The sequence below is a fragment of the Ranitomeya variabilis genome, chromosome 6, assembly GCF_051348905.1.
Source record: "Ranitomeya variabilis isolate aRanVar5 chromosome 6, aRanVar5.hap1, whole genome shotgun sequence".
Classification (NCBI taxonomy): Eukaryota; Metazoa; Chordata; class Amphibia; order Anura; family Dendrobatidae; genus Ranitomeya; species Ranitomeya variabilis.
In genome coordinates, this window is record NC_135237.1 from 509,457,656 (window position 1) to 509,746,013 (window position 288,358).

General features: G+C 44.9%; 2 protein-coding genes across 4 annotated transcripts; both read right to left on the bottom strand.

Moving 5' to 3' along the window:
• Window positions 1–48,541: 48,541 nt before the first annotated feature.
• LAPTM4B (lysosomal protein transmembrane 4 beta) lies at window positions 48,542–166,076 on the bottom strand. Its single transcript, XM_077270920.1, has 7 exons — window positions 165,765–166,076; window positions 103,883–103,994; window positions 102,277–102,350; window positions 99,442–99,564; window positions 87,949–88,047; window positions 82,032–82,127; window positions 48,542–53,060 (listed from the first exon to the last, which is right to left on the bottom strand). The coding sequence occupies exons 1-7, from the start codon at window positions 165,861–165,863 to the stop codon at window positions 52,986–52,988; spliced, it is 678 nt and encodes a 225-aa protein (XP_077127035.1). The 5' UTR covers window positions 165,864–166,076; the 3' UTR covers window positions 48,542–52,985.
• A 46,178-nt stretch (window positions 166,077–212,254) lies between these two features.
• MTDH (metadherin) lies at window positions 212,255–251,954 on the bottom strand. 3 transcript variants are annotated; one of them, XM_077270923.1, is made up of 12 exons: window positions 251,463–251,954; window positions 241,860–241,961; window positions 240,950–241,034; window positions 239,255–239,395; window positions 238,421–238,636; window positions 231,714–231,800; window positions 223,743–223,814; window positions 222,133–222,257; window positions 219,604–219,720; window positions 218,424–218,525; window positions 216,172–216,313; window positions 212,255–214,448 (listed from the first exon to the last, which is right to left on the bottom strand). In XM_077270923.1, the coding sequence occupies exons 1-12, from the start codon at window positions 251,808–251,810 to the stop codon at window positions 214,378–214,380; spliced, it is 1,608 nt and encodes a 535-aa protein (XP_077127038.1). In that variant the 5' UTR covers window positions 251,811–251,954; the 3' UTR covers window positions 212,255–214,377. The 3 variants fall into 3 exon arrangements, with proteins under 3 accessions (XP_077127038.1, XP_077127039.1, XP_077127037.1); XM_077270924.1 differs by having other exon boundaries at window positions 216,172–216,259; window positions 223,743–223,841; XM_077270922.1 differs by having other exon boundaries at window positions 223,743–223,841.
• Window positions 251,955–288,358: the final 36,404 nt, after the last annotated feature.

The following is a 288,358-nucleotide window of genomic DNA, read 5'->3' on the forward strand; positions in this document are numbered from 1 at the left end:
CAAATGGAACTCTGGATGTGCCTTCGGACCGGCCGGTCTCAGCCAGCCCTGTTAGCAGTGCTCTGGATTGTGGATCCCGAAGCCTTCAGTAAAAAGGTAAAGAGACTGCAACCCTGTGTCCTTGTTATTCATCGCGCCTTGCACCACGCACCATCACCTTTCATTGGACGCCCCTTAGCAGGGTCACGGACCGGGTCTAGCCACTGTGACGACCCCAAGACAGAGACAGAGAGGCCCGGTACTGAGTACCCCGTGGCCCTGCGTCTGGGGGCGCTCCATATACCTCCGATCACAGCTGCCGGCTCAAGCTGTCTTTTGACAGTTACGGAACCGTGGCTGTTTTACCGGCCGTGAATATTTTACTTGTGATCAGAAGCAGTGTTTACCATGCTGTCATGCACATGACAGCGTGGCAAACACTGGATGTTCGGGCCCCCCATTCAAGTGAATGGGGTCCGGGATCGGGTCCGGTTAGTGCTCTAGTACCCGAACCTAAAGTTTTTGTAACTGTTCGGCTGAACCCGCCGGACCTGAACATCCAAGTGTCCGCCCATCTCTAGTTGGAGTACATGGCAGTAGGTTTACTAATCCTCTAGTGATAATCACTTGCTGATGAACCAGTGATTTTATGAAAATTACAGCAAACAGCCCAGTAAGTGACACATCGCTAGAATCAGGGTTTCTGACTCTACATTATGCTGCTTTCAGATTAAGTGCCAAAAACCCAGTTACAAATTCTATTTAAGGGGAACCTGTCACCCCCAAAATCGAGGGTGAGCTAAGCCCACCAGCATCAGGGGCTTATCTACAGCATTCTGTAATGCTGTAGATAAGCCCCTGATGTATCCTGAAAGATGAGAAAAAGAGGTTAGATTATACTCACCTGGGCGGGCGGGCCAATCCGGTGGGCGTTGCGGTCCAGTCCGGGGGCCTCCCATCTTCATTGTATGACGTCCTCTTCTGGTCTTCACGCCGCGGCTCCGGCGTAGGCGTACTTTGTCTGCCCTGTTGAGGGCAGAGCAAAGTACTGCAGTGCGCAGGTGCCGGGAAAGGTCAGAGAGGTCAAGCGCCTGCGCACTGCATTACTTTGCTCTGCCCTCAACAGGACAGATAAAGTACGCTTGCTCCGGAGCCGCAGTGTGAAGACCAGAAGAGGACGTCATCTGATGAAGATGGGAGGCCCCGGACCAGACCGCAGCGGGACCGCCCTGGGTGAGTATAATCTAACGTCTTTTTCTAATCTTTTAGGATACATCGGGGGCTTATCTACAGCATTACAGAATGCTGTAGATAAGCCCCTGATGCTTGTGGGCTTAGCTCACCCTCGATTTTGGGGGTGACAGGTTCCCTTTAATGCCTCCAGCAGTGGATACTACAGAATTTCCAGCAATTAAAAAAAGTGACAAGAAAGGGACGGGAAGGCTGCCGAATCAACCCTATTCAGCAGGACTCATGTCACAGGCAGAGTGCAAACTCCAGGCCATTGTCCAGAGCAGAAGAGATGATTTGTTGTCAATAGCCTTACATCATCTATAAGAAACATGAAGGGTTCTTTTGGAAAATCAGTGACCACAGCTGAATACACAGAGCTAAGAATACATTTGGATGACCGTTGACTGTAACTGAACATTCACATAGGAAACTAAGTTATCCACTGGAGTTGCCCTTAGGCATTTTGAGCAAAAAAATCTTTTTAGTCCACGTTCACATGTTCAGTATTCGGTCAGTATTTTACATCAGTATCTGCAAGTCAAAACCAGGAGTGGAACAATCAGGAAAAGTATCATTGAAAGTCGTGCATCATTTTTTACCCACACCTAGTTTTCGCTTACAAATACCAATGGAAAAAAAAATCACCAAATGCTCAAAGTGTGCATGTGGCCTTAAAGAAAAATTGGATTATCTTGATCTGCAAATGAATGCCTGATTCATTATTGCATTTACGCCTGTTGTTTGACAAGTTTTGCTATTTTGGTGTGTGCTTTTTTTTAGTTTGTCTCTGACGGCAGAGTTTAGTGTTTCTGAATGTTTTCACCTTATTCATTATTTGTGACTTATCCAAAAATAAAAAAAATTGTTGCAAATGTACTCCAGTCCTTCTCTGGATTTTTTTCATGTACACCTATATTTTTTTTTCTAGATTTGGCAACAATTAATTTTTGGTACTAAAAAAAATTCACAAAACCGATTGAAGAAAAATAAGAGCATTTTGGATTTTGCACAAAATTCATCAACCACTTGGAGAATTTTGATGATTCTGGGGCAAAAAAAAGTCAGCAAATACCACAAGACAAAAAAAGAAAAGTAACTTTAAAAAAATAGAAAAATTGATGATTTGAGATCTTAAAGAAAACAAGCAAAATCTGAGCAAAATCCGAGAACAACTGGATTACTTGCCAGTCACGATGCAGTAACAACCTGAACTACCACGGCTCTAATTTTTTTTTTCTTAATGAAACAGTTCTAGGAAATGTACTCATGTGCTCCTCTAGCCAAATTTTCTTACATAATATTTTATGATAAAGTTATAAAATATTAACCCCCAAACAAAAACACAAAAACAAACTTAGTATCACAGAGATTGTCAGTTCTTCGATTGCAGGCTTTGTATAAATCCTTCCATAAATGCTTGTGGTTTAGCTTTGCTGACAGTTTGCATTTTGTTTCAGGCCTACGTCACACAAGTTTTAGAATACGCAGGTCAATTCAGTTCATTTTGTGTGTTTGTACTTATTTATGTTACATTATTCAGAGAAAGCCAAGCAGATCTTGTACATAGGCCAACAAAACAACGAGACGGCTCTTCTGATCCAAAGAACAAGATTCTATCAACAGTTCTCAAAGATGCAACTGCTCAGACGAAGAAACCATGTATGGCCAGTAGAGATGAGCAAACCCAAGCTGTAAAGTTCAGGGTTCGTCCCAGACACCTAGTATCCGGTGCTGAACTCCAAACATGGACTTTTCCCAGAAGTCCATTTAGTGTTCGGAGTTCAGATGCTGAGGAGAAACATTCAGGTCACTATTGATATTGACATCTATAGGATTTGAGTTTTGGTTCAAGTTCAGTTAGAGTTCTGGTACCCAAACCCAACTTTGGACTAAAGTTTGTTCGAACTCTACGACCCTGAACATCCACGGGTTCACTCATCCCTGACAGCCAGTAATGAATGGCTTATTGGTGATGACTCACACAATCGTCATGCAACAAGTTAGGGTAAGCAAATACTAAACATGCTCTAAACCAATGGTATAACTTAAAGATCCGGGGCCCCAATGAAAAATTTACAACAGGTCGGCCAACACACAGATGTCTTCAGTAGCCGTAGTCTTCTTATATATGTCAAAAGAACCATTTGGGCTCTCTAGGCATTTGGGCCCAGATGGAAATACAATCCCATTACAGTTCTAAACTGGTCATATTATGGAATAGTGGCTGCAGAGTTGAGTAAATCATAGTTTTTATTTTTTAATTTTTCCACTCTGTTGTGGTGATATGTGGCTATATAGTTTAGGCTATACTTTATGTTTTAATTCAACTGGGTGTTACCAGAAATTTGTCATTGGGGGCGTGTACTTCTAACCCTGCAAGAAGCTGACCAATCATAAGGAGGAAACCTCATGTAGGGGAAAAAATAGCATGCCAACAGATGGTCAGAAGACCATGCTTTCTCCTGTTAGGTATAATGAGACAGCTTTGCTCTCAGCTCTGATCTCTGCAGTTACTGTGTAGCATAGAACAGATTTGAGTGTCATTATAAACATGTCCAGATCTACCTTAAACTTATTGAAAAATTCATTAGAACAACATTAGGAGGATTTATAAAGTTATATATTAGAGGAACGTGCCAACATCTTCCAAATCTGGACTGCATTTACTATTACGGTATATTATGCACAGTACATTACTATTTACTATGCTTTGCTTTACTTACAGTATACAGTGCCATCATATTTAGGTACTGTTTACATACATTATTATCACTGTCTCCATTGGGGCTCACAATCTACATTCCCTATCAGTATACCTTTGGAGTGTTGGAGGACACCGGATAACTCGGAGGAAACTCACACAAACATGGGAAAAACATGCAAACTCCTTCAAAAATTAATCCAACTACTTCACTTTTTAATTAACAAAAGACTGACTGTCTCTACCAAACAGAAATCAGGTGTGTACAGGTGCATACTAAGAGTAGCCATCTCCATATCTAGCCAACAAATAAAGTTTCTTTCTGTTGCACTATAGCACGAAAACATGAAATATATTAAATATGAGGTGCATTACTGCTCTACAAAATAGGAAAAACTGAGAATACTTAATGCATAAATTGGCCAATTCATGTATACCCAGCAATTCTCATTTCTGGGAACTTATCTAATGTGAACATTCTCCTAGGCTGAAGCCTGCATTTATGTGGGCAGATAGGATCCTGCTAAGATTAAAATTACCAGAGGCTGATGAGTGGAGTGCTCAGTCATATATTTCAAGTTTTCATGCTATAGCACAACTGTTTGTTAATTATATATGGAGTTGGCTACTCTTAGTTCGGACATTTTCACACCTGTTTTCTGTTTTGAAGTGACAGTTATTGGTATACATAGGCTCTCTGACTGAGCATTCCACCCATCAGCCTCTGCCTTTTAATCCTAGCAGGATCCTATCTGCCCATATAAATGTAGGCTTCAGCCTAGGAGGAGTTTCACGTTATATAGGTTACAAGCAATGAGACTCGCCTTATCGTGGCTGCTGAGTATACATGAATTGGCCAATTTATGCTCTAAGTATTCTCAATTTTTCCTATTTTCTAAGTCAGAAATGCAATTCATATTTCATATATTTTATGTTTTCATGCTATAGCACTATAGAGTGCAACTTTATTTCTTGGTACTTCACTTGTTTTTACATTTTATACATTTTAAATAAATAATCTAATTAATTGCTTAATAAAAATAAATTTGCCACAAACTGTTACTTATTAAAAAATATGCAAAAAAAACAGTCAGCTAAAAATTTAAATATATTCTTCGGCAATTGGAATGTAGAACTTAAAAAAAAAAGTTTTGCAGTTCGTGCTTATCAAAAGGTAGGTCCCTGTTCAGGGAAGAACAGTTCATAACTACTTTTTGAGGGTTAAATAGTCTCTATTGCCAATTTGAGTATGATAAACTGGTCACAATATGGAATGGGGGTTACAGTGATTAAAAAATAGTTTTTATTTTTTAATTTCTGTTATGGAGTGGAGATATTAGGTTCTAAAGTTTAGGCTATACTTTATGTTTTAATTCAACTGGATGTTACCATAGATTTGTCTCTGGGTGCATGAACGTCTTCCCCTGCATGAGGCTGACCAATCATAAGCAGGAGGTCTTATGTAGGAGAATAAACAAACACGACAGGTCAGACGACCAGAAGAACATTCTCTCTCCTGTAATGTGTAGTATGGAACAGAGCTGTGTGTCATTACAAACACATCCAGGTATACTCTCATGGCAGTCAGTGTGGGGGGAGAGAATACAATGGAGCTGAGTGTGAAAATGCGCTCAGAAAGAACTTGAAAGACTCTTTTTATTCATCTCTATTGAAAAACAACTCTTTGTTCACATATTCAGGTTTTTATAAATCTTTAGGCTTTTAAGAATGTTAAGTTGGTAAAAGAAATGAGCATACCATTCTTCATGCATTTAAAATAGAAATTGATGGAAAGGTAAAAAATATGCCTGGGAGTTTTTTTAAGTGTTTTGTGTTCACATGATGCATTCTAGAAAAGCTCAGTTTTTTCCATATTTAAAAAAAAAAAGGGGGAAAAAAAGCGCATTGCAAATGCATTGTGTGAACACAGCCTAAGCCTATGTGCAAACGACGCCTGGAATCTGACTTTAAAAGAACCGGAAAAGCACTTAAAAAAATGAACATTGCTGTGCTCCAGAGGAGGAGCCGCTGCAAGTACAGCAACAAAGCTGCCGGCAAAGCCACCTCAAGATGATAATCGCTGTGGTTTTCATGAAGCGTATTAGCCTGGGAAAATTCAGCGGCTGCTTCGGTGTCTATAAGACACCATGTGCACATAGGCTGAGGGCATCTGTACACAGTGTTATCTATATGCAGGCGTAATTCTAAATGTTCCCAGGCAAAGCCACTTTAGGAAAGCATTGGCAGTTGTTCTCCTGAGGCGGCTTCACTGGTGGTTTTGTAAGGAGGAGAGCCAAACTTGCGGTCTCTCTTGCGTGTCTTGGCCGGAACTGTCAGGGCTGTCACCATTGTTTCAAGGGGAAGAGATTTCGGACCGGAGCAGTTCAGGACACCTGACTGATGGGGGCGGGTCCGACATAAATAGCAGTCTGAGCGGGAAGACGGGACACTTGGCGGGGAACGAGCTTGTGAGTAGTGAGACGGTTGACTCCCTCTCAATGGACCCACGCCAGCTAGCTGTGCCTGTATCCCCGGCTAGTAATACTGCCGACACATACTACCCCCAGCCCAGAGAGACATCCGCACCAGGTAGTGACCAGGATAGAGTGCATACCTTGGCTCCGCTCACCACCGCGGAGGCACTGCTTAGTCCCTTCCTCGTGGTGCCTGCTGAGGACCGGCCTGTGCCTGTGGCTGTGTCCGCTGGACTGTGTGCTTCTACTGTGGCCTTGTCTATTGAACTTTCTGCTTCTTACACTGTGCCACCTACCATCATCTCTACCCCACCGTGTGCCCGGATCAGGAGATCACGTGCTGAAGGACCCGGAGGATTCGTCGTCGCAAGGAGACAGTGCATCGCCCTTCTGCGGGACCGGATCGGAGGGATCTTCCAGCCACTTTCCTACAGCGCACAGAGACTGATAAGTTAACCTGTTATTTCCTTCTGCATTTGACTTTCCTCTATCCCCAAGTTCACATCCTTTACCCCCCTACTTGTACCATTACTGTTTATATATAAAGAACCTGTTAACCCTTGCTCTGCCTCCTGTGTGTCACTGCATCCTACGCACCTGCTAGTATCCTACAGTTTTGCCACAGTACTTGCGCCAGTGATGCCGCCTGCAGCCTAAACTCTATACTATAGAGAGGAAGCCACCTAAAATATGTCAAACTTATGGTTGTTGGAGAGTTTTTGCTTCAAAATAGTCAGCAAGGAGCTTTTTTAGGTGAGTATGCTTTGTAACCAGTCTGAAAAAGCACTAAACAAAGGCTAAAAAGAATGAACATATGCATTTATATTAAAAGTAGAATTGCTGTGCATATGTTCAGTGTTTTAAGCTCCTTTTAACCCCTTCAGGTTTGCAAAGAAGCAAAGCAGTTGAAAGCAGTCACTGGACCATTCTTCAGGCGGCCTTCACTCGCTAGTTTATACAATGACAAGTAAAAAGAACACTTTCAGCCAAAGACGTTGCGAGCTTTAACTGCCTTAAAAAACAATATCGTGTGAACACATAGTTCTAAGCAGCTGCACCTTCTCTATAGATTTGGTAGACTTTTTTTTTTCAGTCCAGCTTTTTGTACATTTGATCTCATCATGTTCTAAATATATGAAGACCGGCCAGAAATAGGATCTTGAGGTAAAAAAGGAGTTAGAGAAAAAATCCCAGTCACTGGGGTCGGGAAATTGAAGAATTGCATCAGATACGACTGTATATTTGCCATGAGGCTTGGGATAATTGCAGCGCCCCAGAGTCCTGGTCGTTGCAGTGCTGATGCTCCGCAGCTAAGGGGAGTGTTGGTACGTCTGATGGCACTGAAGGAGTTCACCTGATCAGGTATCACAGACACCAATACACTTCACAGTCTGGCCTCCAGGGGGAGCTAAGGGTGCTATGTATTAGGCCACTCCTCACAGTCTGGTAAAACTGGGGGTTAGATAGGAAGTTAGTCAGAAGCTGACTGGGTTGGAACCAGGCAACATCCTGTGGCAGAGGGTGTTGCAGGGGAAGATTCAGGGGGTCCCTGTCAGGGGTGGGATCCTGACAGAGGCCTAGCGAACAGAAAGAACGTTACGGGACCGCGCCTGCACTTCATTGCGGCGGTACCCCAAGAAAGGACAAGAAGCGAGGTTTATTGTGAAGAGTGAGAAACGAGATCAACGCAACAAGGAGAAATCACCAGTAGGAGTCGTGCTGTAAGACCGAGGCAACATCCTACTGAGGCGCGCAGCCGGTGGCCGGAAACGCCGAGGAAGTATTGAGCTCCAGGCCTTACTTCAAACCTAAGGCAGGACAGTCAGTTACAGGCAGGCTGTCTCACCCAAATCACCTAAGCAGACATAGGGGGCAACAGTTGGAGAGGGGCGACTCTAGGGTCCCGGAAGAACTCCAGGCCTACCCGTCATACGGGTGCGTCCTAGCCATATCATCTGGGGGACGGAGAAGAACATCAGAATCAGTTGTGAGGGAACTTCAGAAACAGACACAACAGTTGTGAGGACTATCCCGTGGTGCTAAGCAGGGAAGGACTACAACACACAAGCGCTAGAAGGTAGGCACAGATTTCCACCTGCAAAGGGAACTCTGGAGGTGCCATTGGACCGGCCGGTCTCAGACAGCCCTGTTAACCGTACTCTGGATTGAGGATCCTGAAGCCTACAGTAAAGAGGTAAAGAGACTGCAACCTTGTGTCCTCGTTATTCATCGCGACCTGCACCACACCACATCATTCTCAACTTTCACTGGACGCCCCTCAGCAGGGTCACGGACCGGGTCTAGCCACCGTGACAATCCCAGAACCGAGACAGAGAGGCCCGGTACCGGGTACCCCTCGGCCCTGCGACAGTGGGGGCGCTCCAACTTGGCGTCACGAACAGGATCTACTTAAGCCTGAAGAATCAGGTCATGTGTGCCTTGGAACTATGATTTATTGTGCTTGGACTGTGACTTGTTGCAAAGACTGTGTATTGCCACTTGCCGCCAAAACTGCCGCCATTGCGGCACCATGTGGCGTGCAGGAAGAGTGGGCGTGTCGTCATGGGAGTAGCTTGGAAGAATGGCGTGAAGGTTGAGCCAGCCCCTCACAGGTACTACTATGTTCGGGAGATATGCCCATCAACGAGGGAGGTCCGCCTCCTAGTCTGGGACGGTGGCGGGAAAAGGAACCGCCCTCCGGACGGGGGAAAGCCAGAAGCCCTGGACGACATGGCGAGCGGAGGTCGCCCGGAAGAGGGGGAGAAGAACCGCACCAGTCCCAGCCAATGGGAGCCGATCCAACTCTCACTAGGTTGCGAGGACCAAGAAATCCTCAGGGCGGAAGTGGAAGAGCTATGCCGCCAACTCCAGAGTCTGTGTCGGCGTAAAGCCGCTGCCAGTGAGGGGCCACGTCATCCCCAAGCGCTGATACCGCAATCTGAGGAGGAGGCTGACGCCGGAGATACCGCGGAGGCGGACGGCGCCATTGACCCGGCCCGGGCGGCCGAGGAACTCCTGCTTGTCAACATAGACTCCCCTCCACCACGACCACCCGGACGGGTCTGTAGCCGCATTGAATGTGAGAGGCCATGGGAGATGCTAGAAACCGCTGATGTCCCCTTGCGGCCCATTGCGCAGCCCGTGAACCTCCAGGGTGAGTGGATGACCTTTAAGTGGACCCGCGCTACCACCAACCTGATCGGGTTCCCCGGAGAGGCTCAACCGGAGGGGGAAAGCATCGAGGTCATCCGCCAGCGGGAGTATCGCCAACTGCTACAACAACAGGAGGAGGAGTGGGCCCGTAAGAAGGAACTCCGCCGACGGGCCGAACGAGAAAAAGAACTCCAGGCCAAGATGCGGGTTAGACAGACGGCTGAGGAGGACTGGGGCCCGCAGCGCCATGGAGTCATCAGCACCTTCCAGATGCAGGGACGTTGGGGCTTCATCAAAAAGCCCGGTCTCGCCTTGGAGGTATTCGTGAATCGGCGGGATGTGGAGGCGCACCTCATCGAGGGACACCCAGGCTGGGATCTTTACCCGGGGGACCGCGTTCAGTACACCCACCACTGGGGAGACAAAGGGTGGTATGCCTTGCACGTGCGCAAATACAAGCCAGAAGTGACTGTGCCACCATCCGGCAACTCTCCGGGACCGGCGGTCATTGCTCCGATCTCCCTGTGTGCCAAATGCCTGCGGACCATCACCCCGAGGAGAACTGTGAGTACACAGACCCCTATCCAGGGTGCGGACGCACTCTATGTAGTAATAGGTGGTGGGCAATACCCGCGGAAACCACCCCCAGGCTTAGAGGAATAAACCTTGATGCCACGAACCTGTATATAGTTAACTGTTCGTCTTTCTATGTGTCTTTCTGCTGCTACAACCCGAATAGGGTTAACTCTTAAAGGGATCCCTTAGTTTACCCGGGATCCCTATTTTTCCCTTTTTGTTTTGTTTCCTGTTTATCACTGTTGAAAAGAACTGCTGGATCATGAACACTGCATGATTACAAACTTATTGTAAATAGTTTGCACCTTCTTAAAGGTGCCCCCTACTGGTTTTACAACAAAAAGGACTCTTTGCGAAGAAACTGTTCCTGGAAACAGTACAGGAGTCCCTGCCTTACACGAACTTGCAGCTTGAGAAGTTGCATTACCTCCAAGGGACTTGGTTCCCTCTTAAAGGGAACGTTCACCGATAGCACTTACAGCATAATGTTGTCTTAAAAGAAGTAATGATAGTATTTATATGAAAAAGTTATATGTAGTTAGTTAGTTGCTTGTAGGAAATGTTTAATAATGTGTTAAAGGATGAGGACAGGAAGTGAACCCGTACGGGGTTAATTGGTGAGTCCTCCTAGGAGCCATACAGAGATGGCTCAGTGATCTTGTGCTGAGGGAAGGTTGATAAGTCCTATACTGTGTATAGAAAGAGAAAGGCAGTAGGCCCAGATGAGAATGGGGCGGTCCTGCAAAAGAGCGAGAGGCAGTAGGCCTGGGGCAGATAGACAGGTGGTCCTGTGAATGTAAAGTTGGAAAATGAAGAAAAGTTGATTAACCTTGTAGTGTTTTATAGTAAGCCTTTAGTGGATTCAGCTTATACGTCCTTAGAGGCAAAGTTAAATTATTGTTCAAAAATTGCACTAAGTAGAATACCCGGTTGGGTAATAGAAGTTATTTATGGTATGTTATTTAAAGTATTTAACCATGTTTGTAACGTTCAAGTGTTCTCACCACCCATAAAAGGAAGCTCTGTTCAAATTTGCTTGTTTTTGCATTTCTGAAAATTGTATGTCTTTTTGCTGACATGTATTGTTGTTTTCTTCCCAGTCCAGGAGTACTGGATTTAACCGGGGGGGAGTGCAGCGCCCCAGAGTCCTAGTCGTTGCAGTGCTGATGCTCCGCCGCTAAGGGGAGTGTTGGTACGTCTGATGGCACTGAAGGAGTTCACCTGACCAGGTATCACAGACACTAATACACTTCACAGTCTGGCCTCCAGGGGGAGCTAAGGGTGCTATGTATTAGGCCACTCCTCACAGTCTGGTAAAACTGGGGGTTAGATATGAAGTTAGTCAGAAGCTGACTGGGTTGGAACCAGGCAACATCCTGTGGCAGAGGGTGTTGCAGGGGAAGATTCAGGGGGTCCCTGTCAGGGGTGGGATCCTGACAGAGGCCTAGCGAACAGAAAGAACGTTACGGGACCGCGCCTGCACTTCATTGCGGCGGTACCCCAAGAAAGGACAAGAAGCGAGATTTATTGTGAAGAGTGAGAAACGAGATCAACGCAACAAGGAGAAATCACCAGTAGGAGTCGTGCTGTAAGACCGAGGCAACATCCTACTGAGGCGCGCAGCCGGTGGCCGGAAACGCCGAGGAAGTATTGAGCTCCAGGCCTTACTTCAAACCTAAGGCAGGACAGTCAGTTACAGGCGGGCTGTCTCACCCAAATCACCTAAGCAGACATAGGGGGCAACAGTTGGAGAGGGGCGACTCTAGGGTCCCGGAAGAACTCCAGGCCTACCCGTCATACGGGTGCGTCCTAGCCATATCATCTGGGGGACGGAGAAGAACATCAGAATCAGTTGTGAGGGAACTTCAGAAACAGACACAACAGTTGTGAGGACTATCCCGTGGTGCTAAGCAGGGAAGGACTACAACACACAAGCGCTAGAAGGTAGGCACAGATTTCCACCTGCAAAGGGAACTCTGGAGGTGCCATTGGACCGGCCGGTCTCAGACAGCCCTGTTAACCGTACTCTGGATTGAGGATCCTGAAGCCTACAGTAAAGAGGTAAAGAGACTGCAACCTTGTGTCCTCGTTATTCATCGCGACCTGCACCACACCACATCATTCTCAACTTTCACTGGACGCCCCTCAGCAGGGTCACGGACCGGGTCTAGCCACCGTGACAATCCCAGAACCGAGACAGAGAGGCCCGGTACCGGGTACCCCTCGGCCCTGCGACAGTGGGGGCGCTCCAACTTGGCGTCACGAACAGGATCTACTTAAGCCTGAAGAATCAGGTCATGTGTGCCTTGGAACTATGATTTATTGTGCTTGGACTGTGACTTGTTGCAAAGACTGTGTATTGCCACTTGCCGCCAAAACTGCCGCCATTGCGGCACCATGTGGCGTGCAGGAAGAGTGGGCGTGTCGTCATGGGAGTAGCTTGGAAGAATGGCGTGAAGGTTGAGCCAGCCCCTCACAGGTACTACTATGTTCGGGAGATATGCCCATCAACGAGGGAGGTCCGCCTCCTAGTCTGGGACGGTGGCGGGAAAAGGAACCGCCCTCCGGACGGGGGAAAGCCAGAAGCCCTGGACGACATGGCGAGCGGAGGTCGCCCGGAAGAGGGGGAGAAGAACCGCACCAGTCCCAGCCAATGGGAGCCGATCCAACTCTCACTAGGTTGCGAGGACCAAGAAATCCTCAGGGCGGAAGTGGAAGAGCTATGCCGCCAACTCCAGAGTCTGTGTTGGCGTAAAGTCGCTGCCAGTGAGGGGCCACGTCATCCCCAAGCGCTGATACCGCAATCTGAGGAGGAGGCTGACGCCGGAGATACCGCGGAGGCGGACGGCGCCATTGACCCGGCCCGGGCGGCCGAGGAACTCCTGCTTGTCAACATAGACTCCCCTCCACCACGACCACCCGGACGGGTCTGTAGCCGCATTGAATGTGAGAGGCCATGGGAGATGCTAGAAACCGCTGATGTCCCCTTGCGGCCCATTGCGCAGCCCGTGAACCTCCAGGGTGAGTGGATGACCTTTAAGTGGACCTGCGCTACCACCAACCTGATCGGGTTCCCCGGAGAGGCTCAACCGGAGGGGGAGAGCATCGAGGTCATCCGCCAGCGGGAGTATCGCCAACTGCTACGCCGACAGGAGGAGGAGTGGGCCCGTAAGAAGGAACTCCGCCGATGGGCCGAACGAGAAAAAGAACTCCAGGCCAAGATGCGGGTTAGACAGACGGCTGAGGAGGACTGGGGCCCGCAGCGCCATGGAGTCATCAGCACCTTCCAGATGCAGGGAAGTTGGGGCTTCATCAAAAAGCTTGGTCTCGCCTTGGAGGTATTCGTGAATCGGCGGGATGTGGAGGCGCACCTCATCGAGAGACACCCAGGCTGGGATCTTTACCCGGGGGACCGCGTTCAGTACACCCACCACTGGGGAGACAAAGGGTGGTATGCCTTGCACGTGCGCAAATACAAGCCAGAAGTGACTGTGCCACCATCCGGCGACTCTCCGGGACCGGCGGTCATTGCTCCGATCTCCCTGTGTGCCAAATGCCTGCGGACCATCACCCCGAGGAGAACTGTGAGTACACAGACCCCTATCCAGGGTGCGGACGCACTCTATGTAGTAATAGGTGGTGGGCAATACCCGCGGAAACCACCCCCAGGCTTAGAGGAATAAACCTTGATGCCACGAACTGTATATAGTTAACTGTTCGTCTTTCTATGTGTCTTTCTGCTGCTACAACCCGAATAGGGTTAACTCTTAAAGGGATCCCTTAGTTTACCCGGGATCCCTATTTTTCCCTTTTTGTTTTGTTTCCTGTTTATCACTGTTGAAAAGAACTGCTGGATCATGAACACTGCATGATTACAAACTTATTGTAAATAGTTTGCACCTTCTTAAAGGTGCCCCCTACTGGTTTTACAACAAAAAGGACTCTTTGCGAAGAAACTGTTCCTGGAAACAGTACAGGAGTCCCTACCTTACATGAACTTGCAGCTTGAGAAGTTGCATTACCTCCAAGGGACTTGGTTCCCTCTTAAAGGGAACGTTCACCGATAGCACTTACAGCATAATGTTGTCTTAAAAGAAGTAATGATAGTATTTATATGAAAAAGTTATATGTAGTTAGTTAGTTGCTTGTAGGAAATGTTTAATAATGTGTTAAAGGATGAGGACAGGAAGTGAACCCGTACGGGGTTGATTGGTGAGTCCTCCTAGGAGCCATACAGAGATGGCTCAGTGATCTTGTGCTGAGGGAAGGTTGATAAGTCCTATACTGTGTATAGAAAGAGAAAGGCAGTAGGCCCGGATGAGAATGGGGCGGTCCTGCAAAAGAGCGAGAGGCAGTAGGCCTGGGGCAGATAGACAGGTGGTCCTGTGAATGTAAAGTTGGAAAATGAAGAAAAGTTGATTAACCTTGTAGTGTTTTATAGTAAGCCTTTAGTGGATTCAGCTTATATGTCCTTAGAGGCAAAGTTAAATTATTGTTCAAAAATTGCACTAAGTAGAATACCCGGTTGGGTAATAGAAGTTATTTATGGTATGTTATTTAAAGTATTTAACCATGTTTGTAACGTTCAAGTGTTCTCACCACCCATAAAAGGAAGCTCTGTTCAAATTTGCTTGTTTTTGCATTTCTGAAAATTGTATGTCTTTTTGCTGACATGTATTGTTGTTTTCTTCCCAGTCCAGGAGTACTGGATTTAACCGGGGGGGAGTGCAGCGCCCCAGAGTCCTAGTCGTTGCAGTGCTGATGCTCCGCCGCTAAGGGGAGTGTTGGTACGTCTGATGGCACTGAAGGAGTTCACCTGACCAGGTATCACAGACACTAATACACTTCACAGTCTGGCTTCCAGGGGGAGCTAAGGGTGCTATGTATTAGGCCACTCCTCACAGTCTGGTAAAACTGGGGGTTAGATATGAAGTTAGTCAGAAGCTGACTGGGTTGGAACCAGGCAACATCCTGTGGCAGAGGGTGTTGCAGGGGAAGATTCAGGGGGTCCCTGTCAGGGGTGGGATCCTGACAGAGGCCTAGCGAACAGAAAGAACGTTACGGGACCGCGCCTGCACTTCATTGCGGCGGTACCCCAAGAAAGGACAAGAAGCGAGGTTTATTGTGAAGAGTGAGAAACGAGATCAACGCAACAAGGAGAAAACACCAGTAGGAGTCGTGCTGTAAGACCGAGGCAACATCCTACTGAGGCGCATAGCCGGTGGCCGGAAACCCCGAGGAAGTATTGAGCTCCAGGCCTTACTTCAAACCTAAGGCAGGACAGTCAGTTACAGGTGGGCTGTCTCACCCAAATCACCTAAGCAGACATAGGGGGCAACAGTTGGAGAGGGGAGACTCTAGGGTCCCGGAAGAACTCCAGGCCTACCCGTCATAGGGGTGCGTCCTAGCCATATCATCTGGGGGACGGAGAAGAACATCAGAATCAGTTGTGAGGGAACTTCAGAAACAGACACAACAGTTGTGAGGACTATCCCGTGGTGCTAAGCAGGAAAGGACTACAACACACAAGCGCTAGAAGGTAGGCACAGATTTCCACCTGCAAAGGGAACTCTGGAGGTGCCATTGGACCGGCCGGTCTCAGACAGCCCTGTTAACCGTACTCTGGATTGAGGATCCTGAAGCCTTCAGTAAAGAGGTAAAGAGACTGCAACCCTGTGTCCTCGTTATTCATTGCGACCTGCACCACACCACATCATTCTCAACTTTCACTGGACGCCCCTCAGCAGGGTCACGGACCAGGGTCTAGCCACCGTGACAATCCCAGAACCGAGACAGAGAGGCCCGGTACCGGGTACCCCTCGACCCTGCGACAGTGGGGGCGCTCCATAATCATGCGGTATGTATGTTTTTAATGATATGCAAATTATCCCCGTGATTGGTGGGAAAGATATGGAAGATGAAATGTAGTGTAGTTTGTGCTCAGTTTGCCGGCATGCAGACAGGTGTCAATATACAGGGAAACAAAAATACAGCAGGGAACTATACCCGGGCAAGTTTGGCTAGTGTGTAAGGGTGGGGTAAGAGACTGACCAAATGAACTACATGTCTGGTTTGTGTTGTATCTGGCTTTTATACCATTTGGCTGGACCTACATTGTCCCCTAAGAAGCAAGCGCTACTTGGAAGTGCAGTCTTTGAATTGGAATTCAGAAGCCATTCATGTGGTGAGCTGGCCAAACCTGCCGATATCATTTATAGAATATATATCGGAGCCACACAACTTTCCCCAAATAAATAATCTCAAAGAAGAAAGGGGTCGGGAAGTCTGAATTTTAATGTCTGATACTTTTATCATTCAGGAAAAAGTCTCTGCCAGAGCCCTCTGGCAGCAGCTTTCTCAACTCTCCTATTTGAAAACAAGAACACTAATCTAGGCATTCCTGTGTATGAGGAATTCAGGAGAGAAAGCTGACAGCTGAATTCGGATACTTTAGAAAAATCGCTAGTCTGAAGCTGCCCATTTTTTTCTTAAATAAAAATACAGGTCCACACTGGTGTTAGGTATACTATAAGCATGGTGTTGAAACACTTAGAGGGCATTATACCATTCCTGTGTCAAAGACTGAGTATGGACTATACCTAAAAACTTCTTGACTCTTTGGTATTGTTCCTTGAGACTCATAATAGTTGGGGTGTGGCCCAGCCACAGCTACAGTATAGGATAAGGTAAGAGTTAGGCTATGTTCACACGATCCTTTTTTTCATCCTTTTTTTTTCATCCTTTTTTTTTCAGGTCCTGTTTTGAAAAACCGCAGCTAAATTCAGCGCTGATTTTAGCTGCGGTTTTTGATCCTTTTTCTTCTGCGGATTCCACTGCGGGTTTCCAAATGCAGTTTCCTATTGGTGCTGCTGGAAACCCGCAGCGGAATCTGCAGAAAGAATTGACATGGTACTTCTTTTTTCTGCAGGCAAAACCGCTGCGGATTTGCCTGTGGAAAAAAGGATCGTCGGCACAGCGGGTCCTTTTTTCCATTGGGTTACATTGTACTGTAACCTACATGGAAAACTGCTGCGGATCCGCAGTGCAATTCCGCTGCGGATCCGCAGCAAAAACCGCACCGTGTGAACATAGCCTTAGGGTATGTGCACACGATGCAGATTTAGTGCAGAATTGGTGCAGAACTGCAGCAGATTTTTCTGCTGCAGAAACGCTGCAGAACTGCACTGTGAATTACAGTACAATGTAAATCAATGGGAAAAAAAAAAGCTGTGCACATGGTGCAGAAAAATCTGCGCAGAAACGCTGCAGATTTCAAAGAAGTGCACGTCGCTTCTTTTGTGCAGTTCTGCAGCATTTCTGCTGCAGATTTTTCTGCACCATGTGCACAGCTTTTTTTTTCCCATTGATTTACATTGTGCTGCACAGAAACTGCACAGAAACTGCATAGAAACTGCATAGAAACTGCATAGAAACTGCACAGAAACTGCACAGAAACTGCATAGAATCTGCGCAGAAACTGCATAGAATCTGCATAGAATCTGCATAGAAACTGCACAGAAACTGCATAGAATCTGCGCATAAACTGCATAGAAACTGCATAGAAACTGCACAGAAACTGCATCAAATCTGCAGATGCAGATTTAGTGCAGAAAATTCTGCACCACATTTCCTACGTGTGCACATAGCCTTAATGTTCAGGACAAACCCATAGTGGGAGGGGCTTAGTGTTAGAGCAAGTGACTGCTTCCTATATACAAGTGAGATAGGAGCAAGTAAAAGTGAAATTAGGAAGCGTATGTGAGTATTGCTTCTGTTTGGGTGAACTGCTAAGAAAAGGAGACTAAAATGGAGTAGTGCGACCTTGTAGTGACCGGGGAGACAGATCAGCCTTCTAAGGAGGAAGGGGTTGTTGAATAGGACGACGTGTCACAAGAAACCCTATGCTTGGTTAATGCTGAAGGTAACAGGACTGACTTACTGTGTCTGGTGGGGGTCCCGAGCAGTAGATGCAGGGCACTAGTAGTGGAAGAAACAGGACACAGAACCGCTGAGCAGGTAGAGAGACTTGCTGATTGGGACTGTGGCGATGAGATGGACTGTGACGAAGTAGGGAAAAACAGTGTGCTTTACCCGCCCTGGAGTAGACTACAGTGAAAGGAAACTATGTGTGTGAAAATGCTTTACACCTTGAAGGAAGAGTCCATAAGACTTTGTAGCTTCTACCCCTTGTACGTAACCCTTACCAACAGTCTCCTTTATTGAATTGTGGAACCTATGGTCCTGGCCTGCCCACACCACCCGCTACAGGCAGCCTGCACAGGCGCAAGACCCTCACAGCACCAACACCCAGCCGGGACCCACCCCATCATGTGGAGTACCGAGTTGTAACAGGAGCAGACTAATGCCTCACCCGCTGCTACTGCTCTGGGCTGCTCTACATTAGTACCCAAATTGGTTCATATAGCCCAAATCTCAGTTTAGTTTTCATCTTTCCATTTAATATACAGTTGTGACCAAAAGTTTAGAAACTGACACAAATTTTGGTTTTCACAAGGTTCGCTCCTTCAGTATTTATAGTAATAATATGCTTTAACACTAGATTTTTAATGAAGAGTGACCAGATGAATTGCAAAACAGTCATTCCTTGTCAATAAAATGAACTTAATCATAAAAATCATATTTCCTCTAATTTTCTTCACTGCTTCAAAATACTCTCATCATTTCAGTGACCTCGTTAGTTCACGAGAAAGTGTTGAGGACAAGGTAGCTGAGCTCAATCTGTCATGCTGATTGAATTATAAGAGCAGGTCAGGGCCGGACTGGCCATCGGGCAGTTCTGGCAAATGCCAGAAGGGCCGATGGCAGTAGTGGGCCACTCGAGTGTGCCGCTGTCGGCACACTCTCCCCGCTGTCGGCGCACTCCCGGCCCCGCATTCAACTATACCGGCGTCACAGACGCCGGTACAGTTGAATGCAATGATGGAGGAGAGCGCGTCTGCTGTCGCTCCCTCTCCCATCATTCCCCGCTCTGCCTGCCGCTGACACTGCGGGTGCGCGATGACGTCATATCATCGCGCACCTGCTGTGTGACCGGGCGGGCAGACTGCAGCTGCTGAGACCGGAGCCAGAGCAGCGCGGGGCAGGAGGAAAGGTGAGTAGAGTGTTTTTTTGTTTTTTTTTGTCAATAAGTGATGACTGGATTGTGGATCTATTGGGGGGGGCTGGCTGCATTCCATTCCATGGGCCTGTGCTGCATTATATTCTATGGGGCTGGCTGCATTCCATTCTATGGGAGCTGTTCTGCATTATATTCTATGGGGCTGGCTGCATTCCATTCCATGGGCCTGTGCTGCATTATATTCTATGGGGCTGGCTGCATTCCATTCTATGGGCCTGTGCTGCATTATATTCTATGGGGCTGGCTGCATTCCATTCCATGGGCCTGTGCTGCATTATATTCTATGGGGCTGGCTGCATTCCATTCTATGGGCCTGTGCTGCATTATATTCTATGGGGCTGGCTGCATTACATTCTATGGGCGCTGGCTGCATTACATTCTATGGGGGCTGGCTGCATTACAGTCTATGGGGGCTGTGCTGCATTACATTCTATGGGGGCTGTGCTGTATTACATTCTATGGGGGCTGTGCTGTATTACATTCTATGGGGGCTGTGCTGTATTACATTCTATGGGGGCTGTGCTGTATTACATTCTATGGGGGCTGGCTGTATTACATTCTATGGGGGCTGTGCTGCATTACATTATATGGGGCTGTGCTGCATTGCATTCTATGGGGCTGTGCTGCATTACATTCTATGGGAGCTGTGCTGCATTAAATTCTATGGGGCTGGCTGCATTACATTCTATGGGGGCTGTGCTGCATTACATTCTATGGGGGCTGTGCTGTATTACATTCTATGGGGCTGGCTGCATTACATTCTATGGGGCTGGCTGCATTACATTCTATGGGGCTGGCTGCATTACATTCTATGGAGCTGGCTGCATTACATTCTATGGGGGCTGTGCTGCATTACATTCTATGGGGGCTGTGCTGCATTACATTCTATGGGGGCTGTGCTGTATTATAGTCTATGGGGGCTGTGCTGTATTACATTCTATGAGGTCTGTGCTGTATTACATTCTATGGGGGCTGTGCTGTATTACATTCTGCGGGGCCTGTGCTGTATTATAGTCTATGGGGGCTGTGCAGCATTACATTTTATGGGGCTGTGCTGTATTATAGTCTATGGGGGCTGTGCTGTATTACATTCTATGGGGCTGTGCTGTATTATAGTCTATGGGGGCTGTGCTGTATTACATTCTATTGGGACTGAGCTGTAATGCTGGATACAGCTGTGATTATATGTTATATAGTCGTGCTACACTCCCCTCACTTCTTGTAGCCTACAAGTGTACAAAGATATTATATAGTCACCATGCGACAAGTGGGCCTGTGTGACTTCAAATGCCAGGGCTGAATTTTAGTCCCAGTCCAGCCCTGGAGCAGGCTGATTGCTTTTAAAGGAGGCTAGTTCTTGAAATGATTGCATTCTTTTAACAATTTTGTTACCTCCATGGAAACAAGTACAAGCATCATAAGAGTTTTACAGGCAAGGACATTGCTGCTTGTAAGATTTCCCTTAAATCACCCAATTATCTGGTCATCAAGAACTTTAAAGAGAAAGGTTCAACTGCTGTGAAGAAGACTTCAGGGTGCTGGATAAAGTGCTAGGACCATCAGTTAAAGGGAATCTGTCACCTCTTTTTTTGCCTATAAGCTGCCGCCATTAGGGGCTTATCTACAGCATTCTGTAATGCTGTAGATAAGCCCCTGATGTAACCTGAAAGATAAGAAAAACAAGTTATATTATACTCACCCGGGGGGCGGTCCGGTCCGATGAGTGTCGTGGGTCCGGGTCCTCCCATCTTCATGCGATGACGACCTCTTCCTTGTTTCTGCTGTGGCTCCTGTGCAGGCGTAATTCTCTGCCCTGTTGAGGGCAGCCTAAAGTACTGCAGTGCGCAGGCGCTGGGCCGCTCTGTCCTTTCTCGGCACCTGCGCACTGCAGTACTTTGCTCCGCCCTCAACAGGGCAGAGAATTATGCCTGTGCAGGAGCCGCGACACAAGCAAGAAAGAGGACATCATCGCATGAAGTTGGGAGGACCCGGACCTGCGACGCCCATCGGACCCGGACCACACCGTCCCTGGGTGGGTATAATCTAACTTGTTTTTCTTGTCTTTCAGGTTACATTGGGGGCTGATCTACAGCATTACAGAATGCTGTAGATAACCCCTAATGTCCGCAGCTTATAGGTGAAAAAAGAGGTGACAGATTCCCTTTAAAGAGGATTTAGCTACGGGACTGGTTCAGCACCAGCATAGCACTTTCTCAGGAATGGTAGTAGACAAGTGTTAGTGCATTTTCATGCACATTTAGGCAAAGGCTTTAGGAGGCTAGCCAGTTATCAAGAATAGTAGAACAGAGACAACCTCTCTCCAATAAAAACATCAAGGACAGACTGACATTTTGCAGGAAGTATAGGGACTGGACTGCAGAGGACTGGGGTAAAGTTATTTTTTCTGATGAACCCCATTCATACTGTTTGGGATATCTGGAAGAATGATTGTCCAGAAAAGAAAAGGTGAGCGCAACCATAAGTCCTGTGTCATACCAATAGTAAAGCATCATGAGATCATTCATGTTATTTATTTATTATGCATTGCTTATATAGCACTTTGCATACATTATCATCGCTGTCCCCATTGGGGCTCATAATCTACATTCCCTATCAGTATGTCTTTGGAATGTGGGAGGAAACCGGAGAACCTGGAGGAAACCCACAGAAACATGGGGAGAACATACAAACTCCTTGCAGATGTTGTCCTTGGTTGGAATTGAACCCAGGACTTCAGTGCTGCAAAGCAACAGAGAATTTTGCCTAAAAACAAGGCCATAAATAAAGAATGAGATCTTAACCTCCTCCAAGAGTAGATTCTTCCAATGATCCAGGAGCAATTTGGTGATGAACTGTACTTTTCCCAGCATACTGGAGACCATGTCACAAGGCAAAAGTGATAACTAAGTGCCTCGGTGAATAAACCGTTGACATTTTGGTCCATGGCCAGGAAACTTCCTAAATCTCAATCCCATTAGAGACCTGTGGTCAATCCTCAAAAAGCGGGAGGACAAATAAAATTGTGAGAAACTCCAAACACTGATTAGACAAGAATAGGCTGTCATCAGTCAGGATTTAGCCAAGAAGCGGATATCCAGCTGCCAGTGAGAAGGGCAGAAGTCATGAAAATAAAGATCAACAGTGCAAATATTGAGTCTATACATAAACTTGATGTATTGGTCAATAAAAGTGTAAAAACTTATGAAATGTAGATAATTGTAATTTAGTAACCATTGAAATATCCGACTAAAATATCTAAAAACACTGAAGCAGCAAACTGTGAAAACCAAAATTTTTGGCCACGCCACGACTGTAAATAAAAAGTTGAGTTAGGACTGCCACCAATATTACATAGCTGTTAGTCAAACTATAATTGCTAGAGGTCTATCTCCCCAACGCCCCCCAATCACTGAGTGTCTGTGTTCTCTATGAAAGAGAAAAAAAATCAATTAGCAGCTTAAGAGAAAATAGCCAAGTTCAGCTCTCCACTAGGTCCATCAGTCCAAAAAAGAATTAATGGATCCACTGACCCAATTAGCATCCTGCACTCCTTTCACACTGGTGATCACCGGGCGTCCAAGTGGTCTGATCCCCAAAATCAGAAACATATCCAAAGACGTGATAAGTGTTGATTTTGGGACAAGAGCTGTGCACCAACCCCCCAGAATTGGAGACCGGCCACAATTTCCTGCTACTCCGTTGTGGCAATGGTTAGAATAACTCAATTTCCGGTCACTTACCCCCTTCAGTGCTGCAATTGAGAAACATCTGGACAATCATTTCTTTATTGGCATTGGACTCTTCTTGTTCTTATATTGAATTATTAAAAATTCTTTTTAGCTGTCAAATCGACTGATTTTTATTGTACACTGTACATTTATTTTATTCTGCCTGCATGGATTATTGATTCTCTAAACTTTACTGTTAACATTTGTAAGTAATTTATTAATTCAGCTTGTTATGTTCTTAAATCAATTAAATACATTCGTTAAAATCGTAAACCAAAGGAATCCTAAATAATAGCCAATGAGCTAAATGAATATTACTTAGGTAACATTTCACTCTGAGGAGCCGCACTCCCCAAACTAATGAAATCATTATTATTGCATGCCCCTTTTCCATGTGTAGTAAACCTCCCCAATCCCATATGTGTAATTATCCTAATGGAAGCATGCTGTATGCGGTATCTGTTACATGGCGCGTAAGGCGCGGTGCAATATTACATAGAGCACCCAAGCTTTAGGTGAAACTAAATCTGCACAAATAGGTTGGTGCATTGTAAAGACGTCTTCAGTATATACTGTAGTATTGTGTAGAGTTTGAGCTTTTGTTACAATTTTTTTCTCAAATTTTTGGTTAACATTGACTTCACACTACTTGTTTTATAGCATTAATCTTGAGCATTATGGACTATCAAAAAGATGGTCAGGAGTGATGAGCGAATGTGTTATCAGGCTCGTGTGCTAACCGAGTGTCTTCGGCGTCTTCGAAAAATATGTTCGACTGCCACAAAAAAATGAGTGGATTACCTGTTTGTTAGACAATCCCTGCAAGTGTTGTGGCTGTCGAACAGTCGCGAGACATGCAGCCATGGGGACTCGAACATATTTTTCGAGCATGCCGAAGACACTCGATAAGTACACGAGCATGCTCGCTCATCACTAACAGTCAGGTGATGTTATGTTCTCTATGACTGTTCTCCGCAATGCCACCACTAGAGGTGTCCTCCAAGTGCTGTCAGAAAACACTTTATGGACATAACTTATAGGACACAAGTCTTAATCATTGTATTCAGATTTTCCATTCAGTCCCACGGTGTATAAAATCCAGCCTCTCGCCATTTACTAACATTTGTGAACTAATGGGTTCCTCTAAACTTATTCCCTCCTAAATATTAAAACATCACCTGTGAGTGGTACAACTGAAAAGTAAAAACCACAACAACTCAACCACAAAGTTGAGACCATGTAAAGTCACAAATTGGGGTCATCGAGTGCTGAGGAGTAGAGGGCATAAAAATCACTAATGCTCTGCTGACTTTATTACTGCAGAATCCAAACCTCCACCAACATTAATATCAGCACAAAAACTTAAGCTGGAGCTTCAAGGCATGGGTTTCTATGGCCATGCAGCTACATGCAGCCTTACACCATCACAATGCTAAGTGTCAGATGTAGTGTTGTAAAGCTGCAAACACTGGACTCTGGAACAGTGAAACCGTGTTCTCTGGAGGGACGGGTCACACTTCTCTATCTGGTGTCTGATGGATGAGTCTTAGTTTGGTAAATGCCAGGAGAACGTTACCTACCCGACCGCATTGTGCCAGCTGTAAAGTTTGGTGGAGGAGGGATAATGTTATTGGGTGTTTTTCAGGGGTCGATCTCAGCCCCTTAGTTCCAGTGAAGGGAAATCTTAATGCTTCAGTATATCAAAACATTTTGGACAATTTTAGCTTCCAAGTTTGCGAGAATAATTTGAGGAAGACACTTTTCTGTTCCCCGTAACTGTGCCCCAGTGCACAAAGAAAGGTCTATAAAGGCATGGTAAGGGAGTTAGGTGTGGAAGAACATATACATTAGGTTTGTCCTGAGGAAGAGGTCCTGCATGACCTCGAAACGCGTTGACTATTAACTTGTTTTGAAATAAAGCTTTGAAGAATATCGTCTGCCATCCATCTTTATCAGCAGCGCAGATTTGGACACATACACCTGGTTTCACCGTGGACATAGGAATTCAGTCTCTCTTCTAGTTGCGGCGGCTGGAGGCTGACTCACTGGGCGAGACGTTAGATCCTGCTCCCATGGTCTTGTCTTGTGTCTAAATTCTTATTTGAAGCTGTATTCGTACAGTGTTGGATCTATATCAACCATCGCTGTATAAAATGCACTATGCAAACTATGCATCGACCATAATAAAAGGGTATAAAGCCTACTGGAGATCCAGCCATTCTCAAACAGACCTAAAATTATATTTTATGTTAAAATATATAAATTGTGACTGGGACGAGCACTAATGGGCTTTAGTGGTCTTTTAGAAATTTATTTGGGGTTTTTAATAAATTTCTTTCTCCAGTGATCACTTTACTCTTCAATATCTGGTTTATTCAGGTTGAATGATGTATGGAATATGAATTGCTGTAAGAAACCAGTTACTTATGTCATTTTGCACCATGTTACCATTATTGAGGAAATGTCACTGGGAAATCATCTACATGTTGGCAATTTTCCTTTCTTTCGAAAGTGGCATAAATAATTTACAATGCCATTTTTCCCCATGTTACAGATCAGGCAGTTCTAGCACCCCTCCCCCTCCGTCTCTATACTCGAAGATAAAATTAATGTTCCGAAAAATGTTTTCTAGAAACACAATGCAGTGTTTGTTCTGCTTCATAAAATGATTGGCGACTTTTAACCGAAGCTTTTGCACAGTAGTATGTTTTTTCTCGCGTTACAAATAATACATCAAGAATAATTGGCTAGAAATCACATCCCTGGACTATACCCAAAAAGAGAAGCTGGCAAAGGCATCTGTATAATATTAATATATTCTACCAAAACAGGTTTACTGCCTTTATAGAATAAGGGGCTATCGGCATAACAGAAGACCTCAGTGATATAAATGGTTCTCTATTGGGCGTCATTCTTCAAAAAATAGTTAAAAATCGGCACTCAGCTCTCATTTTCCCAGAGCAGTCTAGGAAATGCATGAGGCCCCTCGAATCCTTCCTGATCAGTCAAGTGGTATCTTTGCGAAGGGCAGTATTGTTCTGCGTGAGTGTGTCCATTATGCCCCATTGTGATAGCTGAGGCTGACGTATACACTCATTCACACACAACTAATTTGTTGGGCAATTTCTGGACCTTCATGATCCACCTGAAAGCAATATTTATAGCAAATTTTATAACACAATATCGGTAGCTGATGCCAAAAAAAGAGACAATCATGAGTCTGGATCCTTGTTGCACACATACATCCAAGAGAGGATTATAAGAAGCCCAAGGAATTCATTACGAAAGTCATCTCGGTTGACGCACGCCGGTAGAACATCATATCGATATGTGCTGAAATCGCTTATCCGGAAGCCATCCCCAGTGTCAGCTCTGCAATCACTAAAGGAGGACGAGAAACAGAAGCATGGGGTGTATTGGAATCAGAAATCTCCCTTTGAACCCAATGCAATTCATTATGTCTGAAGAAGAGTAGGTTCATCCAACCGGGTGTGTTAGGGTCCAAAACATAGAAAATTCACATGAGCTTTACTAATAGCATAATCCAAAAAATTTTGGTGACTGTCTATGGCAGCGTACCCCAACACCAGTCCTCAAGAGCCACCAACAGGTCAGGTTTTCAGGATTTCCTTAGTATTGCCCAGGTGATAATTCCATCACTTGTGCAATACTAAGGAAATCTTGAAAACATGACCTGTTGGTGGCTCTTTAGGGCTGGGGTTGGGGGAACAATGCTCTATGGGTACACAGATCCTTGGTTCAGGATCCCTTGAGGAAAATGTGAACAGATCCATGTACATGGACGCCTTCCAGTAATTTTATACAGTAAACAATATATGGCCCAATACTCAGGGTCTCCATACTTTCGCTAACCGCCTCAAATATGCATATGAGGCAGTAAGTTGGACCCAGTGGTCGGGTCAGGTATTCCAATCTAAGCATGATTACACACGAGTCTTTCTGTAAGGCCGGGGTCACAATTGCGAGTTCAATGCGAGAAACTCGCACCAGTCTCTCGCATCAAGTCCCGGCACTGCATACAGTGTCGGCGGCAGTGTCGGGTATTGATGCAAGAGACTCCTGCGAGTTTCTCGCATTGAATTCGCAAGTGTGACCCCGGCCTAAGAAACAGGGATCTGATTTTTTGTGGTAGTTGATGGATCTTGTTACAGACTTTTTCATACCTCTAGAAGCGGACCTAGTAATTTACTGACAAAATTTAGATCTTAAATACTTGTTGACCGTCATCTTTACTCTGAGGGGATATTTTAGGGAATCTTTGCAGAGTCAGCATCTGTATGGAGATTGTGTAGCTGCAGGAGTCGGTTGGCAGAAACATCCGGAGTCCCCATAGGGAAGGCAGAGGTAGTTTAATACCATCTCTGCCTGCTCACTGTATTCACAGCATTGAACAAGCACAGTGTACACAGTTCAGAAAGCAGAAACATAACTTAAGAATTGTGTCCTGATGATTGTGTGATCACTTGGTGGCGGCATCGGAGAAGGAGCTGTTAGGTATTACCATAGGCAGATGACACCTGTGTTTACCCAATTTTTATATTGACATCCCCCCAAAAAGTCTTCTATGGCTTTATGGGTCCAAGACTTTATGAAGGCACAGTATGAAAAGAAAGGAAAGAAGGAAAGAAAGAAAGAAAGAAAGAAAGAGAAAGGAAAGAGAGTGAGTAATTGAAAGGAAGAAAGAAAGAGAAAGAAAGAAAGAAAGAGAGAAAGAAAGAAAGAAAGAAAGAAAGAAAGAAAGAAAGAAAGAAAGAAAGTAAGTGAATGGCAGAAAGGGAGGAAGGAAGGAAGAAAGAAAGAAGTAACATAGGAAGGAAGGAAAGAAAAAAAGAAGGAAGGAAACAAAGAAAGAAGGAATGCGGGAAAGAAAGAAAGAAAGAAAGAAAGAAAGAAAGAAAGAAAGAAAGAAAGAAAGAAAGAAAGAAAGAGAAAGAAGGAAGGACAGAAATAAGGAAGGATGGAAAGAAGAAAGAGATAAGGAAGGATGGAAAGAAGACAGAAAGAGAAAGAAAGGAAGAAAGGAAAGAGAAAGAAAGAAAGAAAGAAAGAAAGAAATAAAGAAAGAGAGAAGGAAGGAAGGAAGGAAGGAAAGAAAGAAAGAAAGAAAGAAAGAGAGAAGAAAATAAAGAAGGAAGGAAAGAAAGAATGAGAAAGGAAGAAAGAAGGAAGGATGGAAAGAAGAAAGAAAGAAGGAAGGATGGATAGAAAGAAAGCTGCTGCTAGTCCAAATTGCTGTTTGTAACTCTGCCTCAGAGAAATTCGTCCATTTTAGAAAAATAATTGTTGTGGAAAAGGAACAAATTTAAAATGTATTTTAGCAATTCTTTGTGATCTTCAAAAAACAGACACATTTGCTTTTTTGCTGGGATTTCTTTCTAACTAGCACACTGTTCATTGCAGAAAAGAGCACCACGTTTTAAGGTCACGTTTTGCATATTTGAGAGCAAAATAGTAAAAAATAAAAAAGTCTTTGTAAAACAACAATCAGCACAGAGTGAAACGTCTGAATAGATCCATTGTGTTGTGCACTGAGCGCATCTTTAGTATCATTACTATGGGAAATATTCCATTACACAGAGATATTTTTTTTCATATCAGTGCACGGAAAGTTCACCCAATGATTTCCACTGATAACGTTCGATTAAACCTTGAGCACCTAGAATATGTGCTTATGAGGATGGAGTGTAACCAGAAGTACTTGCATTGCAGAATCTCTGCTGTAAAAATGTATTCTCTACTTTCCTTCTTACTTTCATACTGTATGCCCATGTAAACTGAAGGTTTTTACCTCTGAACAACATAAAGTTATTACACTACTTATTCAAACCCTATCCAACACCATCACTGCTCATAAAGAAAATGTAACAATACAAACTGCATACATTATATATATATATATATATATATATACAGTATATACTGTATTTATATAAATACTGTGTATATATATATACATATATATATACATACAGTATATATACATAAACAATGGACCTGTTGATGTTGGTGTGCTCACTTTGATAATTCATGTGTCATGACTAGTGTTGAGCATTCCGATACTGCAAGTATCGGGTATCGGCCGATACTTGCTGTATCGGAATTCCGATACCGAGATCCGATATTTTTGTGATATCGGGTATCGGTATCGAAACAACATTAATGTAAAAATGTGTAAAAGAGAGAATTAAAATAAAAAATTGCTATACTCACCTCTCCGACGCAGCCTGCACCTTACCGAGGGAAGCGGCAGCGTTCTTTGTTTAAAATTCGCGCTTTTCTTTCCTTTACGTGAGTCCCGGCTTGTGATTGGTTGCGTGCCGCCCATGTGACCGGCACGCAACCAATCACAGCAAGCCGTGACGTAATTTCAGGTCCTTCAGGATTTTAAAATTACGTTCCGGCGTTGTGATTGGTTGCGTCGCAGTCACATGGGAGACGCAACCAATCACAGCAAGCCGTGACGTAATTTCAGGTCCTTAAGGATTTTAAAATTACGTCCCGGCTTTGTGATTGGTTGCGTCGCAGTCACATGGGAGACGCAACCAATCACAAGCCGTGACGTCACGGGAGGCTGGACACGCGCGCATTTTAAAATGGGCGCGTGTCCAGCCTCCCGTGACGTCCCGGCTTGTGATTGGTTGCGCCGCGATCAACCAATCACAAGCCGGGAGGCTGGACACGCGCCCATTTTAAAATTTTAAAATGCGCGCGTGTCCAGCCTCCCGGCTTGTGATTGGTTGACCGCGGCGCAACCGATCACAAGCCGGGACGTCACGGGAGGCTGGACACGCGCCCATTTTAAAAAGCGCGCGTGTCCAGCCTCCCGTGACGTCACGGCTTGTGATTGGTTAATGGCGGCCATGTTGCCGGGACGCGGACCAATCACAGCAAGCCGTGACGTAATTTCGTCACGGCTTGCTGTGATTGGTCCGCGACCCGGCAACATGGCGCCGTGACCAATCATAAGCCGGGACGTCACTGGAGGCTGGACACGCGCGCTTTTTAAAATGGGCGCGTGTCCAGCCTCCCTGTTGTGAATTTACTTTTTGCTCCCTCTAGTGGTTACTAGTTTTTTGACTCTGGTTTTTCTGTCATTCCTTTTATCCGCACCTGGGTCGTTAGTTAAGGGTGTTGCTATTTAAGCTCCCTGGACCTTCAGTTCAATGCCTGGCAACGTAGTTATCAGAGCTAGTCTGCTGTGCTCTTGTCTACTGATCCTGGTTCCAGTTATATCAGCTAAGTCCGCTTTTTGCTTTTTGCTATTTTGTTTTGGTTTTGTATTTTTGTCCAGCTTGTTCCAAATATATATCCTGACCTTTGCTGGAAGCTCTAGGGGGCTGGTGTTCTCCCCCCGGACCGTTAGACGGTTCGGGGGTTCTTGAATTTCCAGTGTGGATTTTGATAGGGTTTTTGTTGACCATATAAGTTACCTTTCTTTATTCTGCTATCAGTAAGCGGGCCTCTCTGTGCTAAACCTGGTTCATTTCTGTGTTTGTCATTTCCTCTTACCTCACCGTTATTATTTGTGGGGGGCTTCTATCCAGCTTTGGGGTCCCCTTCTCTGGAGGCAAGAAAGGTCTTTGTTTTCCTCTACTAGGGGTAGCTAGATTCTCCGGCTGGAGCGTGTCATCTAGAATCAACGTAGGAATGATCCCCGGCTACTTCTAGTGTTGGCGTTAGGAGTAGATATATGGTCAACCCAGCTACCACGGCCCTATGAGCTGGATTTTTGTATTCTGCAGACTTCCACGTTCCTCTGAGACCCTCGCCATTGGGGTCATAACAGTTTGCCAGGCCAGTATTAAATGTTTAATGCATTGCAGAAGAGGGATTATATGTTGTGAATTTGGATTCTGGGCTCCCCCGGTGGCTACTGGTGGAATTGAACTGGTGTTGTCATCTTCTCTGTTCACCTGTTCCCATCAAGATGTGGGAGTCGCTATATAACCTTGCTGCTCTGTTAGTTGCTTGCCGGTCATCAATGTTATCAGAAGCCTCTCTGTGCTTGTTCCTGCTCCTAGACAACTACTAGATAAGTTGGACTCTTGTCCATGTTTGTTTTTGCATTTTTGTTCCAGTTCACAGCTGAAGTTTCGTTACTGTGTCTGGAAAGCTCTTGTGAACAGGAATTGCCACTCTGGTGTTATGAGTTAATGCCAGAGTTTTAAAGTAATTCCTGGATGGTGTTTTGATAGGGTTTTCAGCTGACCATGAAAGTGTCCTTTCTGTCTTCTGCTATGTAGTAAGTGGACCTCAAATTTGCTAAACCTATTTTCATACTACGTTTGTAATTTCATCTTAATTCACCGCCAATACATGTGGGGGGCCTCTGTCTCCTTTCGGGGTATTTCTCTAGAGGTGAGCTAGGACTAATATTTTCCTCTGCTAGCATTATTTAGTCCTCCGGCTGGTGCTGGGCATCTAGAATCAACGTAGGCATGCTACCCGGCCACTGCTAGTTGTGCGTTAGGTTTAGTTCATGGTCAGCTCAGTTTCCATCTTCCAAGAGCTAGTTCCTATATATGCTGATGCTATGTTCTCTTGCCATTGAGAACATGACAGTTTGACCGGCGCACTAAAGGGTTAAAATCCTTGGCTGAGAAAGGAGAGAAATAAGAAGTCTGCTGAGAATTTTTTTTTTTTTTTTTTTTTTCTCCTTCTAATCTTTGAATGGCTCTGAGTCCACCTGTTTGTAATGGATCTTCAGAGTGTGACTGCAGGTTTGAATAATCTCGCCACGAAGGTACAAAATTTGCAAGACTTTGTTTGTCATGCACCTGTATCTGAGCCGAGAATTCCTTTGCCGGAATTTTTCTCGGGGAATAGATCTGGGTTTCAGAATTTTCAAAATAATTGCAAATTATTTTTGTCCCTGAAATTTCGCTCTGCCGGAGACCCTGCACAGCAGGTCAGGATTGTGATTTCCTTGCTCCGGGGCGACCCTCAAGACTGGGCTTTTTCATTGACACCAGGGAATCCTGCGTTGCTCAATGTGGATGCGTTTTTTCTGGCCTTGGGGTTGCTTTATGACGAACCTCATTTGGAGCTTCAGGCAGAAAAAACTTTGATGTCCCTATCTCAGGGGCAAGATGAAGCGGAAATTTACTGTCAAAGATTCCGTAAATGGTCTGTGCTTACTCAGTGGAATGAGTGCGCCCTGGCGGCGACTTTCAGAGAGGGTCTCTCTGATGCCATTAAGGATGTTATGGTGGGGTTCCCTGTGCCTGCGGGTCTGAATGAGTCCATGACAATGGCTATTCAGATCGATAGGCGTTTGCGGGAGCGCAAACCAGTGCACCATCTGGCGGTGTCCACTGAGAAGTCGCCTGAGAGTATGCAGTGTGATAGAATTCTGTCCCGAAGCGAGCGGCAGAATTTTAGACGGAAAAATGGGTTGTGTTTCTATTGTGGTGATTCTGCTCATGTTATATCAGCATGCTCTAAGCGCACTAAAAAGCTTGATAAATCTGTTTCCATTTGCACCTTACCGTCTAAGTTTATTCTATCTGTGACCCTGATTTGCTCTTTGTCATCTATTACTACGGACGCCTATGTCGACTCTGGCGCCGCTTTGAGTCTTATGGATTGGTCCTTTGCTAAACGCTGTGGGTATGATTTAGAGCCTTTGGAGACTCTTATTCCTCTGAAGGGGATTGACTCCACCCCATTGGCTAATAATAAACCACAATACTGGACCCAAGTAACTATGCGTATTAATCCGGATCACCAGGAGATTATTCGCTTTCTGGTGCTGCATAATCTACATGATGATTTGGTGCTAGGATTGCCTTGGCTGCAATCTCACAACCCAGTCCTCGACTGGAAAGCTATGTCTGTGTTGAGCTGGGGATGTAAGGGGGCTCATGGGGATGTACCTGTGGTTTCCATTTCATCATCTATTCCCTCTGAAATTCCTGAGTTCCTGTCTGACTATCGTGACGTCTTTGAAGAATCCAAGCTTGGTTCATTACCTCCGCACCGAGAGTGCGATTGTGCCATAGATTTAATCTCGGGTAGTAAATACCCAAAGGGTCGTTTATTTAATCTGTCTGTGCCTGAACATGCTGCTATGCGAGAATATATAAAGGAGTCCTTGGAAAAGGGACATATTCGTCCATCGTCATCTCCCTTAGGAGCCGGTTTTTTCTTTGTGTCAAAAAAAGACGGCTCTTTGAGACCATGTATCGATTATCGGCTTTTGAATAAAATCACTGTAAAATATCAATACCCATTGCCGTTGCTGACTGATTTGTTTGCTCGCATAAAGGGGGCCAAGTGGTTCTCTAAGATTGACCTTCGTGGGGCGTATAATTTGGTGCGTATCAGGCAGGGGGATGAGTGGAAAACCGCATTTAATACGCCCGAGGGCCACTTTGAGTATTTAGTGATGCCTTTTGGTCTTTCAAATGCTCCGTCAGTTTTCCAGTCCTTTATGCATGATATTTTTCGCGATTATTTGGATAAATTTATGATTGTGTATCTGGATGATATTCTGATTTTTTCGGATGACTGGGACTCTCATGTCCAGCAAGTCAGGAGGGTTTTCCAGGTTTTGCGGTCTAATTCTTTGTGTGTGAAGGGTTCTAAGTGTGTTTTTGGGGTACAGCGGATTTCCTTTTTGGGATATATTTTTTCTCCCTCTTCCATTGAAATGGATCCTGTCAAGGTTCAAGCTATTTGTGATTGGACGCAGCCCTCTTCTCTTAAGAGTCTTCAGAAATTTTTGGGCTTTGCTAACTTTTATCGTCGATTTATTGCTGGTTTTTCGGATATTGCTAAACCATTGACCGATTTGACTAAGAAGGGTGCTGATGTTGCTGATTGGTCCCCTGACGCTGTGGAGGCCTTTCGGGAGCTTAAGCGCCGTTTTTCCTCTGCCCCTGTGTTGCGTCAGCCTGATGTTGCTCTACCTTTTCAGGTTGAGGTCGACGCTTCTGAGATCGGAGCTGGGGCAGTGTTGTCGCAGAAAAGTTCTGACTGCTCCGTGATGAGGCCTTGTGCCTTCTTTTCCCGTAAATTTTCGCCCGCTGAGCGGAATTATGATGTTGGGAATCGGGAGCTTTTGGCCATGAAGTGGGCTTTTGAGGAGTGGCGTCATTGGCTTGAGGGGGCCAGACATCAGGTGGTGGTATTGACTGACCACAAAAACTTGATTTATCTTGAGACCGCCAGGCGCCTGAATCCTAGACAGGCGCGCTGGTCATTATTTTTCTCTCGGTTTAATTTTGTGGTGTCATACCTACCGGGTTCTAAGAATGTTAAGGCGGATGCCCTTTCTAGGAGTTTTGAGCCTGACTCGCCTGGTAACTCTGAGCCCACAGGTATCCTTAAGGATGGAGTGGTATTGTCAGCCGTTTCTCCAGACCTGCGGCGGGCCTTGCAGGAGTTTCAGGCGGATAGACCGGATCGTTGCCCACCTGATAAACTGTTTGTTCCTGATGATTGGACCAGTAGAGTCATCTCTGAGGTTCATTCTTCTGCGTTGGCAGGTCATCCTGGCATTTTTGGAACCAGGGATTTGGTGGCAAGGTCCTTCTGGTGGCCTTCCCTGTCACGAGATGTGCGAGGCTTTGTGCAGTCTTGTGACGTTTGTGCTCGGGCCAAGCCTTGTTGCTCTCGGGCTAGTGGATTATTGTTGCCCTTGCCTATTCCTAAGAGGCCTTGGACGCACATCTCGATGGATTTTATTTCAGATCTGCCTGTTTCTCAGAAGATGTCTGTCATCTGGGTGGTGTGTGACCGTTTCTCTAAGATGGTCCATTTGGTTCCTCTGCCCAAGTTGCCTTCTTCTTCCGAGTTGGTTCCTCTGTTTTTTCAAAATGTTGTTCGTTTGCATGGTATTCCTGAGAATATCATTTCTGACAGAGGGACCCAGTTCGTGTCTAGATTTTGGCGGGCATTCTGTGCTAGGATGGGCATAGATTTGTCTTTTTCGTCCGCTTTCCATCCTCAGACGAATGGCCAGACCGAGCGGACTAATCAGACCCTGGAGACATATCTGAGGTGTTTTGTGTCTGCTGACCAGGATGATTGGGTTGCTTTTTTGCCATTGGCGGAGTTCGCTCTCAATAATCGGGCCAGCTCTGCCACTTTGGTGTCCCCGTTTTTCTGTAATTCGGGGTTTCATCCTCGATTTTCCTCTGGTCAGGTGGAAACTTCGGATTGTCCTGGAGTGGATGCTGTGGTGGAGAGATTGCATCAGATCTGGGGACAGGTGGTGGACAATTTGAGGTTGTCCCAGGAGAAGACTCAGCTTTTTGCCAACCGCCACCGTCGTGTTGGTCCTCGGCTTTGTGTTGGGGATTTGGTGTGGTTGTCTTCTCGTTTTGTCCCTATGAGGGTCTCTTCTCCTAAGTTTAAGCCTCGGTTCATCGGCCCGTATAAGATATTGGAGATTCTTAACCCTGTTTCCTTCCGTTTGGACCTCCCTGCATCCTTTTCTATTCATAACGTTTTTCATCGGTCATTATTGCGCAGGTATGAGGTACCGGTTGTGCCTTCCGTTGAGCCTCCTGCTCCGGTGTTGGTTGAGGGTGAGTTGGAGTACGTTGTGGAGAAAATTTTAGACTCTCGTGTTTCCAGACGGAGACTCCAGTATCTGGTCAAGTGGAAGGGATACGGCCAGGAGGATAATTCTTGGGTGAATGCATCTGATGTTCATGCCTCTGATCTGGTTCGTGCCTTTCATAGGGCCCATCCTGATCGCCCTGGTGGTTCTGGTGAGGGTTCGGTGCCCCCTCCTTGAGGGGGGGGTACTGTTGTGAATTTGGATTCTGGGCTCCCCCGGTGGCTACTGGTGGAATTGAACTGGTGTTGTCATCTTCTCTGTTCACCTGTTCCCATCAAGATGTGGGAGTCGCTATATAACCTTGCTGCTCTGTTAGTTGCTTGCCGGTCATCAATGTTATCAGAAGCCTCTCTGTGCTTGTTCCTGCTCCTAGACAACTACTAGATAAGTTGGACTCTTGTCCATGTTTGTTTTTGCATTTTTGTTCCAGTTCACAGCTGAAGTTTCGTTACTGTGTCTGGAAAGCTCTTGTGAACAGGAATTGCCACTCTGGTGTTATGAGTTAATGCCAGAGTTTTAAAGTAATTCCTGGATGGTGTTTTGATAGGGTTTTCAGCTGACCATGAAAGTGTCCTTTCTGTCTTCTGCTATGTAGTAAGTGGACCTCAAATTTGCTAAACCTATTTTCATACTACGTTTGTAATTTCATCTTAATTCACCGCCAATACATGTGGGGGGCCTCTGTCTCCTTTCGGGGTATTTCTCTAGAGGTGAGCTAGGACTAATATTTTCCTCTGCTAGCATTATTTAGTCCTCCGGCTGGTGCTGGGCATCTAGAATCAACGTAGGCATGCTACCCGGCCACTGCTAGTTGTGCGTTAGGTTTAGTTCATGGTCAGCTCAGTTTCCATCTTCCAAGAGCTAGTTCCTATATATGCTGATGCTATGTTCTCTTGCCATTGAGAACATGACATTATAAGAAAGAAGATTCTGAGTTTTTTTTTTTTTCTTCTTCCCCTTTACCTCAGAGTGGCTATGCTTGCTGCAGACATGAATGTCCAGACCTTGATTACAAGTGTGGACCAGCTGGCTACTCGTGTGCAGGGCATACAAGACTATGTTATCAGTAATCCTAGGTCAGAACCTAAAATACCGATTCCTGAACTGTTTTCCGGAGACAGGTTTAAGTTTAGGAATTTTGTGAATAATTGTAAATTGTTTTTGTCCCTGAGACCCTGTTCATCTGGAGACTCTGCTCAGCAAGTAAAAATTGTTATTTCGTTCTTACGGGGCGACCCTCAGGATTGGGCTTTTTCGCTGGCGCCAGGAGATCCGGCATTGGCTGATATTAATGCGTTTTTTCTGGCGCTCGGTTTACTTTATGAGGAACCCAATCTTGAGATTCAGGCAGAAAAGGCCTTGCTGGCTATGTCTCAGGGGCAGGACGAGGCTGAAGTGTACTGCCAAAAATTTCGGAAATGGTCCGTGCTGACACATTGGAACGAGTGTGCACTGGCCGCTAATTTTAGAAATGGCCTTTCTGAAGCCATTAAGAATGTTATGGTGGGTTTTCCCATTCCCACAGGTCTGAATGATACTATGGCACTGGCTATTCAAATTGACCGGCGGTTGCGGGAGCGCAAAACCGCAAATTCCCTCATGGTGTTGTCTGAACAGACACCTAATTCGGTGCAATGTGATAGAAAAATCGCAAATTCCCTCATGGTGTTGTCTGAACAGACACCTGATTTAATGCAATGTGATAGAATCCTGACTAGAAATGAGCGGAAAATTCATAGACGCCGGAATGGCTTGTGCTACTACTGTGGTGATTCTACACATATTATCTCAGCATGCTCTAAACGTATAGCTAAGGTTGTTAGTCCTGTCACCGTTGGTAATTTGCAACCTAAATTTATTCTGTCTGTAACTTTGATTTGCTCACTGTCGTCTTTTCCTGTCATGGCGTTTGTAGATTCAGGTGCTGCCCTGAGTCTTATGGATCTGTCATTTGCTAAGCACTGTGGTTTTACTCTTGAACCATTAGAAAATCCTATTCCTCTTAGGGGTATTGATGCTACGCCATTGGCAGCAAATAAACCGCAGTATTGGACACAGGTTACCATGTGCATGACTCCTGAACACCGCGAGGTGATACGTTTCCTGGTTTTACATAAAATGCATGATTTGGTTGTTTTAGGGCTGCCATGGTTACAGACCCATAATCCAGTCCTGGACTGGAAGGCTATGTCAGTCTCAAGTTGGGGCTGTCGTGGTATTCATGGGGATTCCCTGCCTGTGTCTATTGCTTCTTCTACGCCTTCGGAAGTTCCGGAGTATTTGTCTGATTATCAGGATGTCTTCAGTGAGTCTGAGTCCAGTGCACTGCCTCCTCATAGGGACTGTGACTGTGCTATAGATTTGATCCCAGGCAGTAAATTTCCTAAGGGAAGACTGTTTAATCTGTCGGTACCTGAACATACCGCTATGCGTTCATATATCAAGGAGTCTCTAGAGAAAGGACATATTCGTCCGTCTTCTTCCCCTCTTGGTGCGGGATTCTTTTTTGTGGCAAAAAAGGACGGATCTTTGAGACCTTGTATTGATTATCGGCTTTTAAATAAGATCACTGTCAAATTTCAGTATCCTTTACCGCTGTTGTCTGACTTGTTTGCCCGGATTAAAGGTGCCAAGTGGTTCACCAAGATAGATCTTCGTGGTGCGTACAACCTTGTGCGCATTAAGCAAGGTGATGAATGGAAAACCGCATTCAATACGCCCGAAGGTCATTTTGAGTACTTGGTGATGCCTTTTGGGCTCTCCAATGCGCCTTCAGTTTTTCAGTCCTTTATGCATGACATTTTCCGGAAGTATCTGGATAAATTTTTGATTGTTTATCTGGATGATATTTTGGTTTTTTCTGATAATTGGGATTCGCATGTGGAGCAGGTCAGGTTGGTCTTTAAAATTTTGCGTGAAAATTCTTTGTTTGTCAAGGGCTCAAAGTGTCTCTTTGGTGTACAGAAGGTTCCCTTTTTGGGGTTCATTTTTTCCCCTTCTGCTGTGGAGATGGACCCAGTCAAGGTCCGAGCTATTCTTGATTGGACTCAGCCCTCGTCAGTTAAGAGTCTACAGAAGTTCTTGGGTTTCGCTAACTTCTACCGTCGTTTTATCGCTAATTTTTCTAGCATTGTGAAACCTTTGACGGATATGACCAAGAAGGGCTCCGATGTAGCTAACTGGGCTCCTGCTGCCGTGGAGGCTTTCCAGGAGTTGAAACGCCGGTTTACTTCGGCGCCTGTTTTGTGCCAGCCCGATGTCTCACTTCCCTTTCAGGTTGAGGTGGATGCTTCAGAGATTGGAGCAGGGGCCGTTTTGTCGCAGAGAGGCCCTGGTTGCTCTGTTATGAAACCTTGTGCCTTTTTCTCTAGGAAGTTTTCGCCTGCCGAGCGAAATTATGATGTGGGCAATCGGGAGTTGTTGGCCATGAAATGGGCATTTGAGGAGTGGCGTCATTGGCTCGAGGGTGCTAAGCATCGTGTGGTGGTCTTGACTGATCACAAAAATCTGATGTATCTCGAGTCTGCTAAACGCCTTAATCCGAGACAGGCCCGCTGGTCATTGTTTTTCTCCCGCTTTGATTTTGTTGTCTCGTATTTACCAGGTTCAAAGAATGTGAAGGCCGATGCTCTTTCTAGGAGCTTTGTGCCTGATGCTCCTGGAGTCGCTGATCCTGTTGGTATTCTTAAAGATGGAGTTATCTTGTCAGCTATTTCTCCGGATCTGCGACGTGTGTTGCAGAGATTTCAGGCTGATAGGCCTGAGTCTTGTCCACCTGACAAACTGTTTGTCCCGGATAAGTGGACCAGCAGAGTCATTTCCGAGGTTCATTCCTCGGTGTTGGCAGGTCACCCGGGAATTTTTGGCACCAGAGATCTGGTGGCCAGGTCCTTTTGGTGGCCTTCCTTGTCAAGGGATGTGCGGTCATTTGTGCAGTCCTGTGGGACTTGTGCTCGAGCTAAGCCTTGCTGTTCTCGTGCCAGCGGTTTGCTCTTGCCCTTGCCTGTCCCAAAGAGACCTTGGACACATATCTCCATGGATTTCATTTCTGATCTTCCGCTATCCCAGGGCATGTCCGTTATCTGGGTGATATGTGATCGCTTCTCAAAGATGGTCCATTTGGTTCCTTTGCCTAAGCTGCCTTCCTCTTCCGATCTGGTTCCTGTGTTTTTCCAGAACGTGGTTCGTTTGCACGGCATCCCTGAGAATATTGTGTCAGACAGAGGATCCCAGTTCGTTTCCAGATTCTGGCGATCCTTTTGTAGTAGGATGGGCATTGATTTGTCGTTTTCGTCTGCTTTCCATCCTCAGACTAATGGACAGACGGAGCGAACCAATCAGACTTTGTAGGCTTATTTGAGGTGTTTTGTCTCTGCTGATCAGGACGATTGGGTGACATTCTTGCCGTTGGCTGAGTTTGCCCTTAATAATCGGGCTAGTTCCGCCACCTTGGTTTCGCCTTTTTTCTGCAACTCTGGTTTCCATCCTCGCTTTTCTTCGGGTCATGTGGAGCCTTCTGACTGTCCTGGGGTGGATTCTGTGGTGGATAGGTTGCAGCGGATCTGGAATCATGTGGTGGACAACTTGAAGTTGTCACAGGAGAGGGCTCAGCGCTTTGCCAACCGCCGCCGCGGTGTGGGTCCCCGACTACGCGTTGGGGATTTGGTATGGCTTTCTTCCCGCTTTGTTCCTATGAAGGTCTCCTCTCCCAAATTTAAACCTCGTTTTATTGGGCCTTACAAGATATTGGAAATCCTTAATCCTGTATCTTTTCGTCTGGATCTTCCTGTGTCGTTTGCTATTCACAATGTATTTCATAGGTCCTTGTTGCGGCGGTACATTGTGCCTATAGTTCCTTCTGCTGAGCCTCCTGCTCCGGTGTTGGTTGAGGGCGAGTTGGAGTACGTAGTGGAGAAGATCTTGGATTCTCGCCTCTCCAGGCGGAGGCTTCAGTACCTGGTCAAGTGGAAGGGCTATGGTCAGGAGGATAATTCCTGGGTGGTCGCCTCTGATGTTCATGCGGCCGATTTAGTTCGTGCCTTTCATGCCGCTCATCCTGATCGCCCTGGTGGTCGTGGTGAGGGTTCGGTGACCCCTCACTAAGGGGGGGGTACTGTTGTGAATTTACTTTTTGCTCCCTCTAGTGGTTACTAGTTTTTTGACTCTGGTTTTTCTGTCATTCCTTTTATCCGCACCTGGGTCGTTAGTTAAGGGTGTTGCTATTTAAGCTCCCTGGACCTTCAGTTCAATGCCTGGCAACGTAGTTATCAGAGCTAGTCTGCTGTGCTCTTGTCTACTGATCCTGGTTCCAGTTATATCAGCTAAGTCCGCTTTTTGCTTTTTGCTATTTTGTTTTGGTTTTGTATTTTTGTCCAGCTTGTTCCAAATATATATCCTGACCTTTGCTGGAAGCTCTAGGGGGCTGGTGTTCTCCCCCCGGACCGTTAGACGGTTCGGGGGTTCTTGAATTTCCAGTGTGGATTTTGATAGGGTTTTTGTTGACCATATAAGTTACCTTTCTTTATTCTGCTATCAGTAAGCGGGCCTCTCTGTGCTAAACCTGGTTCATTTCTGTGTTTGTCATTTCCTCTTACCTCACCGTTATTATTTGTGGGGGGCTTCTATCCAGCTTTGGGGTCCCCTTCTCTGGAGGCAAGAAAGGTCTTTTGTTTTCCTCTACTAGGGGTAGCTAGATTCTCCGGCTGGAGCGTGTCATCTAGAATCAACGTAGGAATGATCCCCGGCTACTTCTAGTGTTGGCGTTAGGAGTAGATATATGGTCAACCCAGCTACCACTGCCCTATGAGCTGGATTTTTGTATTCTGCAGACTTCCACGTTCCTCTGAGACCCTCGCCATTGGGGTCATAACACCTCCCGTGACGTCCCGGCTTGTGATTGGTTAATGGCGGCCATGTTGCCGGGACGCGGACCAATCACAGCAAGCCGTGACGTAATTTCGTCACGGCTTGCTGTGATTGGTCCGCGTCCCGGCAACATGGCCGCCCTGACCAATCACAAGCCGGGACTTCACGTAACCAAGTAAAAGCGCGAATTTTAAACAAACAACGCTGCCGGTTCCCTCGCTGAGGTCCAGGCTGCGTCGGAGGGTGAGTATAGCGATATTTTTTATTTTAATTCTTTCTTTTACACATTTATATGGATCCCAGGGCCTGAAGGAGAGTTTCCTCTCCTTCAGACTCTGGGAACCATCAGGAATACCGTCCGATACTTGAGTCCCATTGACTTGTATTGGTATCGGGTATCGGTATCGGATTGGATCCGATACTTTGCCGGTATCGGCCGATACTTTCCGATACCGATACTTTCAAGTATCGGACGGTATCGCTCAACACTAGTCATGACCCAACAGGGGTCGGTCCAGCGGACGGCACGACACACACAATGAGATGGAAAAAGTGAGAGGAAAGCCCTAACAATAGGAAACAAGGGATGGGGCACCTCCTAAACAACAACCTGTGCCTATCCCTAAGCTCCCCTAATGCCCCATGCAGGTCCTTCCCCCGCCGCAATCAAACCTGGCTAGTGCACTGGCCGACAAGGATGCTAGCCTCACCACTGCAGATGGTGTTGTAAGAAGAGGGACCGTGCCGTGGATACCTGTTCTGTGTCGGTTCTGGAACTGTCGGGGCTGTCTCCTCTGTTGTCCGGGGGAAAGCTTAAGGGACCGGACCAATCCTTGCAGGCGGAAGCAGGGGGTGTAGCTAAGGGTACACAGCCTCAGCGCATGCGGAAACAGGCAGGTTTGGTGGGAACATGCAGCGCGCAGCAGGGAGAAGTGAGTGCTCTGGCCCACGAAGATCAGCACAGCGCAGGCCCATGGTCGAGCATCGCCGTCACTGCTTACAGAGACTGTGAGGAGAGGTGTGTGGTGTGCCCATTGACCACCACGAAGCGAGGTGCCAAACGCTCTGGGCCCGTGAATACTGTGCGCGCCGCCTAAGAGAGACCGGGTGCAGGACCGCCATCTGCTCCCCGATTCCCCAGTGTATATCTGACAGACTACGGTGAGCTCAGACAGAGCAGTGGCCCACGCTTCCCCGGCCACATCAGTATATGGACTAGGGGCTCAGCGGAAGGTACCGGAGACCAAACTGCTGACGCCAGAAGATGGATCGTCGTTGCCTTCTTCAGGACCTCATCGGACAAGCGCCGCTGCAGCCGTTGTGGGCGCCATCACTTGCTCTGTGATCTACCACGTCCTAAGAAACGACTGACAGGATAAGTTGACACAACAAGAACTGTTAATACCTTCTCTACTGTTCTTTAACCCTGCAAACTATTTACATTTTGAACTGTCTACCCCTCTGTTAACCGTTTATCTCCCTGTGAGGAGTATTACAGTTTTAATTAAAATTGTTAACCCTTGCTCTGCCTCCTGTCTGTCACTGCATCCCGCAACCTGCTCACACTGTTAACACGGGGTAGTGACAAGCACGAGACAGACAAGGAAGGGAACAACGAAAACTTAGCTCAAGCTTCTGCTGGAAGCTCCACACAGCAGAGGATACAGAACCAGGACCTTAAGCAGCTGATACATTGCTGGCAGAGAGCTCCCAACTCCTAGGCTGGTCTTCAGAGGAAAACTCTATTACCAACAGTCAGCTGATGCCTCATGTGGCTATTTAAAGGATGGTGGGAGTGATCACCACCGGCATCAGCTGACCAGCAACACAGCAGCTGCCAGCAAGGAAACTGACATTAACCCTTGCTGTCCCAAAAGTAAAAATCACATTTAAATTAAACCAGAACTAGCCTGTCACGACTCCAAAAAATGAGTCGTAACACCATGTCAGAAAAGGCTGAATAATCCATTTACAAATGCTGTCCAACTTGATACTAAAATGCCCATTTTGTGAGTTTAGCATTGTAAGGAAACTTTTAAATAAGATTATACAGTCATCCTGACATGGACCTTTAAAAGGGTTATCCACTAGCTGGACAGCACCTTTTTAAATAAAATAGCTTCCTTATAAAAATAAAAACGCTGTACACGCACCTCTCGTGCCGGCGTCCTTCCAGTGATGTAGATGCCGCAACCCCCAGGGCTTGTGTTACATTGTTTATTATTGTTATGTGATGCACTCACGCTTCTTCTGTTAGTGAGAGCTCAGCAGCCTAATAGCAGCTGCTAGTTCCACAAACAAATGTTGTGGAGATCAATGTTCAATAGATCCCTGATTTATAATTAAAACAGGTTGCCCTTTCACCAGTGATTGTCATCCCATTGATTGCAACCAACAGACTGTAATTTTACTTTCAAAGCATCTGCTAAAACTAAAGGTTTACATACTTATGTTATACTGATTACAATGATACCTGGTGATGAAATCCGTCTTGTGGTTGTTTTTTATTCTTTATTTTCAGTTTTGAGTTAATGATATGCTCGTGCCCCGGGCGGCCTGTGGGGGCTTCATGTGGGCTCTGATTAGGTATTCACCAGCATGGCTTCTGACAGGTCACTGATCCCTCACTGACCTGCCCCCTAGTTTACATAATGAATATTATATATATATTGAAAAAAAAAAACACTTCTGCAGGCAGGCACCGGCGGTGGCACCTGTGCTGCAGCATTATCGCATCTACAAGTATAATTTGTATGTAATTCATTTTTTGATGGTATCCATAAATTCATAACAGTCAGTTTGAAAAAGGCGCTGGCCACCCCTGCGCAGTAGCAGCTATCAGTGATCCGACAGCTGCTACTGCGCAGGCACCGGTGGCGCAATCTTGGAGGGGGATTTTTTTTTCTCTAGCAAGATGGCGCTGCCGGCATCTGCGCAGTAGCGGCTATCGGATCGGCGATAGCTGCTACTGCCCAGGGGCGTCCGGCGCCATTTACAAACTAATTTTTTTTTTAAATTAATTTATGGATAACAATAAACAAATGAATTACATACACACATGGTCAAAATTGTTGGTACCCCTCGTTTAATGAGGCCTATTTCACGAGTTTTATTTATTTTTTAAAATTATGTGGAAGCATGGTTGAAAAGCAATGTCTGACTTTCATTTGTTCGTTTTCATAGATTTTTTATTTATTATTACTTTTGTCAGATTCAAGTTATTTCTGTGACCATTGTGGGTTTTTCTGTAAGCAAATGAGGGGTACCAACAATTTTGACTCCATGTGTATGAACACCTCTCACTCCATTAGCTATAGTTACATAGTTATTAAGGTTGAAGGAAGACTGTAAGTCCATCTAGTTCAACCCATAGCCTAACCTAACATGCCCTAACATGTTGATCCAGAGGAAGGCAAAAAAAAAACATGTGGCAAAGAGTAAGTCCACCATGGGGAAAAAAATTCCTTCCCGACTCCACATACGGCAATCAGACTAGTTCCCTGGATCAACGCCTTATCAAGGAATCTAGTGTATATACCCTGTAACATTATACTTTTCCAGAAAGGTATCCAGTCCCCTCTTAAATTTAAGTAATGAGTCACTCATTACAACATCATACGGCAGAGAGTTCCATAGTCTCACTGCTCTTACAGTAAAGAATCCGCGTCTGTTATTATGCTTAAACCTTCTTTCCCCCAGACGTAGAGGATGCCCCCTTGTCCCTGTCTCAGGTCTATGATTAAAAAGATCATCAGAAAGGTCTTTGTACTGTCCCCTCATATATTTATACATTAAAATAAGATCACCCCTTAGTCTTCGTTTTTCCAAACTAAATAGCCCCAAGTGTAATAACCTATCTTGGTATTGCAGACCCCCCAGTCCTCTAATAACCTTGGTCGCTCTTCTCTGCACCCGCTCTAGTTCAGCTATGTCTTTCTTATACACCGGAGACCAGAACTGTGCACAGTATTCTAAGTGTGGTCGAACTAGTGACTTGTATAGAGGTAAAATTATGTTCTCCTCATGAGCATCTATGCCTCTTTAAATACATCCCATTATTTTATTTGCCTTTGTAGCAGCTGCCTGACACTGGCCACTGAATATGAGTTTGTCATCCACCCATATACCCAGGTCTTTTTCATTGACGGTTTTGCCCAGAGTTTTAGAATTAAGCACATAGTTATACATCTTATTACTTCTACCCAAGTGCATGACCTTACATTTATCCCCATTAAAGCTCATTTGCCATTTATCAGCCCAAGCTTCTAGTTTACATAAATCATCCTGTAATATAAAATTGTCCTCCCCTGTATTCATTACCCTGCAGAGTTTAGTGTCATCTGCAAATATTGAAATTCTACTCTGAATGCCCCCTACAAGGTCATTAATAAATATGTTAAAAAGAAGAGGGCCCAATACTGACCCCTGTGGTACCCCACTGCTAACCGCAACCCAGTCCAAGTGTGCTCCATTAATAACCACCCTTTGTTTCCTATCCCTGAGCCAGCTCTCAACCCACTTACACATATTTTCCCCTATCCCCATTACTCTCATTTTATGTAACAACCTTTTGTGTGGCACCGTATCAAAAGCTTTGGAAAAGTCCATATACACTACGTCCACTGGGTTCCCTTGGTCCAGTCCGGAACTTACCTCTTCATAGAAGCTGATCAAATTAGTCTGACATGAACGGTCCCTAGTAAACCCGTGCTGATACTGGGTCATGAGGTTATTCCTCTTCAGATACTCCAGTATAGTATCCCTTAGAATGCCCTCCAGGATTTTACCCACAGTAGAGGTTAAACTTACTGGCCTATAATTACCGAGTTCAGTTTTTGCCCCTTTTTTGAATATTGGCACCACATTTGCTATACGCCAGTCCTGTGGTACAGACCCTGTTATTATGGAGTCTTTAAAGATTAAAAATAATGGTCTATCAATGACTGTACTTAATTCCTGCAGTACTCGGGGGTGTATCCCATCCGGGCCTGGAGATTTGTCAATTTTAGTTATTTTTAACTACTGTACTTCCTGCTCGGTTAAGCAGGTGACATTTAATGGGGAATTTTTATCACTAGTCATTTTGTCTGCCATGGGATTTTCTTTTGTAAATACTGATGAAAAAAAGTCATTTAGCAGATTGGCTTTTTCCTCATCCTCATCCACCATTTCACCCAGACTATTTTTAAGGGGGCCAACACTATCATTTTTTAGTTTCTTACTATTTATATAGTTAAAGAATATTTTGGGATTATTTTTACTCTCTCTGGCAATGAGTCTCTCTGTCTCAATCTTTGCTGCCTTGATTTGCTTTTTACAGAATTTATTTAATTTTCTGTATTTATTTAATGCCTCCTCACTACCTACTTCCTTTAATTCTCTAAATGCTTTCTTTTTGTCCCTTATTGCGCCCCTTACAGCTCAATTTAGCCATATTGGTTTCCTCCTATTTCTAGTATGTTTATTCCCATACGGTATATACTGTGCACAGGTCCTATCCAGGATGCTAATAAATGTCTCCCATTTTCTTTGTGTATTTTTGTGTCTCAGGATATCGTCCCAGTTAATTGCACCAAGATTCTCTCTCATCCGTTGGAAATTTGCCCTCCTGAAGTTTAGTGTCCTTGTCACCCCCCTACTACCCATCTTATTAAAGGTTACATGAAAACTTATTATTTTGTGATCACTATTCCCCAAGTGACCCCCAACCCTTATATTTGATATGCAGTCTGGCCTGTTGGCTAATATTAGGTCTAGCAGTGCCCCCCTCCTTGTTGGGTCCTGAACCAGTTGTCAGAGGTAATTGTCTCTCATAGTTGTCAAAAACCGATTACCTTTGCTGGAACTGCAGGTTTCTGTTCCCCAATCTATTTCAGGGTAGTTGAAGTCCCCCATAATAATGACTTCTCCTTGAGTCGCAGCTTCATCTATTTGCTTTACGAGGCTATTTTCCATTGCTTCCATTATTTTTGGAGATTTATAACAAATCCCTATCAGTAATTTATTATTTTTTCCCCCTCCCCTTATCTCCACCCACAGAGACTCTACATTTTCATTAAATTCACCTATATTATCACGCAGGATGGGTTTTAAGGAAGATTTTACATATAGACACACCCCTCCCCCTCGCTTATCTGTACGGTCATTTCTGAACAGGCTATAGCCCTGTAAGTTAACAGCCCAGTCATGGCTCTCATCCAGCCACGTCTCAGATATCCCCACCATGTCATAATTATGCTCCAACAACATTAGTTCTAATTCGTCCATTTTGTTGGCGAGGCTTCTGGCATTAGTATACATGCACTTGATGTTACTCTCTGTACCTGTATTCTTTCTTAAATTACTAACTGTTCTAACCCCACCCCCCATGCCACCGCCCTATGGAGCAAGTGCTAGCTCTGACAATGATTTGTATCAGAGCCCAGATTATAAAGGAGAAGGGAGTGGCTAACCTAGCTCTGCTGTGATCACAGAGATTTCCAACATGGCCGATTAACCCCTGTTCTGCCAGAATAAACATATTTAAAATGAAGGAGAAGTGCTTCTTCTCAGCACTGGAGTAGAAGCAATCAGACGCTGCGGTCTTCTGGCTCCACACTGTCGCGGTAACCCAGTGACACCTACATTACATAATTGTCATATGGGTGACAACTATCTCTCCCGACCGCACCATAAACATGAGAATAGGTCACAGCCAGACAACATTAGCATTGATTTATCGCCTGCAGAAACAAAAGATCAGGCATGTTGCCATCCAATCTGCTGATCTCTCAATCCCCCGGCACCTGCCATCAGTGGGCCCCTCTGAAGACCCTTATACTTGGTTTATTTACAGCTAAAGCCAATAAATGGTGTGATACAGAAAAAAACAGGAACGGTTAGGTTCCATTTTATATTTTTGACGTTTTCTGCTGACATATAGCTCAGTTGGCCGAGCGAGTGCCATAGAGATGAGTGACACATGTAAAAGGTTATCATTATCATTGTCCTCCGGAATACTACTTCATGTTTATTTTATAAAGAAAAAATGAGTGACAGATCTGAATGACAAAAAAATAAAATAAAAACAGTCAAATCTTAAAGAAAAGTCTGTAGAAATTCTTTATATAAATCTGTCTTTATTTCATACATCTATACTGTAGAACAAAGGGAAATAACAATACTATTTTCTGCAAATGTATCAAGGGAGATACAGATCAATAAAAACCAAACACTGCAGAAAATGATGTAGGATAGACTGATGGAAAATATTCAGTAAAATGATTCACAATTTCAATCTCGTATTTTGGCCTAAATCTGCAGAATACATTATTATGGATTGTTCGGTTTGAGAATCAGTCACAAAATGCCACCATAAATTCCAGTATTGCTTCAATGCAAAAACCTCATTCTAATCATATACCTATGTTATAGCTGGTATTACTACAGAGAATTCTGCTAGTGGAAGCCGTGAAATAACAGGGGAGCATTAAAGCATGCCTGTTCTTTCACTCAAAACCTGTAAAAAAGCGTATTCTCATCCGCGACAAGTTCAAACTGTTTTTGGGGGCACTTACTGATTTTACATGTTTAGGAATTGTCCCAAATCTCATCTTCTTCAACTTGCCTTTCACTCTTTATGACTGGGTGGTTCAGCTTCATCAGCATTCCACCAGCACTATAGGTGTTGGAACTCTTATTGTACAATTGCTTGCTTGCCAAAACTGAAATAACTCTTTTTTTGCTTATTTTTTTATACAGGATAAAAGACCCACAATCACATCCTGTAATATGTTTTGGTGTCTCTGCTGCTACAGATGGATTACACTTTACAACAGGCAGTGGGCAGAAAATTATTCTGAAAGGAGATACCAAGTACCGTAGATGGTATGTTGGAGTGATTTTTCAGGGACAAGACAAGAAAAAATTGATTTGTAGATTGTCTTTTATCACATTGACTATCTAAAGAGATCAAGTTGTCTGAAAGTATAGAGACCATTTTGTTAAGTGGGATGTATCAGCTGCTAAGATGTTCAATCACTTAGTACTGCGGAATCGTTTCTGGATCATTGGCTGATTTCTTTTACAGCCAGATATTCTGTTTTAATACTGTAGATTCTGAATGAATTACATTTTTTACTCTTTTACGCAAATGATTTATATATTTTTATTGAATAAATATTTATCACAATGATGCAAAATTTTGGAAAATGAGTAAAACAAGTGAGTTGACGTCTGTGTATCAGAACAGAGTGCAGCAGTTACTTTTTGGGCAAGTAATATTGCATGAAACAGAGTATTATACAGGGTCAGAAGGGCCCTCCAGAGCATTATGGGATGTTCCAGCACACCCTGGCTCAGAAACAATAATGGACCCCTGATACAGCAAAGTCCTATAGGCAGTGGCATATCTTAAAGCTCTTGGGTCGCAATGCAAAGTCTCCAAAAGGGCCCAAAACTATCATGGGTCTTTTATAGTACTGGTTCCCTCATATGGGCCAAAGGGACCTTTTGGCTCTCAGTTGAATCCGCATCCCGGAAGTGACTGCAGACCCCGCACCCACTATAGTTACGCCCCTGCTGAGGAGAAGCCCCTATTAAGAGCTAAGAACCCCATTTGAACCAATATGGTTGCATAAAGGTTACTTTAGGACTGTCATCCTGCTATATCTGACTGCTTGTAAGGAAAATTTCCTACAATTCTAATTCAGGAATCTGGGACAGATGGATGACAACTTCTTTGTTAGCAGTCTTTTTTTTTCTGGAAACAGAAATATCTAAGAAGCATGTAATAGAGGGAATATAACCTTAAAGGGGTTTTCCCATTAAATTTTAAACAATATTTCAATCAATAGATCTGGGAATAATACTAATTTCCACAAGTGGATGTGTTTAGAAAATAATGTTCCTGTGCTGAGATAATCTTATAAATGTGTCCCTGCTGTGTACTGTGTAATGGCTGCGTCTGACCGTACAGGAACATGGTCTGATCATACCACATCTCCTGGGCAGGGGAGGAAGAGAGTATACAGACAGGACAGCACAGGATCACAGCTGATTCTTTTTGTGAGGGAAAACATTGCTCAAAAACAGGCAGTGACATGTTTTACTCACAGAAAGAATCAGCTGTGATCCCCTGCTGTCCTGTCTGTATAATCTTTTGCGTCCTCCCCTGCCCAGGAGCTGTGGTATGATCAGTCCATGTTCCTGTACGGTCAGACACAGCCATTACACGGTACACAGCAGGGGCACATTTATAAGATTAGCTCAGCACAGGAACATTTTATTTAAAGACATCCAATTGTGGAAATTATTATTACTCCAAGATGTATTGATTAAAACATACTTTTTTGTGGGAGCAAATCCCTTTAAGGAATGTCTACTTAAAGGGCTTGAAAAGGATTTAAATAAAATAAGGCTGGTTTCTTCCAAAAGCACTGCCACATCTAAATAAGTGCTGAACATTACTTACATTAATATAGCTTAGCTGCGATACCAGACCCAAACCATAGAAAGGTATAATGCTGTTTTTGGAAGAAAGCACATCTGTCTATGCTCCATTCCACCATACAGATAAACCTTCACAAAGACCAGTAAGGTTGAGCCATCAGAAATTGGAAATTGATGTCTGGACTTACTGATCCACTTATGCATCCAAACTTATCACTATTTATTCTTCAGGGCCAAAATATTCTATAGGAACATCTACAGGCAGTTTGTATGTTCTCCCCGTGTTTCTGTGGGTTTCCTCTGGGTTCTCCGGTTTCCTCCCACATTCCAAAGACATACTGATAGGGAATGTGGAATGTGAGCCCCAATGGGGACAATGATGATGATAAAGTCGCTATGGAAGTTACATAAGCGAGTAAAATAAGTAAATTATAAAATTTTGATGTCATGAGGTGGAAAACATTTTTGAAAATGAATAATGAAGAAAAAATAAAAATTTTTGCCAGTGTCCAGAAGCCAAACCCCTGCGTCCAGTTTATGGTGGGGGTGCTGCCTTTAGATGGACAACACCTTTTAAAGTGGTGTTCCATAAACAAGCATTTACGGTACTTCCGGCATATGGGATATGTGAGGTTTAGGCGATTCTTTAACTGTTCATAAACTCCCTCTTAAAGGAATTTTTTTTATATCTTAGCGTAAAATTTATCTATCTATCTATCTATCTATCTATCTATCTATCTATCTATCTATCTATCTATCTATCTATCTATCATTTATCTATCTATCTATCTATTATCTGTCTATTATCTATCTATCTGCCTTTAAATTACATTGATGATTTGTCCTATAGACATTTATATATGTAAATTCCGTTTTCTGTCTATGACACGGTAAAAAACGAATTTTGAAATGATTTCTTGCTGCATTGTAAACAGTCACATGCAAACAAATTTGATTTTCCTTTAAGCTGAGCATGCATCGATAACCTACTTTAGGAGTAACCGTAGTTTTAATTTTTATTTCATAACTCGATAGCACACAAGAAAATAAGAAACGTTATAATATAACTTATCAATTCACAGGTAAAATGTGTCTTCAGTGAATGTGATAATTTTCCCATTACTGAGATAGGAGATGACAGTTGGTGCACTTAAAATTCTATGGAGAGGGAGGAGCTAGAGGCGGAGACAGACATTCCGCTGCAAGTACCATAGAACTTTATGAGCACCAACTGCCATCTCCTATCTCCGTAATGGGAAAACGTGTTTTAAGTTAACGCAATACAGATTTTACCTGTGAATTGAAAATTTCAAGAATGAAAAGTCAGCAGTAGAGGAGAAAGAATCTGATTCTTCTGATAAGATAAATACAAAAGTTTTTTATTTTCACCTGTACTATTCATTTGTTACAAAAGATTAAAACACCGGTTATTCCTCAAAGAGGTAAATAAAGCAAATCTTTTGTATAATAAATGTGAATAGTCTTTCGAATATACAACAAATAGATTTTTTTTTTAAATAAACTGAAACCCCCCCCCTTTAAACACGGCAGTCATAAGTAGGAGAATCATATTTGATCTCATTGAACGCTCTATAATAAATCATGCACCCGAGTATAATGACTATTTTAATGTTCATCTATATGTTATCTAAATGTCGCTCACTAGAACGCTATAAATGTGAATAGACAAAAATACCACCGTGTTGTATCCTATGTACAATATCAACATTGATTCCATATTTCATTCGTCTACTAAAAAGCAATGGGACCGGTAAGTGCTGATTTGGGCAGAACCAGTAGGTAAGGATACAGAGGCTACAGTATACAGATTGCACAAATACACACGTCTCAAGAGGTTTCACAGGACAAAGCCAAGGTAAAATACTGGGTGAGATGTACTGAGCTCCTGGCTGACAAGTTGACCCAGAGCCTGGAGAAGACCCTACTCGTGGAGCTCAGTACATCTACGCCATATTATGCTAACGGACAATATATTTGGTAGTGCTGCTGTTCAGTAGGGTATATCCTGTGAATGAAATGTACTATTGCCCCAGTGCCTCGGCCATGTAGAAAGCTGCTGTGTGAAGATTCGTTCTGATGCTCGACGTCGGGTCTGCCATCAGGCGGAAATGTAAGGTGGAGGTGGTTCTTTAGCGGCTCCAGCCACATTGTCTTCATAGTGAGGTAAAAGGACCTGAAAAAAAACCAGATTCTCATTAATAAAAAATAAAGATAGCGGAAGTGTTATCTGAGGACCAAACATCTTTCCCGAATGGTTGGTTGGAAGCTTTACTTTAACACACTGGTTTCAGGGGAGCTGCTTGATGACCACATGCGCAAGCCGGCATTTTAGAGAAAATACAGTTGGAAGAGTTGACTGAAGACTACAGGAATCGATGACAGTAGTCCGGCCCCATTCCAAGAGGTGATTGACAGGTCTCTTCCTATGTACACACATTTGGAGAGACCTGTCAATCACCTGGTACAGGAAGAAGCCGGCAGGGGTCAAAGCTGGGCTAGTCTATTCCGATAGTCAACTGTTTTTCTCAACGATGGAGAGTTTCAGAGAATAACATACCTGGCTGCAAGGGTGTAATCAGGTTGTGATTTTGGCCTCATCTGGTTTGGGCAGCATGAATCTTCTTAAAGAGGACCTTTCACTGGATTTTTTAATTTAACCTCTTCCTGCAAATGGACATGTTATTCACATCCTGGGAAGGGGGGTCCTCACTTGTGGAGGGGGCTCAGGAGCTAAGCTTCCTCCAAACATGGCAGATACAGGCTACGTATATTAAATAGCCAGCATCTGTCTCTAACAGCCACAGTCCAGCTGTTAACCATTTAAATGCTGCTGTCAATCTCCTACAGAGGCAAATAAATGGAACACGTAGCAGTGCCGGCGCACTGGCCCCCATTGCTCCCCCGCGAGGATTCTAACGTGTCTTCTGTCAAACAGTCTGTGAAAAATGAACAGCACACAAATGTGTGTTCGCCGATTTTTTTTGTAGACCCATAGTCTTGCATTGACTAATTTAATACGAGACTTGGATAAAAGTCGGACACGTCTCTGTGATTTAGTGTCGACCACTCGGTCTGCAACAACACACGGACATGTGAACAACTGAGAAAACACAGATAAAACTCGTACGTGTAAAACTGACGTCTGAACGAGCCCTTGAATATGTATTCCAGAAAATTCTACCGTATTTCTAAAATGTCCATAGACTCTCCTTGGGATATTCTTGGTCCCGCACAGATACACACCAACACCAATTTTTTTTGGGGCAAATAAATGTTGCTCTCATTTCTAATGTATTTACAACTACATGTCCTGATTATAGAGATCGGTCTGGGCTGTAACTACTACTACTACGACCAATCCCTAGAATAGTTTATACTCTCTATATCAACCTTGTTTCTCCACAAAAAATAACTAAACCACCTTACTTGCTCAAAACAGAAGAAAATCCAGCTCAACGAACTTGTGAACAAACTTCTTTCTTTATCCACCAAAAAGTGCTCAGCAGAGGGTAAAACATCATCAGCGTAGACAGTTACATGATATGCGACTGCGACGTGATTCAGGTGACTACGCACCCTTAATCACTCTTAATCAATCATGAATAAGGGTGCGTAGTCACCTGAAATGCGTCAAAATCGCATGTCATGTAACTGTCTACTCTGATGTTGTTTTACCCTCTGCTGAGCACTTTTGGTGGATAAAGAAAGAAGTTTGTTCACAAGTTCGTTGAGCTGGATTTTCTTCTGTTTTTTTTTATTGCTCCACGCCTTGACACAGCGTTTCCTGTGCTCCGAACACCTAAGGATGTCTATTACGGTGAGCTGGACTGTTTTCCACCTTACTTACTCTCTGGGGAAAAAGATCCTAACATCACCTTTTGATTCTGAGACTAAAGCTGTTCTACCACACACACACACACACACACGGCTAGCTAGGAAAGCTACATGCATATGGGCTTTGCTAAAACATGGCTCCATTGGTCACAATGGTCTCAAACACACCTACTGACTAATTCTTCCATCCCAAATGTCCATTGACCAATACCCCCAGCTGTATGCTCCCCTTCCTCAAAATGGCACCACTCTAAAAAATGAATAGGTCATACTTGAGTTCTAGTGTGAAGTACAATTACCATCTTACCTCTGTTCTGGGGACACAGAGAATCGGCATATTTTCTAAGAAAACCCCTTTTGCAGATGCAGTCCTATTTTAATCTCGATTCATACATTCCTCTTTTTGCATGTCTTTTGATCCGATAATTTCATTAGTACCTTGGCTTCAAAATGATTTGCCTCTGACTTTGCATTTGCAGCCAGGTAATTACGGTATATTGTGTTTTAGGGCATAGTGACGCGTACAGCTCCATACGAAAAGAGTCTGAAAATACATATACTTCATCTAAATTGTAGCCAGATATACAATTTTCCATGACATTATTTTTATTGCCTCTTTGGAGAGCTGCTTTTATTGCAGAGGGAAGAATTTGATTGTTGAAATATAGACATATCCTATGTAATGTGGAAAGGGAGGACACGGCTACGGCTGCTGCCAAACACCATTACTATTGCTGATATGTTCCAGAAATGTGTCTCCATTATCAGTCTCTAGGTCTGTGGAGCAGCAGGTTCATTGGATACGAGCTTGTAATGCATGGGGGACTTCATGTCAGACTTGGGTGGGTCATCATTTGCATTGCAGTATGTCAGCCGTTGTCTTGAATCGTAGGTTTGTTTTTTCCTGGATGACTGTAATGTGTTTGTGGAAGCGGGAAAACCATGGCTGCGGTTGTCATCAAGGAAAGTCCTCAGAGATGCTGACTCATATAAAGTGAAATCCTGAGGTAAAAATGTGTTCAGGGAAAGACTCTCCGCAGTCATAAATCTGAGCAATGTCTGGAGAAAGTCACCCAAGATGGTTTCCAGGACTCACCACTCCATATTTATTACAAAACTGGATGGCGCTTGACAAATATCTTAAGTACTAAAGAATAAGTTCTAATAGGGGGTTGTATTATTCTATTTTGTTATTATGACTGTCCCACATTAATAAGCTGATGATCATGAGTCCTCCTGCTGGGATCTACAGAGATCAGATGTGGGCTGTACATGAAAGTCAGCAGCAAGTACATGAAATCCCAACAGGAACATTATCAGCTCCTCGTGTAACACACGGATGTGTCAGGTCGTCTACACCAACAGACCTTTCCTGTAGTGGAGATCTGCTCTGGCTAATATATGATTGCTCTGAATGGCAGTCCCTTTAACAATCTCCCTGCTATGTGCAATATCCCTCTACTTTGGTATGACTTTTGTATTATTCTTGTACTTTGTGCATTGCAGCAACACTTTGACATCATTATACTGTGATGTCACCTGGTGCATGATCATAAGTTTGGGTGCATCATTGTCATGCTGTGAGATCAACTTGAGACATTATTTTGTGCATGATTCCTGGCTTCGTCCTATATATTATTCTTTAAATGTGACATTACATTGTGCATGGCACCTGTACTGTGCCATCATTATGTGAGTTATCCTTATACTGTGCCATCATTATGTGTGTTATCCTTATACTGTGCCATCATTATGTGGGTTATCCTTATACTGTGTCATCATTATGTGCGCTATCCCTGTACTGTGCCATCATTATGCGCGTCATCCCTATATTGTGCCATCATTATGTGTGTTATCCCTGTACTGTACCATCATTATGTGCGTTATCCTTATACTGTGCCATCATTATGTGTGTCATCCCTATACTGTGCCATCATTATGTGCGCTATCCCTGTATTGTGCCATTATTATGTGCGCTAGCCTTATACTGGCCATCATTATATGCGCTATCCCTGTACTGTGTCATCATTATGTGCGTCATCCCTATACTGTGCCATCATTATGTGTGTTATTCCTGTACAGTGTCATCATTATGTGCGCTATCCCTGTACTGTGCCATCATTATGTGCACTATCCCTGTACTTTGCCATCATTATGTGCGCTATCCCTGTACTGTGCCATCATTATTTGTGCTATCCCTGTACTGTGCCATCATTATGTGCATTATCCTTATACTGTGCCATCATTATGTGCGTTATCCTTATACTGTGCCATCATTATGTGCGCTATCCCTGTACTGTGCCATCATTATGTGCGTTATCCTTATACTGTGCCATCATTATGTGCGTTATCCTTATACTGTGCCATCATTATGTGCGCTATCCTTATACTGTGCCATCATTATGTGCGTTATCCCTATACTGTGCCATCAGTATGTGCATCATCCCTATACTGTGCCATCATTATGTGCGCTATCCCTGTACTGTGCCATCATTATGTGCGCTATCCTTATACTGTGCCATCATTATGCGTGTTATTCCTGTACAGTGTCATCATTATGTGCGCTATCCTTATACTGTGCCATCATTATGTGTGTTATTCCTGTACAGTGTCATCATTATGTGCACTATCCCTATACTGTGCCATCATTATGTGTGTTATTCCTGTACAGTGTCATCATTATGTGTGCTATCCCTGTACTGTGCCATCATTATGTGCGCTATCCCTGTACTGTGCCATCATTAAGTGCGTCATCCCTATACTGTGCCATCATTATTTGCGCTATCCCTGTACTGTGCCATCATTATGTGTGTTATTCCTGTACAGTGTCATCATTATGTGCACTATCCCTGTACTGTGCCATCATTATGTGCACTATCCTTATACTGTGCCATCATTATGTGTGTTATTCCTGTACAGTGTCATCATTATGTGCGCTATCCCTGTACTGTGCCATCATTATGTGCGCTATCCCTGTACTGTGCCATCATTAAGTGCGTCATCCCTATACTGTGCCATCATTATTTGCGCTATCCCTGTACTGTGCCATCATTATTTGCGCTATCCCTGTACTGTGCCATCATTATGTGCGTTATCCTTATACTGTGCCATCATTATGTGCTTTATCCTTATACTGTGCCATCATTATGTGCGTTATCCTTATACTGTGCCATCATTATGTGTGCTATCCCTGTACTGTGCCATCATTATGTGCATTATCCTTATACTGTGCCATTATTATGTGCGCTATCCCTATACTGTGCCACCATTATGTGCACTATCCCTGTACTGTGCCATCATTATGTGCGTTATCCCTGTACTGTGCCATCATTATGTGCGCTATCCCTGTGCTGTGCCATCATTATATGCGCTATCTCTGTACTGTGCCATCATTATGTGCGTTATCCTTATACTGTGCCATTATTATGTGCGCTATCCCTATACTGTGCCACCATTATGTGCGTTATCCCTGTACTGTGCCATCATTATGTGCATTATCCCTGTACTGTGCCATCATTATGTGCGTTATCCTTATACTGTGCCATCATTATATGCGCTATCCCTGTACTGTGCCATCATTATGTGCATTATCCCTGTACTGTGCCATCATTATGTGCGCTATCCCTGTACTGTGCCATCATTATGTGCGTTATCCCTGGACTGTGCCATCATTATATGCGCCTTTCCTGTACTGTGCCATCATTGTATGCGCTATCCCTGCATTGTGCCATCATTTTGTGTGTTATTCCTGTACAGTGTCATCATTATGTGCGCTATCCCTGTACTGTGCCATCATTATGTGGGCTATCCTTATACTGTGCCATCATTATGTGCGTTACCCTTACACTGTGCCATCATTATGTGCATTATCCCTGTACTGTGCCATCATTATGTGCGTTATCCCTGTACTGTGCCATCATTATGTGCACCATCCCTGTACTGTGCCATCATTATGTGCATTATCCCTGTACTGTGCCATCATTATGTGCGTTATCCTTATTCTGTGCCATCATTATGTGCGCTATCCCTGTACTGTGCCATCATTATGTGCGCTATCCCTATACTGCGCCATCATTATGTGCGCTATCCCTATACTGCGCCATCATTATGTGCGCTATTCCTGTACTGTACCATCATTATGTGCGTTATCCCTATACTGTGCCATCATTATGTGCGTTATCCCTATACTGTGCCATCATTATGTGCGTTATCCCTATACTGTGCCATCATTATGTGCGTTATCCCTGTACTGTACCATCATTATGTGCGCTATCCCTGTACTGTGCCATCATTATGTGACCTATCCCTGTACTGTGCCATCATTATGTGCGCTATCCCTGTATTGTGCCATCATTATGTGCGCTATCCCTGTACTGTGCCATTATTATGTGCACTATCCCTGTAATGTTCCATCATTATGTGCGTTTTGTATTACACAATGGCTCATTTGTTTCATATCGGGAGTCATGTAATACTATAAAGTGTGAGTATCCATAGTTCCCCTAGTGAGGTTACTGTAGGGGTACCCGTACAAACACAAACTTTATCATGGAGAATGGATGTACAATCTGTAGAAAGATAGACATGCTACGGACATGCAAAGGATGAAAAACTGGAAATAAAATTTTCAAAACACCTTGATTCATTCGGCATTGAGTATGAGCGCTACACGCAAAAATGCACGCACCTCCCCACCATGGTTGCTATCAATGAGGTTATTATTAATTGTCTGAGTAATGTTCTGCCACGCGAAATCAACTTGAACACACAAATCATTAAGACCCGCTGCTGGCAGCTGCCTTTGCAATTGTCAACCAATGACATCCCAAATTTGCTCGACAGGAGACAAGTCTGGAGACGCTGCCAGCCATGATAGCACATGTAGACCATGCAGGCTGCTCACAATAGCACAAACAACAAGGGGCCTGGTGTTGTTGCATTGAAAAATGGCTCCTGGGATATTTTCACATTTCCTTGTGAAGGCCCTTATTGCCATTGCCCACGAGGTCTTCAGACCAGTCTCCAGCTATTATTGTATCTAAGACGAAAGTAGGACTCATTGGTGAAGAGGACAGACCTCCACTTCCGCCTCCATTGCCATTTTGCTTTGTAAACAGTGGCATGAAGTCAATGGAACATCTGCAATTGGATGTCTAGCTCTTCGCAAAATCCTTTTGATGGTTTTTCTAAACAGTGATTGATGCATTAGGCTTCATATATGACATCTAATTTCACTTTCAGTACAGAACAGATCACTCTGCAGCATTCTTCAAATCTAAGTCAAATGAGTCCATGTAAGCATCACCACAGAGAGGCCTTCATGAGGAAACATCACACCAGTCCTACTCCTGGGATTATGGTTTGAGGTGGCATAATGTAGGGTAGCCGTACCCCTCTTACCTTCATTCTTGGTACACCAACAGGTCGGCATCCGTACCCCTCTAACCTTCATTCTGTGTACACCAACAGGTCGGCGTCCCGTACCCCTCTAACCTTCATTCTGTGTACACCAACAGGTCGGCATCCGTACCCCTCTAACCTTCATTCTGTGTACACCAACAGGTCGGCGTCCGTACCCCTCTAACCTTCATTCTGTGTACACCAACAGGTCGGCGTCCGTACCCCTCTAACCTTCATTCTTGGTACACCAACAGGTCGGCGTCCATACCCCTCTAACCTTCATTCTGTGTACACCAACAGGTCGGCGTCTGTACCCCTCTAACCTTCATTCTTGGTACACCAACAGGTTGGCGTCCGTACCCCTCTAACCTTCATTCTTGGTACACAAACAGGTCGGCGTCCGTACCCCTCTAACCTTCATTCTTGGTACACCAACAGGTCGGCGTCCGTACCCCTCTAACCTTCATTCTTGGTACACCAACAAATCGGCTCCGTACCCCTCTAACCTTCATTCTTGGTACACCAACAGGTCGGCATCCGTACCCCTGTAACCTTCATTCTGTGTACACCAACAGGTCGGCGTCCGTACCCCTCTAACCTTCATTCTGTGTACACCAACAGGTCGGCATCCGTACCCCTCTAACCTTCATTCTGTGTACACCAACAGGTCGGCGTCCATACCCCTCTAACCTTCATTCTGTGTACACCAACAGGTCGGCGTCCGTACCCCTCTAACCTTCATTCTGTGTACACCAACAGGTCGGCGTCCGTACCCCTCTAACCTTCATTCTTGGTCCCCAACAAATCGGCTCCGTACCCCTCTAACCTTCATTCTTGGTACACCAACAGGTCGGCATCCGTACCCCTCTAACCTTCATTCTGTGTACACCAACAGGTCGGCGTCCGTACCCCTCTAACCTTCATTCTGTGTACACCAACAGGTCGGCATCCGTACCCCTCTAACCTTCATTCTTGGTACACCAACAGGTCGGCGTCCGTACCCCTCTAACCTTCATTCTTGGTACTCCAACAGGTCGGCGCTATATTGAATTGTTCCAGTGTGGTACGACCAATTCTCTAAAATGTCCCAAAAGCCGTCTCCCAACACAACAACATCATGCAGCATGATGCTTGTAGAACGTTGAAGAGCCTGCATAGCCTAAACATGCTATCATGGCCTGCAGCATCTTCAGACTTGTCTCCCATTGAGCACATCATGTTAAGGGTGTGTCAAGGGTGCGTATATTTCTGTGAGTGGCGCTCATGCACCATACTGAATAAATCATGATATTTTGAACATTTTGTTCCCATTTCTTCATCATTTACAATATCGTTAACTTGTCTTTCCATCCTGTGACCTCCATAATTCCACGACTTATCCTTCTTGGTGTTACAATTTCAATGGTGAGGAGTGTATAAATGGTAATACATTCAAAGCAAAAAAGGACATAATTTATAATATCTCCAGAAGTAACATTTTGGTGACTGCCGCTTCTGTGCAATGAACAAGAATACGTTTTGTATTTCAATTTATAAATTTGGGGGTTATGACAACATACTTTCCTGGACCTCATTTAACCTCCCTCCATGAAATACTCACATCATGGTATAATCTGCAGATGGGAATTTGGGCTTTTCACTGAGGTTTGTAATGATCTCTTTGGCTGCGCTTGGATAGAGTGTCTATGAATCTTGCTCCAGTATCCGCCAGTGGGTAAACCACATGTGCTGGAGTACAGTACTAAGGACATTGTACATATAAGGTTTTACGTGTTAGTGTGTCCCAATTATCAGGCCTACATGAAATTTCACAAGCCGTTTACAAACCCATTACAGCACATCACAATTGCTCGATAATTGGAATCTGGAAAAAAAATTAGGATTTTTTTTTACTGTTATTGCTCCATTCATCGCACAATATCCTGAGTTTCTCATTCTCTAATGACTATAATGATGCAATTTAGCATCTACATTGCAGCCGGAACAATTGGCTCCCCAACTTATGGTAAATTACCAATGGGTTCAGGTTGGGAGGGTGGGGGGTTAAGACTACAATCAAAAAGCAAACAGCGCTCTGCTAAACACAATCATTAAATATATACATTTCTTAAAGGGAATCTATCAGTAACATTTTCCCTAGGGTTCTTACTCGTTGCGTTTAGTGGCCTAAGTCCTACCACCCCCCCCTGCAACACGGGGTCTGGATGTATGCTCCGACCGAGACGTAGACTGTAATGGTCAATAAGTAGGCCCACATCCGGACGTATGCCCTGACATGGCCACTAAGCGCAATGTGAAAGTACCTTAAGCAAGTATAGAATTGCAGGAAAGGACAGGGTAAACCTTTCCAAGGATAACTATTTCGGACTCCTTTGTTATGAAATTCGCCTTTTATTCACATGAATATTAACTTTGCAAGTTCACTGTTGGGTACATCAGAGCTCTTGCAGTCCTCGACTCTTCTTTGATTCTCCCTGCCACTGCTTCCCCACTTGATGATTAACAATGGAGGCAGAGACTCTGCTGTGTAACTTCACCTCTTCTCTCCACTGTCAATCAAGAATTGAGTATTGGGGGTGGTGCAGGAAGAAGCAAATAGGAGCCAAGGACTGCAAGTGCACAGATGTGCCCAACAATGCACTTGAGAAGATCATTTGCATATACATAAAAGATGAATTTCATAGAAAGGAAACTGATACACAATAAAGGAAAAAGTGAACGTTCCAGCTCCTTAAAAATCTTCAAACTTTATTAATCTAATAAAATTCCAATGCCAGTGTGAAATGGAGGATACAAGCTTTGAAAAAGATCTGGTGTCAGATCGAAACGCGTCGCTTATACCCCCCATTACACACTGGCATTGGAGTTTTATTGCTTAAATTTTCCTAGCATGGATTATTAAAGTTTGAATATTTTTAAGGAGCTGGAACGTTCACTTTTTCCTTCATTGCATTCATCTCGTCTCATCAAGACAAAGATCCGTGCACCTGCGATTCTGATCGGTGAGCTGGCTATGGATTTTAACCACGTTTCTATCATTTAATCAAATTGATACACACTTGTCCATACTATCCCGGGCTCTGTTTCCTTCCCCTGGGTCCGCTGCCCTCTGCTGTACTTCACGTCTGGTTTTGCAAGTTGCCCAAAGTGGATCTATGACATCATCTCCCTAGACCTATTTAGGGCTCATTTAGAAACACGCCTGTGTCTTGGGCTTGAGACTCTAGCCCTATGTTTGGTGGCTCAACTATCTGGGCTTCTTGTGTTTCTGCTTGCACTCATCCCTGCTGGGTTCCACTTCATTCATCCTGCTGTTCTTGAGATTCCTGTGTGTGCCAAGTCTTTTCTGCCCATGTGCCTTCATGCGTATTACATCAATGCCAGGGGTCCGTATGCCCACCCGGACCTAAGGCTTAGAGAATTTGCCTCACCTGGTGAGCCTAACAGAAACACTAGACAGTGACGAAACTGGGGTCCTTTGAAATATTTTACACTGTTCTAGCCTGCAGGACCCCTGATTGCCTAGGGCAAAAATTATTGACAGATTCCCTTTAATTTGCATTAATGATATATTTACTATACTTCTAAAATCTTTCATTCTTATAAATAATAATAATTCTTAAGGCACATTTTGATCAACTTGTGTGAGTCCATCTGCCAACGACAAGGTGACATCAAACAAGTAAGTCCCTAAACTAAGCCTTTTCTTTTAGGCCTACAAAATGTTCTCAGGGCAGCTATGATCCAGCTATATTCTGCTTTAATTAAAAAAAGCCTTGGTAATCAGTGCCAAAGCATGCATGTATCCTAGCACTCGGAAGGGGCGGTTTTTGTGTTTGCTTTTCTCTTCAGTTGTTCACACAGCAGATTTACAGCTGCCCATTTAATTCACTTTCTTGGGAGGCGCAAACTAATTTTTTTTAAACTACATGTAAGGCCTTTTTCACACGTCCATGTCTCCAGTACGTGTGGTGACAGTTTTCACACGTACCGGATACACTGACACACGTAGACCCATTCAAGTGAATGGGTCTATGCACATGTCAGTGTGTTTCCATGGACCGTGTGTCCGTGTGCCCCACATGTAGATATGTCCGTTTTTACCATCAGCACGGGCGGCAAAACGTCCCGCACGTGTGCACATGGAAAACACAAAATTGATGTCATCTGTGTGACACACATCGGCACCGGGGAAGAAGCGCTACAGTAAGCGCTGATCCCCAGCGGCAGATGCTGAATACAGCTCTCATCATTCTCCCCTGCTCTGCCGGCGATCAGCGCGAGCAGAGGAGAATGATGAGAGTTATATTAAACTCAGAACGATGGCAGCAGGTGGGGGCTTTTGAGACTATTACTCCCATCATTCGACACCTGCTGCCGCTAACAACAGTGACAGCAGGAGCAGATGATCGGGATATTCCTCACCCACCGCCTGGGATATAACAAAATAAATGAATGAAAAACCCGGTGTGGGTTCCCCCCTATTTTCTTTAACCAACCAGGCAAAACTCACAGCTGGGGGCTGCAACCCTCAGCTATCAGCTTCAGCAAGGTTTGGTATCAAGAATAGAGGGGTCTCCACGCTGTTTTTTTTAATTATTTAAATAAATAATTTTTTAAAACGACGTGGGGTCCTCCCCCCATTTTGACAAACGGTGGCAAGTGGGGTTCATATTTGTGGGGTTGATTTCACCTTTGTATTGTCAGGTGACATCAAGCCCACTTCTTAGTAATGACGAGGCGTCTATAAGACACCTCTCCATTACTAATCCTATAGTTATATGGTAAATAAAGACACAGCCAGAATAAAGTCCTTTAATTGAAAAAATGACAATAATCTCAATTAAACCATACTTTTGACCTAGTCTAATTCCATCGAAACCCTTGATCTCCTGTAATAAAAGTAAAATAAAAAAACAATATACCATACCTGTCTGTTGTTCTGTCCCACGCCGTAATCCATGTCTGGGGGCTAAATAGTTTTCAACCTGGACAGTGACAAGATGCGACCGTCCAGGCTGAGAACCACTGGTGACTGAACTGCTGCTCATTGACCAGCAGTGACATCATCAAGGTTCCCAGCCGGGCTGAAATGCGGTGACCTCATCACTGACTTTTTCCCACAGTCATGAGGTCACCACAGTTCAGCTCGGCTGGGAACCTCAATGACATCACTGCTGGTCAATGATGCTGCGCTCACAGCAGTTCAGTCACAATACAAAGGTGACATCAACCCCACAAATATGAACCCCACTTGCCACCGCTACAGGGCAAGTGGGAAGAGCCGGGCATAGATGTGCCTTTTCTGGGCAGCTGTGGGCTGTCTGTTTTCAGGCTGGGGGCCTATATCAATGGCCCTTACCAGCCTGAGAATACCAGCCCCCAGCTGTGAGCTTTAGCAAGGATGGTTGTCAAAAATGAGGGGGGACCCCACGCCGTTTTTTAAAATTATTTATTTAAATAATTAAAAAAGCAGTGTGGGGACACCTCTATTCCTGCTAACCAACCTTGCTGAAGCTGATAGCTGAAGGTTGCAGGCCCTAGCTGTGAGCTTTGCCTGGTTGGTTAAAGAAAATAGGAGGAAATGAACGCCGGGTTTTTCATTCATTTATTTAGTTATTTCGCAGGCGGCGGGTGCAGAATACCCCAATCATCTGCTCCTGCTGTCACTGTTATTAGCGGCAGCAGGTGTCGAATGATGGGAGTAATAGTCCCAAAAGCCCCCACCTGCTGTCATCGTTCTTTAATATAACTCTCATCATTCTCCTCTGCTCGTGCCAATCTCCAGCAGAGCAGGGGAGAACGATGAGAGCCATCTTCACCAACTGCCGCCGGGGAACAGTGCTTACTGTAGCGCTTCTTCCACGGCGGCCGTCCGTGTGGTACTGATGCAGCACACAGGCAGCACACGGTTGCCACATGTGTGCCACAAGTATTACACACATGGACACGGATATCTCCGGTACCGGAAAAATATCAGGACATGTGAAAGAGGCCTAAGCATCTCAATTAGGATAAGATCAGATTTCGGCCATGGTGCGGCTGGAAATTCCAAGTAAAAAAATCACGGCCTGCACAATTAGCACCTGTAAATTGGATTGAACTCGGCCATGCAAGTCAATAAATCCACAGAAAAATATCGGACCACACTCCGATGACATCCGATGTTTAGTCGGATCTTACTTGCACCGAAAATATGGTCCTCTGTAAGAGCCCGTAGTAAAAGTAGAAATAATGAAGGAGTCCCAGAACACTGAAGAAGAGGAAGGCGAGGGCAGGAATGATATGACACATGAAGGCTGATCTGTTGTACAGCATCTATAGACAAAAGGCTAATGATTCAACCGAGGGCTTGTCTCTGAGGAACGCTCTGTCACATTAATGAAATTGAATCCACTTCTGAATAATGCATTTGTGCTTGATGGAAAATACACAGTGTTTAATTTGCAGGCAGACCATGAGCATTCATGTACGGAGCTCTGATTAGATGGAAGCCTTCCACTGAGAAGCTTCTCTATGACATCATGTTCTGCTAAAATTAGATCACTTTCTTGCACTTCACTTGTCATTTACAAGATGAGCGAAGACTGCAAATGCCGGCCATGATTGGAATACGAATAGGGAGCCCTATAGAGGAACACATCCTCGTCCTATAGAGGAACACAACCTGGTCCTATAGAGGAAAACAACCTGGTCCTATAGAGGAAAACAACCTGGTCCTATAGAGGAACACAACCTGGTCCTGTAGAGGAAAACAACCTGGTTCTCTAGAGGAACACAACCTGGTCCTGTAGAGGAACACAACCTGGTCCTGTTGAGGAACACAATCTGGTCCTGTAGAGGAACACAATCAGGTCCTGTAGAGGAACACAACCTGATTCTGTAGAGGAACACATCCTGGTCCTATAGAGGAACACAACCTGGTCCTATAGAGGAACACAACCTGGTCCTATAGAGGAACACAACCTGGTCCTATAGAGGAACACAACCTGGTCCTATAGAGGAACACATCCTGGTCCTATAGAGGAACACAACCTGGTCCTATAGAGGAACACAACCTGGTCCTATAGAGGAAAACAACCTGGTCCTATAGAGGAACACAACCTGGTCCTATAGAAGAAAACAACCTGGTCCTATAGAAGAAAACAACCTGGTCTGTCGTGATTCTCAATGGCGAGAGAACATAGCCCAGCATATATGAGAACTAGCTCTTGGAAGATGGAAACTATACTGACCATGAACTAAACCTGCCGCACAACTAGAAGTGGCCGGGTAGCATGCCTACGTTTTTTTATCCCTAGATGCCCAGCGCCAGCCGGAGAACTACCTAATCCTAGCAGAGGAAAAGACAGTCCTGGCTCACCTCTAGAGAAATTTTCCCAAAAGGCAGACAGAGGCCCCCACATATATTGGCGGTGATTTTAGATGAAATGACAAACGTAGTATGAAAATAGGTTTAGCAAAAATCGAGGTCCGCTTACTAGATAGCAAGAAGACAGAAAGGGCACTTTCATGGTCAGCAGAAAACCCTATCAAAACACCATCCAGAAATTACTTTAAGACTCTAGCATTAACTCATAACACCAGAGTGGCAATTTCCGCTCACAAGAGCTTTCCAGACACAGTAACGAAACAGCAGCTGTGAACAGGAACAAAATGCAAAAACAAACAAGGACAAAAGTCCAACTTAGCTGGGAGTTGTCTAGTAGCAGGAACATGCACAGAAAGGCTTCTGATTACATTGTTGACCGGCATGAAACTGACAGAGGAGCAAGGTTATATAGCGACTCCCACATCCTGATAGGAGCAGGTGAACAGAGGGGATGATGCACACAAGTACAATTCCACAAGTGGCCACCGGGGGAGCCCAGAATCCAATTTCACAACAGTACCCCCCCCCTCAAGGAGGGGGCACCGAACCCTCACCAGAACCACCAGGGCGATCAGGATGAGCCCTATGAAAGGCACGGACAAGATCGGAGGCATGAACATCAGAGGCAGTGACCCAAGAATTATCCTCCTGACCGTATCCCTTCCATTTGACCAGATACTGGAGTTTCCGTCTGGAAACACGAGAGTCCAAGATCTTTTCCACAACGTACTCCAACTCACCCTCAACCAACACCGGAGCAGGAGGCTCAACGGAAGGCACAGCCGGTACCTCATACCTGCGCAACAATGACCGATGAAAAACATTATGAATCGAAAAGGATGCAGGGAGGTCCAAACGGAAGGACACAGGGTTAAGAATCTCCAATATCTTGTACGGGCCGATGAACCGAGGCTTAAACTTAGGAGAAGAAACCCTCATAGGGACAAAACGAGAAGACAACCACACCAAGTCCCCAACACAAAGCCGAGGACCAACACGACGGCGGCGGTTGGCAAAAAGCTGAGTCTTCTCCTGGGACAACTTCAAATTGTCCACCACCTGCCCCCAAATCTGATGCAACCTCTCCACCACAACATCCACTCCAGGACAATCCGAAGATTCCACTTGACCGGAGGAAAATCGAGGATGAAACCCCGAATTACAGAAAAACGGGGACACCAAGGTGGCAGAGCTGGCCCGATTATTGAGGGCGAACTCCGCCAAAGGCAAAAAAGCAACCCAATCATCCTGATCCGCAGACACAAAACACCTCAAATATGTCTCCAAGGTCTGATTAGTCCGCTCGGTCTGGCCATTAGTCTGAGGATGGAAAGCAGACGAAAAAGACAAATCTATGCCCATCCTAGCACAGAATGCCCGCCAAAATCTAGACACGAATTGGGTCCCTCTGTCAGAAACGATATTCTCCGGAATACCATGCAAACGAACAACATTTTGAAAAAACAGAGGAACCAACTCGGAAGAAGAAGGCAACTTAGGCAAGGGAACCAGATGGACCATCTTAGAGAAACGGTCACACACCACCCAGATGACAGACATCTTATGAGAAACAGGCAGATCCGAAATAAAATCCATCGAGATGTGCGTCCAAGGCCTCTTCGGGATAGGCAAGGGTAACAACAATCCACTAGCCCGAGAACAACAAGGCTTGGCCCGAGCACAAACGTCACAAGACTGCACAAAGCCTCGCACATCTCGTGACAGGGAAGGCCACCAGAAGGACCTTGCCACCAAATCCCTGGTACCAAAGATTCCAGGATGACCTGCCAACGCAGAAGAATGAACCTCAGAGATGACTCTACTGGTCCAATCATCAGGAACAAACAGTCTACCAGGTGGGCAACGATCAGGTCTATCCGCCTGAAACTCCTGCAAGGCCCGCCGCAGGTCTGGAGAAACGGCAGACAATATCACTCCATCTTTAAGGATACCTGTGGGCTCAGAATTACCAGGGGAGTCAGGCTCAAAACTCCTAGAAAGGGCATCCGCCTTAACATTCTTAGAACCCGGTAGGTAAGACACCACAAAATTAAACCGAGAGAAAAACAACGACCAGCGCGCCTGTCTAGGATTCAGGCGCCTGGCAGACTCAAGGTAAATTAAATTTTTGTGGTCAGTCAATACCACCACCTGATGTCTGGCCCCCTCAAGCCAGTGACGCCACTCCTCAAAAGCCCACTTCATGGCCAAAAGCTCCCGATTCCCAATATCATAATTCCGCTCGGCGGGCGAAAATTTACGGGAAAAAAAAGCACAAGGTCTCATCACGGAGCAGTCGGAACTTCTCTGCGACAACACCGCCCCAGCTCCGATTTCAGAAGCGTCGACCTCAACCTGAAAAGGAAGAGCAACATCAGGCTGACGCAACACTGGGGCGGAAGAAAAGCGGCGCTTGAGCTCCCGAAAGGCCTCCACAGCATCAGGGGACCAATCAGCAACATCAGCACCCTTCTTAGTCAAATCAGTCAATGGTTTTACAACATCAGAAAAACCAGCAATAAATCGACGATAAAAGTTAGCAAAGCCCAAAAATTTCTGAAGACTCTTAAGAGAAGAGGGTTGCGTCCAATCACCAATAGCCTGAACCTTGACAGGATCCATCTCGATGGAAGAGGGGGAAAAAATGTATCCCAAGAAGGAAATCTTTTGAACCCCAAAAACACACTTAGAACCCTTCACACACAAGGAATTAGACCGCAAAACCTGAAAAACCCTCCTGACCTGCTGGACATGAGAGTCCCAGTCATCCGAAAAAATCAGAATATCATCCAGATACACAATCATAAATTTGTCCAAATAATCGCGGAAAATGTCATGCATAAAGGACTGGAAGACTGAAGGGGCATTTGAAAGACCAAAAGGCATCACCAAATACTCAAAATGGCCCTCGGGCGTATTAAATGCGGTTTTCCACTCATCCCCCTGCTTGATTCGCACCAAATTATACGCCCCACGGAGATCAATCTTAGAGAACCACTTGGCCCCCTTTATACGAGCAAACAAATCAGTAAGCAGTGGTAACGGATATTGATATTTAACCGTGATTTTATTCAAAAGTCGATAATCAATACATGGTCTCAAAGAGCCGTCTTTCTTAGACACAAAGAAAAAACCGGCTCCTAAGGGAGATGACGAAGGACGAATATGTCCCTTTTCCAAGGACTCCTTTATATATTCTCGCATAGCAGCGTGTTCAGGCACAGACAGATTAAATAAACGACCCTTAGGGTATTTACTACCCGGGATCAAGTCTATGGCACAATCGCACTCCCGGTGCGGAGGTAGTGAACCAACCTTGGGTTCTTCAAAAACGTCACGAAAGTCAGACAAGAATTCAGGAATCTCAGAGGGAATAGATGATGAAATGGAAACCAAAGGTACGTCCCCATGAGTTCCTTTACATCCCCAGCTTAACACAGACATAGCTCTCCAGTCGAGGACTGGGTTATGAGATTGCAGCCATGGCAATCCCAGCACCAAAACATCATGTAGATTATACAGCACCAGAAAGCGAATAACCTCCTGGTGATCCGGATTAACACGCATCCACATTGAGCAACGCAGGATCCCCTGGTGCCAATGCAAAAGCCCAGTCTTGAGGGTCGCCCCGGAGCAAGGAAATTACAATCCTGACCTGCTGTGCAGGGTCTCCGGCAGAGCGAGACTTCAGGGACAAAAACAATTTGCAATTATTTTTAAAATTTTGAAAGTGAGATCTATTCCCCGAGAAGAATTCAGGCAAAGGAATTCTAGGCTCAGACATAGGTGCATGAACCACAAAATCTTGCAAATTTTGTACCTTTGTGGCGAGATTATTCAAACCTGTAGCTACACTCTGAAGATCCATTTGAAACAGGTGAACACAGAGCCATTCAAGGATAAGAAGGAGAGAAAGAGAGGAAGGCTGCAGCATAGGCAGACCAGCAAGTGATTCAATCAAGAGCACACTCAGAACCAGAGGGGAAAAAAAAAAAAAAAATTGTAGCAGACTTCTTTTTTCTCTCCTTTCTCAGCCAGTAATTTAACCCTTTTTTTTTGGCCGGTCAAACTGTCGTGATTCTCAATGGCGAGAGAACATAGCCCAGCATATATGAGAACTAGCTCTTGGAAGATGGAAACTATACTGACCATGAACTAAACCTGCCGCACAACTAGAAGTGGCCGGGTAGCATGCCTACGTTTTTTTATCCCTAGATGCCCAGCGCCAGCCGGAGAACTACCTAATCCTAGCAGAGGAAAAGACAGTCCTGGCTCACCTCTAGAGAAATTTTCCCAAAAGGCAGACAGAGGCCCCCACATATATTGGCGGTGATTTTAGATGAAATGACAAACGTAGTATGAAAATAGGTTTAGCAAAAATCGAGGTCCGCTTACTAGATAGCAAGAAGACAGAAAGGGCACTTTCATGGTCAGCAGAAAACCCTATCAAAACACCATCCAGAAATTACTTTAAGACTCTAGCATTAACTCATAACACCAGAGTGGCAATTTCCGCTCACAAGAGCTTTCCAGACACAGTAACGAAACAGCAGCTGTGAACAGGAACAAAATGCAAAAACAAACAAGGACAAAAGTCCAACTTAGCTGGGAGTTGTCTAGTAGCAGGAACATGCACAGAAAGGCTTCTGATTACATTGTTGACCGGCATGAAACTGACAGAGGAGCAAGGTTATATAGCGACTCCCACATCCTGATAGGAGCAGGTGAACAGAGGGGATGATGCACACAAGTACAATTCCACAAGTGGCCACCGGGGGAGCCCAGAATCCAATTTCACAACAGTACCCCCCCCTCAAGGAGGGGGCACCGAACCCTCACCAGAACCACCAGGGCGATCAGGATGAGCCCTATGAAAGGCACGGACAAGATCGGAGGCATGAACATCAGAGGCAGTGACCCAAGAATTATCCTCCTGACCGTATCCCTTCCATTTGACCAGATACTGGAGTTTCCGTCTGGAAACACGAGAGTCCAAGATCTTTTCCACAACGTACTCCAACTCACCCTCAACCAACACCGGAGCAGGAGGCTCAACGGAAGGCACAGCCGGTACCTCATACCTGCGCAACAATGACCGATGAAAAACATTATGAATCGAAAAGGATGCAGGGAGGTCCAAACGGAAGGACACAGGGTTAAGAATCTCCAATATCTTGTACGGGCCGATGAACCGAGGCTTAAACTTAGGAGAAGAAACCCTCATAGGGACAAAACGAGAAGACAACCACACCAAGTCCCCAACACAAAGCCGAGGACCAACACGACGGCGGCGGTTGGCAAAAAGCTGAGTCTTCTCCTGGGACAACTTCAAATTGTCCACCACCTGCCCCCAAATCTGATGCAACCTCTCCACCACAACATCCACTCCAGGACAATCCGAAGATTCCACTTGACCGGAGGAAAATCGAGGATGAAACCCCGAATTACAGAAAAACGGGGACACCAAGGTGGCAGAGCTGGCCCGATTATTGAGGGCGAACTCCGCCAAAGGCAAAAAAGCAACCCAATCATCCTGATCCGCAGACACAAAACACCTCAAATATGTCTCCAAGGTCTGATTAGTCCGCTCGGTCTGGCCATTAGTCTGAGGATGGAAAGCAGACGAAAAAGACAAATCTATGCCCATCCTAGCACAGAATGCCCGCCAAAATCTAGACACGAATTGGGTCCCTCTGTCAGAAACGATATTCTCCGGAATACCATGCAAACGAACAACATTTTGAAAAAACAGAGGAACCAACTCGGAAGAAGAAGGCAACTTAGGCAAGGGAACCAGATGGACCATCTTAGAGAAACGGTCACACACCACCCAGATGACAGACATCTTATGAGAAACAGGCAGATCCGAAATAAAATCCATCGAGATGTGCGTCCAAGGCCTCTTCGGGATAGGCAAGGGTAACAACAATCCACTAGCCCGAGAACAACAAGGCTTGGCCCGAGCACAAACGTCACAAGACTGCACAAAGCCTCGCACATCTCGTGACAGGGAAGGCCACCAGAAGGACCTTGCCACCAAATCCCTGGTACCAAAGATTCCAGGATGACCTGCCAACGCAGAAGAATGAACCTCAGAGATGACTCTACTGGTCCAATCATCAGGAACAAACAGTCTACCAGGTGGGCAACGATCAGGTCTATCCGCCTGAAACTCCTGCAAGGCCCGCCGCAGGTCTGGAGAAACGGCAGACAATATCACTCCATCTTTAAGGATACCTGTGGGCTCAGAATTACCAGGGGAGTCAGGCTCAAAACTCCTAGAAAGGGCATCCGCCTTAACATTCTTAGAACCCGGTAGGTAAGACACCTCAAAATTAAACCGAGAGAAAAACAACGACCAGCGCGCCTGTCTAGGATTCAGGCGCCTGGCAGACTCAAGGTAAATTAAATTTTTGTGGTCAGTCAATACCACCACCTGATGTCTGGCCCCCTCAAGCCAGTGACGCCACTCCTCAAAAGCCCACTTCATGGCCAAAAGCTCCCGATTCCCAATATCATAATTCCGCTCGGCGGGCGAAAATTTACGGGAAAAAAAAGCACAAGGTCTCATCACGGAGCAGTCGGAACTTCTCTGCGACAACACCGCCCCAGCTCCGATTTCAGAAGCGTCGACCTCAACCTGAAAAGGAAGAGCAACATCAGGCTGACGCAACACTGGGGCGGAAGAAAAGCGGCGCTTGAGCTCCCGAAAGGCCTCCACAGCATCAGGGGACCAATCAGCAACATCAGCACCCTTCTTAGTCAAATCAGTCAATGGTTTTACAACATCAGAAAAACCAGCAATAAATCGACGATAAAAGTTAGCAAAGCCCAAAAATTTCTGAAGACTCTTAAGAGAAGAGGGTTGCGTCCAATCACCAATAGCCTGAACCTTGACAGGATCCATCTCGATGGAAGAGGGGGAAAAAATGTATCCCAAGAAGGAAATCTTTTGAACCCCAAAAACACACTTAGAACCCTTCACACACAAGGAATTAGACCGCAAAACCTGAAAAACCCTCCTGACCTGCTGGACATGAGAGTCCCAGTCATCCGAAAAAATCAGAATATCATCCAGATACACAATCATAAATTTGTCCAAATAATCGCGGAAAATGTCATGCATAAAGGACTGGAAGACTGAAGGGGCATTTGAAAGACCAAAAGGCATCACCAAATACTCAAAATGGCCCTCGGGCGTATTAAATGCGGTTTTCCACTCATCCCCCTGCTTGATTCGCACCAAATTATACGCCCCACGGAGATCAATCTTAGAGAACCACTTGGCCCCCTTTATACGAGCAAACAAATCAGTAAGCAGTGGTAACGGATATTGATATTTAACCGTGATTTTATTCAAAAGTCGATAATCAATACATGGTCTCAAAGAGCCGTCTTTCTTAGACACAAAGAAAAAACCGGCTCCTAAGGGAGATGACGAAGGACGAATATGTCCCTTTTCCAAGGACTCCTTTATATATTCTCGCATAGCAGCGTGTTCAGGCACAGACAGATTAAATAAACGACCCTTAGGGTATTTACTACCCGGGATCAAGTCTATGGCACAATCGCACTCCCGGTGCGGAGGTAGTGAACCAACCTTGGGTTCTTCAAAAACGTCACGAAAGTCAGACAAGAATTCAGGAATCTCAGAGGGAATAGATGATGAAATGGAAACCAAAGGTACGTCCCCATGAGTTCCTTTACATCCCCAGCTTAACACAGACATAGCTCTCCAGTCGAGGACTGGGTTATGAGATTGCAGCCATGGCAATCCCAGCACCAAAACATCATGTAGATTATACAGCACCAGAAAGCGAATAACCTCCTGGTGATCCGGATTAACACGCATCCACATTGAGCAACGCAGGATCCCCTGGTGCCAATGCAAAAGCCCAGTCTTGAGGGTCGCCCCGGAGCAAGGAAATTACAATCCTGACCTGCTGTGCAGGGTCTCCGGCAGAGCGAGACTTCAGGGACAAAAACAATTTGCAATTATTTTTAAAATTTTGAAAGTGAGATCTATTCCCCGAGAAGAATTCAGGCAAAGGAATTCTAGGCTCAGACATAGGTGCATGAACCACAAAATCTTGCAAATTTTGTACCTTTGTGGCGAGATTATTCAAACCTGTAGCTACACTCTGAAGATCCATTTGAAACAGGTGAACACAGAGCCATTCAAGGATAAGAAGGAGAGAAAGAGAGGAAGGCTGCAGCATAGGCAGACCAGCAAGTGATTCAATCAAGAGCACACTCAGAACCAGAGGGGAAAAAAAAAAAAAAAATTGTAGCAGACTTCTTTTTTCTCTCCTTTCTCAGCCAGTAATTTAACCCTTTTTTTTTGGCCGGTCAAACTGTCGTGATTCTCAATGGCGAGAGAACATAGCCCAGCATATATGAGAACTAGCTCTTGGAAGATGGAAACTATACTGACCATGAACTAAACCTGCCGCACAACTAGAAGTGGCCGGGTAGCATGCCTACGTTTTTTTATCCCTAGATGCCCAGCGCCAGCCGGAGAACTACCTAATCCTAGCAGAGGAAAAGACAGTCCTGGCTCACCTCTAGAGAAATTTTCCCAAAAGGCAGACAGAGGCCCCCACATATATTGGCGGTGATTTTAGATGAAATGACAAACGTAGTATGAAAATAGGTTTAGCAAAAATCGAGGTCCGCTTACTAGATAGCAAGAAGACAGAAAGGGCACTTTCATGGTCAGCAGAAAACCCTATCAAAACACCATCCAGAAATTACTTTAAGACTCTAGCATTAACTCATAACACCAGAGTGGCAATTTCCGCTCACAAGAGCTTTCCAGACACAGTAACGAAACAGCAGCTGTGAACAGGAACAAAATGCAAAAACAAACAAGGACAAAAGTCCAACTTAGCTGGGAGTTGTCTAGTAGCAGGAACATGCACAGAAAGGCTTCTGATTACATTGTTGACCGGCATGAAACTGACAGAGGAGCAAGGTTATATAGCGACTCCCACATCCTGATAGGAGCAGGTGAACAGAGGGGATGATGCACACAAGTACAATTCCACAAGTGGCCACCGGGGGAGCCCAGAATCCAATTTCACAACACTGGTCCTATAGAGGAACACAACCTGGTCCTGTAGAGGAAAACAACCTGGTCCTCTAGAGGAACACAACCTGGTCCTGTAGAGGAACACAACCTGGTCCTGTAGAGGAACACAATGTGGTCCTGTAGAGGAACACAACCTGGTCCTGTAGAGGAACACAACCTGATTCTGTAAAGGAACACAACCTGGTCCTGTAGAGGAACACAATCTGGTCCTGTAGAGGAACACAACCTGGTCCTGTAGAGGAACACAACCTGGTCCTGTAGAGGAACACAACCTGGTCCTGTAGAGGAACACAACCTGGTCCTGTAGAGGAACACAACCTGGTCCTGTAGAAGAACAGAACCTGGTCCTGTAGAGGAACACAACCTGGTCCTATAGAGGAACACAACCTGGTCCTATAGAGGAACACAACCTGGTCCTATAGAGGATGCCAAAACTCATGGACATGGATGGATTTGGAGTCCCAGTCTCGATGCTTCTCGATGGGGCCATGTGTACAGACATTTTTAGTGTGTAGTCTATATAAGAAAAAAGTTGAATGTTCTATCAGACACACTATTTCTTTTCAGCCAGTCCAATATTAGGTAATATACAGTCCACAATATGGGATACATTTCGATTTACTGACTGGAATACATGTGATAATGTCCATGAGGTGGAAAAAGAAAATGACTTATTAAAAAGCCATAATTGTAATCAGAATGATCAGAAGGATCACATTAGTAATGGTTCTGGTGCTGCAACCCCCAATAAGTTTCCACTGCAAACAAACAAATGTGGACCTCATGTACATGGCAAAGAAAAAACCTTCTGTACATCGTCCTATACAATCTGAGGCATGAAAACACAGGTGTAATCAAAAGCTCCTGAGTCCTGATGTGAAACCTGTGGAATGGCGTCTGACCTGCCATATGCCATTTATAAAGCAGGCAGAGGAGCCGGAAGGCCCATTGGGACTCCATGGCTCAGGTGTACACACCCTATAGCTATGACTATGGTTTCAGGTTGTATGGAGCTGTAATAGGGATTTCAGGGATTTCCTAAACATGTGCCAGTCTCCCACCCTCTCATTATTACACTTAGGCTATGGTCAGACGGCTGCGGATTCTCTCATCCAAAAGAATCGGGCCAATTATGTGAATGACACTGATCAGTGTCAGCATAGTGTGGTTTGATTCTCTCAGAAGAGAATACACTGTGAGGAGAAGATGGAGAACAACATTTCTCCATCTTCTCCATTGTTTGAGTCCGTGGAAACTGGACTGCACTCAGATGTCATCCAAGTGCAGTCCGTTGTTTTCCACGAACCCAACAACTGAGTGTCTTCCAATTTCAAAGTGAAATTGCAGCATGCAGACTCTGTCGCTGAAAAAAATCGTGCATCCACACTGCCCCACTGAATAACATTAGTCTGAGTACCAGTACTATGACTGCCATTTAAAGCGCCCCTATATAAAATCTATAACAGAGCTTCTAATTAATCAAACCATGCCTCTGATTATGGGTTAATGTATTTTTAAAGATCTGAGTCACTATGAATACGGTGGATCCAAAATGCCCGAAACCAAAAAGTCCAGCTTCTCAGTATATATACTTTTCCCTACCAAAATAATCGGTCTGTGTCTGTTTTTTCTTTAAAAGGGTTTTCAGGGATAGGAAAACAGGCTCTGTGTTTCTTTTTCCATGATTTTTTCCACTTCTTTACATAATATGTAAAACATTGCCCCATTGGAATAAATCTCTATTGTTCGGTCTTTTTTAATTTTGCTTCAAATTATCCAGACAAGTTCTCCTATGTGCCAAGTGCAGCTTTACTGTCAGACAAAGTGTTCTGAAAGGATCATTTACAGGCAGTGTGGGAAATACTCACTTAGGTGTCAATATTTATGCAAACGTGCGAGTCTGGAGATGGGTTCTTCAGTTCATGGTAGTATTTCGCAATTGTGTAGAACAATTATACCACTGACAACATAGGTAGATTTATGTGTTTCTGCAATTAACGACATATCATAGAGGGTTTTTTTTTATAAAAGGAGCCTAATATGTGCAGCTGATTGCCCCCTGTAGAAAAAAAATATATTTTGGGCCCCCTGCAAGACCCTGCACTGCTGCCGGTTTGGTGGGACAATTAGTCCTTGGGCTGGCTGCCTTAAAAAACCCCCCCCAGAAACTGCAATGATAAGATCAGGCATTCACTATGTAGTTTCTGAGGTTAGGAGTGTACAGGACCTTTGATAACATCATAGTCATGTGACCAATGGTCCATTGCCCTGCAGGAGTCTGGAGGAACAGCAGAGAAGCCAGGGAGGGGGTATCTATCTAATTTAAAAAATACCGTCAGTGCAGACAAGCGTTCATAGGAATGCTCGTTTCCGATTACATGTCTATGTAAACAGGTCAGCAACTGCCCGACAAACTAGCAAAAATGGTAATATGTCGGGAGACGGGATTAGGCCTGCATAATAATCACCATAATCGGCAGCACATGGCCTCGTGTAAACAAGTTATGTGCTGCCAATAACATAATCGTGTAGGTGGGGACAGAATGATTGTATTAGTGATTGTTCTCTCCACATGAGTGATTGTTCTCTCCACATGAGTGATTGTTCTCTCCACATTAGTGATTGTTCTCTCCACATGAGTGATTGGTCTCTCCATATGAGTGATTGTTCTCTCCACATTAGTGATTGTTCTCTTCACACAAGTGATTGTTCTCTCCACATGAGTGATTGTTCTCTCCACATTAGTGATTGTTCTCTCCACATTAGTGATTGTCCTCTCCACATTAGTGATTGTTATCTCCACATGAGTGATTGTTCTCTCCACATGAGTGATTGTTCTCTCCACATGAGTGATTGTTCTCTCCACATGAGTGATTGTTCTCTCCACATGAGTGATTGTTCTCTCCACATGAATGATTGTTCACTCCACATTAGTGATTGTTCTCTCCACATGAGTGATTGTTCACTCCACATTAGTGATTGTTCTCTCCACATGAGTGATTGTTCTCTCCACATGAGTGATTGTTCACTCCACATGAGTGATTGGTCTCTCCATATGAGTGATTGGTCTCTCCATATGAGTGATTGTTCTCTCCACATTAGTGATTGTTCTCTCCACATTAGTGATTGTCCTCTCCACATTAGTGATTGTTCTCTCCACATGAGTGATTGTTCTCTCCACATGAGTGATTGTTCTCTCCACATGAGTGATTGTTCACTCCACATTAGTGATTGTTCACTCCACATTAGTGATTGTTCTCTCCACATGAGTGATTGTTCTCTCCACATTAGTGATTGTTCTCTCCACATTAGTGATTGTTCTCTCCACATTAGTGATTGTCCTCTCCACATTAGTGATTGTTCTCTCCACATGAGTGATTGTTCTCTCCACATTAGTGATTGTTCTCTCCACATGAGTGATTGGTCTCTCCATATGAGTGATTGTTCTCTCCACATTAGTGATTGTTCTCTCCACAATAGCGATTGTTTACTCCACATTAGTGATTGTTCTCTCCACATTAGTGATTATTCTCTCCACATTAGTGATTGTCTGTTGGCTTATGTGTACATGACCAATGATTAACTTGAATATAACCAGTACTCATTTAATGCCGTGAATTCGACTTGCATGAATACTCTCTAAATGTTTCTGTGCAATGGGGCAAAACCTTAGCATTTGGGAACCCACTTTTAATTTTGCTCACTGTCTCTAAAACTGGCCCTGCCTTTAGGATCACAAGGGTTAAAGATTTTATACCAGGATTAAAAATTATCATCTGATAATGTACTAATTGCTGTATGCAACCCACAACCCTGACAACAGGACTCTGCAGAATGGAATGAGGGTCAGGCATGTATAGTACATCATCACTCCATTCTTTACATGGGACTGCTGGAGAGAGTGGAGTACAGAGCTCGGCTATTAGTCCTCTATAGAACGAATGGACCGGAGGTGTCAATGCTTGACTTTCACTCCATTCAGAGACCCCCCACAAAAAATTCCCTGAAAACAGTATGTATTCTTTTAAAGTGCATTAAAGTGCACCCCCCTCTTTCTGCTCCAGAATACATAAAACATTTAATAAACCCCCAAAAGAAGAGAGAGGACAGATATACTGCCTTACAGATCCCTCGCCTACACCCCCGAATGAGAAGTCAACGTGCTATTAATGTTAATGTACCACCTATACATGTTCTAACTAACCAAGATGGAATCTAATTAACTCTCTGGAAGCCATTATGCTAAAGGAGTAATTGTTTTATAAGGTCTCTAGGGTGGAGGGACGGTGATTACTAAGGCCATAGATGTGAGTGGAGAAGCCAGCTCTCCATTCCCCCAGTTGCAGGACCTGCATCTATCAGACATTTATAGACTATCATGTGATCTGCCACTAGTGACAAACATGGGAATACCCCTTTAAATCAATAATAAAGAACACATTAAAGGGAACCTGTCACCCTCAAAATCGAAGGTGAGCTAAGCCCACCGCCATCAGGGGCTTATCTACAGCACTCTGTAATGCTGAAGATTAGCCCCCGATGTATCCTGAAAGATGAGAAAAAGAGGTTAGATTATACTCACCCAGGGGCGGTCCCGCTGCGGTTCTGGTCCGATGGGAGTTGCAGTCCGGTCCGGGGCCTCCCATCTTCTTACGATGACGTCCTCTTCTTGTCTTCACGCTGCGGCTCCGGCTCAGGCCTACTTTGTCTGCCCTGTTGAGGACAGAGCAAAGTACTGCAGTGCGCAGGAGCTGGGCCTCTCTGACCTTTCCCGGTGCCTGCGCACTGCAGTACTTTGCTCTGCCCTCAACAGGGCAGACAAAGTACACCTGCGCCGGAGCCGCAGCCTGAAGACAAGAAGAGGACGTCATCGTAAGAAGATGGGAGGCCCCGGACCAGACCGCAGCGGGACCGCCCCTGGGTGAGTATAATCTAACCTCTTTTTCTCATCTTGCAGGATACATCAGGGGCTTATGCTGTAGATAAGCCCCTGATGCTGGTGGGCTTAGCTCATCTTCGATTTTGGGGGCGACAGGTTCCCTTTAATAAAACAGTAAACTATTAATCTTTGCCCACTGCTAGTTGTAGGCAGATACATTTGACCTTTATAATTTACCTTTATCTAAAAGATGTACATGTAGAAAGCAGGTGTCAGTAGAAACCAATACGACAGTAGACAAGTTCTCTACAGTGCCAGGAAGTTCTCCATTTTCCTGCAGCACCCCCGCAGGAAAAATTAGGCATTACACTGTACGCAATTAAATCAATGGACAGTCCATTTGAATGCAAGAAAGTTTCAGGTCCCAATGGCTTTTGCTATTAGAGGAAGATTCTAAATTTGTAATTAACAGTGGGTTTATAAAATCACACACCCTCTTCAAGATGTATGATTTAAAAAAAAAAAATCTCTACATCATCATGCAAAACAAATGAAAATACAGACTCACTGTTGTATCATTGGTGGTTACGTAGACGAGGACATCTGAGGAGTTCCGGTTGTTGATGTACCGGTAGCAGTTCCACACGCAGCTAATCAAGTAAGCCTAGGTACAAACACAAGCCTCACTTCAATTGGATGATACAATTAATTGCGACAAATGACATCATTATAAAAAAGTGAGGAATTATATAAAGCCTCTGCTTGTAGTACATATGTATAAAATGCGACCTGAAGTCACAGTATCTGCAGCGGGCATCAGTCATCATTAATCTCTTCTAACTGTATATGTTCTACGAAGTGACGTAGATAAAAGTTATGAGGCCACATTCATACACTCAGTATTGTACATCAGTATTTGAGAAAGGCTATACCGCCGAAACGCGCGTCGGGGTGGACGCTCCTGGACTCTTTCCTGGCATATTACGGGTATTTATATCACCTACTTTAGTGGCTTTTACCTTGCCCCTTTTACTTATGCTCTACATCCCATTGCCAGGTTTTGTGTGGATTAGGCACTATGGGAATTGTGCAATACTTATATACAACGGTATTTAACAGTAGTATACATGTTCCTGTCTGCCTGTGTATATACAGTATATTCTTTTGATATAATTCTTGTCCTGTGAGCATCCTCATTTTGACATGTGTTAGTGGTTGTACTCCCTTCCTTGTCCATTCTTTTTGTCATCTGTTACCTGATCATTTAATAAATTGATATTGACTATTTAAATTATATTTGGGATTTTTTTGTCGTGGTTTTCTTTGGTTGCTACATCAGTATTTATTTGTAAGACAAAACCAGCAGTGGCACAATCGGAAGAAAAGTATAATAGAAACACGTCACCACTTCTGCATTTATCACCCACTCCTGGTTTTGGCTCTTAAATACTGAGGCAGAATACTGACCAAATACTGAACATGTGAACGTGGCCTGACGGACACTTTAACTATTAGTCAAAACAGCATAAGCTGAAGATCTGTGACTATTTATAATTGTGTCCATATTTTATATGTCATGAAATGTTTCACATACAGTCATAGTCGAAAATGTTGGAACCCTTGAAATTGTTCCAGAAATTGAAGTATTTCTCCCAGAAAACTATTACAATTACACACGTCTTGTTATACACGTTTATTTCCTCTGTGTGTATTGGAACAAATAAAAAAAAAACAGAGAGAAAAAAGGCAAATTGGACATAATTTCACACAAAACCCCTAAAATGGGCAGAACAAAATTGTTCACACCCTCAACTTAATATTTGGTTGCACACCCTTTGGAATAAATAACTGCAATTAATCTCTTTCTGTAACCATCAACAAGCTTCTTACACCTTTCAACAAAAATTTTGGACCAGTTTTCTTTTGCAAACTGCTTCAGGCCTCTCATATTTGAAGGCGCCTTCTCCCACTAGTAATTTTAAGGTGTTCAATAGGACTTAGATCCAGACTCATTGCTGGCCACTTCAGAACTCTCCAGCGGTTTGTTTCCATCTGTTTCTTCTTGAAGTATGTTTGGGGTCATTGTCCTGCTGGAAGACCCATGAAGTAGGACGCAAACCCTAGGTCACAGGTCTTCCAGCAAGACAATGACCCATAGGTCAGTTTTTTTGTGTTGTTCCAATACACACACAAAGGGAATAAGCATGTGTAGAACAAAACATGTGTAATTGCAATAATTTTCTGGGAGAAATACTTAACTTTCTGGAACAATTTCAAGGGTGCCAACAATTTTGGCCATGACTGTACAAGATCTAATCTCTAGTCGTTTCATAAGCATACACTAATCCCAAGGACAATGTCATCAAATGTCAACGAATTTGTGCTTTAGACCTTTGTGGGTATGAGAAAACTGGTATTTAAGGAGAAATAGACCTATATAGATTCCTTCTTAGGACAGGTGTAGATGTCCGTAGATTCTCTCACACTCTGATGTGTCAGTATAATGTGTTCCAATCTCTCGGATGAGAAGAAGATGGAGACAAAAATGTCTCCACCTTCTTCATTCTGCCAGTCCGCGGAAATCAGACTGCACCCAGATACGATCAGCCCGATGGTCTTCACGCATTCATCGACTTGCATGGCCAAGTGTGATACGAATATTGGATCAAACTCGGGCATGCTGCGATTTTTTTTCCTTGGATAGACTCTGTTCCAGGAACAAATCGGCCCCATAGTAGAATAATTTTGGTCCAAGTGCAATCCGATGTTTTGCTGGATTCGACATGGACCGAATATATGGCCGTCAACATGAGCCTTTGTCCAAATTTAATTGAAGTCTTACTGGACATACACACTTTCTTGAGTTTCCTGTATAATTCTGTACGGCAGAATAAGTTTTCCTTATGACAATGCAGTGAACTGGAGTTAATTGATAGAAAGACGTCAATAGACAAATATAATGCCCAGAAAGTGATGGCGTTCAGCTCAATTATTTAAAGACCAGGGAAGAGCAGACCCTTATAATCGTGTATACCCTCATCTGGGAAAAGGAGCAGTCATCAGTTAGCTTACTTTCAAATTATTATAACTTTTTAACAGAATTTTCCTTATTTTTATGAGAAAAGTCGCATAAAAAGATAAACTAATAAAAAAATTATTACCAGCATTTTTTTTTTTCATTTAAATTTCATTTATAGATGATACATTCTGACCCAAATTAACTTTTTCTGACTCAATCTATACAGCTAAACTAACAAGTGAGCTACAGAAAACAAAAAAATCAGAATAAAATATGCTTTTTTTATGAAGAAAGTTACATAAAAAAAAAGAAACTAGCAAAAAAATTAAAACTGTTTTTTTTTTTCAATTCAATTTGATTTCATTAAAAGGAATCTGTCACCGGGTATTTACTATGCCATCTGAGAGCTGCATATTGTAAGGGCTGAGACCCAGATTTCAGGGATGTATCACTTACTGAGCTATGTGCTGTGATTTTGATAAACCTATAGTTTTATCATCTGCATATCTAGCAGTTCTCTAAGGCCAGTCTCACATGTCCAAATAATTCCGGTACCGGAAAAATCGGTACCGGAGTTATCCGTGTCCGTGTGTCCGTGTGCTCACATGGCACATCAGTGTGGCACACGTGCGGCAGCCGTGTGCCGCCCGTGTGCCGACTGGGTACCACACGGACCGTGCAGGAGACAGCGCTACAGTAAGCGCTGTCCCCTGCTTTGGGTGATGAAGCCGCCATTCATTTCTTCTCTCCAGGAGCGTCTGCTGGAGAGAAGGAATGAAAAATCATTGTTTTTGTTTTTTTTTGCGGTTAAAATAAAGTTCCCGGTAACCAACCCCATCCCACTCCCTCCCTATTGGAGGTGGAGCCGCATATTCATCACTGTAATGAGCGGCACCACGTGACCGCTCATACAGGACAAGCTGCGGCGCTGAGAGGAAGCATCGAGGGAGCTGAGTGAGTATTTTATTTCCAGCGGGTGGACGCACAGGAGGTGGGAGGGGGTGGGAGGGAGTGGGAGGGGGTTGGTTACCAGGAACTTTATTTTAACAGCAAAAAAATAAAAAAACAATGATTTTTCATTCCTTCTCTCCAGCGAATGCTGCTGGAGAGAAGGGATAAATGGCGGCTTCAGCACCACGCTGGGGACAGCGCTTACTGTAGCGCTGTCTCCTGCACGGCACACGGACAGCATCCGTGTGCGGTACGTGTTTTACACGGACCCATTGACTTTAATGGGTCCGTGTGATCCGTACGCTCCCACGAACACTGACATGTCTCCGTGTTTTTCAAATGGACACACGGTCCGTGAAAACACGCTGACATGTGCAGAGACACATTGATTTTAATGTGTCTACGTGAGTCAGTGTCTCCGGTACGTGAGAAAACTGTCACCACACGTACCGGAGCCACTGACGTGTGAAACCGGCCTAATGTTGAGATCTGTATAACCCCGCCCACACCACTGATTGGCAGCTTTCCGCCTATGCACAATGTACACAGATAGCTGTGTACATGATAGATTTCCCATGTACAGCACCATGGAATCAATGGTGCTTTATAAATAAATAATAATAATAATAGCTACCAATCAGGTGTTGGGGCGGGGTTATGCAGAGCTTATGAATATGGAGGACTACATGGAGGCAGGTTTACTAGTCCTCTAGTAATAATCTCCTGCTGATAAAATGGTAATTTTATCAAAACTGCACTAAGCAGCTCACTAAGTGACACATCCCAGGAATCAGGATCTCTGTCTCTACATTATGTTTCTCTCAGAAACATGGTGACAGATTCCTTTTAATATTTCATTTTTTTTAATTATACATTTTGATCAAAATATACTTTTTTTTTCTTTCTGAACATAAATATAAAAGAGCCAAGCTTGCTGACTGCTTCGGTCCCAGTAGTCCAGCCCAAACTTTTCTAGCACATCCGCCTGGAAAGGGTTAAAAAAAATGGACAATGGAGAATTGACATACAAAGCTTCATTTGGTCACGGTTTCCATTCACAAGTTCAAATACAATACTTTTCTTTATAGAGAGGCCCAGACCCAAAGTCATCATGGGAATTATATTCCAAATGTATGTGATAGAAAATGTACTAGAGGCATCACGTGGTGAGATTAGTGTGAGTGCCTCATAAAGAGAGCGCCAAAGCAAAAATTGGGCCATAATAGTGTTTATACAAGTGTTGCCTGAACAGATGTATAACCCTAGGACGCCATCCAAACTTCCACAGAAATTAAATAATAATTGTAGATGTGAGAGCAGCCAATAAAACAGGAGTGAGGGAAATTACTGTTTTATTAAGCCTAGTTTTTGCAAAATAAAAGGTAAATTATCAAAATAGACCTAAAGTGTTTTTTTTCAGTTTTATGTGAATAAAACAATAAAGTGTTATTCCCATCTTCAAGACCTTATGCCAATATGTATTAGGTGTAATAACAATATTATTAGCAAATACATCAAATTAGAAATGTAGTATAGTTTTTCTGATTAGCCTATGTCTATTTCCTCATGGGCAGACACGTCAGGACCTTAGGTATCCATGGTTATGACCACTAGCAACTAGCTAACTAACTGTCAGTGGACGTAACCATGGATACCGAAGGTCCTGCAATGCCTGCACATGAGGAAAGAGACATAGTGAATCAGTAAAACTATACCACATTTCTATTTGGAGATATTTGCTTATACTGTATTATTATTATTGCACCTACTTCATACTGAGATAGGATCTTGCAGGATCACTCTACAGATTAAATATTCTACAACTTTCTAATAGAGTTTATGTTTCATTTCATCACTATTTTCAAACTCTTTGTCACTGAATGAAGGGGATCCAAGAAGTATCGTTTCTCCTTGCGGAGAATGACATGTTAAGCATGTCGAGGTGAGGAGACTTAAAGCCGCAATGCTCCTCTGGGAAATATGCTAATTGTCTCTTCAGAGAGGAAGAGAACTAGAACTCTAGTGCCACCTATTGGAAGTAGCAATCCTAACAGTCTCCCTCTTTCACCCTCCTCCTCCCATAGAGTATAATGAGCTCTGTCACATGACGTCACAGTGATCTTTCAGTCCATTTTGATTGAGCAAGACCGAGTCAAGTTGTTTCTTTCGAGAATGGATGACTTCAGGATGCAGGGGGAGAGGAATGAGTGTCTGATAAATGGGGAAGATAGCAAAATTCTCTGCTAAAACATATTACAAAATTTCTTTAATTTTGACTGTACTATTGATTTATGAAAAGTATGTCAAAAGTACAGTTCCTATTCAGCTACCAGGAGGAATAAAATGAAGAATAAGTAATAGAAGTTAATGGCTTTTCTTTTTGTAATAAAAATGCCTGCTGAGGCCTCCTTTATTGGAGTGCCACAATTAAAAAGCACTTATAATAATATAATACTAATATTTACTTATATAGCGCCAACATATTCCACAGCACCTTACAACTACAAGCACTTACCTTAAAAGCCAGAATGACACTAATAAAGAAGAGAATGATCACAACAAGGCATGTGGGATTCACCGAAAGGATCTCCTCCTTGTACGGAAAATTGGATGGCTGGAAGATAAACAGAAAATACACGGTAATAAATTGCGTGTGTCAACCATCCTTCCCTAGAAAAGTGTTTCCAGCTGCGATCCTTCACAATGTGAGACATTAATGCTGTAAAGGTCTGCTAGAGGCCAGAATTACAGAAGGAAAAGCAGAGATATGGGACACGTTCACTTCTATTACATCTATGTGAAAGGAAAGCTTTCAAGCCTCATGAAATGAGCTCTATAGAGACATCCAGGGCTGACGTCTGATCTACAGAATTGGGCAGCAACGATGCTGGTAAGATTAGTAATAAAGGACAACGCGATGCAAGTTCCTCCTAACTATAACTACGACCTTGTCTAAGAAAATATCCTAGAATAGAAATACAGTATAAAGTACATAGCTACAAAAGTGAGATTAGCGGGGCCAACATGGTCAAGCATCCTACAAACCATGGGGTTGTAACGTGGTGCGGTGCGGTAGCCTAGGTACTCATCTCTTATGCCGCGGCATGTTACATGAAAATGGGGGTCCTGGCTGGGTGTGTGGACCTTGTCTATGGGGGCTCTATGCCCTTGCAGGTCGCATGATGCAGGTGGCATGGCCAGGACCAGATGTTGGGAAGTTCAATAAGGGTAAAAATCAGCCAAAGTATCAGATTTTGATCTAATCCACAAGAACCTAACCAATCAGGAACAATGAGATCATAGCATAGTGTAACAAAGTGCATAGTGTAACAAAGTGCAAGTGCTCATGGTTAACAATGCTCAGTTTTAAAAAAATGGTTCTTATTCATTCTCTCCTAGGTCTGTCCAACACTGAGGAAAATGGATGGCGGGAGGAGGGGTGAAATACAATAATAGGATAATCCCTATATTTCTCCTTGTCGTGCCCCTGCTTTGCTCCTGCCCTAACAAGGGCAGTACCCAAGTGTAGACCTACAGTATTTATTGATTGCCCATATGAACCGTGTAGCCTCCCAACGCGATTCTTCCCCTGTTCAGGGGGTTCATCAGGGGAGAGTAAAAAGAAATGTGGATACTTGCAGTGGCAAGTTACACCCGGCTGGCTGACTAATAATGTCAGTGCTCCTGTCTAAATTGAGCACTGTTAACCATGAGCACTTGCACTTTGTGATAATGTATGTGTGTGTGTCCGAGGTATACATTGGTTGTTATTTTTAACATACCTATTAAAGGTTAAGTTTTATTTGTATATTCCTGGCCATGCTATGATCTCGAAGTTCATTAAGGGAGACCACCACTCAGAAATAGTCTTTTACTGAACACTAGCTTGGTGGGGACTATATGCAATAGATAGCGGGAGCATAACTTTCACAATATGGAGCATCTTCACACACATTCTCCGCACCTTTTCAAGTTTACGTGTTTCCGCCTCAAGTTTCCCTGTCTTCACCACCACCAAGGACACTACTACAGTCCAGTTAGTGACAGTCCTATTCTCAATCTGCAGTTCCGCCTCCTCTTCCATCTTAAGGAAACTAGTTTGACCAATACTTAGCGTCTCAACTTGCTGACACCTTGGAACTCCCACTTGGGACACTCTCTTCAGCTCACGTTCTCTGTCCTGTCCTGACCTCTCTGAGCCATAAACTCGGGGCCATGGTGCAAGGTGTCCCGTCCCAGGACCTGTCTCCCGTTGATCACTCTGGCCAAGATTGGGCTGTAACACTACACTCCAGCAATCTGGGCCGACTTTAAAACAGCGCTTACAAGTTCAATGGAAAAGAGCTTCTACGCACAGCGCATGTTCTGTTGTCTAGTAGTGGTGGTCGGTTTCCAAGGTAACAAGTAAACAAAAGAAAACTGTTAATATCTTAAGAACGCCTGAACATTTTAACAAGCAGTAAATTGATAAATTTCTTGCACTTACAAGCAGTATCTGACAACAATGCTTATTTACGAAGATGGGAAAACCCTTTAACTGTTTAGTGCTGTTTACTTTGTACCAGTATCATTATAGACATTATATATATATATATATATAGATTATCTGATGCACAAAAACTTGGAACATGGGAATTGACATAAAGAAGAAGGAAACAAACAGTATATAAAAAAAGCAAAGCACCCATGATAAAAATAATAATAATAATAATGATGAAGAAGGAGAATCAGCAAAATGAGAATGCATCAGTTTTTGATTGGTCATGTCAGGCCTCTTATCTAAAAGATATTGGTAATATATAGCACCTGATAGGTAAGGGCCAAATAATAGATTCTGAAGAGCAGGAGATTCTAGGTACAACTGTGGTCATCAGCTAAGTGGACTCCGACCAGCCATATATTGCTGACTACTTACATTCCTTGAGTACCCATGGCAAATTGTTAGTTTACAAAGGTTCTCTCACATCAACAAAATAACTTAAAAGGGAATATTTCAGCAGATTTTTGCTATGTAATCTAAGAGCAGCATGACGTAGAGGCAGAGACCCTGATTCCAGTGATGTGTCACTTACAAGGCTGTGTATTGCTGCTTCAATAAAATCAGGGTTTTACCAGCAGGAGATCATCACTGCAGGACTAGGTGTCTCATTTATCGTTTCACAGAAAAATAACTTTAAAACTATCTCTTCATTTTTCTTTTAAATAAATTAAATAAACACTGCACACGTGAAGTATTTAAAAATGATTAAAAGAATATTACCTAATTATATAAGGGACAATCTCCCTATTAAATCCCTAACAGTCCTTCTCTAAATGACAGTGGAGGTTGGCACCCTAAAAGATACTAAGTGTCCCCCCACTCCATGATGGCTCACTGTCACTGCCCGTGGATGGCCCTGAGCATCTTGGCAGAGGGGATGAATTAACATGGATACACATCAGAGTGCTGTGCTTGAATATCTGGAAGCCTCCAGTCCTGATGAAACTGGGAGAGGAGGCGAAACGCATAAAGACAAGACAGAATTAATATGAAGATAAGTATTGCCATAAGGCAATACTGTATGCATATATCCTGGGCTTTTTATCTTGATCTCCCAATTATGGTTTTCATATAGAAAGGTAACGTCTTTGATGCATGACCTAATATTTGTTTATAGGTTTGTCTATTATGGCACCTTACCTCTATTGGGGAAAGGCCTCTAATTGGTTCCCTTGTGGCCGGACATATGATTCAGAGGCAATCTGTATCTGACCTTTTTGGGTTCACTTATTTATGCAGACTATCCTAATTGTGATGTGCAATGTTACGCACACAGATGGCGCAAGAGTTTTGTGGACCCACTGTGCCGCGGTGCTGGGCTTACTCATTAGGGGCATAGCTAAGCAGCTACCAGGTGTCCACTGGAGCTCCTGCTGGTGGAGTCAGGCTTGGCTGCAGGAAGTCACCAGGTACCACTCCTAGGCAGACCCTGGTACTACAGCTGCTGACCACAGGGGGCAGGTATGCTGACACGGACAGGACTAGGACTCTGTTCAGACTGCTAAGGCTGGTTTCACACTTGCGTTTTTGTAAGCTGCGTGTTTAGCGCTAAAAAACGCAAAAAAAGCATGCGTTTTTTTCCCTATACTTAACATTAAAAATGCACGCGTTTTTTCGCATGCGTTTTGATACGTTTTCGGCAACGCATGCGTTTTTTGACGCGTGCGTTCATTTGCAGAAATGCAACCTGTAGTAATTTCTAGCGGCATTTTTTTGCCGCGAAAAAACGCATGCGTTTTTTCGCGGCAAAAAAATGCATTGCTGTCTATGTAAACGCATGCGTTTTTAAGCACATGCGTTTGTTTGCGTTAAAAACACATGCGTTTTTATAGAAAAACACAAGAAAACACAAAAAAAACAAGAAAACCCTAACCCTAACCATAGGGATCCAAACCTTAACCCTAACCCTAAGGTTAGGATCCCTAGTAACCCTAGGGATCCTAACCCTAACCCTAGGGATCCTAACCCTAACCCTTAGGGTTAGGATCCTAACCCTTAGGGTTAGGGTTAGGATCCCTAGGGTAACGGTTAGGGTTAGGGTTAGGATCCCTAGTAACCCTAGGAATACTAACCCTAACCCTAGCCCTAGGGATCCTAACCCTAACCCTTAGGGTTAGGGTTACGGTTAGGATCCCTAGGGTTATGGTTAGGGTTAGGGATAGGGGTAGGGTTAGGGTTAGGATCTCAAGGGTTATGGTTAGGGGTAAGGTTAGGGGTAGGGTTAGGATCCCAAGGGTTATGGTTAGGGGTAGGGTTAGGGTTTGGATCCCTATGGTTAGGGTTAGGATCCCAAGGGTTATGGTTAGGGTTAGGGGTAGGGTTAGGGTTTGGATCCCTATGGTTAGGGTTAGGGGTAGGGTTAGGGTTTGGATCCCTTTATCACCTTGATGGTGGGGGGTGGCTTATCAGTGACCTGGTGACCAGGACATTCTAATAAAAAGCTACCCCTAACCCTAACCCTAGGGACCCTAACCCTAACCCTAGCTAATTCTAATAGTGTGTTTTCTAGTTGATTTTGATGATTGGCAGCTGTCACACACTTCTCAGCATGCGTTTCAAAAACGCAAACGCGGGCAAAAACGCATGTAAAAGCGGGAAAATGCCGCGTTTTGCCGCATTTTTTTTGCCGCAAAAACGCATGCGTCTAAAAAACGCACCGTTTGCATGCGTTTTTTCACCACATGCGTTTTTTTAAAAAACGCTGCAGATCAAAACGCAAGTGTGAAACCAGCCTAAGCTCTGGATCCTCTACAGAATGATTACTGGTACGGCATCTCAGACAAGGCTGATTCAAAGACTAGTTGTAGCAATCCGGATATACGGGGTGCTCGGATAGGCACATGTTCAGACACACAGGTCTCAGGCAGTGTTTCATGGACAAGGACCAGGGACTGCAGGTTCAGGTCTGGATGCACAAAGAACCAGGGACTTTGGGTTCAGGACTGGACGCACAAGGACCAAGGACTTTGAGTTCACTACTGGACGCACAAGGACCAGGGACTTCGAGTTCAGGACTCTGGCCACACCAAGACCAGGGGACTTTGGGTTCAAAACTCTGACCACACCAGGACCAGAAGACCTCACCACTTCACAAGGAGACCAGCTCACTCACTAACGATTCACTGTGCTGCTTGGCACTTCCCTATTGGGGAGGATGCCTTTTAAACAAGATGCCTACCAGCTATTGACTGGGAGTCATCTTGCAGGTGCATACTAATACTAAATGCCTTTCAGCCATTGGCTGGGGACCTTTGACTATGTGTGCGCGCTGCCCCTTTAGGAACTGTGGCGCGCACTATATCGGAAGACAAGGAGCACGCCAGGAACCACTCCACGCCGCCGGTGCGATGAGTATGCCGATGTCACTCCATGGAGGGGGAAAGGGAACCATGCAGGGGCAGCAGCAATAGTGTTATATGCAATAGAGCCATCCTGGGATAGTGAGGGTGAGGCATCGTTGAGCGGGGGGCGCCACTTCGCATCTTTTAGGGTCCCAACCTCCGCGGTCAGATATTGAAGGACTGTTAGTGATTTAATAGGTAGATTGTCCCTTATAGATATTAAGTAATACTCTTTTAACCATTTTTCAATACTTCACGTGCACAGTGTTAATTTACCTTTCAGTTAAATTAAATAAAGAGAGGTACTTTTGTGTGAAACCTACATATACAGTATGTACCCCTTCTATATGTCTTTTGATAAACTGTGTCTTCTGATTCCTAATTAACTGCTCTTTGTGTAACCCCGCCCCCACCATTGATTGGCAGCTTTTTGTCAATGTAGAGTGTACTCAGATATCTGCCAATCAGAGGAATGGGCGGTTATACAGGGCTCAGCATTCAGAGCACTGCTAGATCTGCAGCAGAGAAAAGAGTGATTTTATCAAAATGACAGCATGCAACCCAGTAAGTGACACATCACTGGAATCAGAGTCTCAGCCCCTACATTATTCTGTTCTCATATTATATAGCAAAAACCTAACAGCAGATTCCCTTTAACACAAGAACCATTGGAGACAAATAAAAAGGTTAAAAATCCATAAGACTAAAAAAAAATCTAGATTGTAGGGCCCCAACAGGGATTAATTGGAAGGCACATAACCTCAGCAGCGAATATCTGGGGATACTTTTGCAGCCCGAACAAATGAAGAAAGTCTTGAAAGGGTTTATTGAGGACGATGACTTGGGGACGAATGATCTTCACACAATATCATCTAACCTAAAGTATTTTGGACCTTGGAATAATAGACGTCAGCCTGAAAGAGGGAGAAAGCCACAATGTGATTCCCTTTTCATTGCGTCTCTGGTGCTTTTCGTGGAACTCGCCAGCTAAGCAGTAATATTATTGATGTTATCGCTGCACAGATCTGCGCCAGCATACTACAGAAGTATTGGAAGAACAGCCCAGAGGATCACATTACTCGACGGCGCTGGACTATCGACTGCAATTATGAACGGTTACCGGCCGGCACAAGCTGCAGATGCTCTTGTCGAAGACTTGAGAGAACAATTCATTAGCAAAACAGGAACATCATCAAAACGGAACAGCTGGCGAGGAAAACGCTTTCACGGTCTCTATTTTTTCCCCTCATCCTTTCTGTAGACCTCTACTGTAATACCTTAGAGGTTCTCCGGTCAATTAAAGGAAAAAATGGGCCTGGATCTGCTGCTTTACTCAGCCAAAGTGCAGCATGTCTCAGTCACACCCTGAGGCTCGCAGAACGGTCCATGATGATGTCATTTAATCCTGATGATGTCATCTAAATAAAAACTATTGGATAAAACACAATATTGTAGGGGAGGTTCGGCTGAGAAAATTTACATTTTAGCCCATTAACCCTTGCCTGCCACAATCAATTTTAGTTTTTTTTCTTCTTCGTTTAATCTTAAGCGCCTAATAAAACAGCTGGTACCCACATTGTGTATGGAGTGGGCTCAGTTCATGTGTCAGGACTAGATTAACCCCTTAACGACCAGAGAGATTTTCGGTTTTGCATTTTCATTTTTTGCTCTCCTTCCCAGAGCCATAACTTTTTTTTTTTTTTTGTGGTCAAAATGGCCATGTGCGGCTTGTTTTTTTGCGGGACGAGTTGTACTTTTGAACGACACCATTGGTTTTACCATGTCGTGTACTCAAAAACAGGAAAAAAAAATCCAAGTGCGGTGAAATTGCGACAAAAGTGCAATCCTACAGGTGTTGTTTTTTTTTTTTTTACCATGTTCACTAAATGCTAAAACTGACCAGCCATTATGATTCCCCAGGTCATTACGAATGCATATATAAGCGCGTCTTTGCGCTCCTCTCTTCACCGCATCACGGACTACGTGCAGCTGGATCTCCGTCACTGATATATATACAGGTTTTCTTGAAAAAGGCTAAAAAGCCGAAACGTTGAAATATTGCCTGTGAAGTGTTGAATATTACCGAAAGAGTATTGTATTTTTTCTTACGTGTGCGGTGCCTTCTGACGGAAAAACGTCATTGAAATATTATTTGGAATTCTCAATAAATTCATGACTTTATTATCTTCATCCATTTTTGTGTGCTGGAGTTTGTTTTTTGATGTTCTATTTTTCTCCTGAGCACCATACAGAATAGTGAGCACCCCATTTTCTAAATAATTACGAATGCATAGACACCAAACATGTCTAGATTCTTTTTTATTTAAGTGGTGAAAAAAAAACAATCGCGCCATTTTCCAATACCCATAGCGTCTCCATTTTTTATCTTGGGTTGGGTGAGGGCTTATTTTTTGTGTGCCGAGCTGATGTTTTTAATGATATAATTTTGGTGCAGATACGATCTTTGGATCGTCCGTTATTGCATTTTAATGCAATGTTGCGGCGACCAAAAAATTTATTTCTGGCGTTTTTAATTTTTTTATTGTTACGCCGTTTAGCGATTGGGTTAATTTTTTTTTATATTGATAGATCGGACACGGCGATACCAAATATGTGTACGTTTTATTTTTTTTTATTGTTTGATTTTGAATGGGGCGAAAGGGGGTGGTTTGAAATTTTATATACATATATATATATTTTTTTAAATATTTTTTTTTTACTTTTTGCATGCTTCAATAGTCTTCAATAGAAGCTGCAGTTGTCCGATCGGCTCTGTTACAAACAGGCTATGATCAGGCGCTGGGCGGCGTTCATAGCCATCCGGCAGGTACAACCATAGAGGTCTGCAGGAGATCTCTGGTTGTCATGGCAACCCATCGGGTCACCGATGGGTGGGATTTCCGGTGTGCTTGCCGGAAGCATGCGCTAAATGCCGCTGTCAGAGTTTGACAGCAGAGTTTAATGGGTTAACAGCGGCGGGTGGATCGTGATTCCACCCGTGGCTGTTAGAGGCACATGTCAGCTGTTCAAAACAGTTGACATGTGCCGGGAAAGATGTGGGCCCAGCGCCAGAGCCCACATCAAAGGTAGGGTGTCCGACATCAGCGTACTACTACGCCTTATGTTGGAAAGAGGTTAAAGTAATGCTGGCTTTTCGCAAAAAAACTTTTTTTTTTAAAGCTAAATGTACCGAGGACTACATTTTCTTAAAATCTGTAAAACCTTGCATGTTAGGGTATGTGTCCACGTTCAGGATTGCATCAGGATTTGGTCAGGATTTTCCATCAGTATTTGTAAGCCAAAACCAGGAGTGGAACAATCAGAGGAAAAGTATAATAGAAACATAGGCATCACTTCTGTATTTATCACCCACTCCTGGTTTTGGCTTACAAATACTGATGGAAAATCCTGACCAAATCCTGATGCAATCCTGAACGTGGACACATACCTTATAGTATATGCCCTCTGTGTGCTGATACCAGTGGCCAATACTATGCAATTATTGAGTCTCTTTGACACTGATGCCCTGATTTGATGTTAACCTCTGCACTCCCTGAATCAAGCAGTGAACCCCTTTAGCTATACTTGCCAAATCTCCTGTTACACACCTGTCCTGAGTATACTAGGCTCCACTTGCTTCCCCTCAGTCCGCTGCCCTCTGTTGTGCTCCACATCTAGTTTTAAAAGTTGCCTGGCGTGGATCAATGACATAATCTTCTTAGGCCTATTTAAGTTAAATTAGGACACACACCTGTGTTTTGGGATTCTGACTCTAGGCTTCTCAGTTTGGTGTGCTCCACCTTCTGTGCATACTGCGCTTTAACTTGCTTCTATCCCTGCTAGGTTCCATTTCATCCATCCTGCTGCTCCTGAGATTCCTCTGTATACCAAGTCCTTGCCGCCCACAAGTTTTCCTGCTTGCTGCTTCAACGCCCAGTGTTCGTGTGGAGGTGGAGGCCCGATCCTGCACAGCGGCCCACCGGAGGATTCTCCTGCTCTCCTGTGGGCCAGTCCAAGCCTGCCTCCTTGAAATGTGTGTGTGTATATATATATATATATATATATATATATATATATATACCGCATATATATAACTAGTAGCTGGAGAACACCTGGTGACACCTGAGATTCCTTTAGTGACATAATAGTAAATCTTTGCTACCATCTTCATAAAAAGTAGAAAGAAACTGGGCGTTTGGAGGAGACAGTAAAAACCCTGCTTAGCAAAACATCCAGACCTTATCCAGCATAATTTATGTCATCCAGACACTGCAGAAGAAAATCTTGGCCGCAATCCATGTGGAAATGAATTAAACAAAAACTCATTACAAAAATAGCAATAAAATCAGATTCTTGCTGCTTTGTTAAACCGCAGCGCTTTCACATTTGTCATGGTCATTGAGACGTAGAACCGCTTTTAACCTGCGAGTCATGTCACGGAGACATGTTTCAAGGTTAAGTGACTGTCTAGCGAGCTGTAAATCAGACCACACTTGGTCAAAAAGGTGACCGACGCTAAAAGAATTCACAGTCTCTCATTTATAGAGAAGGATCTGACCTACTGAGAAAACTGATCACTGCTTAAATGGGATGTCCAACTTAAAAAAAAAAGAAGTAGTAGAATGTGCTTAATTAGTAATCTATGTAGTGTACACTTCCAAAAGGCGTCCAGGATTTTAGATTAAAGCTCTCATCTCGGGATCCAGTAGATCATCTTCCAATTTGTGTCCGACACAGAACAGCATTTCCTGTTTAGGCATATGACCGGCGTTGTGTGTGAGGGGGGTTGTCTCATTGTTTATTTTAATAGCAAAACCAGCCCCCATACCTGGGCTGGGATAGAGAAGGGAGAGACCATGTAAAGCGGGGTTACCGACTGCTGAGGAGCAAAGTCTAAACCACATCTTGCATTAACATCGGTGGAAAAAAAAAATTCCGGGAGCTTCATGACATGGGTTTCCATGGCCAAGTAGCTGACTGCAAGCCTCACATCACCAAGCACAATGACAAGCGTCGGATATAGTGGTGTAAAGCAGCCACCACTGGACTATGGAGCAGTGGAAACATTATCTGTGGAGTGACGGATGACAATTCTCTATCTGCCTGTCTTACCAATGAGTCTGTCTGCCTGACTGCATTGTGCAAGTTTGGTGCAGGAAGGATAAAGCTATGTGCTTGTTTTTCAGGGGTCGGTCTAGGTCCGTTAATTCAAGTGAAAGCAAATCTTAATGGTTCAGCATATAAAACATTTTGGACAAATTGTAGCTTCCATCTTTGGGGGAAGAGTTTGGAGAAGGCCCATTTCTATTCCTCAGGACTGTGCCCAGCGCACAAAGCAAGAATAAAGACATAGTTGGGGAAATATGATGTGGATGACCTTGACTGACCGCACAAAGCCCCGATCTGAACTCTACTAAGCACTTTTTGGAAGCAAATCATGAGCCAGGCCAACATCAATATCTGACCTCACAAATGCTCTTTTTGATGAATTCTCAAAGACACAATCCAAAATCTAGCCTCTTCAGAGAGGAAGAGGACTAGATGTCTAGTGCCATCTACTGGAAGTAGCAATCCTTCCTAAAAATTAATATTGAACTTTTAACGAGCCTTGCACACATGACATAGGATAAAAACAAACCAGAATCTTGATTTGCAGACACGTGTTTCAGGGTGTTGCCCATCCTCAGTGACATGTCGATACTGAGTTTTAGGATTGCTACTTCCAGTAGGTGGCACTAGAGCTCTAGTCCTCTTTCTCTCTGAAGAGGCAATTTGCGTGTCTCTTTTTGATATGTCATGTTTTAAATAAAGCTGCTTTGTTTTTGATACTTGCTGGTAAGTGCCTTTGACAAAACTTTATTGATATAGTCATGTGCAGGATTACATGTGTTATGCATGTGCCTCTTTCACCTGTGGATTTTCCATCTAATGTGATCCTATGTGGAAATCCCCAGATAAAACTCAACCTACCCCCAAGAGAAATTGACATGTTGCAGATTTTAAAAATTCACCGTAGGATCGTTGGACTTTAACCATATATATATATGATCCGTATACAATATCTGTCCAATAGTGGTTTTATGTCCACAATATAGCTGTATAAAAATGATAAAGGTGACATAGTTACCAGTTGTCGCAGGTAGTCTTGAATCGTGTTCGGGTAGACAAGCACGCTGACAGCAACCAGAGAATTGAGAGCAAAATCAAAGATTTGGTAACAGAAAAATGGGATAATCCAAGCCGCATGTTGCTACAGGGAACAAAAGAGAAAGAAGTTAACATTTTGCAAGTGCAAAAATGTGCAGATAGTAATTGTGTAAAGAGACCTAAAGGTGTAAAATTAGCCTAAAAGTGGATTTACATTTCTTGCAGAAATTTCCATTACCGAAGCCTTGATGCAGTGTGCACCACAAACTAAAGGCGCACACTGGAACTGAATAACTCATAGTAGGATCCATCATGGTTTCTGCCCTGTACAACCAACGGTAATGTTATCAAAGCCAAAAACTTATACGCAAAGACATAATGTGCAAATTGTCCCTTCAGAGAGGAAGAGGACTAGAATTCAAGCGTCACCTATTGGAAGCAGCAATCAATATCAACTCTTTAACGAGCCTTGCAATATGACAGGATAAAAGCCAAACCCAAATCTCATTTTGAAGACACGGTGTTTTGGGGTTTTGCCCCTCATCAATGCAAAGTATGAGATCTGATTTGGCTGTGTGAGAGGCTCTGGACTGGGTTCGAAGGGGTAGGTTTTCTCCTTGTGGAGAGTGACAAGCCAAGCCTGGCATGTCAGCGTAAAGAGATTTAAAAGCCACTGCTCCTCTGAGAAATTAAGGGAAATTCAGACTTTTTTAAAGAGATAATTTATATATTTACTTTCCCAGAGGAGCATGTATGACTTATAAGTCTCCTTACTCTGACATGCCAGGCTTGGCTTGTTATTCTCCACAAGGAGAAATGTTGCCACAATCCATAATAAAAAGTTATATTATTTTCCAAAAAACTTCAATTCTTCATCCTTTGTGCCACCAGTGAAAACATGATCAGAATGGGTTTTAATTAGAGTAGTTGCGAATCAAGCAGCAGGCCCTACTGTAAATGTCAGTTATCTGTGGTTCTTCTGTTGATTAGCCGGCCTTGTGCATCATTCCACGATGATGACATGGTGCCAGGCTGGCTAATCAAAATCAGAACTGCTTATTAGTGATGATGAGCGAATATACTCGTTACTCGAGATTTCCCGAGCACGCTCGGGTGTCCTCCGAGTATTTTTTAGTGCTCGGAGATTTAGTTTTCATCACCGCAGCTGAATGATTTACATCTGTTAGCCAGCATAAGTACATGTGGGGGTTGCCTGGTTGCTAGGGAATCCCCACATGTACTTATGCTGACTAACGGATGTAAATCATTCAGCTGCGGTGAAGAAAACTAAATCTCCGAGCACTAAAAAATACTCAGAGGACCCCCGAGAGGGCTCAGGAAATCTCGAGTAACGAGTATATTCGCTCATCACTACTGCTTATGCCTTTGAGGCGTCTCTCAGGGCTCCCATCCAGCGGCCACAGATCAGTGACGTGCTCAATAACCCAAGTCCTGTGAATCAATTTGCACCAACTCTGCTTTTAATCCTTTGAATATTAATAAGAATATTTAATTTCGCAAAGAGCAAGCAAAAAACTTGAAACTTCAATCTTCCATTCAGAAAACTAGAGAACACCATTCAGTATGTATCATTGTATTATTCTATGTTGTGCCCATCTTGCATTACTTTTTTTTTTGCACAAATGCATCCAAAATATTCAAAAGTTTTGCTCCTAGGTCAATTTATAAATCAAGAAAACACTAACAAGACCTCCTTCACACACACTTTCCCTTCCCCCCAAAAAATGTAAAACTCATTGTGGCATATTTAGCAATGATATATAATTCTTAGACTGTGTAAACTTAGACTAGAGACAGTCTTAAAGGGAATCCGTCAGCAGGATTTCACACCCAAACCATTTATATGTGCATGTAGCTCTTTCCAAGACAAGTCCAGTAATACCTTTACATAGTCAGTCCGTTCCTCCATCACTGAAAAATCAACATTTGAATTGATATACAAATGAGGCTGAAGATCTAATGTAGCGCTGAAGCCTCTGTCACTCCAACTCTATTTCCCTCCCAGTACTGCCTAATCCTGCTTGACTGACTGCCTCTATGCTGTGTGACTACAGACAAAGGAACCAAGCAGGAGGAAGTGGCGCTGAGAGGGAAATAGAGCTGGAGTGACAGAGGTTTAAGAGCTACAAATAGTTTTCAGCATCATTTCCATATCAATTCAATTGCTGATTTCTCCCGAACTATGTAAAGGTATTGTAAAGGATTTGTCTTTGAAACAGCTACATATAAATAGTCTGGAGCGTGAAATCTCATTAGAAGAAAACGTCAAATGCTGATTAAAGGAGAACCAGATTTATTCACCAAATATATGATTTTAGTGAAACAGTGCTCGGACTGGCCGTCATTCTAAAGTAAGAGAGTTGGGGTAGGGTAACAGAGAGCTTTTTTACTTGGAAATTGATGTGCAATCTACATCAAAAACGTCTTGAACTCTGCTTGAATACTCTCTGATGTGGATTTTGATGAGAATCTGCTTCACAATCCAAGTCAAAAAGCTCAATGTGAACGTGCACTTTGTGGCAGTGTTTTGTAACGGATTCAAGGATTGTGATGAATAAGAAAATGTTCACTCGAAAATTACACAGAGCCTGATGACTTCTACCATAATAATGTAATGTATAGGAATAATGCTTTGTATTTATTTTACTTTATTGTTTAATCTTATCATTTATTAAGTAAATTCATCTTTTATTTACTCAGTTTTCGTGTGAACATTTTCTTATTCATCACAATCCTTGAATCCGTTACAAAACAGGCAGTAATCAGCTAAAACACGGCTAAACCTTAAATTTACCTTGTAGGCACCATATGTGGCCATTGCACAGATGAGAATCATCAAGAGGGAGATTGAAGTAGCAATGCACATATCTAGAAGAAAAAAAACAGAACAGGTTAAGTCATAAAAAATCTGAATGTTATATGATATAAGCAAAACCTATTTAGAAGGAAATACCTAAATTTATATAACAGTAATTGTGCCATTGAAAACACAACAAATACAAACCCCCAGAAAGTAGTATACAAAAACAGGACAACAAACAGAATGACAAAATTAATCATCAAATACATGGAGCCAAAGAAAACAAATATCTGCAGTACCAATTGGCAATATAAGGTATAAAGTAAATTAATGCACACATTAAATAAAGATGGGATTAGTCAGTAATGGCATCATTACTCTCCTGAAGAAGCCTAAGCGAAACACACATTGGAGTGAGTGGTAGAAGAACGAGCTTTATCATGCAACCGGGTCTATATATTATTTTTTTGGCTCTAATTTATTTATTACTTTCTCTTAATTTTTTATTGGGTTTGTTTTGCACATCTTCAGCGCACTTTACATATACTGATCGGTATTGCTAATAATTGTTATAGTTACCTCAATGTTACATAAAACTCTGAACATTTTCCAAATATATAATCACTTCTTAGCCTGTTCCCTTACACTTCATATTTTAACTTGTCTTCTGTGATTTGTGTTTTTTCATTGTGAATGTTTTGGATTTTTTTTAATAAAGTAATATCTTTGTTGAATAATTTTTTCATGCTTTTTGTTGCCTTTTTTTTTGGATATTACTTTTTGGGGATATGTTATATTGTAATATAAATGTATGTATCTAACAACAAATGAGACTAACATCCCAAGGTGTAAAAAACAAATGTGAAGAATAAACACAACAACCTATATCATACATGTGCACAGTTTTAGATGGTGGCTTTTGCTTTGAATAAGACCGGTGTCACACATCTGTGTATCACTGTCCAGGTTTGGACCCTGATGTTCAGACTGCCCACAGTCAAACTCAACAGCCTCATAGGCAAAGTTTGGATGTGGAGACCTGTGACCATTCAGTATTACGCTATGGGAGACAGGCCTAAGTCAGACAAAGGCAGTTGGATGGTTCTGGACTTTTTGCGTTGGTGGCCTACCCTTAGGATAGGTCATTAATATCTGATCAGTGGAGGTGTCGCACCTGGCACCCCCACCATTTTATAGGAGTTATTTCATACTTTGGGATTTTTTGCCCGGTCGTGGTGCCGTATGGGGAAAATGTATCAAAACCGGTACTGAGGAAAGCGGAGCGGTGTTGAGGGCGTGCTCTGTGTCATGTGCAGAGGACACTGCGCAGGGAGGGAAAGGAGAAGCTTAGATACACTGATCAACCAGTATCAATTGTGAGCTCTTCTGTTTATAGAGGGGTTACCTCTGCTATTGTAATCCAACCTTGAGGATAGTAAGACGACTATAGACCTTTCACCCAGCGTGAAAAGTAGGATCTGCCAATCCAATGCTCATGAGAAAACATTTACTTACCAGCAGATCCCACAAAAGGAACCCGGGACTAAGCATTAAGTGCTGCCATCCCTGGGCAGCTGACAGGTTATGGCCGTTTACTTACTGGCATCATCCATGAAGTCAAAGTCATTCCTTAGTTCGTTGTTTGGAAGGTGGTACAGGTCTGGGTTAGCGAGGGCACTCAGCAATATAAGGAGGACCACAGAATTTATTATCTGAAACGGAAAAACATGAGTTATAATGTACAGCCGTGATAGATAATCATATCTCTTAGTATTGAGGTATATTAAAGGGGTTTTCCACTTTCACAAAAGTGGTATTAAAATGATTGCGTGTAAAACACAGATAGAACTCACCTTCATCAGTTCCAGCGCCAGCTCCCCACCGCTGCCATAGTCATGTGTTTTGGCAGCATCGTTGACATCATGTCAAAAGTGCACATTACTAGGGTTGAGCGACTTTGACTTTTTTAGGGTCGAGTCATGTCTCGCGAAACCCGAATTTTTGAAAAGTCGAGTCGGGCGAAATCGGCCGATTACTGCGAAAAGTCGAGGATCGGCCGGAACACGAAACCCTATGCACGTCAATGGGGAAATTTTTTTTCTCTCTCTCTCTCTCTCTCTCCCCCCCCCCCCCCCCCCTCCGTCCCAGCACAGGAGATCTCGTGTTCTCGTGTTACACATTGCAAAATCCCTACTGCGCACAAGCGATAAAATGATGATAGGCGTGCACGCCCCTAACCCCTATGTCATCACTCTGCCCACGCTCCTTCATTGGCTGAAAAAATGGCGCTAAACACGTCATACGAAACGCGACTTTGGCGCCAAGATCGCGTACCGCATGGCCGACCCCACACAGGGATCGGGTCGGGTTTCATGAGACGCCGACTTTGCCAAAAGTCGGCGACTTATGAAAATGACCGATCCGTTTCGCTCAACCCTACACATTACCACTGCAGCCCATCACTGAGGTCAGCAGCTCCTGTCACCTGCATCAGCAGAGCTGGTGAGCTCATTGATTGGCTGCAGCAGTAATGTGCATTGCACTTGTGATATCATTACTGCAGCCAAAACATAGAGACCAGCATAGCTGTGGAGGGCCAGCGCTGGACCAGGGGAGGGTGAGCACAATAGAAGATTGCGGTTTTACAATTATACAGTTATTTGGGCACCACTTTTGCAAAAGTGGAAAATCCTTTCATATTATTACTGTGTGTTTGTGGGGATCACCCTTAAAAATCCAGGACCACTGCCTCCGATATTTAATTTTAACAATATTTCCGAGAGCCTTGAGAAATGTTTTATATTAACTGAAATGTTGGAAGGACAATATAAAAGATTGACTGATTTTTTTTCCAGTTTTTGAGCCATTATTAAAGGAAATCTGTCAGCTGTTTTTTGCCATGTAATATGTAAGCAGCATGGTATAGGGACCGAGTATCTGATTCCAGCGATGTGTCACCTGCTGGGCTGCTTCTTGTCATTTTGATACACTTACTGCTTCCTCTGCTGCAGATCTAGCAGAGCTCTGAATGCTGAGCCCTGTATAACCCCGCCCACACCACTGATTGGCAGATTTCTGTGTACACTGTGCATTGAAATAAAGCTGTTAATCAGTGTTGGGGGCGGAGTTATACAGAACACTTGACTAGGAGGCACAAGGCCCCTAGTCCTGTAGTGATATCCTCCTGCTGGTAAAACACTGATTTTATTGACACAGTAGCACACAGCCTTGTAAGTGACACATCGCTGGAATCAGTCTCTCAGCCCCTACATTATTCTACTCTCAGAATACATTTAAAAAAACCTGCTGACAGATTACCTTTAAAAGTCATTATATTATCCTATATGGAGAATATTTATACCCCTCTTCACCCATTCCTATGCCACCTCTGACTGTGCCTAAGTGAGAGGAGACCATGACAGTGGTCAGCGTGAACTGGACTAAAAAGAGAAGGAGAACCGACAGAAGGATGGAGTGAATAATCCATCCTTGTACATGGATCCTGGGAGATCCATGTACATGGGTCCTGGGAGAGGATGCCCGGCAGTGCGACCCAGAGAGGTAATGGGCCCAGACGGGACAGAGAACGTGAGATGACATGAGTGCCCCGGGCGGCAGTTCCAGAGCATCAGAAACAGAGAAGATGAGTTCTGGCCATAATGGCAATATAGTTCCCTAGAGGGGAAAGAAGACACAGAACCGTGGGTTGAGAATAGGACTCTTGCTAACTTGGACTGTAGCACTGAGCCAGGTTGTGCTGAAGTAGAGAGGAACGGTGAAGACAGAGAACAAGAGAGAAGAGGAAGAGATTGAAACTATGTGGAAAATTCTCCATTTTATGAAGGAAATATTCATAACTTGTGTACCCCCATCTGCTGTATATAATCCCCAGCAACTTATCGTTTAGTAAAAAACGTACTTTTGACTGGTGGTCTTCCTCATTGATCTGTAAAGCATCTTGTCCTGGTCAACCAAAGTCATCGGTTATGTGGGGCATGCACGGGTGTAGCACCCCCATATCCCAAGTCCACACACCCAACAAAGGTCCCCCATTTTCATGTAACGCGCCGGGGCGTAAGAGATGAGCCCCTCGCCCACGGCTACTGCCCTGCGCCACGTCACACTGACACGCCATCTTGTAAAGGGGATAAAAGTTCCACATCAGACAAAAGTGCCCTGATCTGCCGATTGTTGCAGCCCCCAGCGGTCGGACACCCACCGATTAGCATACTGGACAATCCCTTAAAGCTATAATTTATTTCATAAGGAAGCAGTGGGATCTTGTTGGGCCCATCTGTCTCCAGGACCCAGGAGCATTTAATTTGGATGCAATTATACAAACAGAACAAGCCTTTATATGAAGCCAGAGGCATATGATAAGTCCCATGTAGATCTGTAGGTCCGCATTACTGCTATGCATACAATATGGAGTCGTTATAGGACCTAAGAGTCAGTCTTCACTGTTTTATTAACATTATCTGCATGAATCCGGAGGCGCAGTGCTGTAGTTCATACTCAAGTGTCAGGAATTGTAAAAGGACATAAAAAAATATCTATAAAAATGCCGAAGCCATACATTCATCTTCAATAGACCCAAATGTAATAAAGCACTCCATCATATACCTACTGCATAAAGCGTACTGTACCGAGTGATGATAAACCTGGCCGGCGTCCAGACCCCACAGCGGTCACCTTCCCAATCCAGGTTATTAATCCTCTTTCAGATTATAAAACAAGATAAACATCTTCGCGGTTGGGACATTTCAGAGAATGAAGCTGTAAGTAATTTCAGAGGATGGAAATCTAGGAGGACCATGTAGATGTAGATTTTTTTTTTTTGGGGGGGGGGTTCTAAAAACAGCGCCACTCCTGTAAGCAGTACAACCCCATTCTGTGACCGGGAATCTTTCAACAGGGTTTTTGCTACCTAATCTGAAAACAAAACCAAAAGCAGATACCAGTGATGTGTCACTTACTGATTTCTGCAGTTTTGCTATAATCACTGTTTTATCAGCAGGTGATTATTATTAAACCTGCTGCCATGTAGTCCTGCAGGCAACCCCTCCCCCACCACTGATTGGCAGCTTTCTGCCTATGCGCAGTGTTCACAAAAAGCTGCCAACCAGTGGTGGAGGAGGAGTTAATACAGAACTAGAAGATAGAATGGTGATTTTATAAAAACTACAGCAAGCAGCCCAGATACATATTTAAGCACCAACCTACGCAGCACGGCACACTATGACTATGTAAACTGTGCCTCCCTACCATCGGGATACCATACACTGGTATTCATGATTTTTATTGTATTAGTTTTTCGTGTTCTGAATACACTTCTTACATTTTTTTATTCAGTTTTTCTTTATTTACTGTATACAGGTTCATCTCACAAAATTTGAATATCATCAAAAAGTTAATATATTTCAGTTCTTCAATACAAAAAGTGAAACTCATATCTATATATATAATTGTCTAAGGGTTTTTCTGTCTGTCTGTCCCGCTTATTCATTCGCTGATTGGTCGAGGCCGCCTGGGCCTCGACCAATCAGCGACGGGCACAGTCGGAATCATCATTGTCCATATACTACGGGGACATGCATATTCTAGAATACCCGATGCATTAGAATCGGGCCACAATCTAGTATTATATAGAGTCATTACAAACAGAGTGATCTATTTCCAGTGTTTATTTCTGTTAATGTTGATGATTATGGCTTACAGCCAATGAAAACTCAAACGTCATTATCTCAGTAAATTAGAATAGCTTATAACATCAGCTTGAAAAATGATTTTGAAATCAGAAATGTTGGCCTACTGAAATGTATGTTCAGTAAATGCACTCAATACTTGGTCGGGTTTACTGAGATAATGACTTTTGGGTTTTCATTGGCTGTAAGCCATAATCATCAACATTAACAGAAACACTTGAAATAAATCACTCTGTTTGTAATGACTCTATATAATATATGAGTTGCACTTTTTGTATTGAAGAACTGAAATAAATTAACTTTTTGATGATATTCTAATTTTTTGAGATGCACCTGTATGTATTGTTACACTTATACACATATTGTACACTCTATGAAGCACCTAATGAACCGAAACTTCCAAATATTCTGGATATACTGTGTGGAGTTAATGCAATTGGATTACTAAATAACTAATTTTTTTGCTTCACATTACCCTTGGAGAGTCGACTCTTTCACATATTCATCAAACAATTTGCACCATAAAATCTGGAATAAAACCCTAGAAAATGTCACAAAATTTTATTTTACTAATTTTTAGTGTTATTACACCAGCTATGACTAATTTTTGTAAAGGGGGTTGACTTAGATCATAGTAAAGGGCCGTTTCCAAGCCAAATTCATCATGATGTACACTACGAAAGTGGCTCAGGTGCTCGTCAGATGCCTCTTAATGAATTTGGCACTTCTTACTCCAGCGAACTCTGCGCCAAGATGTACGTACTACAGTAAACGCCAGCCTTTATAAATCGAACACCCGTATCTTTTATAATGGATAAATTTGAGTGCCGCCTTTTTGGACATGTGGAGATTGTGGTCCAGTGAGTCCAGGCCTCGAAGGCTTGATCCGCATGGTTTAATACTTGGATCATTGCTGCCTTCACGTTTTTTCTTTTTTTTACATACTGTAGATAGGAAATAGTCATCTATTGTCCTAAAGATCTACGTCAATCTACTAAAATGCTTGTGCATGCCCTCCTCATCTCCCGCATTGACTACTGCAACATCCTTTTCTGCGGCCTCCCTGCTAACACCCTTGCACCTCTCCCGTCCATCCTTAACTCTGCTGCCCGACTAATTCATCTCTCTCCTCGCTACTCCTCCGCTTCCCCCTTTGCAAATCTCTTCACTGGCTCCCAGTCCCTCAGGGTATCCAGTTCAAATTACTAATACTGACCTACAAAGTCATCCATAACCTGTCTCCTCCATATATCTCTGATCTAATCTCCCAATATCTTCCCTCACGTAATCTCCGGTCCTCCCAAGACCTCCTTCTCTCCTCCACACTTATTCGCTCCTCACCCAACCGCCTCCAAGACTTCTCCCGAATATCCCCCATCCTCTGGAATTCTCTGCTCCAACACGTCCGACTATCAACTACATTCGGATCCTTCAGACGGAACCTCAAAACCCACCTCTTCAGGAAAGCCTACAGCCTGCACTGACCCCGCTGCCTCCTCACCACTACCGGAGCTACCACTTCACCAACACTGAAGCTCCCGCAACCCTCAACCTACTGTCTCCTTCCCCACCATCTTGTAGAATGTAAGTCCGCAAGGGCAGGGTCCTCGCCCCTCTGTATCAGTCTGTCATTGATAGTTTGCTTACTGTAAGTGATATCTGTAACTTGTATGTAACCCATTCTCATGTACAGCACCATGGAATCAATGCTGCTATATAAATAGAAAATAATAATAATAATAATAATAATAATAATAATAAAGATCCCAGTGATGAGTGAGCGTGCCTGGATGAGGTGTTATCCGCCTTGCTTGTGTACTAATCGAGTGTCTTCGTCGTGCTTGAATATTATGTTCTAGTCCCCGCGGCTGCATGTCTCATGGCTGATCGACAGACACAACACATGCAGGGATTCCCTGTCTGTTAGACAAGCCATGCATGTATTGCACCTGTCGAACAGCCGTGAGACATGCAGCCGCAGGGACTAGAACCTAATATTCGAGCACGCCGAATAACACGCTCATCACGAAAAAATACATTTCTAGATATTTAGATCCAATGAGAGCTCCAGAAATGTGTCCGCCGGCCATCTCCGCAGTATATTGTGTTGTTTCTGTCAGCATCAGCAAGAAAAATCACACCATTAGCTGTATTTAATTAAGCCCACAATGTGTTGACGAGCAGGTGAGACGAGACCATCTAGCGATACTAAGAAAAGCTGAACTGTCACCTTCCGCATGAGTCAGTCGCATTAATCTCACTCACCGAGCGCGTAAACAAATTGCTCATCCCGTAGATGACACATAACTGTAGGATTCCTGCCTGGTAAAGGACAAATATACTGCAACACTGAGGCTCGGTGGTGAAATCCATTGTGTAGTCTGATGGTGCACATACACATGGATGGACTGGCATCTTATCCATGAAAAATATAGTAATCCTCCGGCGATAACATCAGGTACGTTCCCTCTGGTTGTGGAGTGAATAGTGGCAGGCTTAAAGAACAAATTCCCCATATCAAGAATAATAATGAGGCCATTTTAATGAGTTGGTGGCACCATCACTCTTATAACCACCTTCTTCAGGACTAACAGAAATTGCTCCTCACCCCAAGCACAGCAGGTATGTGGCCTGCCCCTATAATATATATACGACCCTAGAGAAGGTGCTCACAAAGGAGTGATCATAGCGTAATCCGAGAAGAGAATATGGAAAACAAATGGCTCCATCTTCTCCATTCTGTGAGTCCATCAAAATCGAACTGCACTCTGATGTCATCCGACTGCAGTCCAATGTTTTCTAAGCACTCATTGATTTGTATGGCCCAGTGGGTTCTGAATATCGGATCAAACCTGGGCATGCAGCGATTTTGTGCTCGGCCCCATAGAAAACATTATGCCCCAAATACCCTTGACTGCACCTGCTGTAAGCCCAACACTAGCCCTATCCTTAGCTGAATTGGCCCTGCCTCCAAAAAGACATAGGTTAAGGACAAATCTGTGTGGCCATCAGTGTTCCAAGACTTCCAAGAAAGGGAATGTGGCATCAGAAAATGACCTACTGTAAAGGGCATGCACGAATTTCAAGTGTATATTAAATTATACCTTTTATATCTCCTATCTGTTGCTGCATTCCTGGGTAATTAGTATGCCTGTTCATAAGTGTTAAGTGCTCCAGGTGTGCAACAACAGATAGAAGATATAAAGGTGTCAGTGGATTTACCTTTTAAAGACCTGCCTGCCCATATATTCTGGATGAAGGGTTGCTCTTACTGACAGATTTCCTTTAAATCAGTTTTTTATCTTAAATGTATTTTTTAAACATTATTTTTTTTTTTTATTTTGCATCTCACAATATTTATTAAACATTTTTTGGGAAATCTTGAAATTCTCACACTATCCACTGGGGCTATTCTAGAGTCATATGCCCCGATTCATCGAAGTAATTTCGCCAGAATTCTGGCATAAGTGTCTTTAAAAAGTAGTAAAATCTTTGCAGAACATGGAGTTACCCAAAAATTTAGCGACTTCTGATGTTTTCATGCCACTTTCTCCCAGCTTTGTTAAAATCGGTGGAGCTGGGATGGGGGAATGGTTGGAGCATGATACCCACAGCTCGTCTAATTCATGACAATACCATATGCCACAAATCTTGCTCCAATCCCCGACTGGATTACGTTTTGTGGTAACACGTGTCAGACGCTCCTGATTAAGAGGATTTCTTAATGAAACAGGAGAGTGTGCAACTCTAAAAGGGAGCTGCTTATCAGAGGAGGGGGCGGAGTCGGACAATTGCCCACCAGACCACCAGTTCCGGCAGTGATAATGTCCAGTTGATAAAACTTTTGTTGTAAGTAAATCACAGCACACAGCCACAAAAGTGACACATAGTTGAAATCTGTGTTTCAGGCCCTATCTCCTGCTGTCTTCAGAGTACATAGCAAAAACGTGCTATTCCCTTTAATGAATCAGGAGAGTCGGACTCTGCCATTGCCTCCTCATCAAGATCAGGGAGAAAATAGCCGGTCTTGATGAACCCCAGTTCACTGTAGTTTATGTTATTTCAGGAAATCTACATGTACATTAGCAGCCACAGGAGGACTCTGGCCCTATCTTTTGTATTGAAGCATCTAATGAGTGTGTGCAAAGGTCATTGTGAAGGGAAGGGGAGCATTGTGATTGTGATTGGTGGATCCTGTGTTATCAGCTGTGTGTAGAGGTGTTACCTGTCATTGTAACCCTGCCTCTGATGATAATGAGTCTGAATCTAAAATAAACTCTGTGGCTAGTGTGAAAATTGAAAGATTTCTGAGATTTTTTTAAACAGATTGTGATTGTAAAAAACAATGTAAAAAAAAGTTAAACAGTGTAAAAAATAAAATAAAATATAATAATTCAAAAACCTAATGTAAACAATAGATCATTGTCTGATAATACATTCCCTTTAGGATAACCAAAATTGTATGCCTTTAGCTAAAATCGGCAGAGCATGGACGAGACAGGATCATGGCCTTGCCCGCCCTCCTAATTCATGAAAAGTTAGAACCCTTTAGCTACACCAGTAATGTACGCCAGTCACTGATTGGAGGACATCTCTGGCGGAGATGTACAGCACTTGGAAGATGCGCCTAAGTCATTAAACGGAGTGCCTCTCATAGTGCATTAGTCGCGGAGGCTGGCAGCTGACGTTGGCGTGCCTGTCACCGGCAGTTCATGGCAGCTACATCAACGCCGTCCATGGCTGGCAAGCCAGGATAGGGAACATTATCACTGGAAGAGGTCAGGATGAGGGACATCATTACTGGAAGGGATCCAGGATGAGGGACATTATACCAAGAAGGGGCCAAGGATGGGGGCCATTTTAGCAGAAGGTGGCCCAATATGGGGCACATTTATACAGGAAGGGGCCAGGATCAAACATTATTACAAGATGAGGAACATTATTTCATGGGGCTAAGAGTATAATGACGTTATAACATCCTATAATGATGAATGTCATTATAAGATGTATAATGCTACAAGGGCCCATACATCTGACCAACATACATTTTGCACCAGGGCACATCGGACTCTAGTTACCCTACTGGGATGGCCTCTATAGACATTGCATAGCTGTCCAGTGCCACTGAAATCAGCACGATCAGCTGACTTTAACCCAATGTGTATGGGGGTCTACAGTGACCCACCAAGGCCAATAAAGATCCTATTGGCTTTATTAGATGTACAGTGTCTCTATTCAATATAAAGAAAGCTTGGAGCTTTTTATAGCATGGATCCTATTCTTATTCACGCTCACAGAAATTTATCACCTTCATCCTTCCTTTTAAATGCAGGTTTCTGGAACAGGCAGTAAATAAGATTTACGATTTCCCAGCTTTGTTAATGAGGAGTGTGCATTAAATTGTGTTCAGCAGCACTAATGGAACTGCACCGACGGCCAATAGGTACTTAATGCTAATGAAAAACTGCCTAGAACATGTGATAGAACAAGGACAGCATAAAATGATATTTACCAGTTATTCATCACTTCATCCCCAAGGGAACTACCTACAAGTGATACGAATTTGCCAATCTGTTAGAGAGTCTCCGCATTCAGAATGGCTAGATTTGAGGCATGGAGTGATATTCATCTAAGGCTCTGTTCACATTGCTGTTATGGTTTATTTTTGTATTAGAGATTATGATGATGTCCTGAATTTATAGTATCAGATCTGAATGATTCCTGACAAGCCCCACTGACTTATTCAGGGGTCCATGGTGCCAAAAATAAGGTATAAATGGAGCGCCCCCACTGCCGCAGGGCCGAGGGGCACCCGGTACCGGGCCTCTCTGTCTCAGTTCTGGGGTTGTCACAGTGGCTAGACCCGGCCCGTGACCCTGCTGAGGGGCGTCCAATGAAGGTGGAGAGTGATGATGTTGTGGTGCGGTGCAGGTCGCAGTAAATAACAAGGACACCAGGTTGCAGTCTCTTTACCTCTTTACTGAAGGCTTCAGGATCCTCAGTCCGGAATACGGTTAACCGGGCTGCGGGAGTCCGGCCGGTCCAATGGCACCTCCAGAGTTCCCTTTGCAGGTGGAAATCTGTGCCTACCTTCTAGCGCTTGTGTGTTGTGGTCCTCCCCTGCTGTGCTTACGGGATAGTCCCCACAACTGTTGTGTCTGTTTCTGAAGTTCCCTCACAACTCGATTATGATGTTCTTCTTCGTCCCCCCAGATGATATGGCTAGGACGCACCCGTATGACGGGTAGGCTCGGAGCTCTTCCGGGACCCTAGTGTCGCCCCTCTCCAAATGTTGCCCCCTATGTCTTCTTAGGTGATTTGAGTGAGACAGCCCGCCTATAACTGACTGACCTGCCGTAGGTTTGAAGTAAGGCCTGGAGCTCAATACTTCCTCGGCGTTTCCGGCCACCGGCTACGCGCCTCAGTAGGATGTTGCCTCGTCTTACAGCACGACTCCTACTGGTAATTCTCCTTGTTGCCTTGATCTCGTTTCTCACTCAGCACAATAAACCTCGCTTCTTGTCCTTTCTTGGGGTACCGCCGCGATGAAGTGCAGGCGCGGTCCCGTAACGTTCCTTCTGTTCGCTAGGCCTCTGTCAGGTTCCCACCCCTGACAGGGACCCCCTGAATCTTCCCCTGCCACACCCTCTGCCACAGGATGTTGCCTGGTTCCAACCCAGTCAGCTTCTGACTAACTTCCTATCTAACCCCCAGTTTTACCAGATTGTGAGGAGTGGCCTAATACATAGCACCCTTAGCTCCCCCTGGAGGCCAGACTGTGAAGTGTATTGGTGTCTGTGATACCTGGTCAGGTGAACTCCTTCAGTACCATCAGACGTACCATAGCCCCCCTTAGCGGCGGAGCATCAGTACTGCAACGACCAGGACTCTGGGGCGCTGCACTCCCCCCCGGTTAAATCCAGTACTCCTGGACTGGGAAGAAAACAACAATACATGTCAGCAAAAAGACATACAATTTTGAAATGCAATAACAATAAGCAAATTTGAACAGAGCTTCCCTTTATGGGAGGTGAGGACACTTGAACGTTACAAACATGGTTAAATACTTTAAATAACATACTATAAATAACTTTTCTTACCCAACCGGGTATTCTACTAAGTGCAAATTTTTGAACAATAATTTAACGTTGCCTTTAAGGACGTACACACTGAATCCACGAAAGACCTTCTTATAAAACACTATAAGGCTAATCAACTTTTTCTTCATTTTCCATCCTTACATCTGCAGGACCGCCTGTCTATCTGCCCCAGGCCTACTGCCTCTCGCTCTGTTGCAGGACCGCCCCTTTCCGCACGGGCCTACTGCCTTTCTGCTACTATACACAGTATAGACCTTATCAACCTTCTCTCAGTTCAAGATCACTGAGCCATCTCTGTATGGCTCCTAGGTGGACTCACCGACTAACCCCATACGGGTTCACTTCCTGATCTCATTCTTCTAGCAACATCATTAAACATTTCTCACAATTAACTAGCTCACTACATATAACTTTTATATGTAAGCATTATTAAGACTTCCTTTTAAAGCATCATCATTCTTTAAGTGCTATTGATGAACGTTCCCTTTAAGAGGGGACCAAGTCTCTATGAGGTAGTGCAACTTCTCAAGTTGCAAGTCCGTATGCAGCAAGGACTCTGGTACTATTTCCAGGAACAGTTTCTTCGCAAAGAGTCCTTTTCTTTGTAAAACCAGTAGAGGGCACCTTTAAGAAGGTGCAAACTATTTACAATGAGTTTGTAATCATGCAGTGTTCATGATCCAGCAGTTCTTTTCAACAATGATAAGACGAGAAACAAAAGCAGAAGAAGGGATCCCGGGTAAACAAAGGGGTCCCTTTAAGGGTAACCCTGGTCGGTGTCTGGATTCGAAGGCTAACCCTAGCTGCGAGCTCAGTAGCCGTAACAAGGCGTACGGTGGCGATAGTAGCAAGATCTGTCAAGTCTGGTTCAATCATGGTCGAGGCAACAGGTGACGCCCCCGCAGGCCCACATCGTTGGACGTTCCGAGCGCACCATCCTTGTGCACTCCGATGGCGGGTGTAGGTCACCTGATCCCCCCTTTGCAATAGTGGGTCACCATATCGGTTGCGGAAAGGAGTCTTCACATTCGTGACTAGTAACAAAGACGTCAGTCGGTAGTCCCGGTTCCTGTATGGAGCCCCAACACCGCTTTGGGTGAAAGGCCAGCACAGTTCCCCGCTTTACCACGTCTTTCCTGCCGTGCGCAGGCTTTGGGTGTTTCACTTTTGGCGCGTCAGTTTGTTCTGTCTTTTTTCGGTTTTCCCAGTGTAAGATAAGGCATTGTTCATATTGTTCCCAAGTGAGCACAGCGAGGGTGAGGCCTTCCTCCTGTGCTCTATCTGGCCCGATCCAGGGGGTGTCCCACTGGAGGATCACCCCGTCTGAGCTCACGTCTAGGGGTTCCCCCATCTTGGTCGGTAGTGGAGGCACCAGTTTCCCCATCGTGTCTGGAGTCAGCACCACCCGCTCCACTGAGAGGAAACGGTTATTGTCGGGGTGAGGAGCGGTCGCGGGAGCGGGACCGGTCGGGGAAGCAGGATCGGTCGGGGGAACAGGATCGGCCGGGGGAGTAGGGGTGCCTTCCATACCTGCGCCTGATGTGATTCCACCGATGTTGATCTGTTCCGTTGACAAGGACACTGGAGTAGGCCGCAGCCCGGACCGCGGCTCCTCCAAGGCGGCCTCCCGATGTGGCTCCGCTCGCCATAGCTCGGGATAGGCGGGCTCGGATCCTCCGCCGGCGGCTCCAAGAAGTTCAGATCCTTCAGCTGCGGTGGATGCGGATTCGCCTCTGGTGGGTGAGGGCAAGCCGGGATCACTTCGCCGTCGCTCGGGCACTTGCTGATCATCATCGCTGTCCGGCATTCGGCGGCAACGCATGCACCTGGCTCTGCCATTTCTCCAAGGTCGAGCTCCCTCTCCAACTCGTTCCCGCCGTTGCAAATCAGGGGGCGGTTCTCCTCTGCTGCTGGGCAGGTCGTCATCTCGCAGCAGAAGTCGGAGGGGGTGGTCGCTACTTTTGGCGCCGCTTTGGTAGTCTCCTCCCATGGCACGCCCTTCTTTTTCCTCTGCGCTCCCTGTGGCGCTGCAATGGCGGCGGCTTTTGGCGGGAACTTTTGGCGGCAAGTGGCAACACACAGCCTTTGCAATAAGTCACAGTCCAAGTACAATAAATCACAGTTCCAAGGCACACATGACCTGATTCTTCAGGCTTAAGTAGATCCTGTTCGTGACGCCAAGTTGGAGCGCCACCACTGCCGCAGGGCCGAGGGGCACCCGGTACCGGGCCTCTAAGTCTCTGTTCTGGGGTTGTCACGGTGGCTAGACCCAGCCCGTGACCCTGCTGAGGGGCATCCAATGAAGGTGGAGAGTGATGATGTTGTGGTGCGGTGAAGGTCGCAGTAAATAACGAGGACACCAGGTTGCAGTCTCTTTACCTCTTTACTGAAGGCTTCAGGATCCTCAGTCCGGAATACGGTTAATCGGGCTGTGGGAGTCCGGCCGGTCCGATGGCACCTCCAGAGTTCCCTTTGCAGGTGGAAATCTGTGCCTACCTTCTAGCGCTTGTGTGTTGTGGTCCTCCCCTGCTGTGCTTACGGGATAGTCCCCACAACTGTTGTGTCTGTTTCTGAAGTTCCCTCACAACTCGATTATGATGTTCATCTTCGTCCCCCCAGATGATATGGCTAGGACGCACCTGTATGACGGGTAGGCTCGGAGCTCTTCCGGGACCCTAGTGTCGCCCCTCTCCAAATGTTGCCCCCTATGTCTTCTTAGGTGATTTGAGTGAGACAGCCCGCCTATAACTGACTGTCCTGCTGTAGGTTTGAAGTATGGCCTGGAGCTCAATACTTCCTCGGCGTTTCCAGCCACCGGCTACGCGCCTCAGTAGGATGTTGCCTCGTCTTACAGCACGACTCCTACTGGTAATTCTCCTTGTTGCATTGATCTCGTTTCTCACTCAGCACAATAAACCTCGCTTCTTGTCCTTTCTTGGGGTACCACCGCGATGAAGTGCAGGCGCGGTCCCGTAACGTTCCTTCTGTTCGCTAGGCCTCTGTCAGGATCCCACCCCTGACAGGGACCCCCCTGAATCTTCCCCTGCAACACCCTCTGCCACAGGATGTTGCCTGGTTCCAACCCAGTCAGCTTCTGACTAACTTCCTATCTAACCCCCAGTTTTACCAGATTGTGAGGAGTGGCCTAATACATAGCACCCTTAGCTCCCCCTGGAGGCCAGACTGTGAAGTGTATTGGTGTCTGTGATACCTGGTCAGGTGAACTCCTTCAGTGCCATCAGACGTACCATAGCCCCCCTTAGCGGCGGAGCATCAGTACTGCAACGACCAGGACTCTGGGGCGCTGCATAAACACTTGGAGTATCTGGTAACAACATATCACAGCCTGTATTAAAACTATACATTTTATTGGGTATTATTTAAAATATATCAAATCCAGTCTGATCACTGATGGTCTTGCCCCATAGTGTGACCGGATAACTGGTCTCCCTTTCCAGATATTACACCTCTATCAGTCCTCCATAGTAATATGTCCCCTTGTAATAAGAAGCAGTGATATCCCCGCAGAGCCCTTGCAGTATTTGCCATTAATGAGGAGAGACTGCCATCTGCTGGCCAGGTAAATTCAAGCGGTACTAAATTGTGCTGGAAGCTTTACAGGGGGAGCAAATTTGTGTGCTGGACCTGATCAGGTGACCCACAGGAAGGACTTCCTTGATATAAAAGCACTGCATGCCAAACCGCAAACGGATTTGGTGCAAGAGAGGAGAGTAGAGCAGACACGCTCCAGGGATGCCGCTGATGCCAGCGCAACAGGCCTCCGTGGAAAGTCTACGCCTTCAAGGTGTCGGTCACCGCCTGACAAGGCCCAGATTCCACTCAAGGGGACTCCGAGTTCCACCTGCACTAGTCAAGACCAGGATTTGTGCCCTAGTGCAAGGGACCAGACATCACCCGTCAAGAGCTGAGGCCTAGTCCACTCCATTCCAATCCTAAGAGACTTCCGTCGACAGTGAAACTGAGAAGATCCATGAGGAGCCTGAACTGTGACTGTGGAGAGACAGTGTGTGTGATCAGGGCCGTTAATTCCAGCTATCCTCTACGGTACCGGGGTCGACTGAGGTTAGAGTTACAGGTTGGTAGGGGGCCAGTTGGTGTGTGAAGCTCAACAGGCTTTGATAGACTACGTCAAAGAGAGACTTGTGGCCTAGTGGGAATACCCGGTGACCCCCGCTGGTGCCAGATTTGCAGAGAGAGAAATTACATTGGGGCTCCCACGACTGGGTGCACCACCTTTGTGCAAGAAACATTAAAGTTAGATATAGAGAAAGACTATTCTTTTTTCAAAATGTATTGTTATCTTTGCTTGAATGTTGACCTGCCTAGTTACTAACACTAATTGTTTAGAGTTACTTTAAATCACTGTATATAAATAACTATCCCTGACTGGTTCCGCCTTGTGTTCTCTGTGCATTGCATTCAGACACCAGCATTACATTTGGTGTAGTCGTCAGGATGCAACATTCAGACATGGAGATGGTGGACCAGTTCTGTTCAAGCCCGCCAAGGGACATATACCCTTGGGGCTATGCTCAGCAATCTTCCCAAGTTCACGGAGAGCACCGGGTTGCTGTGGGACTGGGTAGAGAGGCTGAGAAGCATGCTGTGCATGTATCTCCTGAACCTTTCTGCTCAGGCCAAGTTAGCCCTCCTTACCCTTGACAGGGAGGCCCGCAGACAGTTATGTACGCCCACCTAGGGACCGTGACACTGTAGATAAGGTGATAAGAATCTTGGAAGAAATGCACAGTGACACCATGGATCTAGTGCGCCTCCACATGTGGTTGTTTCAGCGAGTCCAAGGGGAGAGTGAAATCATAGCTCAGGATGTTAATGCATTGTAGGATGTGATGGCCCATATCACAAGAAAACCCAAGACGGGCACCGAGGACTGGGTCCATAGGACAAAGCACTGCAGGATCAACTAGTTGCTGGAATGAGGGATCCCTCCCTGAGATAGGTCTTAATGGAGCAACTACGCTTGAATCCAGATTGGGGCTTCCTTGAGGTCGGGGCCGAAGATAAAGTCCTGGAGAGAGAGAGGCCCCTGTCCTGACCGACGCGGTCCGGAGTCATGAAATGGTCACCCCCAAGTCAACCTATACTGAGCCAGACTGGGTACAAGAAATACGTCAACAGATCCTGGACATTTGAGGTGAACAGTGCAGTATCAAGGGGGCCCCTGACGTCTTCCCTCTGGCTGATCATATGACCTCACAGAGTTCTCCTCGAGGCAAGTTGGACAGATTAAACAGTTATTGCAGCAATATCAGGGAGTGGTTGATTGACATGAACATGATTTTGGGTGCACCCAGGCTATTCAACATGAGATCCTTACAGGAACTACGGCTGCAATTTGAGGCAGATATCAGCAGATCCTCACTCAGATGTACCTGGAGGTGACAGAACTGCTGGACCACATGCTGCGCAACAGCGTGATTTGCAACTACCAGAGTCCTTGAGCGGTGCCCATCATGTTAGTTTGGAAAAAGCATGGCACCTTGAGGTTCTATGTAGTGTGAGGGATTGACTCACTTAGCTGCTTCCCAAGCTAGACAAAGGAACGCTTCTTGTGGTAAATCACCTTCTGGTTTATTGTGGAACAGCACAAGCCATAACAGGCTTCAGCAAAGTAAACAGAACCTTTCTGACATAACAGCAAAACAAAAAGATAACGTATAGCAAAGTCCATTTGTCTGAGGGATTCGCCCTCTCAGACCACCATGTGTCTTCAGCTCCACCTAGAGCCACCATTTGGAGTCTTTTCCACTCCAAATCACAGCACACCGACTGTTTCTCAAGTCCAGCTATTCAAACCCAGACCATGTGACTGATCACATGACTGTGACATCACACCGGTTTTGTCAGCACACAGCTGTGCCGACTGCAGGTGGAGATAAGGTGGACATCTTCCACCAACTCTGTAGATGTCCACATAAAACCAGCCCATGTACGCAACTATAATTTAACCCTCACAACACGTAGTGTGCTGGAGTAAAATACTCTAGTTTCACATCACTGAAGTCTGACGTCATTATGTGCAGTGACACATATCTCCCCTCATATACCGTGCCAGTGACCTGTCACAGTAGACTACCAAAGACTAAACGCATGCACTGTATGGGACTCCTATCCCTTGCCCAGAATAAAGTGACCCTATCTGCATTGGGAAAAGCTAAATATTTCTCCTCCCTTGACTTGGCTAGTGGCTAATTGCAAGTTCTAGTGACTCATAAAGATTGCCTGAGGACAGTCTTTGCTCTTCCTATGGGTCTGTTCGAGTTAATCTGGATGCCTTTCGGTCTAATGAATGCACCAGGAACGTTCCAGTGTTTGATGGAAAGATGCTTGGAAGATCTGAAATTCGAAGCCACTTTGATATATCTAGACGACATAATAATTTATTCCACCACGTTTGAAGATCACCTTAACCGGCTGGAGCAAGTATTGGAGTGTCTTCAAAGACATGGGTTAAAAGTTAAGCACAGAAAGTGTCACCTGCTCATGTGGGAAATTGAATACATGGGACACACTGTGTCTAGTGCAGGAGTTTACCCCACCACGGAGAAAGTGGCTGCAGTGCAAAAGTTGACTTCGCCGACCAACCTGAGAGAATTAAGAGGATTTCTAGGGCTAGCCGGATGCTACTGCAGGTTCATAAAATACTTTGCTAAGGTTGTGGTACCACTCAATGAGCTGTTGCGGGGAACAGCCAGAGGAGCCAAGCGTCAACCTATCCAGTGAGGTCCACAACAACACATTTCAGGCACTGATGATGGTGCTGACCGATGTCCTGGTCATGGCATACACTGACTTCTCACAGCCCTTCATGCTGTACACTGATGGGAGCCTGTATAGATAGTGGCTCAGGTACAAGAAGGAAAAGAGAGGATGATCGCGTATGTCAGCATGTCACTGAGAGACACAGAAACTAATGCAGACTATTGCAGTTCGTTCAAACTGGAGTTGCTTGTGCTTGTATGGGCCATGACAGAGAAATTTACCCAGTACTTGACGGGGTCAGAAATACATGTGCAGACAGACAACAACCCCTTGGCCCACCTAGAGAATGCGAAGCTCGGTACACTAGAACAGCGGTGGGTTGCAAGTATGTCCAAATATCAGTATAGGATCTCCTATTGGTCTAAGTCCCAAAACACTCATACAGATGCCTTGTCCCAAGTCACCCAGGCCAAAGAAAGACATAAGTGAAGAGCTTGAATGTGATGAGATTCCGAATTTTAGGCAGTTTGCTGCAGCTGTAGTAACTGCCCATGAGTCTAGAGAAGGTTCCAGATACACCCAGATCCTGGGTTCTTCCAGAGATGAATGGATACACTTGCAGCAGTCTGACCCAAAGCTACCAAAGCTGAGGAAATGGGTTGTTCTGAAGTAAAGGCTGGATCAGGAGACTAGGACCGCTTCACCCCCAAGTACCCTACAGATCTTGGGACAGTAAGAAAGGCTCTTTCTGAAAAATGGCCTGCTATGTCAAAGGATTCAACTTATTTAATAGTTTGACGTCACTTGTCAGGTAGTGTCCCTAGAAGCACAGGTATTACAGCTGGCTAAAGAAACCCATGAGAGGGGTGCCTTTTGGTGGTTGCAATGACTGGTATACTGGCCTCAACTGCGAAACAAGGTTGAAGGTGTTTGCCAAAGATGTTGCTGGTGTGAGATGAACAAACCCCTGGTACAGAGCTCCTATTCAGGCTATCCTGTTGTGAAATTGGATTTTGGGCTCCCCCGGTGGCCACTGGTGGAATTGAACTGGTGTGCATCATCCTCTCTGTTCACCTGTTTCCATCAGGATGTGGGAGTCGCTATTTAGCCTTGCTCCTCTGTCACTTCCATGCCGGTCAACATTGTAATCAGAAGCCTTTCTGTGCATGTTCCTGCTGCTAGACAACTCCCAGCTAAGTTGGACTTTAGTCCTTGTTTGTTTTTGCATTTTGTTCCAGTTCACAGCTGTAGTTTCGTTTCTGTGTCTGGAAAGCTCTTGTGATCTGAAATTGCCACTCTGATGTTATGAGTTAATACTAGAGTCTTAAAGTAATTTCTGGATGGTGTTTTGATAGGGTTTTCAGCTGACCATGAAAGTGTCCTTTCGGTCTTCCTGCTATCTAGTAAGCGGACCTCAATTTTGCTAAACCTATTTTCATACTACGTTTGTCATTTCATCTAAAATCACCGCCAATATTTGTGGGGGCCTCTGTCTGCCTTTCGGGGAAATTTCTCTAGAGGTGAGCCAGGACTATATTTTTCCTCTGCCAGGATTAGTTAGTCCTCCGGCCGGCGCTGGGCGTCTAGGGATAAAACGCAGGCTACGCTACCCGGCTACTGTTAGTTGTGCGGCAGGTTTAGTTCATGGTCAGTTTAGTTTCCATCCTTCCAAGAGCTAGTTCTTATGTTTGCTGGGCTATGTTCTCTTGCCATTGAGAACCATAACAGTATCCTGCGTTGCTCAATGTGGATGCGTTTTTTCTGGCCTTGGGGTTGCTTTATGAGGAACCTCAGTTAGAACTTCAGGCGGAAAAGGCCTTGATGTCCCTATCTCAGGGGCAAGACGAAGCTGAAATATACTGCCAGAAATTCCGTAAATGGGCTGTGCTTACTCAGTGGAATGAGTGCGCCCTGGCGGCGAATTTCAGAGAGGGTCTCTCTGATGCCATTAAGGATGTTATGGTGGGGTTCCCTGTGCCTGCGGGTCTGAATGAGTCCATGACAATGGCTATCCAGATCGATAGGCGTCTGCGGGAGCGCAAACCTGTGCACCATTTGGCGGTGTCTACTGAGAAGACGCCAGAGAATATGCAATGTGATAGAATTCTGTCCAGAAGTGAACGGCAGAATTTTAGACGAAAAAATGGGTTGTGCTTCTATTGCGGTGATTCAACTCATGTTATATCAGCATGCTCTAAGCGTACTAAGAAGCTTGATAAGTCTGTTTCAATTGGCACTTTACAGTCTAAGTTTATTCTATCTGTGACCCTGATTTGTTCTTTATCATCTATTACCGCGGATGCCTATGTCGACTCTGGCGCCGCTTTGAGTCTTATGGATTGGTCCTTTGCCAAACGCTGTGGGTATGATTTGGAGCCTCTTGAAACTCCTATACCCCTGAAGGGGATTGACTCCACCCCATTGGCTAGCAATAAACCACAATACTGGACACAAGTAACTATGCGGATTAATCCGGATCACCAGGAGATTATTCGCTTTCTTGTGCTGTATAACCTACATGATGTGTTGGTGCTTGGATTGCCATGGCTGCAATCTCATAACCCAGTCCTTGACTGGAAAGCTATGTCTGTGTTAAGCTGGGGATGTAAGGGGACGCATGGGGACGTACCTGTGGTTTCCATTTCATCATCTATTCCCTCTGAGATTCCTGAATTCTTGACTGAATATCGTGACGTTTTTGAAGAACCTAAGCTTGGTTCATTACCTCCGCACCGGGAGTGTGATTGTGCCATAGATTTGATTCCGGGTAGTAAATACCCTAAGGGTCGTTTATTTAATCTGTCTGTGCCTGAACATGCGGCTATGCGAGAATATATAAAGGAGTCCTTGGAAAAGGGACATATTCGTCCTTCGTCATCTCCCTTAGGAGCCGGTTTTTTCTTTGTGGCTAAGAAAGATGGCTCTTTGAGGCCGTGCATTGATTATCGGCTTTTGAATAAAATCACGGTTAAATATCAATATCCGTTGCCACTGCTGACTGATTTGTTTGCTCGCATAAAGGGGGCCAAGTGGTTCTCTAAGATAGATCTCCGTGGGGCGTATAATTTGGTGCGAATTAAGCAGGGGGATGAGTGGAAAACCGCATTTAATACGCCCGAGGGCCACTTTGAGTATTTGGTGATGCCTTTTGGTCTTTCAAATGCCCCTTCAGTCTTTCAGTCCTTTATGCATGACATTTTCCGTGATTATTTGGATAAATTTATGATTGTGTATCTGGATGATATTTTGATTTTTTCGGATGACTGGGACTCTCATGTCCAGCAGGTCAGGAGGGTTTTTCAGGTTTTGCGGTCTAATTCTTTGTGTGTGAAGGGTTCTAAGTGCGTTTTTGGGGTTCAAAAGATTTCCTTTTTGGGATATATTTTTTCCCCCTCTTCCATCGAGATGGATCCTGTCAAGGTTCAGGCTATTTGTGATTGGACGCAACCCTCTTCTCTTAAGAGTCTTCAGAAATTTTTGGGCTTTGCTAACTTTTATCGTCGATTTATTGCTGGTTTTTCTGATGTTGTTAAACCATTGACTGATTTGACTAAGAAGGGTGCTGATGTTGCTGATTGGTCCCCTGCTGCTGTGGAGGCCTTTCGGGAGCTTAAGCGCCGCTTTTCTTCCGCCCCTGTGTTGCGTCAGCCTGATGTTGCTCTTCCTTTTCAGGTTGAGGTCGACGCTTCTGAAATCGGAGCTGGGGCGGTTTTGTCGCAGAGAAGTTCCGATTGCTCCGTGATGAGACCTTGTGCTTTTTTCTCGCGTAAATTTTCGCCCGCCGAGCGGAATTATGATATTGGGAATCGGGAGCTTTTGGCCATGAAGTGGGCTTTTGAGGAATGGCGTCATTGGCTTGAGGGGGCTAGACATCAGGTGGTGGTATTGACTGACCACAAAAATCTGATTTATCTTGAGTCCGCCAGACGCCTGAATCCTAGACAGGCGCGCTGGTCGTTGTTTTTCTCTCGGTTTAATTTTGTGGTGTCCTACCTGCCGGGTTCTAAGAATGTTAAGGCGGATGCCCTTTCTAGGAGTTTTGAGCCTGACTCCCCTGGTAATTCTGAACCTACAGGTATCCTTAAGGATGGAGTGATATTGTCTGCCGTTTCTCCAGACCTGCGGCGGGCCTTGCAGGAGTTTCAGGCGGATAGACCTGATCGTTGCCCACCTGGTAGACTGTTTGTTCCTGATGATTGGACCAGTAAAGTCATTTCTGAGGTTCATTCTTCTGCGTTGGCAGGTCATCCTGGAATCTTTGGTACCAGGGATTTGGTGGCAAGGTCCTTCTGGTGGCCTTCCCTGTCTCGAGATGTGCGAGGCTTCGTGCAGTCTTGTGACGTTTGTGCTCGGGCCAAGCCTTGTTGTTCTCGGGCTAGTGGATTGTTGTTGCCCTTGCCTATCCCGAAGAGGCCCTGGATGCACATCTCGATGGATTTTATTTCGGATCTTCCTGTTTCTCAGAAGATGTCTGTCATCTGGGTGGTGTGTGATCGTTTCTCTAAAATGGTCCATTTGGTTCCCCTGCCTAAGTTGCCTTCTTCTTCCGAGTTGGTTCCTCTGTTTTTTCAAAATGTGGTCCGTTTGCATGGTATTCCGGAGAATATCGTTTCTGACAGAGGTACCCAATTCGTGTCTAGATTTTGGCGAGCATTCTGTGCTAGGATGGGCATAGATTTGTCTTTCTCGTCTGCTTTCCATCCTCAGACTAATGGCCAGACCGAGCGGACGAATCAGACCTTGGAGACATATTTGAGGTGTTTTGTGTCTGCAGATCAGGATGATTGGGTTGCTTTTTTGCCTTTAGCGGAGTTTGCCCTCAATAATCGGGCCAGCTCTGCCACCTTGGTGTCTCCCTTTTTCTGTAATTCGGGGTTTCATCCTCGATTTTCTTCTGGTCAGGTGGAATCTTCGGATTGTCCTGGAGTGGATGCTGTGGTGGAGAGGTTGCATCAGATTTGGGGGCAGGTAGTGGACAATTTGAAGTTGTCCCAGGAGAAGACTCAGCTTTTTGCCAACCGCCGGCGTCGGGTTGGTCCTCGGCTTTGTGTTGGGGACTTGGTGTGGTTGTCTTCTCGTTTCGTCCCTATGAGGGTTTCTTCTCCCAAGTTTAAGCCTCGGTTCATCGGCCCGTACAAGATATTGGAGATTCTTAACCCTGTGTCCTTCCGTTTGGACCTCCCTGCATCTTTTTCTATTCATAATGTTTTTCATCGGTCATTATTGCGCAGGTATGAGGTACCGGTTGTGCCTTCCGTTGAGCCTCCTGCTCCGGTGTTGGTTGAGGGCGAGTTGGAGTACGTTGTGGAAAAAATCTTGGACTCCCGTGTTTCCAGACGGAAACTCCAGTATCTGGTCAAATGGAAGGGATACGGTCAGGAGGATAATTCTTGGGTGACTGCCTCTGATGTTCATGCCTCCGATTTGGTCCGTGCCTTTCATAGGGCTCATCCTGATCGCCCTGGTGGTTCTGGTGAGGGTTCGGTGCCCCCTCCTTGAGGGGGGGGTACTGTTGTGAAATTGGATTTTGGGCTCCCCCGGTGGCCACTGGTGGAATTGAACTGGTGTGCATCATCCTCTCTGTTCACCTGTTTCCATCAGGATGTGGGAGTCGCTATTTAGCCTTGCTCCTCTGTCACTTCCATGCCGGTCAACATTGTAATCAGAAGCCTTTCTGTGCATGTTCCTGCTGCTAGACAACTCCCAGCTAAGTTGGACTTTAGTCCTTGTTTGTTTTTGCATTTTGTTCCAGTTCACAGCTGTAGTTTCGTTTCTGTGTCTGGAAAGCTCTTGTGATCTGAAATTGCCACTCTGATGTTATGAGTTAATACTAGAGTCTTAAAGTAATTTCTGGATGGTGTTTTGATAGGGTTTTCAGCTGACCATGAAAGTGTCCTTTCGGTCTTCCTGCTATCTAGTAAGCGGACCTCAATTTTGCTAAACCTATTTTCATACTACGTTTGTCATTTCATCTAAAATCACCGCCAATATTTGTGGGGGCCTCTGTCTGCCTTTCGGGGAAATTTCTCTAGAGGTGAGCCAGGACTATATTTTTCCTCTGCCAGGATTAGTTAGTCCTCCGGCCGGCGCTGGGCGTCTAGGGATAAAACGCAGGCTACGCTACCCGGCTACTGTTAGTTGTGCGGCAGGTTTAGTTCATGGTCAGTTTAGTTTCCATCCTTCCAAGAGCTAGTTCTTATGTTTGCTGGGCTATGTTCTCTTGCCATTGAGAACCATAACACTATCCGAACCTCTGTGCCCTTGGAGCGTCTGATGATCGAGTGTCTGATGATCGGAACTTCACACAGTGGCTATAGGTACTGCGTGGTGATGACTGATCAGTTCACCAAGTTTGCGGTGGTGACCCTCCACTCGGGATGAAATGGCCGAAGTTGCAGCCAGCACCATCCGTCAGGACTTCATCCGCATATATGGATGCTCAAAGCGAATTCACTCCAACCAAGAGTGAGTGATAAATGAGCTGTATCGTACCTACGGAATTGATAAATCGCGAACCATGCCGTATCATCCACAAGAGAACAGAGCCTGTGAATGCTTCAACCGGCCCCCTCCCAACCTGTAACCCTAATCCCAGTTGACCCCGCCGAAATCATTAGAGGATAGCTGGAAGTGACGGCCCTGGTCACATGCAATGTCTCTCCTCAGTCGCAGGCGTGTCCCGCCAGTTGCAGTCTCCTCATGGATCTTCTCGGCTTGACCATCGACGGAAATCTCTTAGGATTGAAACGGAGTGGACTAGGTCTCAGCTCTTGATGGGCGACGTTTAGTCTCTTAAGCTTTACTGGACACAAATCCGTGAAGTGCTGCCAGAGTTTGGGTGGAAGAGTAAAATCCTAAGAATCACCTAATAATAAGGAACTAGACAATATGCAGAATTTCTAACTCAAATGAACTGTGATCAGGAACATAGACAGGTGGGTGTAAAAAAAACCCCAACAAGATCAAAATGACTTCCCATGGTCAGCTTCGTACAGGCCACTCTATTTAGCAAAAGTTTAAGGAGCTACCTGGTTTTCACCCATTAAACCCTCTACAGTGATCTGTTTTTTTTTGTTGAGGCTCCCTGCACAGTAGTCTCTGATCACTGGAGCGAACAGAGGGGAAATCAAACCAGAGAATAAATAATAAGAGCAAAATTGAAACCAAAAATGGAGTCAGGAACAGCAAGGTCACTATCCTAGAGGTAAAGCAGACAATGCAAAATAGGTATCCATTGGTTAATTCAGAGGAATGGAGCGCAACGGTGCACTTGGCTTCCCAGCTAGACCAACAAGTGGTATTCTGGCCCATAGGGGAAAAGGTGAATCCCAAGTGGGCCCCGGCTGCCGACATGAGCAGTGGTTGGGATGAGTCTCAAATGTTCCGGTTGGCCAGAATCGCCACCTATTGGTCTACCTGGGCAGTCAGGGCACCATCTAGCATCTTTGTCGACAGTACAGACTAAAGCAGCAGTGCGTGGACGGTAAAGTTCTGACAATTGCCAGCTAATAACATAATGCTAGTACCAGCACTATCTGAATGCCAGAGGCTTCTTTAAATCAGAGAGTAAAAAATTTCCTTGGCAGGGGATGCGCGAGCATTTCCTCCATACATAAGACCAGGTAGAGTGGATGGGACTTGTGAGAGAAATTAGGATAATGTGAAAGTATGAACATACTATTGTTCTTGACATACTCTATTTTTCCTTCTATTCTGTCTCTGTCTGTTCTATTTTGGAATTTCCTAATTCTGAGCTTTGGGACTTGTGATCGTCACTAATACCTGCAAATGCCACTGAGATAAGCAGAATAAGGTTAGCAATAAGTTTTCAGGGAGCGGTTTTGGGCATCTTTTAAATCATGAGGTTTATCTGATATATGAGCAACAATGTAGCAGAGGCTCGGACTGGACCACAGAGGACCGGGTGAATTCCACGGTAGGCCCCTCTGCATGAACAGTGCTAGGCACGATATACAGACAAAGACAGCATCTCGGTTATTTAACAAACTACTACCCATTTTATTATTTTATGGAAGCATTAGCTGAAATTACACAAAAGAGCAGCTGTGATCCACATAGTATCCTCCATCCCAAGATAATATTGTTTGCACGTATGCATTTTTATTGGTCACCATAATAAAAAGGGATCTAGAAAGTCATTTCCTGACCAAGTATGTGTGTCTTCCGTCTCTTCATGGCCGGTCACTCCTTGACACCAGAGGGATAGATCTTAGGCCTCCAATTTAGGGTCTAAGTGGTAACGTTTCTCTTTGTGGTGGTTGATATGCTTGACACGCCAGAATAAGGAGACTTATAGGCCATGCAAAGCTCCTTTGGACAATTAAATATTCAAAATGCCTCTTCAGAGAGGAAGTAGACTTGAACTCTAGCAAGTAGCAATAGTAAAAGTCAATATCCACCCTTTAATGTCCCTTGCCAAATGACTTAGGATAAAAGCCAAACCAAAATTTCAATTTGCAGACATGGTGTTTTTGGGTGTTGCCCCTCGTCAGGGTAAAGCATGAGATCTGATGTGGCTGTATAAGAGGCCTCTGACAGGGCTGTAAGAGGTAACATTTCTGCTTGTGGAGAGTAACATACATGGCATGCCAGTGTAAGGAGACTAATAGGCCATACCTCCATTTTTATATCCACAGAGAAAAGGCTGAAGAGGTTTCTTGCTTTTGTAACCTTTAAGAAATTCTGCAACAACAGCTATTTTTCAGTGATAAATTACTGTGCAAGTTAATTGTATGTCTACTGAGATATTTGACACGTTTTTTCTTAAAGCCCAGAACTGTTATGTTTAGTGATCCCAACAAAAACAGTGACAAAAGAAACGAGTGTATCTAGCTTGTATCACTGCTCCAACCAAAGACATGGAAAGGATCGTTTTCTAAAACATACAAAAATAAACTACAAGCAGACGATTTCCCCCAAGGGTATGTACACAAAAAACATGACTTTGCTCTTTTCTAGAATGTCACATTGATAATGAATCCACGGTAAGATGTTCTTCCACTGCGCTGCACTAAATGACACAGTTAAAACGGGGGAAAAAAAAAACAAAAAGACAAGAGCTCTCTCGGGGGGATTTGCTTTTTATAGGTTATTTCTTTGATGTAAGGATAAATGAAAAGGTACAAGAGACATCTAGAGGACAAACCAAGCCCTGGAGCTAACGCAGCACTCCATTAGGCAGTGTATGAATAGTAATATAGAAGGTGGATCAGAAGCTATTAAATCCAGAATACATAATGGTAACAGTTCTCTTAACATAATGTATGAGATGCATTGTCTGGTGGTGTCCTGGTGACGGCGCCATGGAGCACAGAGCAAGGCAAAACCATCCTTGTAATAAAATCAGGAAGCTTATGATTGCTTGAGAACCGGCACCACGGCCGGCATTACAATGGAAGGTGCTCTGGGAGGTTGTCTTCGGTTTACCACCATAAGTTCAGTATAACCCCAGATATAATTTACAGCTATAACTGCAATGTCAGCACAACTATTAGGTAACTTGTATCTCTGATGACTAATTTTATTATTGAATAACTACCACGCTGTCGATCAGTCCAAGAGGTTAATAAATCTGAATATTTAAGAAAGTTAAAGTGAGATTTTGTCTTATGAGTATATTTCTGTGTGCAGAATTACTAGTTCACTATTATTATGTAGCTAAATGAAAAACGTAAATTTCCCCATCTCAATTTTATCTTTAGTTTCATCTATTAAAGTGAGAATAATAACCAAACAACTCGAAATGTCTAAAAATACATTTCTGAAATATATATAAGTGACCAATATAAGCTCTATCCATGGAGTCTGTCAGCTTCTTAATCTGTTGACTGTGCCCATTACTGATCCAGCCACAGGCCCATCCATTTGGTCCGTCAAGAGTCACTCTCGTCTCATCAGTCCATAAGACCTTTTTAACCCCTTAAGCCCCGAGGGTGGTTTGCACGTTAATGACCAGGCCAATTTTTACAATTCTGACCACTGTCCCTTTATGAGGTTATAACTCTGGAACGCTTTAACGGATCTTGGCGATTCTGACATTGTTTTCTCGTGACATATTGTACTTCATGTTAGTGGTAAAATTTCTTCGATATAACTTGCGTTTATTTGTGAAAAAAATGAATATTTGGCGAAAATTTTGAAAATTTCGCAATTTTCCAACTTTGAATTTTTATGCCCTTAAATCACAGACATATATCACACAAAATACTTAATAAATAACATTTCCCACATGTCTACTTTACATCAGCACAATTTTGGAACCAAAATTTTTTTTGTGACGGAGTTATAAGGGTTAAAAGTTGACCAGCAATTTCTCATTTTTACAACACCATTTTTTTTTAGGGACCACATCTCATTTGAAGTCATTTTGACGGGTCTATATGATAGAAAATACCCAAGTGTGACACCATTCTAAAAACTGCACCCCTCAAGGTACTCAAAACCACTTTCAAGAAGTTTATTAACCCTTCAGGTGTTTCACAGGAATTTTTGGAATGTTTAAATAAAAATGAACATTTAACTTTTTTTCACACAAAATTTATTTCAGCTCCAATTTGTTTTATTTTACCAAGGGTAACAGGAGAAAATAGACCCCAAAAGTTGTTGTACAATTTGTCCTGAGTACGCTGATACCCCATATGTGGGGGTAAACCACAGTTTGGGCGCATGGCAGAGCTTGGAAGCAAAGGAGCGCCATTTGACTTTTCAATGCAAAATTGACTGGAATTGAGATGGGACGCCATGTTGCGTTTGGAGAGCCCCTGATGTGCCTAAACATTGAAACCCCTAACAAGTGACACCATTTTGGAAAGTAGACCCCCTAAGGAACTTATCTAGATGTGTGGTGAGCACTTTGACCCAACAAGTGCTTTACAGAAGTTTATAATGCAGAGCCGTAAAAATAAAAAATCATATTTTTTCACAAAAATGATCTTTTCACCCCCAATTTTTTATTTTCCCAAGGGTAAGAGAAGAAATTGGACCCCAAAAATTGTTGTGCAATTTGTCCTGAGTACACTGATACCCCATATGTGGGTGTAAACCATTGTTTGGGCGCAGGGCAGAGCTCAGAAGGGAAGGAGCACCATTTGACTTTTCAATGCAAAATTGACTGGAATTGAGATGGGACGCCATGTTGCGTTTGGAGAGCCCCTAATGTGCCTAAACATTGAAACCCCCCACGAGTGACACCATTTTGGAAAGTAGACCCCTTAAGGAACTTATCTAGATGTGTGTTGAGCACTTTGACCCAACAAGTGCTTCACAGAAGTTTATAATGCAGAGCCGTAAAAATAAAAAATCATATTTTTTCACAAAAATGATCTTTTCACCCCCATTTTTTTATTTCCCCAAGGGTAAGAGAAGAAATTAGACCACAAAAGTTGTTGTGCAATTTGTCCTGAGTACGACGATACCCCATATGTGGGTGTAAACCATTGTTTGGGCGCATAGCAGAGCTCAGAAGGGAAGAAGCGCTATTTTACTTTTCAATGCAAAATTGACTGGAATTAAGATGGGATGCCATGTTGCGTTTGGAGAGCCCCTGATGTGCCTAAACATTAAACCCCCCCACAAGTGACACCATTTTGGAAAGTAGACCCCCTAAGGAACTTATCTAGATGTGTTTTGAGAGCTTTGAACCCCCAAGTGTTTCACTACAGTTTATAACGCAGAGCCGTGAAAATAAAAATTATTTTTTTTTTCACAAAAATGATTTTTTAGCCCCCAGTTTTGTATTTTCACAAGGGTATCAGGATAAATTGGACCCCAAAAGTTGTTGTCCAATTTGTCTGGAGTATGCTGATACCCCATTTGTGGGGGGGACCACTGTTTGGGCGCATGACAGAGCTCGGAAGGGAAGGAGCGCCATTTGGAATGCAGACTTAAATGGATTGGTCTGCAGGCGTCACGTTGCATTTGCAGAGCCCCTGATGTACCCAAACAGTACAAACCCCCCACAAGTGACCCCATATTGGAAACTAGACCCCCCAAGGAACTTATCTAGATGTGTTGTGAGAACTTTGAACCCCCAAGTGTTTCACTACAGTTTATAACGCAGAGCCGTGAAAATAATATTTTTTTTTTTTCACAAAAATGAAATTTAGCCCCCAGTTTTGTATTTTCACAAGGGTATCAGGATAAATTGGACCCTAAAAGGTGTTGTCCAATTTGTCCTGAGTACGCTGATACCCCCTATGTGGGGGGGAACCACTGTTTGGGCACATGACAGAGCTCGGAAGGGAAGGAGCGCCATTTGGAATGCAGACTTAAATGGATTGGTCTGCAGGCGTCACGTTGCATTTGCAGAGCCCCTGATGTACCCAAACAGTACAAACCCCCCACAAGTGACCCCATATTGGAAACTAGACCCCCCAAGGAACTTATCTAGATGTGTTGTGAGAACTTTGAACCCCCAAGTGTTTCACTACAGTTTATAACGCAGAGCCGTGAAAATAAAAATTATTTTTTTTTTTCACAAAAATGATTTTTTAGCCCCCAGTTTTGTATTTTCACAAGGGTATCAGAATAAATTGGACCCTAAAAGTTGTTGTCCAATTTGTCCTGAGTACGCTGATACCCCCTATGTGGGGGGGAACCACTGTTTGGGCGCATGACAGAGCTCGGAAGGGAAGGAGCGCCATTTGGAATGCAGACTTAAATGGATTGGTCTGCAGGCATCACGTTGCATTTGCAGAGCCCCTGATGTACCCAAATAGTACAAACCCCCCACAAGTGACCCCATATTGGAAACTAGACCTCCCAAGGAACTTATCTAGATGTGTTGTGAGAACTTTGAACCCCCAAGTGTTTCACTACAGTTTACAACGCAGAGCCGTGAAAATAAAACATATTTTTTTTCCCACAAAAATGATTTTTAGCCCCCCAAATTTTTATTTTCCCAAGGATAACAAGAGAACTTGGACCCCAGAAGTTGTTGTTCAATTTGTCCCTAGTACGCTGATACCCCATATGTTGGGGTAAACCCCTTTTTGGACGCACGGGAGAGCTCGGAAGGGAAGGAGCACTGTTTTACTTTTTCAATGCAGAATTGGCTGGAATTGAGATTGGACGCCATGTCGCGTTTGGAGAGCCCCTGATGTGCCTAAACAGTGGAAACTCCCCAATTCTACCTGAAACCCTACCCCTAACCTCACCCCTAACCGTTTACTGAACATTTTCTGACAGTCATAAGTGCCACGTATATAAGTGCCACGTATTTAAGAGCCACGTATTTAAGAGCCACGTATTTAAGTGCCACGTATTAAGTGCCACGTATTTAAGTGCCACGTATTTCAGTGCCACGATATTTCAGTGCCACGTATTTCAGTGCCACGTATTTCAGTGCCACGTATTTCAGGCACTGAAAAATACGTGGCACGTAAATACTTCAGTGCCACGATATTTCAGTGCCACGATATTTCAGTGCCACGTATTTCAGTGCCACGTATTTCAGGCACTGAAAAATACGTGGCACGTAAATACGTGGCACGTAAATACGTGGCACTGAAATACGTGGCACTTAAATACGTGGCACTTAAATACGTGGCACTTATATACGTGGCCACTGAAATATCGTGGCACTTATATACGTATATACGTATATAAACGTATATTTCAGTGCCACGTATTTCAGTGCCACGTATTTCAGGTTAGGGGTAGGGTTAGGGTTTTTTGTTTTTTTCTTGTTTTCTTGTGTTTTTCTATAAAAACGCATGCGTTTTACCGCGTTTACATGCATTTTTTCACACATGCGGTTTTTTTAAAAAACGCATGCAGATAAAAACGCAAGTGTGAAACCAGACTAAAAGACGCTTTTTATAGCAAAAAAGTTTTTGCGTCTCCACATTTTGAGACCTATAATTTTTCCACATTTTGGTCCACAGAGTCATGTGAGGTCTTGTTTTTTGCGGGACGAGTTGACGTTTTTATTGGTAACATTTTCGGACACGTGACCTTTTTTTATCACTTTTTATTCCGATTTTTGTGAGGCAGAATAACCAAAAACCAGCTATTCATGAATTTCTTTTGGGAGAGGCGTTTATACCGTTCTGCGCTTGGTAAAATTGATAAAGCAGTTTTATTCGTCGGGTCAGTACGATTACAGCGATACCTCATTTATATCATTTTTTTATGTTTTGACGCTTTTATACGATAAAAACTATTTTATAGAAAAAATAATTATTTTGGCATCGCTTTATTCTGAGGACTATAACTTTTTTATTTTTTTGCTGATGATGCTGTATGGCGGCTCGTTTTTTGCGGGACAAGATGACGTTTTCAGCGGTAACATGGTTATTTATATCCGTCTTTTTGATCGCGTGTTATTCCACTTTTTGTTCGGCGGTATGGTAATAAAGCGTTGTTTTTTGCCTCGTTTTTTTTTTTTTTTTCTTACGGTGTTTACTGAAGGGGTTAACTAGTGGGCCAGTTTTATAGGTTGGGTCGTTACGGACGCGGCGATACTAAATATGTGTACTTTTATTGTTTTTGTTTGTTTTTTTTAGATAAAGAAATGTATTTATGGGAATAATATTTTTTTTTTATTATTATTTATTTAGGAATTTTTATTTTTTTTTTTTACACATGTGGAAATTTTTTTTTTTACTTTTTTACTTTGTCCCAGGGGGGGACATCACAGATCGCAGATCTGATAGTGTGCACAGCACTCTATCAGATCGGCGATCATACTTTCATCGGAGCAGGCTGCAGCTTTCATCTGCAGCCTGCTCCGACCCGGAAGTGCTCCCTGCAGGACCCGGATACAGCCCCTCGGCCATTTTGGATCCGGGGCCTGCAGGGAGAAGACGTTCGGTATGAGGTGAGTACATCACCTTGTACCGATCGTCTCAGGGAAGCCCGCAGGGAGCCCCCTCCCTGCGCGATGCTTCCCTGTACCGCCGGTACACCGCGATCATGTTTGATCGCGGTGTGCCGGGGGTTAATGTGCCGGGGGCGGTCCGTGACCGCTCCTGGCACATAGTGCCGGATGTCAGCTGCGATATGCAGCCGACACCCGGCCGCGATCGGCCGCGCTCCCCCCGTGAGCGCGGCCGATCGCGTATGACGTACTATCCCGTCACCGGGAATTAAGGCCCACCCCACCTCGACGGTATAGTACGTCATACGGGCTTAAGGGGTTAAAAATCTGTCTTCAGATATTTCTTGGCACAGTCTTGACAATTTCCCTCCTGTGTCTTGCCCAGTGGTGGTCAGTTTCAGCTTCCCTTACCTCGGCCGTGTCTCTGAACACTGAACACCTTGTACTTGTGTGTCTTGCCCAGTGGTGGTTGGGTTTCAGCCTTCCTTACCTCGGCCGTGTCTCTGAACACTGAACACCTTGTACTTCTGTGTCTTGCCCAGTGGTGGTTGGGTTTCAGCCTTCCTTACCTCGGCCGTGTCTCTGAACACTGAACACCTTGTACTTCTGTGTCTTGCCCAGTGGTGGTTGGGTTTCAGCCTTCCTTACCTCGGCCGTGTCTCTGAACACTGAACACCTTGTACTTCTGTGTCTTGCCCAGTGGTGGTCAGTTTCAGCTTCCCTTACCCCGGCCATATCTCTGAACACTTTGTACTTCTGAGCCTCCAGGGTGGCTGCAGTTCTGGAATATGACAGCTCTTGAGGATAATGGCTTCATGTTTAATTCTACACTACTGCGTCTTTCTTTCTCAACACATTTTTGACGACCCTGTATTTGCAACAAAACTTTTGCTGGTTCTGTGATAGCGCCCCAATATCTTAGCAATTTCAAGAGTTTGGCCTCTTTCTATATGACTTGGCACAATTTTAGACTTTTCACAGTCAGTTAAATCTCTTTTTGGGCCATTTTGTCTGAGGAAAATGAGCTGCCTAATAATTCTGCATACCTTGATAAAGGGTGTTGTATCCTTAGACTGCACCATCCTCATTACACAAATACACATCACCTGATCTGCACCACATAGTGCTCCATCAATATAATGGCTCCAAATAGTGCCCCATATAGTATAATGGGCCCACAGAGTGCTTCATACAGTATAATGGGCCAACATAGTGCTCCATGCAGCATAATGCTCCCCACATAGTGCTCTATACAGTATAACGGCCCCACATAGTGCTTCATACAGTATGTGCAAGAGAAAAAAAATTGTTTCTCCACCTTCTACAAGTGCTTCTTACTAAATTAGAATATGATCAAAAAGTTAATTTATTTCCATTCTTCAATACAAAAAGTGAAACTCGTATATTATATAGAGTCATTACAAAGAGAGTGATCTATTTCAAGTGTTTATTTCTGTTAATGTTGATGATTAGTAGTGGTGAGCGAATATACTCGTTACTCAAGATTTCTTGAGCATGCTCAGGTGTCCTCCGAGTATTTTTTAGTGCTCGGAGATTTAGTTTTTCTTGCCGCAGCTGAATGATTTACATCTGTTAGCCAGCGTAAGTACATGTGGGGATTCCCTATCAACCAGGCAACCCCCACATGTACTTATGCTGGCTAACAGATGTAAATCATTCAGCTGCGGCAAGAAAAACTAAATCTCCGAGCACTAAAAAATACTCGGAGAACACCCGAGTGTGCTCGGGAAATCTCGAGTAACAAGTATATTCGCTGATCACTAATGATTATGGCTTACAGCCAATGAAAACCCAAAAGTCATTATCTCAGTAAATTAGAATACTTTATAACACCAGCTTGAAAAATTATTTTAAAATCTGAAATGTTGGCCTACTGAAATGTATGTTCAGTAAATGCACTCAGTACTTGGTCGAAGCTCCTTTCGCATCAGTTACTGCCTCAAGGCGGCGTGGCATGGAGGCGATAAGTCTGTGTCGCTACTGAGGCATTATGGAAGCCCAGGTTGCTTTGATAGCTGCCTTCACCTTGTCTGCATTGTTGGGTCTGGTGTTGTGAAGGAGAGTTTGGCTGATTAATTATTGACCTTACATTAGCTTGCTTAAATATAATATGGCAAGATGGCGCCTGTATCCAGGACAACACCCTGTTATGCAAGATGGATCCGGGAGGAGGCTGATGCAACACACAAGACCATATAAGTAATCAGCCAATCAGGGACATACACGCGGCTTACAAGCTATGCATTATCTCCGCCCTATCGCTTTCTACTATATATGATACTGTATCTGTACCAACGAACGAGTTCTGTGCCTACTCTAATCAAGAGAGGGGCATATATCTGACTCTGTGTCCAGTGTCATTTCTTCCGTGCATGCACTTGATTTATGGATTAGATCAGGAGCAGACAATCGAGGGTCTCGAATTAAAAGACCACCCTAATAGTGTCTCTCATCTTCCTCTTGACGATACCCCATAGATCCTCTATGGGGTTAAGGTCAGGCGAGTTTGCTGGCCAATCAATCACAGTGATACTGTTGTTTTTAAACCAGGTATTGGTACAACTGAAATAAATTAACTTTTTGATGATATTCTAATTTTGTGAGAAGCACTTGTATATGTCCTTAGAATTCCATGGTGTCTAATGTTATGTTCCTTTCTATCACGTTGCCAACGACTGATGGCCTAATACACACAGTTAGCACAGTAATCTCCTTAGGGGTTTATCACCTCAGTCTTACACAAAAAAAGTCAAAAGGTCACTTCATGGAGTTCAGGGGAATTACATCTAATATTACGCTCAGCACGCTGCTGTTCTGATAAACAAGAAATAAAATAATTTATCATTTATTCACAGAGATTTCTAGTTCACATCCATTCCACAATAATACAAATAATTAACATTATTTTAACATTATATAATTATTAACATTTATAATACTAACTAGCTGATTCCAGCCAGCTAACGCTGGGCACGCTCATTGCTATCTAAATAATAATAATAATAATCTTTATTTTTATATAGCACTAACATATTCCGCAGCGCTTTACAGGTTGCACACATTTTCAATAAATAATGAAAACATTCAATAGCGCTTACGCAGGTGGTAAATTAACTTAAAATGAAGTTAATAACAATAATTGTGGTAATGTGGTGGGGGGCGGGATTATGTGTGATGATGTGGTGGGGGGCGGGATTATCTGTGGTGATGTGGTGGGGGGGCGGGATTATGTGGGGTAATGTGGTGGGGGGGTGGGATTATCTGTGGTGATGTGGTGGGGGGCGGGATTATGTGCGGTAATGTGGTCGAGGGCGGGTTTATGTGTGGTAATGTGGGGGGGCGGGATTATGTGTGGTATTGTGGTGGGGGGATTATCTGTGGTGATGTGGTGGGGGGGCGGGATTATGTGGGGTAATGTGGTCGAGGGCGGGATTATGTGTGGTGATGTGGTGGGGGCGGGATTATGTGTGGTGATGTGGAGGGGGGCGGGATTATGTGTGGTGATGTGGGGGGCGGGATTATGTGTGGTGATGTGGTGGTGGGGCGGGATTATGTGTGGCGGTGGGGGGGCGGGATTATGTGTGGCGGTGGGGGGGCGGGATTATGTGTGGTAATGTGTTGGGGGCGGGATTATGTGTGGTGATGTGGTGGGGGGCGGGATTATGTGTGGTGATGTGGTGGGGGGCGGGATTATGTGTGGTGATGTGGGGGGCGGGATTATGTGTGGTGATGTGGTGGTGGGGCGGGATTATGTGTGGCGGTGGGGGGGCGGGATTATGTGTGGTAATGTGTTGGGGGGCGGGATTATGTGTGGTGATGTGTTGTGGGGCGGGATTGTGTGTGGTAATGTGGTGGGGGCAGGATTGTGTGTGGTAATGGGGTGGGGGGCAGGATTGTGTGTGGTAATGTGGTGGGGGGCGGGATTATGTGTGGTAATGTGGTGGGGGGCGGGATTGTGTGTGGTAATGTGGTGGGGGGGCGGGATTGTGTGTGGTAATGTGGTGAGGGGGTGGGATTGTGTGTGGTAATGTGGTGGGGGGACGGGATTGTGTGGTAATGTGGTGGGGGCGGGATTGTGTACTGTGCAGGGGCGGGATTAGCGAGTAATCACGATGCCTCTTATATATATAGATTACTGTATGTATTTTTTTGTACTTTTCTTTATTTTGTTGTAGGTATCTATATATATATAATTGTCTAAGGGGTACTTCCGTCTTTCTGTCCTCAAATCCCGCGTCGCTGATTGGTCTCGCCAGCTGCCTGTCATAGCTGCCGCGACCAATCAGCGACGGGCACAGTCTGATTAGTCCCTCCCTACTCCCGTTCAGTCAGTGCCTGGCGCCCGCATACTCCCCTCCAGTCACCGCTCACACAGGGTTAATGCCAGCAGTAACGGACCGCGTTATGCCGCGGGTAACGCACTCCGTTATCGCTGCTATTAACCCTGTGTGTCCCCAACTTTTTACTATTGATGCTGCCTATGCAGCATCAATAGTAAAAAGATGAAATGTTAAAAATAATAAAAAAACAAAAAACCTGCTATTCTCACCCTCCGCCGAGGCGCGCGGCTCCCGCCAGCTTCCGTTCCCAGAGATGCATTGCGAAATAACCCAGAAGACTTAGCGGTCTCGCGAGACCGCTAAGTCATCTGGGTAATTTCGCAATGCATCCTGGGAACGGAAGATGGCGGCAGCCGCGCGCACATCACCAGAGCTTCGCTGGATCCCTGCGGGTGAGTATATAACTATTTTTTATTTTAATTATTTTTTTTAACAGGGATATGGTGCTGCTATATAGTACGTGGGCTGTGTTATATACCGTGTGGCTGCTGTATACTACGTGGCCAGTGTTAGATACTATGTGGCCTGTGTTTTGTACTGCATGGGCTGTGCTATATATTACGTGGGCAGTGTTATATACTATGTGGCTAGTGTTATATACTGCGTGGCTGCTATATACTGCATGGGCTGTGTTATATAGTATGTGGGCTGTGTTATATAGTACGTGGGCTGTTTTATATACTGTTTGGGCTGTGTTATATACTGCGTGGGCTGTGCTATATACTGCATGGCTAGTGTTATATACTGCATGGCTGCTATATACTACGTGGGCTGTGTTATATAGTACGTGGGCTGTGTTATATAGTACGTGTGCCGTGGTATATAGTACGTGGGCTGTTTTATATACTGTTTAGGCTGTGTTATATACTGCGTGGCTGCTATATACTGTGTGGGCTGTGTTATATACTGCGTGGGCAGTGTTATATACTGTTTGGGCTGTGTTATATACTGCGTGGCTGCTATATACTGCGTGGGCTGTGTTATATACTGCGTGGGCTGTGTTATATACTGCGTGGGCTGTGTTATATACTGCGTGGCCACTGTTATATATTGCGTGGCCTGTTTTAACGAATCGGGTATTCTACAAAATGTATGTATGTATGTATATAGCAGCCATATAGTATACAGCATAGGCCACGTACTGTTTGTCTGCTATATACTACATGGCTCCTATATACTACGTGGCCTGTGCTATATACTATGTGGCTGCTATATACATACATACATACATATTCTAGAATACCTGGTGCGTTAGAATCGGGCCACCATCTAGTATAGTTATAGGTATAACTCGCTCGCTGCACAACTGAGCAACAAGACAAGTACATTAGAGTCTGTAGTTTGCTGTAGTTTGAGAAATTGACGCCTCACAGGTCCTCAACTGGCAGCTTCATTAAATATTACACGCTAAACGAAAGTGTCAACGTCTTCAGTAAAGAGGCGACTCCGGATGCTGGCCTTCAGGGCAGAGTGGCAAAGAAAAAGCCATATCTGAGACTGGCTAATAAAAGGAAAAGATTAATATGGGCAAAAGAACACAGACACTGGACAGAGGAAGATTGGAAAAAAGTGTTATGCACAGACGAATCCAACTTTGAGGCATTTGGATCACACAGAAGAACATTTGTGAGATGCAGAACAACTGAAAAGATGCTAAAAGAGTGCCTGATGCCATCTGTCAAGCATGGTGGAGGTAATGTGATGGTCTGGGGTTGCTTTGGTGCTGGAAAAGTGGGAGATTTGTACAAGGTAAAAGGGATTTTGAATAAGGAAGGCTATCTGTTGTGAATTTACCTTTTGGCTCCCTCTAGTGGCTACTAGTGATTTTACTCTGGGTATGTCATTCATCCCTTGTATGCTCACCTGGGTCGTTAGGTCAGGGGTGTTGCTATATAAGCTCCCTGGACCTTCAGTTCAATGCCTGGCAACGTTGATATCAGAACTAATCTGTAGTGCTCTGGTCTTCTGATCCTGGTTCCTGCTTGATTAAGCTAAGTCTGCTTTCTTGCTTTTTGCTATTTGTTTTTGTTTGTATTTTTGTCCAGCTTGTATATAATCTGTTTCCTGACCTTGCTGGAAGCTCTGGGGTGGCTGGTGTTCTCCCCCCGGGCCGTTAGACGGTTCGGGGGTTCTTGAATCTCCAGCGTGGATTTTGATAGGGTTTTTGTTGACCATATAAGTTATCTTACTACATTCTGCTATTAGTAAAGTGGGCCTCTCTTTGCTAAAATCTAGTTCATCTCTGTGTTTGTCATTTCCTCTTACCTCACCGTTATTATTTGTGGGGGGCTACTATCCTACTTTTGGGGTCTATTCTCTGGAGGCAAGAGAGGTCTTTGTTTTCCTCTTCTAGGGGTAGTTAGTCCTCCGGCTGGCGCGAGACATCTAGCGACCAACGTAGGCATGTTCCCCGGCTACTGCTAGTGTTGGCGTTAGGAGTAGATATATGGTCAACCCAGTTACCACTGCCCTATGAGCTGGATTTTTGTACGTCACAGACTTACTTGTTTCTCTGAGACCCTCGCCATTGGGGTCATAACAGTTTGCCAGGACAGAATTAAATGTTAAATGCATTGCAGAAGCGGGATTATAAGAAAGAAAGTTCTGAGTTTTTTTTTCTCTCTCATTTTTTTTTCTTTTCCCCTTTACCTCTGAGTGGCTTGTGTTCGCTGCAGACATGAATGTCCAGACCTTGATTACAAGTGTGGACCAGCTTGCTGCTCGTGTGCAGGGCATACAAGATTATGTTCTCAGAAGTCCTATGTCAGAACCTAAGATACCGATTCCTGAACCGTTTTCCGGAGACCGATTTAAATTTAGAAATTTCAGGAATAATTGTAAATTGTTTTTGTCCCTGAAACCCTGTTCATCTGGAGACTCCGCTCAGCAAGTAAAAATTGTTATTTCTTTTTTACGGGGCGACCCTCAGGATTGGGCCTTCTCGCTGGCGCCAGGAGATCCGGCATTGGCTGACTTTGATGCGTTTTTTTCTGGCGCTCGGTTTGCTTTATGAGGAATCCAATCTTGAGATTCAGGCAGAAAAGGCCTTGCTGGCTATGTCTCAGGGCCAGGACGAGGCTGAAGTGTATTGCCAAAAATTTCGGAAATGGTCCGTGCTGACCCAGTGGAACGAGTGTGCATTGGCTGCTAATTTTAGAAATGGCCTTTCTGAAGCCATTAAGAATGTGATGGTGGGTTTTCCCATTCCCACAGGTCTGAATGATTCTATGGCCCTGGCTATTCAAATCGACCGGCGGTTGCGGGAGCGCAAAACCGCTAATTCCCTCATGGTGTTGTCTGAACAGACACCTGATTTAATGCAATGTGATAGAATCCTGACTAGAAATGAGCGGAAAATTCATAGACGCCGGAATGGCTTGTGTTACTACTGTGGTGATTCTGCACATGTTATCTCAGCATGCTCTAAACGTCTTACTAAGGTTGTTAGTCCGGTCGCCATTGGTAATTTGCAACCTAAATTTATTCTATCTGTAACTTTGATTTGCTCACTGTCATCGTATCCTGTCATGGCGTTTGTGGACTCGGGTGCTGCTCTGAGCCTTATGGATCTGTCATTTGCCAAGCGCTGTGGATTTGTTCTTGAGCCATTGGAAAATCCTATCCCTCTTAGGGGTATTGATTCTACGCCATTGGCAAAAAATAAACCGCAGTTTTGGACACAGGTTACCATGTGCATGACTCCCGAACATCGGGAGGTAATACGTTTTCTTGTTCTGCATAAAATGCATGATTTGGTTGTTTTGGGTTTGCCATGGTTACAGACCCATAATCCAGTCTTGGACTGGAAGGCTATGTCAGTGTCAAGTTGGGGCTGCCATGGAATTCATGGAGATTCCCTGCCCTTGTCTATTGCTTCTTCTACGCCTTCGGAAGTTCCGGCGTATTTGTCTGATTATCAGGATGTCTTCAGCGAGTCTAAGTCCAGTGCACTGCCTCCTCATAGGGAATGTGACTGTGCAATAGATTTGATTCCTGGCAGTAAGTTTCCTAAGGGGAGACTGTTTAATCTGTCGGTACCTGAACATACTGCGATGCGTTCATATATCAAGGAGTCTCTTGAGAAGGGGCATATCCGTCCTTCTTCTTCCCCTCTTGGTGCGGGATTCTTTTTTGTGGCCAAAAAGGACGGATCTTTGAGGCCTTGTATTGACTATCGGCTTTTAAATAAGATCACTGTTAAATTTCAGTATCCTTTGCCGCTGTTGTCAGATTTGTTTGCCCGGATTAAAGGTGCCAAGTGGTTCACCAAGATAGACCTTCGTGGTGCGTACAACCTTGTGCGCATTAGGCAGGGCGATGAATGGAAAACCGCATTCAATACGCCCGAAGGTCATTTTGAGTACTTGGTGATGCCATTCGGTCTCTCTAATGCACCTTCAGTTTTTCAGTCCTTCATGCATGACATTTTCCGGAAGTATCTGGATAAATTTTTGATTGTTTATCTGGATGATATTCTGTTTTTTTCTGATGATTGGGACTCGCATGTGGAGCAGGTCAGGATGGTTTTTGAGATTCTGCGTGAAAATTCTTTGTTTGTAAAAGGCTCAAAGTGTCTCTTTGGTGTACAGAAGGTTCCCTTTTTGGGGTTCATTTTTTCCCCTTCTGCTGTGGAGATGGATCCAGTCAAGGTCCGAGCTATTCATGATTGGACTCAACCCTCGTCAGTTAAGAGTCTTCAGAAGTTCTTGGGTTTTGCTAACTTCTACCGTCGTTTTATCGCAAATTTCTCTAGCGTTGTTAAACCGCTGACGGATATGACCAAGAAAGGCTCTGATGTAGCTAACTGGGCTCCTGCTGCCGTGGAGGCTTTCCAGGAGTTAAAACGCCGGTTTACTTCGGCGCCTGTTTTGTGCCAGCCTGACATCTCACTTCCTTTTCAGGTTGAGGTGGATGCTTCGGAGATTGGGGCAGGGGCCGTTTTGTCACAGAGAGGCCCTGGTTGCTCTACTATGAGACCTTGTGCCTTTTTCTCTAGGAAGTTTTTGCCGGCAGAGCGAAATTATGATGTGGGCAATCGGGAGTTGTTGGCCATGAAGTGGGCATTTGAGGAGTGGCGTCATTGGCTCGAGGGTGCTAAGCATCGTGTGGTGGTCTTGACTGATCACAAAAATCTGATGTATCTCGAGTCTGCTAAACGCCTGAATCCTAGACAGGCCCGCTGGTCATTGTTTTTCTCCCGTTTTGACTTTGTGGTCTCGTATTTACCGGGGTCTAAGAATGTGAAGGCCGACGCTCTGTCTAGGAGCTTTGTGCCTGATGCTCCTGGAGTCGCTGAACCTGTGGGTATTCTTAAGGAAGGAGTTATCGTGTCTGCTATTTCTCCAGATCTGCGACGTGTGTTGCAGAGATTTCAGGCTGGTAGGCCTGACTCTTGTCCACCTGACAGATTGTTTGTGCCTGCTAGATGGACCAGCAGAGTCATTTCCGAGGTTCATTCCTCGGTGTTGGCAGGGCACCCGGGAATTTTTGGCACCAGAGATCTGGTGGCCAGGTCCTTTTGGTGGCCTTCCTTGTCAAGGGATGTGCGGTCATTTGTACAGTCCTGTGGTACTTGTGCTCGAGCTAAGCCTTGCTGCTCTCGTGCCAGCGGGTTGCTCTTGCCCTTGCCTGTCCCGAAGAGACCTTGGACACACATCTCTATGGATTTCATTTCTGATCTCCCGGTGTCTCAGGGCATGTCTGTCATCTGGGTGATATGTGATCGTTTCTCCAAGATGGTCCATTTGGTTCCTTTGCCTAAGCTGCCCTCTTCTTCTGATCTGGTTCCTGTGTTCTTCCAGAACGTGGTTCGTTTGCACGGCATTCCTGAGAATATTGTGTCGGACAGAGGTTCCCAGTTTGTTTCCAGGTTCTGGCGATCCTTTTGTGGTAGGATGGGCATTGAGTTGTCGTTTTCATCCGCTTTCCATCCCCAGACTAACGGACAAACGGAGCGAACTAATCAGACTCTGGAGGCTTATTTGAGGTGTTTTGTCTCTTCTGATCAGGATGATTGGGTGACCTTCTTGCCGTTGGCTGAATTTGCCCTTAATAATCGGGCTAGTTCCGCCACCTTGGTTTCGCCATTTTTCTGCAACTCTGGTTTCCATCCTCGTTTTTCCTCGGGACATGTGGAGCCTTCTGACTGTCCTGGGGTGGATTCCGTGGTGGATAGGTTGCAGCGGATCTGGGGGCATGTGGTGGACAACTTGAAGTTGTCACAGGAGAAGGCTCAGCGTTTTGCCAACCGCCGCCGCGGTGTGGGTCCCCGACTTCGCGTTGGGGATTTGGTATGGCTGTCTTCTCGATTTGTTCCTATGAAGGTCTCCTCTCCCAAATTTAAGCCTCGCTTCATTGGTCCTTACAAGATATTGGAAATCATTAATCCTGTATCCTTTCGCCTGGATCTTCCGGTGTCGTTTGCCATCCACAACGTATTTCATAGGTCCTTGTTGCGGCGGTACGTTGTGCCTGTGGTTCCTTCTGCTGAGCCTCCTGCTCCGGTGTTGGTTGAGGGCGAGTTGGAGTACGTGGTGGAGAAGATCTTAGATTCTCGTCTCTCCAGGCGGAGGCTTCAGTACCTGGTCAAGTGGAAGGGCTATGGTCAGGAGGATAATTCCTGGGTGGTCGCCTCTGATGTGCATGCGGCCGATTTAGTTCATGCCTTTCACGCCGCTCATCCTGATCGCCCTGGTGGTCTTGGTGAGGGTTCGGTGACCCCTCACTAAGGGGGGGGTACTGTTGTGAATTTACCTTTTGGCTCCCTCTAGTGGCTACTAGTGATTTTACTCTGGGTATGTCATTCATCCCTTGTATGCTCACCTGGGTCGTTAGGTCAGGGGTGTTGCTATATAAGCTCCCTGGACCTTCAGTTCAATGCCTGGCAACGTTGATATCAGAACTAATCTGTAGTGCTCTGGTCTTCTGATCCTGGTTCCTGCTTGATTAAGCTAAGTCTGCTTTCTTGCTTTTTGCTATTTGTTTTTGTTTGTATTTTTGTCCAGCTTGTATATAATCTGTTTCCTGACCTTGCTGGAAGCTCTAGGGTGGCTGGTGTTCTCCCCCCGGGCCGTTAGACGGTTCGGGGGTTCTTGAATCTCCAGCGTGGATTTTGATAGGGTTTTTGTTGACCATATAAGTTATCTTACTACATTCTGCTATTAGTAAAGTGGGCCTCTCTTTGCTAAAATCTAGTTCATCTCTGTGTTTGTCATTTCCTCTTACCTCACCGTTATTATTTGTGGGGGGCTACTATCCTACTTTTGGGGTCTATTCTCTGGAGGCAAGAGAGGTCTTTGTTTTCCTCTTCTAGGGGTAGTTAGTCCTGCGGCTGGCGCGAGACATCTAGCGACCAACGTAGGCATGTTCCCCGGCTACTGCTAGTGTTGGCGTTAGGAGTAGATATATGGTCAACCCAGTTACCACTGCCCTATGAGCTGGATTTTTGTACGTCGCAGACTTACTTGTTTCTCTGAGACCCTCGCCATTGGGGTCATAACAGCTATCACTCAATTTTTCAATGCCATGCCATACCCTGTGACAGCTCTTGATTGGAGCCAATTTCATCCTACAACAGAACAATGACCCAAACCACATCTCCAAATTATGCAAGAACTATTTAGGGAAGAAGCAGGCAGCTGGTATTCTATCTGTAATGGAGTGGCCAGCGCAGTCACCAGATCTCAACCCCATTGAGCTGTTGTGGGAGCAGCTTGACCGTATGGTGCGCAAAAAGTGCCCATGAAGCCAAACTTGTGGGAGGGGCTTCTGGAAGCATGGGGTGAAATTTCCTGAGATTACCTCAGCAAATTAACTGCTCAATTGCCAAAGGTCTGCAGTGCGGTAATTGCTGCAAAGGGAGCATTCTTTGATGAAAGCAAAGTTTGAAGGAGAAAATTATCATTTTATATACAAATCTTTTTTTAGAACCTTGTCAATGTCTGGACTAGATTTTCAATTCATGTGGTAACTCAATTGATTAATAAAAGTATGAAAACACAAAATTGTGTGGGTGACCCTAAACTTTTGAAAGGTAGTGTGTGTGTCTATCTATTTATCTATCTATCTATCTATCTATCTATCTATCTATCTATCTATCTATCTATATATAGATATATATATATATGTATATTGTGTAAACTTGATGCAAATGATGAAAAAGTGGACACAGGATTTTTAAAATATCACTTTTTGTTCAGTATCACAAGCAGAAATCTGCTATCAATGTGGTTAAAAATGGCCATCTGAGAAGTGTTCTGCCACACTGAATTTACAGTATCATCAAAATCCACTGCTGGCAGCTCCTTTGGAGTTGACGATCAATGACGTTCCAAATGTGCTTAATAAGAAACAAGACCGGAGACACTGCAGGCCATGGTAGCATGTGTAGGTCATGCAGGCTGCTCACAATAGCATGGGAAACTTGCGACCTGGCGTTGTTGTCATGAAAAACAGTTCTTGGGACACTTCGGAGAAATGGGCGTATCACTGGTTTCACAAACAAATCAATGTAATGCTAAGTTATTAGTGTACCTGGAATGAAGACGAGGGATCTGGCTACAGTACATTATGCCACCCCACACCATAATTCCAGGAATAGAACTGGTGTGACATTCCCTCTTGATGGCCTCTCAAGGTGTTGCCCACATGGTCTCCCTCCAGATCAATATCCGGCTACCATTATGTCAAAGGCAAATGTGAAACTCATTGCTAAAGAGGATAGACCTCCATTCCAGCCTCTATTACCGACTTGCTCAGCACCATGATAGCCTTTAAGAGCAGAGACGTGAAGTCGATGGAGCACCTGTAGCTTAAAGTCTTGTACGTAGCCCAATGCCATACGATCATCTTTTGATGGTTTGTGTAGTCACTAACACCTTAGGCTTGGTACTTACTCATTTACACTACAGAATGGATCAATAGTGGAACTAGTGGTACGGTCATTTCTCCAGTGTCCTAGGAACCATTTTTCAACACAAAACCAGTTTGCATGTTACTCATGCTACTGTGAGCAGCAGTAAATGTACGCCCACAATCTGCAGTGACTCTGAACTCATCTACCATCAAGCATCAATCTGGGTTGTAATTGGTCGGCAATTGCAAAGGGAGCTGCCAGAGGCGGATCTTGATGATTTGTTCACCCAAGTGCATGTAGCATGGCAGAACATTCCTCAGACAGCCATTAATGACCTCATTGTTAGCAGCCAAGGACGCGAAAGTGTGTGAATTTAGGCATGTGGAGCTCAAAGTGGATACTGAATAAATCGAGATGTTTTGAAAATGTTGTTTTAATTTGTTAAATATTTGCATACCAATAACATGTTTATTGATCCTGTGATTTTGATAACGCCAACATTTTTCCTTCTTAGTGTTGCAATTTCAATGTTGAGGAATGTATCTCAGAAAGGGTTAGTAAATCTGCCGTAATGTTTATACAATGACTTATTACAATGTGCAAGTTCCTCGAAATCACTTCCGGTAAGGTTCCAGCTGCCAAAAAAAACGATTTAGTTCTGGTATCTAAAGAGATAATTAACTTAATTGCATCCCGGATGACTTCATATTAGTCTCCTGAACATGTCACTCAGTGAACTGCAGAGGCAACCAATTTCTAGAAATTAGCAGGTCTTGTAATGGGATGGAACACCAGTCAGAGCAAACTGGCGTAATATCACTCTATAATAGTAAATTATATTGGAGGTTGATACCGGGCAATTAGCAAATCTGTACAATGAAATCTAAATCTTATAGGCATAAAACGGTGACAGATGATCTCATCATTGAAAATTTGCTTCATTTTACGTGGAATCTCCGACAAAGGAGGAAAAAGATCTGGAAGGTAGCCGAATCATAACTGGAAGCATTATTATTATCATTGTTCAAACAGTTTTAGATTTAAATATTTCTGAGACCCCCTATTTTCCCATGATAGGACATTCTTATCTTTGGTGTGGTAGTCACAGTCTCGCCTCCTTTTCCAGCATTACTGGACATTAATATGCTAATTTGTTTTTACTTTTTTCTTTATGTTTTTGTAAATGTGTATCTAGATATGTTTTGTAACAACCCGTGCACCAAAAATTGTACAACTCTAGGCAAAGAGCTATGTCTTGTATTGTAGCTCTGTGGATAGCGCTGAGTTGCAGTACCGTGACCAGCCATGGATAAGAGTGGCAGTAATTTTGGTACAAAAATAAATAGCTGTAACAGGATGTTATTGCACCTTTATTTCCAAACTAGCCAAAGCTGAAGATTATTCAACCACCTCAATGGTCTGACAGAATTGTTCTTGGATCAAACTGGCTGCACCATGGCTTTTATCAGTTTCCCAAAACCAACTGTAAGCAATTGTCACACTGTATAAATGTCACGTGGTACGGATGTAGTGGAGTGCCACTAAAAAGGTCTCATTCACATGAATTTAGACTCTTGCAATATGGCACCCAAAAAAATCTATGGAGCCCTTCTATGCATATATCATTCTCCTGGTCTCTATATAGCATGCCATGTGGTGGCACCCAGAGTGTCTATGGCACTGTAGTACAGAGCGTCGGAGACTATGTGTACCTCCATATATGCCATGTGCACCGGACTCTGACATGTGCCTAATGTCTAAGTAAGTTAAAGGGGTTGTCCACTGCTTTTAATATTGTGACAGTGGCAGTTGTCGTTCAAAAAATAGGATGGTATTGAGGCCATAGCTTAAATGAGGACATTCTGGCAGTCATAGTTCATAAGGGAGGGCAGTGTAGAGACATTATTTTATAAGTGAGGACAGTGTAGATGCCATGTATTATAAGAGGGACAGTGCAGAGCTTATATTTTGCACATGGAACACAGTGAGGGGCAATAATTTATTCAGAGACACAAGATAGGTGGATATTTTGATTAATGCGGCACCATAATAGTACTTTTATTTTTAAGGGCACAGTGTCAGGAGAATGTTGTAGAAGAGGGAAGTCTGCAGAGACAAGTTAAGGATGTGAAAAGTCACCATAGCATCTGGACCAGATGGAAGAGTAAGAGATTAGAATGAATCCTATCAGAGAAGACTTCACCGGTAAGTTATTTGGATGTAAATGTTTATTTGTGACACTGACTATGGCTAATCAGTACTGTGGCTCCTGTATGGTCTTCAGTTTGATGATGGATGGTAACTTCATCAAACTCCCAGCATCATCTTTCCATTGTTAAGGTTTACTGTAAAGGCCCCGTCTCACATAGCGAGATCGCTAGCGAGATCGCTGCTGAGTCACAAGTTTTGTGACGCAACAGCGACCTCAGTAGCGATCTCGCTATGTTTGACACGTACCAGCGACCCGGCCCCTGCTGTGAGATCGCTGGTCGTGTCGGAATGGCCTGGACCTTTTTTTGGTCGTTGAGATCCCGCTGACATCGCTGAATCGGTGTGTGTGACACGGATTCAGCGATGTCTTCACTGGTAACCAGGGTAAACATCGGGTTACTAAGCGCAGGGCCACGCTTAGTAACCCGATGTTTACCCTGGTTACCATCGTAAATGTAAAAAAAAAAAAACAGTACATACTCACATTCCGGTGTCCGTCAGGTCCCTTGCCGTCCGCTTCCCACACTGACTGACTGCCGGCCGTAAAGTGAAAGTACAGCACAGCGGTGACGTCACCGCTCTGCTGTTAGGGCCGGCGCTCAGTCAGTGCAGGAAGCGGACGCCGGGGGACGCGAAGGTGAGTATGTACTGTTTGTTATTTTACATTTTACACTGGTAACCAGGGTAAACATCGGGTTACTAAGCGCGGCCTTGCGCTTAGCAACCCGATGTTTACCCTGGTTACCCGGGGACCTCGGCATCGTTGGTCGCTGGAGAGCGGTCTGTGTGACAGCTCTCCAGCGACCACACAGCGACTAAACAGCGACGCTGCAGCGATCGGCATCGTTGTCTGTATCGCTGCAGCGTCGCTATGTGTGACGGGGCCTTAAGTTGTAGGTCCATACAATACAAATGTACATAGTGGGAGCTGACCTGACACTACAAATAATCTCTGAACTAAGTTTGATGCTTTAGTCATGTACCGATAATGGTTTGGGTGCTGTATTCAAGTACTAATGATGTTTCTAGTGATGTATTCATGAACTGACGATGGTTCTGATGCTATATGTATGTACTGACAATAGTTCTTGCACTGTATTCTTGTATTAAGATAGTTATGGTGCTGTATTCATGTACTGATGATGGACATGGTGTTACATTCATATAATGGTGGTTCTAACACTATATTAATGTATTGTTGGTATTACTAGTACTGCATTCTTGAACTATTGGTGGGTCTGGGATGCTCTTTAGCCCATTGTGGGAAAAAGGCAATACAATGGTTTTAGTGCTGTATTTAAGTACTGATTATTGTTCAGTGATGTATTTATGTACAGATGATGGTTCTAGTTATGTAGTTATGTGTCGATGCTTAGTTTTGTTGCTACATTCATGAAATGATAGTGGTTTTGATGCTATATTCCTGTACTGATGATTACAGTGTTGTATGCATGTGCTGATGATGGTTCTAGTGCTGTATTGATGTAAATATGGTGGTCCTGGTGCTGTATTTATGCATTGTTATTGTTCCTGATTTTGTACAGATATAGCAATCTACAACTTGTCATATGAAGTGCTACGTTGCTCTATTAATAAAGTGGTATACTCTGACTGTAACTATTATCACATCTTTACTTATGTTAGGAGCAAAACTTTTTTATTTGGTATGGGGGAGAGTGAAAAAATGGGAGTCCTACCTTGTAATCTGTGTAGATTCTGTAGCCCTGTGAAATACTTGTATAACTTCTACATTATAGATACTCAAAAAGGCAACACTGTGTGTTTGTGGTGTTGCATAGGACTACAGGGAACATTTTCTACGTTACCTGAAGGAAAATGTGCCTTTAATTTGATTGATGATGTAGGGGATTGTAACTGGGTGTGGTTTGCAGAAAGGGATGTGGTTTGAAAAACGGGCGTATGTAAACAGGTTGTTAAAAATGTTTAATCCACCCTTGCTAGTAAATACCAGAAAAGAAAAAAATAAAGAAAAAATGGACAATTCATTTAAGGCTTATAAAAGTGCAGATTCTCATTATCTTTCTCATAAAAGTAAATGTAACCTTGTGACAAATCTATATAAAACTGAAAATGTGACAAGGTCAAGTGTAAACTCATACCCTGCAGCCATGACAATGAATAAACAATGGTTGTAATTCAAGGAGCTGCATACAAAACCCGATCCAGTAATGACAGACAGTAGAGTAATAACTGATAAAGTTGCCTGAAGACCTTCTTAGTGGAAAATCTGTTGCGCGGAACTACTTTTTTCTCTTTAGAAACCACAAATAGTTGCTCTATCTTCTTCTACTAGTTGTATCCGAGCGATACCAAGTTAATTCCCATTTTAGATCCCACAAGTATTGTCAGCTTCTCTAGGCTTAGGTTTTTGAATGGAAAAACTGCCTAGAAAGGCTATGATCACATGTTACGTTTTTGGTGCTTTTTTGTTTTTACAGCGCTTGTGTGCAAAGTAAAAGCTACTTTTTACAGTAGAAGCAAAAGCTAATCTCATGCACACGCTTGTTTTTTTTTCTTTAAGGAGTTGGAAAACTCCAGTGTTTTTTTTTAAATCTGAACTGTGTCAATTCTTTCATTGTTTATGCAGTTTTTTTCACCCATAGAAAGTGCAAAAACGGAACTAAGCGTTTTTTTGCAAGCGTTTTTGGTGAATAGAGATCACGCAAGTAATTCACAACGAAAAAAAGAACTTGGCAAAAACACTGAAAAAAGTGTGTTTTGAACACAGTGTTTTACTGCAAAGAGAGCAGGTTTAAGGCTACTGAAAAAAAAAAACACTGCAAAAATGCAATATGTGACCATAGCCTTGTATGGCAAATCTATGGGATATCAATTACGCCATGTTCACACACAGTTTTGTTTAGAGTTGATCTGCTCCAAAATTTTCCTCTAAAGCCAGTTAAAAAATGCTTAAAACGTTTCATTATGAAAAACTAATTCATTTCTATAGGAAATCCAATTTGCTGTTCATGTAAAAAGATTTTTAAGTGGATTTTTTTTCTTGAAGAGGTTTTGAAAAAAAAAAAGTGCAGGTCGCTTTTTCGAAGCAGATTTTGATGAAACCTGCTACAAACTGTGAAATGAAAAGGCTGCAAGAAATGCTTCAGGAAAAAAATAAACTTTTCCAAAATTATTCCAAACAACTTTAGGAAAGGAAAAATTCCCCAAAACTCTTTAAAAAAAAAATCAGCTGAAGAAATAACACCCTTCTGTGGTAGAAGTGATGCTATAGAGTGTCATCAACAATTCCCCAGCACTTAATGGGGTGTTCAGTGGATAGAAATGCTCCTATCTTCTTACCTCTAATAATGAAAAATTCTCAGAAACACATTTATTGAGATTTTCTAAGCAAAGTACTCCAGAATGTAAATTATAAGTTCATGTGAGGATTAGTGAGTATAGAGTTTATTTTTTAAACCACCTGGGGTCTGGTAAAGAAAAAAAAAAAAGTTGGTGGACCACCCCTCAGGGGGTTCAGATTGGAAATGTTGCAGATTCTATTTGAAGGGAATCTGTCACCAGGTTTTTGCAGTCAATTTGAGAGCAGTGTAATGTAGAGGCAGAGATCCTGATTCCAGGGATGTAGCACTAACTGGGCTGCTTTGTGTAATTTTTTATAAAATCAGAAGGACTAGTAAACCTGCTAACTGATGGTCTAACCCCGCCCCCACCACTGATTGGCAGCTTTCTGCCTATGCACAGTGCGCACCAAAAGACCGCCACCAACTCAATCAAGCTCTTCATATCTTTTTGGAGTCACGGCCAACACCCCGGATCATATGTGGATTTTTTTCCACAGTTATGATTTACAGCAAATTTAATAAATCAACAAACCAGCGGCACACCGGCTAGTATGTATGAATGTCATTAACTGGACAACTTCGCACAAATGTATGAAGCAAATGAAACCAGCAAGAGGTGAAATGTTCAGAAAATGCAGGAAAGCAAAGATTGGTTTAACCTCTGTCTGACCCATGCAATTAACACCAGCCATGTATTGTAATCCGCGTTCCATGTATTCCTATCAGCAAAGGGAAATGAAACCATTCTCTTTAATCACATTCTAGGACATAGAAGTTCTGGTGTTGTTACCAATATCAGCTCACAAAGTGCAGGCTATAGGTGCCACACCAGGCAGCAGCACATGGAGTACCCATGGCTCTATACGTGTCTCATCAGGACTTGCGTCCCTGTACAGGCTCGATCAGTAGGCAATGAAAATCTACGGATACTATCCGTCCTTGTGGGATTGCCACTTGGCTAGGCAATAATCTCTGGGGGGAAAAATATATGTAAATTAGCTCTCCTCCAGGAAGAAGAATGCTGTCTCTCTAGTTCCACCTATTGGAGGGTGTTATCTTTTAACAAGCCCTGACGAAGAAGGATCGTATCCTTCGAAACGCGTTGGATTGGTTAATCCCCATACGCGCCCGCCCACTAGCTGTGTGATATCACATACCCGCCACGCCCCTTCCACATTCCGCCATCGCTTCGGCGTTGCTTCCGGCCGGGGCACGCTAGAAGTTGGCGGTTCCTGTCTACTCCCGGCGCCCGTCTATTAGAGCCGCTTTGTGGGGAACTAGGTGTAACCTCCATCCCCCAGCTTCATGGTCGTGCAGTACGGAGCCGGTCACACTGAATTAGGAGTAACACATTCGGATATTCCATACCACCCTTCAGTAACTACATAAGTGCATGTTCAAAGGCTTCCTTTATACACAGTGTACTACCCTTATGTATACCTTTGAAGCACTATTGTAGGAGCACTACTGGACAGCACAGGTGATAAATCATTATATCTTTTAACAAGCCTTGCTACAGGACTTAAGTCTTGGACATTAATATTGGTGGCCTATCCTTAGCATAGGTCATCAATGCCTGATCAGCTGTAAAGCTGCAGATCAGCTGTTCCCGCTGTCGGTGGCGGCTTGAACTGCTCAGTTGTGGAGCTGCACAGCACAGCTTCACTGACGGAATAGTGGCAGTGGCCGGGAACTGCACATCCAACCACTATTGATTTGAATAGAGGGCATATGTGTAGTACCCAGCCGCGGCCACTATACAGCCGACGGAGCTATGCAGCTCTGTAACCAAGCAGTACCGGCCTCTGACAACATAGGGAACAGCTGATCTGCGGAGCTGCCGGGCGTTGCACCCCCACTGATCAGCCAAGGATAGGCCATCAATGTTATAGTACTGGACAACCTCTTAAAGATATTTGGCTAAAACAGACTTTTCTCCCCCCAAAAAAGGCACCGTCCACAAATACCTGTTTCAGGGTACTTGCCCCTCATAAGTGCATAGCTGCCGGGTGTTGCACCCCCACTGATCAGACAAGGATAGGCCATCAATGTTATAGTCCTGGACAACCTCTTAAGGATATTTGGCCAAAACAAACTTTTCTCGAAAAAAAAAGGCACCGTTCATAAACACCTGTTTCAGGGTTCTTTCCCCTCATAAGTGCATAGCTGGGTACTGGTTGTCTCGATGAGAGGAGAGACTGTTAGTGGATTTATAGGCCAAGCAATGTTTCATGGAAAAAGGGTTTGCAAATGAGCACTCTTCCAGCAAAAAAGCTGTCTGTCCATAGTACCACATTTAGGAGGCCTCCATACAAAACAGATGGTGGTTGTCTAGTCTCGTCGAATTATTTAGATTTGCTGACATTAATCCAATGTGTATGGGGGTTATTAGGAGGCTGTCCTGTCTGCCTCTGTGACAGGTGTTGCCCCTACGAAGTCAATGAACGAGTCAAGGAGACATTTCCTTTCATAGGAAGACAATTTCTGCAGTTTCAAAAGCATTCTAAACGTAGAACATGTGGTTGTGATCGTTACAAAAATTTGCTTCGTAAAAATCAGTTTTCATTTTTATTTCTTATTCATTGGTCTATACCCCAGATGTAACAGCAGAGGTTTTAGCTTTCCCTCCATGGAAACACAGCACGGATGACAACGCATTAAGGACCAATAAGAAGATGTCCATATTACTGGGGACAGAGCATATACAGCTGGTGGCAGAGAAGGATTAGAGCCAGCAAATAGCAACGCGTGGGATCTGAACCGTCACAACTACAGCAGCGTCACTGGGGGATTTGTTAATAGTCTCCACTGTAGTTTTTCCCCTTCAAACGTCAATCACTAATTTTTTATATTGCCCTGTATATTGGATTTATATTCACTATTATAAAAGTAATGTCCAGAAATTTGTTTTTTTATGCTTTTACTGAAAAACCAAACACAAACTATTTCATAATTGCGGTAGCATTTATTCCATTTTTGCCTGGAGCGATTCATTTTTGTTAAAAGGCCACTTTACACATTAGACTGAAGTGAGAAGGACCTGCTGATATCTGTGGGATCTAATGTGTATGGGGGTCCTCACAACTTTACCCTGACAGGGAAGAGAAGGATCCAACTACTTGGATCTCCAAAGGACGATTCTTTTGTTCACAGTGAAATAAGTCGGCTGGCAGAGGAGTCAGGCAGCGGCTCTCTCAGAGGCTACAAAGGCTTGGTTGAGTGTTCCAGTATATGGAGAAGATGGAGGAGATAGTTTTCGACTGAACAAATGTGTACTGGGCCTTCAGGTTCTTACATAGTGTTCCACTGTGGAGACCCCAACAATCAGCTGTAATCTATGGAGAAACTTGACAAAGACTGGCCGTACACATTACATGGCTGTCGGGCAATAGATCGTTCAACTGAAAGCCATCTCAGCAGACACGTGTTTGATCATAGAATGTTAGAGTTGGAAAGGACCTCCAGGATCATCGTGTCCAACCCCCTACTCAATGTAGGATTCACTAAACCATCTCAGACACATGTCTGTCCAGCCTCTGTTTGAAGACTTCCATTGAAGGAGAACTAATCATCTCTCGTGGCATCCTGTTCCATTCATTAATCACCCTCACTGTCAAAAAGTTTTTTCTAATCTCTAATCTGTATCTTCTTCCTTTCAGTTTCATTCCATTGCTTTTCATGTTTCCAGGTGCAAGGGAGAATAAGGATGATCCCTCTACACTGTGACATCCCTACAGATATTTGTAGACAACTATTAAGTCTCTTCTAAGCCTTTTTTTGAAAGCTAAACATCCCCAGATTGTCTGAGCGCTCCTGTGTTCTCTATGAGACAACCGCTGACTGACATGTCAGTGGGCGACTTACGGAGAACTATGCAATTACCATTGGCAATCCAAAATTGGACATGCCTGATCCACATCACTTCCAACCATCGTTTGGCTGGCGCCCCCATTCACATTAGACCGTCAACCGAACCAGTCGATATTGGCATTTTCACACAAAAGAAGAAAAGCACGACCGCACAGCTGCTGCTGGATCAATGACTGATTACGGTCCCTCCAGTTATGAGCATGAAACTGACATCATGGTAGAGGTGCTCGTATGAAGAAAGTAAACCATCAGGAAATATGAAGAAAAATACGGCAACACTCACCGGTCCAAGTGTGGTGCAAATTCTTTTATTGAAGCTTTAAGAAAACCATCTCGTTCACGGCCCGGGACAGTGGAACAGGAAAGGAGGTGAGCAGGATGTGACGACGGCCGTTTCGTGCCTACGTCAGCGCTTCAACGGAGAATTTGCACCACACTTGGACCGGTGAGTGTTGCCGTATTTTTCTTCATATTTCCTGATATTGGCATTTTCAACCAACATAAGTCTAATGTGTATGGCGAGCTTAAGTGTTCAATGCCCCTGCAATCCCTCCACAGAGGAATTATAGGATGGTCAAATAATGTGTGGATGTACCTGGTTCTCCAGATCAAAAAATGCTTTTTGTAGTAGCTCTTCACTGCTTTAAAAATCTTTGTTCTATTAACTCAGAATTCCCGACTTGGAAATGTTTTTTCTTTAAGCAGCTTCTTAAGAGATCATATGCTATGTAACGTCAAAAGAAAAAGTAAAATCATTTTTATTTTCCATACTGTAGGTAAATTTCTCTTGAGCATACAACATTAGGTTGTGTTTTTAAAGAGTTTATCCGCTACTCAACAACCTCTTAATAAATATTTAAGTGCCCAATATAAAATCAAATATATATATTCATCTCCCAGAGAGGTCACTAAACATTACGACACCTTACCGCTGCAGCCAATCAGCCACTAAACAGCTGCAGCCTTCAGTATTCTGTCAGAGTGGACATCCGCTATGACTTCAGACGATCAACGGTGCCAGTCTGGGAGGTGCTTATATGTTTTTTTTTATTTCATATCTGAAAATTGAGTAATTAAGTAGTGGACACCCTTTTAACCTCTTGGCATCATCCACTGTCAATACATCACAAATATAGAGAAAAGGGACCTAGTGCCCAACAGGACAGAGACACTGTTGGGCACCTGGGTCAATGGTGGTCACTATGCGGTGCTGCATTTAACAGAGTAGGGACCCACGTAAAGAGACAACCGCCTTGACAGTGGGCTTATTCATTTTGATCAAATTATTAACTAAGAACCTCATGAACCTCATGTTAAGTTTTGAAAAAAATTACTTAGACATAGTAGATCAATGAACAATGTTTGGATTCCGGATCCAGGCCCTTTTTCCCTACATATGTGGAAGAAGGTACCAGGGAGGGTATGGAGCGGGATCAGGATCTGAGCTTGCACCATACACTCTGCTGCAATGGCCCCATCTATCATCCTATCATCGTCACCAAATTTCCCCACACTGCAACCCGATCAAGTGGTGACTATAGGTCAGCATGGCATCTGAGGGCCTAATGAAGATCACCAAGTCTACCATCTTAGTACTCTTATTAGGCTTAGAGGCAAGGCTTAGTAGAATGAGGGCCGTAATACACCAGTAATTGCTGGTGTCACGATCCATTTTTGGATTTGTGGCAGCTCTGATTCAACTCAGTTTACAACTTTTTTCTTTTGGACCATTGCTGGTTAATGTCAGTTTCTTTACTCTGCTGGCAATCTGATGTTACTGCAGTACTGCTGGGTCAGCTGATGCTGGTGGTGACCACTCTCATCATCCTTTAAAAGATCACATGATGCATCAGCTGACGATTGGTGATAGAGCAATCTTCAGTGACCAAGCCTGAGGGAGGAGCTCTCTTGGTGCAGTGGTGCTTCTGCTGGGTTCATTATCCTGGTGCCTTTATTCTGCTGTGTCGTGCTTTGCAGCAGAGAAAGCTGTTTATTTCCTCGTCCCTTTCGTGTTTGTCACTATCCCCCGTGTGTTAATATCTGCAGTGGTGTGGCTAGTGCCCATCACCGGCCTGTACACTAGCCAGGGCAGAGTTAGGTGACAGGGACGAGTTATCCTAACGGCGATGGGGGGAAGGACCCGCATGGGGCATTGGGGGAGTGCAGGGTCAGGCTCAGGTTTGAGCTCAGGTGGTGACCATTCCCCATTCCCCATGGGTAGGGCCTTCCTCTCACCTTTTCCATCCCGTTGTTTGTGAGTTTTGCTATCCGTTGACCGATCACCCGTTGGGTCGGGTCACACTGTGACAGCTGGACTACAAGTGACATGCTTAGGATAAACCTGCTCAACGGAAATCTATCCTTTGTAAGGATCACCTGAGGTTGCACTGGGAATGGCTCTGGTCCTGGGGTGACATGAAACAGAGCAGGTGTCAAAAGATAGGAAAGTCAAAAGCAACTTGACAGGAGATCTTCTAAATGAAGCAGAGAGAGTCCCTATGGGCACTGCCCATCCAACCAACTGTACAGACGATCCCTGGTATAAATGAAATGTCTATGGAAATGAAGCTGCATGTACTGTAATATGTAATAATATATAGAATAAATGATTAATGCTCCAGGTACAGCAGGCATTAACTCAGTGTTACGAAACTGAGCATTGTTCTATATCAGGACGAAAGCCGATTTACTAGCTCAATTTAAAGGAGGTCACCTGAGGTTAAAGTTAGAGCGCATGTACTAATTAATAAGAGATGAGTCCTTGAGTCATTCTCTTCTCTACATGTCATTTCATAATATCTACAAAAGCTGGATGACAACTTTTATGGGTGTAGCTGCTCCTTAGGGGGCATCACCCAGCTCCCCAATTAGTGGTCCATAATCCTCTCCTGTATCATCGGAAAGAGGAAAAAGTCTGGGAAAAAGGATGTATCCCCCGATGTAATGCCAATCATATTGGGTGTCACGAAAACAGGTATATCTCAGAAGTAATTAAATACAATGTTTTAACTATTTAATGGACAATCACAATTTAAGAATTTATATATACTTTTTTTTCTTTTAGATTTGTGTGATTATTGAATGTAGCTGGTCTACAACATTTATAATACTGGTGTCTTCTAAGGCTACTTTCACACTAGCGTCGGGAAAGACCCGTCGCTGTGCGTCGGGCCGACGTTCCCGACGCTAGCGTGGTCTCCGCCGCACAACGGGGGCAGCGGATGTATTTTTCCAACGCATCCGCTGCCCCATTGTGAGGTGCGGGGAAGTGCGGGGAGGTGGGGGCGGAGTTCCGGCCGCGCATGCGCAGTCGGAAAAAGCGGACCGTCGGGAGCAAAAAACGTTACATGTAACGTTTTTTTCTCCCGACGGTCCGCTACCACACGCCCAAGCGTCGCAAAACGGACGCGACGTTTGGCAATGCGTCGCAAATGCGTCGCTAATGTTAGTCTATGACGAAAAAACGTATCCAGCAAGAACTTTTGCTGGATGCGTATTTTCGGCAAAACGACGCATTTGCGACGTATTGCAGTTAACGCTAGTGTGAAAGTAGCCTTATGTGGCAGAAGGGCCATTTGGGCCCATGTATAATGGTTACCTGAGGACCCCCTATAGCACTGTCCTTCAGCTGCAGAATTTGCAAAAATGGTGTTTCAGAAAATTGAGGCTCAAGAAGTTATATTTACAGCCATTTTAAAACTACTAAATTGGTGTTAGGACCACAGAGTTGGTGTCAGGAGCAATAAGATGGTCTAGGAACCATGGAATAGCGTCCAGGAGCAAGAGAATGGCGTCAGGACCACTGTGAATTTGTCAGGCCTTTACATGGGTGTAGGTTGGATATGGTGTCAGGACCAAGGAATTGGTGTCAGGATTAATTAAATGGTATCAGGAAAATGGTGCTGGTGTCAGGATAACTAAAATGGTGTCAGGACCACGGTGTTGGTGTCTGTATTGATAAAATGATGTCAGGACCATGGTGTTGGTGTCTGTATTGATAAAATGGTGTCAGGACCACGGTGTTGGTGTCAGGATAACTAAAATGATGTCAGGACCATGGTGTTGGTGTCTGTATTGATAAAATGCTGTCAGGACCACGGTGTTGGTGTCAGGATAACTAAAATGGTGTCAGGACCATGGTGTTGGTGTCTGTATTGATAAAATGATGTCAGGACCATGGTGTTGGTGTCTGTATTGATAAAATGATGTCAGGACCATGGTGTTGGTGTCTGTATTGATAAAATGCTGTCAGGACCACGGTGTTGGTGTCAGGATAACTAAAATGGTGTCAGGACCATCGTGTTGGTGTCTGTATTGATAAAATGATGTCAGGACCATGGTGTTGGTGTCTGTATTGATAAAATGATGTCAGGACCATGGTGTTGGTGTCTGTATTGAAAAAATGATGTCAGGACCACCGTGTTTGGTGTCTGTATTGATAAAATGATGTCAGGACCACGGTGTTGGTGTCTGTATTGATAAAATGGTGTCAGGACCACGGTGTTGGTGTCTGTATTGATAAAATGATGTCAGGACCACCGTGTTTGGTGTTTGTATTAATAAAATGGTGTCAGGACCACGGTGTTGGTGTCTGTATTGATAAAATGATGTCAGGACCATGGTGTTGGTGTTGGTATTGACAAAATGATGTCAGGACCACGGTGTTGGTGTCTGTATTGATAAAATGATGTCAGGACCACGGTGTTGGTGTCTGTATTGATAAAATGATGTCAGGACCACCGTGTTTGGTGTCTGTCTTAATAAAATGGTGTCAGGACCACGGTGTTGGTGTCTTTATTGATAAAATGATGTCAGGACTACGGTGTTGGTGTCTGTATTGATAAAATTATGTCAGGACCATGGTGTTGGTGTTGGTATTGACAAAATGATGTCAGGACCACGGTGTTGGTGTCTGTATTGCTAAAATGATGTCAGGACCACGGTGTTGGTGTCTGTATTGATAAAATGATGTCAGGACCACCGTGTTTGGTGTCTGTATTGATAAAATGATGTCAGGACCACGGTGTTGGTGTCTGTATTGATAAAATGATGTCAGGACCACGGTGTTGGTGTCTTTATTGATAGAATGATGTCAGGACCACGGTGTTGGTGTTGATAAAATGGTGTCAGGACTACAGTGTTGGTGTCAGGATTACTAAAATGGTGTCAGGAAAATGGTGTTGGTGTCAGTATTGATAAAATGGTATCAAGACCACGGTGTTGGTGTCTGTATTGATAAAATTATGTCAGGACCATGGTGTTGGTGTTGGTATTGACAAAATGATGTCAGGACCACGGTGTTGGTGTCTGTATTGCTAAAATGATGTCAGGACCACGGTGTTGGTGTCTGTATTGATAAAATGATGTCAGGACCACCGTGTTTGGTGTCTGTATTGATAAAATGATGTCAGGACCACGGTGTTGGTGTCTGTATTGATAAAATGATGTCAGGACCACGGTGTTGGTGTCTTTATTGATAAAATGATGTCAGGACCACGGTGTTGGTGTTGATAAAATGGTGTCAGGACTACGGTGTTGGTGTCAGGATTACTAAAATGGTGTCAGGAAAATGGTGTTGGTGTCAGTATTGATAAAATGGTATCAAGACCACGGTGTGTTAGTGTCATGATTAATAAAATGGTTTCAAGTTGTTTTCAGTTGGAAATAGTCTCTAATCTCACGTGTCCACAACACTGACCTGGAGTCAGGACCACAGAGTTGGTGTCAGGATGAATAAAGTGGTGTCAGGACCTCCTAGACAATGTTAGCATGTGTTAGCAATCTTAGCATGTGTAGCGGAGACGTTCTCAGTTGGAAACAGTCCATAATCTGACATGGTTCATCATACAGTAATTATATGGATTACGTCACTTAGAAGCCTCGACAGCAATTATGCTCTACTTTTTGCTTACCATAATAGACCCCTAAACAATATAGGCTTCCTGTGAAATCCCAATAACTGCTCCATACATAAAATGACAGCAAGTAACCACCTTCCTAGGCCTTCGATAAGATAATACAACAGGAAAACATTATAGAAGGCAGGTTTTCTATACAGCATCCTAAGCTTGCACATGACTAATAATAGTGCGACATTCATGTGCCAACAAATGTGCACATCATATAACAAATCTACATGGGTCCCAGCTTTAAATCCCTCTATAAATCCCATGGTGGTGTCCATCAGTGTTATTTCTCGGGTATACCCTAAGCTAATTTAAGATATAGTCCACCATAGACATGGACAGACATCGATATTGGTCAAATACAAAATATGTCAAAAGTAATATCGGATGAAACAACATCGACCGGTAGAGAAGTAGGATGAAATATTAAGGCTGCGACAAGCTGACTAATACAAGACCGGCTGAAGAAGATACATGAAAATTTTGCCTTGTCACATTACAGATCTTTCCAAAATCTGCCTCCCGTACACGGTGCGGATGAAGGGCTAGGATAATGAGATCCTCCTTACCAGGTTCCACACACCAAGGATGATTGTTCCGGTGCGGACATGACAACACAAGCAACAGCTGTTCGAGTAGAATCGAGCCCATGGTGAATGCATCTTCATGTCTTGGGATTTTATAAAATGAAATCAATGCCAGGAATTAGTGTCTTCAATATTGCAGAGGAAAGTCTAGAGCTATTTCTTCCTGGGTAGCAGAGATCCAGGCTGCTTCAATGCATGGGAATGATCAGCAAAGCTTCAGCACCACAGACAAGGATAACACCGAGACAGCATCACTAGTCAGAACTGCAGGCTTTTCCCATCCAGACTGCCACTACAGTCTATAAAAAGAGATTAGAAGATCAGAGGGCTTCCCTGAAAGCTGTGTGCTAGTGCCCCCTAGTGGAGAGGAGGCTGTATGATGGTGCAGGCTGAAAACGCGCTTCAGAAATAAGAAGTGTTAGGTCCAGCACTACAAGGATGTGAAGAGACCTCAGGGCTGGTTACCATAAGGCTACATTCCCATGATGAGTTTTTGACGCTACGCACTGTCGCACTACAAGGATGTGAAGAGACCTCAGGGCCGGTTACCATAAGGCTACATTCCCATGATGAGTTTTTGACGCTATGAAAAAAAAATGCAAGTAACCTATTTTACTTAATGGGTGCAGAAATGGTGTAAAAAATCTGCAACATCAAAAACTCACTGAAAGCTCATTGCGGGAATGTAGGAACTGGATCCGAAAGAAGCTTTGATTTAGGGTATGACCAAGCATTTTGGCATGCATTTTTTTTATGTGTTTTTGCTTGTTTTTTTTCCATTTCATTTGAATCGGTGAAATTGACACTGCAGAATTGAAAATAAAAATGCTGTGAAGGTTCAAATCTGCAAAGCATGTGCTTGAGATTTCAGAAATCTCATTCACTTTGTTGGTGCTGTAAAATGCTGTTGTTTTTTCCGAAGCAAAAGAAGATCTTATACTTTTAATCTGTTTAACAGCTACTCCTAATTGTCGGAAAAAAAGCACGAAAAACTGCATCTTTTGCCTTCTTATGGTAGACAGACGCATCCTGAAATTCTGCAACAGTGCCCCCCCACTTACAGTGTCCTATTTATATTACTCAGCTCAGCCTGGGTATGACTCTCCACCCCTTAGGCCGGGGCAGCACGCCGACATTGTACGTGACAAGGGTCTTTCAGCCAAAGATCTCTGTATGCCGCTGCTACATTGCAGCTCAGTGCAGGTGACTGGGGTCTCATTAATGACCCACTACATACCATGACTGCGACAAGCAAATGGCAGAAATGTCAGAACCAGTTTTTGTTATGGCTTTCTTCTTACAATACCTAGTCGGGTAGTTTTGGGATGCAGTGTGGGGCGGGAGGGGGCGGCAGTTGCCCTAGGTGCTAAGGGCTATTTGAGTGCAAAATTTTGCACCCCATTCATCCCACTGTCAAATGTTCGACACCTACAAGCGCAGCTTCTTCTTGCAGCGACGCACGAAGTGTCCACCCAGAGCTACAGCGGTACCGTATATAGCAATCTTTGGCCGAAATGTCACTGACAAAGTCACCGTAAAGTCGGAGCCCTATAGCTTCACCCCAGTAGATATATTCTGGGATTTGTAACATGAGCAAGGTGACTAGCCCAGTAGGCCCTCTCCTGTGAGGGAAGCCATCAGCTGGATGTGCCATCTGACATAATAGAAGTAGGGTTATCAGCCCTAGAATCTTATATTAGGCCCACTAAAGTGTAGGAATAAGAGCGAGATGCCTTTCTCTTATCTAGATCTAACTGGTGGGTTACACCCGTTGATATACTGCTGTTGTTTGCATTTATTGCTTCCAGTTTACTGTCAGCAAGATAGGGTGCTCTATTTTGGATTTTCCTGAAGGAGCCTAAAAAGTCGTAAGCCTTTTTGCATACACGAAGGGTGTGGCACCCCAGGAGTTCGGGTACCACAGTGGTGCTGCCTTCCTCTCGGGGAGGGTAATGCCATGCCTGGAGACAAGAGGGATCCCTTTTGGCAGGTAATCTCACTTTCAACACATTCTGAATCCAGGCCAGAAGGGGGAGCTCTAAACCTGGTTTTAGGGGAGCTTCCCTCAATTTACATCCTGGTCTGGAGGAGGAGTCAGACAGTCAGGTGCAAACTAGAGACAGGAAAGGAGCACAGAGGAAAGAGGAACAGAGGAGCTAGAGGAGGGCTGTGACTGGGCCCCTCTAAGCAGAGCGCAGAGGCCAGGTACTGGGAGCCCGAGGTTGTGGGCAACTGCAAGTCCCACAGCAGAACCGGAGGGCAGAGAGCTGAAAGTAACCTGCCCCATTAAACCTGAGATACAGCAGATTCCAGAGCCCAAAGTCACCGTATACAGAGACCCCAGAGAAATGGCTCAAGCTGCCCACCATACAGGTACTGTCCCAGGACAGGAGAGAACGAGGACCTTGTTAGGAAACTACAGCAGCAAGGGACTAATAGTCAGCGCAAAGTGGAAGGCTCCCAACCTGACCTGCCAAGGGGGTTTCCACCTGTCTTCAGGCTGCCTGGACTCCATCTACACCTGTTGCTGGTATCGTAGACTGTGGCCTGCTACCATCAGTAAACCAGGTAAAGACTACAACCCTGTGTCCTCCGTTTATTTACCAGCAACTCACCATCCTTGCCCACTCCACTGGGAGCTCTGGGGACCCCGCTTCACCTGTGGGAAGCGTCACCATCTCTGCTGCAGTAACATCACCCCAGAGGACCCCTTGAAGCAGCGTCGGTCCCCTCTGACCGAGAACCACAGGTGGCGTCACGAATACAAACTTTATTACAAAGCCCCCTTAAAAGACTTTTACCTTTTAATTGCGTGCCCAGGGCCACAGACCGGGTCGCAGCCACCGTGACATCCCCTTTAAGTGCGACTGGACCCGGTACTGAGTATCCATATTGCACTGGCGGGCGACTCAAGAGTTCCATATGTAATGTTTGTTCACAAGATCACAATTAGTAATGATTCTGAACGAACGTGCTGGGATATGGTGTTATCCGAGTGTGCTCGTGAGCTAACCAAGTGTCTTCAGCGTGCTCGAAAAATATGTTCGAGTACCCGCAGCTGTATGTCTCGTGGCTGTTTGACAGCCTCAACACATGCAGGGGTTGTCTAACAAACAGGCTATTCCTGCATCTGTTGTAGCTGTCGAACAGCTGTGAATCTTGCAGCTGCGGGGACTCAAACCTATTTTTCGAGCATGCCGAATTCACTGATTAACGCCCAAGCACGCTTATCCGAGCATGTTCCCTCATGAAAAATGTTTAATCTTGGTGCTAAATGCATTGAGCCCGGCTGTTACTGATTGCACCACAGCATCAGCCAGCAATAGCTTCCCGCCAGCAGAGGGAGCAATATCTAGGAAAGGCCGTACTGGGCCCCTGGCCCTCAAGTAGCCAGCATGATGGGGTCACTGGGAATGGCAGAGCCTCAGGGTGGGCAAGTTGGGGTTAAATAGTTTGCTTGGGCTGTGTACTTTTGAATTTGAACAGAGGGGGGCGGGGTTTGGATGAGTCAGGGAGGAGCAAGCAGGGGGAGCTTACTGAGGGGGTGATTTGGATAAGAAACTGACAATTTCACCTTAGCAACTGCCACGCTCACCTGCTGGTCCGGCGGTGGCTGAAATTCCCACCCACCCTTACTTTTTTCTTGTTTCGATTTTGTTTAATCGCGTTTATTTTAAGGTTATGTTTTTGTTTAAGGGAAAGGAGAAATTTTTGTCATAGCAGTTAGGCGGGGGAGGTCCTCGAAGTTGGTGGAAAGAGGGGAATTGCGGATTCTAAGGGGTGGGGGGAACCTCTAGTGGTCCTGGACTCCCCTGGAGTGGATTGTGAGTGGATGTGGTAGATCAGCCCTTGAGGGGATGATTAAAGGATTTGGTAATCGGTTGGTTTGGCCGGGTTGGTCATTATCTGCCTCCGAGCTGGTGCTTAGCGGCTGGAGGCAAGACTAAGCCTGGAGGCCAAGGTACACAATTTGAATTTCTGCAAGGTTATTTTTGAGGCTTCGAGGACCACCACTCCCTGGGGGGATATTGTTTACATGTTGTATTTATGTTTAATAAAAGGCTGCTGTGGCCATTTAATCCAAATCTGGTGTAATGTCGTTATTCAGGAGGATATCTTACGATAAGGCAGTTTACGAGAGATCCGATGCAGTAAGTAATTAAGGTTAGGCATTTAAGTCAGTAAAGGCGGTCATAAGTCACGTGTACCCCTTACGTCATGGATGTTTAGAATAGAGGAATTAGTTCTGTTACTGTTGCTGCGGTAGGAGGGAGTGGGTGGCCCTGTTTTGGACATCAGAAGAAGGGTAGCACAAGTTATGGCATCTGGAAGAGTGCAGTGAGCACTGATTGATCTCTCTGACAAGTTAGGGGAGAGTGCAGGACATCATTTTCTGCTGCTAGAGACACGCACCCTTTGTAAAGTAGAAAGTCACAGTTATATGTCTGGAATTCAGTTAATTTTCCTTTGTATTTCTTAGACTCAATTAATTCTTCGTTTCCCCAAAAAAATCAAACAAGAAATGCAAAAACTCAGTACAATCTCTTGTGAAACAGCACACTTTCTCTGATAGAGTTTAGATTTTTTTCTTTAAGAAATATTGTGTTGGCTTGCTGCTTTCTTGTGCATGAAGAAAAAAAAAGTGTAATTTAAATGCAGCAGGATGGAAGCTGCATACACTATATTACTGTGTGATCATTCACACTAGCACTGCTGCTGGTCTTATGGTACCGTCACACCGTGCAATTTTCGTCGCTATGACGGCACGATCCGTGACGTCGCAGCGTCGTATGAGTATCGCTCCAGCGTCGTAGACTGCGGTCACACTTTGCAATCACGGCGCTGGAGCGATGCCGAGGTTCGCTGGTAACCAGGGTAAACATCGGGTTACTAAGCGCAGGGCCGCGCTTAGTAACCCGATGTTTACCGTGGTTACCAGCGTAAAAGTAAAAAAGTCTGCTTCCCGCTCTGACTGAGTGCAGCCGTACAGTGAGAGCAGAGCGCAGCGGTGACGTCACCGCTGTGATCTGCTCTCACTTTCCGGCCGGCGCTCACAGTCAGAGCGGGAAGCAGACTGCAAGGGACCTGACGGACATCAGATGGTGAGTATGTACGTTTTTTTTTTTTTTACTTTTACGCTGGTAACCACGGTAAACATCGGGTTACTAAGCGCGGCCCTGCGCTTAGTAACCCAATGTTTACCCTGGTTACCAGCGAACGCATCGTTGGATCGCTGTCACACACAACGATCCAGCGATGACAGCGGGAGATCCAGCGACGAAAGAAAGTTTCAAACGATCTGCTACGATTCTCAGCAGGGTCCCTGATCGCTGCTGCGTGTCAGACACTGCGATATCGTAACGATATCGCTAGAACGTCACGAATCGTACCGTCGTAGCGATCGTAATTGCACTGTGTGACAGTACCCTTAGAGTTGGTTTGAATTAATTCACAGGACCGAGTCCATTGGCTAGGTTAGTAACCTGTGGCCATTGGACAGGAGCTTTGAGTGTCACCTGATGGCATCCCCAGCTCCTCCTTTGTTTAGTGAGATGTCATCAATGTAGCATGGCGCATGTGTGATATCACATCTAATCCAAAAAATAGTCATGGATGCCAAGAGGCAGGAGGCAGTTCTCAAGATTCCTGTCCAGCGGCCACAGATTACTGAATGCCCACTGTACCAGGTACTGCGACAAAACCAATTTTAGTGGGCACCACTCCTATTTTTCATCTTCTTTACTGCTGCACTTGTACAACACATGCTGCCTGTAGCATTTGTCAAGTGTTTTATGTCTCTTTCACAATGTCTATTGCTGAATTGTGAGCTCTGATATCCTATGAATATCCAAAATTACCCTAAATTGGCTTCTGCAATCCCTGCATTGGCTTTTATACAGGCAAAGTGCTCTTTCACAGGTCAGTGTTTCTGGCACGTCTGGTGACGGTTTTCACACGTATTGGAGACACTTATATAGGTAGACCCATTCAAGTGAATGGGTATGTGCACATGTCAGTGTTTCCACAGACCGTGTGTCCATAAGCAAAACACGCTGACATGTCCATTTTTTAAAAGCAGCAAAAGTCCAAAAAGTCCAAACAAAATGTCCCACACACGTGCACACTGAGGGCACATGGATGACATCCATGTGTCATCAGTGTGACACGTACAGGTACCTGTGAATCAGCAGTACAGTGTGCGCTGTTCCCCGATGCCGGGTGCTCAAGAACGCTCTCATCATTCTGCCCTGCTCGTGTTGCAATCAGCGCTAGCAGGGGAGTGATGCCAAGATGCGACTGTCCAGGCTGAGAGCCACTGATGAATGAGTTTCTGCAGCATCAGTGACCAGCGGTGACATCATTGCGGTTACTGCCAGTCACTGACGCTGTGTTCCCAGCTGGGCCCCTGAACTACGGGGACCTCAGCATCGTGAGGAAGTGTCAGTGAGTTCACCGCAGATCACCGAGAAATTCTCACAGACACTGATATCTCCACTACTGGTTTTTCCGGTACCGGAAATATCAGGACGTGTGAAGGTGCCCTAAGATAGTTCCTCCTGATTTGGAAGCCCAGGAGAGAACCATGTCTGGAGTACTTCTCAGGCTAATAAATGTTCTGCTTTGAGTATAATGGTGGTAGGAATTTCAATTTGATTGATTTTAATAATAATTTATTTGGAATCAAATGGATTCCCTCATCTCTAGTTATAATAACCCATAACAATGCTGTATAAAATCCTAAATTTTGTCTCCTGAACTCAGCGTAGCATCAAAATAATCACAAAACAAAGTAAATTGCATTATAACCAAAGATAGGTGAATCCTGAGAATATTATATGTAGCTTTCGGACGCTGGGCTTTCTCTACCTGTTTTTGCCAGGGGAGGTTGTGTTTGATGCATTCAGCAATCAGCACAAAGTAGAAACACTTGGCTGGCAAATGCATGAAGGGCCAAGAGGAAAGCCTGGTGGCCAAGGCTGACTTCTCTAGTCGCCATGGTGACCTGATTTTGCCCATCCCTGACCTACAATGCTAGGCTGTATATAGTGATCTTCTCTATAAACAACACAGTAATCCAATAATATACCATGACTGATTTTAAACTGTCTGGAGATTAAAGGGGTAATCTGCTTTGGAGAAGTCCTGGTTTCCTGGTAGTCAGCTGTAAATTTATTGTATGTGCATATATAAAGATATACCGTGAGTGTGTATATATACAGCTCTGGCAAAAATTAAGAGACCACTGCCCAGTTTTATAAAAATCAGCTTCTCTACATGTCTGACAGCCATTCCTTTCCAGTGTCAGTTGAATTCCAACCAGAGTACACCTCATTCTACTTAATGTGCTCTGATTAGGTGATCACCTGAACCAAACCTTATTTAACGAAGGAAAGTATAAAAAAACCCTGCTGTGGGGTTCACAATCCTCTTGCAATATGACAAGCTGGATGGCAAAATAAGTGCTAGTAATATCCCAAAAGTAATAGGAGTGAAAAAATAACTTTTAACCATGCCAAAGGAGTTGAAAAGAAAAGTCTTGAGGGAGGAAATGAAGGGCTCAATTCTGGCTTTACCAGCAGAGGGACACAGTGAGCTTCATGTTGCCTTCATCCTTAACCCCTTAGTGACAGAGCCAATTACCCCATATGTGGGGGTAAACCACTGTTTGGGCGCACCGCAGAGCTTGGAAGGGAAGGAGTGCCGTTTGACTTTTTCAATGCAGAATTGGCTGGAATTGAGATCGGATGCCATGTCACGTTTGGAGAGCCACTGATGTGCCTAAACAGTGGAAACGCTCCACAAGTGACACCATTTTGGAAACTAGACCCCCCAAGGAACTTATCTAGATGTGTGGTGAGCACTTTGAACCCCCAAGTGCTTCACAGAAGTTTATAACGTAGAGCCGTGAAAATAAAAAATCGCATTTGTTTACACAAAAATGATATTTTCGCCCACAAATTCTTATTTTCACAAGGGTAACAGGAGAAATTAGACCACAAAAGTTGTTGTGCAATTTCTCCTGAGTACGTCGATACCCCATATGTGGGGGTAAACCACTGTTTGGGCGCACCGCAGAGCTTGGAAGTGAAGGAGCGCCGTTTTACTTTTTCAATGTAGAATTGGCTGGAATTGAGATCGGACGCCATGTCGCGTTTGGAGAGCCCCTGATGTGCCTAAACAGTGGAAACCCCCCACAAGTGACACCATTTTGGAAACTAGACCCCATAAGGAACTTAACTAGATGTGTGGTGAGCACTTTGATCCCCCAGGTGCTTCACGGAAGTTTATAACGTAGAGCCGTGAAAATAAAAAAGTCCCATTTTTTCTACAAAAATGATCTTTTTGCCCCCAAATTTTTATTTTCACAAGGGTAACAGGAGAAATTAGACAACAAATGTTGTTGTGCAATTTCTCCTGAGTACGTTGATACCCCATATGTGGGGGTAAACCACTGTTTGGGCTCACTGCAGAGCTTGGAAGAGAAGGAGCGCCGTTTTACTTTTTCAATGTAGAATTAGCTGGAATTGAGATCGGATGCCATGTCGCGTTTGGAGAGCCACTGATGTGCCTAAACAGTTTAAACCCCCCACAAATGACACCATTTTGGAAACTAGACCCCTTAAGGAACTTATCTAGATGTGTGGTGAGCACTAGGGTTGAGCGAAACGGGTCGATCATTTTCAAAAGTCGCCGACTTTTGGCTAAGTCGGCGTCTCATGAAACCCGATCCGACCCCTGTGCTTGTCGGCCATGCGGTACGCGACTTTCGCGCCAAAGTCGCGTTTCAATGACGCGAAAAGCGCCATTTCTCAGCCAATGAAGGTGAACGCAGAGTGTGGGCAGCGTGATGACATAGATCCTGGTCCCCACCATCTTAGAGAAGGGCATTGCAGTGATTGGCTTGCTGTCTGCGGCGTCACAGGGGCTATAAAGGGGCGTTCCCGCCGACCGCCATCTTACTGCTGCTGATCTGAGCTTAGGGAGAGGTTGCTGCCGCTTCGTCAGAAGCAGGGATAGCGTTAGGCAGGGTCCACTAACCACCAAACCGCTTGTGCTGTAGCGATTTCCACTGTCCAACACCACCTTCGGTGTGCAGGAACAGTGGAAGCTATTTTTTTTTTTTTTCCCCTCAGCGCTGTAGCTCATTGGGCTGCCCTAGAAGGCTCCGTGATAGCTGTATTGCTGTGTGTACGCCACTGTGCAAACCAACTGCTTTTTTCAAAGCACATATCCTCTTGTTCCTTTCTGCACAGCTATCTTTTTTGTTTGTCCACACTTTTTATTTAATTTGTGCATCAGTCCACTCCTATTGCTGCCTGCCATACCTGGCTTAGATTACTGCAGGGAGATAGTAATTGTAGGACAGTTCCTGGTTTTTTTTTTTTTTTTTTGTGGGAGATTAAGATTGGCATTTCTGCTACAGTGCCATCCCTGTGTGTGCCATCTCTCACTGAGTGGGCCATAGAAAGCCTATTTATTTTTTCCGTGATTTGTGTTCTAAATTCTACCTCAACACAAAAACACTACATCAATCAGTGGTAGAAAAATATTGGCCTCAGTCAGGGCTTGTGTGCCACTGCTGTGTGTGCTATCTCTCATTCAGTGGGCTATAGAAAGCCTATTTATTTATTTATTTTTTTTTCTTATTATTTGGTTTCTAAAGTCTCCCTGAAAAAAAAAAAAAAAACAGTGGGAGAGTAATATTGCCCTTTCAGCTTGTGTGCCAGTCTTGACTCCTGGGTGTGCCACCTCTCTCTCATTCAGTGGGCCATAGAAAGGCTATTTATTTTTTTGTTTTTTTTAATATTATTTGGTTTCTAAAGTCTCCCTGAAAATAAAAGAAAAAAAACTTAAAAAAACAGTGGGAGAGTAATATTGCCCTTTCAGCTTGTGCGCCAGTCTTGACTCCTGGGTGTGCCACCTCTCTCTCTCTAATTGTGGGCCATAGAAAGCCTTTTTTTTTTTGTTTTTTTTTTAATATTATTTGGTTTCTAAAGTCTCCCTTAAAAAACAAAAAATACATAAAAAAACAGTGGGAGAGTAATATTGCCCTTTCAGCTTGTGTGCCAGTCTTGACTCCTGGGTGTGCCACCTCTCTCTCTCATTCAGTGGGCCATAGAAAGGCTATTTATTTTTTTGGTTTTTTTTAATATTATTTGGTTTCTAAAGTCTCCCTTAAAAAACAAAAAATACATAAAAAAACAGTGGGAGAGTAATATTGCCCTTTCAGCTTGTGTGCCAGTCTTGACTCCTGGGTGTGCCACCTCTCTCTCTCATTCAGTGGGCCATAGAAAGCCTATTTATTTTTTTGGTTTTTTTAATATTATTTGGTTTCTAAAGTCTCCCTGAAAAAAAAAAAAAACATAAAAAAACAGTGGGAGAGTAATATTGCCCTTTCAGCTTGTGTGCCAGTCTTGACTCCTGGGTGTGCCACCTCTCTCATTCAGTGGGCCATAGAAAGCCTATTTATTTTAAAAAAAAAATATTATTGGGTTTCTAAAGTCTCCCTTAAAAAACAAAAAATACATAAAAAAACAGTGGGAGAGTAATATTGCCCTTTCAGCTTGTGTGCCAGTCTTGACTCCTGGGTGTGCCACCTCTCTCTCTCATTCAGTGGGCCATAGAAAGGCTATTTATTTTTTTGGTTTTTTTAATATTATTTGGTTTCTAAAGTCTCCCTGAAAAAAAAAAAAACATAAAAAAACAGTGGGAGAGTAATATTGCCCTTTCAGCTTGTGTGCCAGTCTTGACTCCTGGGTGTGCCACCTCTCTCTCTCATTCAGTGGGCCATAGAAAGGCTATTTATTTTTTTGTTTTTTTAATATTATTTGGTTTCTAAAGTCTCCCTTAAAAAACAAAAAATACATAAAAAAACAGTGGGAGAGTAATATTGCCCTTTCAGCTTGTGTGCCAGTCTTGACTCCTGGGTGTGCCACCTCTCTCTCTCATTCAGTGGGCCATAGAAAGGCTATTTATTTTTTTGGTTTTTTTAATATTATTTGGTTTCTAAAGTCTCCCTGAAAAAAAAAAAAAACATAAAAAAACAGTGGGAGAGTAATATTGCCCTTTCAGCTTGTGTGCCAGTCTTGACTCCTGGGTGTGCCACCTCTCTCTCTCATTCAGTGGGCCATAGAAAGGCTATTTATTTTTTTGTTTTTTTTAATATTATTTGGTTTCTAAAGTCTCCCTTAAAAAACAAAAAATACATAAAAAAACAGTGGGAGAGTAATATTGCCCTTTCAGCTTGTGTGCCAGTCTTGACTCCTGGGTGTGCCACCTCTCTCTCTCATTCAGTGGGCCATAGAAAGGCTATTTATTTTTTTGTTTTTTTTTAATATTATTTGGTTTCTAAAGTCTCCCTGAAAATAAAAGAAAAAAAACTTAAAAAAACAGTGGGAGAGTAATATTGCCCTTTCAGCTTGTGCGCCAGTCTTGACTCCTGGGTGTGCCACCTCTCTCTCTCTAATTGTGGGCCATAGAAAGCCTTTTTTTTTTGTTTTTTTTTTAATATTATTTGGTTTCTAAAGTCTCCCTTAAAAAACAAAAAATACATAAAAAAACAGTGGGAGAGTAATATTGCCCTTTCAGCTTGTGTGCCAGTCTTGACTCCTGGGTGTGCCACCTCTCTCTCATTCAGTGGGCCATAGAAAGCCTATTTATTTTTTTGTTTTTTTTAATATTATTTGGTTTCTAAAGTCTCCCTGAAAAAAAAAAAAACATAAAAAAACAGTGGGAGAGTAATATTGCCCTTTCAGCTTGTGTGCCAGTCTTGACTCCTGGGTGTGCCACCTCTATCCCTCTCATTCAGTGGGCCATAGAAAGCCTATTTATTTATTTTTTTAAATATTATTGGGTTTCTAAAGTCTCCCTTAAAAAACAAAAAATACATAAAAAAACAGTGGGAGAGTAATATTGCCCTTTCAGCTTGTGTGCCAGTCTTGACTCCTGGGTGTGCCACCTCTCTCATTCAGTGGGCCATAGAAAGCATTTTTTTTTTTTTCCTTGATTTGTGTTCTAAAATCTACCTCAACACAAAAACACTACATCAATCAGTGGGAGAAAAATATTGGCCTCAGTCAGGGCTTGTGTGCCACTGCTGTGTGTGCTATCTCTCATTCAGTGGGCTATAGAAAGCCTATTTATTTATTTATTTTTTTTCTTATTATTTGGTTTCTAAAGTCTCCCTGAAAAAAAAAAATAAAAATAAAAAAACAGTGGGAGAGTAATATTGCCCTTTCAGCTTGTGTGCCAGTCTTGACTCCTGGGTGTGCCACCTCTCTCTCTCATTCAGTGGGCCATAGAAAGCCTATTTATTTTTTTGGTTTTTTTAATATTATTTGGTTTCTAAAGTCTCCCTGAAAAAAAAAAAAACATAAAAAAACAGTGGGAGAGTAATATTGCCCTTTCAGCTTGTGCGCCAGTCTTGACTCCTGGGTGTGCCACCTCTCTCTCTCTAATTGTGGGCCATAGAAAGCCTTTTTTTTTTTGTTTTTTTTTTAATATTATTTGGTTTCTAAAGTCTCCCTGAGAAAAAAAAATAAATAAATTAGGTGGGAGATTAATATTGACATTAGTGCTTGAGTGACAGTCCTGCGTGTGTGTCATCTCTGTGATTTTGTGCCACAGAAAACAGAGTGTGTAACATTGTGCCTGATTTTCCTTGTGGTCTCACCAACCTGTTAAGGGATATTGAAATCATACTGAAGTTATAGCTCACCGTGTAAGTTGTTTGACAGCAACAAATAAAGTTACTTTGGTTAAGATTTTAAAACAATGAGGAAGTCTGGTGCAAGAGGTCGTCGTGGGCGTTCATTGTCAGCTGGTAATGATGGTAGTGGTAGTGGAGCATCAGGTGGTCGTGGGGATAAAAATATTCCACCTAAGTCTGGAGCTGTGGAGCCAGTTTCGTCGTCAGGCTACACAAGGCCTCGAACGCTCTCTTTTCTGGGAGTAGGAAAACCGCTTTTAAAGGCGGAGCAGCAACAGCAAGTTTTGGCTTACATTGCAGACTCAGCCTCTAGCTCTTTTGCCCCCTCTTCCGAAACTGGTAAATGTAAAAGCAGCGCGTCGCTTGTGGATGTTCACGGTCAGGGACAAGTCGCTTCCTTGTCCTCCTCAGCAAAAACTACAACAAGAGAGAAGGATGCAGCAGGCGACACAACGGGTCACTCCATGGAGCTCTTTACACATACCGTCCCTGGCTTAGAAAGTGAAACATTTAACAGGCCATGCCCATTACAAGTAGATTCTGACATGGAGTGCACTGATGCACAGCCACAGCCAGAGTACTATGCTGCTCCTTTGACTCAGACCACCACATTGCCCTCTCAGGGTACAGATCCACAATCAGACCCTGATGAGACTATGTTGCCCCGCCACGAACGCTATACCACCGACCGACACAGTGACACAGACGAAGTTGCACACGAGCTCGAAGAGGAGGTAATAGATGACCCAGTTATTGACCCCGATTGGCAGCCATTGGGGGAACAGGGTGCAGGCGGCAGTAGTTCAGAAGCGGAGGTGGAGGAGGGGCCGCAGCAGGCATCAACATCGCAACAGGTTCCATCTGCCAGGCCCGTATCTGGCCCAAAACGCGTGTCAAAGCCAAAACCTGTTGGAGGACAGCGTGGCCATCCGGTTAAAGCTCAGTCTGCAATCCCTGAAAAGGGATCCGAGTCTAGGAAGAGTGCAGTCTGGCATTTTTTTAAACAACATCCAACTGATCAGCGCAAAGTCATCTGTCAAAAATGTTCAACTAGCTTAAGCAGAGGTCAGAATCTGAAAAGTCTAAATACTAGTTGCATGCATAGACACTTAACCACCATGCATTTTCAAGCCTGGACTAACTACCAAACGTCCCTTAAGGTTGTAGCACCCTCGGCCAATGAAGCTAGTCAGCAACGCAACATCCCTTCCGTCACTGTAAGGCCACCATTTTCCGCACCACCGGCAGTATCTGTGCAGGTTTCTTTGCCAGCCAAAAGCAGTCAGGGTCAGGGAACCACCAGTTTTGTAGGAGGAAATATTGCATCTAGGGCACCGGCGGAAACAATACCGTCTCCAACCGTCTCTCAGTCTGCCATGTACACCGGCACACCCGAAAGTTCCACGATCTCCAGCTCTCCAGTCCAGCTCACCCTACATGAGACTCTGGTTAGAAAAAGGAAGTACTTATCCTCGCATCCGCGTACACAGGGTTTTAACGCCCACATAGCTAGACTAATCTCGTTAGAGATGATGCCCTACCGGTTAGTTGAAAGCGAAGCTTTCAAAGCCCTGATGGAGTACGCTGAACCACGATACGAGCTACCCAGTCGACACTTTTTTTCCAGAAAAGCCATCCCAGCCCTGCACCAGCATGTTAAACAGCGCATCGTCCATGCACTCAGGCAATCTGTGAGTACAAAGGTGCACCTGACTACAGATGCATGGACCAGTAGGCATGGCCAGGGACGTTATGTGTCCATCACGGCACACTGGGTGAATGTGGTGGATGCAGGGTCCACAGGCGACATCAATTTAGGGACAGTTGTGCCTAGCCCACGGTCTAGGAAACAGTTGGCTGTAGGCGTTCGCACCCCCTCCTCCTCCTCCTCCTCGTCCTCCTGCAGAAGCTACAGCTCTTCCACAGAACGCAGTCTGCCAACCACTCCATCGGCAGATGACACTGTTGCACACCAGTTGTCCCATTATGGGCCAGCTACTGCCAAGCGTCAGCAGGCTGTATTGGCTATGAAGTGTTTGGGCGACAACAGACACACCGCGGAAGTTCTGTCCGAGTTCTTGCAACAAGAAACGCAGTCGTGGCTGGGCACAGTAGATCTTGAGGCAGGCAAGGTAGTGAGTGATAACGGAAGGAATTTCATGGCTGCCATCTCCCTTTCCCAACTGAAACACATTCCTTGCCTGGCTCACACCTTAAACCTGGTGGTGCAGTGCTTATTGAAAACTTATCCTGGGTTCTCCGACCTGCTCCTCAAAGTGCGTGCACTTTGCTCACATATCCGACGTTCGCCTGTACACGCCAGCCGTATGCAGACCTATCAGCGGTCTTTGAACCTTCCCCAGCATCGCCTAATCATAGACGTTGCAACAAGGTGGAACTCAACACTGCACATGCTTCAGAGACTGTGCGAACAGAGGCGTGCTGTTATTTATTTGTGGGAGGATACACGGGCAGGCAGTAGGATGGCAGACATGGAGTTGTCAGGTGTGCAGTGGTCTAAGATACAAGACATGTGTCAAGTCCTTCAGTGTTTTGAGGAATGCACACGGCTGGTTAGTGCAGACAACGCCGTAATAAGCATGAGCATCCCCCTAATGCGTCTGCTGATGCAAAGTTTGACGCACATAAAGGAGCAGGCGTCTGCACCAGAGGAAGAGGAAAGCCTTGATGACAGTCAGCCATTGTCTGGTCAGGGCAGTGTACAGGACGAGGTAGCGGGCGAAGAGGAGGTGGAGGACGAGGAGGATGATGGGGATGAGTATATTTTTAATGCCGAACCTTTCCCGGGGGCACAGGAAATTGGTTGCGTGTCACGGCCGGGTTCTGGTTTTTTGAGGGACACAAGTGACGTAGATTTGCCTGCAACTGCCCCTCAACCAATCACAACCGGAGATTTGACAACTGGAACTTTGGCCCACATGGCGGATTATGCCTTACGTATCCTAAAAAGGGACACACGCATTACGAAAATGATGAACGATGACGATTACTGGTTGGCCTGCCTCCTTGATCCACGCTATAAAGGCAAATTGCAAAATATTATGCCACATGAGAACTTGGAACTAATATTAGCAACCAAACAATCAACTCTTGTTGACCGTTTGCTTCAGGCATTCCCAGCACACAGCGCACGTGATCGTTCTCACACGAGCTCCAGGGGGCAGCAGACTAGGAGTGTTAGGGGTGCACACATCAGAAGTGGCGTTGGACAGAGGGGTTTTCTGACCAGGTTGTGGAGTGATTTTGCTATGACCGCAGACAGGACAGGTACTGCTGCATCAATTGAAAGTGACAGGAGACAACATTTGTCCAGTATGGTTACTAACTATTTTTCATCCCTTATCGATGTTCTCCCTCAACCGTCATTCCCATTTGATTACTGGGCCTCCAAATTAGACACCTGGCCAGAATTGGCAGAATATGCATTGCAGGAGCTTGCTTGCCCGGCAGCAAGTGTCCTATCAGAAAGAGTATTCAGTGCTGCAGGTTCAATATTAACCGAAAAAAGGACTCGTCTGGCTACCCAAAATGTTGACGATCTAACATTCATTAAAATGAACCACAACTGGATTTCGAAATCTTTTGCCCCACCTTGCCCGGCCGACACCTAGCTTTCCTATGAAAAGCTCTTGCCTGTGAATTACTTTTCTAATGTCTAATTTGCTGCAGCTGATTGTACAGCATACGACATGTTTACACCTCCCTAAATGGCAAAACTCCCCACACGGGGCCGTGGTATCGCGACTTGGCGCAAGCACCCGTGAGACTGCTGTTTGTCTGAAGAGGTGGGTGTGCTCGCTTTTGGTTGACGGCATTGCTACTGGGTCCCTCATAGTACAATGTAGTGTCTCTGGCGGTGGTGGTGCGCACCCAACGTCAGACACACCGTTGTAACATGAGGGGCCCTGGGGCGGTCCCGCCGGCCTCAAGAGAGTTCCCCCCTACCCCAGCTCAAAATGTGCTCTACCACGTGCAAAATTATGTCGCACAGCTCCACCAATCTTTAGTCTATTCGCTGACATCATTCAATGTCTGGCACTGACAATACAAATTTGTAGACATCTATGATGCAACTTAAAGTAGTCTGTGTCTGTGTCCTATATTGGCACCATTAAATAGTTACTGCCAAATTACTATGTCAGAAACTCAGTAGATGAGCCCACCCCTGTACCTAAGTATGCCACCTTTTTTTTTGTTTTGGTTGTTTTGCGAGACATTAACATCTATTTATATTTTGGGAGTACTGGGACAGACACTCCTTGCACTACTCCTCCACTCACCACCAAGCTGCCTGTGTATCCATGTAACCGCTGTAAAGCTGCCATGAGACTATTGTTTGTTATTTTAGGTCTTTGATAGCCTGTCTGCGGTCCCTACTTTAAATACTCCTCCACTCATCACTAGTGTTGAGCATTCCGATACTGCAAGTATCGGGTATCGGCCGATACTTGCTGTATCGGAATTTCCGATACCGAGATCCGATATTTTTGTGGTATCGGGTATCGGGTATCGCAACAACATTAATGTAATAATGTGTAAAAAAGAGAATTAAAATAAAAAATATCGCTATACTCACCTGTCCGACGCAGCCGGGACCTCAGCGAGGGAACCGGCAGCGTTGTTTGTTTAAATTTCGCGCTTTTACTTGGTTACGTGAAGTCCCGGCTTGTGATTGGTCAGGGCGGCCATGTTGCCGGGACGCGGACCAATCACAGCAAGCCGTGACGAAATTACGTCACGGCTTGCTGTGATTGGTCCGCGTCCCGGCAACATGGCCGCCATTAACCAATCACAAGCCGTGACGTCACGGGAGGCTGGACATGCGCGTATTTTGAAAAGCACGCGTGTCCAGCCTCCAGTGACGTCCCGGCAACATGGCCGCCATTAACCAATCACAAGCCGTGACGTCACGGGAGGCTGGACATGCGCGTATTTTGAAAAGCGCGCGTGTCCAGCCTCCAGTGACGTCCCGGCAACATGGCCGCCATTAACCAATCACAAGCCGGGACGTCACGGGAGGCTGGACATGCGCGTATTTTGAAAAGCGCGCGTGTCCAGCCTCCAGTGACGTCCCGGCAACATGGCCGCCATTAACCAATCACAAGCCGGGACGTCACGGGAGGCTGGACATGCGCGTATTTTGAAAAGCGCGCGTGTCCAGCCTCCAGTGACGTCCCGGCAACATGGCCGCCATTAACCAATCACAAGCCGGGACGTCACGGGAGGCTGGACATGCGCGTATTTTGAAAAGCGCGCGTGTCCAGCCTCCCGTGACGTCACGGCTTGTGATTGGTTAATGGCGGCCATGTTGCCGGGACGCGGACCAATCACAGCAAGCCGTGACGTAATTTCGTCACGGCTTGCTGTGATTGGTCCGCGTCCCGGCAACATGGCCGCCCTGACCAATCACAAGCCGGGACCTCACGTAACCAAGTAAAAGCGCGAATTTTAAACAAACAACGCTGCCGGTTCCCTCGCTGAGGTCCCGGCTGCGTCGGACAGGTGAGTATAGCAATATTTTTTATTTTAATTCTTTCTTTTACACATTAATATGGTTCCCAGGGCCTGAAGGAGAGTTTCCTCTCCTTCAGACCCTGGGAACCATCAGGAATACCGTCCGATACCTGAGTCCCATTGACTTGTATTGGTATCGGGTATCGGTATCGGATTGGATCCGATACTTTGCCGGTATCGGCCGATACTTTCCGATACCGATACTTTCAAGTATCGGACGGTATCGCTCAACACTACTCATCACCAGCTGCCTGCCCGTGTATCCATGTAACTGCTGTAAAACTGCCATGAGCCTATTGTTTGTTATTTTAGGCCTTTGATAGCCTGTCTGCGGTCCCTACTTTAAATACTCCTCCACTCACCACCAAGCTGCCTGTGTATCCATGTAACCGCTGTAAAACTGCCATGAGCCTATTGTTTGTTATTTTAGGCCTTTGATAGCCTGTCTGCGGTCCCTACTTTAAATACTCCTCCACTCATCACCAGCTGCCTGCCCGTGTATCCATGTAACCGCTGTAAAGCTGCCATGAGCCTATTGTTTGTTATTTTAGGCCTTTGATAGCCTGTCTGCGGTCCCTACTTTAAATACTCCTCCACTCATCACCAGCTGCCTGCCCGTGTATCCATGTAACCGCTGTAAAGCTGCCATGAGCCTATTGTTTGTTATTTTAGGCCTTTGATAGCCTGTCTGCGGTCCCTACTTTAAATACTCCTCCACTGACCACCAAGCTGCCTGTGTATCCATGTAACCGATGTAAAACTGCAGTATTTTGCTTATAAAAAAGAAAATACTGGAGAGATATCAAATGCAGACATTTTAACATTAAAAACAAAAACACATACAACAAAAAACTGGTACAGTACAAAAATTGGCCACCAGCTACAAAAACTTGCTCCTGCAAGTAGTTAACTGAAAGGTTTTTTTCCATTGAAAACACAGATATGGCATTCACCGAGTGTTGTCCTGTCGCGTCTTCTTTATATTATTGCCAAGAAGCTGCAACTGAATAAAGCTGAGCTTCTACCTTCTGCCTCTTATTAACTGCTTTTTTTTAAAAAAATTGTCCACCAGCTACAAAAACTTGCTCCTGCAAGTAGTTAACTGAAAGGTTTTTTTCCATTGAAAACACAGATATGGCATCCACCGAGTGTTGTCCTGTCGCGTCTTCTTTATATTATTGCCAAGAAGCTGCAACTGAATAAAGCTGAGCTTCTACCTTCTGCCTCTTATTAACTGCTTTTTTTTAAAAAAATTGTCCACCAGCTACAAAAACTTGCTCCTGCAAGTAGTTAACTGAAAGGTTTTTTTCCATTGAAAACACAGATATGGCATCCACCGAGTGTTGTCCTGTCGCGTCTTCTTTATATTATTGCCAAGAAGCTGCAACTGAATAAAGCTGAGCTTCTACCTTCTGCCTCTTATTAACTGCTTTTTTTAAAAAAAATTGTCCACCAGCTACAAAAACTTGCTCCTGCAAGTAGTTAACTGAAAGGTTTTTTTCCATTGAAAACACAGATATGGCATCCACCGAGTGTTGTCCTGTCGCGTCTTCTTTATATTATTGCCAAGAAGCTGCAACTGAATAAAGCTGAGCTTCTACCTTCTGCCTCTTATTAACTGCTTTTTTTAAAAAAAATTGTCCACCAGCTACAAAAACTTGCTCCTGCAAGTAGTTAACTGAAAGGTTTTTTTCCATTGAAAACACAGATATGGCATCCACCGAGTGTTGTCCTGTCGCGTCTGCTTTATATTATTGCCAAGAAGCTGCAACTGAATAAAGCTGAGCTTCTACCTTCTGTTCCAAATTACCATTTTTAAAAATGCCATTGGCTGTTCCGGCCTACTAAAGGTGTCTGTCTGCCCCTGCCTGGTGTTGTCCTCAACTGAATAAAGCTGAGCTTCTACCTTCTGTTCCAAATTACCATTTTTAAAAATGCCATTGGCTGTTCCGGCCTACTAAAGGTGTCTGTCTGCCCCTGCCTGGTGTTGTCCTCAACTGAATAAAGCTGAGCTTCTACCTTCTGTTCCAAATTACCATTTTTAAAAATGCCATTGGCTGTTCCGGCCTACTAAAGGTGTCTGTCTGCCCCTGCCTGGTGTTGTCCTCAACTGAATAAAGCTGAGCTTCTACCTTCTGTTCCAAATTACCATTTTTAAAAATGCCATTGGCTGTTCCGGCCTACTAAAGGTGTCTGTCTGCCCCTGCCTGGTGTTGTCCTCAACTGAATAAAGCTGAGCTTCAACCTTCAGTTCCAAATTACCATTTTTAAAAATGCAATTGGCTGTTCCGGCCTACTAAAGGTGTCTGTCTGCCCCTGCCTGGTGTTGTCCTCAACTGAATAAAGCTGAGCTTCTACCTTCTGTGTTATGGTTCTCAATGGCAAGAGAACATAGCCCAGCAAACATAAGAACCAGCTCTTGGAAGGATGGAAACTAAACTGACCATGAACTAAACCTGCCGCACAACTAACAGTAGCCGGGTAGCGTAGCCTGCGTATTATCCCTAGACGCCCAGCGCCGGCCGGAGGACTAACTAATCCTGGCAGAGGAAAATATAGTCCTGGCTCACCTCTAGAGAAATTTCCCCGAAAGGCAGACAGAGGCCCCCACAAATATTGGCGGTGATTTTAGATGAAATGACAAACGTAGTATGAAAATAGGTTTAGCAAAATTGAGGTCCGCTTACTAGATAGCAGGAAGACAGAAAGGGCACTTTCATGGTCAGCTAAAAACCCTATCTAAACACCATCCTGAAATTACTTTAAGACTCTAGTATTAACTCATAACATCAGAGTGGCAATTTCAGATCACAAGAGCTTTCCAGACACAGAAACGAAACTACAGCTGTGAACTGGAACAAAATGCAAAAACAAACAAGGACTAAAGTCCAACTTAGCTGGGAGTTGTCTAGCAGCAGGAACATGCACAGAAAGGCTTCTGATTACAATGTTGACCGGCATGGAAGTGACAGAGGAGCAAGGCTAAATAGCGACTCCCACATCCTGATGGAAACAGGTGAACAGAGGGGATGATGCACACCAGTTCAATTCCACCAGTGGCCACCGGGGGAGCCCAAAATCCAATTTCACAACAGTACCCCCCCTCAACATTACCCCATTCCATTTGACCAGATACTGGAGTTTCCGTCTGGAAACACGGGAGTCCAAGATTTTTTCCACAACGTACTCCAACTCGCCCTCAACCAACACCGGAGCAGGAGGCTCAACGGAAGGCACAACCGGTACCTCATACCTGCGCAATAATGACCGATGAAAAACATTATGAATAGAAAAAGATGCAGGGAGGTCCAAACAGAAGGACACAGGGTTAAGAATCTCCAATATCTTGTACGGGCCGATGAACCGAGGCTTAAACTTAGGAGAAGAAACCCTCATAGGGACAAAACGAGAAGACAACCACACCAAGTCCCCAACACAAAGCCGAGGACCAACCCGACGCCGGCGGTTGGCAAAAAGCTGAGTCTTCTCCTGGGACAACTTCAAATTGTCCACTACCTGCCCCCAAATCTGATGCAACCTCTCCACCACAGCATCCACTCCAGGACAATCCGAAGGCTCCACCTGACCAGAAGAAAATCGAGGATGAAACCCCGAATTACAGAAAAAGGGAGACACCAAGGTGGCAGAGCTGGCCCGATTATTGAGGGCAAACTCCGCTAAAGGCAAAAAAGCAACCCAGTCATCCTGATCTGCAGACACAAAACACCTCAAATATGTCTCCAAGGTCTGATTCGTCCGCTCGGTCTGGCCATTAGTCTGAGGATGGAAAGCAGACGAGAAAGACAAATCTATGCCCATCCTAGCACAGAATGCTCGCCAAAATCTAGACACGAATTGGGTACCTCTGTCAGAAACGATATTCTCCGGAATACCATGCAAACGGACCACATTTTGAAAAAACAGAGGAACCAACTCGGAAGAAGAAGGCAACTTAGGCAGGGGAACCAAATGGACCATCTTAGAGAAACGGTCACACACCACCCAGATGACAGACATCTTCTGAGAAACAGGAAGATCCAAAATAAAATCCATCGAGATGTGCGTCCAGGGCCTCTTCGGGATAGGCAAGGGCAACAACAATCCACTAGCCCGAGAACAACAAGGCTTGGCCCGAGCACAAACGTCACAAGACTGCACGAAGCCTCGCACATCTCGAGACAGGGAAGGCCACCAGAAGGACCTTGCCACCAAATCCCTGGTACCAAAGATTCCAGGATGACCTGCCAACGCAGAAGAATGAACCTCAGAAATGACTTTACTGGTCCAATCATCAGGAACAAACAGTCTACCAGGTGGGCAACGATCAGGTCTATCCGCCTGAAACTCCTGCAAGGCCCGCCGCAGGTCTGGAGAAACGGCAGACAATATCACTCCATCCTTAAGGATACCTGTAGGTTCAGAATTACCAGGGGAGTCAGGCTCAAAACTCCTAGAAAGGGCATCCGCCTTAACATTCTTAGAACCCGGCAGGTAGGACACCACAAAATTAAACCGAGAGAAAAACAACGACCAGCGCGCCTGTCTAGGATTCAGGCGTCTGGCGGACTCAAGATAAATTAGATTTTTGTGGTCAGTCAATACCACCACCTGATGTCTAGCCCCCTCAAGCCAATGACGCCACTCCTCAAAAGCCCACTTCATGGCCAAAAGTTCCCGATTCCCAACATCATAATTCCGCTCGGCGGGCGAAAATTTACGCGAGAAAAAAGCACAAGGTCTCATCACGGAGCAATCGGAACTTCTCTGCGACAAAACCGCCCCAGCTCCGATTTCAGAAGCGTCGACCTCAACCTGAAAAGGAAGAGCAACATCAGGCTGACGCAACACAGGGGCGGAAGAAAAGCGGCGCTTAAGCTCCCGAAAGGCCTCCACAGCAGCAGGGGACCAATCAGCAACATCAGCACCCTTCTTAGTCAAATCAGTCAATGGTTTAACAACATCAGAAAAACCAGCAATAAATCGACGATAAAAGTTAGCAAAGCCCAAAAATTTCTGAAGACTCTTAAGAGAAGAGGGTTGCGTCCAATCACAAATAGCCTGAACCTTGACAGGATCCATCTCGATGGAAGAGGGGGAAAAAATATATCCCAAAAAGGAAATCTTTTGAACCCCAAAAACGCACTTAGAACCCTTCACACACAAGGAATTAGACCGCAAAACCTGAAAAAGCCTCCTGACCTGCTGGACATGAGAGTCCCAGTCATCCGAAAAAATCAAAATATCATCCAGATACACAATCATAAATTTATCCAAATAATCACGGAAAATGTCATGCATAAAGGACTGAAAGACTGAAGGGGCATTTGAAAGACCAAAAGGCATCACCAAATACTCAAAGTGGCCCTCGGGCGTATTAAATGCGGTTTTCCACTCATCCCCCTGCTTAATACGCACCAAATTATACGCCCCACGGAGATCTATCTTAGAGAACCACTTGGCCCCCTTTATGCGAGCAAACAAATCAGTCAGCAGTGGCAACGGATATTGATATTTAACCGTGATTTTATTCAAAAGCCGATAATCAATACACGGCCTCAAAGAGCCATCTTTCTTAGCCACAAAGAAAAAACCGGCTCCTAAGGGAGATGACGAAGGACGAATATGTCCCTTTTCCAAGGACTCCTTTATATATTCTCGCATAGCAGCATGTTCAGGCACAGACAGATTAAATAAACGACCCTTAGGGTATTTACTACCCGGAATCAAATCTATGGCACAATCGCACTCCCGGTGCGGAGGTAATGAACCAAGCTTAGGTTCTTCAAAAACGTCACGATATTCAGTCAAGAAATCAGGAATCTCAGAGGGAATAGATGATGAAATGGAAACCACAGGTACGTCCCCATGTGTCCCCTTACATCCCCAGCTTAACACAGACATAGCTTTCCAGTCAAGGACTGGGTTATGAGATTGCAGCCATGGCAATCCAAGCACCAACACATCATGTAGGTTATACAGCACAAGAAAGCGAATAATCTCCTGGTGATCCGGATTAATCCGCATAGTTACTTGTGTCCAGTATTGTGGTTTATTGCTAGCCAATGGGGTGGAGTCAATCCCCTTCAGGGGTATAGGAGTTTCAAGAGGCTCCAAATCATACCCACAGCGTTTGGCAAAGGACCAATCCATAAGACTCAAAGCGGCGCCAGAGTCGACATAGGCATCCGCGGTAATAGATGATAAAGAACAAATCAGGGTCACAGATAGAATAAACTTAGACTGCAAAGTGCCAATTGAAACAGACTTATCAAGCTTCTTAGTACGCTTAGAGCATGCTGATATAACATGAGTTGAATCACCGCAATAGAAGCACAACCCATTTTTTCGTCTAAAATTCTGCCGTTCACTTCTGGACAGAATTCTATCACATTGCATATTCTCTGGCGTCTTCTCAGTAGACACCGCCAAATGGTGCACAGGTTTGCGCTCCCGCAGACGCCTATCGATCTGGATAGCCATTGTCATGGACTCATTCAGACCCGCAGGCACAGGGAACCCCACCATAACATCCTTAATGGCATCAGAGAGACCCTCTCTGAAATTCGCCGCCAGGGCGCACTCATTCCACTGAGTAAGTACAGCCCATTTACGGAATTTCTGGCAGTATATTTCAGCTTCGTCTTGCCCCTGAGATAGGGACATCAAGGCCTTTTCCGCCTGAAGCTCTAACTGAGGTTCCTCATAAAGCAACCCCAAGGCCAGAAAAAACGCATCCACATTGAGCAACGCAGGATCCCCTGGAGCCAATGCAAAAGCCCAATCCTGAGGGTCGCCCCGGAGCAAGGAAATCACAATCCTGACCTGCTGAGCAGGATCTCCAGCAGAGCGAGATTTCAGGGACAAAAACAACTTGCAATTATTTTTGAAATTTTGAAAGCAAGCTCTATTCCCCGAGAAAAATTCAGGCAAAGGAATTCTAGGTTCAGATATAGGAACCTGAACAACAAAATCTTGTAAATTTTGAACTTTCGTGGTGAGATTATTCAAACCTGCAGCTAAACTCTGAATATCCATTTTAAACAGGTGAACACAGAGCCATTCCAGGATTAGAAGGAGAGAGAGAGAGAAAGGCTGCAATATAGGCAGACTTGCAAGAGATTCAATTACAAGCACACTCAGAACTGAAGGGAAAAAAAAAAAAAAAAAAAAAAAAAATCTTCAGCAGACTTCTCTTTTCTCTCCTTTCTCTGTCAATTAATTTAACCCTTTTGTGGCCGGTCAAACTGTTATGGTTCTCAATGGCAAGAGAACATAGCCCAGCAAACATAAGAACTAGCTCTTGGAAGGATGGAAACTAAACTGACCATGAACTAAACCTGCCGCACAACTAACAGTAGCCGGGTAGCGTAGCCTGCGTATTATCCCTAGACGCCCAGCGCCGGCCGGAGGACTAACTAATCCTGGCAGAGGAAAATATAGTCCTGGCTCACCTCTAGAGAAATTTCCCCGAAAGGCAGACAGAGGCCCCCACAAATATTGGCGGTGATTTTAGATGAAATGACAAACGTAGTATGAAAATAGGTTTAGCAAAATTGAGGTCCGCTTACTAGATAGCAGGAAGACAGAAAGGGCACTTTCATGGTCAGCTAAAAACCCTATCTAAACACCATCCTGAAATTACTTTAAGACTCTAGTATTAACTCATAACATCAGAGTGGCAATTTCAGATCACAAGAGCTTTCCAGACACAGAAACGAAACTACAGCTGTGAACTGGAACAAAATGCAAAAACAAACAAGGACTAAAGTCCAACTTAGCTGGGAGTTGTCTAGCAGCAGGAACATGCACAGAAAGGCTTCTGATTACAATGTTGACCGGCATGGAAGTGACAGAGGAGCAAGGCTAAATAGCGACTCCCACATCCTGATGGAAACAGGTGAACAGAGGGGATGATGCACACCAGTTCAATTCCACCAGTGGCCACCGGGGGAGCCCAAAATCCAATTTCACAACACTTCTGCCTCTTACTAACTGCTGTTTTTTTAAAAAATTGGCTGTTCCGGCCTACTAAAGGTGTCTGTCTGCCCCTGCCAGGTGTTGTCCTCAACTGAATAAAGCTGAGCTTCTACCTTCTGTTCCAAATTACCATTTTTAAAAATGCCATTGGCTGTTCCGGCCTACTAAAGGTGTCTGTCTGCCCCTGCCTGGTGTTGTCCTCAACTGAATAAAGCTGAGCTTCAACCTTCAGTTCCAAATTACCATTTTTAAAAATGCAATTGGCTGTTCCGGCCTACTAAAGGTGTCTGTCTGCCCCTGCCTGGTGTTGTCCTCAACTGAATAAAGCTGAGCTTCTACCTTCTGTTCCAAATTACCATTTTTAAAAATGCAATTGGCTGTTCCGGCCTACTAAAGGTGTCTGTCTGCCCCTGCCTGGTGTTGTCCTCAACTGAATAAAGCTGAGCTTCAACCTTCAGTTCCAAATTACCATTTTTAAAAATGCAATTGGCTGTTCCGGCCTACTAAAGGTGTCTGTCTGCCCCTGCCTGGTGTTGTCCTCAACTGAATAAAGCTGAGCTTCTACCTTCTGTTCCAAATTACCATTTTTAAAAATGCCATTGGCTGTTCCGGCCTACTAAAGGTGTCTGTCTGCCCCTGCCTGGTGTTGTCCTCAACTGAATAAAGCTGAGCTTCAACCTTCAGTTCCAAATTACCATTTTTAAAAATGCAATTGGCTGTTCCGGCCTACTAAAGGTGTCTGTCTGCCCCTGCCTGGTGTTGTCCTCAACTGAATAAAGCTGAGCTTCAACCTTCAGTTCCAAATTACCATTTTTAAAAATGCAATTGGCTGTTCCGGCCTACTAAAGGTGTCTGTCTGCCCCTGCCAGGTGTTGTCCTCAACTGAACAAAGCTGAGCTTCCACATTCTGGCTTTCGCCCTATACTATCAGATATTAAACTGCATTTGGCCTACTAGTGTGGTTAGGCCCTTGAAACAGTGTCTGCTGCTCTTGGGTTTGCTACTCCACTGAACAAAGCAATGCCGCCTGTTTAGTCCTGTTACCAATTTTGAACTGCATTTAGCCTACTTTATTCTTTGGCCCTATATCTGTTTCCTCCTCATCCTGCCCATTGCCCAGCCACTGCTAGATGAGTCTGCTGGTACATTGACCTAGACCACTACATTCCCCTTATACTCTACACAGCCAGAATCTGACCCTGCTGAAAGTAAGGTTCCCCTTCCCGCATGTTATACCACCTTACACAGGGACAGAGAGGAAGGTGCAGATGAAAGTGCAGGTTCCTTCATCAGGTGGGGGGGCATACTCGTTGGCGACGTCACTGGCACAGGGCCCCTCAGAGTACGCAAAAGTGTCGCTGCTGGTGGGAGGCGCCCCCGCCATGCAAACACACATCGCTGTACTTTGAGGGGCCCTGTGCCAGTGCCAATGCGAACGAGTGGGCCCCCCCTGCTTGCTCAGGATCACAGCACTTGCAACGTTGAAATACTTACCTTTCCCTGCAACACCGCCGTGACGTAGTCCGCATTTCCTGGGCCCACGAAAAACTTGAGCCGGCCCTACTCCCCCCACAACTTTTGCCAAATGACCCCCAATTCCCTATGCCCAACTATTATTATAAAGTTAATTAAGATTGACAAGCTTCAGAAACAAGAATGGATGTTTTTGGCATTAAAATGGGCACTGTAGGTGTTTTCCTGGCCTCCACTCACTGCCGACTATGCTTCCCCATTGACTTGCATTGGGTTTCGTGTTTCGGTCGATCCCCGACTTTTAGCGATAATCGGCCGACTGCACTCGACTCGACTCTGGACAAAATCGGGTTTCACAAAACCCGACTCGATCTTAAAAAAATGAAAGTCGCTCAACTCTAGTGAGCACTTTAAACCCCCAGGTGCTTCACAGAAGTTTATAACGTAGAGCCGTGAAAATAAAAAAGTCCCATTTTTTCTACAAAAATGATCTTTTTGCCCCCAAATTTTTATTTTCACAAGGGTAACAGGAGAAATTAGACAACAAATGTTGTTGTGCAACCTCTCCTGAGTACATCGATACCCCATATGTGGGGGTAAACCACTGTTTGGGCGCACTGCAGAGCTTGGAAGAGAATGAGTGCCGTTTTACTTTTTCAATGTAGAATTGGCTGGAATTGAGATCGGATGCCATGTCGCGTTTGGAGAGCCCCTGATGTGCCTAAACAGTGGAAACCCCCCACAAATGACACCATTTTGGAAACTAGACCCCTTAAGGAACTTATCTAGATGTGTGGTGAGCACTTTAAACCCCCAGGTGCTTCACGGAAGTTTATAACGTAGAGCCGTGAAAATAAAAAATCCTTTTTTTTCACTCAAAAATGATTTTTTAGCCTGCAATTTTTTATTTTATCAAGGGTAACAGGAGACATTGGACCACAAAATCTGTTGACCAGTTTGTCCTGAGTACGCTGATACCCCATATGTGGGGGGAGGGCACGGTTTGGGCACCCATCAGGGCTCGGAAGGGAAGGAGCGCCGCTTGGAATGCAGACTTTGATGGGATGGTCTGCAGGTGTCATGTTGCATTTGCAGAGATCCTGATGTACCTAAACAGTAGAAACCCCCCACATGTGACTCCATTTTGGAAACTAGACCCCCCAAAGAGCTTATCTAGATGTGTGGTGAGCACTAGGAACCCCCAACTGCTTCACAGAAGTTTATAATGTAGAGCCATGAAAATAAAAAAAATCATATTTTTTCCACAAAAATGATCTTCTCACCCCCAAATTTTTACTTTCACAAGGGTAACAGGAGAAATTGAACCCCAAAATTTATTGTGCAATTTATGCTGAGTAGGCTGATACCCCATATGTGGGGGATAAACCACTGTTTGGGCGCATGGCAGAGCTTGGAAGGGAAGGAGCGCCGTTTTGGAATGCAGACTTTGATAGAATGGTCTGCAGGCATTATGTTGCGTTTGCAGAGCCCCCGATGTACCTAAACAGTAGAAACCCCCCACAAGTGACCTCATTTTGGAAACTAGACCCCCCAAGGAACTTATCTAGATGTGTTGTGAGAACTTTGAATGCCCAAGTGCTTCACAGAAGTTTATAATGCAGAGTCGTGAAAACAAAACAAAAAATTTTTTTCACAAAAAAAGATTTTTTTAGCCCCCCAATTTTTATTTTCACAAGGGTAACAAGAGAAATTGGACCCCAAAAGTTGTTGTCCAATTTGTCCTGAGTACACTGATACCCCATGTGTGGGGGGGACCACTGTTTGGGCGCATGGCTGAGGTCGGAAGGGAAGGAGTACCGTTTTGGAATGCAGACTTTGATAGAATGGTCTGCAGGCATTATGTTGCATTTGCAGAGCCCCTGATGTACCTAAACAGTAGAAACCCCCCACAAATGACCTCATTTTGGAAACTAGACCCCCCAAGGAACTTATCTAGATGTGTGGTGAGAACTTTGAATGCCCAAGTGCTTCACAGAAGTTTATAATGCAGAGTCGTGAAAACAAAAAAAAATATTTTTTTCACAAAAAATATTTTTTTAGCCCCCCAATTTTTATTTTCACAAAGGTAACAAGAGAAATTGGACCCCAAAAGTTGTTGTCCAATTTGTCCTGAGTACACTGATACCCCAGGTGTGGGGGGACCACTGTTTAGGTGCATGGCTGAGCTCGGAAGGGAAGGAGTGCCGTTTTGGAATGCAGACTTTGATAGAATGGTCTGCGGGCGTTATGACGCATTTGCAGAGCCCCAGATATACCTAAACAGTAGAGACCCCCCAGAAGTGACCCCATTTTGGAAACTAGACCCCCCAAGGAACTTATCTAGATGTGTGGTGAGAACTTTGAATGCCCAAGTGCTTCACAGAAGTTTATAATTTTCCACAAAAAAAGATTTTTTAGCCCCCAAGTTTTTATTTTCACAAGGGTATCAGGAGAAATTGGACCCCAAAAGTTGTTGTCCAATTTATCCTGAGTACGCTGATGCCCCATATGTGGGGGTAAACCACTGTTTGGGCGCACGGCAGAGCTCAGAAGGTAGGGAGCACCATTTTACTTTTTGAGCACAAAATTGGCTGTGGCGTTTAGAGACCCCCTGATGTACCTAAACAGTGGAAACCCCCCAATTCTAACTCCAACCCTAACCCCAACACACCCCTAACCCTAATCCCAACCCGATCCATAATCCTAATCACAACCCTAACCCCCAAAACACCCCTAACCCTAATCCCAAAGCTAACCATAACCCTAATCAAAACCATAAACCCAACACCCCCCTAATCCTAATCTGAACCCTAACCTCAAAACCTAACCCTAATCCCAATACACCCCTATCCTTAATCCCAACCCTAGCCTTAACCCTAATCCCAAACCTAACCCTAATCCCAAATGTAACCCTAATGCCAACCCTAATCCAAATCCTAATCCCAACTCTAACCCTAACTTTAGCCCCAACCCTAGCCCTAACTTTAGCCCAAACCCTAACTTTAGCCCTAAACCTAGCCCCAACCCTAACCCTAACTTTAGCCCCAACCCTAGCCCTAACCCTAATCCTAGCTCTAACCCTAACCCAAGCCCTAACCCTAAGGCTATGTGCACATGTTGCGGATTTTGCTGCGGATCCGCAGCGTTTCCGCAGCTGTGGGTCCGCAGCAGTTTCCCATGAGTTTACAGTACAATGTAAACCTATGGGAAACATAAAACGCTGTGCCCATGCTGCGGAAAAAACCACACGGAAACGCAGTGGTTTACATTCCGCAGCATGTCAATTCTTTCTGCTGATTCCGCAGCGGTTTTACACCTGCTCCATAATAGAAAACCGCAGGTGTAAAACCGCAGTGGAATCCGCACAAAAACCGCGGTACATCCGCGATAAATCCGCAGGAAAAACGCAGCGTTTTGGTCCTGCGGATTTATCAAATCCGCTGCGGAAAAATCCGCAGAGAACCATTCTATGTGTGCACATATCCTAACCCTACCCCTACCCCTAGCCCTAGCCCTAACCCTACCCCTAACCCTACCCCTATTTGGAAAATAGAAATTCATACATTTTTTTTATTTTATTACTTTTTTCTTACTAAGGGGGTGATAAAGGGGGGGGTTATTTACTATTTTTATTATTTTGATCACTGTGATAGGATCTCACAGTGACCAAAATAAAAAAAGAGGAAGAATTTTCTTCTGCCGGCCGGCAGATCATGGCGGGCGCACTGCGCATGCGCCCGCCATTTTCTTACCGAAGCAAGAAGCCGGCGGCCAGCAGAAGAAGCAGGAGGACCCAGGGACACCGGTAAGTATAACAGGGTCCCCGAATCCCCCTATTTCTCTGTCCTCTGATGTGCGATCACATCAGAGGACAGAGAAATGACATCGCTTTTTTTTTTTTTTTTTTTTTTTGCGGTCGCCGGTAAACAGTTAATTACCGGCGATCGCAAAACAGGGGTCGGTAAAAACCGACCCCGATCATGTTATTTGGGGTCTCGGCTACCCCCGGCAGCTGAGACCCCAAAGAACATCCGGGTGCCGGGCGGCGGGCGCACTGCGCATGCGCCCGCCATTATTTCCCCGGAAAAAGATGGCGGCGCCCATCGGGAGCCACGAGGAGCTCCGGGGGAGGTAGGTGAGTATTGGGGGGCTATCTGGGGCTATCGGGGACCACATTTCTCTGTCCTCCGATGTGCGATCACATCGGAGGACAGAGAAATTAAATGACAAATCGCGTTTTTTTTTTTTTTTTGCGACCGCCGGTAAACGGTTAATTACCGGCGATCGCAACTCGGGGGTCGGTAAAAAACCCCCGAATCATGTTCTCTGGGGTCTCGGCTACCCCCGGCAACCGAGACCCCAGAGAAAATCCGACTCTGGGGGGCGCTATTCACTTTTTCCACAGCGCCGTTAATTAACGGCGCTGTGGTTTAAGTACCCTTAGCGGCCGCCGTTAAAAGGCGTATCGGCGGTCGTTAAGGGGTTAAAATTTCTAAGATGGCAGTCCATTACAACAAGGACAAGCAGCAGATATTGGGGACAACAAAGCTACAGACCGGCAGAGGGCGAAAATGACTCTCCACTGACCGGGATGACCTTCATCTTATTCGAATGTTAATCAGCAACCACAGGATGACATCAAGTGACCTACAAAAGGAATGGCAAATGGCAGCTGGGGTGAAGTGCATGGCAAGAGCAGTTCGTAACAGGCTCCTAGAGGCAGGACTCAAGTCATGTAAAACTAGAATAAAGCCTTTAATCAATGAGAAGCAAAGGAAAGCCAGGCTGGAGTTTGCCAAAGACCATAAGGATTGGACCATAGAGGACTGGAGTAAGGTAATCTTCTCTGATGAGTCTTATTTTCAGGTTTGCCCAACACCTGGTCGTCTAATGGTTAGACGGAGACCTGGAGAGGCATACAAGCCACAGTGTCTTGCGCCCACTGTGAAATTTGGAGGATCGGTGATGATCTGGGGATGCTTCAGAAGGCTGGAATTGGGCAGGTTGTTCTTTGCGAAGGACGTATGAATCAAGCCGCTTTCAAGTTCATCTTTCAAAAACTGTTGCTTCCTTCTGCTCAGGCAATGTTCTCCAACTCTGCGGACTGGTTTTTCCAGCAGGATAATGTGTCATGCCACACAGCTAGGTCAATCAAGGTGTGGATGAAGGACCTCCACATCAAATCCCTGTCATGGGCAGCCCAATCTCCAGACCTGAACCCCATTGAAAACCTCTGGAATGTATTCAAGAGGAAGATGGATAGTCCCAAGCCATCAAACAACGAACTGCTTTAATTTTTGTACCAGGAGTGGCATAAGGTCATCCAAAAGCAGTGTGAAAGCCTGGTGGAAAGCATGCCAAGATGCATGAAAGCTATGATTAAAAATCATGGTTATTACTAGTGTTGAGTGATACCTTCCGATACTTGAAAGTATCGGTATCGGATAGTATCGGCCGATATCCGAAAAATATCGGATATCGCCGATACCGATACCCGATACCAATACAAGTCAATGGGACACAAGTATCGGAAGCTATCCTGGATGGTTCCAAGGGTCTGAAGGAGAGGAAACTCTCCTTCAGGCCCTGGGATCCATATTCATGTAAAAAATAAAGAATTAAAATAAAAAATATGGATATACTCACCCCTCCGGCGGCCCCTGGACCTTACCGATGTAACCGGCAGCCTCCGTTCCTAAGAATGAGGAGTTTAGGACCTTTGATGACGTCGCGGCTTGTGATTGGTCGCGTGACCGCTCATGTGACCGCTCACGCGACCAATCACAAGCCGCGACGTCATCGCAGGTCCTAAACTCCTCATTCTTAGGAACGGAGGCTGCCGGTTACATCGGTAAGGTCCAGGGGCCGCCGGAGGGGTGAGTATATCCATATTTTTTATTTTAATTCTTTATTTTTTACATGAATATGGATCCCAGGGCCTGAAGGAGAGTCTCCTCTCCTCCAGACCCTGGGAACCATACACTGGGAACTTCCGATTCCGATATCACAAAAATATCGGAACTCGGTATCGGAATTCCGATACAACAAATATCGGCTGATACCCGATACTTGCGGTATCGGAATGCTCAACACTAGTTATTACCCAAAATATTGATTTCTGAACTCTTCCTGAGTTAAAACATTAGTATTGTTGTTTCTAAATTATCATGAACTTGTGTTTTTTGCATTATTTGAGGTCTGCAAGCAATTCATGTGTATGTATATATATATATATATATATATATATTATATATATATATATATATATATATATACACACACATATATATATGTATATATATATACACACTGCTCAAAAAAATAAAGGGAACACTTAAACAACAGAATATAACTCCGAGTAAATCAAACTTCTGTGAAAACAAACTGTCCACTTAGGAAGCATCACTGTTTGACATCAATTTCACATGCTATTGTGCAAATGGAATAGACAACAGATGGAAATTGTTGGCAATTATCAAGACACACTCAATAAAGGAGTGGTTCTGCAGGTAGGAACCACGGACCACATCTCAGTAACAATGCTTTCTGGCTGATGTTTTGGTCACTTTTGAATGTTGGTTGTGCTTTCACACTCGTGGTAGCATGAGACGGACTCTACAACCCACACAAGTGGCTCAGGTAGTGCAGCTCATCCAAGATGGCACATCAATGTGAGTTGTGGCAAGAAAGTTTGCTGTGTCTGTCAGCGTAGTGTCCAGAGGCTGGAGGCGCTACCAGGAGACAGGCCAGTACACCAGGAGACGTGGAGGGGGTCGTAGAAAAGCAACATCCCAGCAGCAGGACCACTACCTCAGCCTTTGTGCAAGGAGCCCTGCCAGAACCCTGCAAAATGACCTCCAGTAGGCCACAAATGTGCATGTGTCTGCACAAACTATTAGAAACTGACTCCATGAGGATGGTCTGAGTGCCAGACGTCCACAGATGGGGGTTGTGCTCACAGCCCAACGCCGTGCCGGACAGATCACCAGGATTGACAAATTCGCCACTGGTGCCCTCTGCTCTTCACAGATGAAAGCAGGTTCACACTGAGCACGTGACAGACGTGAGAGTCTGGAGACGCCGTGGAGAGTGATCTGCTGCCTGCAACATCCTTCAACATGACCGGTTTGGCTGTGGGTCTGTAATGGTGTGGGGTGGCATTTCTTTGGAGGACCGCACAGCCCTCCATGTGCTCGCCAAAGGTAGCCTGACTGTCATTAGGTACCGAGATGAGATCCTCAGACCCCTTGTGAGACCATATGCTGGAGTACTTGGCCCTGGGTTCCTCCTAATGCAGGACATTGCCAGACCTCATGTGGCTGGAGTGTGTCAGCAGTTCCTGCAAGATGAAGGCATTGAAGCTATAGACTGGCCCGCCTGTTCCCCAGACCTGAATCCGATTGAACACATCTGGGACATCATGTCTCGCACCATCCACCAACGTCACGTTGCACCACAGACTGTCCAGGAGTTGGCGGATGCTTTGGTCCAGGTCTGGGAGGAGATCCCTCAGGAGACCATCCGCCGCTTCATCAGGACAATGCCCAGGCATTGTAGGGAGATCATACAGGCATGGGGAGTCCACAGACAATACTGGGAATTGTTTCCTTGTCTTGAGACATTTCCTCTGAAGTTGGATCAGCCTTTAACTTCATTTTCCACTTTAATTTTGAGCATCATTCCAACTCCAGACCTCCGTGGGATATTAGCTGTGATTTACGTTGATCATTTTTAGGTTTTATTGTTCTCAACACATTCCACTATGTAATGAATAAAGATTTACAACTGGAATATTTCATTCAGTGATATCTAGGATGTGGGATTTTAGTGTTCCCTTTATTTTTTTGAGCAGTGTGTGTGTGTGTGTGTGTGTGTGTGTGTGTGTGTGTGTGTGTGTGTGTGTGTGTGTGTGTGTGTGTGTGTGTGTGTGTACATACACGCACACACTAATCAGTCACAACATTAAAACATCTTTCCAATGAAAAGGCATCAGGCGAAACCCTTGTTGGGAGTGCTTGCGCATAGTTGTAATTCTAGAACTACATCATCATGATAGGTCTACATAATCTTGATATTACTCTTGACATTTTGCACATACTGTATTTTTCTTGTACAAGTATTCATGTCCCCTCTGTATAGTGTCCTGTCTGTTTTTATTGACCTGTTACAGGTGAATGATTTATTAAAGTATTTATGGCAAGTACTGAATGGTGCATACTTCTTTATGTATATGGGCATTGGGTAGTACCAAAAGTGGTCCCAGGGAGGGCAACTGGTGAACCAGTGCCAGGAACATGGATTCTCGAAGGCTCATTATTGTGCTTGGGAAGCAAAGGCTAGTCCATGTGATCCAATCTCGCCCACAGAAGAGCAACTGAGGCACAAACTGCTGAACCCGTTAATGTTGGCAAGGGTAGAAAGGTGTCCGCACAGTTCTTCGCAGGTTGGCGCTTGTGGGATGGCTGTGTAGCCTTAGACTGGCTGCCCATGCTTGACCCCGGCACACCCGCGAAAGTATCTACAATGAGATACAAATAATGATTCTGAAAGAATAAAAATCTACTTTCTGTATGATTATAGGTGTAGACATATTGCCAGAGCAACTAACAGTAAAAATTGCCAGAGAGATATTGAAAAAATTCTTAAACTCTCTAACATAAAAACTTAATTTAAGTAATAAAATATTTTCTAATGATGCATATTCTCTTTAACCCCTTGCTGCTCATCATGAAACAGATGTATTAGCTGAACCCGCTCCACACAGGGCAGGTGGCGGCTGTGTGTTTGCTGCTGTTAGAACCACCACCTGCTGCTAACCGCAGCAAACAGAGCCGGCTATTTAACCACTTAAATGGTGCTATCAATGTTAATTTGCAGTGGCACGATTCAGGTGGGTTGACTGTTTGGGCCCCCAATCGCCTTCCACCACAAGACCACAGGGTACTCATACATAAATTTCCCATTTACTGCTATACCGCTGGTTCAATTCCTTATTGAAACTAACAAATAAAGTGAAAATTAAAAGGAAGTTATAAAACATTAAGAAAGACAAAAATTCAAATCCATTCTTTTCCAAATCCCCCCAAAAAATAAAAATATTTGAAGTCACTGTGTCTGTAAAAGTCTGTTCTAATAAAATATAAGATTATTTTATAGTCTGTATCCCAAAATGGTATCAATAAAAATTACAGCTGGCCTTGCAATAAAAAAAAAAAAAGGGTCTAATACAGCTCCATCTATGCAAAGGTAAGGCAGTGTATCCACAATGAGTTTTTGGGTATTTTTGCTTCTTTGCAATAGCAGTGTCTTACAGTTGAAGGGATTTATAAAAATCTCCTGCCCACACCGCTTTTTACTCAGCATAAACTGACCTGCAGTGCATGACAAATCCACAGCATCAGTTTCTCACATGTATTTTTAGTGCATTTTTGCAGCGGAAACGCAAGTAATCTGCCCATTAAGTTTTGTCAAAGACAAATACCAGGAAGTATCTCCCCCCCCCCTTTTTTTAATTTAACCCCTTCATGATCTTGGACATTTAAGTACACCATCAGTTGTGTCCCTGCCTTTGATGTGGGCTCCAGTGCTGAGCCAGCATCTTTTCCTGCAGATGACAGCTGATCTGATCAGCTGTTATGTGCCTCTAACAGCCAAGGGTGGAATCACGATCCGCCCACAGCTCTTGACATATAAGGGTATGTGTCCTCGTTCAGGAAACGCTGCGTTTTTGACGCAGCGTTGAGCCGCAGCGTCAAAAAACGCAGAGCCCAGATGTTACAGCATACTGGAGTGGATTTTATGAAATCCCGTCTCCACTATGCATTAAAAAACGCATGCGGAATTCCCGCAAAAACGCACATGCGGTGCGTTTTTTAAGAACGCAGCATGTCCTTACATAGTATAAAAAAAGTAAGGACAGCGCAGGTGACCTGCCAGTGACCTCAGGTGCAGATTTGGTCAGGATTTTACTTGCATAAAATCCTGAAACAATCCTGAACGTGGACACATACCCTTAAATGCCGCTGTCTAATCTCGGACAGTGACATTTAACACTCCGGCCAGAAGCATGTCACCAGACATCAACACCCCTCATATGCTAGCAGCCGATGGTTTATCATGATAGCCAGGAGGCTGCAGAAGACCCCCCCCATGCCTGTCACTGTAAATCTATGAATGCCGGCTCTTGGACAGCATTCATAGATTGAGATTTCTGCTATACAGTGCTGAAGCCCTGCTATGTGTAGGACAGGCGATCGGATGATCGTAGTTTCAAGTCTACCAAGAGGACTATTGAATAAGGATGAGCGAACCTGAGCTGGAAAGTTCGGGGTTCATACCAAGCTTCTAGTGTCCGGTACCCGACCCTGAACTACTTACTGTATGTTCGGTACAGCCAATCAACAAACTTTATGACTGTGGGCACCTCCTGCTACATCACAGCCTTGTCAAGTGATGGCATGGCTGTAATTGGCTGGCACAACACGTGACTGTGTAGAACCAATGTGGAGTCACAGACGAGGGAAACCAGCTGTGAGCTGGTGTTATTCCGGGATGTGCCATTTCTGGTGCTTAGCCTTGGCTCTTCCCGCTTGCCCTAGTGCGTCTGACTATGATACATCCAGATGCAGTGCTGAGCGGCGACATGAATGTGACCGCTCTGCACGCCAGCCGCAACACACTGACAGTAGCATGTGAATCCAGCTGCTGCGACGAGCGATGACATCACTAAGGTTATCGGCAGTTCATAGCCGATGAACTGCGCGGTAACCTTACTGAGGTCACCACAGTTCACAGGTGTCGGTTCTCACGAGTGCTGGACTGATGAGCATGATACACCAAAATGAGAGGGGTGGGGGGAATAAATGTCAAAAATGTGATGACAATGCATGTTAAACAATGCACTCAAGTAACCTAATTGATATAATAGGTGCAGAGCATCTGCAACATCAGTAGCACACCAAAATCCCATTGTGGGAATATAGCCTACGTTAGGTGCTGCCGTAATCATACTGACCTGAAGGATCATGTACGCTCTGATGACCACATATTGAATGTAAAAACAATGGCAGCATTGCAGGGTATTTGCACCATTTCACCCTAGATGGATTCCCCCCCCTCCCAGGATTTCAGTACATTACATGAATAATGCAATTCTAAACTACACCTTATCCTGCAGGAAATTCCCTGCCATGGCTACAGCAATGGAAAAAGAAAACACACACAAAAAATATTTTGTGCGTTTTTGAGGGGTAAAACATTTTGTTGCCAGATATCACACATTTTAAGGAGCCTATGTCTCATAGGCAGCAATGGGTTGGTTTTAATATTATGGTACTAAGGTAGGATATAGATAAATTACTTTTACCATTTATAAGCCATCCCTCATCAGGCTGGTTCCCTTCACAATATTGTCTTCATATTTTATCAGAGCTCTACAATTACCTGCAATACACAAGGTGGTGTAGTCACAGTATGCATGCATGGTTATACTCTGCACACTTACCAGCAATGCACATTTTCCCCCCCCCAGTATAGGATAGTGTTTCTTGAAAAATGGATCCTTGCAAAATTGTGCATATCCCAATGATACATTGTTATTGATCTACATTTAAAAGTTGATTTGGAGCAGCAGGAAAATCTGATCAGAATTATCGCTGGACGTGGATATCAACGTCAAAAGCGGTGTGCTCGGCTATCAAGGTCACTTCTATAGACAACCATTAACCTCTTCCTTGCTGCGGGTCTTGTGCCAAGGGTAGAGTATGCTCAGATCCCCTGTACTGGCAATCTGTGGAGGTCCTAGCAGTGATACCCCTATCTAACAATTCTCACTTATCCGGACTCCATATACAAAGCCCCCAAGTACCAGAAGAGCAGAATCCCCCTCAAGTGACCCCATTTTGGAAATTACTTTCTTCTGGAAATTTATCTACAAGTGTAGTGACGATTTTGACTTCATGGGTGTTTAAGAAACAAGTAGCAGTGGATGTGGTGGAGTGAAAATTACAGATCTGCCATTGTAGTACCAGTACATTATGGCCAGCTCATGCTTCTGGAGACACGCACCTGTAAATTAGGCGGGCTCTCATCACTACAGAAATGCCAAGCATGTGGACACTAGTGTTGAGCAAACGTTCTCAGATAAGGTGTTATCCGCGCACGCTCAGGTGCTAACAGTATCTTTGGCACTCTCAAATACTATGTTCAAGTCCCCGCGGCTGTTCGACAGCCACAACACATGCATGGATTGTCTGTTGCCTCCATGTGTTACAGCGGTGGGGACTTGCAACATACCTTCAGCGTGCTCGAATACTGTTAGCACCCGAGCGTGCTAGGATAACATCTTATCTGAGCACATTCACTCAACACTAGAGGACACTAAATGTGGTGTAGGTACACTGGAGCTCAGAAGGGAGGGGGACATTTGGCTTCGGGAGCACAGAATTCACAGGTTTTTTTTTTCCAGGGATGAGGTGCCTTACTGCTTCTCCACATCCTTTGAGTTACCAGTAAAGTGGAAACCCCCGATATTTCCATTGACTGTTGACAGACTTGATTTTTTTTGTGGATTGAGTTGAAACTTTTATCGGGAACATTTTGGATCACATTTCTCAGGCGCACTACGCTGAGCACTTACATTGGGGTTTAAATCTAAATATCCAAAACCCCAGATCCATTCACTATAATGTGGCAGCAGAGTTACTCTGGACTCTGTCCTTCTTTACAGAGGTGCACAAAACTGGTTGACTGTGCTTTTATGCACACTTAAAAAGATGGATATCGTCGGATCACAGGCCAGACTGCATCCATAGTGCCTCCATCTGCCTGAATCACGGATTTCAGAGATTTGCATGGAAACTCTGGTGTAAGCACTCAGCACAAGATAAATGTGCGCCGAACCTAACTGCGATCTTTGGGAGGCAGAATGAACAAATCAGCAGCGGGTCAAGAATTGGTTTTATTTTTCACCCTATTCCTTGTGCTGTATAAATGAGTAGACGACTTTATTCTTTAAAGTCGGGGAGATTATAAACAGATTTATAGAAACAGATTCATATATTTTTTTTTAATGTTTTGCTGAGGTCACTAAGAAAAGCTATTTTTTGCAAAATAAAAAAAAGGGATTTTGCATTGCCATACTTTAAGACCTTTAATTTTTCTATATTTCTGCAGAAATTTTTTTTTCAGATAGTTAAAAAAAAAAATTGTAAAAATATTTTAGAAGTCACTGATTCACTGGTCACTGGTCAAACTGCAATTGTAAATGCACACTGGTAAAAGAGGGATTTTTGGTACTTACCGTAAAATCTCTTTCTTGGAGCCTTCATTGGGGGACACAGGACAACCATGGGTGTATGCTGCTGCTGCTAGGAGGCTGACACTATGCAAAAAAAGGAAAAGGCGTAGCTCCTCCCTGGCAGTATACACCCACCGACACGCACCAAACACCTCAGATAGTGCAAAAAGCAGTAGGAGAAACAACAGAACTAAAATAGTAAAGTACCAACTCAACTAGGGCCTCAGGCCCCAAAACACGGTACCAGAACAAAGTAGGGAGGGTGCTGTGTCCCCCAATGAAGGCTCCAAGAAAGAGATTTTACGGTAAGTACCAAAAATCCCTCTTTCTTTATCGCTTCATTGGGGGACACATGACAACCATGGAACGTCCAAAAGCTGTCCCGAAGAAGGGTGGGTAGAAAGGAAAAGAGAAAAGGGCTCAGGTCGGCCGGTGTGCGACCGCCGTCTGCAGTACCTTCCTACCAAGACCTGCATCGGACGAGGCTTGGGTATGAACCCGATAGAACCTCGTAAACGTGCGCAAAGACGACCAGGTTGTGGCCTTGCAAACTTGCAAGACGGAAGCCTGGTGGCGAACAGCCCAAGAAGCTCCGACAGCTCTGGTGGAGTGAGCTCGCACCCCCAGAGGAGGACGTGCCTCATGAACACGGTATGATTCTGAAATTGCCGAGCGAATCCAGCGCGAAATAGTGGATTTAGACGCTTGAAAGCCCTTCCGACAACCCTCGGAAACGACAAGGAGAGAATCGGTTTGACGAAAAGGAGCGGTTCTAGAAAGAAACACCCGAATGGCACTGACCACGTCAAGCTTGTGAAGGGACTTCTCCTAGGGATGAACCGGAGAAGAGCAAAAAGATGGAAGGACAATGTCCTCGTTGATGTGGAAAGCTGAGACCACCTTGGGAAGGAATTCGGGAACCGGTCTAAGAACGACCTTATCCTGATGAAGGATCAGGAAGGGGGAACGGCATGACAGGGCTGCCAACTCGGAGACCCTCCTGATAGATGTAATGGCAATGAGGAAGGCGACCTTCCAAGAGAGAAGGGAAAAAGGCACGTCATGAAGAGGCTCAAAGGGAGCAGCCTGAAGAGCACCAAGGACCAGGTTAAGGTCCCAAGGGAGGATGGAAAGGAGGGGCGATATGCGCCACTCCCTGTAGAAAAGTCCAAACCTGGTGAATGGAGGAAAGGTCACTCTGGAAGAGGATCGACAGAGCGGACACTTGTCCCTTGAGTGTGCTGAGGGATAAGCCCGAATCAAGACCAGATTGGAGGAAACCGAGAAGATCTGGAAGAGAAAAGGACATTGGAAAAACTTCATTAGTTTCACACCACCGGAAGAACGCTTTCCAGTACCTATGGTAGATACGGGAAGAAGCCGGTTTTCTGGCTCTGATCATGGTCTGTATGACCTGGGGAGAGAGACCAGAGTTTTTCAAGACTGCGGCCTCAACGGCCATGCCATTAAACTCAGCGACTGAACTCTGGTCTGGTGGTAGAGAGGTCCATGCAAGAGGAGGTCTGGCCGATCCGGGAGTCTCCAAGGAGTGTCCGCGAGCATGTTTACGAGCTCGGCGTACCACGGCCGCCTTGGCCAGTCCGTCGCTATCAGTATGACTGGAATCCCTTCCAACTTGATCTTCTTTACCACCCTTGGAATCAAGGGGAGGGGTGGGAACAGGTAGGGAAACTGAAACTGGGACCATGGAACTACCAGAGCGTCGTGGCCGACGGCAAGAGGGTCCCGGGACCTGGCGACAAACTGACTGACCTTGTGGTTCATCCGGGACGCCACAAGATCGACGTCTGGCGTACCCCAGCGGAGGCAAATTTGATCGAAGACTGCAGGGTGGAGACCACTCGCCCGCTGCTAAGCCCTGGCGACTGAGAAAGTCGGCTGCCCAGTTTTCGACCCCGGGGATATGAACGGCTGATATGGCCGGAACGTGGCGTTCCGCCCACCGAAGAATCCTTGCCACTTCTGCCATTACTTGGCCGCTGCGAGTCCCGCCCTGGTGGTTTAAGTACGCCACGGCCGTGGCGTTGTCAGACTGGATGCGGACAGGAAGATTCGTCAGAAGAGACTGCCAGCGGACTAACGCAAGGAAGATTGCCCTGATCTCCAGAAGGTTGATGAGAAGGAGAGCTTCTTGCGTGGTCCAACGGCCCTGAGCCGTGTGTTGTCGGAAGACTGCTCCCCACCCGAGAAGGCTGGCATCGGTGGTCATGACCTGCCACTGAAGGGGAAGAAATGATCTTCCTCTCAGGAGAGAGGAGGACCGCGTCCACCAGGTTAGGGACGGACGGACCTGGAGAGGAAGGTGGATGGGACGGTCCAGGGAGTCCAAGGACCTGTTCCAGGTGGATAGGAGGAATAGTTGGAGGGGGCAGGTGTGGAACTGGGCGAAAGAACAGCCTCCATGGAGGCCACCATCTTTCCCAGGACTCCCATGCAGAAACGAAGTGACTGAGGAGCTGGGCATTTGAGAAGGCGGACCCGCCTTGAGGAGTACTGAGAACTTGCCCTCTGGGAGGAAGACCCGAGCTAAGTTCGTGTCGAACACCATGCCCAGGAAGGACAGTCGTTGGGACGGAATCAGAGAGGACTTGGTCCGGTTGATAATCCAGCCGAGACAGGTCAGGGAGACCTGGAGACTGTGGGCACAGTCTAGACGAGAGGACCCCTTGATCAACAGATCGTCCAGGTAGGGGATAAGGAGGATCCCCCTGGAACGAAGGAGGGCCATGACCGCCGCCATGATTTTGGTGAAGACCCTGGGGGCAGACGCTAAACCGAAGGGTAGAGTAGTGATGTCCTTGATTGCAAACCGAAGGAATCTCTGATGCCGTACGCAGATGGGGATATGAAGGTACGCATCTTGAATATCGACCGAGCAGAGGAACTCCCCGGATTCCATGGCGGTGATCACTGACTGCAGGGACTCCATTCTGAAGTGGCGAGGTCGGACGTGGCGGTTCAGAAGCTTCAAATCCAGGATAGGGCGAAGAGACCCATCCTTCTTTGGGACTACAAAAAGGTTCGAGTAGAACCCGGAAAAACGTTCTTCGGAAGGAACGGGAACTACGACCCCGGCAGTGACCAGAGACGTTACGGCTTGAAGCAAGCCGGGTAAATGGGACGGTTGCTTTGGGGGACGAGAAAGAAGCGATTTTCCAGGAGGGTAGAAAATTCGATCTTGTACCGGAGGTAATAATCTCTCTGACCCAGGCGTCGCTGATCACTGACAGCCAGGTGTCATTGAAGAGAAGCCTGCCTCCCACCCTGGAAAGCCTCCCAGGTGGGGGCGACCCGTCACTTGGAACGGTATCTGTTGGAACGAGGTCTGGAAGACCTGGGAGGTGGAGCCCTGGATCTCCACATGGGAGCTGGCTTGTAAGAGGGTTTTCTACGTTCGCCCGTGGTAGCGGGTCACTCTTGTTGCGATGAGGAATCTGAGGCTGCAAACGGACGAAAGGGGCGAAATGTTGAAGGACCCTTTGGGTTAAAGAAGCGTTTTGGCTTGGACTGGGGGAGGGAGGTACTCTTGCACCCAGTAGCGTCTGAGAATTTGATCCAGACGAGCACCAAAAAGCCTGGAGCCTTGAAACGCCAAGTTGGTGAGAGACTTTTTGGAAGTAGCATCTGCATTCCATGCTTTAAAGAATACGGCGAATAGCGACAATATTGCTGCTTGCCCTGGCTGAACAGGCTGCTGCATCTAGGGAGGCAGTGAGAAGGTATTTCCCTGCGTGGTTAATCTGGTCTGCGAGGTCAGCCAGCTCGGAAGGGGAGGCCGTAGCCAAAATGCCCCGACGGAGAATTTTGGCCCAGGCAGAGATGGCCTTAGCCACCCAGGTGGAAGCGAAGCTGGGGCAGAGGGAAGCACCCGTTGCCTCGAAAGCCGATTTGGCCAGTGCCTCAATTTGTCTGTCCAATGCGTCCTTAAGCGACGCACCGTCCGGTAAGTAGAGAACTGTCTTGGAGGAAAGACGGGAGATCGGTGGATCGACCTTGGGAGATTCAGCCCACTTGGAGAGAAGATCGGCGCTGAAGGGATAGAGTACGTCCAGATGTTTTCTACCCGAAAAACATTTTTCAGGATGGCCCAGTGTTTAGACAGGGTAGACAAACTCCTCATGGGTAGGGAAGGAGCGAGAAGGACGCTTCACCCGCTTAAAAGAGACAGAGGAATCCTGGGGGGGAAGCCTCGTCGTGTTTTAGTTTGAGGGTTTGCGATATAGCTGAAATAAGACTATCTACGACAGCCTGCATGCTAGAAGCCTGGTCTGAATCGGAGTCAGAATCGGACTGGGAATCCACATCAGACCCAATGTCCTCCTCCGAAGAGGGGAACTGGGAGGAGAGCAGTTTGAGCGCTGTAGAGGGACCCGGAGAACCAGACGAAGAGCCAGACAGAGTCCTCTTTCTGGAGCGGCTGGCTGATTTGTCTCCCTGTGGTTCAGGGTCAGGTGCGGCCGACTCGCCACAGGAGACAGTCGGAGCACTGGTGGCTGAAGGAAGCTGTGGAAGACGTTCAAGCGCCTGGACCAGGGACTAAGATACCTTAGTCAAATCAGAGACCGACTGCGAGATAGCAACGGCCCACTCAGGGGGAGGGGGACGCTCCCATCCCGAGAGTCGGAAGCTTCCTGCGGGGCAGACATGGCAGGAGGACTGCAGGACTGGCAGAGAGGCGACGATTGGCCTACTGACCTGCTCGCTCAGCCGCCCTCCTGGGGAGGCAGGGTGGAAGATTGCACCCTGAATCTCTGAATGCTGTGATCTGAAAAAGAAAGCCAAAAGGTTAATAACAACAACAAAACCTGTAAAGGAATCAAGATTAGCAGCAGATCTGAAGATCCAGGTCCGCCTCCTACAGACACTAAGCACAAACTGAGGTGTTTGGTGCCTGTCGGTGGGTGTATACTGCCAGGGAGGAGCTACGCCTTTTCCTTTTTTTGCATAGTGTCAGCCTCCTAGCAGCAGCAGCATACACCCATGGTTGTCCTGTGTCCCCCAATGAAGCGGTAAAGAAAATGCAATTACAATGCGTTACACTGACAGATCGCCTTTTAGACCATGCACCTCCCCCTTTTTTTCCTTTGATTGACAGCTCTGGCTTCACAGAGCCAGAGACGAGTGACGATAGAGCAAAAACAAGAAGGTGGGAAGGTGCACTGAAATGAGTGGCCGAATCATGATGCATCAAGATGACCATGATGCGCCTGTACTTGTTTTTGCTTAGTATTTAGTTATATATATATTTTTTTTCCTAAAGTAGAATCTGCACAAAACAATCAGGGGGTCTGATGCAAAACCACAGACAATGGTGATGTTTTGGAGAAAAAAAAAAAATCTTTACTACCCTATACCAGAGTATAACACTCCAATGAAGCCTTTTTCTTGCCAGCATAAAATGTATATTGTAAAATTAAAAAAATAGAAACCGTAAACTCCAGGACGACAGATGAGACACGCTGGATTTGCAAGATTTATTTAAACAAAATCAACTTAGAAATATCACTGAATTAAACAAAACGTTCTGAACATGTAAACGTTTCTGACATGTTCCTGCAACTGGAATTTTCTCTATGCTTAATACATTTGTGTAAAAATTTAGGAATAGTTTTCAAGGGATTAACCCCCCCTCCTCGCCCACCACCCCCCCAAAAAAATATTCAAAAATATTAAAGTTGATCCGTTGCCAATGATCGGTACAGGCATTAATACAGCCTGTCCATTCACTGGGTACTAGTGGCATCAACGTGGCACTAAGCACTTCTGGCTTTAGGCCAGACAAAAAGGCAGACGTCAATCTCAATTTTATTAATAGGAGTCATTCAGGATCAGAGAAAAAAAAAAATTAAAGGTCTGGTCTTGTTCCATACAAATTACCAATAGGTTGTGTATGGTATTAAAGGGAGTGTCAGCACAAAATGACTGTTCAAACCGAGCACAGACACTCGGTGCAGCTTTGGTGTGGCAGAGCATCTCAGTGCACCTTTCCATCTACTTGTTTTGCATCCATCTCCGCCCTCCTCAGTCTTGATTGACAGCTTTGGCTTTATTGGAGGTAGAGATGGGCGGCGACAGATGGAAAATAAGGAGGTTGGAAGGTGCATTGAACTGTGCAAAAAGGTGCACAGAGTGCCTGTGCTTGGTTTGAACAGTCATTTTGTGTTAACAGAATCCCTTGCTGGGTTGCGATTCAAGTCATTGGGTCTGAGCTGCAATACCGGAGACAATCTATGGACTAAAGTGGAGTTGTTGTGTAATCCCACATACCCATTTCAAGACCAAAAGACCCCACAGATGAGAGATCTTACAGAAACCGAGGAGGCTTACAATGCTGGACTGTGAGGACAGGATTAGGGTTGGCATTGGTTTCCATTGTATGATCAGGCGTTATAAATATTACATGGCTCTCGTCTTGTAGTTTCAACTTCTGCATTTGGTAAGGCTATTTACAACGTCCGTCTTACCGTGCACAATGTACAGATACAAGTTAGCGGTAAAATTGTAAGAAACGGTGATGAAACCTACACACGTCAACGCGATCTGACAGGTTGTAAGCCGAGGGGGCGAGGGGCGCTACTCTTAGAACTAGGCATGTGTCCTTTTTATTATTATCGTATTATAAAAAACACTAATTCTGTTCATGAATCCTAAACACTACGGGTTAAGGCAGTAAAAAACATTCCTGATTATTGGAGGTCTTGACAACGTCAATTAAAGCTGTCTGAAGCCACCATGCCCATACCCAGAATCCAGTATAGCTCACGATATATTGGACAAAAATGGCCACCTCGTCAATTACCAATGGTAGCCCTAGAAATGATACTGCGTTGTTATCACCAACCACGTCCTAGAAAACATGATTATTAGCCACGCTATGGCTAGAGTGCAAGTATTACGTTGTATGGGACGTTACAGTATGGTAGAAAAAAAAAGGGGACGAGCAATAAAAGAAAAACAAACTAAACCTAATACAAAAGGACGATTCTAGTAAATCCGAGATGGGGGGGAAAAGGAAAACGAAGAGAATAGGAACTGCTCATACATTCACTAGATCACAATCTCCTATTCACTGACGGCTCACACACCCCATGATACTCTTGAACGATTCATAACACTACAGGCTGGCACAGAGCTACCGTAAAACAATAGCCACAGATATATAAAAAAAGGACGATGGGGGAAGAGGGACGACAATGAGATTATTTCACAGAATGGTCCTGCATACGTTCCACTCTCAGACTCGACAGGGCACAGAATGAATGTAAACAGGTCACCATTTAGTAAAGTCAGGAATTCAAGTCCCTTCTGTATCAAATTAAGAAGTTCTCAGTTGGCAAATACACGATCTTCCGAGCGCTTCCATCGCTGCCGTATGGTTTTGATCTCATCCACAAACATTGAGTTCCTTTCTTATTTTTTGTGTGTATTTTTTCCCCCCTCCTGCCTGTAGAGAGGTCACGTTGTCAGCAGTTACTTTTAAAAATGCGGATTTTTAAAAAAATTCTGTACATGTTCACAAATTATTGCATAAACAGCATAATCTTCAAGAGTGTCTGAACATGTTTTCCAGTGATGGAAGAAAATCACGTCTCTCTTCGGGCCTTTTTCTTCTTCTTCACTTGCTTCGGGGATTCCCAACTTTCTTCGGACTTAGCTATAAAGGTAAAATGCATATGAATAAGAATCGGCTCGATAAATCCCACTGAGCAGATGCACGCAGTAATCTCCTTACATAAAATAAGACGTTGGACTTTATTAACGTCGGGTTGAGGCGTGACGCCACAGATTAATGTTCGGACTAAATCTTCAGCTTAGATTCACATTGTCTGGATGCCACCGATTTTGTGCAATTAAAATCTGCAGCATTTTACAGTATCAGCAAATTGGATGAATTTCACCTTTCTCATCCGCATGAATGAATCCACAAAATGCAAAGTGTGAACCTGACCTTATCTGCCTTGCACCTCTTTTATTATGTGTTTTTGACACTGTTTCGCCATGCTTGTCAAGGGGATGTGGCCTATTGTAAATTGACAGGCACAATTTGCATAACCACTTAGGGCAGGTGCAGACTAGTGTATTTTTCAGACCACGTACGATCTGACAAAATATCGGATCGCATTCGAACCAATGCTAAAATAATGGAAAAAAAAAGCAAGCATGTGAAAAGAAATCGCTGTATGCTCACGTTTAAACCAATACTCAAATTCTTCTCGACCATGCAAGTCAATGAGTGCGTGGAACACATCGGACTGCACTCGGATGACATCTGAGTGCAGTCCAGTTTCCACGCAGTGGAGAAAATTTTCCCCATCTTCCCCTCATCCGAGAGAATCAGATCACACTATGACCAGAGCATGATCTACTTAAATCAACCAGACTCTTTAGCCTGAAAAAAAATACAGGGTCGACTGCATCTGCCCTTAAACTAATCTCTAGACTTCTGCCCTCTGATGAAGCTACGGTGAAATGTGCATCGGGCACAACCATCCGAGCTGATGTGGTTTGTTTGATCCAGTCTTATTAGGTTTACTGTTTATTATCTATTTGTCCCTGTGTGGTCTCTTATGTGGCCGTATCAGGAAGGGCTCACCCATTACATGCTTATGAGGGAGACAGCAGCCATTTATGCCACAGTATGTTGCACATTATATGTAGCACTCCTTTGGCACTTTGCAGTCACTTTTTTTGCATACTTATTATAGCAATTAATTGGATATTTGCATATAGTGTTATATACATTTTGCAAGATCAATTCAAATAATTTTTTAGTAATTATTTTCTGCACTAAGCACCTTTCTCCCTTCATATCTACCTGTTAGTGGTGACACTGATATTGCAGAATGGAGTTTATATATTAGGAACGTTTACCATATTTAGGGAAGTCATAACCCCCTTATTCTACCATCATTTATTTAATGTATCCTGTAACAATCAATTGCTGTATTTGAGCATTTTTTTAATTTATATATTGAAAAACCACTCATTTCTTTATTGACTTCCATAACAACATCGCCACGTACATTTTAAAGGCTTTTATATGTTAATAAAGTTAAGTTTCTGAATAATTTATGGTATGTCTTTCTTTATAGGTTTATTAGTATCAAGCAGTGAGTTATTTTGATAAATTTAAGTGTAATTTTATAAAATGCCTTTAGTCTACGGTTGCACGGACTAAAAGCTGGACAACTTTAGTAAATCAGACTAATTTTGTGAAATAAAAGCATCCCCTCAATGGTGAAACACAACAAACGGAAACCTGCATTTCCTCCAGTGTCTTAACACTATGAAAAAATTCCCATACAGGGCGACAAAAGGATTTTATAAGAAATTGACCCTTTAATGATCGGCTGGACATTCATCCAGTGCAGCATTACCTTGTGAAGGCGGAGGCGCACTGTTTTGCTTGGGAACGGAAGCGTTGGGCTCCTGCGGCTGCTGTGCTTGGCCAGAGCTCTTCTCTCCCTTATGAATGATAGGAGCCTCAGTGAGTACAGTATGTTGACGCTTCTCCGGTTTCTAAAATACATTTTTAGCGATTATATATTCTTATAAGCAAACAATGAAGCAGCAATAGCCAGAGGTGGTGCAAACTGATTCACAGGGGCTGGTCCAGTGGCCATGGCAGTAACCGGTGGCTGCCAGACTGGATCCCAGTGAACCACCTCTACCCTAATGGCATTTCGACTCATTTCAATAAATATCCGGGCCTGGCATGCCGTCATGGATGCAGCGCGACATACACGTGACGCTGCACACAGACTGGCTAATCAAAGGAAGAGCCGCGGATACTGGGATGTGGTTCCGCTGAGCTGGTCCTGCAAGTCAATTTGCACCAATTCTAGCATTAATATTTATTTTCAACACTGTTCTGTCACCCTGGCAACTCACATAAAAGAGAATCGTTAACTCATTAAGATGCTCCCATCGTCTCCATTTTTCCACCGCTCCTCGACAAGTTGCTAGCTTATTATTGGAGTGGGATGGCAGACGCTCGTGAGCGACATCGCCAGCTAACACGCCATTCACATAACAAAGTGATGGCATTATTCACACTGTGGCTTCACTCTCCTTACTACTGGATGGATGGGGTATAGCCAGAAGAGTCAAGGGCTTTTAGCTGCTAGAGCAATCCTCACGGACACATACCTATTCAGACCTGATATCATGTGCAAAGTAACTGTTGCTTTAAGGCATGGGAACCATGAGAGATGTTACATAATAATTTTATTGAATGGTTTCAGCCATGTATGTTTGACTCAAACACTGACGTTGTAGAGAAAAGAAAAATATTATAAAAGCCCTATAAGTACACAGGGAGAGAGCCCTGTCACTGCAGAGAAGCCGCTGGGGCGCAGACTGGTCTCCTGGTGGCTTTTAGGCTAAGTGCACACGTTGCAGAATTGCCGCGGAAATTTCCACGGCAATTCTGCAACTCCGGCCGTGGGTATATCGCATGCGGAATTGGCATGCATATTCCCGCTAAAAACTAGTGTTTTGCAAGCATAATTAGCTTGCAGAATGCTAGCGTTTTCCAAGCGATCTGTAGCATCGCTTGGAAAACTGACAGGTTGGTCACACTTGTCGGGAAGACTCTGGGGCCATCAGAGGGTGAGTTATATCACGATTTTTTATTTAAATTTTTTTTTTTTTTTAACAATTATATGGTGCCCAGTCTGTGGAGGAGAGTCTCCTCTCCTCCACCCCGGGTACCAACCACACATGATCTGCTTACTTCACGCATGGTGTGCACAGCCCCGTGCGGGAAGTAAGCAGATCAATGCATTCCTAGGTGTGCGGAATCCCCGCGATTCCACAAATTTAATGAACATGCTGCGTTTTTTTCTGGAATGCGATTCCGCTCAGGAAAACAACGCAGCATGTGCACAAAAAATGCGGATTGCATTCTATTAAATAGGATGCTTAATGTGAGCGTTTTTTTCGCGGTTTTGTAGAGTTTTTATAGCGAAAAAGCATGAAAAAAACGCGAAAAATCTGCTACGTGTGCACACAGCCTTAAAGTGAAGTGCCGCAAAGTTTGAGTCAAACATACACAGCTGAAATCATATAGTGTCTGATACATGCTGCCCGTAGTCCTCTAAAATGGATGTCCAGACACAATTTCGCTTATAAGAAGAAAAAAAAAGCATATAACATTATAATATAATACGAAATACTTACTGTACAGATCCCTCACCATTCCAGCTCCAATACGTCACCGCTGTGGCCAATTACTGGCAGCAGCGGTCACAAGCCATTCTGGAGGAAACAGGAACTACGGAGCCCGGCTGAGAACCTGGGCAGCATTGGATCAGGAGCAGGAAGGGATCAGTAAGGGGAAGTATTAATTATTTTACAACTGTTTGGGAGGATATTACAAAAACGTTCAGAAGAAAACAACCGCTTCAGGCATGTATAAAAAAGAAAAGTAAGCAAGGGTGAGAACAGTCTTAAAAGTAAAGCAAATGAATACTAAAAAGGATTTCTACTTACATTATAAGTTAAAATTCATAAAAGGCAATAAAAAATAGAAACTACACAAACTACATAGACGTTAAAAATGGCGCATTTTACACCACAGGATTGTTATGAAGTTGTGGTTGGCTACAAATTTAACACTTGGACCTACCTCTTTCGGTTCATTATTTTTCACAACTACTGTGGGGATTACAGGAGTGGGGACAGAATCCTCTTTGTAGTCATCTCCAGCATCCCTTGTGCTTTCTGCTTCCTGAATGAAAAACACATGATAAAATGTCACAACAGACAATTTCTAGTATCGGGCAAACATGCTCGCAAAAGGTGTTATCTGAGCATGCTTGGGTGCTAACAGAGTATCTTCGGTGTGCTCGAATAATATATTGGAGTCGCTGCGTTTGCATGTCAGCCTCAACACGTGCAGGGTTGCCCATTTGTAAGGCAATCCTTGCATTTGTTGTGGCTGTCTAACAGAAGCGGGACATGCTGCCACAGGGACCCCAACATAGTATCGGAGCATGCCGAAGACACTCATAACACCTTATCAGAGCACATTCACTCAACACTAATGGCGAGATAAAACATCTACGTAATGGTGTGAATGGCACCCCATGTGTATTTTGGATACTAGGCAGCTACCCTACCCTACAGGTGTTTGGTGGGTTAGTAAGTGGTTGTTTCATTACTAGTTTTGCACCTGCGCTCCCCTGAATTTATTATGGGGGGGCCTGCTGCTTCCTGTTGTGCATCTGTCTGGACATGGTACTGTACCGGCTGCTTTTTCAGTGATTTTTTAATTGATTTTTAGTCCTTTTTTCAGTGACTCTACTGATTGGGATCTTACAGGTTGCTTCCTATGTTAACATATCACAGAACAATGTTTTAGCTAAAAGCCTTAAAAGACTATCTGGGTCCTAATAATCATAGTAAGTATCAAGCAAAGAAGTAGATTGCATTATGTAAGGAAGTTTGCATTAAAGATGTTGTCCGGCCTGATGAAACTCAGTGCTAAAATCTTTAATGGTATAAAATTACAGAATAATACTAAACAGATCCCCACTGATGCTCACTAGTCCCCTGCAGCCCATCATCAGCTGTAGACAGCACCCCTGGGGTCCACGCTGAAACATCTGGATGTCAGGATAGAGGCTAGTTTAAGACTAAGGTAAGGGCATGGAATCAAAAAGGAGGCCATTACTCAGTCCATTATCGTTTATCATTCTCAACAGTTTGCTCCAGCTGAACATTCTCTTTTAAAAGGTGAGAGGAAGAAATCAGAGCATCTACATGCAGCATAAAGAGTCTACAGAGCAATCCCATAGCACTGGTACCTGTGTGGGAGAACCGGACTCTTCTTGCTTCTTCTTCTTTTTCTTCTTCTTTTTAGCTTTGCTGCCAGCAGACGTTTGAGCAGATTGTTCGTCCTTTTCTTTATCATCATCCGAAACCTGCGACACATACAACACGATGGTTACATAAAAACAATGCTGTAGAGCAGGGGAGGGCAATTAATTTTCCCGAGGGGCCTCATGAGAGACCGTGACTGTTGTGGAGACCGAAGCAATAGGTTGAAATTAATTCTACTCACTATTAAGGACATTAATATATTAATTGTGATCACTTAATATTGAGAATTAAGTATGCCGACACCCACCATGTATATCGTATGATCCAACACACAGCAAATCTACAGTAGGAGCCCATACATAGCCCCCTATATACCACCTTAGCCCACTCAGTCCCCCTATAAACAGCATGAGCCCAAACACAGACCCCTATAGTGAGCCCACTCACACAGCCCTCATATATAGCATGAGCAAACAGCCCCCCATATACAAGATGATCCTCCACTCACCTTACACACAGTACGAGTCCCCAGTCTCCAACCTTACAAACAGTACGAGCCCCCAGTCTCCAACCTTACACACGGTACGAGCCCCCAGTCTCCAACCTTACACACGGTACGAGCCCCCAGTCTCCCACCTTACACACGATACGAGCCCCCAGTCTCCCACCTTACACACGGTACGAGCCCCCAGTCTCCAACCTTACACACGGTACGAGCCCCCAGTCTCCCACCTTACACACGGTACGAGCCCCCAGTCTCCAACCTTACACACGGTACGAGCCCCCAGTCTCCAACCTTACACACGGTACGAGCCCCCAGTCTCCAACCTTACACACGGTACGAGCCCCAAGTCTCCCACCTTACACAAGGTACGAGCCCCCAGTCTCCCACCTTACACACGGTACGAGCCCCCAGTCTCCCACCTTACACACGGTACGAGCCCCCAGTCTCCCATCTTATACACGGTACGAGCCCCCAGTCTCCCACCTTACACACGGTACGAGCCCCCAGTCTCCCACCTTACACACGGTACGAGCCCCCAGTCTCCCACCTTACACACGGTACGAGCCCCCAGTCTCCTACTTTACACACGGTACGAGCCCCCAGTCTCCCACCTTACACACGGTACGAGCCCCCAGTCTCCCACCTTACACACGGTACGAGCCCCCAGTCTCCCACCTTACACACGGTACGAGCCCCCAGTCTCCCACCTTACACAAGGTACGAGCCCCCAGTCTCCCACCTTACACACGGTACGAGCCCCCAGTCTCCCACCTTACACACGGTACGAGCCCCCAGTCTCCCATCTTATACACGGTACGAGCCCCCAGTCTCCCACCTTACACACGGTACGAGCCCCCAGTCTCCCACCTTACACACGGTACGAGCCCCCAGTCTCCCACCTTACACACGGTACGAGCCCCCAGTCTCCTACTTTACACACGGTACGAGCCCCCAGTCTCCCACCTTACACACGGTACGAGCCCCCAGTCTCCCACCTTACACACGGTACGAGCCCCCAGTCTCCCACCTTACACAAGGTACGAGCCCCCAGTCTCCCACCTTACACACAGTACGAGCCCCCAGTCTCCATCCTTATACACAGTATGGGCCCACACACAGGAATTTAGATACAGTAAGGGCCCACAAATATATCTTTCATCTTAGATACAGTATGCCCCCCCCCACAGGCCTCTCCCCTATATACAATATGGCCCACACACAGGGGTCTCCCTCCTCCACAAATAGCGGAGATATAGTGATGCCGCCGGTGGAGGGCGGCCACATTGTACGGCCTGTGGACCAGTATTTGAATCCAGTCAGCTGTCTTGGTTCTGGTCTGGATTTATCAAGAAAAGTTTAATTGTTAAGGTATGCACACAACACGTTTATAAAAACGTATCAGTTCCGATGATGTGTTAATCACTTCAAGGACTGCGTGCAGTGTTAATTTTTGCAGCACTTTTTAAGGTGGTTTCCACTTTGAATCCACCTGAAAAAAGATGTCGTGTTCACGAACCATCAGACAGTGCCAAGTGACTGGACACTTCTATTACAAGATCCATCATAATATATTAAATCTCATTTTAACACTATCTAATCTAAGTATACACCACCTATTTAGCTGGCTTACTTTGTGCCAGAAAAGTGCAGTGCATTTTTGGTGCAATATTTCACGCGTATTGTCTTCTGATAAACTATGCCCCTTTTCAGCGAGATCACATCTCTCAATATCGGACAAGTCATAAAAGTGTCTAAAACACAAATATGATACAACTCTAAAAAGATGTTAAAAAAAAAAAAAAGTTTTAGCATTTAGGTTGCTACATATCCACAGACCTACAAAGATCCAGAGTGAACCTCTTCTTCTATTGAGTAATTGATTGTGCATGTGTATTATGCCCCGACATCGCCGTGAAAAGGTCGGAGTGCGTAACGTGGCAGAATTTATAAGACAAGCCTCCAGCAATCAGCACGTAAAGCTCCTGCACTTCATGGAGATCGCTGTTACCTTAGGGACTTCTTGCTCGGGCTCCTCAGTCTGTGGACTTAGCGCTGGTTCTTCTTCTCCATAGTTCCCCCACTCCTCGGCAGGCGCATTCCAGTCAGAGCTGGGGTCGGATGAATTAAGACCATCTGCACATATTAATGTTAAGTGAATTATATGACCCAATCCAGTAAAGAGATGTCAAAGCCATTTTTTTTTCATTATGGTAGATTAATAGTGAGACAAGAATGCATTTCCATTATATTGCCCGTTCGTGCTGATTTGCCATGTTGCTTACCCCATTATGCAGGGCATTGCAGGACCATACAACCTGCCTACAACAAGCCTACAACCTGCAGTAACCACCGATCGACCAAACCGCTGCATGACCAGCTCTCTCTTCACCTACTGTATTCTCACCCATCCCTTGTAGATTGTGAGCCTTCGCAGGCAGGGTCCTCTCTCCTCCTGTACCAGTTATGACTTGTATTGTTTAAGATTATTGTACTTGTTTTAATTATGTATACCCCTCCTCCCATGTAAAGCGCCATGGAATAAATGGCACTATAACAATAAATAATAATAATAATAATAATAATAATCCATGGTTACGACCACTCGTATAGTGACAGTTAGCTGCTAGTGGTCGTAACCATGGATAACTAGACTAAGCGAATCAGTAAAACTATGCTACATTTCTAATTACAGGTACTTGCTAATATTATTACACCTACCACATATTGGCATAGGATCTTGGAAATGGGAATACCCCTTTAAGCTCTGTTCACACCATGTAAATGCTTCAGGGGTATATGCCGGATATATTGATTTCTGTGGGCTTAGTGCAGAGTGGCAGACACTTGGGCAAAAGGAGTCTTCGGCTTTTTAATAAAATGAAGTGTCATTAAAATGAAACCTACACTGCAAGGTGCAGCTGTATAGTCCGCTGTATGGCCTAAAGAGGTTGTATCACTTGTTTTTTATTAATTAAAACCAGATACACCCGTTTTCTAATTATATATTTTTTGATTACTTTCCTGTAAATGATTGAGGACTGCCATCTTGTCTGATGCTATTAACAGCATTTAGAGAATTGCTTTACAGCAGCCACAATGTCAATGGCGACCTGAAGTCTGAAGATATTCACCGACTGCTACAGGACAGTATTATAGGGGAGCTGTGTGATCTGTCAGCAGTCACTGTGCAGGGAGAGGAGGAGGTGAGCTGTGACCATCTACAATTGATGCTGGATTCTGTTATACCCATGTGTAGCGGTTACCAGTCATAATCCTGCCTATGATAATAAAGAGATCACTGCTGAAAAGTGATCTCTTCAGAACAGGAAGCCTATTGGAAGAATCAGTAACCATTGTGAAAACTTCTTAAAACTTGATGTAAACAATAGCTCAATTTCTGCTGAAATGTTCTTTTACACAAAAGTCAAAAAAACAAACAAAAACACATTGGTTTTTAAGAGATCAATATTAGTTTACGTCATAGCCTCCTATGTAATTATTGTTCCAGTAATCACCTCCAATTATACAGACACCTAAAGAATTGTACACTTTACATGGAAATTATCAAGAGACTTAACGGGAACCAACGGGAGAAAAATCAATGAAGTTCACACTTACTGAGGCCAGACCATTCGTCATCCGCGCTGGGCTCTGCGGGCGTCACGTCCCATTGCTTTTCAGTCACACTTGCTGCAGGAACAGAATCATTGACTCCAGCTTTACATAACAAGAGAAATTGTGACAAAGCTGAAAAACTAAATAGCAACATTAAAATATATACAATACTTTATTATTTTGCACCAAGGTTTAATATACCCGTATATACTCGAGTATAAGCCGACCCGAGTATAAGCCGACCCCCCTAATTTTGCCACAAAAAACTGGGAAAACTTAATGACTCGAGTATAAGCCTAGGGTGGAAAATGCAGCAGCTACTGGTAAATGTCAAAAATACAAATAGATACCAATAAAAGTAAAACTAATTGAGACATCAGTAGGTTAAGTGTTTTTGAATATCCATATTGAATCGGGAGCCCCATATAATGCTCCATACAGTGTATGATGGGCCCCATATAATGCTCCACAAATGCCGATTATGACCCCATAAGATGCTCCATACAGATATTTGCCCTCATATCATGCTGCACATGGCCCCATACAGATATTTGCCCCCATATCATGCTGCACATGGCCCCATACAGATGCCCCATACAGATATTTGCCCCCATATCATGCTGCACATGGCCCCATACAGATATTTGCCCCCATATCATGCTGCACATGGCCCCATACAGATATTTGTCCCATATCATGCTGCACATGGCCCCATACAGATATTTGCCCCCATATCATGCTGCACATGGCCCCATACAGATATTTGCACCCATATCATGCTGCACATGGCCATAAGATGCTCCATACAGATATTTGCCCCCATATCATGCTGCACATGGCCACATACAGATATTTGCCCCCATATCATGCTGCACATGGCCATAAGATGCTCCATACAGATATTTGCCCCCATATCATGCTGCACATGGCCATAAGATGCTCCATACAGATATTTGCCCCCATATCATGCTGCACATGGCCCCATACAGATATTTGCCCCCATATCATGCTGCACATGGCCCCATACAGATATTTGCCCCCATATCATGCTGCACATGGCCCCATACAGATATTTGCCCCCATATCATGCTGCACATGGCCCCATACAGATATTTGTCCCATATCATGCTGCACATGGCCCCATACAGATATTTGCCCCCATATCATGCTGCACATGGCCATAAGATGCTCCATACAGATATTTGCCCCCATATCATGCTGCACATGGCCCCATACAGATATTTGCCCCCATATCATGCTGCACATGGCCCCATACAGATATTTGCCCCCATATCATGCTGCACATGGCCCCATACAGATGCCCCATACAGATATTTGCCCCCATATCATGCTGCACATGGCCCCATACAGATGCCCCATACAGATATTTGCCCCCATATCATGCTGCATATGGCCATAAGATGCTCCATACAGATATTTGCCCCCATATCATGCTGCACACGGCCCCATACAGATGCCCCATACAGATATTTGTCCCATATCATGCTGCACATGGCCCCATACAGATGCCCCATACAGATATTTGCCCCATATCATGCTGCACATGGCCACGTACAGATGCCCCATACAGATATTTGCCCCCATATCATGCTGCACATGGCCACATACAGATGCCCCATACAGATATTTGCCCCATATGCTGTTGCTGCGATTACAAAAATAAAAAAAAAACTACATACTCACCTCTCCGGCCCTCGGCACTTGCTAGAGTCACCTGCTTCCCGTTCCACTGCTGACCGCCGCTGTGTCTTCCCATCCTCTGCACCGACGTTCAGTAAGAGGGTGGCGCGCACTAATCGCGTCACCGCGCCCTCTGACCTGAGCATCACTGCGGAAGACACAGCGGCGCCGACGGTGGAACGAGGACCAGGTGAATATCACGCACTGCCCCCCGTCATTCACCTGCTACCGGCGAGGTCCCTTCACGTCTGTTCCCCGGCGCCACATTTTCTTCCTGTAGTGAGCGGTCACCGTTACCGCTCATTACAGTAATGAATATGCGGCTCCACCCCTATAGGAGGTGGAGCTGCATATTCATTACTGTAATGACTGGTACCACGTGACCGCTCACTTCAGGAAGAAACTGCAGCGCCGGGAAGCAGGGACCGCGCCAGGATTAGGTGAGTATTATTAGACAGCCCCTGCTCCCCCTCCCCTGCCGACCCCTGGGTATGACTCGAGTATAAGCCGAGAGGGGCAATTTCAGCCCAAAAAAGTGGGCTGAAAATCTCGGCTTATACTCGAGTATATACGATAATTACACCATAAAATAGGGATTTTTGTGTACTCACCGTAAAATCCTTTTCTCCGAGCCATTCATTGGGGGACACAGACCATGGGTGTATGCTGCTGCCACCAGGAGGCTGACACTAAGTATTACAAAGAAAGTTAGCTCCTCCCCTGCAGTATACACCCCCTCTGCTGGCTCCCAGCTAACCAGTTCGGTGCAAAAGCAGTAGGAGATCAATAACAACATATAAGCGTATAGCATGTCACATTATATATGAGAGTATAACACATCAAATGATAAAAACAAATACAACTAATAATAGGGAAGGAGCTGTGTCCCCCAATGAATGGCTCGGAGAAAAGGATTTTACGGTGAGTACACAAAAATCCCTATTTCTCCTTCGCCTCATTGGGGGACACAGACCATGGGACGTCCCAAAGCAGTCCCTGGGTGGGGACAACATCAGATCAGGCCGTGTAACCGCTACTTACAAGTGCGCCAAGGCGGCCTGCAAAGTCCGCCTGCCCAGACTCACATCTGTGGAAGTGTGTGAATTATAGTGCTTCAAGAATGCATGCGGACTGGAGGAATTCGCAAGCTTGCGGTCGTGCTTGCCGACGCCTGGTGCCTAGAGCCCTGAGACAGGGAGATAGGCTGACATCTAGCACGGAAGGACTCCTGGATGGTGAAAAGAATCCACCAGGCTAACGTGGCCGATGAACACGGCTAAACCCTTCCTGTGACCGTCAGGAAGCCTACTTACCATCGAGAAGCCCAAGCAAAGTGTCCAACCTTCGGAAGGATGCCGTCCTCGATACGTACCTACTTGGAGCACTCACTTCTTCCAGATTATGGAGAACCCATTCCGTTGTGTGGACTGGAGCCGAAAGAGATGAGAGGACGATGCCCCTGCAACAGTGGGAATACAAAACCACCTTGGCAACGAGGGAAGGGGATGGCTTGAGGGCAACGATGCATTGATGGTAAAGGAAAAAAGACTGAAAGGAACAGAGTGGCAAGCTCTGAAGACTCATCAGGATGACAAGAACGCAGAGAAAAAAGGGGAGTGACGTTTCCTGATAGTAAAGTCTTTCTGGATCGAAAAAGGAGTCTACTGTAAGATCCCCAGGACCATTAAGGTCCCCCAGATCTAACGGTACGCGGTAGGGAAGAACTACAGGTGAAGGCTCCCTGCGAGAAGGTCCATATTTCCAGTTTTGACGAAATATGACGGAGAAATACTAGTACCGCAAGCGAGAAAACCTGACATGGTCAGTGCGGGTCTCCCGGGATCACTGGGGGCCTTTTCTGCTTCCAAAAAGATCTCAAGACGTAGTGGAAGAGGAGTTATGGAAATTGGTACCGTGGAAGAAACGGAGCATGCACTGCAATGGACTTGGATCTTGAAGCCAAACCATGAACTGGAGTACATAGGCGTTCAGCTTGGACGCCATCCGACCTACATCTGGAGTACTCCAGTGAAGGCAGATGTGAAGGAAGACTTCCGAGTGAAGTTCCCACTCACTTGAGGAGAAAACCCTGACGGCTGAATATGTCAGCCGCCCAGTGTTCTACTCCAGGGACATGTACTGTTGAGATCACCGAATGATAGATCTCGGCCCATCAGAGAGTGCGAGGTACCTCGGCCATGGCGCTTGACTGTGGGTACCTGCGAGATGATTGACGTATGGCACAGCCGTGGCATTATCCAAATTGAAGATGGATGGTTGACCCGCCTAAGGGCAGTGGACCTGCTGTAGGATTAGCCATACTGTTCGGATCCCCAGAGAAATGATCGGGAGAAGAAGACGGGCATTGGTATCCCTAATAACCATTGGACCAGAAGAAGGCTCTGGATGAGGAAGGAGCTTAGAGACTACCTTTTGAAAGCCTGATTGACTTGCTGAAAACGAGCGGAGCAAAAGAAAACTACTTCTGTTTTCGTCTTATTGCTCAGAACCCTCCTAGCTAATTGAATGAACCGAGGGAATGAGTGATCAAGTGCACAAGCTCCGTGTTGAAGGGCCACGACCTTGACTCGAGAGAGAGAATTACCATCCCTCTTGTGCAGGATCATCGTCAAAGAGGATCTGATGGGCTGGGAATGAGGAAAAAAACTTGTCTAAGTTTAGCTGCTAGCCCAAGTGAGAGGGTATTGCAAGTGATATAGACGACTTAGTGTATTCCTTGTAGAGCGGCTAGAAAGTCGACCGAGTAGGGCAGGACGACCATGTTTCTAGGGTGCAAGAAGCACATGACAACTGCTATGAGCGTTGTGACCACTGTGGTGCGGTAGCCAGGCTGAAGGGCAAGGTCGTGACTTGAAAATGCTGTTCGCGAATGGAAAGGAGAAGAGATAATTGTAGAGGGGAAAAAAGTAGGCATGTGAGGGTAAGAAAACCGAATGTCGATGGATGCCAGAAAACTACACTTTTTTTTTTGTTGAAGTAATGGCTGAGCGGAGGAACTGCATCTGAAAAAGGAGGGCCTTGTCAAAGGTTGTTAGAAGTTTGAGGTCCAGGAATGATCATACTTTTCATTTTCTCCTTCGTGAAACCAAGATCTCTTAGATCTAGACTGTCCAGGACAATGCTTCTACTGCTGGATGGGTCTGTAGAAAAAATACGATCCCTTGTTAGTCTCCCGCTCAGAAGATTTGATTTGAATTGAAGTAGATAAGGTCTCTGACCAGGAGACTATTGGTCAAGCAACATCATGTGGCGCTAAAGAAGGGTAGAGCGCTGAACCCGAAGCCACAAGACGGAACGAACCAGATTTGCTATCCGACCGTCTGTGGTTTTTTAATTGATGATACATCGGGCAGGGATACTGGTAGGTATACCACAAGAAATTCCACCCGGTTAGACTGCCAAGTGGCAGAATGCGGGGCTGCAACCAGCAGGCCTCTTGCCATCTTCGTGCAGAGTAGAAAATTAGGAACCTTCGATCCACCATTCTGTTAACAGGGACGTGGAGAGGAATCGTCCACTTTCTTGCATCATCCCCTAAATTGATACAAAGGGGGGTGCTCGGACGCCAAAGATGTGTGCCTCTGTACATCCCCAGAGTTGAGGTCCCCGGGTGGACAGGGCAGGTTGTTTGGCATTAGGCCTGGATGCAGAAGAGGATACATGGAGGCGACACTGCATGTGTTCGTCTGTTGAAGATGTGGGGGGAATCGGTGCCCTTAAAAGGACCCGTCGCCCATAAACATCAGACCAGGTATGGCAACCTACTTAGCGGCTTCTGTCCAGTGAATTGCTCGTCGATTTGTTGATGGTATAAATAGGAGAGTCCCTCCTTTTCTGAAGCTCTTGCAATACAAGGCAATATGCGATCCATATTCAGCGTTCTCAACAAATCATGGGGGAGAGATTAGGAAATGAAAAACTTCCGTTTTGCAGATGCCTGTACGTTTTTCTAGAACACTTGCGGCCCCTGCTAGCGGACGCTCCCATGTAGGAGAGGGACCATGTATCTCGGTCCTGCGAGCACTCCGAGCCACAGAGGGTTCACAGAGGGATTCAATCTCTTGGTCCGAGAAAACCATGGGTTGCGGTTAGGGGATGAGTGGCGAAGGCTCCAGAGCTCAGTTAGGATGACCAGCTTCGGATTGATGATGTGCCCTTAAGACCAGCAAATACTGGTCATGCGCCTTTAAGACTAGGGAATACTGGTCGTGCGTCTTTAAGACCAGGGTATACTGGTCTTGTGCCTTTAGGAGGAGGGCATGCTGGTCATGTGCCTTTAAGAACCAGGACATACTTGTCATATGCTTTGAAGACCAGGGCATACTGGTCATGTGCCTTTAAGTCCAGGGCATATTGGTCACGTGCCTTTAAGACCAGGGCATACTGGTCATGTTCCTTTAAGACCCGGGCATACTGGTCATGTGTCTTTAAAACCAGGTCATACTGGTCATGTGCCCTTAAGACCAGGGGATACTGGTCATGTGCCTTTAAAAACCAGGTCGTACTGGTCATGTGCCTTTAAGACCAGGGCATACTGGCCAAGTGCGTAAGACCAGGGCCTACTGGTCATGTGCCTTTAAGACCAGGGCATACTGGTCACGTGCCTTTAAGACCAGGACATACTGGTCATGTGCCTTTAAGACCAAGAAGTACTGGTCATGCGTCTTTAAGACCAGGGAATACTGGTTACGTGTTGTTAAGACCAGGAATACTGGTCATGCGCCTTTAAGACCAGGGAAAACTGGTCACGTGCCTTTAAGACCAGACAATACTAGACATGCGCCTTTAAGACCAGACAATACTGGACATGCGCCCTTAAGAACAGACAATATTGGACATGCGCCTTTACGACCAGCCAATACTGGACATGCGCCTTTAAGAACAGAGAATACGGGACATGCGCCTTTAAGAACAGAGAATACTGGACATGCGCCTTTAAGAACAGAGAATACTGGACATGCGCCTTTAAGAACAGAGAATACTGGTCATGCGCCTTTAAGAACAAACAATACTGGACCTGCGCCTTTAAGAACAGACAATACTGGACATGCGCCTTTAAAACCAGACAATACTACATGTGCCTTTAAGAAGGGAGAATACTTGCGCGTTTAATGCCTTGATGTAGAGTGGTTGTGCCCCCTTAATGCTAAAAATCGTTGCCTCAGTGTGAGCCGGCCGGGTGGACCAAGATGGCCACTGTGAGCTGCAGGGTAGATAAAATCTCGCAGAGAGCGAGAAGCGCCAACTCGGGGGGCGGAGCGACGGACACGATGCTGAATAGGCCCAAGCCGGGGCCTAAGTTTCGGTAGCAGGCGGGCGACACCAGCGGGGCGTTTCAGGAGACTTCCGGGATGCGGCCTACACATCGGCTGAAGCCAGGGGCTAAATCTTTGTAGCCGGCCAGAGCGTTACCTCAGAGAGGTGGGCCACAGGAAAGTGGCTAAGGCTGCCTGCGCCTTTATGGATATCCCTCTGAAGATGGATCCACTCACCATCGTTGCGCGTCCCGGCATGGAGCCGCCGCGGATGTGGGATTCAGCGCTGTTCTGTGCAGCGTGGACGGTGTGGGGATAAACCTTAATCCATCATCCGTTTGTTAGGGAGGAGGAGAGGAACCGTCCGCCTCCTTGTACCATCCGCTCTTAATAGTGGTGGTGCAGTGGGGGCTGCTCGGACGCCACATTGGATTGTGCCTCTGAACAGCCGAGGGTAAAACCTGGTGGGCAGGGCTGATGTCCGGCAATAGGCCTGGCTGCAGAAGAGGACACTGAAGGTGACACTCCAGTGCTCGTCTGATAAGGGAGGGGGAGATCGGTGCCATGAAGGGGCCGTCGCCCCTAGAATCAGCTCAGGCAGTGGCTTCCCACGTCGCAGGAGAGGATACGGAGAGGTGAAACTCCCGTGCTCGCCTGTTGTTGGTTCGGGGGAGATCGGAACATGAAAGAATCCGTCGCCCCCTTCGTCCGTTGTAAAAGGTAAAAGTAAAAAGAGTTCTTTGGGTCTGAATAGCAGACCAGTCCGTGTGCCTCCTACGGACACTAAGCAAGAACTGGTTAGCTGGGAGCCAGCAGAGGGGTGTATACTGCAGGGGAGGAGATCACTTTCTTTGTAATACTTAGTGTCAGCCTCCTGGTGGCAGCAGCATACACCCATGGTCTGTGTCCCCCAATGAGGCGAAGGAGAAATATATATCTTTTTTGTAATATATTGCAATTCTTTTTAAATATGTATATTTGGAAGAGTAAAACATACCAGAGACAGCATTGTTTATTCCCATGGTGGAAAACGGGGGCCTCTTCTCTGATGAATTCAGTCTTGCATCCACATTGGACCATGTGGCTGGAAAGAAATTGAAGTTCAGTTTCCATAGAGCTGCACTTACAGTGCGAGGCAAGAATTCAGGAAAATTGCAATGAAATTATATAGGTACGTTTGGGGAAATAATGTTAACCCCTTCATGACCTTGCCGTTTTTTGCAATTCTGACCAGTGTCCCTTTATGAGGTAATAACTCAGGAACGCTTCAACGGATCCTAGCGATTCTGAGATTGTTTTTTCGTGACATATTGGGCTTCATGTTAGTGGTAAATTTAGGTCGATAATTTCTGAGTTTATTTGTGAAAAAAACGGAAATTTGGCAAAAATTTTGAAAATTTCGCAATTTTCACATTTTGAATTTTTATTCTGTTAAACCAGAGAGTTATGTGACACAAAATAGTTAATAAATAACATTTCCCACATGTCTACTTTACATCAGCACAATTTTGGAAACAAATTTTTTTTTTTGCTAGGAAGTTATAAGGGTTAAAATTTGACCAGTGATTTCTCATTTTTACAACAAAATTTACAAAACCATTTTTTTTAGGGACCACCTCACATTTGAAGTCAGTTTGAGGGTTCTATATGGCTGAAAATACCCAAAAGTGACACCATTCTAAAAACTGCACCCCTCAAGGTGCTCAAAACCACATTCAAGAAGTTTATTAACCCTTCAGGTGTTTCACAGCAGCAGAAGAAACATGGAAGTAAAAAATGAACATTTAACTTTTTAGTCACAAAAATGATCTTTTAGCAACAATTTTTTTATTTTCCCAAGGGTAAAAGGAGAAACTGGACCACGGACGTTGTTGTCCAATTTGTCCTGAGTACACCAATACAATCACATGTGGGGGTAAACCACTGTTTGGGCATACGGCAGGGCTTGGAAGGAAAGGAGCGCCATTTGACTTTTTGAATGAAAAATTGGCTCCAATCTTTAGCGGACACCATGTCGCGTTTGGAGAGCCCCCGTGTGCCTAAACATTGGAGCTCCCCCACAAGTGACCCCATTTTGGAAACTAGACCCCCCAAGGAACTTATCTAGAAGCATAGTGAGCACTTTAAACCCCCAGGTGCTTCACAAATTGATCCGTAAAAATGAAAAAGTACTTTTTTTTCACAAAAAAATTATTTTAGCCTCAATTTATTCATTTTCACATGGGCAACAGGATAAAATGGATCCTAAAATTAGTTGGGCAATTTCTCCTGAGTATGCCGATACCTTATATGTGGGGGTAAACCACTGTTTGGGTGCACGGCAAGGCTCGGAAGGGGAGGCGCGCCATTTGACTTTTTGAATGGAAAATTAGCTCCAATCGTTAGCGGACACCATGTCGCGTTTGGAGAGCCCCTGTGTGCCTAAACATTGGAGCTCCCCTACAAGTGACCCCATTTTGGAAACTAGACCCCCCAAGGAACTTATCTAGATGCATAGTGAGCACTTATAACCCCCAGGTGCTTTACAGAAGTTTATAACGCAGAGCGGTGAAAATAAAAAAATAATTTTTCTTTCCTCAAAAATGATTTTTAGCCCAGAATTTTTTATTTTCCCAAGGGTAATAGGAGAAATTGGACCCCAAATGTTGTTGTCCAGTTTGTCCTGAGTACGATGATACCCCATATGTGGGGGTAAACCACTGTTTGGGCGCACGGCAGGGCTCGGAAGGGAAGGCACGCCATTTGGCTTTTTGAATGGAAAATTAGCTCCAATCATTAGCGGACACCATGTCGCGTTTGGAGAGCCCCTGTGTGCCTAAACATTGGAGCTCCCGCACAAGTGACCCCATTTTGGAAACTAGACCTCCCAAGGAACTAATCTAGATGTGTGGTGAGCACTTTGAAGCCCCAAGTGCTTCACAGAAGTTTATAACGCAGAGCCATGAAAATAAAAAATAATTTTTCTTTTCTCAAAAATGATTTTTTAGCCCACAATTTTTTATTTTCCCAAGGGTAACAGGAGAAATTGGACCCCAAAAGTTGTTGTCCAGTTTCTCCTGAGTACGCTGATACCCCATATGTGGGGGTAAACCACTGTTTGGGCACATGCCGGGGCTCGGAATGGAAGTAGTGACGTTTTGGAATGCAGACTTTGATGGAATGGTCTGCGGGCATCATGTTACGTTTGCAGAGCCCCTGATATGCCTAAGCAGTAGAAACCCCCCACAAGTGACCCCATTTTGGAAACTAGACCCCCCAAGGAACTTATCTAGATGTGTGGTGAGCACGTTCAACCCCCAAGCGCTTCACAGAAGTTTACAACGCAGAGCCGTGAAAATAAAAAATCATTTTTCTTTCCTCAAAAAAGATGTTTTAGCAAGCAATTTTTTATTTTCACAAGGGTAACAGGAGAATTTGGACCCCAATATTTGTTGCCCAGTTTGTTGTGAATACGCTGATACCCCATATGTGGGGGTAAACCACTGTTTGGGCACACGTCAGGGCTCGGAAGGGAAGTAGTGACATTTGAAATGCAGACTTTGATGGAATGGTCTGCGGGCGTCACATTGCATTTGCAGAGCCCCTGATGTGCCTAAACAGTAGAAACACCCCACAAGTGACCCCATTTTGGAAACTAGACCCCCGAAGGAACTTATCTAGATGTGTGGTGAGCACTTTCAACCCCCAAGTGCTTCACAGAAGTTTATAACGCAGAGCCGTGAAAATAAAAAATAATTGTTCTTTCCTCAAAAATTATGTTTTAGCAAGTAATTTTTTATTTTTGCAAGGGTAACAGGAGAAATTGGACCCCAACAGTTGTTGCCCAGTTTGTCCTGAGTACGCTGGTACCCCAAATGTGGGGGTAAACCACTGTTTGGGCGCACGTCGGGGCTTGGAAGGGCGGGAGCACCATTTGACTTTTTGAACGCAAGATTGGCTGGAATCAATGGTGGCGCCATGTTGCGTTTGGAGACCCCTGATGTGCCTAAACAGTGGAAACCCCTCAATTCTAACTTCAACACTAACCCCAACACACCCCTAATCCTAATCCCAACTGTAGCCATAACCCTAATCACAACCCTAACCCCAACACACCCCTAACCACAACCCTAACCCCAACACAACCGTAACCCTAATTCCAACCCTAATCCTAACCCTAATCCCAACCGTAACCCTAATCCCAACCCTAACCACAACTGTAACCCCAACACACCCCTAACCCTATCCGTAACCCTAACCACAAGCCTAATCTTAACCCTATTTCAAACCCTAGCCCTAATTCCAACCCTAACTCTAATTCCAACCCTAACCCTAAGGCTATGTGCCCACGTTGCGGATTCGTGTGAGATCTTTCCGCACGATTTTTGAAAAATCTGCAGGTAAAAGGCACTGCGTTTTACCTGCGGATTTACAGCAGATTTCCAGTGTTTTTTTGTGCGGATTTCACCTGCGGATTCCTATTGAGGAACAGGTGTAAAACGCTGCGGAATCCGCACAAAGAATTGACATGCTGCGGAAAATACAATGCAGCGTTTCAGCACGGAATTTTCCGCACCATGGGCACAGCGGATTTGGTTTTCCTTAGGTGTACATGGTACTGTAAACCTGATGGAAAACTGCTTCGAATTCGCAGCGGCCAATCCGCTGCGGATCCGCGGCGGTTCCGCTGCCGATCAGCGGCCGATCCGCGGCGGATCCGCTGCGGATCCGCGGCCGATCCGCTGCGGATCCGCTGCCGAAACGCTGCGGAATCCGCACAAAGAATTGACATGCTGCGGAAAATACAATGCAGCGTTTCTGCACGGAATTTTCCGCACCATGGGCACAGCGGATTTGGTTTTCCTTAGGTGTACATGGTACTGTAAACCTGATGGAAAACTGCTTCGAATTCGCAGCGGCCAATCCGCTGCGGATCCGCGGCCGATCCGCGGCGGATCCGCGGCCGATCCGCGGCGGATCCGCTGCGGATCCGCGGCCGATCCGCTGCCGAAACGCTGCGGAATCCGCACAAAGAATTGACATGCTGCGGAAAATACAATGCAGCGTTTCTGCACGGAATTTTCCGCACCATGGGCACAGCGGATTTGGTTTTCCTTAGGTGTACATGGTACTGTAAACCTGATGGAAAACTGCTTCGAATTCGCAGTGGCCGATCCGCTGCGGATCCGCGGCCGATCCGCTGCGGTTCCACGGCCGATCCGCTGCGGATCCGCGGCCGATCCGCTCTGTGTGCACATGCCATAACCCTACCCCTAACCATACCCCTAACCCTACCCCTAGTTCTAACCCTAACCCTAGTGGAAAAAGAAAAAAAAATATTTTCTTTATTTTATTATTGTCCCTACCTATGGGGGTGATAAGGGGGGGGGGGGGGGGTGTTTATTATTTTTTTTTATTTTGATCGCTGTGGTAGGTTCTAACACAGCGATCAAAATAAAAAAAATGATCAAAATGTACCTGTAATGAATCAGCCTGCCGGCAGATTCGGCGGGCGCACTGAGCATGCGCCCGCCATTTTGGAAGATGGCGGCGCCCAGCGAGGAGACGGACCGACACCGGGAGCCTCGGTAAGTATAAGGGGGGGGGGGGGGGGAGATCGGGGCACGGGGGGGGCGTCGGAGCACCGGGGGGTGACATAGGAGCAGGGGGGGAGCGGGCAGGAGGACGGGGGAGCGGAGCACAGGACGGAGGGGACCGGACCCCATAACAGAGCACTGGGGGGGCGATCGGCTCCACTTCAGGTTTTCCAGCCATGGCCGATGGTATTGCAGCATCGGCCACGGCTGGATTGTAATATTTCACCAGTTTTTTAGGTGAAATATTACAAATCGCTCTGATTGGCAGTTTCACTTTCAACAGCCAATCAGAGCGATCGTAGCCACGGGGGGGTGAAGCCACCCCCCCTGGACTGAAGTACCACTCCCCCTCTCCCTGCAGATCGGGTAAAATAGGAGTTAACCCCTTCACCCGATCTGCAGGGACGCGATCATTCCATGACGCCACATAGGCGTCATGGGTCGGGAAGGGGTTAATAATGATGTGTTTGCTGCAGGGTCAGAGCACTTACCCAGGTCCTGTTGCCTGTGAGTGCTGCAGGTACGTTGCGCCCCTATTAAAGTCTGGGATCTGTACAGCATTGTACTAGCATGTGAGGGAAACGTCAGGGTGGATAAAGATGGCCCTCAGGAGTTGCAGAGTGCGGAAGTTTCACAGTGAGTGAGAAGTGCCAGATCGGGGCGGGTTTACGTCGGGAGGGCATCGGATTGCTCCGTGAATAGGCTCAAGCCAAGGCCTAAATTTCAGTGGCCGACCAGAGTGCTCTCCCGGATTGCAGCCTAGAATAGGCCAAAACCTGGGCCTAAATGTTTTATGCCGACTGTAATGTGACCGGGAGGAAAGGGATAGTCTGCGCTCTAAGGCTACGTTCACATTTGCGTTGTGCGCCGCAGCGTCGGCGCCGCAGCGCACAACGCAAACAAAAACGCAGCAAAACGCATGCACAACGCTGCGTTTTGCGCCGCATGCGTCGTTTTTTTCATTGAATTTGGACGCAGCAAAAATGCAACTTGCTGCGTCCTCTGCGCCCCGACGCGGGCGCCGCAGCGACGCATGCGGCGCAAAACGCAAGTGCGCCGCATGTCCATGCGCCCCCATGTTAAATATAGGGGCGCATGACGCATGCGGCGCCGCTGCGGCGCCCGACGCTGCGGCGCTGGCCGCAAATGTGAACGTAGCCTAAGGAGCCCTCCGCCTGCAACTTATCTGCGATTGTGAATGAAACCGCCAGAGAACGCAGAGCCCGATTGCTTTGCTTTCAGGTTAGCTCTGCAGCGTGGACGGTGCAGGGGAGACTTCCATCCACCATCCCTTTGATAGGGAGGTGGAGAGGGACCGTCCGCCTCCTTCCATCATCGCTGTTCAATGCTGTGGGGGCTGCATGGACACCATAGATGCCTCTGTACATCCTAGAGGTTAACTCCCTCAGGATGTGTCAGGGCTGTTGGTCTGGCCATAAAGAGCCTGGCTGCAGAAGGGGGGACGTGGAGGCGACACTCCATGTTCCCGTCTGTTGTTGGTGTGGGGAGAGTGGTGCCCTGAAGGGACCCGTCGCCCCTAAAATAGAGCTCAGGCATATCTTTCAACGGTGTAGGAAGGGGGCACATGGAGGCGACACTCCACGTTCACGCCTGCTGGTTTGGGGAGAACGGAACCCTGAAGGGTTCAGTCGCCCCTGTAATCCTTGAAAAAGTAAAAATAGAAACAAATTGTGGTCTGAATAGCAGACCCATGTGCCTCCTACAGACACTAAGCAAGAACTGGTTCGGCTGGAGCCAGTGGGCGGCGTATACTGCAGAGGAAGAGAATCTTTTTTTGTATTCATTTAGTGTCAGCTTCCTAGTGGCAGCAGCGTACACCCACGGTCCTGTGTCCCCCAATGAGGCGAAGGAGAAAGTATTTTTGTGCTATGCAGTGGGGAGTGGGGACTTACAAACCACTTACTATAATGACTAGAATGCTGTTAAAGATGGCTTCTAGGTGCTGGTCGTACTTTATATGGGGAAAATCTGGTGATAGCCTAACTGGTTAAAGGGAACCTGAGTGCACAATTTTGTAAGACTATTATAGAATTTTGTTCTTGATTTTTGTTGCACAAAAAAATTGTGAAAGAAAAATATATAGGTGTATGTAGATAGACCTTCTTACCTATTCCAGGGAAGATTGAACGTTCGCTCCATGGTGCGCTCCAATCCTTCCCATTAGCGTCTACGTTATCCTGGTTCCAGGTGCAAGGCTCGGCTTTTTTCTTGCCTGCTGTATTGCTGGGGGGCACCCATTTTTCTTCTACTTGTTGGGCAGGAATCACTTTTGTCGGCTTCTCATTCCAACTACTGCCATTTAGAGCAGAGGCTTCGCTTGGGCCTGGTGAATGTGCAAAAAGGTAAAAGATGATAAGTGAACAGAGGTATGAGACCATGCTGAAGCCTCTATGTCACCTGCTGTTTTGGTATGTACATATATTATGATCCTTCACCCCTGACCAGCATTTCCCTTCCCAAAACATGCTTCCATCTGCAAATCATCTTCATTAATAATTACATTTCCTGAAAACCTCTTCAAATACTAAACTTCAAGTAAGTGAATTCTGAAGTAGCAAACTGGCGCCCGAGCTGTGACATAAGCTTCTTTACCTTCTAACTTTCTGAATTCACTGTCTAGAGCGATCAACTGATCTTGCAGGTCTCGCTCCAAGCAAACCAACTTTGCGGCAGGAAGCACTTGGCAAAAAATATTGTAGTATAAATGATGGCTATAATTTGCCATCGCTGTAAAACAAGGACAGCTCAGACCTATAAAAGTGGTGCAGAGTCATCCGTACAGGGTTCAACTCCTATCTCGTTCATAGAGAGGTCCTATGAAATGAATTGCTCTCCCACCTTGAATTCACAGGCCACAACATAGAACACATCTTATAAGAATCCCGCTCTTAATATAAAGCATGCTGAATAAACTGAAATAAGCTTTATAGCCTTATGTCACCTTTAGCTTTTCGGATGTTTGCAGACTGGGTTGACACAACGGTGAAAGACTCGGTATCGGGTACGGTGTCAGCATCGGCTCCTTTGTCACGTTTGCGTTGTTGCCTTTTCTCCTTGTTGCTGATTTTGGTTTCCCAGTTTCCTATCAAATAAATATCCATAAATTCACTGAAATGTTCTTCAACGAAAAAGAAACTGTAGCTGCATTAGGTCTATCCTTATTTATAGAGATAAAATGCTGAGCCAATTAATGTCCTATATATCTTTATAGTGATGGGAGCCTAGTTATTCCTGGTAATTCCTTGGTTGCCACCATGACATTTTCTTTCGTAGTATGGCACGATCTGGTATCCAAAGTGTATAGGAAAGTGACGATCATTCTCTGGGCTGATGGTCGCACATGCTGCTCACTCTCCGCAGCTTCTCTACGTAATGATCCTCAGTGTGTTCAGCAACCAGACACATCTTTCTGCCCTTTTTGCCATTACCATTGGCTGCTCAACAGTGAATAGAAGGTCCCAAAATGCATTTTTGACTTTTTTTTTTTTTTTTTTTTTGGAGAACGTTTAAAAAATTTTCGGACATTTTCTAGTGCTATTAACAGGAACCTGTCACATGAAGAAACACTATTAACCTGCAGATATGGGGGTTAATCAGCGGTTTAATAGAGTTCTGAACCTGCCCGATGCCCTCACTTAGACGCCGGCAGCCCGGAGGAAATGAATGTTATTCCTCCTGGTAACATTTGGGTTTCAGTCACAGGGTGGTGTCGGTTCAGCCATAGCTCTGTGTATAGAGAGCAGCGGCTGTAACAATGCCCCCATCAGTGACTGAAAGCAGAATCAGCATTAGTGGTGGCTGTCAGTCAGTGCCGGTGAGTGGTTACAGCCGTCACTATACACAGAGCGGTAAATGAAACCGCCGACACCACCCCCGTGACTGAAATCCCAAACGCTACTGGGAGGAATAAAGTCAAGTTCATTACCTCCTGGCAGTGGGGGTCTAAGGTTCAGAATGCTATTAACCTGCAGATTAACCCAATATCTGAAGGTTAATAGCATTTTTTATGTGACAGGTTCCCGTTAAGGGACTTGATCTTGTTTTTGCACAGTTCGGTATATACAGTGTACTTTGTCAGTGTAACTCATGCTACTGGACCAAGAGGGATGATAAAAGTGGCAATCCTTTTAAACAACCGGGGAGATTTACTAAGCTAAAAGCGCCAGAATTCCAACCTGCAACATATTTATTAAGTATTGTAGACATTTTCTTCGCCTGTTCTGACAAAGGGCATGGCTTTGCTGAAAGGAGTCATGAACCAACATGCCATATCATTTGCCAAAAACATGCCATAAATTTGCATAAAAACTAAGCCAACTAATAGGTGTAGACTTTAATATCTTTATACCATCTAGTCTAAGACCACAACCCACTATGAAAAATCTGGCACATTTTGAGACTGTCTGGTCCACGTTTGTTGCCAGTGTGCAGCCTCAGCAGTCAGGGTATTGGTGGTTGTGATCACTTCTGGTCGAGCAGAGGCCGTCACAGCGGTAGTGCTGGAGTGAGTGAGTGGATTTGGATAGCAACATTTATTGGGTTTACTTTTTTTAAAGGAAGGCTTTCACATATTAACTGAGTGGAAAAACCCTTTAGGTATAAGAATAACACATTCATCTCTACAATAAGAGCTTACCTTCCTCAGCTTCCTTTTTATCCTGGTTGGATGATGGTTGTGTTGGTTTCGTATCCGCCTTTGGTTTCTTTTTGTTCTTCTTTAGCTAAGAAAATGCAAAACTTGAAACTCGCTTCTCATAAATACTTCATTGTTATTGAAGGGACAATGAACTACATACAGTATTTTATGTAGGATGGTGTAACGGGTTATGTCTCTGAAACCGAAGTTTACTGCACAAGTTTCTACATGGGCACCAGAAATCAGACGTAGATAACCTTTACACTGGCTGCAGGGAATATGTGGGTAACATAAACCCTGGATATTACATTGGTGGTGTTAAAGGAGACATGCACCATCCTTGCCTGACTTCATCTAACTGCTTGGGAGTCCCAGGGAGGATCCCATATAAAAACAGGTTGTTCCACAATTATAACTTATTAGCTATTCTTATGACAGGGGAGAAAATAACAGCAGGGAGTTCCAATGATCACATCAATGGGGGATACTGAATGATTTCAATAGAAGAGCCGTTGTACATGTGGCATGATTTGTCTATCGGACTGATCACAGGTAAGCGATAGTCAACTTCGCTCAGTCCTATAAATGAAATGTGCCATCCATATTGGGGACACAGGACTTCTTTTCTTATGATCACTGGGCAGATAAATGGTAAGACTCCCATATAGACACAGATCCTGGGGGGGGGGGGGGGGGGGGGACAATACCTTTTAATTATGGGACAAGCCTTTTCAATTGTCTGAACACCTCAGCAAAGGATTATTCTAGTGGATTAGAGGAGGCGTTAATATACTGGGAAAATGCGCCAATTATGGTTTTCCCTTCAACAGGGGTGTGCCACGCCAGTAATTCAGGTCCAATATAATTAGTGAGACATAAGGCAGCCTGCAAAATGGGCAGAGAAAATCACCTTCTCATTCTTTTTATCTGCGTCAGCTGCCTGCTTTGGACTTTCTTTTTTAACAGCAGGGATGAGGACTTCTTCAGAGAGCTCCACAGGCCGACCGTTGGGCTGGAAAAGAAAGTGACAGCATTAGCTAATCTATAAACGGACTGCAAAGATTTTAGGCAGTTGTTGAAGTTTTGCAACAGAGTAAGGACGGTTTCAAAATCGAAGTCTTCATTTATATCAATGAATATCCAAAGTGAATGAACCAAAGAAATGTAACTCACACAAATATTCGGTGTGACTGCCCTTTGTCGTCAAAACAGCATCAAATGCTCTGGGTACACTTGTACTTACACGCAGTTTGTGAAGGAACTCGGCAGGATGGCCGTTACTAATATCTTGGAAGACTAACCACAGATCTTATGTTGATGTAGGATTGAACTGCATAATGAATAAGTATTAACTGTATTTGTCAGCATTGAGGACACTAATAAAGGGCAACGTTGAGGACAGCAGTCAGACAAGGAATCCTAGTGATGCATATGAGTGATACATGGTGCTGACTTCCCTTTAAAATCAGAAGTCCAACAGAGCCATCAGCTAAGAACTGGCAGCAACCAGTGGGATCCAGCTACACCCATCTACAGATCGGAAAAGTCTGGCCAAAAGTGGTCTTCATGAAACAGGAAAGCCGTACCGTCAACAAGGAAACAAGCTCAGGTGACAGAAGGCAGTTTGTTCTCCGAAGGGCTGAAGAGCGGTACAATGAGTGTCTGCAGGCAACAGTGAAGCATGGAGGAGGGTCCTTGCAAGTGTCGGGGCTGCATTTCAGGAAATGGTGTTGGGGATTTGGTCAGGACTGATGGTGTCCTCAAAACTGACAAATACAGGCAGATACTTATCCATAAAGCAATACCATCAGGACCCCAAACATAGAATCATTAAAAACCATCTTCAAGGTAAAGAGTAAGGAGCTGGAAGTGATGATCCGTGCCCCAACAGAGCCCTGATATCATCAAGTCTGTCTCTGGGATTACATGAAGAACAGAAGAATATTCACAAGCAACATCCACAGAAGATCTGAGGTTAGTTATCCAAGATGTTTAAATCAACTTCCAGGCCGAGTTCCTTCAAAAACTGTGTGTAAGTGTATCTAGAGGAAGTGATGCTGTTTTGAAGCATCTTTAAAAGGAACCAGTCATGTTGATAAATAGTACCTGATCTGCAGGCAGGAGGATGTATAACTTGCATTTTATCCATTAAAATCTCTGGTGTTTGTAAGCCTGAGAGTCCAGTAGGCGGTCAATTTGTGATTGGACCATCCTTCCTGTGTGACTGTGCATGCAGATAGCTGTCAATCACGAGTAGTACTGCCCACTGGACTCACATATATGAACATCAGGGATTTCTATGAATAAAATGCAAGTTGTACTTAATCTTTTCCAACAATCCTATATATAATTCTGCTCAGTTTCTCATCTATATCGAGCTGTAAATAGATCAGATGGATGGTACAACGTCACAGGGTCCCTTTAGGCCGGTTTCACACGTCCAGATATTTCCGGTACCGGAGATATCTGTGTGCTCACGTGGTACATCCGTGTGGCACACGTGCGGCAGCCGTATGCCGCATCAGGACCACACGTACGGCGCCGGGAAGCAGCGCTGCAGTAAACGCTGTTCCCCTGCTTGTGGTGCTTAAGCCGGCTGTCATCCCTTCTCCCCTGCTCGGCTGAAAGCAGCGCGAGCAGGGGAGAAGGGATGAAAGAAAAACCAACGTGGGGTTCCCCTATATTTTCAACCAACCCGGCAAAACTCACAGGTGCGGGCTGCTATTCTCAGGCTGGTAAAGGGCCATGGATGTGCACCCCCCAGCTTTAAAAAAGCAGCCTGCAGCTGCCCAGAAAAGGCGCATCAATTAGATGCGCCAATTCTGGAGCTTTGCCCGATTCTTCCCACTGCCCTGTGGCATTGGCATATTGGGTAATGAGGGGTTAATGTCACCTTGCTATTGTAAGGTGACATTAAGCCAGCTTAGTAATGGTGAGGTGTTAATAAGACAACTATCCATTACTAATCCCACAGTTGTGAAAGCGCAAAAAAAAACCCCACACATTAAGAATAAAGTATTTTAAAGGAAAGAAAAAAAAACAAAACAGGTTTTATTACCTTTATTTTAAGATCAATCCAACCCTTGTTCTCCTGTAAAAAAAATTCCAAAATAAAAAACCAACAATATCCCATACCTGTCTGCCGTACAGTCAAGTCCAACGCTGTAAATCCATCTCAAGGGGTTAAAAACATTTACAACTGGGCGCGCTAATACGACCGCTCCCGGCTGTAAACGACTGGGGAATGAATGAAATGCAGGGGGCGGAGCTTTGGAGACTAGAGTTGCCATCACCGAAGCTCCGCCCCCTGGCGGCATGAACTCATATGAACTTTGTAGCGTGGCAAAATATTCAGAAACTTTCCCACGCAACAGAGTTCATATGAGTTCAAGCCGCCAGGGGGGCAGTTTCGGTGTTGGCACCGCTAGTCACCAAAGCTCCGCCCCCTGCATTTCATTCATTCCCCAGTAGTGTGCGGCCGCATTAGCAGCGTTCCCGGTTGTAAATATATTTAACCCCTTGAGATGGATTTACAGCGTGGGATTGACTGTACGGCGGACAGGTATGAGATATAGTTGCTTTTTTATTTTGCAATTATTTTACAGGAGAACAAGGGCTTTGGTTGAATTGAGAGTACAATAAAGGTAATAAAACCTGTGTTTCTTTATTTCATTAAAATACTTTATTCTTAATATGTGTTTTTTTAACTTTCACAACTGTGGGATTAGTAATGGATAGGTGTCTTATTGACACCTTTCCATTACTAAGCCACCTTAATGTCACCTTACAATAGCAAGGTGACATTATCTCCTCATAATGAAGGGATGACAGCTGACTTCAGCGCTGTTTCTCCCACGGCCGGCCGTGCGCACGGAGGAGAGTGCACACTGTTCTCCGTGTGCGGGACGTGCTGCCGGTGAAAAACGGACATGTCTCTGTGTTTTGCGAAAACCCGCTGAGATGTGCACAGACCCATTCATTTGAAAGTGTCTACGTGTGTCAGTGTCTCCGGTACGTGAGAAAACTGTCACTACACGTACCGGAGGCACCGACGTGTGAAACCGGCCTTAAATGGTAACAAGTAACAATTGGAACAAAAAATGCAACACTTTAATTTGTCATTTGACAAAAACATTCTCCATAAAGTATTTGCAAAGCTCCTTAGTGCCTGATATATTTCCTGTGCAGTGGGCATCAGGGTTTATAGCCGTTGGGAAAGCCTTGCGTTTTCAGGATTACCAGCCAGGATTGCGGGGCTCATTGCCCATAATAACCAGAGTTTACATGGCATCTGTGAAACCGTACAGGGACAGCAGACTTCCATCTGAGGCCTTAGTACGAGACGTCTCCACTGCGCATACAGCTGCTGCACATAGCAGTAAAAGGAGATGGACAAAGACATCACATGTTACTACCAATAAATCTCTGCTGTAAGAGGGGACCGCTGGGGGGAGGTGGGCTATGAGTGGCTGTGCACACAGCTGCTTGTATAGGGTAGTAACCACAATCCAGTGAGAAGATGCATTTACAATGGCAGATTCCTGACCATAAGCAGTGCCAACATAAGGTGATTGGGGCTTATGTAAATGCCCATTTGCAAAGTGAATAAAAACTGTATTGGGATAATTAATATGACTGTTTGGTTCTCACACAGTTTGCTTCATCCCTGTTCACATGGGGAGACATACTGCTGGCTATTATTTCAGCAAAATAAGATGCAACTGGGTGACCATTCATCACTATTAGCCTATGTCCACATGACCCAATAGTGATCAGTTAGAACAGAGCCAGCAGCAATTCATTAGCAAAAAGAGTTTCACACACAACTTAAGCCGATGTTAAATAGCTGATCTCTGCCGGATCCAGTAAGCAAAAAACAAAACAAAACTGATCTGTTACAAACTATAGAAAAAAAATGATTCCTTATTAATGGATCCGTCTACCATAGAGTTCAAAGTAAAAAAAAAAACACAGATCCTGGAGAGAACAGATACTTAAAGGACTAAATAGTTATGTCTGCACAACTTTTTTGCCATCAGATTGCTGCTGGATCCGTTCTAAATGATCATTTCTGGCCATGTGAACATAGCCTTATGGTTGTAATATGGCCTCGATTATCTGCTTTACTCACAGCAGGAGCATAAAGAAAAGTGACCTGATAAAAGGCAAATAGCAGCGCTGGATGGAGTTACACATTTCACAAGACTGGGAACTGGTTTCTAAATCCAGCAGAGATTGTCGGACCGCTGACTGTACGCTTCTGGGGTAATGCAGGGGTGAAGGAGCAGAGGGCAGATGGAGGTCTTATCTACCCTGCAAATAGAAATAGGATTGCCTGCTACAGTATTAAAAAAAAATTACAATCACCAGTAAGGCTACGTTCACACTAGCGTTGTGCGCCGCTGCGTCGGCGACGCAACGCACAACGCACGCAAAAACGCGTCAAAACGCACGCAAAAACGCTGCGTTTTGCGACGCATGCGTCGGTTTTTGCAGAAAATCGGACGCAAGAAAAATGCAACTTGTTGCGTTTTCTTGGTCCGACGCTTGCGGCAAAAAAGACGCATGTGTCGCACAACGCAACAAAAAAAACGCATGCGTCCCCCATGTTAAGTATAGGGGCGCATGACGCATGCGTCGCCGCTGCGTCGCCGACGCAAACCCGACGCACATTAGCTTAACGCTAATGTGAACGTAGCCTAAGTAAAACTCCCAGAGTCGCCTCATCTGTCAGGTTATTAGAAATTGCAATTCTTAGTCTTTCCAGTTTCTGAGGAGAGCGCTAGCTGCATTTGCTATCTGGGTAGATAGTATCACATCTACGATTCAAGCATTGCTTCATAGAAAATAGTAATCTCTTCCACAAAAAAAAAAAAAAAAGCTTGTGGTACACATTAGATGTGTATTGTTTGGACCCATCGATCTCTACAGGACCGGCAGACTCATATTATATGTACACATACCTCTCGTTCTCCGGCAGATAAGCTGCTGCCAGAGAAAATATGGCAGTGACCCTCACAGAACACAGGAGGACTCGGCTGAGTCAGACATCCTGCATATGTATGGAGGAATCGGAAGAGATAACTGAAGGCTGAATTTCAGCCAACAGCTATCTATTGTGTATGGTGGGCAAACATAAGTACCACTGCTGAGCGCCCCCAAAAACTTGCTTGCATGGATGCTTTTTCTAAGCCATGTCGGTTCACGGATGAGAAATATTGAAATCCCAGGCTGCCTATACATCAGATCACAATGATGTGATGTATATGACATGTAAGCTTTTAAATGCCTCCAAAATAGATAGCTACAGCTCCTTGATGGGGGGTGAGGTCTGGGGTCATCCTTGGGTCAATGGCACCGTGGACAAACCACCACATGGCACTGACAATCACTCATCCCCCATTCATCTCTGAGGCTATGTGCACACGGTCAGGTTTTTTTCGCGATAAAAATGCATGCATTATGCATCCTATCATTTAGAATGCATTCTGCATGTTTTGTGCACATGGTGCGTTTTTCTTCCACGAAAAAAAAAAGCATCGCGGTAAAAAAAAGCAGCATGTTCATTAATTTAGCGGATTTTCCGCGTTTTCCCCGCAATTCTATGCATTTGAAAAAAAACGCACAAAAAACGTGTCAAAAACGCGGTAAAATCGCTGTAAGTCTACGTTCACATTAGCGTTCGGCGCCGCAGCGTCGGGCGCCGCAGCATGCGTTACGCGCCCCTATATTTAACATGGGGGCGCATGGACATGCGTTGTGCTGCGTTTTGCGACGCATGCGTTGGGCGCAGAGAACGCAGCAAGTTGCATTTTTTTTGCGTCCAACTTTCGGCAAAAAAGGACGCATGGGTCGCAAAACGCAGCGTTTTAGCGTGCGTTTTGTTGCGTTTTTGTTTGCGTTGTGCGTTGCGTCGCCGACGCTGCGGCGCACATCGCAAATGTGAACGTAGCCTAAAAATGCATGCGGATTTCTGGCAGAAATGTCTGGTTTTTGTCAGGAAAATTTCTGCCAGAAATCCTGACGTGTGCACTTAGCCTGTAATTGTGCTTTTAAAAAGTTTGCCTATCAGATTTAAAAAAACAAACAAAAAAACCCCCATAACTTCCCATGTCATGGTGACTTAAAAACTTAATAGACAGGGGGTTTGCATGCAGAGATCCCACCAACCTGAAACAAAAGGATAGAGGTCACTCAGATGAGAACTGTGCCCCTTCACCTGTGATTTTCTTTTTTTGCTCTAAAGAAGTAGAGCCAAAGAAGTAGAGCCAAACAACTATTCCCAGTAGTGAGAGATCTCTGCTGAGTCACTAATCAAAGGCTTCCGAGGGACCTGCACAGGAAGCCGCTCTGGGAGCCATCATCTCCTATGCACTCGGGGAAACCTGGACAGGCTCGTAAGAAAACGACAAGAATCTCAGAATCAGAGTCAACCTCGTCAAATGAAAATTAACACACATCATTTAAGGGGTATTCCAGTCTACAGAGACCATCCTTTTTTAGATAGTTGTGGGTACCACCCCTGGAACCCCCCATGATCACTAAAATAGAAGGAAAGAAGAAGGGAGCAGACTACAGTTAGGAGTTGAATGAAGCCAGGATCATGCAGGACGGTGAGAATAGCCATGTGCTGCAGCCTTGTGGGTGCTTGGCCCTAAAGACAGATCAGGGAAACTTCTGATCCTGGCCGATAAACACTTTGGTTGCTGCAGTTTTAAGAGTCATCAAGCAAGGGTCTTCACGTAAATAAATAGATTTCACAATAACACAGTGAGGGACTTTGGGAACCCTGTGCACCTGAACATAAGAACAAACATTTCCACTACTGGACAGCCCCTTATTAATGGCCCATTATCCTGCTTAGACAAAATGAACACTGCAGCCACTGACTGACTGTAGTGCTCACCCACCAGGGGTAGTACCACTGAGTATGGAGGAGTAGTGCTGGTGGTACCAATTCTTTATTTACCTCCCAAAACCCAATAACAAGAGGTTGCTAGTAGTAGGCAATCCCCAATTTGTTGATTGGATTACATGGTGTGTGACACAGTAACAATATAAAAAACAAAACAATGGAAACAATGTTTTCTTTATAATAGCTGCACAAAGACCTTTTGACTTACACAGTAAATTAAAAGTACACCAAACTTCTGCTGCATCATACAAAGACCTCACACAGCCGTATCATAAAAAAGATTTAAGACGAAAAAAAGTTTCCCTAAATCACAAATCCAGCAGGTTTTTTTAAAAAATTTCAGGGCTAAAGTGGTGCTATTAATTTTAGGCCCCTGTCTTAAGCTCTTCCCGATGCTCTTACAGTCCTGCGCTGCCATCTTGTGACCACTACTTCTGCCTGACTGAAAGTCAGAGGTAACGGACACAAGCTCTCAGTGTAAGTCTATTAGGGCCTCTCACAGACTTACATCAAGAGTTGTGACTTTTGTCTCATCCAGCAAACACTGGAGAGATCCTGTAGGCCACAAACTGCTTAAGACCGAACGGAGCAGCGACAATAACAGCTGAAGACGGTGGCTGGTAAGTATAACACTGGGGAGGTTTAGTAGCACCAATCCAGAGCTGCAACAACAAAAAATCAGCTGGAGTGGTGCTTTAAGATATTTTATCCCCCTACGCCAAGAACCCGCGATTCCAATCAGAGCTGTAGAGAAAGCGATGAAGCTTTGCTTTCTGTGTATATCATCGTGCCCCTTCTGTGCCTAGTTCAGAGTGAATTCCATCATGATCTGCTTCAAAGAAGTGACAAAGTTTATGTTTTTTTCCACCAGGTGTTTATCAAAAGCAGGGGGAAAAAAAGCACTTAAAAAAAAAAAAGAAAAAAATCAAGTGGATCTCTTATAGAAATGAATGGGAAGCGTTTTCCAAGCACAAACCTACTCCAAGAAGCTCTACAAGGCCCTGTATGAACGCAGCCTACAAATATGAGCAGCCATGTGGGGAAGCACTGTCAGTCTGCACTGTGGCTGCCATGTCACTGCCCCCTGACATGACCGACAGGATACCTGCCCCCCCCAGCCATTGCCCCCTGACTGACAGGATGCCTGCCCCCTCTGCCGTGTCATTGCCCCCTGACTGACAGGATGCCTGCCCCCTCTGCTGTGTCATTGCCCCCTGACTGACAGGATGCCTGCCCCCTCTGCCGTGTCATTGCCCCCTGACTGACAGGATGCCTGCCCCCTCTGCCGTGTCATTGCCCCCTGACTGACAGGATGCCTGCCCCCTCTGCTGTGTCATTGCCCCCTGACTGACAGGATGCCTGCCCCCTCTGCCGTGTCATTGCCCCCTGACTGACAGGATGCCTGCCCCCTCTGCTGTGTCATTGCCCCCTGACTGACAGGATGCCTGCCCCCTCTGCCGTGTCATTGCCCCCTGACTGACAGGATGCCTGCCCCCTCTGCCGTGTCATTGCCCCCTGACTGACAGGATGCCTGCCCCCTCTGCCGTGTCATTGCCCCCTGACTGACAGGATGCCTGCCCCCTCTGCCGCGTCATTGCCCCCTGACAGGATGCCCACCCCCTCTGCCGCGTCATTGCCCACTGACAGGATGCCTGCCCCCCCCAGCCATTGCCCCCTGACTGACAGGATGCCTGCCCCCTCTGCCCATGTCATTGCCCCCTGACTGACAGGATGCCTGCCCCCTCTGCCCATGTCATTGCCCCGACTGACAGGATGCCTGCCCCCTCTGCCGTGTCATTGCCCCCTGACTGACAGGATGCCTGCCCCCTCTGCCGTGTCATTGCCCCCTGACTGACAGGATGCCTGCCCCCTCTGCCGTGTCATTGCCCCCTGAACGACAGGATGCCCGCCCCCTCTGCCGTGTCATTGCCCCGACAGGATGCCTGCCCCCTCTGCCGCGTCATTGCCCACTGACAGGATGCCTGCCCCCCCCCGGCCATGTCATTGCCCACTGACAGGATGCCTGCCCCCCCCCAGCCATTGCCCCCTGATAGGATGCCTGCCCCCTCTGCCCATGTCATTGCCCCCTGACTGACAGGATGCCTGCCCCCTCTGCCGTGTCATTGCCCCCTGACTGACAGGATGCCTGCCCCCTCTGCCGTGTCATTGCCCCCTGACTGACAGGATGCCTGCCCCCTCTGCCGTGTCATTGCCCCCTGACTGACAGGATGCCTGCCCCCTCTGCCGTGTCATTGCCCCCTGACTGACAGGATGCCTGCCCCCTCTGCCGCGTCATTGCCCCCTGACTGACAGGATGCCTGCCCCCTCTGCCGTGTCATTGCCCCCTGACAGGATGCCTGCCCCCCCCCCCGGTCATGTCATTGCCCCCTGACAGGATGCCTGCACCCCCCCCCCCCCCGGCCATGTCATTGCCCCCTGACAGGATGCCTGCACCCCCCCCGGCCATGTCATTGCCCCCTGACAATCCGCCAGCCTCCTCTGCCAGCTGTCATGGCCTCCTCAGGTTGCAGACATGTGGGGCTTCTTGCACTGCTGTGCCCATGGTGATACCCGGCGCTGCCCGCCATGCCTCCTCACCTTGGCCTTGTCCGCCGGCTTCTTCCTGCTCTTCTTCTTGGGCTCCTCCACCTTCACCGTCTTGCTGGGCAGCGGTGGCCGGGGCAGCTCCTTCTCCTGCGGTGCCGGCCGCTTGGAGCTGGGGGGACCTCGGCTGGTGGCACAATGGAGCAGCAGGAGCAGGAACAAGAGCCCCAGGGAGACGGGCACCGCCAGGAACACCCAGGCCGGGTACCGCTGAGGCTCCAGGCCTAGCTCCAGGCCCAGCTCCGAGCGCAGGAGCCCGAGCCCCGTGATGAGCAGCTGCCTCAGCCGGGAGGACACCTCCTCGGCCTGCTGGGCCGCGGCCTCCTGCCAGCCTGAGCTCATGGTGAGGGGAGAACCGTGTCACCGGGCGGCCCGAGGTGCCCTGCTGCCCGACCCACCGGGCGCCTGTGCACGTCAGCAACAGGGAAAGAGAAAGACAGCAGCGGCCAGACAGCACTAAGCGGCGTCCCGGCTCCGCCCAGGCCTAGCGCAGGAGCAACGTCATCACTCCGGCCGAGCGGACGCCATGTTGGTGTAAACTGGGAGTTGACCGCATCACGTGGTGCGGGGTATGGAGACGCTGACGTGGCCGAGCTGCTGGCGTGATAGTCACGTGACTATCCCACTTAAAAAAAAGGCATATTTAAAAAAACTTGTTATCTGTGTGTTGTTCAAGTAATAGCCGCGTGTTTCTGCTATATAAAAACCTAAATATTGATATTCTCAATTACATATACTTTGCCACTACTTGATATGGCGACGTAGGTGATTCCAGCAGTGAAATTGAGAAAGTGACGTACTGCGCATGTCACATCCTATGACTGCGCATGCGCGTGGCTGTTTTCAAGAAACTTTGTAACTGCAGAAACCAGCTAGTCAGTTTACACTTTTCAGTGTGATTTCTCCGCCTCATCAGGACCTCTGCTTGCTTGTCAGGCAATGGGGGCATTTTATTATTCACTGCATCATTTCTTTTTCTCTTTTGGCCCAAATCATTAACCTCTTCCTGGCTCAGAATTTTTTTCAATTTTTTTTTGCGCTTTCCTTTTTTTCCGCCATAACTTTCTATTTCGCAACAGTTCGAGGGATTTTTTTTTTGCACGATCCCATACAGTAAGGCCGGCGTCACACTCGGCGTAAGACAATACGGTCCGTATTTTACGGCCGTAATACGGCCGAAATACGGTGAAATGTTCCCAAAATAGTGATCCGTAGTCAGGGTGTGTCAGCGTATTTTGCGCATGGCATCCTCCGTATGTAATCCGTATGGCATCCGTACTGCGAGATTTTCGCGCAGGCTTGCAAAACCGACATCTAATGGATTTATGTGCTCAAATGTTCGGGAAAACATATATACAGTATATATATATATATATGTCATTGAGACACATATATATATATTCTGTATTTAGATTTCATTCAGCGCGATATGTGTTAAAAGCCGGTAATTCAATTGCCGGCTTCTCATTTCTCCTGCACAAACCCGACAGGATATGAGACATGGTTTACATACAGTAAACCATCTCATATCCCCATTTTTTTTTGCATATTCCACACTACTAATGTTAGTAGTGTGTATGTGCAAAATTTCAGCGCTGTAGCTGCTGAAATAAAGGGTTAAATGGCGGAAAAAATTGGCGTGGGCTCCCGCGCAATTTTCTCCGCCAGAATGGTAAAGCCAGTGACTGAGGGCAGATATTAATAGCCAGGAGAGGGTCCTTGGTTATTGGCCCCCCCGTGGCTAAAAACATCTGCCCCCAGCCACCCCAGAAAAGGCACATCTGGAAGATGCGCCTATTCTGGCACTTGGCCACTCTCTTCCCACTCCCTGTAGCGGTGGGATATGGGGTAATGAAGGGTTAATGCCACCTTGCTATTGGAAGGTGACATTAAGCCAGATTAATAATGGAGAGGCGTCAATTATGACACCTATCCATTATTAATCCAATTGTAGGAAAGGGTTAAAAAACACACACACACATGATTTAAAAGTATTTTAATGAAAAAAACACAGCGGTTGTTGTAATAATTTATTGTACTCTCAGTCCATCAGGAACACCCTCGCTTGGAAAAATAATAAACGCACAAGATACATACCTTCTGCTGTCAGATCAGGTCCCACGAAGTAATCCATCTGAAGGGGTTAACTAATATTACAGGCAGAGCTGCGATTAACCGCTCGCTCGTACCTGTAATCCCCGGGTGCTGAAAGGAAAGCAGTGATCTATACTTAGGGTCCCTTTCCACTTGCGAGGAAAACGGACGCGTGCAATCCGATAAAAAATCGGATTGCACTCGGACCAATGTTAGTTAATAGGTGTCTTTTGATTTGCGATTTTTTTCTCAGCCGAAATCGGACTGAGAAAAATCTGGATCGGCTGAGAAAAAAATCGCAGCATGCTGCGTATTGCTGCGATTCTCGGACGAGACTCGCCAATGCAAGTCAATGGGTGCGAGAAAAAAATCGCACAGCACTCGCACCATGCGAGTTCTGTCCGATTTTTACGCACCGGTGACCTTTGAAAAGCCGGTAATTCAGCGCGGTGTACAGTAAAATCACACTGACAGGTTAGAATAGACTAGATATATACACATAGAATGTGTCTATATACATATATATATGTCAGTGAGACATCTATATATGTATATTTATATTTAATGCAGCACTAGATAGCATTAAAGCCGCTAATTCAATTGCCGGCTTCTCATTTCTCCTGCACAAACCCGACAGGATATGAGACATGGTTTACATACAGTAAACCATCTCATATCCCCCTTTTTTTTGCATATTCCACATTACTAATGTTAGTAGTGTGTATGTGCAAAATTTCAGCGCTGTAGCTGCTGAAATAAAGGGTTAAATGGCGGAAAAAATTGGCGTGGGCTCCCGCGCAATTTTCTCCGCCAGAGTGGTAAAGCCAGTGACTGAGGGCAGATATTAATAGCCAGGAGAGGGTCCATGGTTATTGGCCCCCCCGTGGCTAAAAACATCTGCCCCCAGCCACCCCAGAAAAGGCACATCTGGAAGATGCGCCTATTCTGGCACTTGGCCACTCTCTTCCCACTCCCTGTAGCGGTGGGATATGGGGTAATGAAGGGTTAATGCCACCTTGCTATTGTAAGGTGACATTAAGCCAGATTAATAATGGAGAGGCGTCAATTATGACATCTATCCATTATTAATCCAATTGTAGGAAAGGGTTAAAAAACACACACACATGATTTAAAAGTAGTTTAATGAAATAAACACAGCGGTTGTTTTAATAATTTATTGCTCTCTCAATCCATCAGCAACACCCTCGCTTGGCAAAATAATAACCGCACAAGATACATACCTTCTGATGTCCGATCATGTCCCACGAGGTAATCCATCTGAAGGGGTTAACTAATATTACAGGCAGAGCTGCGATAAACCACTCACTGGTGCCTGTAATCCCCCGGGTGCTGAAAGGAAAGCAGGATCTGTACTTACATTGAGTCGCGGTGATGCGCCCTCTGGTGGATGTTCTCATAAACTGCAGCCTGGGAACTTTTTCCCACGCTCCAGGTCATATGAGGACATCCACCAGGGGGCGCATCACCGCGACTGAAGGAAATGTAGGTCAATGACCTACATTTCATTCATTCGCCGGGGAATTACAAGCAGGAGCACACAGCTGCATTTAGCAGGGCTCCTGCCTGTAATATTAGTTAACCCCTTCAGATGGATTACATCGTGGGACGTGATCTGACATCTGAGGGTATGTATCTTGTGCGTTTATTATGTTGCCAAGCGAGGGTGTTGCTGATGGATTGAGAGAGCAATAAATTATTACAACAACCGCTGTGTTTATTTCATTAAAATCCTTTGTAATCATGTGTGTGTGTGTTTTTTAACCCTTTCCTACAATTGGATTAATAATGGATAGGTGACATAATTGACGCCTCTCCATTATTAATCTGGCTTAATGTCACCTTCCAATAGCAAGGTGGCATTAACCCTTCATTACCCCATATCCCACCGCTACAGGGAGTGGGAAGAGAGTGGCCAAGTGCCAGAATAGGCGCATCTTCCAGATGTGCCTTTTCTGGGGTGGCTGGGGGCAGATGTTTTTAGCCACGGGGGGGCCAATAACCATGGACCCTCTCCTGGCTATTAATATCTGCCCTCAGTCACTGGCTTTACCGCTCTGGCGGAGAAAATTGCGCGGGAGCCCACGCCAATTTTTTCCGCGAGTTAACCCTTAAATTTAATAGCTACAGCACCCAAATTTTGCACGTACACACTACAAACATTAGTAGTGTGGAATATGCAAAAAAAAGGGGATATGAGATGGTTTACTGTATGTAAACCATGTCTCATATCATGTCGGGTTTGTGAAGGAGAAATTAAAAGCCGGCAATTGAATTAGCGGCTTTTATGCTATCTAGCGCTGCATTAAATATAAATATACATATATAGGTGTCTCACTGACATATATATATGTATATATACCTATTCTATGTGTATATATCTACTCTATTCTAACCTGTCAGTGTGATTTTACTGTACACCGCGCTGAATTGCCGGCTTTTCAAAGGACACCGGTGCGTACAAATCGGACAGTAATACGGATGTCATACGGATGATGCGATTAAAAATCGCATTGTACTCGCATGACACTCGCATGAAAATCGCATACGTTCCATCCGTTTTTTCGGTCCAGATTACGGACCGTTTTTTATCTCGCAAGTGGAAAGGGACCCTTACATTCAGTTGCGGTGATGCGCCCCTGCTGGATGTTCTCATGAACTGCAGCCTGGGAACTTTTTCCCACGCTACAGGTCATATGAGGACATCCACCAGGGGGCGCATCACCGCGACTGAAGGAAATGTAGGTCATTGACCTACATTTCATTCATTCGCGGTGATGCGCCCCCTGGTGGATGTCCTCATATGACCTGTAGCGTGGGAAAAAGTTCCCAGGCTGCAGTTCATGAGAACATCCAGCAGGGGCGCATCACCGCAACTGAATGTAAGTATAGATCACTGCTTTCCTTTCAGCACCCGGGGATTACAGGCAGAGCGAGTGGATTATCGCAGCTCTGCCTGTAATATTAGTTAACCCCTTCAGATGGATTACTTCGTGGGACCTGATCTGACAGCAGAAGGTATGTATCTTGTGCGTTTATTATTTTTCCAAGCGAGGGTGTTCCTGATGGACTGAGAGTACAATAAATTATTACAACAACCGCTGTGTTTTTTTCATTAAAATACTTTTAAATCATGTGTGTGTGTGTTTTTTAACCCTTTCCTACAATTGGATTAATAATGGATAGGTGTCATAATTGACGCCTCTCCATTATTAATCTGGCTTAATGTCACCTTCCAATAGCAAGGTGGCATTAACCCTTCATTACCCCATATCCCACCGCTACAGGGAGTGGGAAGAGAGTGGCCAAGTGCCAGAATTGGCGCATCTTCCAGATGTGCCTTTTCTGGGGTGGCTGGGGGCAGATGTTTTTAGCCACGGGGGGGGCCAATAACCATGGACCCTCTCCTGGCTATTAATATCTGCCCTCAGTCACTGGCTTTACCATTCTGGCGGAGAAAATTGCGCGGGAGCCCACGCCAATTTTTTCCGCCATTTAACCCTTTATTTCAGCAGCTACAGCGCTGAAATTTTGCACATACACACTACTAACATTAGTAATGTGGAATATGCAAAAAAAAAGGGGATATGAGATGGTTTACTGTATGTAAACCATGTCTCATATCCTGTCGGGTTTGTGCAGGAGAAATTAAAAGCCGGCAATTGAATTACCGACTTTTCACTAACACCGCTGCGTATTTCTCGCAAGTCACACTGCTGGTCAGTGTGGAATCCGTATTTTTCACGCCCCCATAGACTTTCATTGGCGATTTTTTTGCGCAGTACGCTGACAAACGCAGCATGCTGCGATTTTGTACGGCCGTAGAAAGCCGTATAATACTGAACCGTAATATACGGCTAATAGGAGCAGCCCCATTGAGAATAATTGTGCCGTATGTTATGCGAGTTTTACGGACGTAGTTTCTGCGCTCTTACGTCCGTAAAACTCGCCAGTGTGACGCCGGCCTAAAGGCCCCGTCTCACATAGCGAGATCGCTGCTGAGTCACAAGTTTTGTGACGCAACAGCGACCTCCATAGCGATCTCGCTATGTGTGACACGTACCAGCGATCAGGCCCCTGCTGCGAGATCGCTGGTCGTGTCAGAATGGCCTGGACCTTTTTTTGGTCGTTGAGGCCCCGCTGACATCGCTGAATCGGTGTGTGTGACACCGATCCAGCGATGTCTTCACTGGTAACCAGGGTAAACATCGGGTTACTAAGCGCAGGGCCGCGCTTAGTAACCCGATGTTTACCCTGGTTACCAGCGTAAATGTACAAAAAAACAAACAGTACATACTCGCCTTCTGATGTCCGTCAGGTCCCTTGCCGTCTGCTTCCTGCTCTCACTGACTCCCGGCCGTACAGTGAGAAGTGAGAGCACAGCAGTGACGTCACCGCTGCGCTCTGCTCTCGCTGTACGGCCGGATCTCAGTCAGAGCAGGAAGCAGACGGCAAGGGACCTGACGGACATCAGAAGGCGAGTATGTACTGTTTGTTTTTTTTGGTAACCAGGGTAAACATCGGGTTACTAAGCGCGGCCCTGCGCTTAGTAACCCGATGTTTACCCTGGTTACCCGGGTGCTGCAGGGGGACTTCGGCATCGTTGAAGACAGTTTCAACGATGCCGAAGTCGTTCCCCTGATCGTTGGTCGCTGGGGAGAGCTGTCTGTGTGACAGCTCCCCAGCGACCACACAGCGACTTACCAACGATCACGGCCAGGTCATATCGCTGGTCGTGATCGTTGGTAAATCGCTTAGTGAGACGGGGCCTTAAGGGTCCCTTTCCACTTGCGAGATAAAAAACGGTCCGTAATCTGGACCGAAAAAACGGATGGAACGTATGCGATTTTCATGCGAGTGTCATGCGAGTACAATGCGATTTTTAATCGCATCATCCGTATGACATCCGTATTACTGTCCGATTTGTACGCACCGGTGTCCTTTGAAAAGCCGGCAATTCAGCGCGGTGTACAGTAAAATCACACTGACAGGTTAGAATAGAGTAGATATATACACATAGAATAGGTATATATACATATATATATGTCAGTGAGACACCTATATATGTATATTTATATTTAATGCAGCGCTAGATAGCATAAAAGCCGCTAATTCAATTGCCGGCTTTTAATTTCTCCTTCACAAACCCGACATGATATGAGACATGGTTTACATACAGTAAACCATCTCATATCCCCTTTTTTTTGCATATTCCACACTACTAATGTTTGTAGTGTGTACGTGCAAAATTTGGGTGCTGTAGCTATTAAATTTAAGGGTTAACTCGCGGAAAAAATTGGCGTGGGCTCCCGCGCAATTTTCTCCGCCAGAGCGGTAAAGCCAGTGACTGAGGGCAGATATTAATAGCCAGGAGAGGGTCCATGGTTATTGGCCCCCCCGTGGCTAAAAACATCTGCCCCCAGCCACCCCAGAAAAGGCACATCTGGAAGATGCGCCTATTCTGGCACTTGGCCACTCTCTTCCCACTCCCTGTAGCGGTGGGATATGGGGTAATGAAGGGTTAATGCCACCTTGCTATTGGAAGGTGACATTAAGCCAGATTAATAATGGAGAGGCGTCAATTATGTCACCTATCCATTATTAATCCAATTGTAGGAAAGGGTTAAAAAACACACACACACATGATTACAAAGGATTTTAATGAAATAAACACAGCGGTTGTTGTAATAATTTATTGCTCTCTCAATCCATCAGCAACACCCTCGCTTGGCAACATAATAAACGCACAAGATACATACCCTCAGATGTCAGATCACGTCCCACGATGTAATCCATCTGAAGGGGTTAACTAATATTACAGGCAGGAGCCCTGCTAAATGCAGCTGTGTGCTCCTGCTTGTAATTCCCCGGCGAATGAATGAAATGTAGGTCATTGACCTACATTTCCTTCAGTCGCGGTGATGCGCCCCCTGGTGGATGTCCTCATATGACCTGGAGCGTGGGAAAAAGTTCCCAGGCTGCAGTTTATGAGAACATCCACCAGAGGGCGCATCACCGCGACTCAATGTAAGTACAGATCCTGCTTTCCTTTCAGCACCCGGGGGATTACAGGCACCAGTGAGTGGTTTATCGCAGCTCTGCCTGTAATATTAGTTAACCCCTTCAGATGGATTACCTCGTGGGACATGATCGGACATCAGAAGGTATGTATCTTGTGCGGTTATTATTTTGCCAAGCGAGGGTTTCCTGATGGATTGAGAGAACAATAAATTATTACAACAACCGCTGTGTTTATTTCATTAAACTACTTTTAAATCATGTGTGTGTGTTTTTTAACCCTTTCCTACAATTGGATTAATAATGGATAGATGTCATAATTGACGCCTCTCCATTATTAATCTGGCTTAATGTCACCTTACAATAGCAAGGTGGCATTAACCCTTCATTACCCCATATCCCACCGCTACAGGGAGTGGGAAGAGAGTGGCCAAGTGCCAGAATAGGCGCATCTTCCAGATGTGCCTTTTCTGGGGTGGCTGGGGGCAGATGTTTTTAGCCACGGGGGGGCCAATAACCATGGACCCTCTCCTGGCTATTAATATCTGCCCTCAGTCACTGGCTTTACCACTCTGGCGGAGAAAATTGCGCGGGAGCCCACGCCAATTTTTTCCGCCATTTAACCCTTTATTTCAGCAGCTACAGCGCTGAAATTTTGCACATACACACTACTAACATTAGTAATGTGGAATATGCAAAAAAAAGGGGGATATGAGATGGTTTACTGTATGTAAACCATGTCTCATATCCTGTCGGGTTTGTGCAGGAGAAATGAGAAGCCGGCAATTGAATTAGCGGCTTTAATGCTATCTAGTGCTGCATTAAATATAAATATACATATATAGATGTCTCACTGACATATATATATGTATATATACACATTCTATGTGTATATCTAGTCTATTCTAACCTGTCAGTGTGATTTTACTGTACACCGCGCTGAATTACCGGCTTTTCAAAGGTCACCGGTGCGTAAAAATCGGACAGAACTCGCATGGTGCGAGTGCTGTGCGATTTTTTTCTCGCACCCATTGACTTGCATTGGCGAGTCTCGTCCGAGAATCGCAGCAATACGCAGCATGCTGCGATTTTTTTCTCAGCCGATCCAGATTTTTCTCAGTCCGATTTCGGCTGAGAAAAAAATCGCAAATCAAAAGACACCTATTAACTAACATTGGTCCGAGTGCAATCCGATTTTTTATCGGATTGCACGCGTCCGTTTTCCTCGCAAGTGGAAAGGGACCCTAACTCTTTTGAATGACACATACGATGTATTGAAAATCTCCCTAAAAAATTCCAAGTGTGGTGTGAAAGATTGCACGCAAAATATCCAGGGCCGCCATAGGTTATTGAATTTTGGTTTCAAGACATTCATTCTTCAATAAATAAAAATGACCTGGTAGCCTGATTCTCCAGGTCAGGGCGATTCTGGGGAGACCAAACTTGTCCAGATTTTTTGTTATTTTAGTGATGAAAAAATATTCAGAATTTTTTTATTTTTTGTTTCAATCTTTTTTTTTTAACGCAGAACTTTTTTTTAAAAAAATGTCTCCCTATATACCGACAGAATGCGAATAATGAATACATGAACTTCACTATTGCAGCAAATGTCAAAAGTGTGAGGTGCAGAGTTAACTTTTTTTTTTTTTTTTTTTAAATCAAAAAGCTCAAAAACCCATCTGGCCACGTCAAGGTGCACCTAAGTATGGATGGTCCCTATCACTTGTGTCTCAGCTTTCTGTGTTTTTTTCCGTCCTTACTGCTCCATGAGCGCTAGTACTTGTGCGCTGAGCTCACATGTTTATCGACATTACATTGGGGTAGTTATGACGTTTTGATCGCTTTTCATTGCAGTCTTTAGGGGAAGTGCAGTGCATGAAAAACTGCAGTACTAGCATTTCGATTTTTTTGGGGGGGAGTTTAACCCCCTTTGCCCAACTCCCCCCCCCAAGCCTGTTTGCACCTTCCTGACCAGGCCAAATTTGCACAATTCTGACCAGGGTCACTTTATGATGTAATAACTCTGGAACGCTTCAACAGATCCCACTGATTCTAAGACTGTTTTTTGTGACATATTGTACTTCACGACAGTGGTAACATTTCTTGCGCTTGTGAAAAAACGGAAATTTGATGAAAATTTTGCAATTTTCAAACTTTTAAATTTTATGCCCTTAAATCAGAGAGTTTTGTCACAAAATAGTGTTACAAAAAATATTTCCCACACGTCTACTTTACATCAGCACGATTTGTGAACCCTAATTTATTTTTTTGCCAGGGGTCAAAAGTTGACCAGCGATTTCTAATTTTTCCAGCAAAATTTACAAAACCATTTTTTTTAGGGATCACATCACATTTGAAGTCACTTTGAGGGGCCCATATGACAGCAAAGCACACAAAAGCAACAGCATTCTAAAAACTGCAAGGTGCTTAACCCCTTTCTGACCTCGGACGGGATAGTACGTCCAAGGTCAGATCCCCCTCTTTGATGCGGGCTCACTGCCGAAGCCCTGCATCAAAGAGGGGGCGGGTAAAATCGCGATTCACCCGCCGCTATTAACTAGTTAAATGCCGCTGTCAAACGCTGACAGCGGCATTTAACTACCGCTTCCAGCCGCGTGGACGGAAATGCGCACATCGCCGACCCCCGTCATATGATCGGGGGTCAGGGATGCTTCTGCATTGTAACCATAGAGGTCCCTCTATGGTTACTGATCCCCACTAGGTGTGAGCGCCACCCTGTGGTTGGCGCTCATAGCACACCTGCATTTCTGCTGCATAGCAGCGATCTGATGATCGCTGCTATGTAGCAGAGCCGATCCAGTTGTGCCAGCTTCTAGCCTCCCATGGAGGCTATTAAAGCATGGCAAAAGTTTAAAAAAATGTGAAAAAAATAAAAAATCAAAGTGTAAATCACCCCCCTTTCACCACATTCAAAATAAAACAATAAAAATAAAATCAAACCTACACATATTTGGTATCGCCGCGTTCAGAATCGCCCGATCTATCAATAAAAAAAAGCATTAACCTGATCGCTAAACAGCGTAAAGAGAAACAAATTTGAAACGCCAGAATTACGGTTTTTTTTGTCGCCGCGACATTGCATTAAAATGCAATAACGGGCGATCAAAAGAACGTATCTGCACAAAAGTGGTATCAATAAAAACGTCAGCTTGGAATGCAAAAAATAAGCCCTCAACCAACCCCAGATCACAAAAAATGGAGACACTACGAGTATCGGAAAATGACGCAATATTTGGAATTTTTTTTCACCACTTAGATAAAAAAGAACCTAGACATGTTTGGTGTCTACGAACTCATAATGACCTGGAGAATCATAATATCAGGTCAGTTTTAGCATTTAGTGAACCTAGCAAAAAAGCCAAACAAAAAACAAGTGTGGGATTGCACTTTTTTTGCAATTTCACCGCACTTGGAATTTTTTTCCCATTTTCTAGTACACGACATGGTAAAACCAATGATGTCGTTCAAAAGTACAACTCGTCCCGCAAAAAATAAGCCCTAACATGGCCATATTGATGGAAAAATAAAAAAGTTATGGCTCTGGGAAGGAGGGGGCGAAAAACGAACACGGAAAAACGGAAAATCCCAAGGTCATGAAGGGGTTAAAACCACATTCAAGAAGTTTATTAACCCTTCAGGTGCTTCACAGGAACTGATGGAATGTGGAAGGAAAAAATAAACATTTATTTTCCACAAAAATTTTACTTTAGACCCCAATTTTTGTATTTTCGTAAGGGAAACAGGAGAAAATGAGCCCCAAAAATTTCTTGTGCAGTTTTTCCTGAGCACTCCATATGTGGAGGAAAAGTACTGCTTAGGTGAACGGCAGTGCTCGGAAGGGAAGGAGCACTGTTTGACTTTTTGAAGACAAAATTGGCTGGAATCGAAAGTGGATGCCATGTCCCTTTTGGAGAGCCCCTAGTGTGCCTAAACAGTGGAAACTCTCCACAAGTAATCCCATTTTGGAAGCTAGACCCTCTCAAGGAACTTATCTACAGTATATGTGTGGTGAGCATACATCAGGTGCTTCCCAAAAATGTATAACAATGAGCTGTAAAACCAAATAAAATCACATTTTTTCCACAAAAATATTCTTTTAGCCCCAATTTTTTTATTTTCTCAAGGCTAACAGGAGAAAATGGACCACAAAAATTGCTGTGCAACGTTTCCTGAGCACACCGATACCCCATGAGGGTAAAGTACTGTTTCGGCACACGGCAGGGCTTGGGAAGGAGCAGCGTTTTATTTTTTGAACACAAAATTGTCTGGAATCATTAGCGGACGCCATGTCACATTTGGAGAGCCACTGAAGTGCCTAAACAGTGCAGCCCCAACACAAGTGGTGCCATTTTGGAAACTAGACCCCTCAAGGAATGTATGGAGATGTGTGGTGAGCATCTTGAACCCCCAGGCGCTTCACAGAAGTTTATAACACTAACCTGTGAAAATATGTGGGGGAATCTATGGTTTGGATGCACGGCAGGAATCAGAAAGGAAGAAGTGATGTTTTGGAACACAGACTTTGATGGAATTGTGTGCAGGTGTCATCTCATGTTTGGAGAGAGCTCCTGGTCTGCGTAAACAGTGGAAAACCCCACATTTGACCACATTTTGTTAACTAGACCCTTCAAGGAATTTATTTAGACATGTGGTGATCACCTTGAACCCAGGCCCGGACTGGCCCACAGGGTAACAGGGTAATCCCCCGGTGGGCCCCTGTGTAGATCTGGGCCCCCAACCCCACTGTATGGGCAGTACTTGGCATAATTCACTTGATTCACTCTGTACAGAAAAAAGAAGCATCTCGTTCATTAACCATGCTATCCAGTTTATTATTATATAGAGATATAGGTAGATTTGTGAACGAAGGTAGGATAAGATTTGCATGATGGTGAAAAGTGGGCCCCCACAAAGTTAGTGTTATTGGTGGGCCCTTGTCTTCCCAGTACGACACTGCTTGAACCCCTAGGTGCTTCACAGAATTTTACAACTTTGATCTGTGAAAATGAAAAAATAAAGTTTCCCCACAAAACTGTTGTTTTAGCCCCATTTTTTTATTTTAATAAGGATAGCAGGAGAAAATGGACCCCTAAATTTGTTGTGCAATTTCTCCTGAGTACGCAAATACCCCACGTGTGGTTGAAAACTACTTTTGAGGCACAGTGCAAAGCTCAGTAGGGAAGAAGCGCTATACTGGAGTTCAGATGTAGCTGGAATGGTTTGTGGGTGCCATGTCCCATTGGCAGAGCCCCTGAGGGGCCAAAACAGCAGAACACTCTCTCCCCCCCCCATATATAAAAAAACAAAATGGAGGTCAGCTCACCTGGTCCTATTTATAGTACCTTGATAAGATTCCAGCCTCACACAGATCCAGGCAGAGCAGCCACAGACGTAACAGAAAAAAGGGTATTGATCCAGTGATATAGGCTATGCACCTCTTTAAAATAAAATATAGCTTTTATTGAGAAATTTAAAATAGGAACAGGCACTTGGTCCACTAGATATACTGTTAGCACATTGTCAGCACAAGAACAAAGGTGCAGAGATTAAAACCAATGTGTTTTGACTTGTCTTAATAATGTGTTCTTTTTTTAACATAAAAATAGAAATTTATCTGTACAATATATATATTTTTTATTATTTTCTGATTTTTTTAAAAAAAATTTTGATTTTTTTTTTAACTTTTGTAACTTTTTACGTTGTGTCACTATGCGACTTTCACTTTCAGCATCCTGGTTGTTGTTATAATCCATTTGCAATGCATGAGAACTTTTCCACGCAGCAGTGTTGCAGTAAGGGAGATCTGTCATGGTTCCCAATGGCAGGGACTCAGGCAAAAACGGACTAGCTCTAGGAATGATGGAATCTCAGATGACCGCGACGCTGAACCTAACACGCAACTAATAGTAGCCAGGGGGTGTGCCTACAATTATCCCTAGACACCTCGCACCAGCCGGAGATCTAGTTACCCCCTAGTAGAGGAATACACAGACCTGGCTTGCCTCCAGGGAAACCCCAAAAGTGATAGTAGCCCCCCACATATAATAACGGTTAGGTAAGAGGAAAACACGTACGCAGTATGAATATAGATTCAGCAAAGAGAGGCCCTCTGACTAGATAGCAGAAAATACAAAAGAGGACTTCGCGGTCACCTCAAAACCCTAAACAGCCATGCTGAAATTACTTTAACTCCGTTATCAACTCATGACACCGGAGTAGTAGTTTCAGATCACTAGAGCTTCCAGCAGCAAGAGAAATATAAATGCATGCTGGACAAACAAACACAAAAAATGCCAAAGATCCAACTTAGCTGAATTGCAGACTTGGAGCAGGTAGCAAGCAACAGAGGTGCTCTGGTAACATTGATTGCCGGCACTAGAATGACTGAGAAGCCAGACTAAATAGGAAACTCCCAGTTTCCTGATGGGAACAGGTGCAAGACAAAAGTCAGCCAGTACCACCAGTAACCACCAGAGGGAGCCCAAAAACAGAATTCACAACAGTACCCCCCCCTTAAGGAGGGGGCACCGAACCCTCATGAGAACCACCAGGGCGATCTGGATGCGCCCTATGAAAGGCGCGAACCAAATCAGAGGCATGAACATCGGAAGCAGTCACCCAAGAATTATCCTCCTGACCGTATCCCTTCCATTTAACCAAATACTGAAGTCTCCGTCTGGAAACGCGAGAGTCCAAAATCTTCTCCACAACATACTCCAATTCACCCTCCACCAGCACAGGAGCAGGAGGCTCAACAGAAGGAACAACCGGTACCTCGTACCTCCGCAACAACGACCGATGGAAGACATTATGAATGGTGAAAGATGCTGGTAGGTCCAAACGAAAAGATACAGGATTAAGAATCTCCAAAATCTTATAAGGACCTATGAACCGAGGTTTAAACTTAGGAGAAGAGACCTTCATAGGGACAAAACGAGAAGATAACCACACCAAGTCCTGTTGTGAATTTGGATTCTGGGCTCCCCCGGTGGCTACTGGTGGAATTGAACTTGTGACATCATCTTCCCTGTTCACCTGTTCTGATTAGATCTGGGTGTCGCTATATAACCTGGCTTCTCTGTTAGATGCTTGCCGGTCAACAATGTTATCAGAAGCCTCTCTGTGCTTGTTCCTGCTCCCAGACATCTACTAGATAAGTTGGACATTCGTCCATGTTTTGTTTTTGTATTTTGGTTCCAGTTCACAGCTGCAGTTTCGTTACTGTGTCTGGAAAGCTCTTGTTGATCAGGAATTGCCACTCCGGTATTATGAGTTAATGCCAGAGTCCTAAAGTAATTTCTGGATGTGTTTTGTTAGGGTTTTCTACTGACCATGAAAGTATGCTTTCTGTCTTCTGCTATCTAGAAAGCGGACCTCAAATTTGCTAAAACTATTTTCCTGCTGCGTTTGTTATTTCTTCTAAATCACCGCCAATATATGTGGGGGGCCTCTGTCTCCTTTTTTTGGGCATTTCTCTAGAGGTGAGTCAGGTCTTATATTTCCCTCTGCTAGCATTATTTAGTTCTCCGGCCGGCGCTGGGCATATAGGGATAAAAAGTAGGACATGCTACCTGGCTACTTCTAGATGATGCGGTAGGTTTAGTTCATGGTCAGTATAGTTACATCTTCCAAGAGCTTGTTCCTATAGAGGCTTATGCTAGTTCTCTGGCCATGGAGATCATGACAGTTTGACCGGCCAATGGAAACGGATTTATCAAGCTTTTTAGTACGCTTAGAGCATGCTGATATAACATGAGTAGAATCCCCACAATAGAAACACAACCCATTTTTCCGTCTAAAATTCTGCCGCTCGCTTCTGGACAGAATTCTATCACACTGCATGCTTTCTGGCGTCTTCTCAGTGGACACCGCCAGATGGTGCACTGGTTTGCGCTCCCGCAGACGCCTATCGATCTGAATGGCCATTGTCATGGACTCATTCAGACCCGCAGGCACAGGGAACCCCACCATAACATCCTTAATGGCATCAGAGAGACCCTTTGACCGGCCCACTAAAGGGTTAAAATCCTTGGCTGAGAAAGGAGAGAAATAAGAAGTCTGCTGAGAGTTTTTTTTTTTTTTTTTTTTTTCTCTGTGCTCTTAATTGGATCACTTGCCAGTCTGTCTATGCTGCAGTCTTTCTTTTTTTTCTCTCTCCTTATAATCTTTGAATGGCTTTGTGTTCACCTGTTAATAATGGATCCTGTCAAGGTTCAAGCTATTTGTGATTGGACGCAGCCCTCTTCTCTTAAAAGTCTTCAGAAATTTTTGGGCTTTGCCAACTTTTATCGTCGATTTATTTCTGGTTTTTCGGATGTCGTTAAGCCATTGACCGATTTGACTAGACAGGGTGCTGATGTTGCTAATTGGTCCCCTGATGCTGTGGAGGCCTTTCAGGAGCTTAAGCGCTGTTTCCTTCCGTTTGGACCTCCCTGCATCCTTGTCTATTCATAACGTTTTTCATCGGTCGTTATTGCGCAGGTATGAGGCACCGGTTGTGCCTTCCGTTGAGCCTCCTGCTCCGGTGTTGGTTGAGGGTGAGTTGGAGTACGTTGTGGAAAAAATCCTAGACTCCCGTGTTTCCAGACGGAGACTCCAGTATCTGGTCAAGTGGAAGGGATATGGCCAGGAGGATAATTCTTGGGTCACTGCATCTGATGTTCATGCCTCTGATCTGGTTCGTGCCTTTCATAGGGCTCATCCTGATCGCCCTGGTGGTTCTGGTGAGGGTTCGGTGCCCCCTCCTTGAGGGGGGAGTACTGTTGTGAATTTGGATTCTGGGCTCCCCCGGTGGCTACTGGTGGAATTGAACTTGTGACATCATCTTCCCTGTTCACCTGTTCTGATTAGATCTGGGTGTCGCTATATAACCTGGCTTCTCTGTTAGATGCTTGCCGGTCAACAATGTTATCAGAAGCCTCTCTGTGCTTGTTCCTGCTCCCAGACATCTACTAGATAAGTTGGACATTCGTCCATGTTTTGTTTTTGTATTTTGGTTCCAGTTCACAGCTGCAGTTTCGTTACTGTGTCTGGAAAGCTCTTGTTGATCAGGAATTGCCACTCCGGTATTATGAGTTAATGCCAGAGTCCTAAAGTAATTTCTGGATGTGTTTTGTTAGGGTTTTCTACTGACCATGAAAGTATGCTTTCTGTCTTCTGCTATCTAGAAAGCGGACCTCAAATTTGCTAAAACTATTTTCCTGCTGCGTTTGTTATTTCTTCTAAATCACCGCCAATATATGTGGGGGGCCTCTGTCTCCTTTTTTTGGGCATTTCTCTAGAGGTGAGTCAGGTCTTATATTTCCCTCTGCTAGCATTATTTAGTTCTCCGGCCGGCGCTGGGCATATAGGGATAAAAAGTAGGACATGCTACCTGGCTACTTCTAGATGATGCGGTAGGTTTAGTTCATGGTCAGTATAGTTACATCTTCCAAGAGCTTGTTCCTATAGAGGCTTATGCTAGTTCTCTGGCCATGGAGATCATGACAAAGTCCCCAACGCGGAGATGATGACCCACACGACGATGACGATTAGCAAACTGCTGAGTCTTCTCCTGAGACAACTTCAAATTGTCCACCACATGACTCCAAATCCGGTGCAGTCTATCCACCACCGTGTCCACTCCAGGGCAATCCGAAGATTCCACCTGGCCAGATGAAAAACGAGGGTGAAACCCTGAATTGCAAAAGAAAGGAGAAACCAGAGTGGCAGAACTGGCCCGATTATTGAGGGCAAACTCTGCCAACGGCAAAAAGGCGACCCAATCATCCTGATCAGCAGACACAAAACACCTCAAATAAGTCTCCAAGGTCTGATTAGTTCGCTCCGTCTGGCCATTAGTCTGAGGATGGAATGCAGACGAAAAAGACAAATCAATGCCCATCCTGGCACAGAACGCTCGCCAGAACCTAGACACAAATTGAGACCCCCTGTCAGAAACGATGTTTTCCGGGATACCATATAAACGAACCACATTCTGAAAAAATAAAGGAACCAACTCAGATGAAGAAGGCAATTTGGGCAAGGGTACCAAATGAACCATCTTAGAAAAACGGTCACACACCACCCAAATGACGGACATTTTCTGAGAAACCGGGAGGTCCGAGATAAAGTCCATAGAGATGTGCGTCCACGGCCTCTTCGGAATAGGCAAGGACAACAACAATCCACTAGCCCGAGAACAGCAAGGCTTGGCCCGAGCACAAACATCACAAGACTGTACAAAGGCACGCACATCCCGAGACAGGGAAGGCCACCAGAAGGACCTGGCCACCAAATCTCTGGTACCAAAAATTCCAGGGTGACCTGCCAACACAGAAGAATGAACCTCCGAGATGACTCTACTGGTCCATTCATCTGGAACAAATAGTCTCCCAGGTGGACAACGATCAGGCCTATCAGTCTGAAACTCCTGCAAAGCACGTCGCAAGTCTGGGGAGACAGCAGACAAAATCACCCCATCCTTAAGGATACCCGTAGGCTCAGAATCACCAGAGGAGTCAGGCTCAAAACTCCTAGAAAGGGCATCTGCCTTCACATTTTTTGAACCCGGCAAGTATGAAACCACAAAATTAAACCGGGAGAAAAACAACGACCAGCGCGCCTGTCTAGGATTCAGACGCCTGGCAGACTCAAGGTAAATCAGATTCTTGTGATCAGTCAAGACCACCACCTGATGTCTAGCACCCTCAAGCCAATGACGCCACTCCTCAAATGCCCACTTCATAGCCAAGAGCTCCCGATTACCGACATCATAATTTCGCTCGGCGGGCGAAAACTTTCGAGAGAAGAATGCACATGGTCTCATCACTGAGCAATCGGGACTTCTCTGCGACAAAACCGCCCCTGCTCCAATCTCGGAAGCATCAACCTCGACCTGAAAAGGGAGCGAAACATCAGGCTGGCGCAACACAGGGGCGGAAGAAAAGCGGCGCTTAAGCTTCCGAAAGGCCTCCACAGCCGCAGAGGACCAATTGGCAACATCAGCACCCTTCTTAGTCAAATCAGTCAGAGGTTTAGCAACACTTGAAAACCCAGTTATAAATCGACGATAGAAATTAGCAAAGCCCAAGAACTTCTGAAGACTCTTCAGGGAAGTAGGCTGCGTCCAATCACAAATAGCCCGAACCTTGACAGGATCCATCTCAACAGAAGAAGGGGAAAAAATATACCCCAAAAAGGAGATCTTCTGAACCCCAAAAATACACTTTGAACCCTTTACAAACAAAGAATTGGCCCGCAAAACCTGAAAAACCTTCCTAACCTGTTGAACATGCGACTCCCAGTCATCCGAAAAAATCAAAATATCATCCAAATACACAATCATAAATTTATCCAGGTATTTACGGAAAATATCGTGCATAAAGGACTGAAAGACTGAAGGAGCATTAGAAAGACCAAAAGGCATTACCAAATACTCAAAATGGCCCTCGGGCGTATTAAATGCAGTTTTCCACTCATCTCCCTGCTTAATCCGCACCAAATTATACGCACCCCGAAGATCAATCTTAGAGAACCACTTTGCCCCTTTAATACGAGCAAATAAATCAGTCAATAGTGGCAAAGGATACTGGTATTTGACTGTAATCTTATTCAACAGGCGATAATCAATACAGGGCCTCAGGGAGCCATCTTTTTTACCCACGAAAAAAAAACCTGCTCCTAAAGGGGATGAGGATGGACGGATATGTCCCTTTTCCAAGGACTCCTTAATATACTCCCGCATAGCAGCATGCTCAGGCACAGACAGATTAAACAAACGACCCTTGGGAAACTTGCTGCCCGGAATCAAGTCTATAGCACAATCACAATCCCTGTGAGGGGGGAGAGAACTAAGTTTGGGCTCCTCAAAAACATCACAATAGTCAGACAAAAATGCCGGAATTTCAGAGGGAGTAGATGAAGCAATGGAAACCAAAGGTACTTCCCCATGAGCCCCCTGACATCCCCAGCTTAACACAGACATTGTTTTCCAGTCAAGGACTGGATTATGAGTTTGCAACCATGGCAATCCAAGCACTAAGACATCATGCAAGTTATGCAACACAAGGAAGCGAATCACCTCCCGATGGTCAGGAGTCATACACATAGTCACTTGTGTCCAGTATTGTGGTTTATTCCTAGCCAATGGTGTGGAGTCGATACCCTTCAGAGGGATAGGAACTTCCAAAGGCTCTAGGCTAAACCCACAGCGTCTGGCAAAGGACAAATCCATAAGACTCAAGGAAGCGCCAGAATCCACATAGGCATCCACAGTAATAGATGATAATGAACAGATCAAAGTTACAGACAAAATAAACTTAGACTGTAAAGTGCCAATTGCAAAAGACTTATCAACCTTTTTTGTGCGTTTAGAGCATGCTGATATAACATGAGCAGAATCACCACAGTAGAAGCACAACCCATTTTTACCCCTATAATTCTGCCGTTCACTTCTGGACAGAATTCTATCACATTGCATAATCTCCGGTGTCTGCTCAGAAGACACCGCCAAATGGTGCACAGGTTTGCGCTCCCGTAAACTCCGATCAATCTGAATAGCCATAGTCATGGATTCATTCAGACCTGTGGGCGTAGGAAACCCCACCATGACATCTTTAACGGCGTCAGAGAGACCTTCTCTGAAATTCGCCGCCAGGGCGCACTCATTCCACTGAGTAAGCACAGACCATTTTCGAAATTTTTGACAATATATTTCAGCTTCATCATGCCCTTGAGAGAGGGCTATCAAGGCCTTTTCAGCCTGAATCTCCAAATTAGGTTCCTCATAGAGCAACCCCAGTGCCAGAAAAAACGCATCCACATTGAGCAGCGCAGGATCCCCTGGTGCCAATGCAAATGCCCAATTCTGGGGGTCACCCCGCAACAAGGAAATCACAATTTTAACCTGCTTAGCGGAGTCTCCAGCGGAGCGAGATCTCAGAGAAAGATACAATTTACAATTGTGCTTAAAATTCAAAAAACGAGATCTATCTCCAGAAAAGAACTCAGGTATAGGAATCTTGGGTTCTGACATAGGAGCATGTATAACATAGTCTTGGATATTTTGAACCTTAGAAGCAAGAGCACTCAGGCCTGTAGCTAAACTCTGGATATCCATTTCTCAACAGCTGAGATCTGAGCCATTCAGGGGTTAAGAGGAGAGAAAAAAGCAGCAGATTGCAATTATGGCTAGACAGAACTTCTGAGTAAAAAAAAAAAAAAAAAAAAAGTGTCAGAAACTTCTTTTCTCTCTTTCTTCAGCCAATACCTTTAATACATTTATGGCCGGCAATACTGTCATGGTTCCCAATGGCAGGGACTCAGGCAAAAACGGACTAGCTCTAGGAATGATGGAATCTCAGATGACCGCGACGCTGAACCTAACACGCAACTAATAGTAGCCAGGGGGTGTGCCTACGATTATCCCTAGACACCTCGCACGAGCCGGAGATCTAGTTACCCCCTAGTAGAGGAATACACAGACCTGGCTTGCCTCCAGGGAAACCCCAAAAGTGATAGTAGCCCCCCACATATAATAACGGTTAGGTAAGAGGAAGACACGTACGCAGTATGAATATAGATTCAGCAAAGAGAGGCCCTCTGACTAGATAGCAGAAAATACAAAAGAGGACTTCGCGGTCACCTCAAAACCCTAAACAGCCATCCTGAAATTACTTTAACTCCGTTATCAACTCATGACACCGGAGTAGTAATTTCAGATCACTAGAGCTTCCAGCAGCAAGAGAAATATAAATGCATGCTGGACAAACAAACACAAAAAATGCCAAAGATCCAACTTAGCTGAATTGCAGACTTGGAGCAGTTAGCAAGCAACAGAGGTGCTCTGGTAACATTGATTGCCGGCACTAGAATGACTGAGAAGCCAGACTAAATAGGAAACTCCCAGTTTCCTGATGGGAACAGGTGCAATACAAAAGTCAGCCAGTACCACCAGTAACCACCAGAGGGAGCCCAAAAACAGAATTCACAACAGAGATCACTGGAGTTGATCAGTTGATGAACTCCGGTGAACTCTCACGGCAGCACAGTGATACACTGCAGGAGCGATTACTTCCTGTCAGTGTATCTGCTCTCAAAGTGATCCAGATCGTCGTGGGACATTATGGATTATCTTCTTGGCGGACAGGTGAGGAATATTGTGGTTTATTATTTTATTTTTGTTGCAGAAAACGTTGGCTTTGGTGGATTAGGCGTTCGGTGAGTATGGTTTAATTAAGATTATTAAAGGAGTCCATGTCATTATTTCAAATAAAGGTCTTTATTCTGGGTGTCTGTGTTTTTAATAACTATCACTATGGGGCTAGTAATGGAGAGGTGTCTTATAGACACCTCTTCATTACTAACCTGTGGGCTTGATGTCACCTGACAATACAAAGGCGACATCAACCCCACAAATATGAACCCCACTTGCCACCGCTGCAGGGCAAGTGGGAAGAGCAAGGCTAAGTGAAAGAATTGGCACATATTATAGATGCGCCTTTTCTGGGGCCGCTGAGAGCTGATGTTTTTAGTCTCGGCGGTGGCCAATATCCATGGCCCCTTCCTAGGCTATTAATATCAGTCCGCAGCTGTCTTCCTAGCTTTTGCTGGTTAGATTTTAGAGGGGGACCCTATGTCAATTTTTTTCTTGGATCCCCCTGTAAACTAGCCAGTAAAGTCTAAGCAAACAGCTGTGAGCTGATATTAATAGTCTGGGAACCTTTATGGCTATTGGCTCCTTCCCAGAATATTAACATCAGCCATCAGCTTTCACTCTGTAGGTTATTAAAATTACGCAGGAGCCCACCCAATTTTTCTTTTTCATTTTTTTTCTTTAAAATTAATTGCTGTCTTGTTACAACCTATGTACGTTCGTTCTGTTAAGGTGCCTACATTGTATCTGCAAGCAAATACTCAACGTTTTGCACATAGCCTTAACCCCTTCACCCCCGGAGCTTTTTCCGTTTTTCCATTTTCGTTTTTCGCTACCCTCCTTCCCAGAGCCATAACTTTTTTATTTTTCCGTCAATTTGGCCATGTGAGGGCTTATTTTTTGCGGGACGAGTTGTACTTTTGAACGACATCATTGGTTTTAGCATGTCGTGTACTAGAAAACGGGAAAAAAATTCCAAGTGCAGTGAAATTGCAAAAAAAGTGCAATCCCACACTTGTTTTTTGCTTGCCTATTTTGCTAGGTTCACTAAATGCTAAAACTGACCTGCCATTATGATTCTCCAGGTCACTACGAGTTTATAGACACCTAACATGACTAGGTTATTTTTCACCTAAGTGGTGAAAAAAAATTCCAAACTTTGCAAAAAACAAAACAAAACAAAATTGCGCCATTTTCCGATACTCGTAGCGTCTCCATTTTTCGTGATCTGGGGTCAGGTGAGGGCTTATTTTTTGCGTGCCGAGCTGGCGTTTTTAATGATAGCATTTTGGTGTAGATACGTTCTTTTGATCGCCCGTTATTGCATTTTAATGCAATGTCGTGGCGACCAAAAAAACGTAAATCTGGCGTTTCGAATTTTTTTCTCATTACGCTATTTAGCGATCAGGTTAATGCTTTTTTTTTATTGATAGATCGGGCGATTCTGAACGCGGCGATACCAAATATGTGTAGGTTGGGTTTTTTTTTTATTGATTTATTTTGATTGGGGCGAAAGGGGGGTGATTTAAACTTTTATATTTTTTTTATTTTTTTCACATTTTTAAAAACTTTTTTTTTTTACTTTTGCCATGCTTCTATAGCCTCCATGGGAGGCTAGAAGCAGGCACAGCCCGATCGGCTCTGCTATGCAGCAGTGATCATAAGATCGCTGCTACACAGCAGATTTGCAGGTGTGCTGTGAGCGCCGACCACAGGGGGGCGCTCACAGCCACCGGCAATCAGTAACCATAGAGGTCTCAAGGACCTCTATGGTTACCTTCCTGACACATCGCCGACCCCCGATCATGTGACGGGGGTCGGCGATGCGCTCATATCCGGCCGCACGGCCGGATGCGGTAGTTAAATGCCGCTGTCTGAGTTTGACAGCGGCATTTAACTAGTTAATAGCGGCGGGTGATCGCGATTTCACCCGCCGCTATTGCGCGCACATGTCAGCTGTAAAAAACAGCTGACATGTCGCGACTTTGATGTGCGCTCACCGCCGGAGCGCACATCAAAGCGGGGGTCCCGACATGTGACGTACTATACCGTCACATGTCGGGAAGGGGTTAAAGTACTTTACAACGCATGTAAATTTGGGAAGCCCCTTTACACATTTAGCACCAGGACCTAAGAGTCACAAATTACTCATCTTTGAAATTGTGTGCTATGAACATTTGTGTATATGTTCATCTATTTGTGACATGTACAGCTCTGGCAAAAATTAAGAGACCACTGCAAAATGTTCATTTTATTTATGCTTTTTTTGTTATTTTGACCATTTCGCCTTTTCAGAAAATAAATACACAAGAACCTGTCTTACATTGAGTCTGCCAAACGTTTGACTCATAGGCAGGCGAGATGGTCATTTTTTTTCACGTTTTCATTTTTCTATCACCTTTCGGCCTGGTTCCAAGAATGTCAAGGCCGATGCCTTATTTCGCAGCTTGGATCTGATATCTCCTCCCGAACCTCCTTCCTCCATTCTTCAGCATGGGGTGGTCGTGGCTGGGGTGTCTTCTGAATTGGAACTTGAAATCCATAAGGCTCAGTCTCTTGCTCCTCCGTCATTGCTTGATAACAAGCTCTTCGTCCCACTTCAGTATCGGTTGAGGGTACTCCTGGAGTTCCACAAATCTGCTCTCAGTGGGCACACTGGAGTCGCAGCTTCCCAGAGACCTATTGCTAGACTGTTTTGGTGGCCCTCCATGGCTTCTGACATTGACGTGTTTGTGTCTGCTTGTGATACGTGTGCCCGTGCTAAAGTCTCCAATAACCAGCCGGGGAATTGGTGCCATTGCCGATTCTGGCTAGACCTTGGACTTATTTGTCCATGGATTTTATCACTGATCTCCCTCCTTGCAATGGCAAAACTGTGATCTGGGTTGTGGTTGATAGATTTAGCAAAATGGCGCATTTTATACCTTTGGTAGTACTACCTAACGCTGAAACACTAAGTTGTTTATTGATCATGTGCAGTTGCATGGCGTGCCTCTGAATTTGGTGTCTGACAGAGGGGTGCAATTTGTGTCCAAATTTTGGAGGGCGTTTTGTGAGAGATTGGGTATTTACTTGACCTTCTCCTCTGCCTACCATCCCAAGACCAACGGTCAGACGGAGAGGACCAACCAGTTTCTTGAACAGATTTTGAGGTGTCTTGCCATGTCTCAGCAGGATAATTGGTGTTGCCCGTGGCTGAGTTCACATTTAATAATCGGGCTAATCAGTCCACTGGCACTTCTCTGTTTTTCTGTAACTACGGTTTTCACCACCATTTTGGTGAATTTTCCAGGCTGGATTCAGGGTGTCCAGGGGCTGATGCGGCGGTTCAACGGTTGAGGAAGGTTTGGAAGGAGGTCCGGAAGAACATTGGGGTGGCTCAGGGCAAAAAGAAACGTTTTGCTGACAAGCAATGGTCCGTAGGACCTAACTTTCTGGTACGAGATAAAGTCTGGTTATCCACCAGGAACATACGTCTGAAACTTCCTTCTGTTAAGCTGGGTCCCAAGTTTATTGGTCCTTACGAGATCATTGAGGTTCTCAATCCAGTTGCCTTTCGTTTAAACTTACCTCCATCGCTTCGTATCCCCAATGTGTTTCATAAGTCCCTTCTTAAGTCATTTGTACCTTCCTCAGCTGGGTCTCCATTCCCTCCGCCTCCTGTCACTGTGGATGGACAAACTGAGTATGAAGTTGAACGGATTGCCGATTCTTGGATGGTTCGCAGTTCGCTTCAGTACTTGGTACATTGGAGGGGTTACGGTCCTGAGGATCGGTCTTGGGTTCCGGCATGATCAGTCCATGCTGATCAGTTGGTTCGGGCTTTTCATGCTTGTTATCCTGGGAAACCTGGGGGTCCGGTGGCCCCCTTTGAGAGGAGGGTACTGTCATGATCCAGACCAGGTTTTGGGTTTTGTCTCTCCTTTCCCCGATCTGGCTGTGTCAGGGGTTAACTTTCTGCCTCATTTTGGTTTCACATCTGCTATTTCTCTGTGCTGCATCATGCAGGCAGTGTCAGTTATACTTCCTGCCTATGGTGTGAGTAGCTGACTCTGGTGAAACCCTGATTTGTCCTGCTGCGTTTAGCTGACTTAACCCGTGTCTGTTCATTCCCCTCTGCCTACCCCAACTCTGTGTTTTCCTTCTTGTCTGAAATCCCCGGTACTCGACTCTGCTAAGGCTCTGACCTGACTCTGTCTCCTCCTTCTGGTACTTCTGCTTTGGACTGGTAAAGACCTATTGGCGCTCATTTGACTCTTTGTTTGATATTTCCCTTTGTACTACGTACTACACTACTCTCTGGTGTCGACCCAGCTTGTTTGACTATTCTGCTGCCACCTGGTGGTAGCCTTGCTGCAGTTCTGCTGGTCTGAACGGGTTTTCAGTCCTCTTTCCGCTCTGCTGCCACCTAGTGGAATTTGCATTTACCTGCAGAGCTGCAGCATAATACATGACATGAGCATTTCTGCTACATAGAGCATGGCTGCAGCCCTGCAGCTACTCCTGAGCCTGCGCCATCCGTCTACTCCCGACAAGTGCCGTACTTGTAAGGTGCTCATGGTTAAGGGGTGCATGTTATTTTGGCAGTTTCACTGCATTGTCCATTATATATCACTATTAAAGCAAGTGTGAAGTAAAAAAAAATGTTTTACAAATCTAAACAAAATAAAAAATATAAAAGTTAAAATCACCCCCCATTCGCCCCATTCAAAATAAAAGAATTAAAAAAATAAAAAAATACACATATTTGGTATTACTGTATTCAGAATCACCTTGTCTATCAAGATATAAAAAGAATGAATCCGATCGGTAAATGGCGTAGCGGAAAAAAAAGTCAAAACGCCAGAATTATGTTTTTTGAGTCTTTGCAACATTGCATTAAAATGCAATAATGGGCGATCAAAAGATCGTATCTGCACCAAAATGGTTTCCATAAAAACATCAGCTCAGCACGCAAAAAATAAGATCTCACCCAACCCAAGATCACAAAAAATGGAGACGCTACGGGTATCGCAAAATGGCACAATTTGGTATCTACGAACTCTAATGACCTGGAGAATCATAATGGCAGGTCAGTTTTAGCATTTGGTGAACATGGTTAAAAAAACAGTTGTGGAATTGCACTTTTTTTGCAATTTCACAGCACTTGGAATTTTTTCTCGTTTTCCAGTACACAATATGGTAAAACTAATGGTGTCGTTCCAAAGTACAAACAGGTATGGGTTCTTTTTTATTTAAGTGGTGAAAAAAAAATCCAAAGTTTGTTAAAAAAAACATTTTCCCATACCCGTAGTGTCTCCATTTTCGTGATCTGGGGTTGGGTGGGGGCTTATTTTTTGCGTGCCAAGGTGAAGTTTTTAACGATACCATTTTGGTGCAGATACAATATTTTAATTGCCCATTATTGCATTTTAATGCAATGTTGTGGCAACCAAAAAAACGTAATTCTGGTGTATTGACTGCTTTTCTCGTTACACCGTTTAATGATCGGGTTTTCTTTTGAATGGGGCGAAAGGGAGGTGATTTGAACTTTCATTTTTTTTTATATATTTTTTTTTAAATATTTTACTTTTGGCATGCTTCAATAGTCTCCATGGGAGACTAGAAGCTGCCATAATCCGATTGGCTCTGCTACATACAGGCAATTATCAGATAGCCTGTATGTAGCAGAATTTCTCACTTACTATGAGCGCCGACCACCGGGCGGCGCTGATAGCAATCCGGCAGTGACAACCATAGAGGTCTGCTGGAGACCTCTGGTTGTCATGCCAACCCATCGACGACCCGCGATCACGTGACGGGGTCACCGATTGGTGGGATTTTTGGCGCACTTGACAGCGGCATTTAACTAGTTAACAGTCGCGGGTTTATCGCGATTCCACCCGCAGCTGTTGCGGGCACATGTCAGCTGTATATATCAGCTGACATGCCCGGAATGGTGCAGGCTTCGGGACAGGGAATCCAACATCAGCGTACTATTACGCCTGATGTCGGAAAGGGGTTAAATTAAGGGTGCCAACAGTTTTGTCCGGCCCCTTTTTTTTTTGTGAAAATATGTCCAATTTGAATTTTTCATTTTTTTTGTGTTATTCCAATACACACAAAGGAAATAAATGTGTATAACAAAACTAGTGTAATTGCAATAATTTTCTGGGAGAATTACATTTTCTGGAACTATTTCAAGGGTGCCAACACTTTTGGCCATGACTGTAAATGTGCCCCTGCTATGTACTGTGTAATGACTGTGTCTTGTCATGAAGGAACATGGTAAGGGGATAGCAAAAGAGAGTATGGGATTGCAGCTGATGGGATCGCCGCTGGGTCTTTCTGTGAGGCAAAACATTTCACTGCCTGTTTTTAAGCAATGTTTAACCTCACAAAGAAAGAATCAGTGGAGATGCCGTGCTGTCCTGTCTGTATACTTTCTTTTGCTTCCTCCCCTGCCCAGGAGATGTGCTATGATCAGACCATGTTCCTGTACGGGCAGACACAGACATTACACAGTACACAGCAAGGGCACATTTATAAGATTATCCCAGCACAGGAACATTTTATTTAAACACATCCAATTGCGGAACTTATTGTTATTCCAAGATCTATTGATTAAAATGTTGATTAAAATTAACTTTGTTCGTGAGGAAAACCCATTTAATCAGTTGTCATTCTGAGTGCCAAGTTTCACTTTCAATGTATTAACCTTTTGGGTTGACCGACATTCCTGTAGTTGTTCAAGAATAAAATGATCAGAAATAGACAATTGTCTAATAATCATGCACACAGAGCTGGTGGGTGGAAACAGGCAGCGTAAGTGTTTCCCACACACAGTACACAGACATTCCTGCTCTCTTATCTCTATCTAGCACACAGCAGCAGCACGGAGGACATCACATAGCGGTACAAAGCAGTGTAGCTGTGAATCCAGTTAGTGTAGAAAGCAGCAGCACCCTTTACATGGCTTTGATTCTGCTCCCCTTCATAGACTTCAGTAGACACTACTGTAATATTACACCTCAGTCAGTTTGCAGTCTGTCTTGTTTTGCGCATGAGGTATTTTAGCAGTTTTTCTAGTGAATGATAAGTTCAGCAGGCGGGGGATGGGGAGAAGAAGAAATGTCTCATAAGTGGAGGAATAAGCACATTTTTTCAGATAATATATATTACATCACTTCTTTAATTTGCTTGTACTATTCATTTTTGCAAACTTTGTCGAAACGACACTGATCTTATAGACAGGTTATTTATTTTACTATTAAAAACAAAAGCAGAGAAGCAGCTTCTTTCCTTCAATACCATAGATCATTAATAGTTATGAAGTATAAATTATTATGTGTTCTAGAGTCTTAGGATCAGAGGCACTAGCCTCAGGGTAAATGTCTTCTCCCACCCGCCTCCCAAAAAATGCTTAGACAAGCAAAACAAAAAACAAGCCCTCATAAATCTTTGGTGATGGAAAAACTGAGAAGTTATGGCTGCTGAGAGATAGATGACGGGTAGATTGTCTTTCATCTGTTACTCTATGATATCACATAAAGTGAGCTGCAAACAGTAGCAAATAATGGTTATGGATGGTGAGGTTTTAATAGGGGTCTTAAGTTGTCCTTCCAGCTTCAGGTCATGTAGCCCTCAGCGCCTGCATGCATTGTAGCCATCGTCTGCCCCGTCTGTCATTCCTATGAGGGCTCAGTGGATTTTGTTTTCCATAGATCTTTAGTTTTGACCTTTTCTCTGTCTTATAAGGTTATTATGGGTCTGCAGAATGACGTTGGGACTGGTCAGACACGTCCCACATGGCTCTAAGCATTGTCAGTTGCCATCATTACGATCTAAATGAACTTTAGTGAACAATTCACTTGTTTTGTGGTGTTGTGGCTACCTCTGTTATGAAGGAACTGTGGTTGCTACTATTATGGGGGCATTGTGCTATGCTGGTTTTGTTAAAGGGGCCACTATAGCTTCTATTGTTATGGCTGTACTTTGGCCACTTCTGTTATGAAGCTACTTTGGTTGCTGGTATTATGGGGATACTGTGTTATGTGATCACCTTGGCTAGCTCTGTTATGGGGCACTGTGCAATGTGATCAAATTGGCTAGCTCTATTAAGGGGGCACTGTAGCGTCTACTGTTATGACTGTGTAGGAAGATGGAGCGGGCCGGTAATACCTGTCTCGTGTTGGTTACGGAACTATCGGGGCTGTCACCATTGTTGCCGGGGGGAAAGCTTTCTGACCCGGACAGACCTTTGCACCCGACTGTAGGGGGTGTGTCAGGGATAAAAGGGACGGTGCACGGGAAAGCGAGTCAGTTGGCGGGAAGACAGAGTGTGCAGCAGGAGAAGGTTTGTGACAACTTCACAGGACGTACGTCATCCTGGTAACTCGGGACCTCGCCTCAGAGAGCCAGGAAACGCCGCTTCCGTCAGGAGACAGTGCATCAACTTTCTTCAGGATCAGGCCAGAGACTTCACACGTCACTTACGGCACCACCATGGGATTTTAAGCTTCGACAGGCTGGAAACCATCAGACTGATAATTTTACCTGTTTCATAACCGTTGCTAGTTTTGTTAAGGGAGCACAATATAGCTTCTACTGTTATGGCTGTATTGCAGCTACTTCTATTATGAAGCTACTTTTTGGTTACTATTATTTTGGGAGCTCTTTACTATGTGAACACTTTGGCTACCGTAGTTCTGTTAAGGGGGTACTATGTATTGTTATGGCTGTACTGTGGCTACTTCTGTTATGAAGCTACTTTGGTTACTATTATGAGGGCTCTTTGCTATGTGATCACTTTGGCTGGTTCTGTTGTGGTGCACTGTGCTATGTGATCACTTTGGCTGGTTCTGTTGTGGTGCACTGTGCTATGTGATCACCTTGGCTGGTTCTGTTGTGGGGCACTTTGCTATGTGATCACCTTGGCTGGTTCTGTTGTGGGGCACTGTGCTATGTGATCACCTTGGCTGGTTCTGTTGTGGGGCACTGTGCTATGTGATCACTTTGGCTGGTTCTGTTGTGGCGCACTGTGCTATGTGATCACTTTGGCTGGTTCTGTTGTGGTGCACTGTGCTATGTGATCACTTTGGCTGGTTCTGTTGTGGGGCACTGTGCTATGTGATCACCTTGGCTGGTTCTGTTGTGGGGCACTGTGCTATGTGATCACTTTGGCTGGTTCTGTTGTGGTGCACTGTGCTATGTGATCACTTTGACTGGTTCTGTTGTGGGGCACTGTGCTATGTGATCACTTTGGCTGGTTCTGTTGTGGCGCACTATGCTGTGTGATCACTTTGGCTGGTTCTGTTATGGGGCAATATGCTGTGTGATCACTTTGGCTTGTTCTGTTGTGGGGCACTGTGCTATGTGATCACCTTGGCTGGTTCTGTTGTGGGGCACTGTGCTATGTGATCACTTTGGCTAGTTCTGTTGTGGCGCACTATGCTATGTGATCACCTTGGCTGGTTCTGTTGTGGGGCAATATGCTGTGTGATCACTTTGGCTTGTTCTGTTGTGGCACACAATGCTATGTGATCACCTTGGCTGGTTCTGTTGTAGGGCACTGTGCTATGTGATCACTTTGGCTGGTTCTGTTGTGGGGCACTGTGCTATGTGATCACTTTGGCTGGTTCTGTTGTGGTGCACTGTGCTATGTGATCACTTTGGCTGGTTCTGTTGTGGTGCCCTGTGCTATGTGATCACTTTGACTGGTTCTGTTGTGGGGCACTGTGCTATGTGATCACCTTGGCTGGTTCTGTTGTGGGGCACTGTGCTATGTGATCACTTTAGCTGGTTCTGTTGTGGTGCACTGTGCTATGTGATCACTTTGGCAGGTTCTGTTGTGGGGCACTGTGCTATGTGATCACTTTGGCTGGTTCTGTTGTGGGGCACTGTGCTATGTGATCTCTTTGGCTGGTTCTGTTGTGGTGCACTATGCTATGTGATCACCTTGGCTGGTTCTGTTATGAGGCAATATGCTGTGTGATCACTTTGGCTGGTTCTGTTATGGGGCAATATACTATGTGATCACCTTGGCTGGTTCTGTTATGGGGCACTGTGCTGTGTGATCTCCTTGGCTAGTTCTGTTCTATGACGTACCTCAATGGGACAGTTTTCATCCCAAACACAAACTGTTTTGAAAGACATCAATTACTTAGGATCCTCAATTTTGTTTTCTTATTTCCTGGCTAACACAGTGCAGATACATTTTTTCTGTAGAAGTTCCTGGAATAAGCAGCAGGTGGCAGTACAGTAGTGCTGATGGTTTATTTCTTTGTGCTTGATATCAGGATAATCCTGGATTATTAGAATATTGCTGCATTTTTAATAGAAGTGAAAACTAAGCTCTCACATTGACATGATCTGTACAAGCTGTGACAGTAAATACATTAAGGATATGCGCACACAGGGTGGCTACTAAGGGTTTTGCTTCCAAATTTTTCATCCAGTGAATCTGCGGAGTATTAAAGTGGCAGCAATGTGGATGAGATTTTAATTAATCTCATCCACGTGCTGCATAATATCCAGCACAGAAACTGTCCTGTGCAAACTTTACATCTGCAAAATGTCTATTTACGTTCCGGATTTTCGCAGCAGATTTCACCTTTTCCTTGCAGCGTTCTAGAAACTTGCATTCAGCGTAATCAGAGAAACAGTCAGTGACACCGAGTTCAAGGCACCTGACCGCTGCAGCCTATCACAAGCCGTAGCAGTTCTGTGGCTGTTTGGACAGTGCGATCTCGCGTTTGGTGCGACGTTCACTAGATACAAGAGATTGACAGCAGCGAGTTTATTTTGTTGCTTTACAGCACCTTTAAATCCACATTTCCTTTTACAGAGGTTCATTCACATCACAGCTGATTTTGCCAGGGTGAGCTGCAGCCAAGTATACAGCCCCCTGCCAGGCATGTGTGAAGCCCTTTCTCTTCTGGCCGAGATGAAAACTTGAAACTCGCAATTTGTGATTTGGGAACCATAAGCACCAATTTTATCTCTGACATTATTATTCTGCTGTGTTGCAATGGGATTCTCTGGGTCCCCCAGAAGATCTGAAATGTCACCTTTCCATTGTTACAGAGCACAGGACCCTCCTTACATACAACGGTATCGGTGTGAAGTACTATTAGGGTATGTGTCCACGTTCAGGATTGCATCAGGATTTGGTCAGGATTTTACATCAGTATTTGTAAGCCAAAACCAGGAGTGGGTGATAAATACAGAAGTGGAGCATATGTTTCTGTTATACCTTTCCTCTAATTGTTCCACTCCTGGTTTTGGCTTACAAATACTGATGGAAAATCCTGACCAAATCCTGATGCAATCCTGAACGTGGACACATACCCTTACTATTAGAGGATCAATGGGGCACTGTCACTATATGAAGGCACAGAGGGGTCACTGTTATTATATTGAGGCACAGGGGGCACTATTACTATATAGAGGCACACAGTGGTCACTGTTATTATATGGAGGTACCGAGGGGGGCACTATTACTATATGTAGGCACAGAGGGGTCACTGATATTATATGGAGAGGCACAGAGGGGACACTATTACTATACAGAGGCACAGAAGGGGCACTATCACTATATGGAGGCACAGATGGGGCACTGTTACTATATGTAGGCACAGAGAGGTCACTGTTATTATATGGAGGTACCGAGGGGGCACTATTGCTATATGGAGAGGCACAGAGGGGTCACTGTTATTATATGGAGGCACAGAAGGGACACTATTACTATATGGAGAGGCACAGAAGGGGCACTATTACTATATGTAGGCACAGAGGGGTCACTGTTATTATATGGAAGCACAGAGGGGGCACTGTTACTATACAGAGGCACAGAAGGGGCACTGTCACTATATGGAGGCACAGAAGGGGCACTGTCACTATATGGAGAGGCACAGAGGGGACACTATTACTATACAGAGGCACAAAAGGGGCACTGTTACTATATTGAGGTACCGAGGGGGGCACTATTACTATGTATGTAGGCACAGAAGGTGCACTATTGCTATATGGATGCACAGATGGGGCATTACTACTATATGAAGGCACAGAAGGGGCACTATTACTACTTGGAGGTACAGAGGGGCATTGTTACTATGTGGAGGCGCAGGGGTGCCATTATTACAATATGGAGGCACAGAAGGGGCACTCTTACTATATGGAGGCATTGAAGGGGCAGTGTTACTATATAGAGGCACACAGGGGGCACTGTTACTATATGCATGCAAGAGAGACAATATTACTAACTTTACTAACAGCACCAGAACGCAAAGGAGGTCATTAGTACTATATGGAGGCACTGAGGGGACGTGATCACTCTATGGAGGCACAGAGGGGGGATATTTTCACAATATTGACATACTGTACATTATGGGGTCGAAGAGGGGGTCACTACTGATCAGCATCGATGCCAACAGTCAGATCCCTACAATTTGACTGTGATGTGTTATCCTAGGGATAGGCCGACAATTATCCAATCTTGTAAACAACATTTAGTGGGATGTATTCAGGCTCAGTGCTGGGGCAGTGGGAGCTGTGTACAGTTGTGGGAAAAATTCCCCCCCTTCCTGATTTCCTATTCTTTTCCATGCTTGTCACACTTAAATGTTTAGATCACTAAACAAATTAAAATATTATACAAAGATAGCACAAGTAAACGGAAAATGCAGTTTTTAAATGAAGGACTTTATTATTAAGAGAAAAAGAAAAACAAACCTACAGGGCCCTGTGTGAAAACGTGATTGTTCCCCCCCCCTTAAAACATAAAGTAATTGCGGTTTATCACATCTTTGGGAACCTGAGTTCAAATTCCCTAGCCACACGCAGGCATGATTACTGCCACACAACATGTCAATCAGGAAATCACTTAAATAGGACCTGTCTGATAAAGTGAAGTAGACCAAAAGATCCTCAAAAGCTAGGCATCATGCCGCGAGCCAATGAAATTCAGGAGCAAATGAGAAACAAAGTAATTGAGATCTATCAGTCTCGAAAAAGTTAGAAAGCCATTTCTAAAGCTTTGGGACTCGAGCGAACCACAGTGAGAGCCATTCCCTCTATAATAAAGACCTTAATTTAAAAACTGCATTTTGTGTTTATGGAGCGCCCCCACACCGCCGCAGGGCCGAGGGGTACCCGGAGCCGGGCCTCTGGGTCTCAGTCCGGGGGTTGTCACGGTGGCTAGACCCGGTCCGTGGCCCTGTCTGTCAGTGGGGGACGTCCGGTGCAATAAGTGGTGTTGTAACGGTGCAGTTGTGGGGTGCAGGTCGCGGTAAATAACGAGGACACCAGGTTGCAGTCTCTTTACCTCTTTACTGGAGATCTCTGAGTCCTCAGTCCAGAATACGGTTCACCAGGCTGCGCAAGTCCGGCCGGTCCAATGGCACCTCCAGAGTTCACTTCACAGGTGGAAATCGGTGCCTTCCTTCTTAGCGCTATGTGTTGTAGTCCTCCCCTGCTGTGCTTACGGAAAGTACCCCACAACCGTTGTGTCTGTTTCTTAAGTTCCCTCACAACTCGATTAAATGATGTTCTTCTAATCTTCTGTCCCTTCCTGATGTTACAGTTAGAACGGCACCCGTTTGTCGGATAGGCCTGGAGTTCTTCCGGGACCCTAGAGACACCCCTCTCCCGCAATTGCCTCCCAAGACTTCATAGGTGATATGTGTTAGACAGCCCGCCTTAAACTGACTGTCCTGCCGCTGTTTAGAGTATTGCTTGAAGCTGAATGTTATAATACTCCCTCGGCGTTCCGGCCACCGGTAGTGCGCCTCAGTAGGGTGTTGCTCCGGTCTTACAGCATGACCCCTACTGGAATTCTCCTATTGCTTGATCTCGTTTCTCACTCAGCACAATCTATCTCGCTTCTAGTCCTTTCTTGGGTCCCGCCGCTTCCCGGAGCTGGCGCGGACCCGTTACGTTCTTTTCAATGCCAAGCCTCTGTCAGGATCCCACCCCTGACAGAGACCCTACTGTCTCTTTCTCCACAACACCCTCTGCCACTAGGTGTTGCTTCGTCCAATCCAGTCAGCTTTCTCCTCTAACTTCCTGCCTGACCCCCAGTTTACCCACTATGGTGGGGAGTGGCCTAATGAATAGCACCCTTAGCTCCCCCCAGAGGCCCGGCTGTGAAATGTATTGGTGTCTGTGATACCTGGTCAGATGAACTCCTTCAGTGCCATCGGACGCACCATAGCTCCCCATAGTGGCAGAGCCACAGTACTGCAACGACCAGGACTCTGGGGCGCTGCACTCCCCCCTGGTTAAACACAGTACTCCGGGACTGGGAAGAAAACAACAATACAAGTTTAGCAAAAAGACATACAATTTTGTTGAGTGCAAATGACAATAAGTATACTTGAACAGGCTTCCCTTTATGGGAGGTAAGGACACTTGAACGTTACAAACATGGCAAAAATATCATAGCAACATGCTATAATTAACTTCTGTTACCCAACCGGGTATTCTACTAAGTGCAAAAACTGCTGAATAACATTTTAACATTGCCCTTAAGGACATACACTCTGTATCCACCAAAGGCCTTCCTATAATCACATTATAAGGTAAGTTAACTTTTTCATTCTCCTTCTTTGAGTCTGCAGGACCGCCT

Coding starts and splice junctions, on each gene's coding strand:
- MTDH (XM_077270922.1), bottom strand. CDS start 251,810: ATGAGCTCAGGCTGGCAGGAGGCCGCGGCCCAGCAGGCCGAGGAGGTG. Junction 223,842..231,713: donor AATAAACAATGCTGTCTCTG/GTATGTTTTACT, acceptor TGTTATGTAAAG/CTGGAGTCAATGATTCTGTT. Junction 218,526..219,603: donor AGTCCGGTTCTCCCACACAG/GTACCAGTGCTA, acceptor TTTTTCATTCAG/GAAGCAGAAAGCACAAGGGA.
- LAPTM4B (XM_077270920.1), bottom strand. CDS start 165,863: ATGAAGATGCATTCACCATGGGCTCGATTCTACTCGAACAGCTGTTGC. Junction 88,048..99,441: donor AAGACTACCTGCGACAACTG/GTAACTATGTCA, acceptor TTTATCTTCCAG/CCATCCAATTTTCCGTACAA. Junction 82,128..87,948: donor GTGTCATTCTGGCTTTTAAG/GTAAGTGCTTGT, acceptor GTTTGTACCTAG/GCTTACTTGATTAGCTGCGT.